The sequence below is a fragment of the Xiphias gladius genome, chromosome 5 (genome assembly GCF_016859285.1).
Source record: "Xiphias gladius isolate SHS-SW01 ecotype Sanya breed wild chromosome 5, ASM1685928v1, whole genome shotgun sequence".
Lineage (NCBI taxonomy): Eukaryota > Metazoa > Chordata > Actinopteri > Istiophoriformes > Xiphiidae > Xiphias > Xiphias gladius.
This window is the reverse complement of record NC_053404.1, coordinates 18,738,494-19,026,851: the sequence shown is the minus strand read 5'-3', so window position 1 is coordinate 19,026,851 and position 288,358 is coordinate 18,738,494. Positions and strand designations below refer to the sequence as shown.

The 288,358-nt window shown below is 42.5% G+C and overlaps 14 protein-coding genes and 1 long non-coding RNA gene across 21 annotated transcripts in view; 5 read left to right on the top strand and 10 right to left on the bottom strand.

The window, feature by feature from the left end:
* Window positions 1-1,453, bottom strand: part of LOC120789608 (dipeptidyl aminopeptidase-like protein 6) — a 186,594-nt gene extending 185,141 nt beyond the window's left edge. Inside the window, exons 1-2 of the mRNA XM_040126395.1 lie at window positions 1,071-1,453; window positions 864-931 (exon numbers count right to left, since the gene is read on the bottom strand). Coding sequence (XP_039982329.1) covers window positions 864-920 — 57 coding nt within the window. The 5' untranslated portion in view covers window positions 921-931; window positions 1,071-1,453. The remainder of the gene's footprint in view (window positions 1-863; window positions 932-1,070) is intronic.
* A 54,389-nt stretch (window positions 1,454-55,842) lies between these two features.
* On the bottom strand, window positions 55,843-77,890 carry adgrg2a (adhesion G protein-coupled receptor G2a). The gene is made up of 32 exons (XM_040127569.1): window positions 77,738-77,890; window positions 76,793-77,051; window positions 74,413-74,496; window positions 73,473-73,546; window positions 70,261-70,347; window positions 70,105-70,142; window positions 69,866-70,005; window positions 68,804-68,915; window positions 68,646-68,707; window positions 67,824-67,891; window positions 67,357-67,422; window positions 67,177-67,211; window positions 66,682-66,809; window positions 66,478-66,595; window positions 65,266-65,870; window positions 64,374-64,536; window positions 63,634-64,004; window positions 62,377-63,165; window positions 61,392-61,504; window positions 60,777-60,913; window positions 60,524-60,680; window positions 60,063-60,218; window positions 59,639-59,761; window positions 59,163-59,208; window positions 58,977-59,080; window positions 58,586-58,710; window positions 58,116-58,384; window positions 57,753-57,852; window positions 57,033-57,319; window positions 56,800-56,901; window positions 56,032-56,151; window positions 55,843-55,943 (listed from the first exon to the last, which is right to left on the bottom strand). The coding sequence occupies exons 1-32, from the start codon at window positions 77,888-77,890 to the stop codon at window positions 55,843-55,845; spliced, it is 5,292 nt and encodes a 1,763-aa protein (XP_039983503.1).
* A 7,752-nt stretch (window positions 77,891-85,642) lies between these two features.
* ptchd1 (patched domain containing 1) lies at window positions 85,643-97,818 on the bottom strand. Its single transcript, XM_040127266.1, has 5 exons — window positions 97,471-97,818; window positions 94,327-95,041; window positions 88,460-88,878; window positions 88,172-88,300; window positions 85,643-87,295 (listed from the first exon to the last, which is right to left on the bottom strand). The coding sequence occupies exons 1-5, from the start codon at window positions 97,816-97,818 to the stop codon at window positions 86,195-86,197; spliced, it is 2,712 nt and encodes a 903-aa protein (XP_039983200.1). The 3' UTR covers window positions 85,643-86,194.
* Window positions 97,819-107,033: 9,215 nt separating this feature from the next.
* On the bottom strand, window positions 107,034-128,385 carry phex (phosphate regulating endopeptidase homolog, X-linked). 2 transcript variants are annotated; one of them, XM_040127411.1, is made up of 22 exons: window positions 128,237-128,385; window positions 125,050-125,106; window positions 124,761-124,922; window positions 123,747-123,830; window positions 123,004-123,230; window positions 121,248-121,316; window positions 119,531-119,647; window positions 119,224-119,307; window positions 118,094-118,236; window positions 117,791-117,884; window positions 116,184-116,312; window positions 115,483-115,584; window positions 114,440-114,517; window positions 113,916-114,019; window positions 113,148-113,206; window positions 112,904-112,958; window positions 111,909-111,976; window positions 111,303-111,433; window positions 111,071-111,136; window positions 110,660-110,764; window positions 110,073-110,149; window positions 107,034-109,987 (listed from the first exon to the last, which is right to left on the bottom strand). In XM_040127411.1, exons 1-22 carry the CDS (start codon window positions 128,358-128,360, stop codon window positions 109,885-109,887), a joined length of 2,238 nt encoding a protein of 745 aa, XP_039983345.1. In that variant the 5' UTR covers window positions 128,361-128,385; the 3' UTR covers window positions 107,034-109,884. The 2 variants fall into 2 exon arrangements, with proteins under 2 accessions (XP_039983345.1, XP_039983346.1); XM_040127412.1 differs by lacking the exon at window positions 128,237-128,385 and adding an exon at window positions 127,041-127,083.
* A 3,906-nt stretch (window positions 128,386-132,291) lies between these two features.
* On the bottom strand, window positions 132,292-143,886 carry mbtps2 (membrane-bound transcription factor peptidase, site 2). The gene is made up of 11 exons (XM_040127501.1): window positions 143,812-143,886; window positions 142,435-142,583; window positions 141,871-142,009; window positions 140,982-141,085; window positions 140,538-140,665; window positions 137,132-137,250; window positions 136,709-136,889; window positions 135,551-135,657; window positions 134,676-134,874; window positions 134,142-134,217; window positions 132,292-133,367 (listed from the first exon to the last, which is right to left on the bottom strand). Exons 1-11 carry the CDS (start codon window positions 143,884-143,886, stop codon window positions 133,145-133,147), a joined length of 1,500 nt encoding a protein of 499 aa, XP_039983435.1. The 3' UTR covers window positions 132,292-133,144.
* Window positions 143,887-147,902: 4,016 nt separating this feature from the next.
* On the top strand, window positions 147,903-161,648 carry smpx (small muscle protein X-linked). Its single transcript, XM_040127341.1, has 5 exons — window positions 147,903-148,068; window positions 151,634-151,693; window positions 155,662-155,748; window positions 157,378-157,534; window positions 160,977-161,648. Exons 2-4 carry the CDS (start codon window positions 151,658-151,660, stop codon window positions 157,525-157,527), a joined length of 273 nt encoding a protein of 90 aa, XP_039983275.1. The 5' UTR covers window positions 147,903-148,068; window positions 151,634-151,657; the 3' UTR covers window positions 157,528-157,534; window positions 160,977-161,648.
* A 2,798-nt stretch (window positions 161,649-164,446) lies between these two features.
* Window positions 164,447-167,493, top strand: LOC120789573 (kelch-like protein 34). Its single transcript, XM_040126332.1, has one exon. The coding sequence runs from the start codon at window positions 164,813-164,815 to the stop codon at window positions 166,613-166,615; it is 1,803 nt and encodes a 600-aa protein (XP_039982266.1). The 5' UTR covers window positions 164,447-164,812; the 3' UTR covers window positions 166,616-167,493.
* A 7,164-nt stretch (window positions 167,494-174,657) lies between these two features.
* cnksr2a (connector enhancer of kinase suppressor of Ras 2a) lies at window positions 174,658-223,440 on the bottom strand. The gene is made up of 25 exons (XM_040127568.1): window positions 223,377-223,440; window positions 210,855-211,018; window positions 209,140-209,342; window positions 200,672-200,759; window positions 200,147-200,188; window positions 199,069-199,188; window positions 197,550-197,609; window positions 197,185-197,253; window positions 195,588-195,734; window positions 193,228-193,340; window positions 192,938-193,092; window positions 192,251-192,340; window positions 189,572-189,786; window positions 186,727-186,778; window positions 184,116-184,291; window positions 183,176-183,249; window positions 182,966-183,037; window positions 182,309-182,376; window positions 181,953-182,050; window positions 181,207-181,434; window positions 179,957-180,098; window positions 179,187-179,411; window positions 178,144-178,390; window positions 177,372-177,456; window positions 174,658-174,855 (listed from the first exon to the last, which is right to left on the bottom strand). The coding sequence occupies exons 1-25, from the start codon at window positions 223,438-223,440 to the stop codon at window positions 174,658-174,660; spliced, it is 3,195 nt and encodes a 1,064-aa protein (XP_039983502.1).
* Window positions 223,441-224,330: 890 nt separating this feature from the next.
* LOC120789752 lies at window positions 224,331-233,305 on the bottom strand. Its single transcript, XR_005707450.1, has 4 exons — window positions 233,185-233,305; window positions 232,523-232,598; window positions 226,582-226,653; window positions 224,331-224,662 (listed from the first exon to the last, which is right to left on the bottom strand). It is a non-coding gene; the product is annotated as an uncharacterized LOC120789752 (long non-coding RNA).
* LOC120789750 (toll-like receptor 13) lies at window positions 228,666-232,567 on the top strand. Its single transcript, XM_040126719.1, has 3 exons — window positions 228,666-228,831; window positions 229,293-231,920; window positions 232,446-232,567. Exons 2-3 carry the CDS (start codon window positions 229,424-229,426, stop codon window positions 232,565-232,567), a joined length of 2,619 nt encoding a protein of 872 aa, XP_039982653.1. The 5' UTR covers window positions 228,666-228,831; window positions 229,293-229,423.
* Window positions 233,306-233,388: 83 nt separating the features above from the next.
* LOC120789751 (toll-like receptor 13) lies at window positions 233,389-235,211 on the top strand. The gene is made up of 2 exons (XM_040126720.1): window positions 233,389-233,535; window positions 234,827-235,211. Exons 1-2 carry the CDS (start codon window positions 233,498-233,500, stop codon window positions 235,068-235,070), a joined length of 282 nt encoding a protein of 93 aa, XP_039982654.1. The 5' UTR covers window positions 233,389-233,497; the 3' UTR covers window positions 235,071-235,211.
* Window positions 235,212-238,544: 3,333 nt separating this feature from the next.
* On the top strand, window positions 238,545-246,254 carry LOC120790007 (toll-like receptor 13). The gene is made up of 4 exons (XM_040127241.1): window positions 238,545-238,708; window positions 239,170-241,797; window positions 243,308-243,425; window positions 244,700-246,254. The coding sequence occupies exons 2-4, from the start codon at window positions 239,301-239,303 to the stop codon at window positions 244,938-244,940; spliced, it is 2,856 nt and encodes a 951-aa protein (XP_039983175.1). The 5' UTR covers window positions 238,545-238,708; window positions 239,170-239,300; the 3' UTR covers window positions 244,941-246,254.
* A 4-nt stretch (window positions 246,255-246,258) lies between these two features.
* Window positions 246,259-251,554, bottom strand: ccl20b (chemokine (C-C motif) ligand 20b). Of its 2 annotated transcripts, XM_040127243.1 has the most exons (5): window positions 251,523-251,554; window positions 248,524-248,637; window positions 248,049-248,151; window positions 246,863-246,937; window positions 246,259-246,744 (listed from the first exon to the last, which is right to left on the bottom strand). In XM_040127243.1, the coding sequence occupies exons 2-5, from the start codon at window positions 248,603-248,605 to the stop codon at window positions 246,684-246,686; spliced, it is 321 nt and encodes a 106-aa protein (XP_039983177.1). In that variant the 5' UTR covers window positions 248,606-248,637; window positions 251,523-251,554; the 3' UTR covers window positions 246,259-246,683. The 2 variants fall into 2 exon arrangements, with proteins under 2 accessions (XP_039983177.1, XP_039983176.1); XM_040127242.1 differs by lacking the exon at window positions 251,523-251,554 and having other exon boundaries at window positions 248,524-248,808.
* Window positions 251,555-258,654: 7,100 nt separating this feature from the next.
* map3k15 (mitogen-activated protein kinase kinase kinase 15) lies at window positions 258,655-283,279 on the bottom strand. 2 transcript variants are annotated; one of them, XM_040127423.1, is made up of 30 exons: window positions 282,644-283,279; window positions 280,630-280,769; window positions 280,332-280,355; window positions 279,822-279,899; window positions 278,428-278,621; window positions 277,400-277,568; window positions 277,132-277,238; window positions 275,703-275,873; window positions 275,497-275,609; window positions 274,980-275,139; window positions 273,880-274,030; window positions 273,658-273,765; window positions 273,023-273,072; window positions 272,753-272,848; window positions 272,500-272,587; window positions 272,225-272,358; window positions 271,759-271,886; window positions 269,912-270,042; window positions 268,987-269,092; window positions 266,804-266,961; window positions 266,355-266,538; window positions 265,930-266,107; window positions 264,995-265,169; window positions 264,082-264,267; window positions 263,467-263,572; window positions 263,027-263,267; window positions 260,921-261,033; window positions 260,723-260,829; window positions 260,515-260,591; window positions 258,655-259,595 (listed from the first exon to the last, which is right to left on the bottom strand). In XM_040127423.1, the coding sequence occupies exons 1-30, from the start codon at window positions 282,966-282,968 to the stop codon at window positions 259,502-259,504; spliced, it is 4,092 nt and encodes a 1,363-aa protein (XP_039983357.1). In that variant the 5' UTR covers window positions 282,969-283,279; the 3' UTR covers window positions 258,655-259,501. The 2 variants fall into 2 exon arrangements, with proteins under 2 accessions (XP_039983357.1, XP_039983358.1); XM_040127424.1 differs by lacking the exon at window positions 279,822-279,899.
* Window positions 283,280-285,834: 2,555 nt separating this feature from the next.
* Window positions 285,835-288,358, bottom strand: part of sh3kbp1 (SH3-domain kinase binding protein 1) — a 41,362-nt gene continuing 38,838 nt past the window's right edge. For all 4 annotated transcript variants that reach the window (XM_040126340.1, XM_040126341.1, XM_040126342.1 and 1 more), the window contains one exon: window positions 285,835-287,824. In XM_040126340.1, the coding sequence (XP_039982274.1) occupies window positions 287,786-287,824 (39 nt within the window). In that variant the 3' untranslated portion in view covers window positions 285,835-287,785. The remainder of the gene's footprint in view (window positions 287,825-288,358) is intronic.

Here is a 288,358-nt window from a genome sequence, read left to right as displayed (position 1 = left end):
AAACACTGGGAAATCTGCTGTGGATATTCCAAGTGTCGAAGCTGCTGGTGATAAATAAGCTTTCATACTTCATCTCCGCTGATCGTGCATGTTGACAGAACCAGATGTGTTGGGAATACACACGCGCCAGAGCCCGTTTTCCCCCCCTATCGGTTTCATCCTGCGGTCCCCTTCCCTTCCACATTCTCCAGCTCTTCTCCACCAGCCTTCCCTTTCATCCTCTCTCTTTCTCCACCTCCACTCTCCCACCGAACACCCCCCCCCAACACCCCCACCCCCCACTCGTCTCCCTGTTGGCTACAGTACATCCACAAAGCAGCAGCAGCAGCAGCAGCAGCAGCAGCCGTGTTATGTGGGTCACAGGCTTGGCAAAACAGTGGCGGCGTTACAGTGTCATCATCTCGGATGAGGCTGCACCGGATGACTCTCAAGTGACTGATGAGGAGTTTGAGCAGGAAATGATACAAAGACGTGAAAAGCTGCACGTGAGCACCAATCCACCTGTATCCCGCATCGTTTTTCATGCTCTCTCTTACCAAATTGAACATTTTTTCTTTTTTTTTTTGGCAGTGTTGACTGCAGAAATTGGCTTTTCGTGCTCAAAAGCTTAGAACTGCGCTTGTAAACTGGGCACTAACACCAACCAACAATAATCAAAGTGATTAATCGGGCTAATAAATCGTATCCGGCACAGAATTTGCAACATCTCCAAAGCGCACAGACGCGCAATAATAACCCAACGTGCCTACAAAGCTCTGCCTGAGCTTGCGAACACCCAGTACCGATGCCACGCTGCCTCGACAGCTGCACCGGCCGCGCGTTCAGTCCAGGATCTCAACTTCTCTGGAGGAAGACTTCCTTACCTTTCCTCCCTTGGAGCATCTGCGATACGCATTCGTGGCTCCTGCGGTTTGGTTCATGGTGGAAACCTCTGGGGGAGGGGGGACAAAAAAAAACAAAAAACAAAACAAACAAAAACAGCAATGAAATAAAAGCAATGGACAGGCTCAAAGTTGGGAGTTCAGATTTCGAGCAGGCGAGCACGCAGGTCTGGCAAGCGTTCGGTTTACCTGGTGCGTGGGATCACTCGCGCCGTCGCTCCTGGTTATCGGCTTGCAGGAGGGGAGAGAAAAAAAAAAAAGCTCGTTTGAGATCAGAGGTGCATTTACTGGCTTAAATATTTTCCCCAGATGTGGTCCTGCGCGTTTAACGAGTCCTCCTGTCTTTTTGGTTCCCGACAAAGTGCTGCCGATGGTCACCGAGTCGAGCGTAAATCCGCCGAGAAGTTTCCCACCAAATCAGCCGGTGGAACCGGCTGTGTGAAATCCACTCGGCCGTATTTTTGCGACTTCAGCTCATCTCTGAAACATGCACCTGCGAGGGGGATTCTGAACACGCCCGCACCGACTGCCCGAGCCAGCCATATGTTTGTTTGCCTGTGTGTGCGCGGCGCGTGGCGTGTTTGTGTGTGTGTGTGTGTGTGTGCGGAGCCATTGCGCAAGCGCACACCAGCCGACAGCCCGAGAACGCGTGGTTGAAGACGGAGCCCGTCAACGTCTCTCGCCCACTCCGGAGCGGCAACGGCGGCAGGGGGGCGGCGAGGTGCGCCGTCGTCGCGCTTCGTCGCCCGGCTGTGCAGATCTGTTTGTGAGAGACAACAAAGCGGTGATCACCGCCGTCTCCCCGCGTCGTGTGCTTCCCCCGGTGATTTTCCACGGCTCGATCGCCCCGACGCTTCTCAAAGCGGCCCAGTGCCGACCCTGGGTGACCCCTATCCGATTCAAATACGATGAGTGACACCGGCGGTTACCAGTGACAAATTATTCGTGACAATTACAATCAGTGTCTCAGCGTGAGGAAGTGGTGTTATTTAGTTTCAATTACAGCATAATAAATCAATGTTATCGATGGAGGGTGCTGAGCTTTGACGAAGCTCACTCGTGGGCTTCAACGAGTCGCTCGACTTACTGAAATACATCTGGTATAGACAGATGGGTGTCAAATTAAACCAGAAACAGCATTAAGCGTCGAAGGAAAGTGATGGGTCGCCACAATGGAGAGATTTGTCCAAACGATCTCCCCTAGTTTGGGGGGTTGATGACGGTGGCTGGTGGTGGAGATCTGTTGGGTTGAGAGCTGGGAAGCTGTGGAGGCCATAACGTGTCACTCGCATTCTTTCTTTATTAGCGGACCCGGTCGGTAACCCCCTCGCACCCAGTATGGAAGCATTTATCCCGTCGTCATCCACGATGTGTTTGTGCGACACGTTCATTAACGATGGCGAGTCATATGCTGCTATACACTCCTCCGCGCAACTCGGAATACGTGACCCGCAGAGCATGTGGGCAAACCCTTCTGAGCGAGCGATACCTCGCATGCATCTATGCAACGGGCCTGAGACTGTGCTCGCCGGAAGAACGAAAGCGCCGGTTGTTTGGTGAGGCTTGATCTTGTAATACCCCTGCAAACAGTCGCGGGGATGGAGGCGGGTTCGTTAAACGGGCCTCTCTCTCTCGGAGCTTAAGCCAGTCGTTTTAGCTGCCTGAAGCTTAACAGTGCTACTGCTGGGATGTCCTGTCTTCACCCTGACAATGGGGGGGCGCCTGATTATCAGAGCGTCCGTACGGGTCTACACGGATGTAACGACAAACAGTCTTATTTGTAATTTCTCCAAGGCCTGGATTAACAAATGGGCAAAGCAGGCAACTCCCCAGGAAAAGCCCAAGGTTTACTTAATTGAATTACTTGGTAATTTGTTTGGTAATGTGTACAAAATGAACTGGCTTGCAGCAATCCTGTAGCCCCGTCTTGACGAGGGGGGCCTGTGCTAAAATGTACTTCCAACGCCTTTATTATTATTTTTTGGTTTGGATTGTGCTCCCCTAACTGTTAACTGTTGCTCAGTTTAATAAAATGAGGAGGCGCCAGATTTTTCGTCTCACTGCTCTTTTTCGATCATGAAATGTGTATTATGGTGTAAAACACTGTAGTTTTAGAATTTCTTTAGTGGAATTTTGTGTTGGAAGTGTACACCGACAAAATAAAATAATGAATGAGTCACTACTTCATCAAATCACCCCACACTAAATGTCATACAGTACAAAAATCTGGGGTTGGGTTGTACTCCGGTAAAGGAGATCTTCCGTGAAGCTGTCATCTATGGCGTGCTTTGTGCACTGCACTCGATGGAAACCTGGAGGCCGAAGCTAATTTTGTCCCCTGCCAATATGCAGTACAATGCGAAACCTTCGGGCACTAAAAGAAAAGTGAGCGCGCTTTCAGAAATAATGCCACGAATAGTTTTTATGTATCAGTTAACTTCATAAAAAGTGCTGTAAACAGAAAAAGAACTAAATTACATCAATATTTGCACCAGTTCAGCTCGGTACACCTGCTTACAGTTTTTCAAGGTACCTGGCAGGTAGGTTCTTCCAAGCATCTTGGAGAACTTGCCCCCGTTCTTCTGTGGATTTATTCTGTCTCGGCGTCTCCTGTCTCCGCATGTGATACCAGACTGACTCCGTGATGCTGCGATCAGGGTTCTGTGGGGGCCAGACCTTGTGTGGCAGGACCCATTGTTCCTCTTGTCTCTGAAGACAGTTCTTTATGACTCAGGCTGTGTGTTTGGGGTCGTTGTCCTGCTGCAGGATCAATCTGGGGCCGATCAGACGCCTCCCTGATGGTCTTGCGCGATGGATAAGAATCTACGTACATACATAACTGATCCCGCAGCGTTAACATCCATCCATGTTTTGTCATTATCGTTATCAAACACAACCAAAATGCACTTGGGTTTCGTCAATATCACATATGTGGTGTCTGAGGTTACAGGTGTGTTAAAAATTATATGACACCGGAGAGGTGGATGTATTTCATGAGACATAAGCAGGTCAGCTTTCACTATCTTGCCTTGCAGGGATATCCGACCTCTATTCTTCTGGTTACGGAATGTCTCTCCCCGCTTTGAATCGGCCTGTTGACAGAATCCATCAGCGGACCGTCAGTCAGCGTGGAAGCCTGGTTGTCAGTACGTGGACATCGCTGGCCCACGCTGACAGGGAAGGACATCCGAGGCTCAGGTTCGCCCCTACGCTTGAGCCACGCTATCACCTCCAGGGTGAACTCTGACCTGTAGATCGTCTCAGAGGGAGGTCCGGGCTTCACATCAGTTCGTTTCACCAACAGCTTATTCCCACAGGGGCTGAGGCAGAGAGACACAAACTGAAACATTAACTAAGTGATGTGTAAATTAAAAGATTCGTGTCGAAGCTCAACCTGAAGCCACGTTGAGGAGCTGCACTTTCGTTGTGTTTAAGTGTTTATTTATGCTCAGTTTTGCACAACTGCTGACTTACAGTACTTTGCTTGCTTGGTATCCCTATTCAGTACCGTGAATGGGACCCTCCATTAAAGCCTTATCGATTGCAGAGTTTAAAATGTTTTCCTGTGCAGATTTTATTGTGAAATCAGCAGGTGCTCTGTGAATCCATTGCCTTTAATTAAGGGTCAATCCGTTCACAGAAACCTGTGTGCATTAGACTGCATTGCACTCATACAGGCTTTGACGAGTCTTTAAATTAAAATAACCCCATAGAATAGATTGACTGTGCTTAAATGGTTAATGTGATGTATGTAACAAAGGGCTGGTAGCCAAGAAACTGTGCTCAGAGATCAATCAACCTTGACACCACATGTCCGTTTGAGGCCTCTGCAACCCACGGTTTCCAGCCATAATAACCCCCTTCACCTTAGGAGGATTCACCTTGGGAAGGGATCGTTAAATGGCCGCAATGAACAGGACTGACTCCGGCAAGGAAAACCTGTTTCAATGTGCACATGGGCATGTGAGTATTGTTTTAAGACAGATTTGAAAAAATACGAACCTGTTCTTTAAGCTTGCTAACATGTATAGAGCTGGTACATTGCTAAAGAGAGACTGCAAAAACACTACGAAGATCATAAATGTGCAATCAAATGAGGTGAAAATTCACTTTACCTGCAGTCTAAACATACCTTAAGTGTTTTTCGTAAACAGTTTGGTATCTCATTTCAACTCTGGTTCACTCAAATTCAGTGATTCAGGTTTTTTCGGCTGTATAACAATAATTTATAATCTAAAAACCACATATAAAGATATAGATATAAAAACTTCCTGCAGCTACTGGAGAAAATGGAGTAGCTTCAACATCTCGAACAGGCCTGGCTGAGGCTGTTCTAAATCAGACGCCTGAGCACTGGCGAGGTAAAAGAAGCCCCTCTCTGGGAATAAACACATTTCACAGCAGTCGAGAGCTACCTCTGCAGTACCTTTAGTTTATGGCGATGCTGCATTCGCCCAGATGTGTTCTGTGGTAGCTCTGGAACAGGCCTACATATCCAGCAACCAACACAAACAGCACAAAAAAAATCTCTTGGGTAGTCAATATTAAATTTCAGTAAAGTTTTAAAAATTTAAAATTCAGTGTGCGGCTTTCATAAAATGGGTGGTTTTCATATGGGAATCCTCTATTTCTGGAGCCTCCGCATCAACATGGTATAGAGTGTCTTGATTCGCTAACCTTTTGGTATGCAGGTCCTCAGAGATTTAAATCTGCGCTCCTCACTCCTAGTGAATATTGTGAATGTTAATGCTGGGTGCTGCGTTCTGTGTTGCTGTAACCAGATAATGGGTTTATGCATAATAAAAATCGGTGGGGATAATCTCATTTTGGAGGCTGCTCTTTGTTCCTTGATAGCATCCTAATTCTGTTTAAGACGTTTTTTTTGTTTTTTTTTTCTGGTTCTCCAAACTTGCAGAAGAGCTTTGCAGATGCTTCATAGGGGAACATTCAATATGTTTGAATTCAAATTGGTTTCGCTGCGATGAGCTCGCATGTTGGCCCAAGATGCTGGTATCTTCAGATTGTGTGGGGCAGGTTTTTGGTTTTTGGCATATAATTTTTGGTTTTAATTTGTGCATTAGACTCCATATTAAGGCTGGTTTTTGTCTCCTGTAGTTATTATCATTCTAATATTTTCATGTAGCACAATTAAGGGTTCTAGGGGGGGAAACTAAATGATCATGAAGAAGAAATTCTACCATTACATTTTCTTATTCCTGTTATACCGGGCAGTTTTGCAACAGATATCTTCCTCCAGGTACATATGTGTGCTATTTGCAGTTCTATTTTATTATTATTTGGGTAAATTTAACTTTAATTCACCACCAGAGTGTTGAACTTTGTCCCTCATTAACTCAAAAATAAAGTCAGAGCTTCTAAAAAACTCGCCCTAGTTGTTTCTATTCATTTTACCTGCTGGAAGAGAAGCTTACAGGTCCAAAAAGTCGAGGTGTGCCCAATTTTTCCAGCCAGGAGACATGACAGAATGACTGCACAGACGTAGCGGGATCTCCACAGTGGGTGCCTGTGCAAGCACACACGCACGCACACACAAACACACACAAACACAGGAAATAATTAAATATATCTAAAATAGAAATGTGTTTGTTTCACAATGTGCTAAATCTGAGCCTAACCCAGACAGTGACTTAGAAATTCAAAACACCCCGGTTGGCCCAATTTATTTATTTTTTTGGCTAAGATATGTGCATCACTGTCTCCCAGAACAGCAGTTTGTGTTCTCTGCGGCGAGTCCTGTGAGTGTAAGCAGATGGTAGGTAGGTGATTGATTCATCCTGGAAACGTAGACTTGAACACACCAGCGTAATACAGGTCCAATTTCTCTTAGTGCAGCGCCATCAAATAACTGAATTAAACCCGTTTCACTTTAGCAGAGTTTTTGTTTTTGAGATTTAAGCATTTTACCCTGATGGACTTGGGCCACCAAACGCAGCACTTTATTTGTATTAATAAACAACATTTTTATCTACTGCAGCTATTTAGCATTTATAAGCACTGTGCAAATATGCAATTAATGGTTTATAACACACTATAACTTAGCAGATATGACATTTAAAGTGTTTATTTGAAGTGTTTATTAATGTGAAATATTTTCAACAGTTACAACTTCTCTCATGAAAACATGTTTTATATTATTACAGCTGTGTCTTGTTATTTAGTCATTCATTATCTGTCTATACAGCAGCCTCCATTTATGGGAGCCCACATGAGGAGTTATAGTTACTGACATATATATTAATAAACCTTTTTATCAGCTTACGGCTACGCTATAGTGGCGTATAAATAATTTATGAAATGTTTATATAGTGCTAATAAATGCTAAATTAAATGCACAGGTATATTTGTTGTACTTGCTGTCTATGCACGTGTGAGCCAGTTCTAATGCTCTAGGTGGCAGCTTCTTACTTTTAAGTTGGTGTAAACTTACTTTCATACGGCAAAATTTAGGTCAACCCATCTCCCTTTAGTGTGTAATTTCATAATTTCATCACTTTAGCAAATAAAAATACCTTACCTCATTGGTTGAGGAACTTTAGTCTGTTTACACACAACAATGAGGTGATTTGCTGCATTTTTACACCTTCCCTTTTCCTCTTTAAAAGAATATTCAGACCAATTTCATGCAAAGTAACCACATTTGTGTTTTGCTTCCTGCAGTGACTGATAGATGTAATGCAACAGATTGACCCACGACCCAATTAAAGGAATGATTTCCAGATCTTTTCTGGACAAAAATAAATCAATCAATAAAATAAAACATCCATAGGTTCTGATCAGACAAAGAGCGCCTTGGTACCGAATAACTACTGCGCAGATTACCTTTATAATGTAACAAGCTAAAAATAAGGACATAATATTAGAGAGTAAATCATCAGAGCCAATTAAAATACATCAGCAGAAGTAATTAAAGGTGAACTGAAATACATTAGTAAAAGTTTTGAAGTTATGAATGTGTGATTTTGACTTGAAATGAGTGCAGAGGAGGAAAAGGTCGTGCCATAGATTTAGGGGTTAGAGCAGCTGCTGGGTGAATCCCAGTCCACATCTGCTGCCGGCCGTCCTGCCTGCTAACACACGTCCGGCTGCTCTGCAATACATTGGGTGCCAATTCATTCCGAGCCAGTCAATGGAAAGCAGGTTTTATACCCCATTTCTCGTCTGTATGAATGTGTTTACCTGCCCCAACAGCATGGCTGGTATTGTTTTCGCCTTGCGAGTCTGTGTTTGTGTGTGTGTGTGTCTGTGTGTGCGTCATCATGGCAAAAATATGGTCCTGGAGACACCTACTGTAGCAGGAACTACCACAGAGGCAGTTTTGGATAATTTGGCAGCTCTGTCTGTCTGTCTATAGAGATGAAGACCCATGAGTACTGAGTACTCATGTAACCATCTTGCGATGGTCTCGCAGCAGCCACGACGGACGTCAGCAATTGACCTTCCTACCCATGAATACTCAGTAGTCATTACCACATTACATGAGTACTCCGGACTCATGGGCCGGACCGTCTTCAAACTTGGCCCTCATTTGATCTCAACTACGCACCCGTAAAGCTTCGATACTGCATCTTGCACAGTTGTGACACTGAATCACTGTCCAGTGGTGGCTTGTCCTTAACAAAATGAGGACTTAAAGGTGAGTAATGTAAGTTATCTTGATCTGTTTTCGAATACACCTTGGAGGAGAACAAGACTGGAGAGGCTGGGTTCAGCAATTTAAGTTACTAATTAGTGACCGCATTAAAGTACTGACTTCAAAATCGGATGTTAAAATGACTAGATTCTTGAAAATTCAACTATCGTAAGTGTAACTTCTCTGACAAAAGAGGTTTTAGCAATATCCTCACTGAGTTACCTACTGTTAGTAGCAAATTGTGTTGGTCTTCTGTTGTGTTTTGATTGTGTACGACAAGCCATTTTGTGCGATTAGATACCGCATCAAACTTTCATAAGTGTGGAACACAATAACAATGTCATGCAGCGTTATTAGCAGTGCTTCAGAACACTTACCATGTGTAACTGATATACATAGATCTGGTAGACATGAACGGCACTAATTAAAATTGTAATAGGTGCTTGCTGTTTAGGTTAGCCTGCATTCTTAAGGGGTATGATACATCGAGAGGAAATGCAACCTAATCCCCGGTCTATGAAACGTCTTATTGTAAAGAATTGCAATAATGTCAAACCAAGAAATCCTCCATCTTAGCTAACTATATTTCCATAGTTGCAGGAAATGTAATCTGTGTCAACATCAAACTGACATAAATGAGGATCTGAGGCTGTGCCTGTGGATGACTAGCAGAGAAGTTAGTGATTTGAAGCCTAAGGCCTCTCTTTCATAAAATATGGAAATGAGCGCTGTGATCTTATTCTGATCATGGCCCTGCTATGCGAGACGACCCCATTCTCTGAGGCGGAAAAGCTATTCGACTGCCATATCCAATGAGGGAAGACTTGGTTTGCGGCAAAACTGAGGTCCAAAATAATGCAGCTTACGGGTTATTACCTGTCATCGTGTGCGCAGTGCAAACACCTGCCGATGTTTGTTTGTAGGGAACATAGAGACGCACGTGCATCCATAACATAATGGATCAGTATCAATAATTGTTCTCTGACGACAAAGGAAATAACTCAAGGGCCCTGTAGTTCAGATAAACTCGGAGTTCCATTTTACTGTCTAAGCTGTTTCTCTGTCATTGAAGCTAATACTGCCCACAGATAAGCGCAGGCACAATCACACCGAAGTTCCTCTATCATGAATCCAAGACCTGATAATGCGACCGGGATAGAAAATGAGGAGAAAGCCTGTTGAAGCACGTAGTCGGAGGCGTGCGGCAGGTGACGGAGGACAATGTTTTCATAAGCATGAAAGTGAAGCCGTTAACGCGTGAAGATGAACTTGTTAACAGGACACAGCTCTGTGCCGTTTCAGACTTTGGCCCTGTCGTTATCATGCCGCCCACATATCCAGGTGCAGATTCACCAATTTCCTCCAATATGCAGAGAGTCATAATTTGCTTTTCCACTCCATGACACACCGATATCAGCACCATCAATCTGCTGTGTTCCTGCAGAAGGCTAGTTATTACTTCAGATCAGTCAGCCTTTTCAATTCCTTTGATGGAACATCTCGTGAATTGTCAACATACTGTACCGCGGCACATTATTGGTGATAACCACCTTCATGCTCGAGTGGCTGACAGCGTGGTATGACATCAGGATGGATGGGCTGTAATCTTTATCTGACATTGGATTTGCATATTATATCTAAAACAAGCAATGGCTTAGATATTTAAAGGTCCCGCAAACCTATGTTCTTAATCATGTTCTTATTATAAGCTATAGGCTCCCACATGAACACACTATTTACGGTCACACTTACAACAATAATACATTTTTATAATAGCTTTTCTTTCTTATGGGGAATTCCTGGATTTTTTTTTTCTTTTACGCTCTTCTGGCTGGTTTTAAAGCAGGCCTTTGTTCGAAATAACGCAACGTCAGGTGCTTCAGCACGTCAGAAAGCGGTATCGAAAACAAATCTACTTTGTTCGCGCTAACTGCTTTGAGCCTGACTTCCTTCAAGCGAGCCTGCAAGTCTATTAGCTAGCTAGCTAGCTAGCTATTATGCACCAATGTTATCTGTGTCTTTTATGTGTTATTGGGCTTGGTTACAACTTAGTTTCTCTTGCATTTCCCCTTTTTTTGGATGCACGTTGATAACACCGTTACTTTCTTAAAGTGGACGACAAAAAAAACGGCGGAATTTTTGGTGACTTGTGGTGGAACCGCAACTGTTCACAACGCAACCCCGTAGGCTTCACAGCCCATCATTTAATACAGAGGCTGCTGTTGTAAAACAAAAAGTTTTTGTTTTGTTTTGTTTCTGAGGAATTTGATGGCTAGCAATGGCAAGAAGGGAAGTTACTGATATTACTTGTTTACCGTTATTCCCACTAGTTCAGCCATCTTTCCATTTTTAGAGGTTGTTGTAGGACCCCATGGAAATGAATCGTAACCTGGTTTGGTTAAGGTTGGTTATATCAATTATATTTGACCATGATAAATGGCAGCATTAAGTAATGTGACAGCTGAAATTCAGGTTTGCCTCCTAGCTAACCTTAATTTATGCCTCTCATTATGCCACTGCATAGTGTTATTGTGTGAGGAACTCCTTACTTGGTCTAAGTTCACGGTCAACTCTCCTTACATGTCTTTCAAACACCACGCCCCCAGCTTTTATTGCCGGCTTTCTGAAGTTGACTGGATAATTGGTGGAGTGCCTCCTTATGATTAGACTGGATTTTGTTTTGTCGTACAATTTTGTAAAATTAGCAAGGTGCACGAAACGTGAAAAGTAGGTGATATTAATATTTTTGAGGATAACCAAGAATAAAATTCCTTATCATGTCAGTCCTCAGTGACTACCTTCGCATTGATTGACTTAACAGAAGAAAATGAATAATAGCCCCAGACAAGGAAATAAAATGGTTTCTAATTCAGTGGGAAGATTTTTTGCTCACGGTTAGGGTATTAAATCGAAAATGTAATGATTGAAATTTACAGTAAAGCTTTCTACTGTATTACAGTTGCACCTGAGATGAAATTATCCCACAACAGTAAAGGCTGTTTTTTTTTTTAAGTCAGTTTATTTGTTTTTTAACATAATTATGTTCATTCGATAGATTATTCACACCTAACATCACTATGTTAAGATCTTCATCACTTGCCTGTGGCTGCTGTTACCATGTGAATATGTATGTGTTTACAACCACGTGCGCAGACATGCATAGATTTAACTGAGAGCTAATCCAACTCTGTTTTCCATAATTTGCATCAAAATTGTGTACGTTTCTCGTTGAGGTCACATTTTGTTTTCTCAGTTCTGTGCAACAGAAACAGGGGGTGTGTGACACAATGCTGCATTAATAAAAGCGACAGCTTGTCTCATGTAGATAAGAATTAAATAAGCGCTCAGGTCACTTGGCGTCAGAAGGAATGCAGTGACAAGGAGTGTGGGGAAGAACCAGTCATCACATCAACAGTAGAATGTGTTTGGCTCAAATGGGTTGGGATAGTGCGATGTGCAATTAAGCAGTGTGTGATAATTTATGATGTGTATTCATTTATTTCACAAGTATGTGGTATGAATATTTGCCCAAAACACTTTCAGAACTTTTCAACGGCGGGTTGAGGATTTAACATTTTTTAAGATTGACGTCAAGGTGAAAACAAACCTTTCGTATCACCTGGCAAAGCACAGGATTTCAAGAGAAAAGGTCAATTATTCACACCGCCTGCTGTGAATGATTAGGCTGTGGTGCGGGTTTGACACCGCTATCTTGTGTTTTTGAGTTATTCACAACAATGTGTCAAGAGAAAGAGAAACAGGGATGTCATGATGATGACTCGGTGCCGTAGCAGAGGCAGCAGCGGCTCTGTTGATATGTTTTTCCGCAGCTCGCCTTACAGATGCTTTGCACTCTAACTATGACACTGAAACCAGCTGAGCTGACAGACCACCTCCTTCTCTGCTTCATCAGTATCTTTGCCAATTGGCAGACCGACAGAAAAGAAGGGGAAAAAAAACACAGGAACAAATGAGATTCTTACAGAGCCGGGACAGAGATCATTAACGGCTCTGCAAAGTCGGCGCACTGTTGAGTCAGTTATTGTGCCATATGGCGGCCATCTTACTGTCGAGACTGGTAAACACTGCATTTTAACACAACCTTGAACAGCACAGAACAGCCATAACATACAGTAGATCTCATGCAGTACCCAGTCTATCATAATCATCATCATCATCATCATCATCATCACCACCACCACCACCACCATGATCATCATCATTTTCAGTATTATGCTTCTCTGCTCACTGATTGCAAAATAGTTCACAAACAAAACGTCAGTGTCTGCTTTGCACATTAAGCTGCATGTGTTAACGCCTTTATTTTGATGTCCCTTCACCTTCTCCTCCATTTTTCTCTCATCCAACCTTACGCTCAACTTTCTGAACTTGCCGTTGTTACGTGACAACTCAGACATTCAGTCAAACCACAAAAACTTGCATAAACATAGTCAAATCAAGCGCAGCACGTTTCAACAGTGGTTTAAGTGTTCAGATTATAATATTTGATTGTATATTATTAAATCATTGTTAGTGATACATTAATGTGACAGTAAAAATTTCACTGTTGTTGGTTGAGCTGGAACTAATTGTAATTACTTTGTGTTCTATTGGGTATTTTAATGTGTGGCATTGTGTCTGTAAAATCCTAGTCTGCAAATAAACTACAACTATGGCTGTTAAATAAAGTGTAAAAAGCTACCCCCCCCCCAAATGTGTTGGACTAGAAGTAGCTTAAAATTGAAGCAGTAGAGTACAAGTATCTCAAAGTTGTACAGTACATCAGTAAGTCTTTATTCCACTACTGCTACCCCTGATTAACTTTAAATCAAAGTCCCGATGTGATGCACAGAAAAGTGTTGATTTTGCAGTTTCATTTTATTTTTATCCGCACAGCCCCTTCGACGGAGAGATTCGCATAGAGCGAATGTAGTGGACCCAACAATCCCACAACTTCTGACGTGTTTTTACACGGGCCCACTATTTATCTTCATGTGTAGTTCGGTGGCGAGATTCGATGATGTATCCGCTTGGAGCAGAAGCCGAACATTAAACAAAACCGCATTTCATCGTCTGCTATTGCTGACAGTCACGTCATTTCACTGCGGAGGAAGTCCTGATCTCTGTTTTTGCTGAGGGGTAGCTGGATCGGGTGATTATGTGCTGCGGAGGTATGAGCGTGTGTAGTATGTATTGTAGGTGGGAGATCTTTCAAAGGCAGAGAGAGTTTTTGGCTTCCTGGTTTTCTATTTAACACCTCTCATCCTCTCTGAGAAAAGAAGGTATCAAACAGTATATGATGACACCGAAGAAAAAAGAGAAGGAAAAAAGACAACGACTGGCAAAAAAAACCTGCATTTCTAATTAACCAGTCTTTGTACCAAATAAGATGCCCATGTGTAGGCAAGTTTCACAATCAGATATTACCTTCAATGGAGTTAGACACCAGAGGAATGTTTCGGGTACCCAAAGCTGAGTCACATAGAAAAAAGAGAATGGTAGCTTTTTTTCTAAACCGAATATCCTGTGGCAACATTTTCCAAAGTTTATTTATGTTTTCCCTCTATTTATACAGCCCCAAATCAAAACCTTGTCTCACTAGAAGCTTGATTGTAGGGGGTCCTCACTACTTGGTGAACTACTGCAGACGAGTACGTTGGCAAGCTGCGAAACGTGCTTGCGCCGGTCAGTCACAGTGACTATCTGACTCTAATTTTGTCTGTGCTGCACCATCCATTTCCGTCTTGCATTTAGTTCAAACGGGATGTGACCTTATAGCTCCAAAGAATCGGCTTTTAACATAAGTGACACCACGTGTACGGACGGTAAAAAATGTGGAGCATGTGACGTGCTCCCGTGGCAGCGGTAAGAGCCGTTTTCCTGCCGCTTGGATTCGCGGAGATGTGACAGAAGTTCTTTTGATGACGGATAAAAAAAAAAAAAAAAAAAAAAAAAAAGAGAGCTGAGAGCGTAAGACGAGATAAAAGTGTGTCTGACTTATTCCTCATTACTTGAAGGCTAAAAAAATTGCTTCGTTGTGGAGATATCTCAGTAAGCCCAAATGACGTTCTTGTGGAATGAATTTACACAAGACAAAAAAAATACAACACATTTGTAACCACACAGGCTGACAGGATTTGCTCTATAGAGAACTGACAAGAGTTGGAAAAAGTAAATCACACTATTTTTTTTTTTTTTTGCCAAGAGGAGCTTTGAAGGATTTCATAGCACCCAGTTCTGAAATCAACACAGCCTTTTATCAGTGCCTGAAATAGAGTCTTTTTTTTAAGATAAAGGAAGTGCTCTTTCTCCACGCCTCGCCTTCTCCACCCTCCAACCACCCCCAACCCCTTCAGCTGCGGTATCTCCTATCATGGCGTTTCAATGGCTCAGCAGTTCTCATGTATGATATTGATGAGAAATCACGTCATGGTGTCATCTGTACTGCAACAGTGATGGATTGCACTCGGAAAGCTCTCTACCTAACGGGGGGGCATTAAATTAAACAGCATTGGCAGCAAAATGAATAGCCACTGGCAGCCGCGGAGTCGTTACCACGGTGACAACTTTATTGGCAAATCACACTGATGAACCTCAATGTGCATCTCTGGGCGCACATGCTACTATGAAAACAGTGCAGGAGGAGAAGAAGAATCCCAGAGAAACACTCATTAAGTGTGCTGAAAAACTGGAAATGAAACGTCAAAGACTGGCAATCAGACACATTTGTCTCTATAATGCTGGGAAGGTGTTACCTTAAAAGATTTCTCTCCCGTTGAGGAGCTGCAGACGGGTGATAAAATTTAAAAAGGAAAACCTGAATAAATGAGTGGAGAAACACAACAAACGCAGATGCTTCCACACAGGTGCACGGCATTGGCACAATTAAGCAGTCAACATCCAACCATGCTCTGTGGCATGATTCTGCATCAAGATGGCGACAGGAAAAGATCTGCGGGACTCTGAAAGAGGGTTCATTGTTGTGGCACAGAGGGCAGGAGATTCGGTCACAAAGGCTGCTCAACTGACCTGTGTTTCAATAGGAGCAGTGACTGAAGTGACATCTGCATTTCGATCTATGGGAGAGACGCAAGTAAACAGGGTCAGAAATCGACAGCGCACATTGGGCGACCGTGTTGCTCCCGCATTAGTGAGATACGTAGGGAGAGACCGTAGGCGCTGATCTACAGAGATGCGGGAAAAAGGGATATTGTAAGATGCTTCATCCTTCCACACGTGCGGCGTGCATCAAGAGAACGGCACAGTCCTGAATGCGTGACCCATTGAGTAAGAGGATCTTGGACCGAGCTGTTGGACAGCGCCCTCCACCACCACCACCATCAAAACACCAACTGAGGGAATATCTTTTGGACTAATGGAGTATCTACATATAGTCTTTGCTACTGCAGGAGATGTAACACATTTCAAGAGGATGAGAATTCTTTACTCTGTCTGTTGTGTATCTGTGCAGTGAAGTGACATTACGCCAAGTGGTACCATCAATCCCAGAGTTTATTCTCCCAGCAGATTATGTTTGATAGTGTGGTAGCTGCTTTATTGCTTTTTGCATCCAGCCACATGGGAACTTCTTATGACCCACTTGGTAATTCCCTTCATTTGGCTCTTTAGTCTCTGCATCAGAATACTTCTGTGAAAAAATGAGCAGCATTTCGCAGATGTGGCAAATCTTATGATCCAACCAAATATACCTAAACTCTTGCTACTGGTCCGGGAAAAGTGTAATTCTGCGTACCATAACATGCAAACAAGTGTATTTAAATGTTATAATTACAACATGTACTCCATTTCATGGGAATTGACATTTTTCCTCTGATCTTGTCCATCAAAAACATATATAAAAAAGGTTCCATGAAAACTGAGGGACCGCCATCTGCCGAAGAAGACTGTGTGATACGAACAAAAGCTCTGGACCAGCTACTATTGGACCTTGTGGACAGTTGCAAACCACTACTAATTGACCTCAGTGTCATTTTATTTTGTCATGTGCTCGTTCCACAGTCAGGAATGAGCTTTCAGTCTCCATTTGAAAAATCTGTTCGTGTATTAATGTAGCTAGTGAGTCGTAGTATCCAAATACATCTCGTAATCAATGAAGCGATTTTCTCTCTAGATTTAGCTCCACTGTTCATTTTTTCTCAAAACACATAGTTTACTAGACTGAACTCTTTTCAGCAATTGGATCTCCTCTGTGTATGATACTTCCATATTCTGTACAACAGTCTACATAAAACGTTTTTGAAATCAGAGTTAGATTTAGTTGCATATTGATGTGATGATAGCAGCTTGAAAAATATTATTGGCCTATAATAAAGCTAGTTAGAGTCAGTCACGTCTAGCTCGACTACATTTGTGCTAATGTGCAAATTAGTATATGTGGCGTCATCTAGCGATCTCTGGTGACTTTTCAAGCCGGCCTTTGGCTACTTTCCGTTGAAAATAGTTGGCAACACTGCTTGTAATGATATCCCGTCCGTATATTCCATTTCACTCTGAAATACATCACGTCACTGAAGCTGAAGATGCCCTAGCTGCTATTTCACTGTCTTTCAAAATGGATGGCGTCGGTTTCTCTTTTTCACGACAGCCATGGTATGAAGATGATAGTAACTCCAAGAGGTTAGAATACAGAGAACAACTCATCAGACATCATGCTCTGCCTCGGCATCGCACCTCTTCACGTACTCTGGCTTACGTTAAGGGCCTTCACCACAAATCTTTTTCTTACTTCTGGTGACAAAAAAGTGGGACACGTGAGCTACTTGTTTCTGATACGCTTTTAGAAAGTTAATTTTATGGCGGCTGTGTTGATGTGACCAGGCAAGGGATTATGGTCTTATTCTTGTGTTTAAGGAAGCTCCGGTTTCCCTGTGACTAAGTTTCTCTGTCGTATTAAGGAAAACAAACTAATTGATGTAAATTTCTGAATTCTCCTGTTCCGTCTTTGGCCATTACCTCTTAGGTTACTTCTAATTGAGGGAAGATAAACGACGACGCTGTGAATATTTCGTGCAGTGTCTTCTGTTGAAATTCAAATGTACTCGCCACACTGTGTGTCTACGAGGGCACAGAGACGGCATCTCAAATGAATGAAGAAACTTCAGTGTCACAGCAGCCTGCTTACTATGAGAGAAAGACTTTTACTGTAACCAGGTTCCTCATATCTTACATGAGGATGAACTTAACAAGTTTATGATGTTTTATATGTATCCGCACAAAGCAGGGCTATTTGGGAAATCAGGTTAGGAAGCAGCATGCTACATGTATGTAAACTCAGCTAGGGACTTTAAACAGGGATCATACTAAGATAATCAGTGTACAGAATCATTATCTTATCAACATCTCTTTATCTCGTCGAGAGTTTACATGTGCGCAAAGCACAGATAATCACATCGTAAGGCAGCACCCTTAAACTGCCATGTAAAAGTATTTTGCAGTTATGTTGAGCTAAGGAAAGTGGTTTTAACCCTAACGGATAAAATGTTGGAAGCACCTTGTAGTATTATCCGATGTAATTCAAAAGCGACACAAAACCGTAGCCTCCAAAATGATCATAAAGTCGATTCAACACCGCTCCATAGCAGTTTCAACAAAAACTGAACATTATAACCCTTGTGAAGGTAGGATTTACGGCAGGACTGTTGTATTAGATGTCATCAGTTTACGTAGGTGTAGCTAATAAACTGAGTGTATAAATCCAGCTGAGTGTATAAACCCTTTTTTTCCCCTCAGAAGGTTTGTTTCTGCTTCTGGGCAATGTGGGTTTTTTTTCGTGCGGATTGCTCAACAAAGGCAATAAACACAGAATTACAAAAAATGTCAACGTCCTATTACACCAGACGGTTTTGAGTGTCATATAAAGTGGGTTATCAATCACAGAAAGAGGAATGGTGTTCATGCAAAAACAAATAAAAATACGTTTTTGAAAAGTATAATCTTATGTTAATTTATATTATGGACAGAATATCTCCCCATAGTGTCATCGATGTCAATGATCATCTAATTTTGTGATTTATTTTAATCATTTTTAGACTCAATACTGGATTAAATTCCACCTTTTCAAACACTGATATTTTGCCTGAGAAGTCTCAGGACTGTAACAACATACGTCAGTGACTTCTCGCCGTGCCTCCGAGCTACTGCACGCAGCTCCTGTGTTCATACGGATTCAGTCACCATGAAAACATCCTCTGTCACACTCACTTTGATAGGATTAGTGTACAGCTGTGGGCAGGAATGTGGAAAAACTCTTCTTTTTTTTTTTTTTACAAAATGTATTTCGGTGTGTGAGATGTTTCTGAATTGACATGTTGGTGCTTAAACGAAATGTGTTCACAAACACCTCATACACCTCCATGTGGACACGTGATCAAAGATGATACCCTCTTCCTGTGGGAGTTGGCGGTGCACAACCTGCAGTGAAAATGTGCCAGACTGTTATGTACAATATATCGAGTTGCTAGTGGCTTGATAACTACTGGTAACCACTGTCACAGCTGCCAGCTTTGGAACAAAATGATAAAACTGTGTCCTACTTTCACTTTTTTCCAAAAACTACTTATAAAAAGCACTGTTTGATAATACCATGGCCATCCTCAGCCATTCTTATCCTCCCCTCCCTTGCCATCCAGCCCAGTGTCCCCCCCCCCCCCCCCCCCCAAACAAAATTATTTTCCTTTTGTGTCCTTGTAATGTATTCATAGCACAGGAGGACAGGCAGAGGATCAAGATCAAGCAGCCCAGAGAATATCAAATGGAATATATTCATGGGGCTGTGTGGGTTCTCCATGTGGCGGAAAAAAAAGAGGAAAAAATAAAGCATATTTTAGACATAGGATACACACTAACACTGCTCGGAGGCTATCGCTGTTAAGGTGTAAAAGCAAACAACAAGTATCTGACTGATAGAGATGGCGTGCCCACAGGTCTGACTGTTCGTGGTTTAAAGTAAGTGTTAAGTGCAAAAGTGCTCATTACCTGATGTTCTGTAATCACTTTAGGCATGAGGATTTGGGAGCAATTTGAATAATAAACAGAAACTTTTAAGTACAGGCTTCAGTCTGTCAAACTCAGAATCATCGTTATTGGCCAAATAAGCATATACATGCATACATACAGTACGTACAGTATACACCTTATAGAATAAAATTTGCATATATTTGCAACCCTGTCTCCTACAAATTAAGTTTATACACTCCTAATTATTATTGGCAAATACATTTTGAAGGAAACCCGATTTTGTTGGTTTTTGGTTGTTGTTATCAGGTAGGATTAAGCCAAAAAAAAAAAAGTTTCAAAATGTTTCAAACATTATATATTGTTGTATTTAGATCTTGTGGAAAGTTACTGATTATACTGATGAAAAACTAAGAAAGTCTTCAAATTATAGAAGAAAGAAAAAGTATATACATGCAAATATATGTCGTAATCACGCGTATATAGGATAAATCAAAATTAATGGTAGTGTTGTGCAGTTTAGCTGTTACCAAATGAGTCCATCAATGTGGTTTAAAATCATATTTTTCATAAAGTAAGAAGATGAGCCATTGTATAAAGTAGTTGTTTGGTACTGCTTTACAAAATTATTAATATAAGCATGTTCCAATCTGCCACGTCTATAAAATAATATTCAGATGGGTTTATGCAACAAAAACACTACTTAGTTAAAAACTGCATGAGTAAATATATTTATTTTATAAGTGTACCACATGAATACATGTAAATTTGAACGGGGTCGCTTGTAGTTATGATCCAACAGATGCTTCCCTTGACTTTACTGATCTTTATAATTTCAGCGCATTGTTTGTCCAGCCAACAACTTTACTCTAGTTCAATGTCACCGCTTTTATAGCTTTGTTTTTGGCCCTGGCAGGCAGCTGTTGTGCAAAAGCTCTAAGCACCCACTGTATACTACCTGCTCAGCAGACAAACACAGTGTAGGCCAGCTGGTGAACACAGTGGAGCATTTAGCAGCTAAAGAACCAGATATTTCCCCCAGGAGTTGGTAGAGACTCAAAACAGAGCTAAAAGAGAGGGATTAGATGGACTTACAATCGCCAGGTGGCCAGAAACACAACTCCAAATAAACGATAATGTTGCCCCATAACTGCTGGATGACTAAATTAGCATCTGTTTGCTAACAAGTTCCCCATTTCAAATGAAAAGATGATGATATGTCGGTTCACAACTTGTTTCCACTGCCCCAAAGTGGCCATAAAAATCAGTTACTGCAGGTTTAAACTAAGTTTTAAATGAAGTGATATATATATATAAATATCACAACCGTATCAGTGACATCCGCCTCAGTTTAAAGAAATGTGTCGAGGAAAATCGAATTTATAATGGCAAAATGGGTAATGATCAAGTCCTATTAGATACTGCACCAGATTTCGTAAGATCCCTGTTTGTTTACTGTACTGTAAAATGTAAGTTTTTTAGAGAACAAATGACATGTATCACTCTAAAACATATAAAGGTACAATATGGCTGTCGTACTGTCTCCACTGGGAGCTGTGAGGGTAAAACCTGTGACCTTTGTATTTAAGGTCAAAAAATACACTTCTATTCTTAACTTTTGTACCATTATGTCATGATGCTAGAGCATTAAGCTGCTATCTATTCAAGTCTACTTGTGAATAAAAAGCCACTCCTAATTAGTCCATCTGGGAACCCATTGATCTGTGCATCAGAGTCTTATGTGCAGTCTTTATCAATAAGATGGATCACAGAGAAAACAATGCCAATGAAATGCCAATGAAATGCCAATTAAGGGCTTTTGTCTCCATGCTGCATTGCTCTGCTAGCCTTGCATGCAAAACGAAAAAAAGGGGAACCTGTCATCACTGGCATTAATTCCTTTATTTTTCTCATTTAGTTATTCATCTATTTATCTGTCATTAGTGATCTTATTTTTGGAGGTACTAAGCTGCCCTCGCCTTGCCTTAAATGGATTGTGCTTACATATGACTCAATCTGATTTCTTTTCGTTTGGTTTCTCCACATCCCTTGATTAGTAATGGCAGGAGCAGTCTAAATATAGAAAACCCAACGACGGCAGGATAAGTTGGGTTCCCACAGAAGAGCAGTTTACAGGAAAAAAAAAAAGAGGTACATTTACAACACTGCCTTTGAACTTTATGCCAGTGAATTCTTTTCAAGTCTTTTTTTTTTTTTGTAAAGCCGCGGTGCACCCCAGTTCTTGTGGATCTTTGATATCGTGTCTCTTTGACTCTCAGATCCGCAGGAGTCGAAGGTTTGAACCGCAGAAAGATCAGATTTGTTCACTGTGGGCCACCGTAGCGTCAAAAACGGGGACTCAAGCGCTGCATGCTCTATCGTCAGTCTCCTTGCAAGAAAGAAAAAAAAAGAGGCAAGATGTGGACATCAAAATGCATCCGTGTTATTTTCCATCGCTGATCTTCAGGTCTAATGTAGAAGCCTGTTTACTGTGTCGTGCGTAATGTTATTAGAGGTATGTGTGGCAAGGATGGCAAAAATCCCACCTAATCGCGTTTCCTAAATGTCAGGAAAATTTGTAAGACGGAGCCTCTGTGACCGAATGACTGCAGAGAGAAAGCTCCGCAGGGACTCACAAAGAACACGGAGCATGCACGGCAAAAAGGTTACACGTTTTACAGGGATTGTTGCTTTCCCCAATTTGACATTTCGTTCTGATGATGATGACTTTAATGTGAGTGATGAGATAATGTCAAGGATCTTCTGCTCTCGCGGACGACACGGGAGTGGCATTCAAGGTTCCTGCCTTCTAACCCAATCAGCATCAAAGATGATTCACCTCCCACACTAAGACATCACCAAAGGGAGATGCACAGACACAGGCCTGAACATACAAAGACACAGTTTAGCTGGCAGAGGAACACCGTCCTTTGACTTGAAAACCATCTGTAACCTCCCGCGTTTGGACTGCGCATTATTCAGTTTCCCCTTTCTTCATTTCTTGTTTCCCCTGAGAGCTTCCCCCTCTCCTGATACCCACTGGTTGCCTCCCTGGTGTATGGAAGAAAGCTTCTGCCTATGTTCTCAAAGGAGCGTCCCCGACAAAAAAATCTATCAACAGCCAACCTTTTGTACTTACCACCAGAGCACAGAGAGTACAGATTTTAAAGCAAAAACATAGGCTCCCGCATGCCCACTTTGTCTTGAGGTGTGTTGTTGATGGGGGAATATCTGCACCTGCTGCAGACTACTATGCTCCAGACGGGGATATACTCTTTGACTGTTACCGCTGTGGATCTGCCACAGTCTTTTCTGCTGCTGCATCCATTAGAGTTAGCATTAGTCCCTCGGGTGTTATGGAAAGAAAGAACCTGGAGACCTAAGGATCTCCAAAACTAAGCAGCAAAAAGCCACATTAGACTAAAAGCAGCTCAACATGGCGAGTGTGTGACAGTTCTTATGCGGCCTCATTAACCTCGCCACGATTTTTAATGCTTAGATGCAGTGAGCCGTCTTACACGGCTGCGGGTGCCTGCCTGGAAACCCTAGGGCTTCAGCTGTTGACCAATAAGAGCTTCACCCAAGTACCTGAGGGTTAAGAGGGTTTTACTTGCAGTTACCTTGATGGTGCTGTGCACAAATATGATGGCACAGCAACTGAAAAATAGAAATTTCCTCGCTGTCCTCAGACTCACTGTTCACATGGGTCTGTTGTCAGAGCGGTATAAATTTATTCAAACAGTGATTACACAAAAGATATTGTTTGGGATATTGTTAATTAGTTGTATTCATAATTGATCTACTATAATCCAGTGTCACAGTGTTTCATCAGTCAAGAGGTGTAAGGATTATTATAGTATTAAAATGCCGTCATACTACAAGTCAAGAATAAAGCATGCAATTCTGCAGTGAAGTGTTTGTAGCATTTTGATCATGTTAGCATTACTTCCGATGTAATCAAATACATACTGTAGCTGTAAGTAAGAGAGACTGTGATGCAAAAAAATCCAAAGGGATAAAGGAAAGGGTTTTTTTTTTTTTTTTTTTTTGCCACAGTAGTGTTTTGGCTCCAGGGATAGCAGTGTCAGTTAGTCTGTTGCTGTGAAACATCTTGACAGGGTTTTAGATTTGCTACAAACTTTCATAGTCCCAAAAGATATGAAATCTGCTGACTTTGGCAAGCCCCTGACTTTTATTTTGACACCAACAATGAACAATTAACTATGACAGAACTATAACAACTCTTCTGCTCGAGTGGAATGTGACGCGTATCCATATTCACTGAATTAGTGATTAAAATTGAGTCTTACAGGGCAGTCGGAGTGCTCCTGATTGAAATCAAGCAGCCGGTTTGGGATTCAATCTGCCAAACTTCTCGTCATAAGAACTCACACACTTGATACCTCTAGGCTAGTGTCCCCAGTGAAACTGAAAACTGCTTTATGAGTGAATAATGCACAGTGAAGCCGCAAGAGCAAATGGCTTTCCTACATGGGGCTGGCACGCATTGAAAACAAGGAGCTGTTTCTTTATATTTAGCCACCTGTGAGATGAAGCTTATTACCATTAATAGCCTCAAATAGGCGAACAATTCACCCCTGTTACCCTGCTCTTTGAATTACATTGAAACTACTGAACCTCTGTCAGTGTATTTGATGTTCCTCACTTACTGCTGTTCAAGGTGAATAATGGCAATCTTCCTGCGTGTTGCCGTTTCTCTCTCCGTCCTGTAATGGCTCCTCTGAGAGCCATAATGGCATCTGAGACGAGCAGTCAGCTGCTTATACTCTGATCTGTTTGTTAGTAAAGAAAGATGAACCGATATTTTAGGCGGAGATCTGCAACCTAGGCTTGATCTCTGCAGAGATAATACTTTTGGCACAGGTTAGATAATGGAAATGATCTTAAATGTTACTTCAATAAGCAGTTGAGAGTGTTGGGTTTGACTAACTGAAAGGCCTGTCAGCTGCTGTAGTTATCCTTTCCAAGTAACATGTGCACTATGTATCCTTTGTCTCACCTTGGATAGGTTGTTTGGCAGCACAATCATCCAGAGAGAGGATGGATGAGCCAAACAGTTCTGCCTTATCTTCTTCAAGGGTCTAACCTCGACTCAGAAGACCCACCCTCACCAGGAATAACGTCTGTTGGAAGGTCGACACGTTTGAAGTGTAAATATCCCACGGGTCAAAGACCTCAACTGAGAAGTCGGATAACAACATATTTTTATCCATGCAAAACTTTGATTTATTTCACACACTTTTTTCTTCCCAGACTGCAGACAATGTTAGGGATCTGCCAGCATTGGATATGAGTAATGTTTCTTATTTTTATGGAGTCGGTTTGAAGCTATATAAAGAGCAGTCGGCTCTGAGTGTTTGTTCGACAAACAAGAGTCAGAAAGTAGGTCTGTAAGTTGGAGAGGCTGTCCTTCAAATAAAATATCACAGATTTGGGACCAAAGTAAAACAAAAAACTGCTTGAATGTGGTTTCTATCATTAGCACCTTAATTGTGAGCGTCGGGAATGATGCTTAATTAGCCAAATGGCAAACTAAATGGTCAAAGTCTAACTGCTCTCAGTACTAAAGACCCATCAACAGTCATCGTCTGTGATCTTTTCACATTCTCGAGTGAGCCAGGGAAGCCAGAAAACTTGTTGTGAAGTTGATCTTTGGAGACACGACTCATTTGGTATTCATTAGAACGACTCCCATTGAGCCAAAACCACACTCATCAGGCAAGGGCCGGCCAAATGTTTGAGGTTAAACATTTAAAGGATTTATTCAGCTACTTTTAATTTGGGTCATAAATTCCTAGCGATTTTCGCACTTAATTTGCTTTTGAGCCCTACCTATCTCACACCTAGCCCTACCGATCAAAGCATTTCTTTTCAATATAATTATACACTTTCAATGTGTCTATCTTCTAATAAGTATTCAGAATTCAATTATATCTTCTGAGAAATAGCTATAAAATAGTTATAAAAGCCCTCTGATTTGTTTATTTATGTTGCATTTTCTTGTTTACTTTGCTGCTTGTCTCCTGCAGCCTTCATGTCGTATCAGAAGAAACAGTGATACTGACCTCCTTTGTGTGAGCTTGAAAGCATTTTGAAATGTTTGCACATTGGAACTCCCACAATTAAAATGTAACCTTGAATAAAAAAAAGACTTTTCACGTCTATTGGCTGTGACTTCGGTCTATTAGGCGCAAAGGCAGAATAGTATGACGTTGTTATAGAGCCACAAAACCGTGCAGGCAGGTGGTTGGGTTGGATGAATGGGTCAAAGAAGCATGTGATATTGAATCGGGAGACTGTATTCATTTTCTGATCTGACCGCCCCTATCAGCAGAACAACAAAATGTATCTGTTCCTCCCAAAACTGAGAAATAAATCCATTTCATGCTGTGATAATGCTGTGGTTAGGGTTCGGTTATGCTTAGGCACAAAAACGACTTGGTTAGCTGTAGGGAAACGTGGTTTGGGTTAAAATGACTACTTTGTGAAGTCTAAGGGGATCTTCATCGTCCTGGTTAGAATAGGCTAATAATCACATGGTTAAGGTTATGAGACAATCACGGTCATGCTTTAAAAAAACAACAGTGACCGCAGGAAACGGGAAACAAAAAGAGATCTCTTGTGTTGAAATCTGTTTTGTTTTGTTGATCATCCTTCTGCGGCAAACGTAATTGCTGCCAAGATTATTAGATTGATCACAGGCAATCTATTTCTGCAATATGCATGTGTAGGGTGGTCTCATTGCAGTGTTAGTGTTCCTGATTTGAAAGAAGTTGTTTAATTACTTTTTGGAATTGGCCCCATGCGAATACTCAGGAGCTAACTAACTGCCTGGATAAAACTCATACTGAAGTAGGTTAGGAAATGATGATCAATTGTACAGGTTGAAAATATCTGAAAAAAATTCAGAAAAGAATTACAATATAAAGCCCAAGCAATATTTGTATTTCAGCCAGCGTACAGTAAGAAATACCCTGAGGCCTCTTGGTGTATTTTCTCAGGATGCCCTGGTTTATATCCTACTCCTTATACTGTCTGCCCTCATATAAAAGCAGCTCTGGTGTTCCAAGTACATCACATTTTCCTTGGGGCTTTTGTGGCCATGTTCCTGTTTCCTAACCCTTTAGCTAAACACCATAATGGATCCAACATCCCAAAGAAAATAAACTGTGACCTACATTGAGAAGAGGGTGAGTGAACCGTCAGTTCCCCTGAGGTGTATGTGCTGGTCTCCTGCCGCCATATATTACACATTTAACCACCTCTTTCCTAAACTACCGGTGAAGAGCACTTGAGATGTAAGAGCCCTCAGACCTCCAAGAAGCATAATGTATTAAATAATTATGGATTTGGTCCATACTCTTCTCATGTTTCAATGCACACCAAAGCTGGGAGATACCATATTTGACACTAGCTTCCTCTGCAATTGTGTGGGCGTATGAACCATTGACTGACTGACTTTTCCCCTAACTCTTTCTGTGGGCATGTTACAGCATTATAAGTGATAACATAGAAGCAGGCCACATACCACTATGAAACTATGCAAACTCCAAGACAGTCTTTTGGCAGCCTATGCATAACAGCGAGCCCTGGCATTATGGACCAAAGCTGATGTTAAGCCAACAGAGAAGCAGCGCTGCGAGCAAAGCTGATTTCCAGACACTTTACGAAGGGTGGACAATTACTACAGCGGGGAACAATACTTCAACTCATAAAATCTTATGAGCTTTGGATTGACTTTGCAGCAAAGCCATGGAGGGATTTTGGTGGAGCGGATGGCATCGTGTTGGTGAAAAAAATAAAACCAGAGAAGAAGGAAATCTCATGGGCAGGGAATAATAAGAGATGATGTGGTAGCAAAGTGCAAAGGTCATTTGCATTTGGGGAAGAAGTCATCCTGAATCTGCTTTTACCTTGAATATTATTGTTGTTATGTAAAATCCTTGAGACTCCAACCTTGGCTCTTTCATTGTTTTAGCTGAAGGTTTTATTCTTCAGCTTTGTTGTGTGACTATATCAGGTCGTACAGCAGGTTGGCCATTATCTGCAGAGATGGTTGTTTATTATTTAGTCAAACCAGCTGAGTATCCCTATGAATTGTGTTCGTAGTAGATTATTCAGCACCTCAACATTTATGTACTGCCGTTGGTGTGAACTTTAACCATACAGCAGTTGCCTTATGCAGATATAACAGAAAGTGATAACTTTTTTGTCTGCCCTTTAAAGATTTATTTACCCAGGGAAGGGGACAGGAAGGCTTTTCTTCAGCAGCGTCCTTGTTTACATTTATTTGGTTGCAATTTTCCTGATGTTCACCCCGAAGCATTTTAAGTTAAGGAGTTTGCACTTTGACATTCTTTCTAGCTCCTTCACAGGTGCCTACAGCTGTAGTCAGCTTGGATTTATTTCAGGGACAATAAAATCCAACTGCTACCCCTAGTCACGGCAAATAATTGTCAAAAAGTATCAAAACACCCACCTAAACTTCTCAGATGACTCCAGCGGTTTACACCAGTCCTCAGCCATTCACCTCTATGTTCAGAAACTCATTGTTTATCCATGTTACATCATCTCATGCCTCTTAAGTGTTTTTTTCTGTTAATTTTAAAAACCTTTTTTGTATATATGTATATATTTTTTTCTTTTTTCTTTTTTTTTTTAAACACACATACATGGACATACAGGGTTTTGCAGAATCTCAACCCTGAATTTCAACCTAATGCTGCCAGGTCGGCATCGGTTTGACTCAAACTTGTTAAAAATAAAATCACAGGCCTCTTTGCTTCTGGAGAGTTGTCATTTGGGGATACAAGGTGTCCATTCAGCAATTATGTTATACATATACCTTTCTCTGGAATGAAACCTACATTCCATTATGTGTTCCAGTTTCAGGGCTCTGGCATTATAAAACTCAATGGCATGCCTTGCTGGGATACTTAAATGAAATAGGATCATAATTAATATTATTAAATACTTGTGCTGTTCCTGCTATGGCAAGTCGAAGTGACTGCATTGAAAAGGTGTATATGCTGGTGAACTGACATGGTTTGATGGGACACATTAATGGAACACGGCTACCAATAATGGTATTAGTTGCCCCCAATGGGAGGATTACTGCACGGGCCAACCGGAAACAGAGTCAGGGGCCCGAGGGTTTAAGGGGCCCATGGGCCAGAGCCTCTTGCAAGCTTGAAGTGAGTGTTAACATTTATCATTGGAAAGTTAATCAAAGCACTCCAGAGAGACGCCAAAGGTCTGCAAAGAGACACAAAAGAGGAAACAAATACAGAAAAAAAAACCTCACAATGAAGAGATGAGAAACGACCACAAAAAGACACAAAATGACAAACAAACAAATGACATACAAACGACACTCCTGCTTTATGTTTGTAGGGGGGTTGGGTAGGCCTTTTGACATGCATGTGCCTGGTGGCCCATTGTCTCATAATCCGTCCATGGTTACACCTATTCTTTTTCTACAATTAGTCAAAATGTGTCACAAGAAATGTCTGTTGTTTAATGTTCCAACAACTCTGACAAACTTGAATCTCGCGGAAGTAGCTCATTAGGAAAACCGTCTAAATGTTTTTTGAACGAGTCAATAAAGAATAATTCAGTTGTGAAAATAAATCAGTAAAGTACTAACAAATTTATATTTAATAATATCTGGTATTGAGTTTGCACATGTTAACTTCTGGGAACGTTGCAGTCAGCCACCCCCCCACCAACATGGTACGGAAAAAAACGAAATTTTACAGTTTTTTTCAACCTACATTAGCATTATATTGCCTTGGCTTGTTTTAGCGTCCATGATAGCTGTTAGAAGCAGAAATAATAGAGTCAGAATTGCAGGAGACAGAGGCTCCATTGCATGCGCTGATCAGATTTGTCCAGTCCTCTCAATTCTGGCAAAGTCTCCTTTCTTTATAAAGGAAACAAAGAAATCAACAGAGCTTTGGAAACATTAGCACAAAATAATAATATTATGGTAAGAGATGTTCTCAGTACGCTGTGCATTGAATTAGCAGACACTGAACTCATACTGCATAAAACAGAAATTTGTGGTGTTTTTTCATTGCAGCTTGAAAGGGCTTGATTAACATTTTAGAGAAAGTATTTGAAAGTGCAGCTTCTGGTTTACACCAGTTTATATTTACCCAAACACACGTTAGACCTTGATTTAAATTTCAGGAACGGATGTGAAGCTTTCACCATGGAGGAAAAACGCTCAGATCATCATTATCAGCCTAAAGGAGTAAACTATTTCCTGGATAGCTGCTGAAATGCAGTTTACAACATTAGCGTATCTTATCAAATCTGTTGTCAATAAACTGTTTCCTCTGAGATACACAAGGTGAAATCTGAAAATGCGTGGCCTGGTTATTATCACAGAAAGCTTGTTTTGGTTAATCAAAACCATCTTTTTTCACCCTGCATTTTACTTTTGGAAAGATTTTGTATTACACTCCACATTCCTCAGATTAATATTTAATTCACTGCTTGGGGCTGTGTAGACACTTTCTCCTATAATGTTGCACAATAGGTTGCAAAACCTCACACAGATGTGTGACAGCTGGTGGCATCATCCTGCTTAGCGGTTCCAGCGAAGCAGATGCCTTTTTCAATGTAATTTAAGAGAGCTGGAGTTTACAGCTGTCTATTGAGTGTATCTTACTCAAACAAATTGAACATTTCCTCACTGTCACTATGAAATCTCTTAGGTTGGTGATGGTAAAGGATGCATATTTTGGTGTTTGGTGACTGAAGTCTGTCACCAATAAAATGAAGATATTCACTAACTAAATGGCATTTAGACAAAGTGAGTACATTGTCTTACTCATTCCCTGTAGAATAAGTGGACACCTGGAAATCTCAATGAATGTGATCTAGTCCTTATAAAGCCAAATGGTATGCAGATTTTTTTAAACATGGCTTTACCATTTGAAAATAGCGGTGAGCACATACCCTCCGGAGAAAACAAGCAAATTTTTCACAGATTTTGACACAACATCCAGTAGCATGAACTCTGCATACATGACATTGTGAAGTGTCTTTGGGATGAGAGAGAGTTGCATACATAGAATGCATCATCATAATATGACAAATAACTAAATTTAAAACCAGTTTATCCGAATGGGAACATGAATGACTGCACCAAATCTCCTGACAATCCATCTAATGGTTGTTGAGACATTTTGCTTGAAAACATAAATGTGACCCTCGTGATGGTGCTAAAGGAAAAGTCAGGGGATTGCCAAAGCCATTAGGATTCATCCTCTGGGCAACACGAGGGTCTGTAGAAAATGCCATGACAATCCATCCAATAGTTGCAGAGATATTGCAGTTTGGACCGAAGTGTTGGACTGATCGACCCGTCTATAGAGCCACACCACTAGTGGCTAAATACCAGGAATAATGGTGGCTGTCTAAGAAAACTGTTTATGCAACTTCAGACAGCGGTGGCTAGTGTGCATGAACTTGACTAGTTCAGACACCAAACCCGTTCACTCTATGAAGGTCAAAGTTCAAGTCATACAAGGCCCAAGCAACAAGAGTGTCTACATGAGACCTCAGAAATCTCCAGATGAACCGTGTCTGTAACTTACCTGCTGGTAATGCTGCTGCTCTACCCTCAGCTCTTAGCTCGAGGCAGCATATTTTAATTCAAACAAAAGAGGAAACCCATAGAAGCCAGAGGTAATTGTGGTCTCAGTAATTAAATGGCTTCAGCTTGACGTATTGGAAAATGCTCAGCCATGTCATGCTTTATAACACCAGGCCCTGCTCGTTTACTAATCCATAGCACAGGAAATGCAAATGTTGTTTCCTGTCTCGCTGCTGCAGCGGGGAATTGAACGCTGCGGTTGAAACCTTAGCTAGGAGAGCAGCAATTGTATTACTCACATTCTTGTAAACTGATCATGCGTGGAAAAAAAATAATGTAGGAAGGGAGTTCAACAGGGGAGCAGACTGAAGTTTCAGAGTTCATTTTGATGCGTTTCATTTTCTCTTCTCTGAAAAGGAGCTCTGGCTGCTGGATCCATTTCAAATACATCTGCTTTTCTATAAGAGGGCAGACCTGATTTCTTTATGATTCCAGAGATGGCTTTATTGGCACATTCTTCTTTGTAAACCTATTAGAGGGAAACTCCAGCGCTATTTATAAATCCTTTTCAATAGGAACACTTACAACAAAGCCTTCCGCTTTTATCCCTACCTCACTAAAGGTTTAAGCTAAAGGTTTTCTGGTTCTGGAAACTGCGCCGAAAAAGAATTTTAGCTGGAGGACTAAATTCCCTTATGCGATTATGTGAAGTCCATACTGCAAACGTATACGGCAACTACTGGATGGATTGCCATGAAATTCAGTACAGAAAGACATTCATGGTGCCCAGCAGTGTTGGTCAGTAACGATTACTCAGTAACACACTACAGTAGTGTGATTACTCTTTCAATGACGAGTAGTGTAAGGGATAACAATTTGAAATTAGTAAATACAACACAGTTCCTAATCCCAGTAACGCTCTGTTACTTTGACATGTGGGGGGATAGGCTTATCCACTGTTCTACCAGGAGTTTTATGGATGGTTGATATCCTCTCTGGTGCCCAAAAGATGAATCCTAATGACTTTGGTAATCCCTACACTTTTTCTCTGGCACTATCATTAGATTGATATTTGTAGTTTTGAGAGAAATTTCGGAACAACTATTTGATAGACGAAATTTGGTAAAACATCCATGTTCCCCTCAGGATTAATTGTAATAACTGTGGATCCTTTAATGTTTCATCTTGCACCATAGCTGCAAAACATTCCCATCGGCTTAAACTGTATTTTCTAATTAGCAACACCTTAAGCTAAACATCAAGCATGTTACGATAGTCACTGTGAGCAAACTGACATTCACGCTTGGCTTAAAACACCGCTGTGGCTTAGTACACCCTCACAGGGCTGGTAGTGTGGCTGTAGACTCTTAGTCTTGATTCAACCCTTCTGTCATATTTATTGTGCAGGTTGTACTGTTGATTCAGTTGAGAAACTTTTTACATTTTGGAGGTGACGTGAAGCACACACAAAACCCCTCAGGGAGAGGTTCTGGTTGGATGGTTGGTTCAACAAAGCACGTTACTTTGACTCGTCTCTTACAAGCTGTCAGCGAACCTTAATCTTTCCCAAACCTTAACTAGGTATTCTTTGGTGCGTAAAACTTAAACAAATAGACAATAGAGGAAGCAGCTCAAAAATGTCAGGTGTGTGAAGGATAAAGTAAGGATGAGTAGTGTGTATTAAGCAAATTAATAAATTTCTTCACCTAAGATTTGCTTAAAAAAAGACTATTCAAAATTTCCCATTTCTCGTTTTTTTTCAACCTCCGATTCCACTGAAGTGTCCTGTACCTAACTACAATAACACTTTGTGCAATACAGTATGTTTCAGACATGCACCAACTCATCTGTTTCCTAAAATGATCACCATCAGAATAGATCACAGTCACTGCAGTTGCAATAAGTTGAAGCCTTTTCAAATTTTACTTCATTAATTCTAAAAGTGCCTCAGAATTCAGCCCAGAAAAGTTTAGTATCATGCTCATTATTTGTGCCACAGACTCTATAAAACTAAAAAAAACAAATTTCAAAAAAGTATAGCTGTGTTTTTGTCCTCCAGTGATATTAGCTGTTGGGCTTCCAGCTCTTCATTGACCAGAAACTTTCCTCATTAATTACACATCAAACACTGCAACTGCCATTCAAAAGAGCTTGTCACTTTTTAGGAAGCTATTATGTAAATTTATTTCCAACATTTTTGACCTGTTTACTATGCAGTGTCGGAGAAACTGCTTTGATTGGTCAAATATTGGATCAAACTGTGATCTGTTGTTTACCATCAGCCTCTGCTGAGCCACTTTGGAGCACAGCGCCTTTTTTCGCAGATAATGAGGCCTGTGATTACCATCTTAATAGGCATTAATAAGGAACGACTGATGACACAAGGCCCATTTGCAAACAGTACACAGAGAATGGCGTATCAAGGAATTAAGCAAACTTGGGAAGGGAGTTATAATCTCATGTAAATTCAGTTAGCCCACTTAAGAAATTGATTATGCACGAGAAATAAAATTAGCAAGATAGGTTGGAAAAAAGAATCAGATAACAGTGCCACTCTGACATTTATACATCGATACAGTTTCAATATTGGATAGTCCTTCATATTTCCCCATGAAACACCACATGGAGTCTAGTAGGATTTTTAAACGCAACTCACTCCATTGGCAGTTTGCTTTTTGAAATGGTTTCCATTATCAACGTATCGCAATAAACTACTCAAAGAAGTGCCATTAATTTACTCTAAACGCAATGCTTACACAATATTTCAATAAACTGTAGCCAAACAATGCAAAGTGACTGTATTGTATTTGGAATATTATAATGATACCGTGTCCTAAAATGCCCACATTTAACTGGTATACAAGAAATTAAAGTGAGACATCCTTCACATTTAGGGATTCGTAGCCTTGCCAGCAGCATTGATCTAGGGATGGCAATGTCTGTCAGCCCACCACTTTGGTCCAGTGGAACATCTCATTAACTATTGGATGGATTACTATGAGATTCATGACCCCCAGAGGATGAAGCCATATGACTTTAGACTCCTAGTCCTGTCAATGAATGAATTCCCTGTAAGGGTTCATCAGCTATTGATCATTCGCTTGAGTGAAATGAACCTAGTCTTTCAAAATTTACAAAAGTTTAGAGTTCGGAGTCACCCACCGCACTGTGCTGCACTGCTTTAATTTAACCTTATTGAGAAAAACAAATGGAAAAAACAAAGCTAAGAGTCAACAGCCACACTAGCAGCTCTGTGAGGTTGTAATGCTCACTGTAAAGAAAACCAAAAAAGGTCCAAAGGTGGTGTCAGAGTAAAAGGTCTTTGGTAACCTACTGTAGATCTAAAGGGTTTATCATTTTGTGAGAATGAAAGTGTGAAGAGATATGTGTGGAAATATTACATAATGTTTTGTTCATATGAGTATGATGCAAACATAATATTCTGTATTTTAACCCACTAGTCAGATTTTATTATATAATAACCAAAGTTATAACAGCTCATCCACTGGGGAACATGAATGCATGTACTAAATTTAATTGTAGTCCATCCAATAATTGTTGAGACATTTTACTCTGACCCAAAAAAGTCAATGTGCTGGTGGCGTTAGAGGAAAATTCAGGGGATCACCAAAGTTCAGATTCATCCTCTGGGGACCATGACTACCAAATTTAACAGCATTCCATACAATAGTTAGATATTGTAGTTAAAAAGATAATTTTAATTTAACAAAAAAACAAAAATGTCAACCTCATAATGGCCCTAAAGTTAGTCAGGTGTCACCAAAGTTCAGATTCATCCTCTGTACCAAATATTGTGCCAATGCAATGAGTCAGTGTGGAGATGTTTCATTGGGTAAGTGCAAACTTTAACCTGTGGATGTAGCTAGAGGAAACTTTATGGGCTCAGCAAAGTCATTAGGATTCATCTTCGGGGGACCATGAATGTTTGAACCACATTTTTTGCCAATCTATCCAAAAGTTATTGAGAAATTTTAATCATAACTACAAGTGTCAACGTCATGTTGGAAAAGTCAAAAAGTCAAAAAGATTAATCATCTGGGGACTATGAACGTCTTTGCAAAGTCATTAAATAAATAAAGCGCTTTTCATATTTTCTTGTGGTATCTGATCTAATACAGAAAAGCTCCAATTTTAAAAAACACATAGGCCAGTTTCTAAAACTAACTGCAGCAGGGGGGAATTTTGCCTGAAATAAGCCGAATCATTGACCAGACATAAAACCAGAATAATGATAGCGATTTTCTTTGTTGGTCTGCAGCCTCTGTTCCAACAAGTTTTGTGGAGAAATTTCAGACAGCTTCAGGGGAGAATATAATTGATCAGCATGTTCCCTTACAGCCTCACTTTGTTTTTGTTCATTCCAAGGGCTTGAAATTTGGAAATTACTGTCAGTGTAGTCACAAAGGAGAAAATATTTTCACACTGGTGTGGATACTTTATTAAACTACCAAAAATACCCAAAAGAAAACAAGCAACAAAAATCTTTTGACGGAAAATAGTGAAATTACAGTCAAATGTCTCCAAAGTCAGTCATTGCTTCTCTGTTGACCGATCAATTTGACTCTGTTGAGGCTCTATTGAGTCTTATGTTTGCTAATTAAGTGAAATGGAGAGTGGTGAACCCAGAAGTCACCCATCATGCTGGTAGTTTATTATGTGCATCATATTTTCATTGTCACATAGAGTCGTTTAGCAGTTATTAAACGACACTGACATTGTCTGTCAGCGACGTCAACACTACAGATAGATATATAGATAGATAGATGGCAGGTGTCTCATTAAATATCCACAGAACCTCTTACAGAAGTAAACCGTTTCAACCGACAAGCTGGAGACGAGGAGAGAGAGAGAGAGAGAGAGAGAGAAATTTAAACAGACGTCCAGATTTGTGTGATAATGATGTGTACTGTATCACTCTACCAAGGTAAAGTGATACAGTACACAGCGGGAAAAAAAAAATCTTTTGAGTTGAGCTACAGCATGCAAAGCAGAGGGCTGTCACAAATTACTTGTTTTGGCAAAAGTCCTTGGAATTATGGATTTACCGCTGCATGTTTTATACCCTCTGTTTACTAAAGAGTGTCCCGTATTCTGGATTTTCTAGGCTAGTCATATTCATATTTTAGATTGTATTTTGTTTTGTCTTTTGACCTGAATTTTGTCTCGCGTTTTGTCTGTTGTTTTTTCTGTTGTCTGCTGTTCTGCTGTGTTTTGTCTGTTTTCTTGTCTTTTGCCTGTTGTCGTGTCACTTGTCAGTTCTTTCTTGTCTTGTCTTTTGTCTGTTGTTTTTTTGTCGTCTTTTATCGTTTTTGTCTTTTGTTTTCTGTCTTTCCTCTGCTGCCTTGTCTTTTGTCTGTCGTTTTTGTCCTGTCCTGTCCTGTCTTGATTTGGGCTTAGTCTGGACACACTAGAAGCCTTAAAAAGTGTTGACTGTGAAAAAGATACAAAATGACAAAATCATAATGTGTTAATGATTATATTGTTTACCTTATCATCAAGTCACCACCAGCCTTTCCCTCTGATATTAAATTAAGTCACTTTTCAATGTGTGTTTTGACTGAAAGCTAAATTAATTTTCATTATTATTATAATTTTCATTAATTACATTACTTGTACAAATCACTGGACAGTTTTTTCTCTCCATGGTTAATCACAAACAGCAACACACTGGGGGTACAGAGAAAAGATGCTCCAACCATGTGTACGGTGGTGTGTCTGTGTGTGATTTAGCTCAGCCTGGGACTAATCCCAGCACTCACCAGAAACTGTGGTTCTTCCTGTCTTTTCCCTCCAGTCTCTGTATATTAATGAGGTAGATTCATTAATATACAGAGGAAAAGTCCACACATTTTTAACTTGTGCTGCCTCCGGTGAATTAATAGCTATTTGCAGCCATTCGTGTCTTTCCATTATCTCTGTATGGAGTCGCATCCCCTCTAAAATTTGACTTTTTGTTTTGTCTGAAAACACCTTTCGGTTTTTACTGCTGAAAGTAAAAGTTGCCGTAACTGTGTGTGGGAGAATTAATAAGAAAAAGCTAGCGTAAAACTGTGAGCGTACAGAAAAATGGCGCTACATGCTATTTTATAATCCAGTTCATGTAGCTCAGTTGAAGTTCTCTCTTACAAACTCTCTGCAGAGCCTACTGTCTTTGTTGTCCAAGTCCCATATCTCTCACATCCACCATTTCACGAGAATTTCGACTTTGATTATTTTTACCATACGGAAGTATGTGGAGTCTGACAGATCAGGAAGACGATGCTAAAATATGTATGGTTTAGCCTTTGGTCTGAGGCCTATGGAAAGGCCATGAATAATAGATGGGCTATAGCTCCTATAGATTTATCTGCTTATGTGGGCTTTCTTGTAAAAGAAGCCTCTCTATTAATTTGATTTTGTGGATGCAAGATCAAGCCCACTCTAGCAGTCTCAACCAGCATTTATTCCTGCTCGTTAGAACAGGAATTTCTCCTCAATGACTGACTGTAATATAGCCTTGGGTGAATCTTCAAGCCCATTAAAAGTTGTCACAATTTTAAACAAGTATCGTCTGCAAAGGCTTGATAGTCATAACTATTAAAAGTTATTTAGTTCTGGGCTGCTTTAGTATGAAATTGAACTCCTCCAGCCTCACGTCTAGGTGAAAATGGATGTTAATGGCTGACTGCAGTGATGTACGTCATCATCAATCTTCCTACAATTCAGCCTGACTGCGTTTTTCCCAATGCTAGATTAGAAACCTTTTTTTTTATTTCTTCATTTGCAGGCCATTAAGCAGCACTGCAAGCAGCGCTGGCTGAGCTGCCAGTCAAAGAGATAGCACAAAGTGGACTTTTCCCTACAGGAGGGCTAGACTCTGAGAGAAATGGCGACTGTTTCATCTTAGTTGGAATTTCACATTTCTTTATTCATGGGCAACACACTTTGGCTTTGCTTTTGTGATTAAAGATGCCCACGGCGAGTCGTCTCAGGGAATCTTGTCCTCAGTCGCTGGATTTCAGGCTTGCTGAGTCGACAAAATGAGCCAAGTCAACTGTGAAGGTGGGTTCACAGGGAAAACATGAATCAAGAAAATGTGCGTGTGTGTATCAGTATGTGTGTGGTGGCAAGGCCATTTTCAGGAATGTGTTTCTTTTTCTTTCTTCAAACATAAAGCACCACAAGACACTTTCATCTTATGAGGCTTCACCAAAGCAGACACTATACTCTTCCTTTTTGACAGAGTTCATGTGTGGGTACCAGCAGGTTTTGTTATTTTCGGACAGAGACCGGCTGGCTGTTTCCCCCTGTTTCCGGTCCTTATGCTAAGCTAAACTACGCATCACCTGGCTGTAGCTTCATATTTAACATACAGACATGAAAGCAGTATCAATCTTTTCATCTAACTCGCAGAAAGAATGTGAATGAGCGAATTTCCCAAAAATGTCTAACTTCTACTTTAAAGTTGAAGTATTTTAAGGGCTCTTAAAAAAACAAAACAAAAAAAAAAACCAAAAAAACCAAAGCACTTTTGGCTTTTCTCTCTGACTTGGCTGGTAAACAAAGACTGAAGGACACTCACAGCAAATTAACAGTCTGCAAAAGGATGGCAGTGAGATCTGAGGTTGGCAAACAGAGCCCTTTATATTGGCAGAGGGCTTAAAGGAAAGAGTTAAAATTTGTTAGATACTTTGTTAGATACTTTTAATTCAACTTCCACCTTCACTTTGTTCTATTGTATTTTCACTGATGATTTTTGAGCAATGGTATTGAGCAGGTCTTGGGCGCACAGACACATCTGGCATTTGAAACTGAATTCTGCTTTTATGTCTCGCTGACCTTGGTGACATCTTTGGTCTCGGTCCTCTGGCCTCCGCCTGCATTCTGTCTCAGGGACGGATGATACCTGATGAGACAAAGCCTTACCTTCAGATCTAACGGGCACATGGCCCCATAAACAGTCTTCCAAACTCTCACTCATCGGTCTGCTACCCGCTTATGTTTCCCCCAGTCTTCAACGGTTTATGGAACACAAAGAGAGACAGAAACTGACAAACATGCAAAGAGAGAGTGATAAAAACAGTCAGAGATGGATGGAATGGAGAAAAGGCTGGAAAGAGACAAAGTATGACGTCTGTTCACTATCTAGAAACTTATAAAAGCTGCAGTTTCAAAGGGGGTAAAATTCCCATGAAGCCACTTGATAAAAGCAGGAATACAGATGAGAGCAGTTGGGTGTGTGCCTATGAATATGAAATCACCTCTCTCTCCTTGATCATCATAAACAGACATAATATTTTTTGAGGGAGACACCAAAGCGACACTTTCAATCCCACAACTTCCTTAGCTTTAAATAAATAAACAAGTTTTGCCTAAAAAAAAAAAAAAAAATCATGTGAATGTCTCAATTTGATCGTGCAGGAAAAAAGGTGTTTTACAGAGAAGCACAACTCAGAAGCTGAGAGCACGTAAACCTGATTAGACATAGAGTGCCTCTTTTTGGAGCTGCAGCCAGATAATAACTCCATCCTTTCTTTGTCTTAGTCCAAACACTGCCTCAGCTGCAAGACCTGCGCCCCATTAGGTCTAAGAAGACACAAATACATCTCCACCTATGGTTTAAATAAATATATTTTCTCATTCAGTGAGTCGAACCTGTTTACTGAGCAGTTTGCATCTGAAGAGAAGCGCCCGGAATCAACCGTCAAGAACGAGAACTTGTCAGTTCTCTCGACTCAAAGATGCTTCCTCTTCAAATTGCAGGTCAAGTGCTCCTCCAGGAGCTGAATGTATTAATAGTAATGCATTATAGAAACAAACGCAGCAGTTTAGGAAGAAGAGTCTTGATATCTAACCTCCGGGACATCCTGATTGAGGGCACCAAGGAAACAATAAATAATTTGGCTGTTTGTGCCTGCAAAAATGAAATTATAGCCAATGGCAAGGTTTATATAATCAGTACACTTTGGTTTCATTAAACTAATTAAAATATTAAAATGTGCCTTTGCTACTCAAGTTGACATGATTACTATCAAAGTTTTGCCCCTCATTTCAAAACTACCATGTGCTTTTCCTCTGAAAGTAGAGTGGCACTCAGTAAAGCGCACACCTCCGCCAAGGCCAAATATTAACGAAAGTGTCGAAAAACGCCCTATCTCGCCGTGTTAAAGAGAGCGATAAAAATCCTCCCCTTTGACTGGACCCGTGCCAGAATTTAATGGGTTCTTCCCTGGCCCATGACCCAGCCCTCCACCAAGTTTGGTGCAAATCCGTTGAGTACTTTTTGCGAAATACTGTTAACAAGCAAACAAAAAAAAAACCCCAGCAAACAGACACGGGTGAAAGCTTACCCTCCTTGGCGGAAGTACTGAAAAAAAAAAAAACTTGACATTTAGAGAGGAAGGTTGGTCCTAAAGTGAAGTCATATGAATAAAGAAAATCCACAACTTTCCTGTATGAAAAAGTCCTCAATGTTTCCCCTGCTGACAAGGAAAATGAAGATAAGAAACACAGTCACTTTAAATCAAATACTTCCCTTAAACTGCAAAATGCAGTTGGAGAGATTTATTGTCTGGGGGGAAAAAAAATATATTGTGGTCAACTTGTTTCGTTTCTTTGAGCAATGAGCTGAGGGGGGCTGACATGTACAAAGTTAGTGATCTGAAAGGAGCGGTTTATATTCGGCCCACTGAACACCCATCTATTCATGCATAGTCGGGATACAATCAGTCTATGTGCGAGCTAAAAAAAAACCACAGACACACACACACACTTACACACACACACACACAATTGACTTTATTCCCGACATGACCATTTTAAACTTCAAGGTTTCCTCAATATCGAAACTTAGTGGAGGAGTATTGCTCGGGTAATGTTGTGAACTAAGCTGCAATGTTGTGACAATGTCAGGAACCAAACAAAAAAAAACAAGCATTTTAGAATTAAACGGTTCTCAAAAACTCATGGGGCTATAAGAGCTACTAGTGATTATTATCTGTTTGGGTAATTCTGGGCCCTCTGATTTCATAAACTGTGAATGCCGATTTAGATATCTCTGACCTGCCGTTGGACCGTTGGACGTGAAAAGTCAGATGCTGTGATGGATGAGCATTAGAATGGAACCAACAAAAAAAAACGACCATAGTTCAAATTCTAGCCGACTGCCTTCATTCAGTGCAGATTTTATATTAAAATGTAATATTTAAAATATGAACCACTCCTCCATATGTCACCATCACGGTTACTTTGTGTCTATGCTGTAGGTGTATTGTTTGATCGAGAGTGTGGCCTGCATGTGTGTGTGCGCCCTCCACTGAAAGGACACCTTCGGAGGAGGATTCAGAGAACAAAGCTAGACAGGCCCTTTGAACGTGCTTTTAAATATTTCAGATAGCACTGATCAGATTAGGCATGAGAGCCAAAATGGGTCATATAGATCCCGGGTTGTAACCTCACACCAAATCAAAGTAACATGAGACAGACTTTGTACTTCACATAGAGCCATCCGGACGACCTTGGGATCACATCTGAAATGCTCCATTGTTATTGAACATGCGATAGAGATAGCACAGACAACAAATGTTTGTAGTCTAATCAATGGCAGGTCTTTACTGGTTTCTCCTCTCTTTGTCATGGGGGGCGACAATGGTTCATCACTGCAGATTAAAAAGGTAGAGCAGACAGACATGCTTGGGAAATCTCTGAAGGGATTTAAGGCTACAAATAAAAGAAGATGTGTTATGCGTTTGTGTGGAAAAAGGGGAAGGAGAAGGCAACCACGTACTTTGCAGAGCTTGGAAATGAACAATTCTTTATCATATTAGTGTCACTGGAAAGGTCTCCAGCATGACGTTGCAGTTTGTGGAGATATTCTGCTCTGCCAAAGACACGTGAACGACAGGAAGATGTAAATGGGAAACAGCATTTCCCTGGAGCTAGGCACTTCATCCCCAGCGTCTTCAATGGATACCAATTAGACGAGGTTCATACAGAAATGGCCAAATGTCAGCCTGGTCTCACCAAATGGCGTATGAATAACATGCAAAAAATTCCTTAAGTCATCAATCACTAACCCCTAACCCTAACCGCAACAGCGCTAAATGACGTGGGATTGTATGGCGTTGAATGACACACGAAAAGCTTAAAATGTGTAGAAATGACATCCGAAATTATAAGTCCTCCCTCCTCAATAGCCTGAGGAAGATTACCAGTTTTTAATTGCAAAATTAAAGATATTTTGTTTTCTGAACACGATTTCTTTTTCATTCTTCTTCACACCTGGTTGAAGGCTTAGTTTTAATGAGTGAACGTTTGTGAATGAGTCCCAGCGAATTGACCATTTGCCAAACCCCTCCTTTTAACAAAGAGCCTAGCAACCATAACGAGGCACAGCAGGTCTCTCAAACTTTGGATTTCTGCACAACAAAACGATGCCCACGGGGTTTCAGGAAGAGCAATACTGAGCATCTAACGAGTTTGGAGGTCGGACTGTTTTTTCAATTGCCTTTCAAAAGTAGAAAAAAAACAAACAAAAAACCACAAGACCAAAAATGTTAGTAATAGATCAACACAGTGTTTGTCTGCTCTACTGTATACTGCACGTTAGCATGTGGGCTAACTAGTTATAGTAACCTACCAGTACATCCAAGCAGCAAGCAATATATTATTATCTAATATAACTACATTGTTATTGCGTGGGATTGTAGCTTATGTTAAAAAAAAAAAAAGCCCCATTCGGGACAGACCCATCTACTGTGTGGAATCCAAGATGCCTCTAGATTGGAGTTCAGGCTAACGTCAGCAGCTGGAAAAATGAAAGAGCGTTTTCATGCAAGTTCAGGTTAGTTTCATCATCCACTTACAGCTCATAAAACCTGCTAGCGACGGTCGTCATCGTCAGCTAGAAGCTTGCTTTTGTCTACCTCTCTCTGAAACCAAGGACCTTTTTTTTCAAAGATTCCAAAGACTTTCGAGTGATTATTGTGAACTGCTAATGTGCTAGAGTGGAAACTTGAGAAACTGAGTGGCCAGTCGTAGGAGATAAGAACAGGTCAAGTGGTGAACAGTGCACTCACCAAACCGTCTTTTCATTAATTATAAAAATGGCAACAGATACAGCCAGCGAGGCTGGTTCAGGGGACTCAGTCTTCATAGATTTAGCATCACAACAAATAACTATCTCTGGTGGGGAGTTTACTGGGACACGTTTTTATTTAAGGCTCGATCATATTCGATGAGAAAGTGCTGAGAGATTTAAATCTGCTCAGCAACATGACAAATATAAAATTAGTTTTTATCAGTAATCATCTTCCGGAGCTTCTACAACACTTATCTATTTGAGCTGGTGGCACACTTAGATATATCTAGTTGCTTTCAGTATTTCAGGACAAATCCAATGCCAGATAATGAGCTGCTATTGAACCCGATGATAGCAAGACAGCAAATGCGATGTTCCATAATCAACCAGTGATGAGATAATTACTTCCTCTTGATGAACAGTTCCTTGACCTATTTTACCTACTTCCCGGGAACACAATCACACACACCCAAAGCATCTCTACGGCGCTGGCTATTTTTATGTCAGATCCGGAGTTGCGATACGTTTCATACTGTGTAACCAATGAGCTCCTTATCACGAAGCACACGTGTCCCAATCTCGCCATCGCTCATCGGCAGTATTTCTAGCCCTGGGAAATCAAAACTGAGCTGACTGAACAGGCACGACAGCCCAAAAGTAAAAGCTTGCAAGACAAAGTGCGAGGGGAGGGAGGACTGAAGGCAAGGCCAGCGCTGAACCTGGCAATCTGCTGACCTTGGTTTTTCTCGTACAGACAAGCCGAAACACGAACAGACTTTAATGGATAGCCTCGTCATGGTAACACTCCGCTCTCTGTGTGTCTATGTGACGCACTTACTCTTCTCCCCCCGTCTCGGCTAGAAAAAGACATTTCCGCCCCTAACACAGAAGGAAAGGACAACTCTTAGGACAGGACAAACACTCCCAATCAGATATTCTTGAAGGTGCAAGTGGTTCGATTCCACGTGGAATCGAACCACAAAAGCAGCACAAAAAGGAGTTTCAGAAAAAAGTTAATATCGTAACAAATATAAACTTAATAATAAATGTATACTTTTGCCTTCGTGAGTTTGACAAATCGTCTAATGTTCTTATCATAAAAGCGCACAAAATATCAAAAAGTTCTTGGTGCATAAACAACTGTCAAAGTCCTAGATGAAAGCTACTCAGTATTGTCTTCTTGAATTATGTTTTCCATTTCACCCTACTTTTGGAAGATTAGGGTTGTCGGATCTGAGTTTATTTTTCTCTCTGCCGCTACGGTGGCATAAATGTATCGTGCGCGCAAAAACAACAGGAACAATCAGATTTCTATGGAACAATTATTAGGTGAAAAGAAAGCAACATGTGCTTATAGAGGTTTTTATGGTCCATAGGGGGAGGCTTGGGAGGATGGATGGTTGATAACAGGATCTTGACACAGGTGACGGCTGCTTGTTTCCCCCGTGACCCCGATAAGCAGCGTTAACCGCTCCGCAACCTAAACGAGGTCAGAGCTCTGTAACGAACCTAAACAAAACTGTAATCCGGATGAGATACTGGTCATTAAAACCAACCCCCCCCCCCTCGTCGATGAGGGATTTTCTAAAGGCAGAGCTGGGACAAGTCCGCACGTCGCTTCCCTCGGTGCCGTCACGGCATCGTGCAACCGTTGCCGGAGCTCCTCCAGGGAGAAAGAAGATCGTGACCGCCTTGTGCCGTATATACAAAAAAGTTCAAAAGTTTCTATTAAACCAGAGTGATGTGCCACAAGATTTAATGAAATGAAATGTTTTAATCAGCTTCAGGCTGTGGAGAAATCTGTCTTAATCAATAGAGCACCAGCTAATTATGTATTCATTACTGTATTCAATATTGATTAAAAGCCTCTCGCAGACTGTCAGGTGTGGATTTTATTGGGGCGGCACTTGCCCGCAATGGCGCCACTTTCCGTGTTGCGAAAATGCCATTTTTTATAATTATGAATCCGGCTGTTCAAATATTGATTCTCCTCTTAATTAGAAAACTGTTTTAAACCCCATAAAGAAACAGCTCGACATTATTTTGGGGGCACAGGTACGGCTGATTGACCTGAACTGAACAAGATCAATGTGTCCGTGGGTGATCCTCGTGAGGGTGATCAGGGTTGTCAGGGGCAACTAACTAGCTCCCAATACGGCATGAGAGGCAGTGGACGGGGGAACGAAACGCTTGCATCACCCCGAGACAGGAGCAATGTCTGCCACGTTATGCCGTCGTCTTTGGGAAATAATGAGCGCGTGGATCTTAAAAACCTTTGTAACTCAAAAACTGTGAGAATATTTTAGTGCCCTTAACAAAACGGGGCCAGTCGGTTCAGAAGTAAAATTATGATGAGGGCAGACATTTTTTTTTTTTTTTTTTAAACCAGTGTCAGAGTAGGTCAAGCATACATTAGCAAGTGCAGATTCAGCCTCAGTCAGGAGAAGCAGTTTCAATGAAAACTTCCGCATTAACTCCCGCTGTGCCCTCCTGACTGCCTGTCGCTCTCTTCTCTCAGCATTAAGAAGTAAGTCGCCTCGACTGCTAACTGACATGGGAAGCATGTCAAATTGATGGGCTATTTATATCCCGAGCACAAAGGGAAGGGGACCGAGCCACTTTCTAAAGCCTGGCCTCAAGGTAAGGCTTTCAAGGGACAGATAATGCGAGTGTTTCCTCTAAGAGAGATTTAAGCACTTTTTATTTTTATTTTTTTGGGGGGGGCTTTGTCATATCAGAGTTGAACTAGGACTCAAGGTTGGCTTAGAAGTCAACACAGAACTGCAACGCTGCCGCGGTTCTCTATTGCATAGTCAGCATAGCTGGTCTTCGCGGACCCTGGTTCACCCACGTGTACGCCATCAAGCTCTTTCACTGATTTGGCTGTGCAAACATACACTTCTTTTTTGATACATATATATATATATATAAAAGAAATAAGCCTCCAAATGACGAACCATGCCCATGTTCAGTTGTTAAATGGGGAGCACATTTCTTGTTTCACAAACAGTGGATGATGTTTGTACATCGTTCAGTTTCCCTCTTTGGCTTCACACATCATTCAGCACTCACACTATTAAACTGGAGGACACCGGAGATTGTTGGAAAAAGTTAAGTTGATCTGCTTCTCAGTTTCAAAGTGGATTGGGAGATTCTCAAGCCCTGTATTAATTTGATTATATAAAACGGGTTAATTTTCTCGTGCCCGCAGGTTCAATCTGCTTTCACACTAAAATGAAATGTGGAAACAAACATTACCCGCACACTCCGCCGGATCTATTTTTAGCTAGAAACTTAAGTACATTATGCATTATCGCTGAAGTGGGTATCACCTTCAGACATTTGCTTACTCTTTTGACAAATTTCAAGCACTCGTTACTCATAGCATAAAGTGTCAACTCTTTTTATCTGATGTTGACCCTGTGTTTTCCTAAGAGAGCACACTGGGTGTCCGAAGGAGCAGGTCAAATATTCATAAGCCTTCATAGCAGGGCTGAGACGTCAGTGCAGTGACAGACGGAGGCTCTTTTTTCCATCTAAATGGGAATGTAAATAATCCCGGAGAAAGAACCAGTGACAGATTTACCATCGCATCCATGAAGATTTGTCGTTGGTGGAGGAAGTTTCCAGATCCTTTACTTACATTAAAGTACAAATACCACACTGTGAAAATAATCCATTACAGGTAAAAGTGCATCGAAAATGTTACTTGACTAAAAGTATGTAGTATAATCAAGAAAATTTACTTATATTATCAAAAGTAAAGTACTCTAAAATACTAAACGCCTCCCCAGACTTTGACTTTTTGCATCAATTTTGAAAAAATGACTTAAACGGATAATAATGAAATAGTTGCCACTTTATTTTCTGACAGTCGATGAATGAACAAATCATTTCAGCTGTAACTGTGGGTAAGCATCAGATTTCACAGGCTCTTCATGTGTTTTCTGCGTAAATCCTTCATTTGGAAACTAACAAACGGATGTCGAATAAATGGAAAGTGGTGGAGTGGAAGTATAAAGTGGCACGAGAAGATAATAATAACCAAATAAAGCACAAGCACTTCAAATTTGTACTTAAGCACGGTACTCGATTAAATGTACTTAGATCTAGTGATACTCATGCCTCTCAAGTGCTTGGTTTCGATATCAGCCATGGTGCACGACACGTGAGGTGGTAAACATGGTCATGAACATATGTTCTGATGCATTCTAAAAGCGAAAGAGGACATAGATATAAGGACAACTGTGTGATTTCATGCAGAACATGCGGCGTAAGATGTTCGCTGCTCTTCGTCTTTTTATATTTACCCAAAACCGACTCGATGCCAACATTACTGTTCCCTGAATTGTTCGGCAGTTGTTACTACAGGACATTTGAAATTAATCAACCTTAAACCGCTTTCTCTGGAGCTTCTAAGCCAAATAAGTTAATTATGTCTTGATGGAACCCCACCGGTTCTGTTTACCGAGCGGCATTCAGACTCTAGGACGCTGGCAAAACGCATCCCCACTGTTTCAAAATGGCAGCGTCAGGGGGCGCTACCATCCCACAGATCTCTAAGGCTGATCTGCTCACAAACATGCAGTCACATTGGCATTTGCACTTGCGACTGATGTTGTCTAAATATCTGCATTTCAAATGTCTCCTTATCATACCGCCAACAGTGTGCGGAACATCCCCTCCCCAGGAAGGCTGACAGCCAGCACTAAGAAGGATGTAATTTCCCTCGTCTCCCGACCCGAGTTTAAATGAGCCTGCTTGTCGGAGATCCAGACACCTTTCAATCTATTTCAGTTAGCAAAAATGTGAAATGGTTTGGACTCCTCTGAAATGTCAAAGTGAAATACCGAGTTTGAGGAGTCCTTTGTTTCATCATTTCGTTGATTTACTTTCGGAGAGCATCTTTGAAAATACCGTATTTAGTAAAACATAACGCAACTTCTCAAATACACAGTTTCACTGATAAGTGAAGTGCAGACGAGATCAGGCCCAGCTGAATGCTGGATACTGGAGTTATGTTCTGGGCATGGATGGATTATGAGGAAATGGGACGAGTAAAAGGCCCCTGCCAGTCCTATATACACTAGGACCCCCAGACTCAAAGAGACTCAAAGCGACTCCATTTCTTGCGCCTTTGCGGTGGTTTTGACTCTTTGTGGTCATTTTGAACATTTCTGTGACCGCTCTGTGTCTCTTTTTGGTGGTTCCGTGTCTCGTAACCAAGCTCTACGACTTCCAAACAAGAAGTATTAACTGTCCTTTCATACAGAGGCTCTAGCCCGGGGGGCCCCCCCCTGGCCCCTCAGGCCCCTCGGCCTTCATGGCTTTGATGCGTGTTCTATGCTCAGCGTGGAAAAACGACAAAATAAAAGAACACAGATTCAAAGTTTACATGGTGTGGCGTCGTTAAAAGAAAAAAAAAAACATCCTCGTGCAAGTACTTAGCTGAGTTAAAGGCACTTCACTCAGACAAGACAAGCAAATCTGAACGGGCTGAGACGGGAGAGCAGATCAGAAGCAGGCAGCACTATATGGGAAGTGCTCCACGTTGACAAGCTGACAGGTGTGACCTGGTGCGATGATGTTGGACAACAACGCAGGGAAGGGAAGCGTCAGGTGACTGGCAGGAAAGGGGAAACTAAACTGGGGCGACTGGTGAACTTAAGGTAAAAAAGTGGGACCATACTCTACATCGAAGCAATGATAGTGCCGGTGTACCCTCAGTTTGACTTTCACAAGCTGTTGCCTTGGCCCTGGATAATTAGAAAGTAAATACTTTTATAGCATCGGTGTGGGAGAACTGACTGCCAGGACGTACAGCTTGTGCAAAAATGCGATCACGCTTACGAGAGGCATCTGCACTTAAAGAGAGAAATCGTGCTCGGTCTGAACGCTGTTCTGAGAGATGCCTCTTACTTTGATTTCCTCAGGATCCTGCTACTTTTGAGACACTTTCTACAAATCATATGGCCTCAGATTATGGGCTTTTTTATTTTATTTTATTTTTTAAGTCGTCACACTGGATGATTTAGGGAATGTCACTCTGAATGGCCAGGCTATCGAAAAGACGGTGGTTTTTACTGCCACGTTGGTTTATTTTCGCAGATAATGAACGGCTCCGCCGTTTGCAGGACTCGCAGACGCGGCTTGCAACCAAAGCGCCGCGTGAAATCTAGAGAATCTCCGTTCAGATCCAGCTAATTAAAAGTACAGTTTAGAGATAAACGGCGGCCTCTCTGGAGGCGCGTGTCTCCCGCTGAATGGATTTCGCTTCATCCGAACGTCGTCCTCTGATTATAGGTGTTGCGTTCTCACAGGGAGACCGTGCCGGTCTACCCTCACGGCTACTGGAAGGATTATCTGTGGTTGTGGCTCGGCTTGAGTGGCTGGAAGTTTTACTGCCACAGTTCTTGACGAACACATGTTCAATAGGATAAATTTAGTTGTTCTATCTTTATTAACCATGGACTAGTTCAGTACTGTCTTTAACTTGACTGACAAGTATTCATCAGACCCAGACTTTCATAATTAAGTCTTAAAATGCGAAGGATTTTTCAGAGACATCATGTGGCTTGTAGAGTTATGATTGATATTAAAGACATGATGATATCCGTGCTTCCTGCTGAGGTCACGTCAGGTTATTAGCGATGCATATTTCTGGATCCAGAGAGACGAGAAACACCAATCTCTGCCTCTTGACTGAGACGATTATCTGTCAGTTTAGTTCCTCCTGCACAGTCTCGGTGATGAGCATCCTCCCCTTCTGCCGATGCAGGCCTGACAAATAGGTATCGAATGAGACTTCCCCCCTGGGTCTAGGCAACACTTTTTCTTGTCTCGTAACGTGTTGTGTAACCGTGTTCCTCCCCGCCCTCCCGTCTGCCTCTTTGTAGTTGTTCTTTTCGCACCACCTTGTCTGGAATGTGAATGACCGGAGAGGTGGAAGGAGCGCGCGGCTATGCGAGTGCGCTCTTAGTCATGCTACAAAAAAAAAAAAAAAAAAAGGTAAGAAGAGTATCAACTGATGCTCGTGTTCGGATGTATGTTTATCCCGTTCTTGACGTTTTAGCCGTCCAAACATGAGATTTGATTCCAGAGGTTACCTGCGCAAAAGCCATTAATGACAACAGTCAGCAACAGTGTTCATGACATAGTCATTCACAAAGTGTTCAACAAACATACAGTAAAACTACCAAAAAGTTTTGAAATGGGTCTCCTCTATTCTGCATTATTGTTTTATAAACCTCACTGTACCGTTTTGTTCATCACGAATGCACCGCTGCTAACGTCCTCTGGGCCACGCGCATGACAAACATGTTGCTGAAACTCTGGGCTGGTATGGAGAAAACACACAGTCTTACACACTCTGCTCCCCCTGCCACTGACCTAACCAAACCGTAACCGAAGGCCTACGACAGCCGGAGGCACAACGAGCTCGAGAGCGCGACCTCAGATTTCCTAATTTGCCAAACAATAACGATCCTGCCGATTCAGTGGCTCCCTTCAATCAGCTTTTGATTGAGAGGTTTGCCTCATTAATCCGGCGGTTCCCAGGGGAGACTTTTATTTCTGCTGATGCCGAGGGGGGGGGGTTGGGGTTGCAACATGTTATTAGCCATTCTGTTTCGATTCAAATAAAACAACACTCCATGCAGGCTGGATTTTCGGTTTACAGCTTTTATATTAAAAGTTGAAAGAGAGTCTGACCGATAGTATCTCAATGCAGAAATGTGTTCATCAAAATTTATCCAGGCACACAGGGCATAGATAGTTCAGGAAATTAAACTCTTCGACATCTTTAGAAAATGAATATCAAATAAAGATAAAAATGGTGCCCGAGCTCAGATTCCTTGTGTTGTACTGCCCTCCGTTGCGACATAAGCTACTACAGCTCCTCGGCCAGTAATTCAGGCTCTGCTCTTTTATCACGCCGCCTCCACATCTGTGATGATAAGCCGTGCTCGGGAGATGCACGTGAAAACAAGTCCTTACTGGGGGCAAACAGCGCGATAGCGTCACTGGTCCTTCTCACCATCTGACATTGTGTCTGGTAGGTTGTCAATGACAAAAAAAAAAGTGTATTCATTTATTATATACGAAGTACATGCAGTATGATATTTATTAAGACTATTCATCCATACATACATTTATTGAATTCTCTTCATACGTTTTGTATAGCATTTTATTTTTCATATATCACAGTGACATCCCTTCTTTCTATACTACCCCATTCATCTGTTATGTGTAAGTTTATCTGTATCCGTCTCTCTCTGCACTATTGCTACTGTTCTCACAGGGCTAAAAAGCATGTTGTTGCACCGGTACTTTGCTGCGTGCAATGGAAAATTAAGTTGAATCTGATCCATTTCATGGAAGCTTTTTTCCTCCCCTCCAACTCACATACTTTTCACATGGTGACTATAAGAAAACCACAGCCCGGTACGACCGAGGAGGCCTCCATCGTTAATATATTTGATGGATACCTTTTTATGAGGCAGAATACCAGTAATATTCAGTTTTACTTGAAAATACGCAAATGTAATCGCAGTGTGTCAAGTGAGCTGATTGATGTAAGCTGAGATATATTGCGGTCCGAAGCCCGCTGACAGCAATATCTCAGAGTTGGACATTCTGGGATATCAAAAGTAATATAGCACGAGTTATAAATGTTATGGGTAGAGCGCACTTTCCAACATCTGAAGTTACAATCCACCCCCCAGTTCACCCCCTTTAAGGGCACATTTTAGGTGCAGGAACCGCAGGAATGTCTGTATCTACCAGTGGAGCCGGGCGTCTCCCAGCTTCGCTTCGGGGATGTTTACCGTGGTTGCGGTGGCCCGCGGGCTGCGCCGGGAAGCTTCGAGAGGAGCGAGTCTTCAGGCGGCCAGGAAATCAGAGGGGAGGCGGTGGTTGAACAGGCCAGGGCTCGGGGATGAGGAGCTGCCGAAGGGGCCAACGGTCAGTGCTCTTCAGCTGTAACCGCGAGCAGGCGGCCTGTGCTCTAAGACTTTTAAAACTACACAAATAAATCAACTGCATTTCAGCTTCTCCACTTCTGTAAACTCCTGTAGGCTCGCGTACACTTTCCTCTAAACAAAAATGGGGGGAAAAAATGCGGGTATGACTTGCATGAAAACGCAGGTGTTCAGCTGCAGACGCAGCCCTCGGGGGGGGAGGAGACCGACCTTTCGTTTGACCTGGATTAAATATTGATGGCCTGCGATGATGGAGAGAGGAGCGTGAATTTCTATGTCACGGCACAGTGAAGGGGGTCCGTCCTTCATTGATGAACTTTAAGGGGAGGAATTTATTTATGTTTTTCCCATGCCCTGAGACGAGAACTAAAACGTCTCCTTAGAAATGAAATGTTAAATCGACTTTGATGCATCTGCATTTTTTAACCCTTCCCTGGCGTCTAGCCACGAGCGAGGTTGCAGAAAGCACGCAGGCCACTCTGGCAAAACTGCACCAAAAGTTAACCTTCAGATCTAATTAAAATTCCAGACAGCTCCGCTCTTGACTGATGTGTGATTAGTTGGTAAAATCTGCCAGAAAATTAGTCAAGTGAACCAGAAAGAAACACATTTATTCCGCATCCAGGCTGCTTGTCGGGAAGCCGGGATATTGAATCTGACAGGATCACAGCAGAGACCAAAAAAAAAAAAAAAGGGGGGGGGGTCATGCATATATGAATAATCTACAAGTAAATTAGGATTTAAGGATTATGCAAGTTAGTTGTTTCGGGTAGTTCTCTGCAAGCCCCAGCTGCATTTTTCGGTTTTTTAGTGATACTGTTCTTTGACATGCTGTGGCAGTAACCAGGGATTAAGAGAAACGGGGTTGCGAGTGGGACGTTCCTCCGGTCAAGAAGTCCCTCTCTTCTCCGGGAACCAGCATCGAGATTTTTCCCCTCCTCAATCGTAGCCAAGACGTCAGATTGCCGCAGTAAAGCTGCCCAGCGGCCGGAGGAACGGGGGCGAGCGGGTCGCACGGGCGTGCACCTTGGCGATAGGGTGAGCGGGGCGGGGGGGCGGCTTCGGCCTCCCCCTTTTCCCCCTGCGCGGGGCTGAGAGTCGACGTGAGGCGGCGGAGAAAGGTGTGGGGATACACTGACATCTTGCGGAGGAGGGTCGGCCTCGCAGCGCGCCCGGCAGTTCCGGGGCCCGAGTTGTCCCTCTGGCACTAACACCGCTGTTCACACACACACACACACACACACACACACACACACACACACACAGGACAGGTCGCTCTAGATTCCAAGTCCCTCTGTGCGTCGTTCCCCGGAGAGAGAGGCGGCGCACGTGAAAGCGTCGACATCTGTAGAGCAGCGTGAGAATCCAGCTGTTTATTTATTTATTCCCCCCACGCAGGAAAGGAGGAAACGGGGAATGTATAAGTCAACCACCGACGGTCTGCCCACACCTCGCCCTGCCGGCCCACGCAGCACGGCGGTACAGTCTCCTGCATCTGCAGGCTCTGGATATTCGATTGCCTTGGACCCCACATACCACTGAAGCACGTGTGAAACGAATAACAATTATTATAAAATCGACCAACTTTCTTTTTTTTTCTCTTTTCTTATTGTACTCGTCCTCTCTTAGCTACGCGGGTATATGTAAAGTACTCAAAATCAGCTCCACCTTCACCAGCATTAATGCATGAATAATTCTAATATATATTATCTGAAATGGGCCCGTCTAAGCAACGAGTGCTTTTACTTTGGAAGTTTATTTGGGTGCTAATACTTTTGTCCTTTTGTGGTATTGCTACTTTCACCTAAGTGGGAAGTCTGAGTGCTTCTCTCACCGATGGAATCAAGTGCAAAGTAGAGTTACCAGTACTCGTGTTTGGGGTTAAGCTAGACGCCAAAGAGGTTGAACTCTCTCTTGGACCCGATAATGGCCGAACGGTTATGAATGCCCGGTGACAAATAACCGGACTGGGTTGTTAGGGATTGGGGAGGGTAGCGCTAAGTAAACGTGACTGTCAACACCCGACGAGGGGAGCGGATGGAAATCATGTTCTACAGCAGCAGGAGAGATGCATCATTTTCCAAAAACAGTTTATCAGGGTCAAAATCACGTATGTATGCATTTATGAGCGATTCTCGTAAAACTAGGAAGGGAAGGAAGCGTCGAGCTGAGGAAACGGCGACTGCCGCACAAAGGTCTCATCTGCAGGAACCGAGCGCTGGGTCCGGGAATGAAGGGGAACTCGCGCGATTCGCAGGTCGTCACTGTGACATCCGAGCTCTCTCTACCTCCCCCTGTCACCCGACACCGGGGGTCCCATTGCTCGGGGACCTGTGACTAGGGACCTGAAGCTTTTAATAGCCCACCGCTGCCGAACCTTCACAGGGCCGTGGCGGAACCGGCGCGGGACGCTCCGCTGAAGGTTACAGGACACCGTTGGGGGGGGTCTGAACAGCTTTGATCAAGGATGTGAAGATGTCATGTAGATGTGAAAGTCTCAGAAAAAGACAAACTCGACAGGTAACGAGATAAAGGTTTATTATCTTCTCTTTCGTGCCAAGCACGTGTTCTTTGGCAGGGACATTTCGTGACATCTGTCCTCATCACGGGGGACAGGAAATAAATCGCCACTCTTGATCACGCTCTGGTACACAGCATGACCATACTTCATGACTTGTTTTGCTTACAAAAATATCTACTATAGGGTATGTGAAGAAACATAACGTCTCACGAGTCTAACATCAACACTGTACTGTAGCAAAATAAAGCAGTATCTCACATTAAAGGAGGAACACACCCTCAAATACTCTTCTAAAAGGTACACAAGATCAAATTGTGACCACTTCATGAATTTGGGCATGTGCACATTTTCCCTTCAATCCACCCCATCTCCGTAGATCCTTCCCAAAGTGCATTTCTGACATCCTTCATTTGACGGGCGGGAACTCTGGAAATCGGCTGCGGCCCGCGAAGCATTGTAAAGACACTGGAAATGCCTTCTTTTTTTCCCTCCACGTAAGCTCAAAAAAGGAGGAAAACTCTACCGAAAGACGGCAAAATGGCCTCACAATAATCTATTCAATAATGTTGACAGACTCTGTTCGAGGCTATTAAGTAAAGGCAGTTTCGTATCTCCGACATGCCATGAACCTTCTTGACCTTTCAGACTTGAAACTAATGTTAATATTAACACTTAACGTTTACAGCGACAGTCCAGAGAGTTTTGAAATAAGCGGCGCAGTCTTCAGAAACACGGAGTCTAACAGTGAAAGAATTCAGGTTTTCAGTCGGAAATTACTGTACCCATTGTGCACTTACCGTACACTAAACAAAACCCCCTAGATCGTTTTTCTGTGTTCACGTGTTCTGCTGTCAGTGTCGAAATGGTGTGGGGTCACACTTTTGACCTCAGGAACTTCAGTCTCACTTCCCCTCCCCCGTCGTCCGTCCTTCAATACGCCTTTAAAAGCGTCGCCGTGTGTAACACTGAGGATTTCTTCGAACCCTGTGAGGATCCTGCTCCTGTGACGCCTGTTTTTTTTTTTTTTGGGTTCACCCCATCCGCGGGAAATACCTAACCCCCTGCCCCTCTCCTCTCGGCTCTCTCGGGGTAGATAATTACCGTCTTCTCAAACGAACGCCCGACGCGGCCGTCAGGCCTCGCCACGCGGTGACAGGTCCCGCCTGTGGAGCTCGTTGAGGACAACGTCACTGTTGGAGCCGTCGGATATCCCGCTGTCTGCAAACATGGAGCCTGTGAGGGACAAGCACAACAGCACATTAATGGTATTGTTGTATATGTTAATGTGGGTACTTGTATAAAAACGACGCTGTAAACACACCACTGCTGTTGGTGCCATCGCTGATGACAGAGGAGCTTCGAGAGTTGAGGTGGAGAGCTGAGGTGGTTGCCGTGGTGGCCGACAGATTCCTGTTGTTCTGGGTGGCCGTCCGACTCCATTCTGTAGAGAAGTATATGTGACCAAGCCTATGTGAATTTGTTCATCTAAAAACATGTTTTCGTGATCCGACGGGTCTATCGATGGGGAGATATTCATATTGACACCCAATATGACAACAGTTAATGCTAATAGATTTGTTTCTTTGCTTTACTTCTATTTGGTAGATAATCAGTTCTGGAACTTCATTTCCCTGAATGCTTTGGGGATGACGCCATGGAGTCAATGAATTACACTGTGGGCTAAAGCTTGAGTCCCATTTTTTTTAGTCTATGTTGAAAATTGGTACCATTAAAAGTACGCCGAATTAGCTATTAGCAGTTCCTCTTTACGATGTACCAATGGATGTACAGACAACTGTCACTGGATTACTGTGATACTGAAGAAAACATAAAAATGTGAAAATTTTCAGGGAAGTTCTGAATTTATAATGAGCATCTTTTTCCTTGGATTTTCTATGCTGTTTTCTGGATGTTTATTAACAATGGAGGCTGGAGATAATTATATCATCAGAAAGAGCGAGTCACACTGAACCTAAACGCATGCGCATCATGTCTGTGTTTCCAGATTCGGCTAAGTTATGACTCCAAGAAGGACGCCCGGTATTTGATGCAAATTAACAGAGATGTCAGAACACTTTTAGGTGCCCACCTGAGTTTTCAGCCAGTCGCAGTCTCCCGCAGCAGAGATAAGTCCTCCACTGCCTGCGGACATTCTCCTTTACAGCACAGTGGAAGAAAAAGACAAGGAAACCTATACAGAGCAAGTTAAACAGTGAAAAAAAAAATATTTTGGATGCATTTGTGTATTATGGTTTGGGTAATATGGATAAACTCATTTCTGTCGCGTTTTCGGATTCAGATGCAGATTCACACACGTCTCACCTTGCAGAGAGTTGAATATTGAGAAAAGGTAAACGAAGGGTAAGTAGAGGGGCCCCCAGGCAAACAGAGCGAACCCCCACGTGAGGCCGAGCAGGACGATGAGGCCAGCGATGCTGCGCAGGTCAGTCAACACTCCCCTGTTAGGGGACTGGTTCTGAGGGTTCTGCTTCTTGATCCGGGCCAGCTGGACCATAACGACGATGAAGACCAGCAGGCACAGAGCAAAGATCAGGAGGAAGTAGGCCACCACGCCCACATAGAAGGCGATGTCATTACGCAGCCAACAGCTACATACAGAGGGAAACGTAAATGTCAACAACTAAAAAATTTTCAATTTTCAGACGCTTGCTGTGTGATCAAAATTCCCCTGAAATCTGAAGTGTCCAACGGAAAAAAAAAGATTAAGAAAATGAGAATTTTCACGTTGACATGGTTCTTATTTTTTTCAGTTTCCTCCTTTGCTTAAGTGCAGCTCACATTTACCAGTCGTACCAGTGTTTCACCCTTTGAGTTATAAATACAGAATAACATCTATGAACAGACCTGATACGGTGAAAACAAACAAATTCAGTGTGCTACATGGAAAGATTTGCATTACTTGCTCTATTATCACCTGGTTGGGAGAACGTGTAAGTGAAACAAAAATAAAAACAATTTCGTCCAAAAAAAAAAAAAAGGCTGTATTTACATAAAGGTAGTTAAGACTTAAATGAAACTTACAAGTCATTTGAAGTGCCATCTGTGTATTTTCCATATGTAACCAGACCATAGTTGTCTTTGTCTACTGATATTATAATGATCACCACAAAAAGAGGAATACCTGCAAAAAACGGGATAGTAATCAGCCGAACCGTCACAATATATCCAATACAATACTTTTAGAAGAAATATGTGTTTCAAAACCAAATTTTAAAAGAGCTCTATATTACATATTGCCTTCCTGTAACTTCATCACACACTGAAAGTAAAGTTTTGCTCTTAACTACTGAGTCACTGGTTGAGAAACACTTTATAAACCTTCACAAGCTCCGAAATTAAACACCGAAGTAAGAACATTTTGGAGTTCAGGTTTAAAGTACCTACCCCAGCCAATCAGCGTGAACTTGAGCATGTATCTGCTCAGGTAAGGAGTGAACACCTGGACAATGCTCAGGTACATGTGCAGAGCCTCCAGCCCTGCCCAGGTGAAGGAAGTCAGCAGGAAGTAGTGCAGGAAGAAGGCGGTGCTGATGCACAGCCCGGTCGCCGGGTAGAGCGCCAGCCAGCCGTCCAGTAAGAAGACCAGGTTGAGGAGGAGGAGGGACATGCAGAGCTGGACCAGGATCTTGGCAGGAATGTCTCGCAGCAGTTTTCTGCAAAGAGAGAGTTTAATGAAAACTGCTCGGAAAAGAAATGAGGGTCATTTTTTAAATTGCCTTGTGTATTGTGTGAATTTGTTCATTATATTTCAATTTATTTTAGCTTTAAAAATGCCAAGTGAGCCCGGCTATGATGTTTCTCTGACGAAGCTCAGACTGAAATATTCTCGGCTTTGTAAAGAGACGGGTTCTTACTCAAAGGAAAGGTATGTCAGTAAGGTGACGGCCAGAAAAACAGCAGAGATTCCACAGCCGATGTAAGTGATGAAAGTCAGGATTTGTCCCTGCTGACGGTTAGTTATTCCTCCTCTGGACAAATCCTGTATTGAGGACAGGGTACAGACTCAAATATACAAACATATTCTACATATTCTACAACCGTAGGCTGTTTCTCACTTAAACAAACTGGAAAGATTGTCGTTCAAACAAAACAACAAGGTCAAAACACTTCGCCTGGCATTTAAACTATTAATTTCATTTGTTCGTGTAATTAACTATATATATGATGCAATTCTGATTTGAAAAATACTACATGGATACGGTTTTTGTCAGTGTATCACATGCACACAAACACACCGACACTAACCAGCAGTATTGCAAATGAAGTGAGATGGTTGCAGCTGCAGGCCGTTTCCTCCGGTGTGGCATTGACAACAAAGCAGCCGGCAGAGCTCCAGCCACCCCGACCACCTAAACAGGAGAGACACAGGAGCATTCATACCTGTGTGCCATGTGGCTCCTAACCAACTCGATTTGGGAATCGCGGGCTCACCATTCAGAGGGAAGTCCCAGAATGCACAGGAGGCCACAAAGTTTCCCTGCGAACCAAAAACAAAGTTTGCGTAATCTTTTACAGCTGCATCTAGAGCACATCTTTAATTTATTCGCATTTAATTTAAAATCACCCTTTTACTTTGAAAAGTTCACTGAAATAAATTGTGAGATTTCATTATGTTTATATAAGTGACAAAATGGTCTGTACAATGTTATGAGTCCATCATTTATGAAGACCATGAAGACTAGTTTATTGCTCTGGAGTGCGCAAACAGGGATCCTTATAATAAACAGTAAATAATACAAGGCTACCAATAAACAATAATCACCATGGCCAGCCAGTCGTTTTTTATTTTTTTATTATCAGTATACTAAACTAGCTATGTTTTTGGTGTCACCATTTGAGTTATGTGTGATTCTTTGCTGGACGAACGGGTTCGTGAAAATAATATAGCTTTTTATGTACACACTCACGTGTATGGGGTTGCTGTTTCGGATGGTAAACTGAATGTCCTCAGTCAAGTTGCCTATTGACAAGTTGGCAACACTGGAGCCCAGAACTGGACTGACGAGGGTTTTGTCGTCTAATGCTGCATCCTGCAAAAGAAGGAGATCCATTGAATCATTTAGAAGGAAGGGGAAATTGAGTTTTCATTTCATTTTAGCATAGTAATTGCTCTGATGTATATAATATTTTTTTTTACATAATCCTTTGTCAAACATGTCAGAACTGTATCTTAAAATGTTCTTAAAATTAAACACCAAATGCTGGACTTCATTGAGAAAAGGTACAAATGCTCCTTATAAATCAGTAAATGAACACCAATAAATATTTCAATAGTCTGTGAAAAAAAAAACAAGGTAAGAAATGACTGATGATGCGAGGGTGGGAAAATACCTGGAAAAAGGCACTTTTGGTGTAGAAAGTGAATTGGACCCTGCTGGCCTGCTGTTGCTGCTCAGGACTAAGACCCGCGGTGAGGGTGGAGGGCAAGAATACGGACCCCAGAGCAGGACCTGACCTCCTGGACCAGGGCCTGCTGCGAGAACGGAGCTGGAAACGCCAAAGGATTTACAAATGGTTACTGCAATAGTTTGTTAACGGATGTCTTGCTTGTGTCTTCTAATCGGTATTTGCTTTTGAAGACACTGCGTTCCGCTCATGAAATTTGATGAGACCAGGTGGGAGAATCCAAACTGAACACACTGAACCACGCTGATGGTATAGCCTTGTCAACTGTTGGTGAGCTAGTGGGGTTAAATTTCTGCTGCCGGTCGTATGACTTTTTCTACCTTTTTGTAGAGTTATACCTTTTGTACTGTATTTGCACCTGAAGAAAACCCTAACGTGTGCCTAACCTGGACATTATCCGTGTCGAAGATGTCGACAGATGTTGCTGGAAAGTTGGTCCCATCCACTGTCCTGACTGCCAGAACCAGCGAAGGAGCGGAGAGGATCCCTCTGTCGCCGCTGACGACCAGCTTGAGACCCAGATCATCCACTACTCGAATCAGCCTGTCAAGAGGAAAAGACGAGAAAACATTTTAGAAAACATATGTATGTGAATATATGTGTACATGTATATGTAGACGGGGGTGACATGAATTTTACCTATTAGCAGACGCAGAGAGGGCCACTGAGTCACCGTCCATCAGGTTGCTGATGATGTTAATGGCTTTTTGTCCCACCGACTGAGAGACGGTGGGGCCATCCAGGAGCTTCTCCAACTGCCCCACCAACTGCGCCACCTGCATATATCCATCGAGATACAGAGCTTATCTCCAAAATGACAGATTTACCACTCAAAAGAAGAAAGACAGCTACAGAAAACACAGTGATGAACACACATTTAAATGGAAGCAGATCACCTTAGTAGTACTCAATGCTAGTTGTGACAGTCTTGTTTTGGTAAAATGACACTTATTCTCAATCAAACTTGATGGTTTGAGGAGATATTTATTTATTTATTTATTTATTTTATAGTTTTTTTCTGTATATCCATTTGAGTATGTCAAATGAAATAATATTTTGGTAAAATATCTGAATATCTATTAGTTAATCATTCATGGACATAAGTTTGGTACATTTTTAAGTCTAAAAGAGTGTTATACTACTTCCTAACTTTATTAAGCATTACAAAAAAGGGTGATAATGTTTCTGTGATGTGTTGTTTTTAAGCAAACATTTTATCCAGTGGTGCATACTTCAGCAAATCAGTAGCTTCACCTGAGAGGAGTTGAGCTGGGACGAATCCTGTGTTTGATCCAGCAGCTCGTTTGCTTGCTGCTCCTGTGCTTCTTGGCTGTTGGTTGTCTCCAGAGTAGTTCTAGAAGTAGTTCCTGTACCTTGGAAAAGAGCAACAGCAAATAGCCAACAAATGAAAAACACTTGTATCACTAGCACTTACTGTTTCTCTAATAGGAGCTGCTACGCAGAAGGGGGTCAACTCCATGCAGTTTGAAACTAAAGAGCAACATAAAAAATGTGTTCCTTAACAGCAACAAGTGTGGAAGCCCATTTCTGCCCATGTGATGAAAAAAAAAAAAGATCCTGTAAGTCATTATAATGACAAAGTTTCTTGATATAATGAATTTGCATCTCAAAATAATGAATTTTTATCTCAAAAATTAGAAACTGTCTCAAAATGATAAGTTAGTATCGCAAAATAATGAGAATGAAAGACTAAATCAATACTTTGAGAAAATTTCTCATTTTTTTAGATACTGAGTCATTTTTTGAGAAAGTTTCTCATTATAACAACTGACAGATTTTTTTTTTTTTTTTTAAATCACACAGGTGGAAATGGGCTTCCATGCACTGAAAATGCCCTGTCAAAAAATATGCTTTTTACCCTCTCCATTCCTACAAAACCACTAACAGATTTACATTAAGTAATGAAAAATAATAAGAATGAAATACTATGTTATTATTTTGAGAAAGCTTCTCATTATAATGACTTATAGAATTTTTTTTATCACTCTGGCAGAAATGGGCTTTAACACACAAGAAAATACTCTGTTAAAAGAATGGTTCTTACCCTCTCCACTCCTATAAAACAACTAACACATTTACATTTAAATCTATATAATGCAAAGTGTACAGCTTTCACGTGCCCGTTAAACCACCTTCCATCCATTTTGGTCCACCAAACCTTCCTGTGTAGCTTCAACCAGACTAGAAATAAAAATCTTGGATTCTGAGCAGTATATACCAGTCACTGTTGTGGTTGTCCTGGTCAAGGTGGTGGTTTGGAGAGTTGTTGTAGAAGTTGAGGACACCTCAGCAGTAGTGTTGTTAATCTGGGGTGGAAGTGGGCCATGGGTAGTAGTAGCAGTAGTGGTGGTTGTGGTTGAGCTTGTGGATATATGCACAAGCGAAGCATTAGCCGCTGTAGTTGTTAAATTTACTCCTGTTTTTTTTGTTGTTAGGTTAAAATCAGTTGTTAAACTGCGCGCAGTTGAGCTCAGGCTGAAGCTGGTTCCTGCAGTTACGTTATGATTAATAATGGGATCGGTTCCGTTGGCAGGTGTGGTGGAGTTGCTGTCGTTTTTGTTGGATGTCGTGATGCTGTGAGTCATGCTCACTGTGGTGTGATTTTTAGTCTGATAGCTCAGCGGAGCTGCTGTGGAATTAGTGGTGTTGTCAACAACAGAAGTCATATTGTCCAGAGTCGAGTTTTCTGGGGATATTGTTGCATTCTTCAGAGTTTCATTAACTTGTGAAGCAGTGGTAGACACAGTTGTGTTCTCTTGTGTTTCTCTGATGGGTGCAGTGGTTATGTTGTTTGAAGAGACAGTAGTAGTTGTTATATTTTCTGCTGTTGTGTAGTTGTTAGAGACTGTAGTTACATTATTTGCTGTCGTATAATTGGGAGAAGGTGTATATATGCTTACTGTTGCATTACTTGTTGTAACTGTGCCATTGTGTAAGTTCTTGTTGTCAATTGTAGTTACATTGTACCCTACTGTGTAATTGTTAGAGGTTGTTATGTTATTGTTGGCGGCTGTAGTTACATTGTAGACTGTTGTGTCATTAGCTGTAAATACATTGGCTGCAGTTACATTGTAGACTGTTGTGTTATTAGTAGAAGGTGTGACTGTAGTTACGTTGTACACTGTGGTGTGGTTGTTTGTAAAAGCATTGGCTGTAGCTACATTGTAGAGCGTTGTGTGATCAGTAGAGGGTGTAACTGTGGTTACGTTGTAGACTTTTGTGTCATTGGGTGTAAATAAATTGGCTGTAGTTACGTTGTAGAGTGTTGTGTGATTAGTAGAAGGTGTGACTGTAGTTACATTGTAGACTGTTGTGTCATTGGGTGTAAATAAATTGGCTGTAGTTACATTGTAGACTGTTGTGTGATTAGTAGAAGGTGTGACTGTAGTTACGTTGTACACTGTGGTGTGGTTGTTTGTAAAAGCATTGGCTGTAGTTACATTGTAGACTTTTGTGTCATTGGGTGTAAATAAATTGGCTGTAGTTACATTGTAGACTGTTGTGTGATTAGTAGAAGGTGTGACTGTAGTTACGTTGTACACTGTGGTGTGGTTGTTTGTAAAAGCATTGGCTGTAGTAACATTGTAGAGCGTTGTGTGATCGGTAGAGGGTGTAACTGTGGTTATGTTGTAGACTTTTGTGTCATTAGCTGTAAATAAATTGGCTGTAGTTACATTGTAGACTGTTGTGTGATTAGTAGAAGGTGTAACTGTAGTTACATTGTAGAGCGTTGTGTGATTGGTAGAGGGTGTAACTGTGGTTACGTTGTAGACTGTTGTGTCATTAGTAGAAGGTGTAACTGTAGTTACATTGTAGAGCGTTGTGTCATTAGTAGAAGGTGTAACTGTAGTTACATTGTAGATTGTGTCATTAGTAGAAGGTGTAACTGTAGTTACATTGTAGACTGTAGTGTGATTCGTAGAAGGTGTGACTGTAGTTATGTTGTACACTGTGGTGTGGTTGTTTGTAAAAGCATTGGCTGTAGTTACATTGTAGACTGTTGTGTCATTGGGTGTAAATAAATTGGCTGTAGTTACATTGTAGAGCGTTGTGTGATCGGTAGATGGTGTAACTGTGGTTACGTTGTAGACTGTTGTGTCATTAGCTGTAAATACATTGGCTGCAGATACATTGTAGACTGTTGTGTGATTAGTAGAAAGTGTGACTGTAGTTACGTTGTACACTGTGGTGTGGTTGTTTGTAAAAGCATTGGATGCAGTTACATTGTACTCTGTTGTGTGATTAGTAGAAGGTGTAACTGTAGTTACATTGTAGATCGTGTCATTAGTAGAAGGTGTAACTGTAGTTACATTGTAGACTGTTGTGTGATTAGTAGAAGGTGTGACTGTAGTTACGTTGTACACTGTGGTGTGGTTGTCTGTAAAAGCATTGGCTGTAGTTACATTGTAGATCGTGTCATTAGTAGAAGGTGTAACTATAGTTACATTGTAGACTGTTGTGTGATTAGTAGAAGGTGTAACTGTAGTTACATTGTAGACTCTTGTGTGATTAGTAGAAGGTGTGACTGTAGTTATGTTGTACACTGTGGTGTGGTTGTCTGTAAAAGCATTGGCTGTAGTTACATTGTAGAGCGTAGTGTGATTGGTAGAGGGTGTAACTGTGGTTACGTTGTAGACTGTTGTGTCATTAGTAGAAGGTGTGACTGTAGTTACGTTGTATACGGTTGCATCATTTGGAGAAGATGTAAATGTATCTGCTGTAGTTAAATTGTAGACTGTTGTGTGATTGGATATAAATGCATTGGCTGTAGTTATGTTGTACACCGTTGTGTCACTGGGAGGTGTGACTGTAGTTACGTTGTACACTGTTGTGTCATTGGCAGAAGGTGTCAATGGTCGGGCTTTAGTTACATTGTACACTGTTATGCCACTTGGAGAAGGTGTAAATGTATTGGCCGTAGTTGTGTTGTACACTGTTGTGGGATTGAGAGAAGGTGTGAGTGCCTCAGCTGTAGTTACGTTGTACATTATTGTGTCATTGGGGAAAGATGTAAATGGTCTGGCTTTAGTTGCGTTATACACTGTTGTGTGATTGAGAGAAGTTGTAACTGTTTCAGCTGTAATTACGTTATTCAATGTTGTGCCACTGGGAGAATGTGTAAATGCATCTGCTGTAGATACATTGTACAGTGGTGTGTGACTGGGAGACAGTGTAGTTGTGTTAAATGTTGATTCAATCAGAGCAGTTGTTGTGTTTGGTGACGTTAGGTGGCCGGCAGAAGTGGTGTGGGGTCGTGTTGAGTTGACAGAGGATAACCTCATGAATTCTGTTGTCTTTTGTTGTGCTGTGGTTGTGTCTTGAAGTACTGTGTTTTCAGTGGGTGTCAACAATGTTTTGTTATCTGATGCAGCGTACTGCACTGTTGTACTATCAGAGGCAGGCACAGTCATGTTTTGTGAGGTTGTTTGAAGGACAGGTTGTGCTGTCGAGGATTGTGTACTGTTAATTGTTGTGAGTGATGTTGTCATGTTAGGCTGAGCTGTTCCTTGTGATGCATTTTTCCGTGGAACTGCTGTGGTATTTTCAGTTGTCGTCTTAGTTTGTTGGGTCGTGTTGGTGACAGATGGTCGTAAGGCCTCAGAAGTTGTAGTAATGTTGCTGTTGGAAGGCTGAGTGGTGCTCTGTTTGGTTGTGGGAGGCTCCAGAGGGCAGCTGTCAGTCAGAAGAACAGCAAGCGTCTCATTTGCCTCACTATGAAAGAACACAGAAATAAGAAAATACCCAATATTCAGCATTTCATATTAAGTGAAATACTTTATTTACTTTCATATCTGAGGCCAGTGCCTTGTTATAGGGCAGTGGTAGGAGTATCATTATTACTATTATTATTCAGTAGGATATATAAAAATATCGCATCAAGATACAAAAAAGATTAAATTAAGAAAATGACATATTCACCATTTCGGCCAAAAGAACCACCAGATTCCAAAGGGAATCGTTCAACATTTAAGGAAATGTGCTTCCTTGCTGAGAGTTTAACAGCCCTGTCATGTCCATGTACAGCCAGTCCAGTCCGTGCTTCATGAGTTGAGTAACCGTTAAACTCTGTAAAGTTTATTGAATTCCTCCGGAATTCCTGAATTTCTCAGGAAGACTAAACATCCTCAGAGGCACCCTTTGTTTGTCTTGTGCCCTTTTTCCACCAAAAGAACTGCAGATTGCTCTCTAACAAACAGTAAGAGCCTCTAGTATCTTCTCTAAGTACAGCTTTGGATTAGAGATGTGCATAGCTATAAACATGCACAAGGAATATCAATTTTTCTAAAGATGTCTGCATAGAAATGTTTTATGCATTTACCATTTAAGCAGAGTGGGGTAAGGTTGGCAGACATCAGAAGTCAGCAGGTCACTGGCAACCCAGGTCAGGTTGGATGCCAACAGAGTAGGGAAAGGTGAACCAGGAGGACCACACACCACTGGGGACAGAGTTACGATTTATAATAGAGACTTCATGACGGGAGAAAATATGCAGTAATGTAATTCATAAACCATACAGACTAACCCATGGGTGTAAGTGGCCTTTCGTTTGTGATGCCACTATTCCCGTCAATGAGCTGTTGCAGAAGTCTACTGAGAAAGCAACCATTGACAGGTCCAGACATCTGCAGTATCACCATGCAGCTGTACAACCTAAAGACCAGCAGCAAGTAAGTTAAATTTCCACCTCCGGGTGCTGTCGTTAATTATTATCAAATGCGTCACCATCAATATTGCATTCAAGGAAATTCCATTTGAAATGTCAGGATTTTCTTTGACAGTGTGCCACATTTCTGTCGTACTTCTTCCCTAGTGCCTGGGGCATCGTCTAATCAAACGCCACTAAGATATTAAAAAAAAATCCCCACTGAACAGAATGAGCCCAGGAATTTTAAGGAAATTCCTGGGCTCGTAGTCAGCCCAGGAATTTTAAGGAAATTCCTGGGCTCGTATTCAGCATTTTTAGGGAGGCTCTTTCCTGCGTGTGCACGTTACAGGCGGAGGGAAGAAACGTGCGTACCTCTGTTGTGTCCCATGGCATTCCAGGTGAGCACCCTGGGATAAGGAAAATTATATATGAAACATGACTAACAGCTCTCATATGCAGAACAGGGGGGGGGGGGATCAACAAATTCATCACAGATCAATGTGATTTTAGGAGGTTTTGGGTTAGTACCAGATTTATCAGCAGCAAATTTACCTGGTAACTCTTTGAAATCTCTGAATAATCTCCACATGATTTCCTGGAAACAAAGAATGGTCCATGAATGTGTGAATTATTAACACCAAAATCATTTCATGTTACGTATCATTCAGCAGCTCTACTCATGGCACTTTTTTTCCTGCTCTCCTTGAAGCTGAAACACAGAGACAAAGACACCCAAGTACACCAACATGCTGGGAGTTAGCAAAACACTGCAGTTTGGTTAGCTTAGCTGTTCAGCTGGTCTTTACAAGGCAGTACAATGGTACTAGCAAACACGTAATGAATCTCAACGTGGTTTAACCTTCATGTGAACGACTGAAGGTGGATAGAGACTTACTCTGATGCCGAAGTACAGTTGCTGGCTTCGCCCAGTGACGACAACTGTCAGGTGAAGTCAGAAAGTCAGTATATAGCATGTATACAACAGGAGGTATAGTCCAATCGTAATGAGCTATACGTACCAATTTTTTTAGGAAGTCAACATCAACAGAAACCCTGTTGATGTTGATTCTTATGGCGAAAAACTGGCCTGAAAGAGAGAAACATTATGAGTGAGGGGCAAAAAAGTATATCGGAGGCAGTTTAGGACGTAACTCTAACATAAACCCTCTGAGACGAGTAAATACACTTATTTGCTTTTTTTGCCGAGAGTTAGATGAGAAGATCCATACCACCCTTGTGGCTAGTATTACGCTACAGCCACGAGTTTAACATTAGCTTAACGTTAGCACTAGCACAAATAATGAAATCATGGGGGGAAAACAGCCAACCTGGTTCTATAAAGTCACAAATTAACACAATTATAGTGCTAGTTTAATCTGTATAAAAACCGTAGATTGTATTTTTGTGCCGGTTATGTGCTTCGTGCAGTCTTTATGCTGAGCTAAGCCAGGCGGCTGCCGGGTATAGCTTCGTATTTGTGGCAAAGACCTGAGTTTGGTATCGGTCTTCTCAATTGGCAAGAAAGCCCACCAAGTCTATTTCCCAAAATTGTGAAAATATCCCTTTAAAGTTTCAACAGTGTCCCCATACCAACACAAGAGCTGGGTTGGGCACTGGGGTGCTATAATCACATACGCCGAATATGCACATTTAATTTTTGCTTGAAATTAGAAGCACAGGATTTTCTGGCCGTTTCTCTTACTTGCAGAATTACAGAAAGCGGTGCAGTCACAAAAGCGCGGCGTTTCCCCTGCGGCACAGAAGAAACGTGGTTACACAGCAGCAGAGGCAACGCCGAATCCCGGTGAATGTAATGGGGTGCCTGCGTTTTTGGTACTCACTGCTGCAGGATCCTGCCTTAGGCCGCGGAGCCGGGTCGGGGTGGCGGAGGTCTATGAGGGAGCTAGCAGATACAGAAGGCGGTGAGACACGGAGCGCACGGACGCACGCACAGGCATGCGGTGGGCACGGAAAAAAGAAAAACGAGGGCACCGCTCACCAGGTAAGCTCAGAGTGTGCGTCGGACCGACAGACGTCGTCCAGGGAGGACGTGGATATGCACCGCACAAAACTGCCACCAGGGGACTTCAGGTCCTCACACAGATCTCGACCTGATGGTGATAAAATGGTCATGCGCTACAACACTGTGCGTGTGAATGTTGTGTGGTCGCGATCCCCTGTCCATGTGGAGACTTCTTTTTTGGGGGGGGGTCAGATCTTTGGAGTGAGTATACTGGTGTAAAGTCTTCACTTCTTCGGAGAGAATTGTTAAAGGCTAATACACGGATTTTGGATTGATTTAGGTTTAAGGTTTAAGTTTGAAACCTTAAGTGATTTAGGTTTAAGTTCAGAAATACAAAGTTGTTTGCTGTTGTGCTCTTGTCCTTCTATCTATGTAAGGGCCAGTTTTTTTAGACGATGACAGTGAGGACATTATTTAAATTTCAGTTAAGGCTACACACACACACACACACACACACACACACACACACACACACACTTTGCCTTGACTTAAACTTGACTTTATGTGTCCATGTAAAATAGTGTGTGTGTGCGTGTCCTGCGTGTATGCAAATGCGCGCGTGTCTGCAAAATACTGTATTTGTCTGTGTTCACGCTCAAATGTACGAGTGTGAACACAAGGAGCAATTCACTCAAAATGTAAACTAATATGATTAGTATAAACTATAACTGTGGAACATGGCGTCACCTCAAGTTGACTGACAAAATAGTTTTTAACATTGTATGACACAGTTGAACAGCATTAATTTTGAATTCAGGCTGAATTTTTTGCCATAATAATTTGAGAAACCCACTATGTTTACTTTCTTCTATTTGTCAAACTCTTATGTTACATATGTGGCTCTACCTGCTGTTTATAAGCTACAAAAATGAATAATTGGGCCTTTAAACATTACTGTGTGTGTGTGTGTGTGTGTGTGTGTGTGTGTGTGTGTGTGTGTGTGTGTGTGTGTGTGTGTGTGTGTGTGTGTGTGTGAATGTGCCGGGATACATGGAGAGGTAGGCGGGTCAGTACACCGACTGAGCGGCAGGTGCTCACCGACTCTCTCCACCTCCCCGACGATGGTTGCTCGCATCCTCCCGTCTCCAGCGCGCTGCAGTGCAGAGGCTCCGGCGCGCTGCAGATCACAGGCCGAGGCAGCGGGGCGGAGCTGCGACAGCACGCCGCAGGTTGCGTTCCTGGAGGCAACAACATTGGCAACCACTGTGAGGGGGTGAAAATCTGAGGGGTGCGTGCAGCGTGTGTAGCGAAAGGAAAACCCGCCGACAGGCGTTTACCTCGTGTCCCTTATTCTGCTACAGGACACCTCTTCGACCTGCAGAGAAAGAAGAGTTGCAGTCGTTTACCTGCCTTATGGGAGACTTTATATATATATATATATATATATATATATTTAAAAATTAGAAGGATGTTACCTGGTCCTAAGTACTGACCTTAAGTTTTTTGCCACCCCGACAGAAATCCAGAAAGCCTGTTACATTTGGTGATGCTTTCCCTCCGCAACCGAACGCGTCTGACACCTGGGCGAAAGTTGGGAGAGACAGAAGGAGACAGATGCTGATACTGGAGGGGAGGCGGTGGCAGCTAAACACACACACACACACACACACACACACACACACACACACACACACATACGGTTTAAGAATTAGGAGAGTGACCTGTGGTGTCTTGTCGTGGTTGCTTTGTACGCCAGCGTTTTGGATTTGCAATATAAATACAATCCCCGAGATTAAGATGCAAACATTCAGATTTAATTTGAAGATAATTTACATGTGATGCCCTTTTTTATACATATCCCTGCAACTTAAGAGCACGAGACCAACTAAATTACGTCAATTTGTAGTCACTGTGTTGAATTTTTTATGCTATTATAATATATTTGATCATCCTGATGGCTTAAGTTTTGGTTTGTATAAAAATTAGATCACCCCAGTGAAAACTGTTGCTGTCTGTCTTGCTGTCAGCCCTTTTTCCTCTCTTTTTTTTTTTTTCCTTGCTTATTACCATTTGGAGCAAATCCGGTCTGTCTGCGAAAAAAAACCATGTCCAAAGGACACAGGGATAACTTTAAAACCAAATCCTTAAACTGAACTGAGTTTACGGAATCGTTTACAGTGGCTTTTTTTTTTATTTTTAATTGGAGGTCCCCTGACTGGTAAGTGAAAATCATTTTTAGGTCAGGTACGGTAAACAGTATGTTTCTTCCTGGTTAAAAGCTTACTGAAAGTCCGCAGAAGCCACAGGAATAAAAAAAAAAAAAAAAACTCCTGCTCTGACAACTCTGTTGCAGAGCTACAGGATTAACTTTAAAATCAGTGCTTATATAGGCCAAGATTTGTACTAAACTGAGTAAAACAGTTTGAACCAGCAACAGACTGAACTTCACGCACTCAGAACCCAAGACCGAACCGAGGACAGGCAGAAGCAGCACTTCAGCATCCCAGCATTATAAACAATTATATGGTCCCTGACAAGCATGGGCATTTGAATTGTAGTTCACGGAAGCCTATTTCTGCCAGGAAAATAAAAAGCACTCATATAGTTAGACATGATAAAAATAAAAATGTGCTCAAGTTAAGTAAAAAATTTGGACTTACTAAATAAAAAGTATAAGACAAAAAGTCAAAATGATTATAACTTACCATGAGCATTTTTTAATTTTATCATGACCAACATTTAATCTAGTTTTTTCTTTTCTTCTCTTGGCAGAAAAAGGCTTTCATAATGATGGGATCACTAAGCTTTAAAATTAACTAAATAGTGGCTATGAAATTTTGTACTTAATTTTAAACAAAATGATTGTAGAGCTGCAGCGATCAGTCAATTATTTGATTAAGGCGATCGACAGAAAATTTCTGTTTTAACAATCGATGATAATCGATTGATTGTCTAGAGTCATTTTATAAGGAAAATGCCAAAGTGTCAGGGTTTGGTGGTTTTCTAGACCTGGTGTTTGTGCGTGTTTGGGTTTTTGGTTTCGGTGGTTGGACAAAACAAGATATTTGAGGACGTCGCCTCGGACGCATTTTTCACTATTTCCTTAAAAGTTCTAGACTGAACGATTAATTGCTTAATTTAGAAAATAATAGGCGGATTAATCGATAATGTAAATAATTGTTAGTTGCAGCCCTAAATAACTGGAATGTGAATTTTCCCCTCTAGTTTAGCTTCTTCATTGGGGACTATTCATAAAAAGGGAACTGTTTCCTATATGGCTCATCCAGTATGTGTCTAAAGACCCTAAAACACTTACTGGACATAAATGTTAAAGCCATTGTTTCATTTCAAAGCCAACTTGCTGGAGTGCAAAGTGAAAAAACAGTGAAAGATAACACTGTTCAACTTCTTGTAAGCGAACAGAATATACACATACCGTTATGTGGAAGTGGATATGATGCATACATTCGGCATTATTGCTGTTGCTGTTAATGTTATTAAATGATAGAAATGTATAACAATACAAACAGTTGAAGTACTTTAGTTTATGACACTAAATGGGTGAAGGACTGGGGATCGGAGCGCGGCTGAAATGCTTCTGCCGGTGGTGGGTATGAAGAAAGGCTCAGACTATGCTTCCCCAGCTTGTTGGAGGACACTAAAAAACTGCTTAATTCTGCTGAGTATTTGTTTATCTATATAACCCTATTATTACTAACTAATTTTCATTCATTCATTTCCAAACTGGCCTTGTATCCTTAAGATATCACTGTTTCTTTTTCATATTATTATGTGTTTCATTTTTGTTACTGTTGTTTGATGTATGATTGCTTGCTTCTGCTGAGATTAAGAAAACAATTATTATGTATCAGTAAGAAAATTTAGTAGAACTGTTGCTAATTTACACATTCAGCAGTTATGGAGCAACCTCATCATTCATTTGGATGGATTTTTCTGTCCACCACATGAATATAAAAGCAATATTCATTCTCTTTTAGCTCTGTTTTTGGTCTCCACCTGCTCCCGAGGGAAATATCTGACTCTTTGGCTGCTAAAAAAAAACAAAACAGTACAATGAGCTGAAACTCGGAAAAAAGCCAAGGGGAGCTGCAGATTCAGCTGATAATTCTCTATAGGTTCATTACTACAAAAAAGCGACTACTTTGACATTGTCTCTTTGTTTGCACATTGTGATGTAATACATCGTTATTATAAAAATACCGACTATAGCTAGTTTGAGAAAGTAAGGAATAAGAAGAAAGAGGAAAGAAAAAAAAGGCAGCAGATCACGGTAAATAAATAAAGTACCATGTCCTCCAAAGTGTCAGGAAGGTGGCGGGCCCATAAAGCAGATGAAAAAAAAGATACTGGAAGCCAAGGGAGGGACAGACTGTAAAAGGTCAGTGAGGTATCAGCGATGACACATCACCCAGGTTTCTTAATTTGACCGTGTTATACAGCATCAAACGGTTGCCAGTTCAAGTCAAAATTAATCTCAGGTGCATCACAGGGTTGGAATGTACTGCAATTTTGGCAGGAATTTGCTGCTGCTCCTACAAACTAACCCTGGGCCAGCAAGACTTGTTTGTGACAAGGTGGCATTTAAAGCTATTAAATGCATGACGCGATGACCGGGTGGAGACATAAGGTTATAGGAGAAACCCAACAATGTGGATGAAGGAAAGTTTTAAGTTTCCACTCTTACCAGATCTTTCACATCTCGTTCAATATTACTGCTGACAACGGCCTCCACACTTATCAGCATCCAAAAGTAAGCCTCTGCAGAAAGAAGTGAAATTGTAAACACACAAAAATGCATGAATAAAACATCCCTAAAGGGACAGCAGGTGAATATTTCCTACCTGTACTGGAACAGAGTTGGCTGATGTTACAATTTAATAGTGGGGAACCTAAAAGAATAGAGGAAACAGATTTTTGTTTTAAAGAAAATGTCATGATAAAAAAATACATTAACACGTGGTTTAGCCATTGTTTCGTCTTTACATCAATAACACAATGCTATACAGAGTCTCTAATTATACACCCACATAAATGTACATGCGTCAGACTAAACCCATGTGAGCGATCTTCCAGGTGTGGTTTGGTGAGCAGGCAAAGCTGTGATTGGAGACCCGAAGCCCTTTCCTAACTTTGAATACGTTTATATACTATCCATGACATATTTTAAAGGGTAATTCCAGATAAGGGTAGATACTGACATGGCTGAAAAGATGAACAAATGAGCGCCACATGCAGAAACTCACCGGCGGCAAGTGGACCAAAGAAAAAATGAACTCGGTGAATGACACAACCTGAATGGATGAACTATGTTCACTCATAGATTTTAGAAGATCTGCTGTAAAGGCATCCAAATGATTCAAATGGCTTTAGATTACTGACCTTGAGTTATGTAACAGAATATGTTACAGTTTGTGTAGTCAGTAATCTGTCGTCGAGTACAAAAAAAGTAAGCATGACTTCCTAATAAAACCATGACAACATGTTTCTATTCACTTACAACAGGCTGTGGAATCGTATTAAACGCTCCGTGCAGCGTAACGTCTGCAGTATTTCTAAATGAGCTGCTACTCTTTTGCGGTTTGTTGTCAGCACGCCAGTTGTCTGGTATGACAGCATCAGCTCACCTGCGGTCACGGACGTGTGGCTGCTCGTGTTTGACTCAGGTCTCGCTGTGACGGGACCTGAGGCAGTGACAGCTGAAGGCAGCCCTGGTGACAGACAGGAGGAAGACGGTAGCGATAATCAGGAGCGAGCAACGCAGCTGAGACCATTAGAGATGTGATTAACTTCAAGTGGTGCTTACCAGGCGGACGCGAGCGTGACCGTCCAAATGTAGCTGTAATGGCTGAAACAATAAATGTGGTCATTAAGGTTTTTCGCTCTGCACTTCAAGAGTGTATACCTGAGTCGCTATCTATCTGTCTGTCTGTCTATCTATCTGTCTATCTATCTATCTATCTATCCGTCTATCCATCCGTCTGTCTGTCTGTCTGTCTGTCTCTCTGTCTTCAGTAGCTAATCTTTAGCAACCTTATGGTAAAATTGTGTTTGTTTTTTTCTTCCTAACTCTTAAGTGTACAGATCATTTTGGCCATGACATCTCGGTTACATAAAGGTGAAACAAAATACCAAATAAACATGTAAGAAGTGTGTGTTTTTTTTTTTTTTTGTTTTTTTGTAACATGATATATTTTTAAAGTTTTTTTAGATGAGCACAAACACAATTTTACAGCCCCCTGTCTAAATCACACACATACAGGCATATACCTACACAAATATGCTGTACATTCAGACAAATACACACAACATGGGTTTTAAGTGTGTAAGTCACCTGAGGACACATCATTAATAATGCCTCTGTATGCACGAGCCCCGCGTCTGAACCGTCTGTGGTCTACGAGACACATAAAAACATGCAACATTCAACGTCCAACATGCTCTATGTACATGCACAGCTACTGTACAGTTATTTAGAAACGTGTTAGAGATGAAAACCACACCATTTATGCCATTAATAAGAGCAACATTCTGCACAAACATCGTTATTTTAAACCCAGGAAGAATTATATGTAAAATTATACCAGTATTTTAGTTTTACCTCCGCATCTCTCAGGAGCCTTAAATGGCCTGAGGAGCATTATTTAGAGAGCAGCAAATTTCATGGTTACATTTTTCTCCAGGAATCATGTACATTCTGTACAAAAGTTATACAATTTCTATCTTGAAACTTTAGAAGGAATTGAACTTAGAAGAGGAAGGAATATGGCTGGATGACAAATGATCCGCCCATACTCCATTGACGACACTGAAATCCAAATGATGGTTTCATTTTCATTTTAAAAAATGTTTTCCCTTTGCAGCAAGGAAAATCTTGCTCACTTCACATTTCTAACTATGACTATTATGTTTTAGATTATGGTGACACCCAATACGTAGACATCTCTCATTATTTTGTGGGTGTGACTCTATCATTCATCCCTCAGTTTTATTTTGAACAGTGGAACAAGAACTCATCTCTATAATTTATACATCTTAACTGGATGCACTTCATTTGTACCTTTTTATCTTCCTAAACTTCCTGTTTATCTTGTGTATACTGCAAAAATAATAACACAATCCGTGAAATTAGCAAACAACCTAAAAACGAATGCTTTGCTCTAACGTTACCTCTCTCACGTTATATTTAATCTCTTCCTTAGCATTTCATCTGCACCTAACTCTAGGAAACTGTGAGTACACTTTTTCTGAAGTGTGCACGAGGTCGCTGTTCTTTAAAAAAAATTCCGGTTTAAACGCAGGACATGGCTCATTCATGATTATTTAAAAAAAAAATCATTTATACATCTGGCCCCTGATTATATGGATGGAAAATCTTTATTGCCCCTAGACTCTGCTCAGAACTTGGTAAAACTGGATTTTCGCACCATGTACCCTGGCCTTGGAATAATTTATAAGATAAACTTCTTTTGGAAATGCTGCCCTCAGATCAGGCTTTCAAACACAACATTCAAAAAATGTTTTTATAAGCAATGTAATTTAAATAGTCATGTTTTATCTCTCTCATGTCTCTTTTTTGTGCTATATGTTGTAAGTTAATAAAGTGCGTTCTTTTGTAACTATGTGATACCAATCAAATGCTGCTATTTTGGCCAGGTATCTGAAGAGACTCCCTGGTTAAATAAAAGTTAAATTAAAAGAAAAATGTGAAAGAACAGGCTGAAACCACTCTAGTAATACAGGACAAGATGCATGCTCAAGGAATTCTAGGCATAATGCAGATGTGCCGTGCTTCGTTTTAGGATTAAAGTCTTTTACATTCATCAGTTTTTTGATGAAAGGACAGAAAAGACTACCCCTGCATTCTGTTACAAATGCAGTTAATAATTAGTTAGAAAAGTTCTTGATGCACAAGATTCCAGCTTGATCAAAGATGAAATAGATGTATTTAAAAGCAGGATCGAGCTGCGCCTGAGGTAAGGATGAGTTTATGCAATTCTCTCTCACCACACAGAAGGTTAGGGTCTCTCTCTCTGGCACTGGGACTGCTCACACCCCAGTGCCGAGCGTCCCAACCAATCACAGTGCCTTCCTCGCAGAGGCCGTGGTCACCCAAGTCGGCCCACATCCGGAACAGGTACAGCTCCACTTCTCCGAGCTGTGCTCCCAGGGGCCTGTCTCTGGGACGACAGCCCAGCCACAGGGAGCCGGAGGGGGGGATGGCCTGAGCGATGACGGTCCTCTCGGCCACCATTTTACCATCAACCTGGAACATTTACACACACCTTGCGTGACTCACATGGCAGGTAAAGAGAACGATAATTAAGTGAAAATTCAAAGGTTTGATCACAAACTCGGCAACAAATCTCCCCAAACTTATTAAAATCTTAATTATTGGTTCTTATTTTCATAGTTTTGGCCATAATATCTACTATGATCACGTTGACCAAGTTAATTGCTGGAGTGTGGCAACACTGCTAAAAAGCAGATCCGAATGGGCAAGAAACATGAGCGTTCACATGATCACCCAGGTTCTAAACTAAAACCCCAAAGTTAGCTTAAGACTTCTTTGGAAAAGAAAATGAAGGCTAAATGGTAAAATTACTACCCAAACTTTCAGTTTTAAACTTCCAGATTTAATTATTACCTGGCTTGCCTGCCATTCTACCTCCTACTAAAGTGGTTAAGATCCTTTTACTAAACTGTAGTTCGATAATGACCCGTCTGACTGGCTGTGTTTCTTCACCTTGCAGACATGGTTATTATAACCGATAGAAATGATGGTCAAAACCCAGGTTGGAATAAACTGGCGGTGCCCTTACGCCACCAGTGGGCAAACTAGTACACGGCAGGTATTACCTCCAGACTAAAGGAGTTCCGTGATACGTCCCTCCTGAGACACACCCTGTGCCAGTGAGTTGGGGACAACTGCAGAGGAAATCGATGTCGGACCCTTAGCAGCCACCCATACAGCGCCCCGTCGTCTCCCTCCAGACCCAGCTCAGGCCTGGGTGCGTGGACGGAGCTGTAAGAGAAGGCTACCCAGGCTCCGGGGACCACAACACGGATGTCCACACACACGGTCATCTGAAAGAGCAGCGGCATGGCAGCCCTGTCCTGCAGGGTCCAGTGGTCTTCACAGCCATGTAGTACTGCCTTAGTGTCTCCCAGGAAATAGCCAAGTGCTAGAATGGGAGAAGGAAATGCAGCTGTGAAGGTTTCACTTTATTGCCCGGCTGCTCTTGAGGCAGAAATAGTATCATATTAAACCTAAAGGCTCAGAGCCAAAGAACATTTTTAATCTTACACTTTTTTTTGCAAAGCACAAGGGGTAAAAGAGGAGAAACTCCCGACCTCTGGCTGGTCAAAGAATAAAGCCTCAGTCCAGCCAACTGCCTAAATTAATATAGCTGACCTTTAAGCTTTAAATCTGATCATTCATAACGCTTGAATTGCTACAGGCAATGTCGGTGTGTAGACCAGACTGATATATATCAATTACTATTTGATGGATCGCCGTGAAATCTGAAACAGAATGCCACTTAAGTACTTTGTCCAATACTTTGGTTTATGACCAAATGCCTGAAAATCTAATGACCTTACCAGCCTCATCTGTACTTGTGTGTTTAGTACTAATTAGCAAATGTCAGCGTGCACGCTAAACTAAGGTGGTGATCGTGGTAAACATTATACCTGCTAATGTCACATTCACGTCATATCGGAGTTACCGTATTTACCGGTTTCCCCCTCTTAAATAGCGTTCGTATCAACATTCAAGTCAAAATTAAAAATGGGAAAGTCACTTTCTTTTTTTCTGAAAACTCTGATTTATCCAACATGGCGGTAAAATGTAGAGAAGTCACGCCAAAAGCCATTGTTAAAAGTAACTGAGCATTGAGATGTAATAGACACAGTGCCATATTGAACAAGCACGGTATTTTTAGCATTGTCACTGTGAGTATGTAAGCATGCTAACATTAGCATTTAGCTCAAAGCAGCAATGCCTAAATTCAGTTTCCCCCGAATTAAAATCAATACTTAAAACTCTGTATCTCCTTTTACAGTAATCACCTGTGGGCGGAGGGGCTGCCAGCAGCAAAAGCCAGATGACTAAAGGGAAATGGTGTATCGATCTCCACTGTCCTTCAAAGCTATACATCTTCCTGGAAACACAAGGTGACAAAAATTCACATTAAATGAGACATCCTCATCCAACTTTTGGTTTGGTTTTTGGATTGTTGTTTTTAGATGGCTACTTCTCTTATCACGCAGTCATGGCTGTGCCAAATATTCAAATTTCATTACAGGCTTTTTTGGTGGAAACAACAACTGACTTTGTTTGTTCTCCAGTTTCCTCTTCTCAAATTTCTGTAATTGACTTCTTCTTCCGTGCATTACGTGTCTCTAGATGACTGTGTCTGCCGTGGGATTAGACAAAAATTCTCCTTTACAGTTTGTAAACCAAAACGATCAAATGTTATTTCTGGCTTTGTCTGCATTGAGGGATTGACTCCAGGGCGGGGGGGGGGCGCAGCAGACTGGGTTACACCTTGCTGCATTCACGCCTTCATAAGTCACAGGTTATTGTTGCATGTGTTTTGTTGTTGTTGATGCATCTCAGTTTAGCGCCTATAACATTTAGATACAGTATAGTATCACATAATACATACAGTGCTACGCCACGTAGGGGCTAAAACAGGCAAATTCAAGGCAAACTGAAGGCAGGAGGAAAATACTGATAGAACATGTAATTTTGTTACTCTGTTGACTTTTTTTCTTTGTTTCTGTGCTAAAATATAGAATCTGCGTCAGTATATTGTTCCCCAGCTCGGGGACAGCAGTAAAGGATGAAACAACAACCTTGACATATTGTTTGATAAAGTTAGCATGGCCAATGTGTTGGCAAAAAGTTTCCTATCTACACATCCAGCCGACGCAGGGCAATATTAGCATTCATTTTGAGTTTTCTGCGTTTGGCCATGTCGTGAATATTTACTCTCCTTTTATCTTCGTCTTGGCCTCCACCACCTCCTCAGGGAAATATCTGTCCCTTTAGCTGAAAAATGCTGATAACAGCACTGAGGCTGAACCAAAACAAATGAAGGAAAAAAAGTACATTTCTGAGCTGTAAAACCAAAACAATGACCTGAAATATGGTACGATAAAATGCTCTGTACAGCTGGGGTGGGACTGCACAGTGGGTGATCATTTTCAGAGATGTAAAAATTTTGACTAATCCAGTTTAAATATCAGCCAAAACAGTAATTTTTTCCCCTAAAGGCATCGCTTGTACACATTAAATATTTTGGGTAGTTTAAGAACTTTGATTTTAATACTGTTACAAATCTGCAGCTCCTATGCAGAAATGTCCAAACAGTCTATTGTTGGAGAATGTCTTTGCACTCTGTTTGGTCTCATCATCCTTAAAGGGGGAAAAGTTACGTAACGATCACAGCTCAGTATGTAAAAAGAACAAGTAAATTACCCATACACGTAAAGCCTAACATACTACTCCAGTATTTGAATCACCCAAACAGCAAGTAGTGCAATACAGAATCAACTTTCAAATTGTATAGCTTACAAATAGTCTTTAAAGTGTTTGTAATGATTTGATTCCCAAGTACTTTTCTGACCTGCTCTCTGGCTACAATCCCATCAGACGGCTATGGAAGCCCAATTCCGGGCCAAGACAAGGAAAAAATAAATGAAAAGTTAGTCATGATTAAAAAACAAATAAAAATGCTAAGTCCAAATGTGAACAATTTCCTCATAATTTCCTAACAATTAGCTGGTATTTAGGTGCGCATTTTCTAGGATATTTCCAAGTAAGGCCTACGCAGTTTGTTACTTATTACAAGGCAGATGGAGGAAGTGTTAGTTCTGCCTTTGTTAAGAACATGCTTGTTACATTCGAGTTTTTTGTTGTTGTTGTTGTTTTTATTTTATTTTTGAACTGGGCTTAGTACAAGCTAATATTTAGGAAATTACTAGTAAAGTACTTCGATATTTTTTTTTCTTCTCTCCTTGGTGGAAAAGATACGCTGGGTCCACTTCCAAAGGCAACCTGATAACTTTTGTAGTTACTTATTGTATATGGCTGCGAATATCTGCTTGTGTTTTGTGTCTATGAGGTGGACGCAGAGTTTATTCATTTCTTCGCGTCTTCTAAATCGTCGACAGCGTCAAGACACGACATTTCCCAGTCCTTTATTCTTCTGTATCCCTTTTTTTTTTAAGGGGCGATACTGGATAAAATTAAGCAGCTATATGTCTCGTGTGTGCTCACAGTATTAACCCGTCCTTTATTGAAACAGCAGTTGGCTACGCGGTGATTCAACCTCACCCTCCGCCCTGCTCCTTAAATAATAAAAATAGAGTCATTACCACACAATAAAAAACAACGTAGCCACTACTGTGTCTTGATTGTATTGTAATACAAGGAGTGTCTGCGGTTACACAATACCTGATTTAAAAAATGTTAACGTGCGGGGTTTGCCAGGTGAAGTATGAAACGCAAGTGTCAAGTCATACACAAAGATACTATCTAATCATTCATTCTTGCAAGTTTGGATGTATTGATGCATATCACCGCTCCAGCGCGGTGTCGATTTGTTGTTCCCACACTCATCTGCTCTCATTTTACACTCAGCTGAGCCATTCAGAGCTGCAGATCAAAGCGTAAACTGGACATGGACTTCTTTTCTTTACTCAATGACAAACAAATAAACATAAATGTCTCATTTTCGGGTCACATCCGCTAATTTCTTCACGAAGCTGAGCTGTGAAAGAAAAACCTAAACCGTGTGGAAGTCTATTTGTACCTATCTGTTAGGATGTGATTATCATATTCTCCGTGTGTCACATCGGAAAAAGAAACACTACCTGTTAAAGCCTCGAGGCTACGCAGAGGCTATACAGCTATTGTGATTCCTAAACTTATGTTCCCACAGTCTGACTTCCTTTGAAGCCAAAGATAAGTGTGACGAAACAGTGCCGAGACGTTTCTAGAATGGCTCCTGAGCCTCTTTTTCCTTTCCTGATCCTCTATTTTTAAGTTAGTATCAAAGCTCTCTGTATCCCTCATCCACAACCTTTTATATGGCCCATGGTACAGAAGAAATATTAAGATCTTTATCAAGTTCTTTTCTGCCACCGGGTGACCGAACCGAGTGAGTTATTGGAATGGTATTTTGAGTAAGTACGACCAGTTTAAAAGAAGTCTTTAAATTGCTTACCTAATACTTTTCAAAAGCATCTGAAGAGTCTATTTATGCTTATGTGCGTGAATGTATATATGTATGAGTCCTATGGAGGAGGACTTGTCATCTTCACCCTGGTCACACATTGCACACGTCTCTCCATCGGTCCTGGTTTCTCGTCCACCGGCCTTTTCAGGTATCCAAAATTGCCACCGTTGAAGTGTCCTTCTCAACTTGTCTCAGTCTCTGCTTTCTTCTCTTGCCTTCCCGTGTGCTGGTTTCCCCCCCCCCCCTTTTTCTCTCTGCGTCTCTGTCCTCAGTTGCTCTCTGTTGTTGCGCTTGTATCCACCTGTCTCTTACACAAGAGCATTGTCTGCAGCGCGTCGAGGTGCGTGCAGGGACTCAGAATTTCGTGCAATGCGATTTCAGCCTGCGGGAGACGGTAGACCAAATAATGACACACCCCCACGGAGGAGTGGGAGGAGGGAAGACAAATAAAGATAATAAACAAAGTTGGACAGCGATGAATGTATCTGAATCTCGCTAACTATCTATTTATCTCCATCTCTGGGTTTTTAAATCTCAGTATGACTGGAGGGCAGCAGCTGGTATTACAGGATGCAGGGCCAGACAGTTCCTGGACAGAGTATTAGCCTTTTTCTGATGTGTGTGTGTGTGTGTGTGTGTGTGTGTGTGTGTGTGTGTGTGTGTGTGTGTGTGTGTGTGTGTGTGTGTGTGTGTGTGCATGCGTGAGTGTCTTTGTGTGAAAAAGTATGCGAGATGAGCAGCGAATTGCAAAAACAGGCAAAAATGACACGGTAAAGTATGAAATGTCGAATTCAGGCTGACAAACCGGTCGAACTTCTTCTGCCTCTCTCTATGTGTCTGTGACTTACTCACACACACACGCACACAAACACACACACACGCAGACAAAGATGGCAGGGCTGTGAATTTTGAGGAATGGCATCTGACGTCAGACGTTAAATGAAACCAAACAAAGCCAAGAGCAGCCTCAGGGCGACGCGGCTCTTCAAATCATAGTCTGTCTTTACTTTCCTCTACTGTCTGTGTGTGTGTGTGTGTGTGTGTGTGTGTGTGTGTGTGTGTGTGTGTGTGTGTGTGTGTGTGTGTGTGTGTGTGTGTGTGTGTGTGTGTGTGTGTGGTGAGAAGGCAACCAGATAATTAAGTAGTTGCGCGTCTGTTGCCGAAAGGGGGCAATAAAGGCTACAGCAATTTTGTCTTTTCTTTTTTTTTCTTTTTTTTCCCTACCGCGGCTCAAGTGTCAGCCTTTGTTAATTTTTACTGAGGGATAACAAGACAGTATCAGATCAGAGGAGCACAGCAGCGCGGCAGCACGTTACCGCTCTTCCTCAGTGACACAGCACTTTTGGGCGAGGTAACTGTCGGTGTGTGTGTGTGTGTGTGTGTGTGTGTGTGTGTGTGTGTGTGCGAGCGTGTGTGAGCACATCTCAGCCCACTTTGAAGCTCCTCGGTCTCTTCTATTTTTTCTTGAGCTACATTAAACCGGTCCTAACTCTTTTTTTCTTTTTCCTTTTTTTTTTTTGCTCAAAAACACACATGCCTAGACTTCTGCCCATGTGTCTGAGGGAGTGGAAAGCATGAATGTGCGGTCCCCGTGCAGACCAGTTGACAGCTAATTATTCAACATGAAAACTCAAGCAATCAGGAGAGTGAAACGCCATAAAGGCTCAATAAACGGCTCGTTGTAATATCAGCTACAGACGATTTAAACAAAAAGAGAAACAGGACACTGACGAGGACTAAAGAAAAGGACAGTAATGCAACATGAAGGACGACGACTGCCATAAAAGCCCAAGGAAGAGGAACATTTTTTACATGGATGAGGGCAAATGTCCCTGGGAGCAGAAGCACAGAAAAGACAGGAAATTATATTGATGCAATTTAAGGATAACATAACTTAAGTCTTGACAATACAAAATGAGCTAAATGTGCAACTAGAAATAATGCATGTAAAAAAAAAAAAATGCTAACAAACTTAAATGCATAATCGTGTTGATTGTTTAATTATCAATCTTTCACTAAGACCCAAATCATTTTGAGATTTATTGTATATAAGCGTCAATTGCAGCTGATTTTTATTTTTATTTTTTATTTTACATCTGATGTGAAAGTCCACAGTTCCTACATTAGTCTACTCTAGTGGATGGACCTACTGGGAAATGGCCCAAGGGCCCACGGGTTCAGGGAGCCCCTGGGCCAGAGGCTCTGTTGGAAGGGGACATTTCTTCTTGGAAAGTCAATCAATAGACAACTATGAGACATAAAAACGACCACAAATAGACTCAAAGACACAATTGGCACTGCTCATGGGCGGGAAGCTGGTGGATGGTTGTGACACCTGCATAGAGCCTGGACAATACTTTCATTCGGGAGAGTTGTCAGAGATGGCACATGGGTTAACAATAGCAAGCGCTCCCACACACGGGCCTTCAACCACAGAGATGAGTTCAGGAATAAGAGGCAACACGCTCCTTCGCTTCAGAGGTGACAATCACAGAAGGGTTGAAAGAGGACAGTACTTTCACTGGTTTTCGGTTGTCAAACTGTTGTTACAGAATAATGCTTTCAGCACTTGGGGAAAATATATCACTTATAGCTCAGAGTGATCAAACATACACAAAGAATAAAACTTGTATCTGTATCCACATCCAGATTTTAAAAAAAACCAAAGCATCATGTTGAACTTTGGTGCATAGATTTGCAATTTTTTTTTAAATAATGATGGATGGGCCTATATAGCACTAGCACTAGACTATGTTTTTATTTTACATTTCTACTGAATAGAACCTTGATTGGCTTCTGGTCCGAGATCAGGTTAGGGCCAAAAGGGTTGTTACCTGTTTGGCTCTGGCCAGGCTGAGAGCAATCAAGCCAGGTCGGCGCAGAGTTTGGGTGAGATCCTGGATGGAGAGGTGTGGGCAAGGCGGACTGTATAGCCTACATAGGGAATCGGCGGGTTCGTCAATCTTCCTCTTTCATTTATTTACTGGTAGGTCTCCCTCGGGCTACACTAAAAGCGGGGTAATCGGTCGCCGATGCGAGTTGCATATATCAAACATGTTCTTCTCTTTACGAGAACGACTGGCAGCCACTGGATCTGAAGATTTAAGGTTAGATTAGATTATTCACACACTATGCAATATCATCCGCCGACTGTCAACAACGTCTGACCCAGACTGGAACAGGCCTGGTCCAACGTGGTCCAATCGGTCATGATGCCCAAATCTTATATTCTTACATATGCCTTAACTGAGAGGGCAGAGCTTTAAGCTTTAAGACTCACACGGAATTTTGAAGCATTATAGTTTAAGCATTATGAGTAATTAGTAAAGGGGGTCTAGAACTCACTGTCAGGAGTTTTCTGGGACTATATTTTTCTGTAGAGGGTAGTCCCATTGAAAACTGTTGACACTGTGTTGTGTGGATAATACAGAGTAACTGGGACACTGTTTCTGAAAAGAGATATGGCCATTTTTTGAGCAGAACACTTAAGACAGAAGTGAACCTTTCCATCTAAAAATATGAGCAGTTGCTCTACTAACGTTTCAAAAATAGTACGACTTGCATCAGAGCTAAAACCACGTAAGACCATGTTTCCTTCATTTGACTTTATTTGTCCAGCATTTGTCCAGCACAAAGTAGAAATACTTGAGTTATACAGATGGTTGCCTCATGTCATTGTAGCTGTAATTTTGCAACTTGATATGGTGGACAGATAGCGGTAGCCAAACAATGTGACTGGATCTAAAGCTAGTTTTGGGGGCATGAAAAGTGTGGCACTTCCTCTGTGATAACCTCATATCTAGGCCTGACCTCAGCTGATCCTCACCTCCTGTTTGGCTATTCTAGCAAAAACCTCATTCACATGCCACACAGCACTAGCAACAAGCAGCTAACTATGGACACACTGCACTGGAAACCCATCTCTCTCTCTCTCCTTGTCGTTGATAGCCTCCTACTCTCCTTTTCTTGTTTGAATCTGTTTTCTCTTGACCATCTGCCTCTATTCTTTTTCCTATCTTTATCTCCTTTTTTTCCTCTCTTCACAAAGCTCAGCATTCTTGTCTGCAGCATGCACAGCGGCTGCTCACACTACAATTAACCAGTTCCCCACCGGCAGTCACCAGTGCAACCAGGGGGCCGAAAACACAACATCGACCCATGCTCAGACAGTGGTGATCTGGTCGACCACTCGGGTGCTGTCGTTCATTTCAACACACTCCACCTCCTGTCTCTGCCCCTCTCCTCCAGGCCGGTGGCCCCGGCTCTTGGAGGGGGGCAGGAAGGTGAGGAGGGTGGGCAGGAACGCCAGCGTATGCAAGGCCGAGCAGCCAGCCGTGAGGGTGAGGCAGCGAAACAGTGTGCGTGTGAGGTTGGAGCGTACAGAACCAACAGGCACCAGGGCAGCGCTGTAGCAGATGAGCGTCTGTAGAGAGGGAACGCCGTGTCTCTCCAACGCCACTCTCACCCAGCGAGTCCTGCTTTCACCCCGACCTGAGGCAAAGCCACAGAGGAGGGGGCCGCTGCAGTCTGCCGAGTGCCCCAAAGCTGAGATCAGACACAACACAGACATGCAGTCCAGCTCCACACCCCATAAGGTCATGAAGCCCAGCACCCCGAACTGCACGGAGAGCAGAGTAAGGCCCAGCCACACGGAGACCAGTGGCTCCACGACGGCCAGGGAGGACAGACCCAACAGGAAGAGCACCGCCAGCAGTGAGTGTCTGAGGGGGGAGCTCACCGCCGCTGCGTAGCGGTCCAGGTAGACGAAGGAGGGGTTGAAGATTAGGAAGCGAACACGCGAGGTCAGCGACAGGCGTCGCAGCGTGTCCAGCAGCACTGACATCTCCTCGCGTTTGTTCTCCGTCGTCTTGGCCACCAGGAAGATCCGTGACGCGGCCACGTCAGGCTCCTCGCCCTGACCCCGCTCTGCGAATATGATGTCGTCTGCAAAGTGGGCAAACTGTGGCTCGCGGAGGAAGGAGTGGCGGAGTGTGCGGGTGAAGTTTTCCCTCGGCTGGCTGGTGGACTGGTTGCGGTCTGACAGGTAGCTCAGGTAGGCTTCCAGCCAGCTGATCCTCTGGAACCCTTTGGCGTATTCCAGCAGGTCCCGCTGCACTGAGGCATTCCAGTAGGGGGCGCTTTCATAGATATAAAATCCAATGACAGGGGAGTATGAGCTGAAGTATCTCTGCTGGGCACGGGTGTACATTACTGTTGTTGTATCCATGGCAACCAGCGCACTGGGGTCAGAACCCTGGGTCACCTGTTGACAACAGGAAGTATTTTCTTTCAGATTAAACAGTATGTGTCTGAGCATGTTGTGTTAGAGTGTTTGTGAGAGTGATTGTGTCTCTGACAGTTGAATCATACAGAGGCTGTGCATTCGCTATAGCTGCTATACAGAAATATGGGCGCCGGGAAGAAAACAAACAAAGATCTTCGAAAAGTAAAGGCCGGGGGAACTGACAGTGATCCATGGCATGTACCGGACATTCGGTGGTTTGTGGATGTTCAGATGTAGCAAGAAGCTGAGTCCCATGACACATATATTGTTACCTCAGCCGAAGAGGTTATGCCGTCACCCGCGTCCGTCTGTTTGTTTATTTGTCAACGGGATTACGCAAAAGATCTCAACAATGAGAACTAGTCTTCAAGCAAACTGACTGGCTGACCCATTATCTTGTCAGAAGGTTTTCTGCATTTTTTTTTCTTTCAGCATTTGGGTTTACATTTTACATTTTCTTCAAATCTTTTCATTGTGACATCCATTTACCCTGACAACTCCAAATTCTCCAAATTGTTTGTTTCACGGACGTAGTGCTTTGTTTACAATGTCACCGGGGTGGAACTGATTTCTGTTTACTGATTTTTTTCTGCATTGTCTTTCTATTGTGGTTTGCTAAATGTGACAGTGCTTCCTAGTGGATGTACGCCCAAGCCGTACAAGTATAAAAGAAACACATATGCGAACATATCTAAATGACACCAGTATCCACTTGTTTACGGGCAGCCTAGACTAGCTTAATTGGAGCCTCTGATGTGTGAACATTTGAATTATATTTGTTGTATTCGTGTTGGTTTTATTGTTTTATTCGTGTTGGTTTTATTGTTTGTTGTGTTGTAGTGGTGTGGGCCTCACCTGTAGGAAGCCCATCAATCCAAAGGAGATGTAAACCAGGTACAGCAGAACCACAAAGGGTTTGACATAAGTGTTAGTGATCCAGTCTCCGTAGCAACGCCTCACACAGCCCAGCAAAAGGTGAGAGTCCTGAGGATGAGGGTCCATGCTGGCCGTGGAGTGTGCGTGTGGGTGTGGATGTGGATGTGGGTGTGGATGTGTGTGTGTGGAGTTAGCCACATGACCGTGCCCATGTGAATTAGGGTTGTTTGCAGTATGTGGGTGTGCGTGAGCATGACTGTGTCCAACCCCATGTGGTGGGTTGGTCGTTTGAGTCTCGTCCTGGTAACGGGTGTACATTAAACACCTGTACCAGGCCGGTTTCGAGTCCAGCTGGTCTGGTTTCGGGACTCTTCGGCAGAAGCAGCCATGTCTGTATCCGTTCTCCAAGTATCCTGTGAACACCAGACAGGAACTGTAGAAGGACAGCATGTAAACGTAGCTGATGGTGACGGCTAAGGCGGCCGTGCGGCAGAAGAGACGGACGGCCTCCATGTTGGTAAGCGGCGAGGCGGCCAGGCCCAGGGTCATCAGGTGGAGCATGGTGGATCCAGAGAAACGCAGCATGACATCCTCAAAGACGCTCGCCACGCGCTCCTTCACATGCTGGTCCTCTCGGGTTCGCCTCCACGACGACAGCATCTCGAAGGAGCCGAAGAGCCCATGACCTGATGGGAAACAGAGATAGATTTTAGGGGAATTGTGCTATAATACCTGTTAACCCAGACTAATTACTAAAGGATGACTTTTTATGTTTCTTTTATGTCGCACTTTATATGTATATATACTTAATGCTCCACTAATTGATATTTTTATATTAAGAGCTGGTCAAATGAATGTTATAGAGATGGTCAGACACAGACCCCCCCTAATCGGACGCTGGAAAGACGTGGGTTTCCGAAGCTACCCAACAAGCACTTTGGATGGAGTATACTGGCCCATTAAGTTAAATAGGGTCACTGGTAGAGATAAACCCGGAGAGAATTACAACTCTGTAGTTTCCATCAGTGCCATCAGTGCTAAGGTGCATTTTAGTTTCTCCCAGCTCACTGTTTAGGTCTTACACCCCGCAATTTTAGTGTTTGGTTCACTCTAACCACTCTGATTAACTCTGTGTGCAGCTGCAGCTGGAAGCTGTTTTCAGCAAAAAAGCTCCAAAAAAAAAATCTCAACACTACTTGCACAAACAGCAGACAGGCAAAGTTAGCAACTAGTCGGTGAACAACGTGGAGCTAGAAATGTCTTTAGTAGAAATAATCGTCTCACGATATTTATCAATAAAATTCTACTGATAAAGTAAAAAGTAGTCAAACTACCTCACATCTCTTCTCTCATTTAAATCGTGTAACTACAGTACACAATACAATAACTACGTTTGTTTAGATATCCCATATTTACACACTAATCTCGGCAGAATTAATCTCAGATACACTATATGCACCATTGGTTGCACCATCTGTTGAAAGAGAGATCTCATTCTCAATGAGACTGCCTGATTAAATAAAATGTCTAACAACATTTCCCTTGGGAGTTGGTGGAAACCAAAACAGAGCTAAAAGGAGAGTGAATTTTGGACTTACCTTCATCAGGTGGACAGAAACCCTACTCCAAATGATTGCTAATCTTGCTCTGCGTCTACTGGATGCATACGGAGACACACAATGCTTATAATTTTCACTATAAAAATTTTATGAGGTGATAATATGTCAGTGTTGTGCTTACAGCTTGTTGCACTGCCTCCAAGTAGCCAAAAATAAATAAATAAATAAAATCAATTAATGCGGCTTTAAATTGTAACTGAAAGTTTTGTTAGAGCAGCGCTCCATCTTCAAAGAGGTTTAACGGTATACGCCCCTACCGTAGAGAGTAGCCGCGTACTTGATCCCACAGACATCCATAAGTTTAGCTATGCTACGCTAACCTCAATGTTTAACATTCCCTCCAACAGCACACGGACACAAAACTCATGTATTGGTTTTGTGTGACTAATTAGAAAAAAAGTTAAAAACCCCATTTTACATAAAAACCAGCTGAATTCCAACCAACCAGTTTCCTTTTTTCTAGTAAGCTTTGATTACAACCTGCTTGGCTTCAGTTTATTCATTTTGAGAAGGAAGTGTAGTAACTCAGCCTGTCTGCTTTTAAACAGTCCTCTCTACATAATGTCACACCTCACGCCTCTTTGAACTGGAAACACGTGAAATGACAAACGCAAGGCACCCTGGAAGTGCACTCTCCTTGTGACTTTAACAACTCCCGTTGTGAAACTGGACCACTGCAGCAGCAGTAGCATGAGATTACAACTTTTACCCAGTTCTCCATAGGAAATTACATCATTAAAACTAAATATTTTGAAAATAGTACAACTGAGGAATAATCCAAAAACAATATAAAGATAAAGCCTCCTCCCTAAATAGATTTATAGCTTTAAAGCAGGTAAGATTTGATTCACTAATAAACATCAATGTCCATTTGCACTAGATGTGTCGGTATATGCTGCATTTATGTACCTGTGCATGTCCAGTCTCATGTGCAAGCATAACAAGTTTATATACACGCAGGTTTTTATTGGTTAGCTCTTCAGTGGTTGCCATGGCACCTGTGAGTCACCAGTGACACAGGTAACCCCCCCCCCCCTCCAGTGACCTCACCATGGCGAACCATTAACACCTTAGCAGAGGAATAACGTACCGACACTCTAGGCATGGGCGCAACTGCAAAAGTCTGCAGATCTTTTGTGTGTGTGTGTGTGTGTGTGTGTGTGTGTGTGTGTGTGTGTGTGTGTGTGTGTGTGTGTGTGTGTGTGTGTGTGTGTGTGGTTGGTTGTGTGTGTATTTGAAAGAGGTGCAATTTGACAGTGAATGCCAGGGAAAGGGGGATGGGGAGATTATTGTTGAAGAGAGGGAACGTGAAAGTGAAAACAGAGTCTGAGGACAGCACTTGCCCGAGGATTTTGATATTTACCAGCTTGAGATAGCTTAATGTGCACTCATGGACACAAACACACACACACACACACACACACACACACACACACACACATTCAGAGACTAATACATGAGAATATACCCAGGAACTAAGGCTGTAGCTTTTGCCAAAACCATTTCATAACTTAGATATCACTGTTGTGTCATAAAATGCTTTTGTTTATGGCTAGAGTGGCTGTTTTTCAGATTCACACACACAAACATGAAGACATGCAAACACTACGGCTGAGTATTTTGTGACACTTTTTCAAATCCAGTATCAATTAGGGCTGCAGATGACGATTATTTTCATTGTCGATTAATCTGCGATTTTTTTTTTTTTTTTGACTAATTGATTAATCGTTTGGCCAATGAATTGCAAATTCCCAACTGTGCAGAGCCCAAGGACATGTCTTCAGATGTCTTGCGTTAAAATCTCCAAACCCAAAGATATTCACTTTACTATTAAATATGACCAAGAAAAGCAGCAAATCCTTTCATTTGAGAAGCTAGAACCCGAGAATGGCTAGCCTTTTATTCACCACGTTTGTCTTTCTGTCAGCCGACCAATCGATTCATCTGCTTATACTGACACATTTTTGTTGGTAATCGAAAAGTTTTGTGGTTCAGTGTCCAGCCCTAGAAAAGACAGAGAAAATCTTCGATCTCCATCAATTTAAAAGTTTTGAAAATGGACGCTGTGGTAAGCAAATTCATTCACAGACAATAAAATACATTAAGATTTTGTCCCAAAACTGAGAAACCTTTGCATCATCAATTTACCCTCCCTTGTACACAAACACACACCCCGTCTATATGAGCTACTGTATTTGGCTATTGTTTACTCTCTCCCCCATCAACATCTATTTGTGTTTTCTACCAGCTTTGCGAGTTAACAAGTCCTACGTTAAAACATTTCTTATGCCCGATTCGAAAGAGAGAGATGCGAAGAGCTGCCACCTCTCCACATTTCTAAAACATTAATTGTACAGATTTGTTCCCTAGTCTTAATCCTATCCTCCACTGTAGTATAGCATAACATTCTTTTTTTTCCTCTCTCTCTCTCCTCACGCTTCCTCCCACCTTTTTTCTGTTTGCCCAGTGGTATCCTGAAAAATCCTCCCTCCCTCCCTCCCTGCCGGCCTGTCTTCCTTCTAACTACAGCATAACTTTATTTTCTGCTGAGAGCATCCTTATCTCAGCCTCCATTTGGAGTGATATTTCATCGGAGCCCCCTCTCTGTCTCTATTCCCTATTCCTCCTCTGTTCTCCCTGCAGTTATTTTGAGCCGAACAGCAGCCTTCCCTCCTCCACATTACAGAGTAATTATGGTATAGATGACATGTGTGCATTGGTGGTTATGTACAGCACATCCTACAGTAGTTACTATTTATGCACTCGGGATAAACTGCCTGTAGGCCTTTCACACATACAGTACGCATTTTCATTTTGTTTGTTTTTCATTTACTCCATACCAACTTCTTCCGTCTGCTCTTTATCCCTTTCCTTAATCTTATTTCTGTCCAAATAAATAAACCAACTTACTAACTTAACTTAGTTTTGAGCAAAACCCACATGAATACTCAAACACTGCTGGTACATTTTTCACTATCGTACATAGAATTATGGGGGGAAATGAAAAACATAAATAAATGGTGGTTAGCAGATTGTTGTGTGATATTGCTCGGCGACAACAATATTTCCTAAAGCCATATGAATACATTTGGAAAACAATATATATTTTCCTCAAGTTCATCACCAACGTAAGAGTATGTCTGTGTAAATGCAGTTTTTATGTGTTTAAATTTCTTCTTTAAAGGTGCCCTGTGGATTTTCTTTGCAAACAAAGTGTCCGTTTACATTGAGTGTTTCTCACCAAAACTCACTCTACGTATCCTTGAGGTTTAACAAACAGTTAACGCAATACCTTCCTCATTAAACATTTGCAGCCTGTTTTTAAAAATATTTTAAATCCTACATTGTTTACATTCATGTTTACCTGCTAGAAGTCGTCTTCTTCACTGCCTTTGCCCTCGTGGACATCAGTCAGACATGCTATTATATATCTGAAGTGGTAGGACCGCAGCTAAGGATTGTTTTCATTAGCGATTAATCTGCTGGTTATTTTTCTCAATTAACCAAATAATTGCTTGGTGTATAAAATCTGAAAATTGTGAAAAATAATTTCCCTCAGTCCACCATAGTCTGATGAACAGTCCAAAGCCCAGAAATATTCAGTTCAAAAAGCATCAAATTCTCGCATTTGAGATGCTTGAGCGAGCAAAAATGTGCAATTTTAATTTTCTGTTGATCAACTAATTGATTAATCGTTGCAGCTCTAGTCAGCGGACTTGATGAATGGTGGATTTGGACAGCCCTTGTAAACACCTGTGAAGTCCACAAATCTACAGTTGAATTCCCGGGCCTAACCAAACCCGTAACTGAACTGAAACGGTGTCAGATCATTTTTTGTAACAGTGATTTTTTTAACAGTTTTGGAGGACATCCAAAAACCGTGTTGTCCTGCAAACAGGGGCATCAAATCATAAAACCTTTATATGGCTTCGTCCGGAAAGCGACGACAAACAGCGCATCGTGTCGTTAAACGTGGAGGACTTGTTGAGATGTAAAACAGGGTGGAACCTTCTGCTCTCGATTTGCTCCAGACTCCAGTTCAAGAACTCTAACTTAACGGCTTACTTTTTCAAAACCTTTAGTATGACTTTTTGCCCCCAGTCAGAAAATCTGTTGTTAGTGGCGTCACCCTACCCCTCCGTAATCCAAGTTCATGCCCCACCACTTTTCAGTCATTTTGACGACCTACCCACTTTGAAACTTCACAGGTACTGAAAGAGCAGACGGTGAACACAGGCAGTCTGTGAGTTAGAAACAACGGCAATGTTCACTGGGGCTCCCACCTGCCATGTGTTAGCTTCTCTTTTTTTTTGGTTTTCCTGTGCTTTTATGTATCATTGTTGTTAAGAATTTGCTGTGTTCAACAACCATAACTTGAAAAACTGTCCTAAACTTGAATGAAAAGCCAAACGGAGAATAAATACATGGACATACAGAATTATAAAGATATAAAAGGTAAAAAAGATCTTATGTATTTTTTTGTTTTATCATCAGAAATATAAGTTTTGAACCTACCAAGCATGACGAAGGGGATGCCCAGGTATGTAGAGTTGTAGGTGGCCCCAGTCAGGTTGAGTATCCCTGCAGCGGTGAGGCCTGACAGTGTGACTGACAGCAAAGCCAGCAGTCCCAACCAGGGTTTGGACCTCACACAGTCCCTCATAGAGCAGCAGAGGACGGCCAGCACACCGCACACCCCCAAGCTGGCCAACAGGGGGCGTCGTGCCAGCACCGAAGAAAACTGGAAGTCTGTCCTCAGAGAAGAGGAAGTGGTAGGGTAGAGCCCCAGCTTCGGGTGCAACGCTGCAAAGTGCTGCAACTCTGCGCAGAAGGCCTTTTCCCACTGGCTGGCCACCCGGTCCATCAGGCCGCCGCGGGCTTGGAGGTAGTAGGTGAGCTGCAATGCCCGGGCAGAACGTACACCTTCACCCCTGGGTCCCGTCCCCAGAACTCGCACCGCCCCGCTGGGGCCCCATCCTTGCACCCCGCCCAGCTGGTGTCCAATGTACGCCTGCCGCCCGTCTGCCAGCTGCGTGATCGGGTACCGCAGGACTGGGACAGAGCGGTTGGAGGTGCGAGCCGATTGGATCTCCTCCATGGCGCGAATAATATCATCGATGATGCAGACATTCTTGTCGTCGGGGAGGCAGAGGTAAGAGAAGGAGTAGTTGAAGCTGTTGAAGCCTGTGGCCGGGACCGTCACCTGCATCTGGTAGATGCGCCTGTGGAGCTGTGTGCAGAAAAAAAAACAAACGCAAACGAAAGAGAGGTTTATTGTGTTAGCGTGCAGTGGCCCAATTCTGCCTGGATAAAGTTCCATCAAAGTTTCTCTCCGTGCAGCAAAGCAAAACTCAAGAGTGTGAGCGGCTCATTCGCCTACTTTGTGTACTTTGACTTTGTAGCTGTTTGTGTCAATAAGAGGGAAGGATGTGTGGCGGGGGAATGTGTGTGTGTGTGTGTGTCTTACTTGACAGCATAACAATGGCGGTCTCTGGATCCACCTCCGTTTTGTATGGCGAGAGGACAACAGTGCCAGCATCCAGCACAGCGCTGGTTACTAGGCAACAGGCCTGATGCCAGTCACTGCCACAGCGAACATGGGCAGAGCTGTCTCCCTCCTCAGAGTGCTGCATTGACTACAGAGAGGGTGGGGGTGTGTTTGTGATTGTGATTGTGTGTGTGTGTGTGTGTGCGCGTGTGCGCAGGAGGGTCTGTCCAAAATGGTTTTGTTTTTGAAAACCTACTTCCTTGCACCACCCTATCCTGAGATTAGTTGTAGTAAGTTTACTGCCAAAATTTTCCAATTTGTCATTGTTATTGTTGGCGGTTTCCCGGTGGGGCATTAAAATTCCTGAGCTGAGTTCCCTTCCACCACTTACATTACCTTTAAAGGCCCAATCAGTCATTTTTTTTTGACCACATCAATTGCAGGTATACTCACACATGTGACTGAATTCAGATACACAACTAAATCTATTAGGACCACTGCATTTGTCAGATGGTCATAATTGAAAACACAGGCCTGTTTTACTACTGACATTATTGATAAAAGATAAAAGTCTTTGCCGTGAGCTTTTGTCCAAAGCGTGAATCCCTGTTTTAAAACTGTTTCATTTGTGGGTCACAGGTTGTTGTTTTTTTTCCCCATCACGTGCTTTAAAACCCCCCGACTGGACCAGCCAGTACGGGCTCGTGCTGCGAACGCGAACTTCGATCAAACCCTCAAAAAAGTTTCCACAAAAAAAAAAATCAAAAAAAAAACAACCAAATATACAAGGCTGCGCTTTGGGGAGCCGTCTCTGAAATTGTGCGCAGTGCACATAGAGGGCATTCATTTCGACGAACTGGGTCAGCTATAAGAAAATGGAGCCTCGTGTCTCATCGCATCGCTTTGGTAGAGAGCTGAAGCAACAATATGTGCTATAGTCAGAGTGTAATTATAGGATTTTAACAACCTTAAAGCTACTTAGACATGGGTTTTAAGGGGGGGGGGGGACTTGCCAATTTCTTCCCTGACAGAGGCTTAAATAAACCGGTATACCACAGTGGGTGTGACTCACAATTCTCACTCTTATTTCGAGTGGAAATAAGAGTGAGAATTGGAGACAGGGGGAAAAAAAAATAAAGAGGAAAATGACAGAATCTGGAACCTCGCGGATGTGACAGTGTGAGATTATGTAGCAGCGGGATTGTTTCGCCTTCACAGCACTGTCCAGCCCGTTTCTCTCTCCGGCAGCGAAGGATGCAACGCCCTAACCCTCGGCCCGGTCTCCGGGTCGCCACAATGGAGCCCGGCGCCTCGGGGGGGCCTATTAGTCAGCAAAACCCCTTGATCACGGCCTCGTGAGTTCGTGAGATCTTGTGGCAAATTTCTCCCGGGGCGTCGGGCTGATACTCAGAAATCCGTTTAGGACTATCAACAACGAGGAGACTTTGGGGGGGGGGGGCCCTCCGAGCCGCAGCTGTAATTAAAATGCTCCACTTCATAACCATAAAGGTTGTCGGGGGTTATTTGAAACAGGGCCCTGCTGGTCTTTCTCTGCGTAATGACTATCAATCACTGAGAATGAGGAGGAAGACAGCCTGCAGATACTTACCTTCACCTCCGTGCGTGTTTGTTCCCGGGACTGGGTTTGTTTTGGTTTTGGTTTTTGTGGGGGGGGTTTTTTAAAAGCTGGATCCCGCAGATGCGCTTGCAGCTTCATTTCGTGGTGTATTCGTGCGAATTAAAGGGCACAAACTCTGAACTGGCAAATATTCTGCCAGTGTCATGTTGTGTTGGCACGAGATCCTCAACCTTAGAGTCCTTAAATCATTGATTAAGTGTGTGTGTGGGTGCGTGTGTGTGTGGGTGCGTGTGTGTGTGTGTGTGTGCCCTGTGAGTTCTTGAATGCAAAAATGACCTCTCAAAATATACAGGAGAGCCAATTAAAATGGTTAAATGTGTTGTCCATCAGTTTAAGCATTTGTCCGGCTCTACGTGAATAATTTTCATTATTTCATTTGTACCAACTATATTTTTTATTCATGATGTTACTTAACAGCACTTTTTTATTTATTCCACTTCTTTTTTTTTTTGGTTTGTTTTCCAGGGCCCGCTGACGTAACAGAAAATACTTTGGAAACGTGTTTAAAATGAGTGTGTGAGCGCGTGGTTACCTTTAGTATGGTGTCCAGGTGAACCGGGTCCAGCACGCTCCCCTTTCGGGTGGTGACGATCACGCGCCCGTATCGGCCGGGCGTCTGCAGGTCGGAGTAGAGCGCGTGCTTGGAGCGGTTCACCGGGAAGAGGCTCTCCACGAGGTTGCCCTCTATCTTGGCCAGGCTGTGCTTGGGCGCGAGCAGGCTCTCCACGTCCTCCTCCACGCGGTACCGGCTGAAGCTGGCCCCGAGCAGGATGGAGAGGAGCACGGGCGCCGAGGCGAAGAACACCGGGTGGCTCGCCACGAACCGGCCCAGCGCGTGGAAGGAGTGCCTCAGGCCCGCGTGCAACACCTGGCGCAGCATCCTAGCGCGCGGCCGCGGCTCGAGCCTCTCCCACCGACCGGAAAGCCCCGGAGCACTGCCGAGCATCAGGGGCTGCCGGACGCATCGGTGGGCTCCGTCGCTCTCAGTCCGGGGGAGCAGAGGCGACGCCGGGTGGTGGGAGGATTTGTCCCCGGAGCAGGAGGTCACCGGCCGGGGAGAATCCAGCCCTCCTCCGGTCGCAGGGGCGCCCCTTTCCCCGGGGTTCTCTCATCCGCTGGAATAGCACAAAGGACAGAAAGCGGCTAAATGAGCCAGCATTTCTCTGCTCTGCGGTTAGAAAGCACACCGACAGCCGGCTTCACATCTAATAGCCACTACCCTGCTGCGTGCAGTGCCTCCCGCAAGCTGCACGGCTCTGTGCGCAACAGAAAAATCGCATAGAGCCAAAGTGGGCTCGTAATTAGACTTGTTTAGCCCCCCCTCCTCCCTCAGTGGTTCCAGTAGTTGTGCTTGTGCACTCGGACAGGTTGCAGAGATGACCCACGGCGGCTTGCACGAAACTGGAGGCGGTACGTACCTAGAGAGGGGAACGAGGGGGGACCGACCCGGTGACGACGGAGATCATCTGAGACGCATTCAGACCGAGATGTTGTCCTGGACCGGCCGTCCGCGCGTCGAGCTCCGCCCTACATCGCCCAGTCAGCTCGCAGCCTGCCGGGTGGTCGGTCGCTTCAGGCGGGACCTGCGGGATCGGTGACGCGGTCGCCGGCGGAGCGCTACGTCAGGTCGGCCTAATCCGGCTTTCCTCTGCGGCAGAAGGCTTCCCGTCGCCCGACCTCACCTCTCCTCATCGCCGCGCTGGTTTGGCGGAGCCCCCGTTTTCATCCGCCAGCGGGCTGCACTTCCAGCGGCGAAGGCACGTCACCAATTACCGGCTTTCAAACCGGGGACCGTCCCCCCTCCCCTCCCTCCCCTTTACTTGCTCTCTCGCACCGCCCTCGGGACCCGCTGTAAGCCCCCTCTTTCTCCGCCCCGCCTCTCGTCTCTCTTCGCTGCTACAATGCAGAGAAACAGTCATTTCATACCGACTGATTGGCAGCGTTTCCGCGTGTGACACCCGGAGATTTTACAACATTCCGATGAATTTAACAAAATTAAAACGTTTGATTGTGACCACAATGTTGACCATTTCCTCGGATCCTCTCAATATTATTTATCGGCCTATTATAACTACACTTTGGGCTACTTTATCATTTATAATCAATACATAAAAATGTAAAAAAAAAAAAGGTCAATAACAGATCAAAATATAAGCAGATCTGAGTTAAATAGATACCGAATGATAATAACGGCAATGCTTTATTTGATGGGGCCATAAATCCTAGTGGGTCTCCTGGGGGGGGCACGCAACGGGGCTCCAGTTAACTGGCGTGGACTTTGGTTCGGAGGACGGCGAGCGCGCCTGCCCACAGACGGTCGCGCACGACCCGGGCTAGAGTCTCCGAACCGCAAAACGGACGAGTCACGAGATAGTAGCCCGAGTTTGAAACGGAGCGGGGGTTCAACCCCGAAGAGTCGGCGACGGAAGCCGTGACGAACGACGTGGTGCCGTCCGGGAAACTTTGCAGGAGGTTGTGAGGAAATAACGGACCCGTAAATAAAGTCAATAAACGCTTAAAGGTTTCTTTACACCTGCTTACAACGACACCAAAGTCTTTTATGGACAGTTTGCTATTTGTTTAGTCATTGTTTATCAATGACAAACATGGGGGGGGGGGGCTTCCTGATTTTGCTCATACGGCATTGAACGTCCTAGTCGCAGATGCGCGGAGCATCTCCCAGGTTTGCTGTTGTGTAGCCCGTTGCCACGGAAACCAGACAAATCACTTTTTTTTCCTTTTTTTTTTACACAGCCCCTGGTTCCCATGGCGATGGTGATGCCACCCATCCCCCAAAACGCACACACATACACAGCAGTGCACCCACACCACACACCCACACACACACACACACACACACACACACACACACACACACACACACCACACACCACACCCCACACCCACACCCACCACACACCCACACCCCACGCACGCACACAAACATACACACACACACACACACACACCTGCTGACTCTCAATCTGCTTACGGTGTGGAGGTGTCTGATAGGGTGGCATTAAAAGCAAAAAAAGAGAGACACAGAGGGAGTGGAGATAATAGTGAGTGCTGACGGGCCGAGATCACAACTCTCCTCCTGTCCGTCTGTGTGTGTGTGTGTGTGTGTGTGTGTGTGTGTGTGTGTGTGTCTTTGTAATAAGAACCCATGAAATCAAAATAGCCAAACAGTCTCTGATGTGTTCCCGCATGGGAACCACTAATGTCTCCTACCTCTGCCCAGGTATCATCGATCAAGGCAGTTTGGATTGAAAACATCCGAACACACACACACACACAAAACTTTTTTTTAACTCCCTCTCTATGACAGTATGTTCAGATTCATAAAAAAATAAAAAAAGGAATATGTGTTTTACAAGTAAAGGGATTTGGGTGGTATGTGTCTTACATGATAAAATCTTAAGGTAACATGTTACTTCAGTGGTTAAATACAACACTTTTCAAGTTCTTGCGTATCTAAATTATATTTCTTTGTTCACTTGCCTGTGAGGACGAACACGCCATTCACATGCATAGAAAAAACATTAAATGCCTTTTCTTACTGTTAGAATTTTCCCATTTCTTTTTATAGCGTGATGAATTTAAAAAAAAAAAATCAATGAAATTTTCATCGATTTCTGTTGTACAGTTACGATGCAGTAATAGACTTAAATGTTCCGAGCATGACTGACATTTCTGTCAGTTTAGTACACACATCCATCCTTATAATGCATTGATTTTTAGCCGTTATGATTCATTTAGTTAGCAAACATGATTTAACTATCCTGTTCGGCAGCAAGACGTCCACACGTTGCTTCTCTTCCTGAAAAAAGGGGTCACTTATATGAACCTACAAAGAATGATCACCTGCAGCTGTGGCTCCTCTTCCAGCTCATTTTTTTTTTTTTTTTAGCCGTCCAGCCTGCACCTTCACTGCTCCGGTTCACTCTCGCTGCTCTCACAGCGTCGTTTTTCGGCCGCAGCTGGCAGCCGTTTTCAGAGAGAAGGCTCTAAAAACCCACTGTATACTACCTGCGCAGCACCAAACAGCACACAGACACACGCAGAGACCAGCTGGTGAACAAAGTGGAGCATTTAGCAGCTAAAGAGACAGATATTGGTCCCAGGAGCTGGTAGAGACCAAAAACAGAGCTAAAAGAGAGTGATTATGAAACTTTTTGCTAACAACTTCGCCATATCAACTTAAAAGGCGATGATATGTCAATGTTGTGGGCTGTTGCAGGTTAAATGTAATGTTTTTTACAACCCTGTCCCCAAAGAAATTACATTTAAATGTCACAAAATTGTTTCCCCAGTTAGGTTGTGGTGGCAAACATAGTCACTGGCTGGATTATGCTCCATTATGTTACTTTCCATTATGAAGGGATGAACAGAGAGACCAGGGTTTGAGTACAGACTCCTGCAATCCTCCTGTGGTTAGGTTTAGGCAACAAAAGCGCTTCGGTTAAGGTTAGCGACTGATGGTGGTTGTGGTTAAATGTGAACAAACACATTATGTCTGTCAGTCACTTTGGATTTTTTTCTGTATTAAACCAGACCAGGATCTTTCCCCGGGCCATACCCGAGTGCTGCGAGAATCTAAACATTACCTTAAAAAAAGTTTAATAATGCTGCAGTCACTACATGTGGATATCGAACTGCAATATCTGATAATTTGGCGGAAAAAATACATATTGTCAGTATCAACATTTTTGCAACAACCAATTTGCGTAAATTAAGAGCAACATGCTCATTATTTTAAAACGCAATCCAGCCGCAATTTAGTTTCCTTCAAAATTTATTTGTTGTTGGAGATTAGTTGTATATAAATGTCATTTTCAGGAGACAAGGTTGTCTTTTTAGCAGCAGACAGAGAAGTCCTGGACATCAGGCCTTACTACTGATGCAAAAACAAAGGAAAAATAAACTGTTAACTAAAGTAAAATGGCAAAATATTGCCCAAATAAAAAAAAAAAAAATACTGACAGCATATGCTGCTTTATATCTAAAAACAGAATCACAAAAACAGAAACATCCGCGATATTAAAATGGCAAAAAATTGTCAAGCTGCCTGACTTATTCCTATAATGTCCACATCAACATCAAATTCAAGGACTAAACATTTCTAAAAATGGCAAGGAGGCAAGAAATGCTCATAATGTAACAAGTCCTCCAACCTAAATGAGCATTTTCGGCGTCTGTTTCTACCCTCTGATGTGACCCGTGGGAGCGTATCGGTCACGTCACCTCCCCCTTTGCTCCCGTCAAGTCACTACGGCCACTAGAGGGCGCTGTCACTGGAAATGTAAACATTTCATTTTTGGGGCATTTGCTGAAAAGACTGATGCTCTCTCGCAGGACCGCTAAACCGAATGTAATTATAAAGACATAACAAGCTGCTTCCACAAACGGCCTATGGGGTCTTTTTTTTTTTTTTTTTTTCCCTTTTAATGGGAGCACAGTTTCTCATGGTAACTGCTGTCGAGAAGGTCTTAAGCAACACGCTCAACCCTCGACTGCTCCACCGGCGTGCCAACATGCGACCGCGGGTGAATCGGCCTGCCGGGGAAAAACAACACGCCCGTGACCGACGTTTCCGCGAAAAAGTTTGAGAAAAACCGAAAGAAAAAGACAAAACGAGGAAACAACATCGGCGCGCATGTGCTTATGCATGTTCTAATTCACTATTCAATTAAGACTCAATTAGCCTTTAATCCCCATTACCAGTTCAGAGAGAGACGAGCAGTGAAGGAATGAATGAGTAAGTGTCTCCTCGGGGAGGAAGGAAGAACAGAATAGAAAATGAAAGACTGCAGAGATATAGGAGGCTCGGGGCAGTTTCTGATAACAAAAGTACTAATTAGTCTTGCTAAATGATTTATAGAAATCAGAATAGTGTGTGTGTGTGTGTTCGTGTGTGCGGAAGGTGGAGAAAATGAATGGAGCCCTTTGAAAGCGTGCCCATTTTTGCCGGGATATTTTCTGCACTTACAGAAACGAGGGGAGGGGGGAAAAAAAATCCTCCGGGGGGTTTTGAAAAAACTGCGGCCCAACAAATAGCCTTATACACTCCGACACACACACACACACAGGCAACACAAGAAGTGCAGATGGGGGAAGTAGTATAGGCAGCACAAAGGAGAGCACCTCTCACGCTTTTTACTGTCGACAGGCCGCGCACTTCATTTGACCTCAGGGTTGTCCATCTGTGCATCAAAGAGAGATGTATGGACGCAGAGTTGGTCAAGGGCAGGTATTCATGAATAAGGCTCCTCTCTCTGCATTCATACGCCTCCGAACCCGCCCACCCTCCTTCTTCTTCCACCCCTCCCATCCCCCAGTCCATCTGTTTTGGTGGAGGCCATCCATTAATAAAGAGTCTGTCCTTTCATTTCTATTTCCCTCCTTCTGTATTATTTATTTACCCATCTATCCGCAGTTACGCTGAACAGATACGGTTGCTGGACTGGGATCCGGCAGATCCACCTTCTTCTTGGGTGAAAGCTGCGGAAAAACCTTGGCTTCATTTCGTCGAAACATCTCTCCTACAAGTTATGTTCCAAACATGGAAAAAAAATGATAATCCACTGAGATTTATAACGAGTCTAAACTGCCACAGCAGCGCTTAGTTCAGGCCCTGTTCGGCAGCTCCCCTGATTCAAATGAGGGCAATCTGCCAAGCGGAGGTGTTACAGCGGCTGAGTCGGTTCAAAAGCAGGAAAACCGTCCCGATTCGAGGATTTTTTTACACTCCACAAAGGATTCGGATGTGGTGTGGAGTAGGCTCGGTTCAGGATTTTAAAAAAAAACAAAAAAAACACTGACTGAACATGAAACTTTCAGTTAAAGAACAAATGTTCTCGACTACCAGATTGGAGCTAAATGGATGGTTTTTTTTGCAAAACACTGTCATTTCTCATTTCAACTGGCCTCAGTGTCACCATTTCCACCATCTGAATCTCCATCTCCTTCTATCTTATCATTTTATCCATCTATCTTTATTTTCCTCCCTGCTATTTCTGTGTATCTATTTTCTACATCTTCCCGGTGGTCAGCAGCATTCATCATTTCCAAATGTCATGTGGACATTAGCTCCTGAGGCCAGGCAGGATGCTGTAAGTGGGGGGGGGGGGGAGTCACTGGGCGGGGCACAGGCAGAGAAATATAGAGAAGTCGTCTTCATGGCCTCTTCGAGTAGCAAGATTTGATTACAGTTACAGCCCAGAAACGGAGAAGACAGATGCAGATAAAGAGCGTGCCCACTCTGCTCCTGAAAAAAAACTCTGCCAGAAAAAAAAAAAAAAAAAAAAGATTAAGAGCGAGGCAGCCACAAGGTTGACAAAGAAAAACTGGGAGAGGGGCCGACGACTCCAGCAGCGGCTGAGGAAAACCAGGTTTGCTAAAAAGCCAGGGTGTGATATCTGAGAAGAGCCACTGTTACCTTTCAGAGAGCTAAATTTAATCTGTGTGATCACTGGGCCCATCTGCAATCTGTACGCCACCTCCAAAAAAAGGGCTTGAAGGCATGTTCCCCTGCCCTCTGTTGGACAGAAGCAGAACTGCAGGGCTGGGCAGTGTCAGTCTGAACCTGCGGGATGGAGATTGTAGTTTGTGTGCGTGTTCGTGTGGGTTGGGTGGGTTTTTCTCCCATAGGGGAAAAATCATTTCTGGACCTTTACCCCCAGAGAGCAGGTTGAGTCAAACACGGACAAGAGAGGCCTCCGCACACTTAGATCCAATTCCTAGTATCTAATAATAAAGCCAAGCTTTCGCCCGGTAAACTCACTCTCATCGGGACAAATGTTTGATAAAAGGGAGACAGGGCTTATAACAGCATCGAATAGAGCAAACCCTGTGTTTTGTAATTTAGCTCGCAATTGCACCTCCCAAGGTCCAAAGTACACGCGAAACCCCCGCAAACACAAGGCATCGACAAAACAGGGTAATTCAGCACAGAAGGCAAACAGGAAACCAAAGTCAGAAGTAATAATGGGGAGGGAAATATTGCACAAACATTGGGAAAGCAATGGAAAAGTGGAGTTTCCTCAACCCCTCGAACACATCAGTAAAATCCACATGTCAACCCACAGGCTGTGTCTATTCCGCGAAGGTCAAGATATGACCGTTGCACTAATCGGTATTTTTATAGCATAGTAACAGTGGATTAAAATCCTTGTGCAATGTGAAAGCGATCGCTTGTAGTGAAGAGAATTATCACCCAACTCTGCAGTTCCCCTCAGATCTAAGGAGTGTCCTGGCTTTTAGCCGCTGAAGAGGCAAATGCCCCCTCCCCCCCAGGAGTTGGCGGAGACCAAAAGCAGCACTGGAATTACATTCGTTACGTGGCCAAAACACGACGCCAGACGAATGACAGTGCTGCGCTTTGTCGGCTGGACATGTTGGCAATCGTGAGGTGGGTTTGCCAATTCCTGCGACCTATCTATGCCCCCCCCCCCCCGGGACTTGATTTACTAATGTGTGCAGACTGGTGGGGCTGTGTTTAACAGGGACCGGATCCAGGTGACAAATCAGTGGTTTAATCACCTCAGGTGTCACTTTTACACTGGCCACTACCGTAGATCCACCCCCCCCCACAATTCGATGAGGTGAGGGCAGTAGCTCATTATTAACTGCTGAACCGATGTTGCCTAAATCTACTCATAACTTACTCACAATACTCTAAACTTTTTTTTGCGGAAAAACCATCTCAGAAACGAATTGTAAAAAGAAGTTGAGTATTTTCTATATTTCTTATATCATATCTGGAGGGAATCTTTAAACATCAACAACAGTGGAAACAAGTCTGTAATGTTACACTGATTTCACATTTAGCGTAGTAATGGCTACAGTTGTCCTTTGCGATTGATAACGTGCTCTGTCTATCTAACAATATGTATATCAATAATCTTCAAAGACACGCATCATGCACGACAAGCTACAATAGCTCCATCCCACGGGGCAATGGTGCAGATCCACAGGTCAAAGTTCAACTTGACGTTTGTGATGACAGCAAAATTCCATATAAATGAATGTAAAAGATTTTGCCAAGTGTTTTCAGGAGACTTTCCCACAAATCTCTCTGAAAACGTACACTTAAAAAGGCCCCAAGATATGTGAACAGATGGCAGTACACACACAGTATATCCCCACGCCTATTGTTTTTACTGTGTACTCTGTCCTTTACTTTACTATTCCATCTAATTTTGAAAAGAAAATAATGATTGTATTTATTTTTTATTTTCTATTTAAATTTTGATAAGTTACTTGGATTATTCCCGTGTGTTTTAAACAGATGTGAAAAAAAAAAAAATCGGAAATTTTGCCGTTTTAAATGTTATAACCAGGCCTTAAATAATGATAATGAATGTCAGTGTAAGTAAGTATGGCTGTCAGGGGTCTTGATGCATGACGTTGCTTACACATCTAGTAAAAGATCTCTTCTCATTATCATCCATCTCACTTACACCCTCCCTTTTTCTCTCTTAATCCCCCCCACACACACACACACACGCACACATACTCACACACACACACACACCCCACCCAAACTGGACTGTTGTTTCTAATTGGTGTGTATTCATGAGACTGCCTCTGGTGTTGCCACAGATACTAGTCATTAATGTTACCCCCTGCCTGGCACTGTGACACAGAGTGAGAGACGCTCAAACACACACACACACACACACACACACACACACACACACACACACACAAACAAGCAAAGTGTCAGGTTCAAGAGTCTCTTGTATGAGCAACAGGCGATAGGTTGCCATGGGAACGGATCACATAATTGAATGAGATATGATGTGTGCGTTTAATAGCCTGTCTGGAGGTAAATCAATAAATGGACATGCCTTCAGATGCAATCCCAGTCTCTTTATGCCTTTCTGTCCTCCATCCATCAGCACCCTCCATCCACTGTCTGCCACCTCGCTTCGCTTCTCTCTCTCACACACACACACACACACACACACACACACACACACACACACACACACACACACACACACACACACGCTTAACACAGCAGATTTACAAGGTGAAGGAACAGCGTAATGTCTCAAGAGTTTTATTGGAACCCCGACGACAAGAAGCACAACCAAAAAAAAACAAACCAAAAAACAAACAAACAGACACAGTGAACCATGATCACAACATACAGGTACAAATTGGTACTAGAACAATGGCAGTTATAATCCATCGCATGACATAAAAAAAGGTGTATCACGAAAAACATCTCCAGATGGTAAAATGTAAATAAAGAGCCTAAAATTTTCTAACAGACAGTCAGTTCAGTTTATTTAAACTGTGCACTCCTATTACAGTACTGGGTTATTAGAGTGATCTTATTGTGCAGTGCTGAAACAATCAGTCGATTAAGCAATTGGTAGACTGACAAAGATTGATCGCCAGAAATGCTGTTAATCAATAAATCGTTAAAGTCATTTATCATGGTGAAATACTATTTTCGGCCTCCCAGAATTTGAGGATTTTGCTTTCTTTTCACTATTTTACATTATTGCAAACTGCATATCTTTGGGTTTTAAAAAGCTGGTTAGGAAAAAGATGACATCTGAAGACATCAACTGGGAAATTAGGATTTTTCACTATTTGACACTGACATTTATAGATAAATTAGATTTTTAGATCTTTTAGATGAAAAGTTTTTAGAATAAAAGATTATTTGTGTCAAATAATCAACAGATTAATCGGTAATGCAAATAACTGCTAGCAGTAATATCCAGTTTCGTTTTTTGCATAAAGTCCCTATGAAAGTTCAAGTTTCAAACTACTACTAAATCAGGTTACACCATTAAAACTTGAAATGCCTTACGTGGTTAAGACATCGACAATAAACATCTGAATCAAACATGTAAATAGCAAGCGACGGTAGCGCCATCAGCTGTTACATAACTTCTGAAATAAACAGTTTTAGGGGACCAAACAGTCTATCATAGCGAGACGACAATCCTTTGTAAAGGTAGGTACGACTTTGTGTCATTAACATTTGCATACATGAAGATATGTGTTTCAGAACTAGTGCTACTCGTGTCATTTCCAGTGAGAGGGAAGTGCCGACCATGCAAGCAAAGTGACGTTTAGTCGGCCACGTGGGCTAATGTTACAGGCATCGCGTTTTGTGATCTGAGGTATATCGTGTTATTTTTGTGAAATGTAGTTTAAAATCTTCCGGGTTAGCATCATTACTAAACAGCATTTCGTCGAGTCTCGGCTCAGACATGTCGACCACATTACCTTTTTTTCAGTCTTCCGTCTTAATCGGGCCCTGAGTTAGCGGGGCTAACGTCAGCTTTGTCAGTTAAGCTAGCTAGTTCCGTTAGCTACGTAACGGTTACACCTGGCGGTTAAATGGGTGTAAATATTTAGCGACAACTAATCTCTACATAACAACTAGTTTGTTTGGTGCGACCCATTTTAAATCGAGAGGTTCGCAGATCTCCACTTAGTAAAAACACCATAACTAGGCTAAGTTGTAATTTAGGAAGAGATCGTGCAGCCAGTTTCTGTAGGACCCATAGTTCAGTAGCTCCCAAGACAAACTGATAGATGAGAGGTTTTGGTTAAAATCAAGACCGAGAGTGATTCAAAAAGCAGAATTACAAAAGTTAGTCAATTAAATGTGGAGAAAAAAAACAAAACAACAACGGCGAAAATCATTTAAATACATAAAACAAAAGCTGAACAGTGGATTTATGAATAAACAATATTTCAGAAGACAGATCCTTGTCATTTTCTGACTAACTTGTTAAATCCGCTTTGTGTAAATACTCCCAGTAATCCCAGAGCAACATCAAATGCCACGCGAAGCTGACGCGCGAGTGCACCTCCGCAGTGCAGCTCAGTACCAGAGACGGACGGACGGACGGAGAGAGCGGATCCCTGTTTGAGGGCCTGCAATCACGCGGGTTCGTTCGCCCCGGGCTGAGCTGCAGCAGAATGAATATCAACGCCCGACACAAGAGTGAGACTGAAACAACGAGGAACAGGAAAACCAAGACGGGGCCGAGGGTTTATCCAAGGAGAGCCCACACACACACAGAACACACACACACACACACACACACACGAAACACAAAACCTACCCTACTTTGGGCAGTTTAACCTATTAAGTCTTAAAAATTTACCAGCTGTGGTTGATGTCATTTTATCTGTTGAACTGCTTTGCAAAGTAAATAATTAGAACAAAGGCTTTTCACAATTATTTCAAGAAAAAAATAAGGGAAACAAGAAAAATAATAAAAACTTAAAGACTTGATTTTTTTGTATTATTTTTTTTACATTATTTGCTCGTATTTATGCTCAAACCTGAATTAATCTGTGGCTTGGTGTGCTGGGAATTCAACGACGAGGCTGCTAATGAATATAAGCAGATGTTGACCTGATTTCCTATTTCTGCTTCCCACAGTTATCGTAACATCTGGAATATATGTTCCCGTGTAAAAAAAAAAAAAAAATTAATTATATTTACAGTCATTGTACTGTTACCTTAATGTATAAATTCTTTATTCCCATATGAAAGGCTCCAGCTCTATCTAGTCACACTGACAGTGCATATATACTGTACGTGTTCTGTTGTAAAAAGTTGCAGTTTTTACCAGAACAGCCTCCAATATTTATTCAAATATTTATATAATCCATAAACTATGGTCCTTGACAAATGACTCTGGTCATAATTTATGCAGTAACTGCACCATATGCAGTAGATGTACCTCTGAAAAAAACATTACAATTACAATTTTCTTGAAGTAACAATATCCAATTAAAAACAGTTTCAGTCCCTAACATGTGGATGAGTTGAGGTTCATATTTATTCTAATTCTTTCATTGCTTCCACGTCATGTAAACTAAGTTCAGCATTGTCAGCCCTCTCAGCAGGCGTCCTGCCGACAGCTCGGGCCAGGCTCAGGGTCAAGGCTGAGGTCAGAGGTCACCACACCCGACAGGACTGTGCTCCTCGGTTCATAACTGACGGCTCGGGACAGCTGAACACTTTCCGAAACTCTTCATAGTTACTCATTGCTCCGATAACTCTGCGGGGCGACAACGATGGCAAAGGTCAGGTTGTAAGGGGCCGTGCCCGTGCATTCGTCGGTGTGTGCTGGAGTGCGTGCTCACCTGTATTTCGGCGGACTGTGGGCCCCAGTCTGGATCTGGTCCCTGGCTGCTTCCGGTCTGTACGAGTTACATCTCACCTGCAGAGTACAAACACATTGGATCCAAGTTCCAACCTCTAGTCGCAACGTTGTGAAGCACTTCATCGGCGAAAAACCCTCAAATGGATCATATACGTCAGAGCTTGCTGGTTGGCGGCAGTCACGGGGAGGCCCCCAGCGGAACAGTATTATAAAACCAACATAATTATCCGAGGGAGCAGCAGACCGAGCGGATAAACGTGGGGATATACGGTATGTATGAACTGCCTAGTAAAGAAAAACTGCTGCAGCACAGGTCAAATGATCTGTTTGACCTCGCTCGCAGCCTTCCCCTCAGCGACGGTTCAGGACCCAAATGGAGCACTATCAGCGAGGTAACACTGCGGCAGCGGTGATGGCCGGTCTATGTTTTATCTTTGATCATTTTCTGAACCACGGACACAACTGGGAAACGCCAGCGGAGTTCAGGAACTGCAACAGGGATTCCGCCCCGGACACGCAAAGCTACGGCACCGACGGCGAAAATAGCGCGCGTATGCCCGTTCTTACGTGTGCATAGCTCAGGAAGAACAGCTGGTTGTTGTTCAGTCTGACTCCGGGCAGCAGGGGCTCCTCCACACCACCTCTGCTCTCAGCTACCCACCGCCTGTATGCCTACACGCAAAACAGGAGACAGAAAACAAAAAAAAGGTTTTCTCACCTGGACTTCTTTCTTTCTCACAGAGGACATTTTGAGTGGTGTAATACAGGCTGAACTACTAGCAACCACAGGCATAACTACTAAACAAACGCACAGGTGAAATTAATGGGCGTTTCAGTGGCCGAGCACCGGTATTCATGCTGGCCTCAGCCTCAGTAAGCTGGCCGGCTCACTGGCCCAGCTAAATGCGGTAAAAATCTTCATTAAAAGGCTGTTGGTTGCACAGACGCAGTAGAGACAGAAAATCCAACAGACCGTACCCTGAACGCTTCTCGTATTCCTCCATTGTCTGCTATGTTCTCTGCCAGAGTCCTCTTACCCCGCACCTAACAGAACAAAACATCCAAAAAGCACAAATTCTTTTACCAGCTATTTACAAAATCTGTGATAATAAAAGTTGAGTATTTAAAACTTAGTTAAATAATGCATTTTTGTTTTTTTTTATCTCAATCTCTACTGTTGTAGTTGCAGATTGAAACTCCGGCTTTTTACATTCAGGCCCGCTTCCTCCCAGTGGTAGCCATTATACTGGTCTATCATACACTGGGTCTTCTCATTGAAGGCGGTTACAGACGAGTTGCTCCACCAATGGTCAAGGTTTCCGTTCTTGTCATACTTGCGACCTGTTCAGAAAAGGCATCACACAATCACACGATCATATAATCTAGCGGAGACTACGCACGAAATATCTGTAGCACTTTTTGACAAGGCGCCATTTATAAAGTGTTTATAGACTGAAGTCGACGGCTTTACTATGCTTCATCGGTCAGTTCTGAATATAGCTGAAATGATTATTTGATTAATCGCTTAGTCGATCGAAAGAGAAATTTTGATAATTGATTCATCGTTTCAGTCATTTTTCAAATAAAAACTGTGGAAAAGGAGCCAAATAATTACAGATTATATATGGAGGTTTTCTCATTAATGTCTTATATCTAAAGAGTTTTAGTAAATGATTTTTTTTAAAATCATTAATAAAGTCATTAATTAAAGCGTATGAGCCCTTTATAAACGGTGCCTTATCAGAGAGCAGTAAAGGAAAATTTCTTATTTTATTGTAGATGTTGTCTGAGGTCATTATCAGCGGCCAGTATTTACCGTTATTGTCAAAGCCGTGTGTCAATTCATGTCCGACTATCACCCCGATGGCACCGTAACTTAAAGATCTGGAAACCGACACACCAAGGGGATGAGGTTTAGTCATGTGGAATGAGTCACGCCAGCATTTACAACAACTACCTTTTGGGAACAAAATCCATTTTTAAGAAAACAAACTGGATGAACTCGTGAACTGAACGAATAAACCGTGTAAAAGGTATTGTTCGACCATCTAACTGACAGTTAGCAAGCAGTTGGCTAACTCAGAGGAGCTTCTTTCCTCCTTAAATCACCCTTTATTGAATAAAACGACGTACAATACTGACAACAAAATGCCGCGGAGGGGTAAAACCACACAGTAGAGAGAAAATAGCAAGGAAGCTCGGGAAGCTCGGGAAGCTGCCGTGACCGGCTAGAACTAGCCCGCTCCTGGCTGGCAGCCATTGGTCCATTAGCTACTCTACTTCACCAGCTGGCCCTGCAAGCAAGTCACCGAGTTTCCAGGATTGAACAATTTGTAAAGATCCACAAATAAATGTCACTTTCTGGTTTGACAGTGCCTTCGGTGAAGAAATTCAGGCTATTTCTGTTAACCAAGCGAAGAGATTTGCTTGAACTTCCGTTTGGAAAATGACAACTTTAAAAAATTACTTGTGAAAGGACTGTAAATAATTTTGGTATCTGGATGACAAAATAATTACACTTCTCATTCTGAATTCTACAAAATTTGATTTACCTTTCATTATAAACTGAGATATTAGGGAAATATTTCACATCTATAGAATTTAAAACAATAGAGCGCTGATGTGAAACTGGTTTGATATTAAACTTATTAAAAAGATATAAAAGAAAAGCGTTCTATTATATAAAAGAAACGTATTTCTAATGACGTACTGCAATTTCAAAGCCTGTATGAAATAATGCCGAGATCCACACGGCTCCCGAGTAAATCTTTAGATGCCATTTCTTTGTGTGTCACCGTTCTTTTACCTCACCTCGGATACTCTTTTCCCCAGAAGAAGGGTTTCTGAAGCTCTCCGGCGGGAAATCCTAAATGAGAGGGATCAAAGTAGTTTTCGGTTTTTTGTGTGTGTCTACAGCTCTGTCCAGACAGGAGTTATCGAAATAACTCGGGTACGGCACAGCGTCGTCCTGTCTGGACAGAACTTCAGAAATCAGTCAGTTAAACGTGACGTCAAGTGTTGGCGCCTCGGCGATCAATCATACACTGCATCTTACTGATTTGATTCGTGGAAGAACTGTAGAAGGCATTCACAGTCGTTGGGTTCGTAAACCACCTGAAACACAAAGGCACACACACACATTATGGCATTTCAACGAGGAAGTAAAACACACACACGCAAAAATAACACAGCGAGTTGACACAAAGTGGGTTTCCATCCAAATTCCAACCAAGTCTGGAGAATATCAGCAAAGGAAAATACGATTAAATGCGTGTTTCCATTCACTACCATTATGCGAATGTCGGCAGTTGGTGGCGCTAATTCCCCAGTCAGATGCCATTAAACCAGTGCCGAAGAAGAGGGCGCGCTAGGATGATGTACTTCGAAAGAGCTTTTCCTCAAACCTCGGGTGGTGGAAAAAAATAAAAAAATGTAGAAAACGTGACATTTCTGTCTGTTGATGTATTAACTTGAAGAACGCTACATTTTCCTCATCGCTCCACACAGATCTGCTTTCGTCTGCCGCTGTTTTTAGTCTCTAGAGTGGAGCAGAAGCTCCAGTGGACATTTAAGTCACATGCTTCCTGTACGTCATGATTTATTCACCAAATCCGCTTCTGTTGCACTTTGTCGCATTTTGCTTTCAATGACACGACAACTTTTCCACCTCAGCCGATGCGTGAACACTTTTTTGTGCTATTTCAAGATTTTTTTCGGATTCCCGGCATTTTCCTTCTCCGGGTTTCTTTTTAAAGAGCAAACTGAAGATGCGCGTAGACGCAGGTGGACGGGAACCCACCGACAGATTAGTCCCGCTACTCACTCTGTGCGCGGCACGCTCTTTCGAAGCCAGCCGATATCGGATTTGGCGATGAACTTCAGCGTCTGCATCACGTTACCGTAGTAGTCCGTCTCTTTGAACTGTAGCTAAAACACACACACAAAAAAATGCAACTTCAAACAGTTAGATCCTGCAATTTTAAAAAAAAAACAAAAGAACCCCAAACTTAAGCTAAAGTGTGCAAACATTTCATCAGAAAAGGAAATTTTGTTTCCATCTTTTGTTCTTTTTTACTGTTAAGATTTTAAAAATATAAATTGGTGCTCTGTTATTTTCTTTCCAAAAACTGCTGCATCTTAAACAAACTGAATGACTTCTAGTCACATTTATGGGTGAAGAACGGAAAAACCACAAAGACCAGAATAACAAAAAGAAAAACAAAAAGCGGGATGTTTTTTTTTTTTTGCCCACTTATTTTTGAATCTTATTCATCTCCCCCCTCCGGGCCATTATTCATTTCTGATCCGACACTGTACCCCCTTCTGTGCAAAAGAAGCCAAACAAACCTCCTGTAGATCTTCACTGAGGTAGGTGTCATTCAGAATAAACTCGGGGTAGCCAACCTTCGCCAGGACCGCGTGAGCCTGGAGAGACAGCAGCGGCAGAGTGAACGTTAGGGGCGGCTTAAGCAGACTGTGACACAAGCAGGAACATTTATTCAGAGTAGCTGTACCGATGTACCGATGAACAACATAGCTGCTGATCAGCGCAACGAAGAATCTACTGATCACGGTGGCTCTATTTAGCACACTCGATAAAATGAGATCCACCAGCAAAATCCACAGACGTCGAAGTTGCGTCCACCTTGGGACAATCTTCTGCTTAATCAAAACTTTTACATAAAGAAAAAAGAACCAAAGGACTATGGGTAATGAGAAAGGGGTCGCTAGTAGTAACAAACCCCACAGAGAATTAGCTCATTGTGGGGATTTTTGCATGTATTCTTTCAGGTTGATTTTCTCGCTAAAACCTCTCTGCACAGTGTCACCCCCCAAAATCCAGATAACGGACAACAGGGAATTATTACTGCACACTCGGGCCAGGGACCTGCAGACCTTTTTTCGCCCTGGGTTTTTCCTCTCGGGCTACACACGGTATCTTCCCTGTCGTTTTGCAGGGTGCGTTTACTCCGGGGCACCTCCACCGTCTCTGCTTTACTTCGGGTAAATAATCACTGAGCCACATTTTTTATTTCCAGTTAATATTCTCCTAGAAAGACGCGGGAATGGAGCATCAAAGAAATACGCAAAGCATATATTTAGTTTAGTTAAGTGGTTTAGTTAATAACAATACAGAGTTGTATGTAACTGGGATTCCTATTTATATGTCTTTTCTCTGCTGCCCCCAAGTGGTAAAAAAAAGTACTTAATGCCAAGATGAAAGCATTTTGTTTTTGTTTTTTTAAATTAGGGAGAACACAATTTACAGTTGAGATGAAAAAAGTTGTGCCGCAAGAACTGGTGTACGTTTTGTTAAGGAGGAAGCAGACTGTAAAGAAAACACGGGAAGGGTGTGATGACTGCTATTTAAGCTATCCGCTTGTTCTTGCCTTTTCCACGGCCCTCTTCTTTGTCGGCTGATCCATCCAGTCGTTCTCTTTCTCAAGCATGTCGATGAACGCCCAGCGGATGCCCCTGATCAGCTCTTCCATCTGAGACGCGCGCACAGATTAACGTGCGACACGGGAGGGGGGGAAGGGATTAAAAGTTAGGACAACTGGGACAGGAAACATACACAGGAAAGTGACACTAAAGCAAGCACGCCGAGGCCTGGTTGTATGTCTGTCTTTGTGAGGGCCAATTCGAGTTTTAGACCTTGGGAGCGAGGACATTATTAGATAGTGAGGACATTTTTGGTCGGGCCTCACCTTGGGACAGACCTTCAAAAGGCATTGGGAATGTATTGTGTCAGCGAGGGTCATCGCAAAGACAGAAGTACAAGCATTTGTGATTCCACAGCACTACAAGTCCGTTTACAAAAAAAAGTGTGCCTGTAATAGTGTGATAAAAAAAGTGCTCAGTGTACCAAGCCAAACAAACACACACACACACACACACACACACACTCACACAGACCTGGACTGATGCAGATGACACAACATTAAATTAAAATCATCTGTGACACACAGACAAAATACACTGGATACGCACATCTGTTACACAGATTAAACACAAATTAAACACTCGACCCCAGACTTAAGACGTGATGTCACGTCGGTCACACACACACACACACAAAACATATGCGCACCATGTGTTTCTTGTCCTCCTGGAAGTGTGTGTTGACAAATAGGCGCCCGGTGGCATAAACCAGCGAGTTCTCGACGTAGTTCACACACTTGTCCCAGCGCGGGGTTAGAGAGGTGGTTCCCGTGGTTACCTGGAGGGGATGCGAGAGACGGGAGGTGACTTCGTCCGTTTCCAAACTTTCATCATTCAAGCGCCGTTTTCTCAGCCTCGGTGTCGGGACCCCACAGCGGGTCACTTTAGGCGGGGGATTTTTGAAACTGATGTTTATATTTGAAAATTTTTAAATTCAAATGAATGGCTTGAAATCTACAGTCTATCATTATGTGTATTTATGGTATGCTGTAAGATGCATCTGGAGCTCCCTCGGCGGCCTTACAAAACAGAAAACCATAGTACCCGAGATCACGTAACTGTCCCAGCTCTTTAATAACTGTCATGCGAATGTTGGCAACTAAAAACAGGGTTTTGACAAAAGTTAAGAAGCCTTAGATTAGAGTTCACACCAGAGTTGGCAGATTTTAGGCTTTCCTCATTTAAAATAAAAAAAAGGAAAGAAGCTTTAATATTGAAATCAGACTGTCTCTCAATTCCATATTACATGGTAATTCAAAGCAGGTTTTGAGTGCGTAATGTATTCACAACGGAAAAGTGACAGTATGTGCACCCTCAGTATGCTGAATTTTTGAGTTTGCTGATGAATGAGCCCCTATTGAATATTTTAAACCTCATCTAAAAATCCTGTTTATTGTCAAAGGCATTAACTGAGCCCTGGTTTGTTCTTAGTCTCTAACCAAATTTACTTGTCTTTGATTCAAAGACTAATTCAAACGATCTTCGTCCTCTTTTCTGTGACTGAAGAAGCATTCGTAATGCTGCTTTTAAAAAAAGGTCTGTACATAAACTCTCACTTATTGATTTGCAATGCACAATGTGCAAAAGAAAATGAGGAGCTCCCTGCAGCTCCTACATATTAAAAGAAAACGTGAATGTTGATGAAATAGCTTCAGAGAGAGCTCAGAGGGTTAATTAAAAAAAAAAAAAAACATTCCTTAATTTTGGATTCTCTTAATTTTAGCATGCAGCCTCGTTCAAAAATCCCAGGTTTGGTTAATATCCTTTGGCTCGTATCTTGCACTATTCCTGGTAGGTATAAAACGGCACAGTGCTTCCAAGTACCCCCTTCCTTTGAGGAAAATTTGAACCAGGCACCTATAAACAAAGACATTCTTTCAGTGCTGTTTCAAAGCCTCGTTTGCAACGCCAGGGATGAAAATCTAGTAGGAAAATACTGAGTCATAGGCCTAAATGTAATAAAAATGAATCATATCGAGTCTAAATTTCCTTTACCAAACTCCTTCAGGTTGTTAGACCCCAAATTCATGTACCTGCAAGAAATAAACTCTTCAAGAAACAAGAAAAACAAGCTGGTTTTAAGTTGCTTTACAGTGATTTTTTTTTTTCTTTTACCTAATTCACTGGGTTTTTTTTTCGAGGGGTCTTTTTTGCCTCTCGACCCACAGAGGAGCATTTAATTCCGCAGTTTCTGTGAAGACTGTAAAAATGACCAAATGAGGGCGGGGATTTTCGGAAGGTGCTTTCTGTGCCTACCCGAGCGTAGTCGAGGTATCTGTAGAGGAAGCGACGACTCAGAGTGGTGATCCTGGAAAAAATGGTCCTCCACTGTACGTAGTTGGCTACAGTCCTGAAGAGAGAGAGAGAGAGAGAGGACAATTAATTAAAAGTCTACATGTATATTACTTAATACTTATTATACGCTATAATATACTTATAATGAGAGACAAGAGCCTCAAGCCCCAGCGTGTGTTCATCTCTCTGCGTGTTAGCTGTTCGTATACGTGTGTGTATGTGTGTGTGTGTGTGTGTGTGTGCGCGTGTGCCTGTGTCCTGGACCTGGGGTCCGTGGTGTTAATGAGCTTGAAAAGTTCCTTGAAGTACTGCGGGGCTCGGACGATGACGGACTCGGAGGGGGAGATGGACCGCGCCGGGTCGCTTTTAGACTCCACCACAGCTTGTACAAAACCCAGCCAGTCGAACTGTAGACCCGGGGACGAGGAGACAGATAGAGGTTAATGGGTTTTTTTATATAACATGGAGGAATTAAAAAAAAAAAAAAATTAAAATAAGGACCCACTAAAAAGCAACTTTTCCAATTATTTTGCGATTTCTTTATTTTTTTCAACAGAACCCGTGTTTTTTTGGCAGAAGAAAAAACACTGTACCTAATTATTCGGGATCAAATCATCACTTGTTGTCAAACAAACTGCATCGTATCCATCAAATGGGATGCAGACTGATGATACAGCTGAGCCACGTGGGCCTAATGTGTAATCTATTTCTAGTGCTGCGTTGGGTCACTCACCTGCAGACTCAAATGTTTACTTTTCTGTAGCCGCGTGCCCAAAAATTGGTCCAACCCCTTTGAAATATCTCCACAACTACTGGACGGACTTACATGGAGTTTTTTTTCGCTACAGACGTTCACAGGCCCCAGCGGATGAAGCCTAGAGTAAACCCCCCGACTTTTCCACCTAGCAACACCCTGACGCAGATATTTGTTTGGCGTGAAATATCTAGACAAACACTACAGCTAATATGAGATCATTTTCACTCCAAGAACTTGCAATAATTGCACAGGTTGTCTCCTTTCACAGTGATGGTTTCAGGTGTAGAGAAGCACTGAAAACGCTTGAGACTGATCGATCTTTTTGCAGTTTAAAGATCCATATCAGCCTGATGTGTGATTCATTTTAAATTCTTTTCTGTCTGTCCTTTTATAAAAATCGATACCACTCTTTCAAACTGTGTACACTCCATTTGAGAACTGATAAGACAAATAAACACGGAGGAGATCTGTTATAATGCCTACAGGGTTTTTTTGAATATAGAATAAATACTTTGGTTGGCTGTCCTACATGGAGACGGTGGTATGCTTTTGAGAAAAAGGGAAGATATTAATAGATTTGATCTTCCCATTTTAATTTTCCTTTTGTTGTCTGTGTGTCTGTATGCATTTGAAGTACCTGTGGTATGGAGCGCTGCAGGCGAGAGATTGTGTATCTGTTGTACATGTTCTCACTGGTGCGGTTTTCATAGGGGATCAGGATCTGCAGACGCAACGAGCAATGTTACACTGACTTGACTAATTCAAAAATTATGCATTAAATAATCTCCCTTTATACTGTCGGTGAAGTTGATGAATCGATTACACATTTCATGGTTAATAATGTTGGGTTTTTAAATTAGCTCCAGAGCCACGGAGGCCCCCCCCCCGAAATCATTCCCAACAAATGAAAGCGGGCTTGTGTTTATCCGACGGGACGTCTTTACATGAGCCAGCTTGGTCTCGAAGGCGAGAGCCTTTTCCATCTGAGTCAGCGCTGCTTTCTCCGGAGCGCCCAGCATGACGGCCGTATCCACCATCAGACTGAGCAAGGCCGCACGGTACTGGAGAGAGAGGGAGGGAGGCAGAAAAAGGGCAAAAAGACAAACGTCATTCATTCTTTCGTTGCTGTAAGCTACTGTCACTACCGCCACCGAACATCGGATGCCATCAGACATCGGGGGCTTAACAGCCACACTCATATACTACTGTGCCCCTATATCAGTATGTGTAATTTATTAGTATTGCTTTTTTTTTGTTGTTTGTTTTTTTATAAATACCTTTTTTAAAATACGCTGCGGCAGAAAAATATTCATTGATTGATTATACCCTTTATAGCCTAAGCAGAGTTCAAACGCTTGTCTCCCAACACACTTAAGAGAAGTGTACTTATTGTATAGATAAGTCAGCACCACCTTCTGTTATAGCACCACTTATAAAGGGTTTGTAAGCTGTAATGGATTTATTAGTGTTCAATAAATCATTTACCACTTTATGGCTCAGTTATGGGCAATTAATAAGAGCAACTTTGTGGTTGCCCGATTGTGGGAGACCCCTCCAATGGACTGTTTGACCACCTATTCTCTGGAAAAGGACAGCAGGACACCTGGACCAAAATCAATGCGGTTATAAAACGATTATTAACATTTACAGCTGCGGGCCTGATGGATTGCAGAACCCTTCGTTGATGATTTATAGGCAATTACAGTTGCCGGTGAAGAACTTGGCCAATGGCTCATCAGAAATTGAAAAACCCGAGACGCCGTACGAATGTCATACCAGCATTTATAACTACAAACCATTAGAAGGCGTGAGATCCTAAGCACATATTGATGGTTTACCAACATTTCTTAACCGCGGTATTACTCAACAGCAGAAATACTACCAAAACATTTTGTCTCGGCAGCGCACAGCGATGCGAGAGAGGCAACAGAGGGGGAACTAATAAAAACAGCTCGTACCATCAACTGTTCAAAAAGCGGTTCCGATAAATCTAATACGAAAATACGTTTACAAACTATACACAACAGAAAGAATACAAAGAAAATACTAACTACAAAGAAAGGGCGCGATGTTAGATCGGAAGTATCACCCAAGGGTGATTACTCATGGATCACTCATCAAGAACGGCTTCTCTTTGAATTGTACTGAGCAATGTTAACTATATAGCAGTTTTCTTGGACAATGAAAACAATACACTGAGCAAAAAAAAAAAAAAAGTCATAGTAAAAATGAAAGAGTAACGGAAAACAAATTTATGTGTGTGTTTCATCTGATTAAATAATGACCTGGAGGTTGTATTTGGAGTCAGGAGCCATTATATCAACTGTTAGCTTCCGTCTGGAACCTCAAGTAGAGCTTTTTCTCATAACCTAATGAAGACCCTTGTACATACAGTATGTGGGTAATGTGTGTTCTGTACGGTGGAGGGAACAATGCTGATAGGGACGGTGCACTAACAGCAAGATAGTGAACAAGTAGTCAACTTTGGAAAATGTTGAGGGTGGAGAGGAGCTCTCGCTCTGCTATAAAAACCCAGCATTAACCGCTCATATTTCAAGTGGCCTAAATTCCTTTCTGCTAGAGTTTATCAGTCAGGCAGGAGTGAAGTAGCGGCTGCAGGGAGAGGAGTTTTTTTCGATGAAATATGCAGCAGAGACTCACCGCCAAGGCAGAGGAAGTGTTGGTGATGTAGTCTTCCCTGGAGGGCAGGGACAAGGAGGCCTGGTCGAGCTACGTAAAGACAGAGAGCTCAGGTTAGCCTCTGCTGCTCTTCGGGGCTTCTCTATCTTGTAACTGCAGCTGATGATGATCAGAAAAATGTCACCGGGCAAAGGGGCAGAGTCCGTGTATACCTCTACAGTATGCGTACGCTTCATTAGAGATTTCTTTTTGCCAAACATAAAAAAAGTTTGTGCAACATTTCTCACATTCTTTGGTAGCAATTTACTTTGTCTCCCTATTTAGTCTTTATAAGCACATTATTAACATTTATTAAGTGGTTTATACGCACTATACGTTTATTAATGAACAGTTTAAGGAAGCTCTTACGTCTCAGATATAAGTTAGTATCAACTCATGTATAGTAGGTCACTATAATGTAGCTGTAAGCATTAGGACCACATTCATACTAAATGAATGAATGGACACATTCACCGACAACAAACCAACAGCTCCAGTGTGTAACGAGTAGTAGCATCTAACAGCACAATATACTGATCTCGAATAAATATGGAGAGCCTACAGATATTGTCCCAGGAGATATCCAATCCAGTGGAAATCAGATAAATATATACACGAAGCCTCGCGAGCATTGTCCAATCAAGACGGAATCACTTTATGTATCTGTTTATGTCAGTTAAAACACTGTACATCTGTCAGTTCATAAATATTCTGTGATAATACGAGGATTTTTAGGATTTTATTTTATTATTTCCTCCTACCACGTTTTAGAAATATGTTTAGATTATTATCAGAAAAGGTGTTTAATAACGGCTCCATCCTCAATTTTATCAAATCTAATTATGGTTAAAAAAAAAACAAAAACGTTTGTCGCAATCATGAAATAAAAGGGCCGTCAAAAAATAAAATGAATTTTGTTTTCCACCTCGTCCAGTAAGTTCGCTGGCTGTGAACCCTCAGCTACATGAGCCACAATCGGAATGTGGACCGAGTGGACTAATGGTGGGCAAGAAATGGCACCATACACAAAACACGGGACTGGATCTTCACGGTAGCTTGTCCGTTGAAGTGCACCGTACATTTTGTTGCAATTACATGCTTGTTTTTTGTTAAATACACATTGTCGTTGGTGGTGGAGAACTAAAAATTTCAAAACGTTGTAGTTGCCTTGAAACAGCAACGGGGAAGGTTTTCAGTAGGGTGCCTGCCCCCTGATCTGTACAGAAACTGAGGTGGGAAAAATGACAGCTTGTGGTTTACTGGTGGGGGGGGGGTTTGTGTTGGACTAACAAGCCTATTTTCCAAAATGTCAAACTATCCCCTTTTAGAGCGGCAACAATTACTCGACTGACAGAAAATTAATTAGCAACTACCTGGATAATCGATTAATCATCGAAGTCTTATTTCAAGCAAAAAAAATCCCAGAAATTTGATGGTGCTAGCTTCCCAAATTTGAAGCTTTTAAGCGTTGATCAGGTTAAACTAAATATCTTTGAGTTTCTGAATGCTGGTCGAACAAAAAAAAGCTGTTAGAGGACATCACTCTGGGCTTTATGAATTACGATGTTCATTTTTCATTATTTTAAAGACTAAAAAATAGCGGGCTGATTAATCGATAATCAAAATTTCCATCAGTTGCAGCCCTAATCCCTTGAAAAAAAAGTTAATGTCAAATCTAAACGTGAAAAACATGCGTCCACGCACAAACAATTACAAAAGTGAACTGTGGAAATCAGACCTTGATGATGTAGTGTGAGGAGTTTTTGTCGTCAGGGGAGACGTACAGGCGAATCAGGACGCTCTTACTGTGCTGGTTCCTCATCTCAGCCAGGGTCTTCAGGAGGCTCCACTCACCTGCCGACCACTGGTACTCCCCGCCGAGCCCATCCCCCACAACAGGCCACCGAAACTCTGGCTGTTTGAGCGTTTTCAGCATCGGTTTAGCGTCCACCTTCTCCAGCATGGCTTTATAAACAGACACACAAACCTTAAGAGACTGGAATTTAGATCAGCAATTGTTTTTTTTACTTTATTGATTTTTACTATTTAAGTTTATATTGTTATTTCTCTACCTTTGTGATAATGGTGCTATTTTCTTCTTTCACGCAGTGTATCTTATTGCTTTTGATGCTGCATTGACCTAGGTCTGCCATGGGGATCAATAAAAAGCTCATCTTATCCTATTTTACATTATCACTGTGAGTTTGTGTGCGCTCTTGACTCACACTATCTTTGCGAGGACCCGTTTAAGACACGCAAAGCGGGGGCGCACTTTTGGGATCGCGAGGGCGCTTTGGCCAGTCCCGAGTTACGCACTCGGGGCCTAGGCATCCCCTCCCAATTGGGGATTGGGGTAAGAGTTGGGGGTAAGCATTCAGTGTTTGGGGTCAAGGTTTGCGCAAGTCCCCAGGGATATGAATGTGCATCAATGCAATGTTCCCCTAAGAAACAAAACCAAGTTCATGTGTGTGTTGGACTCACTCTCATTCATACAGGAGCGGTAGAGGATCTTAGCTTTGGTCACTGCCTCCAGTTCATCAGGGTCGGACGGAGCTTCCAGTAACTCTGACAAGACACAACAGTTTGGGTCATAACTAAACGTTCTAATAATGATCTTTTGTTAAATAAAAATATTTTGTTCAAACATAAGTATGTTTTTTGTGTTCTTCTACCTTTTGAAGACTATAGGCTACACTGAGTAATACGAGACTGATATGTAAAAAAATATTCCTATTTAATGTCCTTAGGTGGCCTTACTTTTATCTAAACCTGTCTTCTATATCACTGGTAAATTTAGGATGTCTGTTTACAGCTGCAAGAGCTCAGTATCGTGTTTGTTTTTATATTTGAAGATCTAAATGACGTTGATTTTGTGGGCATACCGAAAGGTGTTGCAGACCTCCTCTGGTTAGAGGGTTTTTCCTGGCTGAGAGCCTGTAGCCTTTATACTGTACGTACGGTGTTTGTGTGGTGCCGTTTATCCGTGTATACTTGATGAGGGTCTGAGGACTGAAACGTAATTAATAAAGTGCGTACAAGTGATGGAAGGTGTGCGGGATTCTCTCTTTTCTTCCCGATCAAGAGTTTTTGATCCTACGCTTTTGTCACCAAGACTTTCAGAACTTTTCTGAAATAGCTTTGTGAAATAAAACTGACACAAGCGTAGTCTTGCTTTGAAAATAGGTTGAGGTTGAAAAATCACCTTTTTCATTTTTTCTGCAAACACATCCAACGCAATATCCTGACAAATTTGAAGAGCTAAATTAAATTCTAAGTCTTCCGTAATAAAGAGTGCCTTTGACCTTGTTGCTTAAATTCCTATTTCCAAAGAGCTCACTTCTTCGCCATTTCCTCTCATGTGTGTCCCAGTAGAGCCCCCCCCTTTTCTGCCTTTGTGATAGAACATTTTGAGTCTTTTAAGCCAGCTGTTCGTCAACCGTCATCTAGGTTGATGAACTCGGGCGTCGACGGGAAATTTTGTAGATAAAAGCAAACCTTTGAGTTGGATGTCGACATGCTGCCTCAGCCAGGGGTAGATGCCATATGAGGAGGAATCTTCAGGGATCGGGTTCTCCTTCAGCCAACCTCCACAGGAAAAACTATAGAAGTCCTCGCAGGGGTTAACAGACCGATCCATTTTACTTAAAATAGACCCCGCTACAGGAGGGGAGGAGATAAGAAATAGTCCCAATAATAACAATTAAGCTCTAGACATGTAAGTCAAAACTGAAATATCTCAAACAATAGTGGAAGCTCGAGGTAACTGTTTGCCTCCACTCTTTACCTGCTTCAATGCATTCTGGGGTCAGACAGAACTCCTCCTGGCTGGATTTCTGAGAGACTGAGGGAGAAGAAAGGAGTTGAGGGTGAAGGGTGACAACTGAAATGTAAAAATCACCCTGCGTCTCAAGACAGTAGTGCTATTTTGTAGAAAACGTCGGTTGCATGCATGTCTATATATACCGCCCCGAACCACATAAATGTACGGCCTGCTGGTGACACAATCAGCTTCTCAGCGGAAACTCGACCACGGAGAGTTTATGTGCAGGTCAACAAAAGACACGTAACCACAGAAATCTTGGACAAGGTGGACAATCAGCACTGGTTCCTTCTTATTCTGCCAGTGGGACTGCATGACAACTCAGCAAACTCCAGCTGCTGATGAAAATTTCCCCTGAGCCCACAGTGGCATATTCACACTGCACCAGACCCAAAAATGCGGAGTATAAAATGATGACAGATGAAAGAGAAGCGGCGAATTCTCACATTTGAGAGGCTGAAACCAGGCGAGACTTGTAGTGCTTTGTCATTCAGCTCTTGTTGGAAGCTCCAGAAAAAAAAAAGCTGGCAACCAGAGCTGGTGTTAGAATCGTTTTATCAAAAACAACGTGATTGCGTTTTCTCCACAATTTTGCCAGTAAAATGCAAAATGGAGGAAAAGTAAAAACATTCTTTAGAAAGCTCAAAAGAAAGAAACAACAGTAAAATATGAGCACGATTCGTATGTGGGAACATATAGCTTTCAGTAAGTCTAACAATTTCAGCTGTAACTCCTTGCACCGAAGCCATGGACACAGAGGTGTAAGGGTGCTACTTTTATCAACGGGCTGAAGGAAAACAGTATTTTCATATTGTGTCCTTGAAAAGGCTGCAATATCAGTCATTTTCTGTCTTATTTTTAACATGCAAACTATCAATGACTGAAGCATTGTTGGGAGAGAACAGAAAGTGTCCGATAATCATACTTTCATGCAGCTCAAAACGATATCGGTTATCTGGGGGAAGTGCGACGAGGGACATTCACTCAATCCACTCTTTATCAAAATGGGACGACTACAGACCAAAGTGCAGTTGATACAGCTGGAGAGCACTCGGACAGTGTAAACAGATAAAAAACAAAACAGAAAAGCTCGAGTACTGTCTGAAACACACGAGTTTAACTTGACTGCCGGCTGTAATTGCTTCACCCACTTCTATTCCGGGCACTCAGAACACCCCAAATAGACTGAATAAGCCACCCATTGCTTATGCTACTCGCAGTGTAACCGCAGGTTTACCCATTCACTTCCCTTCCTAGAGGGTGAACCAAAGCGTGCCCCTCTAGCCTCCCGGCAGAAACCGCCGTTATGCGACGCGGCTCCGAGGGCAAGCGGAGGTAGCGCAAGCCCGTGGGGTGAGCTAACAGATTTAGAAACCAAATTTCCACTGTGAACAAGTGAGGGGAGTGTTACGGCACTGTGCCGCAGGCTCTGACCCCTGAGGTTGACCGGGCTTGTTGTCTAGTTGGAGCTGCTCGTGAGGGGTTGCTCAATCCTGTGCCCCACTTATAGTTAACATGCCCACACTCGCACAGCTTCGACCCAGCGCGACCGCTTGGCCTGCAACAACCTCAACAGCCCTTTCTGACCGCTCCTTCAGACACACACACACACAGACACACACACACACAGATGTCTGAGGCTCCAGTGTCACTGGTATGTTCATTGCTGAGATGCCAAAAGGGCCAGTGACAAAAAAAAAAACACACATGTACATAAACACACTTTTAAAAGTCACTCTCTAAACTCAAAAAAAAAAAAAAAAAAAAAAAATTAAAGCAACCACTTGGCCTTCCTGTGTTCAGTCATTCGCATGGTTGGAGACTAGTGGAGGGTTTCCATTAGAGTGGGTGTGTGGTAGTGCAAACATAGGCCCATACCGTAATTACACTTCATCGCCACCATAAGACCTTCGGCTTCCCTCATTAACAAAAAACAAAAAAAAAACAATGCTTACCCCATCCCAGACACACACATGCACCCCGCCCAGCCACGACCATCCTCACGACCACGCACTTCCTCATGCAGCCGTCTGCATGAGGAAGGTTTGGGAAAATACACCTCTTCCCTTACTAGCAGGAGAGTTGGATGAGAAGGTGCGTCCCGCTCTCACGTCCGTATGCTAAAGTGTGTAAGCTAGAGCCGGGAGAAGGTTAGCATTGCTCTGTCCAAAGATTAGCACCTCCATTGAGTTGTACTATTAAGTTATAAGCCTTTTTAAGCCTTTTTTTTTGTGAACTTGTGTCCCATAATTAAGATTCCGCTCGACCTTTTGTGATCCAGTTCATTACGCTAAAAGACTAACTCCGAGAAAACGGGGGAAGTTGTAAATGTAGATGTAAACTAACTTAAAAGTATGAATTCAATATGTAAAAGTTGGTTCTTTCTACACTCCTCACTGACGTTTTCTTTTATTGTTTTTAACACTGTCTTGTGTTTCTTTTACAGCCTATGTAAAGTTGTTGTTGAAAGGTGCTATACAAATAAACTTGCCTGGCCCAAGTTCATCATGACAAAGCACTGCAACACTTTCATTTTCTCCTATTTTTAGATGGTATGTCTTTATGTGTAGTACCTCCTTTCTGTTTTTGCCTGTTTTATGGCTGGACTACGGGTGCAAATTGCTGGTTTTACCGTTCCCTGGCACATCTACATTCATGTTTTTGAAAGCGCCAGTGTTAATGAATGCGCACCGCCCCATATAAATAAATAAACAAACACACACACACACACACACACACACAGACCCTATCCACCACAACTCTGGCACACAGTCCCTGCTAATTAATTTCACATTCTGTAGGAAAGAATGCCCACGGTTTGTCAAAACGCAGACTTTCCTCTTTTCACAACGTCCAATTTGACTCCCACAGTGCATTACGGAGAGGCTCTGCATGTGCATGTGGGCGTGTATGAAACCTTATATGAACCAAAAGTAGTTTGACACAAGTTACCCGCGAGCCCTCCACAAAGACCTTTGCTCCCAAGCTCCCAGTGTGCTTGTGTGTATTATTCACAGTCTCCGTGTACTATAATCTGAGGACAGTGTGCCTCCTGTACAATGCATTTGTCCGTGAATTTACTCACGAATTATAAAGCAGGATGCGCAAAAAATGTGTCCGTGTGTGCGAGTTTGTTTCGGTGTGGACTTACCCAGTATGAGTGCAAGCAGCAGAATGGCACAGAGGCACACACACACGGCCAGTGCTATCCTGTAGAGACGAGTGTTGCCTCTCTCTGGTTTAACCCCGCCGCCACCTAAATGTTCCAGCTCCATGACTTACTATATCTCAAACTCACCCACACACTCACCCACCCACACACTCACTCACTCACCCACACACACACTCTAAAAATCTACCTCTCAAGGTGGGGAAGCACTAAAAAAAACACAATGGAAAGCAAAAAAAAAAAAAAGAAATCTGACCAGAAAAAAAGAGAATTTATGGACACAATTAAATCCAAAAGGTTATAGTAACATATTCCTGAAATTAAAAAAATAAATAAATAAAATCAATTTATTCACTTTCCCAAACTGTCTGTGTTTCTCTGCTGCTATCTGTCTATCTGTAGCTACTCTAACTTCACTCCAGCTCTTCAAACTGTTCCTCCCTCCCTCCTTGATCCCTCCTCCTCTCCTCCCTCCCTCCCTCTCCTCGCTTCGTCTTTCTAGGAAACAAGGGACCAGGCTTCCCAGTGCTGAAAAGAAGCCATCTATTATCAAAAAAAAAAAAAAAAAAATGGCAAAAACCAGAACATTATCTGCGTTTGTGTCTGCGTAGAATTAGTGGCCGCAGGACCTCGTTAGCGGCGAATGTGTGCGGGTGAAATGTGTTTATGTGTGTGTGTGTGTGTCTAATATCATGTACAAAACAGCAGGGTGTTCTGCTCGAAACATTTATCAGATCAGACAGCCAGTAGACCAGAACAAAATTAGATTCATACACACACACACACACACACACACACACACACACAGAGGGAACTGATTAAAATCCATTAATCTGACGATGACGATGACTTTGCTGCCTGTAAAAACTCATCAGTGTTTTCTGCCACAGTGCATCAATAGTTTCTCCGAGGAGACAGTGGCAGGGATGATAATAACACCGCAGCTCCTGATTGGTCAACCTCCCCCCTCAATTTAGTGAGAACTCTTTCGGCAGGTGCTCATTAGGGTTTGGGGCGTCGGCCACAAAGTCCCTATATAGACTTGACTTCCTGTGCAGCTAAAAACAACCATTCATCAACCAGACACTTCAACCACAATGCTATTGTTCACCGTTTTGACCCACAATCATTTGCGTCCTGTTTTATTCTCATTGTTTGACATCTCAACTGGGACCCTTCATTCCGCATCTAGCCTCTATTTTTTTGGTCCATGCTAGTGGTGTGACTCATGGACCTTCATGAATAGCTGGTGCAACCCAATCCAGCTATTCATGAAGGTCCATAAAGCTGAAATATCTGAACTAGTGAACGGATTGCTATTATTTTTCTTTTCATCTAGTACCAACCACGAGGTTGACATTTGTGGTTCAGTGTTAAATAACCTGACAACTATTGGAGAGATCGCCATGAAACTTGCAATAGATACTCAAGTTCCCAAGTGGATAGATCCTACTGACCCTGATGATCCTCTAACTTTTCCTTTAAAATGTCTCAACACTGACCCTGCACCATGGATTGACTCAAAACTTTGTACAGACATTCGTGGTTCCCAGACGACGTATTCTAATGACTTTTAACTCCAGCACCACCAGCAGGTTGACATTTTTGGCTCAAAGTTCCCAAGGCGATAAATTCAAGTCACTTTAGTGATTGTCTAACCACCATCAGGTCACAGTTTTCCCTTTCACAGGTTGATATTTTTGTTTTACCCTAAAATTTCTGCACAACTGTGGGATGAACTGCCATGGAATCTTGTAAAGATATTCATGGTCCCTAGAGGATCAATCCTACCGACTCTGACGATCCCCCTAACTTTTCTTCTAGCACAACCCCGGGGTTGACATTTTGGTTACTACTGAAAAGTCTCTACAACTAGTGAAGGGATTGCCATGAAATTTTGTACAGACGTTCATGGTCATCAGAGGATGAATTGTAATAACTTTGATCCCCTGACCTTTAATCTAGCGCCATCATCAGGCCAAAATTTCAGCTTATACAATATTTATACTGCTGAGGTAACAGAGTTAAATCAAGGGCCCGTGGCTCAACATGAACCAGACGGTCAGAACATGCCTCCTTTCACCCCTCTATCCTCCTCCTCTTCATCGTCATCCCATGTCTGTTTACACAAACAGGCTGTCTTTAGCGCAAGATAAGCAACAGAAACACACATCCAAGGTCACATATCTAATCCTCTCGCGTAGATCGCCAAAGGAAAATCAGCCTTCGAAAGGCCTTATCTGAACACAAACATATAGACGTGAGAAAGATGCCAACTCCGGCATTCCACATGGTCTTATCCTCCCACACACTTCCTTAATTATTTAATGACAAAGTCTCCAAAAAGCAACAATTTTAAACCTGCTGACAAAGTTGTCTGCTCATCTTTGCTAAACACACCTCTGTGGCTAAGGTGAATGCCGTTCAGTATTTATACGTCTGTGGGAAACACCCTTCCAAATTACAATGTGTCATCTCTCTAGCTCACACACAGTCAGGAAAGCATAATCGCTGCATGACTCCTTGAAGAAAAACTGAAGCAACACTGTGGTCCGGAGCTGCTGCTAAAAGTGTAGCCTGTGTGCTTTTCATACCGCATCTGAGGAAGGCAATTGGCCAACATGCCGGGAATATGAGGGGGGTAAAATTAGAAAGGTGCTCCGCGGTCGAGGCAAACTCCCAAGAGGATCGGGTACCTGCATGTGCTCGCGAAGCATTTTTTTAAGACCTTTCGAGACAGTTCTCACCTGACGCAAACCCGACAAAAATAGATCAATTTTCCATTAAATACTAGGAGTAAAAGATGTTAAACTACTACTGAGCAATATCAAAAAAAGAAACACAAGGAAACTAAAAGAAAGCCACAAACTCACCCAAAATTAACTTCATGTCCAGTTCTGCATTCTTGTGAGTTGATACATAGAAAGATTTAATGACACCGTGAACAAAAAAAGTGATCATTAAGAAGTGAATAAGGGATTTTTGACCCTTGTTTTATATTGTTTTTAACACTGACACGTATTTTACTGTACAATGTGGCTTCTTTTCCAGTGTACACATGCGACACACTTGCTTACTACATATCACAGCTACATTCACCGTACTGTATACACTATACTGGGTTACACTCAACTTTAACCCCTGTATTTAAACAGTTATATCTGCTTATAACGACATTATAGTGCATTATAGACTATTATATGGTTCAGATAGTTCTAATCAAGTCTAATACAAAATCTCAGTAACTTTGAAATTTTTTTTTATTTTTTCATATCCCGGAAAAATAGCGCCTCAACTTTCCTCAACGGACTGAGCCTTCACTCGTGACAGCCTCGGGGCGTCTTGATGGCGTACAGATGATGGGCACACGGGTGTCTAAATTTTCATGTCTGGTGTATGATATCCATCTGCATGAAAGGTTTCTCTCACAATCAAAAGACGTGCAATTTAGGTGAGCTGGAGCTCTACAATTCTATTTGTATTTGAATCTATTTGTATTTTATTTAATTTCATCTAATTTTTAAAATCTAATTTTATTTCATATCAATTAATTTTATTCTGGTTTTACGGCTTGTTGTTTCCGAATGTTCCTCTAATGTTTTTCTTTTCCTATGTAAGGTATTTTGAATTTGTCTGCGATCGAAAAGCGGCCCTGCCTTGGCTACGGTAAATTACCCGAAGGTGTTAAAATATGTTGGTCTGTCTATAAATGCATTGTGTTATGACAGACTGGTGACCTGTCCATTTGCAGCCTGCCTTTCGCCCAATACATGCTGGGTTAGACTCCAGCCTCCAATGACCCCCAACAGGAAAGTATACTGATCAATGGATGGAATTTTAAGCTCAGAACACAGAAGACAACAGTTCAAAATGCTTCGTCCTTCCAAATTTTGTCAGTAAGTCAAACGGTGTGTCTCAGACATCACCTGAGAGACGTAGACTTGACAGACAGACACAAAATTCAGCACAAAAAAAAGAAAATAAATGAAACTGGGAATGAATTCCCCGACTTACTAAGAAGCTTTAAAAGAGAGCCCTTAAATAAAAATCACTCCTTTATTCCACAGTTTTGATAGCCAACGTTTACAACCAGATCACAGACAGTGAAGAGGCCAAGAGAGTAACTTACATGAAACTTACAATGCGGGAAAAGGTTCAACCACCTTCCCGCTACAATGCCCGAGGAGGAGAAAGACACTTGACAGGGTAGAAGTGTTTCATTTCAAAATGGGGTTCCCGCCCTTCAAACATTTTTTTGGGATATTAACAACATGTTGTGGAAGTCATCTTCAATGTACACACTTATGAGTCGGCAGTTCTTTTTGTCCAGCTGTGATAAGTGGTAGTGAATCAAGGTGTTGCCATGCATTAGTCAATAAAATGGAGGCTTTTTTTTGGGGGGGGTCCAAAGATGCCTTAGGTTAGGCCAAGACTATCACACGTTCTTGGTCTTCAGCAGGTAAAAATGGCATTTTGGGATCAAACCCTTGGAAAACCGGGATGGTTTTTTTTTTCACTCAAACTTCACACACAAACAAATTACAGCTATAAACGTCGGTCTTTGTAAACAGTCACACAGGACAGTGCGTTGCAGTAAGTGCTTTATTTAATTGTATATGTGCTTTTGTGTATATGGTGGCAACAAGGTGGAAGAAGTGAGTTGGTTATTGTTTTCCCTGGTTGGTCCAGTAAGGGCTTAAAGGCAGAGTAATGTTCTGCTCGACAGTCTCCAGATACCGGGCAGTAGTGCTGGGTAATGCAGTCTGTACCCCGTATGTTCACAGTTTAATGGTCCACATGTCTGAAGCACACCCGGAGAGAACATCTCTCAATCCACATGGGGCTTTATTCATTTAGTTCTTGTCCTGCCGGGGCAGCTGACCGCTGCGGCTACCGCGCCGTGACCATCCACAGGCCCAGTGCCACGTTGGCCGCCAGCAGGGCGCTGCCCGCCAGCAGCAGGAAGAAGCCAATCAGCTCGCGTTTTTGGCGGTCCGTGACCACAGTGACCAACGTGGCCTCCAGCAGAGCGTTCAGCATCCACTGACCGTCGAGAGCGAAGCACGGCACAGAGTTGACTACAGCTAACGCACCAGAGAGGGACACCACGTATCTGAGAGAGAACAGGGCTAAGGATGATAAACACAATAATTCATATATACACGTTTAAGGAGTTTGGCCCTTTGATCAGTTTATCCAGTAACCAGTAGAACGATAGAAAACAGAAATATCAGTGTTTCCCTGCAGGGTTCACCAAGTTACATTTAAGACTTTTTAAGACGATGATGAAGATGATAACTATTTATTATTATAATCGTATTTTTCAGTTTTTTCCAGCAGTATAAAACAGTCATTTCTTTTGATATGATTAATTAAACCAACGCAACCTGGACCCAGATGAGTGACAGAAAGTGGACGGATGGACTAACCAGCAGCAGATGATTCATTCGTTTAATTCAATTCCGTTTTTGCTCAAATCCACACTTGCCCATAAAGAAGGCAACGAGCTGCCACCACCGCTGCTGCTGTAGCTACTAAAGCTTGACCTCACTAAAACGAGATTAAGCTTTAATTTATAGTTGTATAACGTCTACTGACAGCCTACAATCACACACAAAAACAATGTATGACTGCCAGAGACAGGCGCAAGAAAATATCTAAGACATTTGTAAATTACATGTAAGGTTTTTGTTTAATACCTTTAAAGAAAAGGTAAAGGTGAACCTTCGGTTTCGAGGAAGCTAATTTTGAGCCTCTTCAAGGGCCTGCAAGTTGCCCTGACTACCCACAGAAAATCTAAAGTCGCCGCAGCCCTAAAAGCTAGGGATCACTATCATCCATCACCTGATTATGTGGGGAGCCGAGTCCTTTACACATGGAAGGATACTTGCAGAAGGTCTCCAGGAAGACAGGCAGATCCAGGTGGAGGAAACCGAACCGGGGGACAAAGTTGGTCAGGCTCACTGGGGAAGACAAAACACAGGAGGGCTTCACTGTCACACTGCTGGACTTTATTTAGACGTTTTCCCGTTAAACACTTTATAAATCTGTCTCTCGACTGTCCTAAACAGCCTCTTCCTTCTCTTTCGCTGTACCTCACTTACGACTGGAGAATCAGTGTGAACAGCAATTATATGAAAATTACAGATACAAGTAGCTTTTTAAACAGAAGATGCAACCAATTTTTGTATTGTTATTTACAAATAACAAAAAATGAAAACATTATTTGTAACTTTAAAGTTAAATTATTAGTAGTTATTATACATTAGTCGCCATCGTTTGACTCTCAAAATGCTAAATATACTTCTGGTTCAATTGATAATTTCTTAAAGTTTCAAACTTTTGTGTAAAATGGTGAAATAAACAATGAAATATAGAAGGGAGGTAACATTTTGTCACCGTACACACAAACTGTACGTACCAGCGTACTGAAGGTGCGGCGGATATCCCACAAACAGCATGTGCGTGTTCGGAGGGTGCGTGACACGGATGAAGCGCGTCTGGTTCTCCAGCGAGGGAGTGACGCAAACGCTGGCGGCGTGGGAGTGCACGGCGCAGTCGTCGTCCGTGCGACACACTCGCGTCCCCGTCACCATCTTACGCACTGGCATGCAGGCGTACTGCAGCCACAGGGTTACAAGAGGAACGCAAATATGAGAAAAATAAGAGAAGTCAGTAACTTTTCCTGTTGTTGCCTTTGTCGTTTTTTTGGTTTGTAGTACTCGTGTGTCTTTCTCCTCTGTTATCTTGGGGTTTTTTTTTTCTTTTAACATCTCTTCACTCATGATAGTGCCTTTATTTATTTTTTTTTTGATGTTGCACTTTTTCTTCTTCGGTTAATCTTGGTTAACCTATTTGCTGCTGGCCGTCTTTTCCCCCAGTGACCGTGAGCTGTTCGTAAAGCAAAGCTGCATAGAAATTGTCACATAAAATGTGTGAAGACATTTTTTCGCAGCCAGCATACAGGAATTGGAGTACCATTAGAAAAGCATAAGTACATCAAAAAGAAATGTAATGGAGGGACAGTGTTTTACTTTTTTGTAACATTAAGATTTTGTATTTTTAGCTTTTTTTTATATTATATTGCTGAAATGTGGCTTTGTGTAATAATAATTGCCCTTTTTGTGCATCCAAGTCATGTAGTTGCAAACAAAGTAGCCAAAAATAGGAATAAAAAGAACTGAATTGAATAAAGGGAGCGATATAAATATGCTCGACTGTATAAAATGGCTTGGAAACCTGTTCACATGATAAAGCTTGTCATGAAAATCCCCCGCCTGTGCGAGTGTGCGTCACCTCTCTCTCCCTGCTGTTCCTGCCCTGTGGTTTAATGTAAGAGAAACAGAGGTCTGTCAGGCTGTTGTTGCTGCAGCAGTCCATCGTTCCATCCAAACGCTTGAAAGCTTCACGGGGGAGGGGGTAGGAAAAGGAAGGAAAAAAAAAAAAAAAAAAATGGATGGGTGAGAGAGAAGCAGATTCGGGCTGGAAGACTGAAAATCACAAAGGAAACTCTGGAAATATGTCACATCGCACCCATATAGGTGGATGGCGGTAATGTTTTCTTTTCCCCCTCAGTTGTTATATCTAGCCTCAGCAGGTGGTTTGGCGAGAAAAGAGCATCACACACCTCATGACATAACTCAGATTTATCCTGATGCCTCCTCATACGTCCCCCGGATCTCTCGCTGCGTACTCACAAACACAGACCTAACTGTTTGTGCTGTAATAATAATGATAGTGACGTTTGCTCGCATAGTACTTTTCTTAACACCACTGAAAGTGCTTTCGCAAAGAACATGAGATACAGTGGTAAACTGCAGTAAAGGGATGAAAATAGGGCTGCGACGAACATTTGTTTTCATTATCGATTAATCTGCCAACTTTTTTTTTTTTCAATGAAAGGCTCATAAATCAAGTATTTAAAAAAAAAACAGCGGGGCGCCCACAGTGGTGCCGGCAACACGCCTGATTTGTCCGACTAACCAACCAGACACCTGAACATCTGAAGAAAAACAGTTGCCGATTTACGTTCCGACAATCTCTAATAAACCCATCCTTGCTGCTGCTCTAGATGAAATTATGGTGTATTGATAAAGCAATGAACATTTCTGTCATTTATCGCTAAATTATGAAGTCTGGAGTGAGAGACTGGAATAATTATAGACCCCAGAGAAACAGCAGGAGCTCTGATTGGCCAGCTTTTACTTTTTTTTTTTTTTTAAATGTATCAATTTATGAACTGATTATGATTAAGCAGTGAATATGTCTCTAATTATTTCAGAGGCAGAGTGCTAACTCGTTGCTGAATCTACACCAACAAAATGAGGAATTAGCTGCTGAGGTAAGGAAAAAAAAAAAAAGGGCCAGTTTTCATTTCCCTGTTACTTTAAATATGTCCTTCTTTTATTTTGACGGAGCCTACAGGTGCCCTCGGGGTACAAACAGCACGCTCACCTCGACCATGGGCCCAGCTGGGCTGCAGGCTGGCGACGGGGACACAGTATCCAGTCTGCGGGGTGTGAGAGAGGTGAGACAGGCAGCTGCTCCAGTCCTCCACTCCCCTGACCGGACAGTCCTCCAGCCCCGTCACGATGTCCCCGACTGTCAGGCCGCGCGGACCATCGGCCACCGAACCCTGGTCCGAACACACACGCGGAAATATAAACGCTCTATTATCCTTATTGTTTTTCGCCTATATTATTGTTGGGTATTTTATTCCATTTAATTTCGGGACTATTCTCAATCGAGTGATTTTAATTGCTTCCAACTCCCAGCAAGAGGGAGAATAAGTGCATTTCTGTTCCCTTAAGCCTGCGAGTATAATCAAACCTTAAACATAACAAGATGATTAACGCATAGAAACCTTGTTGCACTCACCTGCACGACCTCGATGACCAGTGCCCCGGCTCCAGTGGAGTACATGGGAAACATAAGGACAGGCAACAGGAAGAGGAAGGCTAACGCTGCCACACACAGAACAAAGTTGTGCCAGACTCCTATAGCAGAAGGAAAGAAATAAAAAGAAAAAAATACAGAAAATGTCTTATATTTTCACACATTCAGCTTTGATTTAATTCAAATTTTAGTTTGGCTGTTTTTTTTTACTTTTTAAGGCATTCATTTATACTGCTTGATTAAGTATAAATAGGGCGGCAGCTATCAATTATCTTCAGTATTGATTACTCTACTAGTTCATATCTTGATAAATCGACTAACTGCTCGGTCCATCAAATGTCTCAAACAGATTCAGTAGGGATTATCAATTAATCTGCTGATTATTTTGTGGTTTAATCAATTAATTAAAACAGTGAAAATTGTCCGTGATAATATCCTACAGCACCAGGGGACGCCATTAAACCTCTTGCTTGGTCGAACCGACAACCTAGTACATACAAATATTCCATTTACTATAATGTAAGACCAACACAAGCAGTGAATTCTCACATTAGAGAACCATCGATTCTTTTTCCCATTTTCGCCTGAAACAATCACCCGACTATCAAAACTGTGGGCGTGGTATTTTTTTTTCCCCCCCGTCGACAAATCGATTAATCGACTGATCGCTGCAGCTCTCTTCCAAAGACTTCAAACTTCTCAGATATAAACCTTAAATATCGTAAAGATTATAAACACGATCGAGTTACATCTACCAAACAGGGACACCCTTTTTAAACTGAAGCTAGTGAAAAGCCAAGTCAGACCAGGATTGTATATGGAGTCTGGATACCGTTTTACAGCTGCTCTCTTATGTTCTCCATATATTTGGACTATAGGATGCTGCGGCAAAACGGTAACCACTGTGCACTAAAAATAACCAGCCATACCCTCCTAATTATGCAAGAAAAACACAGGCAGACGCCCAAAAACCACATGGGCAAATGTCTCGTTGCCTGACGAGGTCAAGGGGACAATTTTTTTTGGGGCCCGAAACGCACGGCATTGGGTGCGGAGCCACCGTTCAAATACGATGACAGCGGCATTATGCGACAGACTAGGCAGAGTCTCTGGTCGGGGGAAGATTAATAGCTTAAGACAGCGAGATATTTTGAGTAAATTCTTTCTTCATGGGAATAAAAGTCGCCCTGTTTTTTATGTCTGAAAATGTAGGCACTGGCTGCTTCCTACATCCTAATTAAAGTGAGGAAATTCCCAGAATGATTGATGGGATTTTAATTGAGAACTGCAGGCCAGAAATCAAAGTTGCAGTCATTTCTGATATCGACTTTTCAGTACAAAAACAAAGTTGCATGACCTATTTCTACGGGGAATAAATAATAAACATGTTATGTGAGAACCCCCCAAGAACAGAGAGATCTCCGCTGTGGACAGAGAGACAGAGAGATAAATAAACACAGCATGCTGTTATGTCACCCTGTCTCCCTCCCTCCCTCCCTCCCCGTCCCTCTCCCTCGCTCGCTCACTCTCTGGTTAGCTGGCTGGATGTCTCCGTTTCACGCCTGCAGTCCCCACCCGACTTGCTTTCTTGCCGCACTAAGCAAAGCGAGACGCCTGAAGGAAAACTTGCGCCTGCTTTATGTACCGCTGGGTAGTTGAATCTGCAACCAGGCATCGTATCTCATAAATTGGTCGAACGTATTGTACGTGAAATCATAATCTGCGATGGGACTATAGTTTTAAGAGAAAAGTAGTGGAGTTACAAAGTACGCTATTTGCTTCTGAAGTATAGAGCAGCGAAAAGCTGAAATACTCAAGCAAAGTACAAGTACCGCTTCATTTTAAAGGCAAATGTTGCACTTTTTATTCCTCTTCCTTTACATGGCAGCTATGGATACTTTGCAGCGTAAGGTTTTTCATACAAAACATGTGACTCAACGCTAAAATATAATACACTGTGACATCAAGTCCTTAAAGTGTGTTTAATGTGTATAATACAGGTAACCTAAAAATATTGTAAATCATCAAACCAAAATAATTTGAACTGAGTCAGGATTTCTTAACAAATTTAGCACTATTCATAGTGATCATACGGTTACAGTCCAAAGAAAGAAATTCACTTTTCATGCTAAGCATCATTCGCCTTTTACCCCAATTACCGGCAGCTTTTTTTTTTGTCGTTGTCGGCGTTGATCCAACTGCATCTTTCACCAAACCTTAGCAAAAATGGACACCAATTGTTTCTTTCTTTTTAACGTCTTCTACTTTGCTAATCCAGAAAGAGGGCACCGTCGCCGTCTTCTCTCTCTGATGTCTTAACCCTTGATCGTCGAGTTTCTGCAGTGTTGAACTACATTTATGATTTTTTTTATTTTTAAACACCACATAGAATGTACTTTAATACCTCCACGGCCATAGAATGACAGAAAGACCAGTAGGCACAAAACAGCCTACAATCTTTTATTAAGAAGATTAATGAATTTACATGTACGTCGCATTTTTTTTTGTACTGTCCATCTGTATAAAACAACAGTTCCTAATACAGCTAATCAAAACCTGACGGATGGACTAACCAATCCAAAGAATGACCACTGAAGCATCTGCTTATTATGAGTTGGTGCCCTTCCTGGCGACTACAGCTGACAGCCATGAGGGGGTTTGTTACAAGGTATATCGGTGCTGACGGCAAACTCCGGGACCACAACAGCCGCGTGCGGCACGATCCACTGTCACAACAATCCCACTTTGGGTTTATTGATACACAACGTCTCCCGGAAGCCCGCGAGCGGATAAACGAACATCTAGAAGCCAACGTTAATGCCTAACAGCAGGCAGGAGAAAATATTCAAGACTTCAGTACATGAAATCTAAGACTTTTTAACACCTTCTAAAGCCTTTTAAGACTTTTCAAGACATGCAGATTCCTCTTATGCTATTTTTTTTGCAGTACTTTGTATCTCTGCCGTTCCAAACCTGCCTCCTTTGCTGCTTTCTAATCAACAACTGAGCTATTTTTGTAAACCAGACTGCGATGAAATAATCAGTCGTTAACCGGCTCCCACTGATCACCTACTGTGGCCCGCAGGAGACATCAGTCACATTCATGCGTGAATAAGCACCAGCTCCACCAATCGATTCATTAAAAAAAAAAAAAAATCTAATTTTCCTAATTGCAGAGTGAAATGATTTGATGCGAGGCAGCTGTCTGGTGCTCAGAAATAAAAAGACCTCAGAGTGACCTTCACTGGAAGAAGTGGAATGCGTTTCTAACACCACGCCTGTAATAACTGTGATTAATCGCCGTGATCACGTTTGCTGGCGAAATAATCAGGATCAGCATCTCCGTCCTGAGGAGCCAGCAACCGATGCGTGGGTTTCAAACGCTTACCGGCGCAGAAGATGCGGAGCTGCTGCGTGGGGGACACGAGGTTCAGGTGAGTGGTGAAGAGGTCCACGAAGGCGCCGGGATACACCACAAACACAAACATGCCGAAGCCGTTCACTCGCACTTGCTCCCTGCAAAGGGGGGGTGAAGGAGACTGCATTAGGCGCATTACTCATCACGTCCTTCCAGATGCAGCCAGTAACATGAGGGACAGAATCACGCCAAACCTGGCTGAAAAATCTCTCAATTTACACGTAAAACAGCTACAGTGCGTGTGTGTAGCTGATGAGACTTGTTTAAAACTAAATCAAGTTAATGACAAAATCAGTATCCCTATAGTACCCACCATAGCGTGGGAATTAAGCCTTAATGGCTAGCGGATGATCATCGGCCCGCCGCTTGCCATTGTATAAACATCCTGTGTTATGGAAGAAGCGAGCCCTTTACCTCAGTGCTGCCACGGCGTGGCCCAGCTCATGTATAACTCCGCTGAGCAGCAGGGCGATGAAGAAGTAGGCCAGCTGACTGGTGGGCAGATTGACGCCAGGGACCTGAAGTCACACCCGAAGACCGAAGGAGAAGACACGGAAACACGACGTGAACACAAAACACCCAAGGCTTTGAGATGAATTTTATGTGTATTTCAAACCTTTTATAGAAGATTTTCTTTTTCCTAAAATACGATCTTTCATCCACCCCTGCACATTGGGCAAACAAACACTCCCTTCGTATCACTAAGGTGTGTTGTCTTCCTCCCCGTCGTCTTTTTCTGTCTGCTTCTTCATAACTGTGTCGTGTTTTTCGGAAGCTGCGGATTTCTGTGCGGTCTGCCTTTTCCAACCCCACCCTCCCCCGTCAGCCGTGTGCTGCTTCTCCAGGCTGAACGCTCGCTTATAAATGGCCCGCAAATAGCCTCCCATGAATCACCTCCAAAAAGGTCCACTGGGGATAGCGCTCACATTAATGCCCGTCTATTTGACACCTCAATGAATAAAAAGTGAACAGGACGAAAATGCAAAATAGGAGCCCTCGTCATAACGGGGGGCTTTTTTTCGGCCCCTCGTTTGAATTTCAGTCTTTGTAAGAACTTTCAAGGACACTTATGCTCTGAGCTCCAGTTAATCTCTGACCCTGTAGACGGAAGAGAGATACACAATGCTTTACAAGTCAAACTTAAGTGAGTATTTGATCCAGAGTACATCTTTGCAGCGGTCTGAAACGTAGTTTAATGCCGCAAAGGAACACCGACACCGGGAAACAACACATCCCCTGCCTAATTCACCGGCCGTGAGTCACCTTTAAAAGCCCATAAATGTCCAGTGCGTTGTGCACGTACCACCACCTGCAGGACCTGCTGACCTCCTATCCGGGGGTTGTCCGTGGTCATCTGAGCGAGCGTCTGCTGCAGCGTCTTTATGAGCAGCACCACTGACCCCAGCATGGCCACTATGCCAAACACCAGACCGCTGTTGAACCTGGGAGAGATTTAAAAATAAATAAATAAAACGGCACAGCAGAGAATTTATTTCGAGCGGTGCAATTTGGCCATACTTTATTACCATATCAACCTGATACATTTGTCTGAAGATTAAAATAAAAGCTTGGAGGATTTTTTCGGAGCCAAACCACTGAATCAGCCTAGAGCTTCTAGACCTCTCCTGTCGGATCAGATTCACTTCTATTATCCATTTTATTGCTGTTTGTATAAGTTCATGACAAAAGTAATTGAATAAGTACTATTCTAAAGCACTAGTGATTAATTAGCTTAAGCTGGTCAACTGGAAAATCTTCCAAAAACTCGTTGCTTTTCTTTAAAAGCAGGAGCATGAAAGAGTGGATGAGGAAAGTACAGAAATAAGGCAGGAACAGTTCATTCAAATAATTGCACAGCTGTCCTCACCACAGGTAAAGGGCCCGGGGGTTGATGCGGGCGCAGTACGCAAACAGCCGGTTGAACATGGCGGTCTGCCACCTCACGTGGAACGGAGACAACATCAGCCCTCGGCTCGCCAGCCACGACTCGTAGCCGATGCGGTGCGTCGCGGACGACTGTGGGACAGAGACGGAGTGGGTGGAAAAGGGGACTTAGGCCGGGACACTTTGTGCCCCGAGCGGTGCGTCTTACAGGCTGAAAAATAGTCACGTCGCTGCTCTCCGATGGATGAGCAGCGCTCAGTGACCCCTTTATCAGGTACACCTGTACAACTGTTCTGCCGTGAAGTTCATTTTTAAGATGCCTATAATGTTCATTATAAGTACAGTGAGGTAAGCAAGTATGTGGACAGTGGCACAATTTTTGTAATTCTGCCTTCATTTCTTAACCATCACGAGCCCAAACGTGCAGCCAGAGTCACACAGAACTATCTACAGGGTCCAGAAGAGCGAGGAGTCCTGCAACAGAAGGTCGGGCCACCCCCCAACAGAACCCTGATCTCCGCGTCATGGAGTCAGTCTGGGATCACACGCAGGGACAGGAGACACTGGGACAGACTAAATCCACAGAAGAATGGGGGCAGGTTCTCCCGGATGCCGGGAGCAATTTGGAACTGGTGCTGTTTTACAAGGCAAAGGGTGGTCACAGCAAATATTGAATCCCCCCCCCCCCGTTTCCTGCATTTTTTTAATGGCGTTAACTGATAAATTAAAAACTACTGAACCTGAAACTTTTGCACCGTACTGTGTGTATTTACCCAAACAACCCACTCACCACACCTGAAAACTACCAACGTGTTGTACACATTGGAACAAATGGCTGTCACCCTGCAGATGGATGCTAGATGGAGGTTTTTGTTTTTTATTTTCAAGAGACCAGGAGGTACTCGGAAAGACCACCGACATGCAGGTGTTGTGATCAGACTCCAGACTGCCACGTTACTGCTCCTGACACAAAATAAATAACTACCTGGCTGCAGGTTTTTTTTGGGTCCAGTCATTTTCACTCTTATGGCCCAAGATCACAAATGTGTCTCTATGGGACCAATTTGTACAACGTCCACCGACCTTACCTCACTTCACCTGATCCTTTATCTCCTCCTACTATAGTCTGTATGTTTCTCTGTATGCGTTAATTATGATTCGTGATGGATTTCATCCAGCTCCTTGCAAGGTCTGGGGGGACAATGAGCCCAGTTTAGTTGCCCCTCAAAACAGTCTTGTAGCAGCACTAGCCCACATTAGGTCTGTGGACACCGTAACTGTAGGATTCTTACATTATCTTTCTCCCTGTATTATTGCTGGCAGCTTGTTTAAACGCCATAAAACACGAGCATATATTCACCCTAAGCAGCGTGTCGGCCAGATAGACAGCACACCAGGCTGCCATCACACACACCAGCAGAGACACGGGGATCATGGTGCATCGAGAGGACGGGATCAGCCGCGCAGCGCCGTCTCCATCACTCCCTCGGCCCGCTCTTTGTCTCGCAGCTAGCCGCGGTCACGCATTACAATGTCGGCATTTTCTACTGGATGTGAGGGAAGGCGGCGTTTGTTTTCAGAGGCGCTCTGCGTGGAAAGAACCGTCAGCACTGCGCGACAAACTCTTCCTGGTGGGGTTTCTTCTTCTGCTTCTTCTGCTCCTTCGAGGGGGGAAACAGCAGCGACCAAGCAGAGCACTACCGCCACCAAGTGTTCAACTGGAGGACTTTCCATTTCCACTTTCTTTCTTTCTTTCTTTTTTCTTTCTTTTTCTTTTTCTTTCTTTCTTTAATTTCAAACGTACAGACATTGCATCTGAGCATCATCCAAGCATTAGTACATAAACAATTCAATAAACAGACTAAATAAAATTATGTAAAAATATGCCTGGGCAGTCCATTTGAAAGTAATTACAACAAAAGAGAGGCACAAAAGGGGCTAAAGCATTTTAAATCTTTACTAGAAGCAGTATTTGACAAAAATAAATAAATAATAATGATATGATAATGATAGATGGGACAGCATTAAAGCACAAGCAGTCGATTAATCAATCAGTCGATTGACAGGAAATAATCGGCAGCTATTTTGATTATCGATTAATCGTTTAATCAAAGAAACAAAGAAAGGGTAAAAAAGACAGAAATACAAAAAAAAAAATTACACTTAAAAAAGTCAAAAACCAAAAAGAAATACAGTGAAAATAAAGACAGAAAGAAAGACAGACAGACAGACAGACAGACAGACAGACAGACAGAAAGAAAGAAAGAAAGAAAGAAAGAAAGGGCTTTGAGATGGATATGATGTTATGCTGAGCTCCTGAAGGCAGCACTAGTCCTTGAAATGGGGTCCAGAGCATTCAATCAGAGTTTGCAGAGCTACTTTGCCTGAGCTGCAGCGAGAAAAAAAACAAAAAACAAAAAAAAAAACATCTCTGTGTCCAGATATTGGATTTCATCCTACCCAAAGGTCAGGAGGGTGAAGGAACACCAATAAATGTGCTCGGACTGACACAGACACAAAACACAGAAACCAGCTCCCAGTCTGACTCATTAGGCCACAAATGCGAACGGGGAACATACGGTAAACCTGCTCACGGATAAGCCTTCGTGTGTTGGCTGCACTTCAAATCGACATGGCCAGTGTCCCAGTGCCCCACGGAGACTCCAGTTTACATGTTTACATCCAGTAACCTGAAGACAAAGGTTGGGAAGTCACTTTGTTTGGGAACAATGTGAGAGTAAAGGTCAACTCTGCTGCAAACCTCCTTTTTTTTTTTTTTTATTACCAAATTTAAATTCTAATCTAAATCCCAGCACCAAATCTACAGCTCGCCCACCCCCTGACCCAAACCTTGAACTGAAGCTCTCGTCCAAAAAAGCTCTAATTTAAGGAATTCAGTCGCTCACTGGTAAAAAAAAAAAAAAAAAAAAAATACAAGAACAATGCAGATACTGGGAATAAATGCAGTCTCTTTACTGGCACTCAGGTTGTTCAATAAAATAAAAGAGAGAAATCAAATGACAATGACTAAAGATACATATAAGTGATAGTTAAAAAATAGGCAAAGAAAAACCAGTGGAGAAGATTAAAGATGAAAGATTCCCTCCGGACATGTTTTAAAACATCTTAAAGTATTAGTTTGTGTCCTATATGCAATTAAAGATGAATTTTGCACCACGTCGGAACTATATAAAGTGTAATAATAAAAAGACAGCGCTTTACGATTTGATCAAGCTTCATGAGCTCTTATCATTTCATTATATATTTTGCTTGAATGGTCCATTACCAAACCAATTTGCAGTCAAATTACCCCGAGCCAAATGCCACGCAGCAGGAAGGTTTGGTGCCCACTGTACCCGACCCGGTAACGCGGACACGCCGGGGATCTCTACCCCGGGGAGTCGCTCCCAACTACCGCACACTCAGCGCGGCCTCTGCCTTCACGCGTGGCTGTCCTCCCGGTGCGGTTCGGCCCCGGCCTCCCGAGGCGACGGCCTTGCACCCGGGCCGTGGTGTATTAGACGCAGACAACACACTCAGGGATCTGTGATGGGTAAGGACTGCCTCTGCCAACAGGTAAGACCAGCGTGCGGTCGCGCGGGCCGTATTTGCATACTTTGAAATACATAACGAGCCCGCGGTTTGAGTCTCTTCATTTTACTATCGCGGCACGCAGTAGGGGGATTTTCATAGGTGAGACTGGAGAGGAGACTGAAGAGGCCGCGGTTCCGTGCAGTCGAGGTGGATGGCTTCATCTGAGGAACCGGCCGAGCAACATATTTAAGGAAAGGCAGGTGGAATCGGTGAACGCGCACACTCCAAGAGACTTCAGATATACAGGAACACGTGCGCAGACAGAAGCGCACGCGCACACACACACAAACACACACACACACACACACACACACACCTTTTACCCAGATCACTGTGTGCATCAATGTTTAAATGCAGACTTACCAGCATAACTACTTATGTGTGTGTATTAATGTGTGTGTGTGTGTGCGTGCGTGTGTGTGTGTGTGTCAGAGCTGAAATAGGGCAGTTCCATTTTAGTCACTGAGATTAGGAGGAGTGTTTTGAGGACTGAAGTGTCAGGATTTGAGGAAGATGCAGTAAAAAAATGACACCGATTGCATTTGTGAATATCACATAACCAGGCAGTTTGGTGTTCGAGTGTTTCCGGCTTAAATGTCAATTTTTTTTTTGAATGAGAGTTTGGTCTTGCAGTTCAATTATTTCGGCTCAAAGACAATCAGCTCAAAAATCCTTAAAAAGATGCTGAAATCAGGGACTATACCTGTCATCATTAGTGAATGTCTTATAAGCAGACAGTTTTGTTTTTGGGTGTTTCATTCTTAAATGTTCCATTTTTTGAATGAAGCTTAGTCTTGCGGTTGAATTATTCCCCTCTCTGGAACATTTTATTGTAATTATAGCCCAAAAACCTTAAAAAAAGACATTCAAATCTGGGATCATGCTTGTCACAATAAAGATTTATGGATATCATATAAGCAGACAGTTGGTTTTTTCTGTTTTTCGAGCCTAAATGTTCAATTTTTCGAATGATGCTTGGTCATATGATTCATATGAACATTTTTACTTTGATTATACTTTAAAAACCTAAAGAAAGATGTTCGAGGACCATACTTGTCTCTCTAAAAATTTGTGAATATCATATAATCAGACTTTTTAGCAGGTTTTCCGGTGTTTCATGCTAAAATGTTACATTTTTTGGAATTAAGTTTTGTTTTGCAGGTACGTGCTTTTCTTCACTGGAACATTTGACCATAATTTAGATTAAAAAACTCTAAAAGATGTTCAAATATGGGACCTTAGATGTCTCCCTCAACATCTGTGAATATGCTATAACCAGAAAGTTTTGTCTTCGAGTGTCAGGATTTGAGGAAGATGCGGTAAAAGATGACGATGCCTGTCAATATAAACATTTGTGAATATCATGTAAGCAGACAATTTCGTGTTTGTGTGTTCAAGTTTTTCGAATTGAGTTTGGTCCTGCGGTTAAAGTCTCTCCCTCACCGGAACATTGTACCGTAATTGCAGTTTAAAAAAAAAAAACAACCTTAAAAGGATGTTCAAATCCGGGACCACACTCGGATGTTTCATGCTTTAAACGTTCCAGTTTTTGAATGAAGTTTGGTCTTGCAGTTAAATCAGTTCCCTCACTGGAACATTTTGCCGTAATTATTGCACAAAAACCTTTAAAAGATGTTCCAATCAGGGCACATGCCCGCTACTGTTTGACTGTGTTTTGGTCCGTCTCTGTGTGTGTCAATGTGAGCCTGAGAGTGTGTGTGAGTGTGTGTGTTGGATAGAAAGCAGGTCCCTTCTGTGTATCACTCGTCTATTTATAGTGAGAACAAATCCCAGATATGAGAGGAATCCTTTCTGCCACTTACGAGGCGGCCGGAGAGAAAGAGAGAGGGCGGAGAGAGGAAGAGAAGAGAAAGGGAAAAAGAAAGAGATGGAGAGTCGAGGGGAAACAAGTCCGTGAGAGATAGACAGATAGATCGATAGAAGGTGTAAGTGGACAGGCGGGAGAAGTCTGAGTGCGTATAAAAATCAAGCGTTAGACGATACAGCGTTGTGTCATCAACAGGTGAGTTACATCTGCTTTGACTATGTGTGTGTCGATGTGCGTGTTGTGTTTTCCACTGGCATGAGGGACACTACTGTAATATTCATTCAGTATTTCGTGGTAGGGGGAATCAAACTGTTCTGACGAGAGAAATCACTGACCAAATCCCATTTGTGCAAAAGGGAACTTTTATTCTTAAAGGGCAAGGCTGGCGTATTTCTATACTTTTATTTTTGTCAGCAAATCCCAAGAAACGATCAAAACCGACAGTACTTTCCAACATTTCCTTCCCTGTCTGTTGCAGTCTGCCCCGACTTCCTGCTGAAATGTAAATCTTTAAAGGAACAGTTTATCAGTTCTGGGATAGATACTTATTCGCTCTCTTAGTTAAATGAGGAGATTGTTATCAGTTGCATGTCTTTGTATGCCAAATGTGAAGCTGGAGCTAGGAGACGGTTAGCCTAACTTAGCATAAAGACTGGCTATGCTAAGAAGTAGACCCTAACTTAACCCGCCCATAACCAAAGCTTTTATTTTTCCCCCATTGCTTTCTTTGAAACCAGCATGATGATTAGCCCCCACTGCTAGCTTAACAGTAACAGTTAAATTGCCCAAATTAGCTATTGCTTATATTGCTGTGTTTAAGTATTCCGAGAGGTTTACAAACAAACCAAGTATGGCTCCTTTGAAATGATCAGTTTCATCAAATGTCGATGTTAAATTTTAGAGTAACTGCCAGCAACGGCAGCCTTGCAGCTAATTTTGCCAAACGTTTGTTGACACTTCCGTTCTTTTCACCAAGTGGGAGATATCGTCACCGCCAGAAATCGCCGACGATATCTGCAACTTGGAAACACAACCTTTGTCTGATTCAGTTGGTCATAATTACCGTCTGACTATCCAGGCTAGCTGTTTCCGCCTGCTTCCAGTGCTATGCTAAGCTAGGCGAATCCCCTGCTGGATGTAGCTTCATATTAAGCGTACAGATATGAGAGTGCTATTGACCTTCTCACTTAACTCTTGGCAAGAAAGCAAATAAGTGTATTTTACAAAATTTCAAACTACTCCTTTAAAAACAGGTGACAATTATAAAGTTTAATTTTTGACATTGAATGGTTGTGGCTCCCTTATGTGTTTTTGAAAGACAATGGAGAACACAGCACGGCAGTGCTTTGAGACAGATGCTACCTTTAGGATGTTGACATGCTCATGACAGTGCTAACATGCTGCTGTTTAGCATATATATAAATATTTAGGTTTTAATAGCTCAGTTAAGCCTTTTCGCATGCTAGCATTAGCAAGTAAAACGAAGTCAAACTGGGGCTGATGGGAATGTCTTTATAGGTTTTGCAGGTATCTGGTCATAGTTTTGGGCAAAGTTACATTTTGACCCTATAATGGTTTTATTTGAAAAGTTTAGGGATTGCCAAAGACGATATTAGAATTTATCCTCCAGGGATCATGAATGTCTGTAGTAAATTCACAGCAATCTATCCAATAGTTGTCAAGAATCTTCCCTCTGAACCAGAAACGTCAACCTCACGGCGGCGCTACAGGAAAAGTCGTGGGATCACCAAAGTCACTAAGCTTCGTCCTCTGAGGACCATGAATGTCTCTGCAAAAAATTATCTTGTCAGTCCATTCAAAAGTTTTTGAAATATTTCAGTCTGGATGAAAAACAAAATATCACCAAGTTTGTCCTAATCAACAAAGATATATATATATAAAATTACATTATTAAGTCATTCATTCATGCTGCTGTATGTGCAGCTGCAGCTCCTTAAACATGCTCTCTTGTTGCTATGCCAGAAATGCAGTAACAGTGTCCCGCACTGACCCATGCACGCGCAGTCATACTCCCTCGCACATCCACAGACACACACACACACACACACACACACACACACACACCTCAAAGAGTCTTTATGTGAAGGTGTTTGAAGCGCAGAGTTTTAAAAAGATGTTATTGTTCGAAGATTTGAATAATTATAAGTGTGAGGAATAATTGTAGCTGTGGTTATGAGTGTGTGTGTGAGAGAGAGAGAGAGAGAGAGAGAGAGAGAGAGAGCGTACAACATGTGTGAAAGTGAAAGGGCTTGTCAGGCTTCGCAGAGCACAGCTGCTACTCCTGGCCAACATAAATACCATCACGTTGTGCGAGCATGAGTGTGTGTCCCCTCGTCTGCGGTCGTGTATTTTGGGGGTCGCCCTGGCCTGTGCTCTCACGTCAAGGACAGTAAAGCTTTTACTTCGTGTTGTTGCACAAACAGCGCCCCGGGCAACAGTATCTGCGTTTCTCGGTTTCTCTGGTCCGCCGAGCTACTCCAGGATAAGATAAACGGGCCATGGAAACTTCTGCGATTGGGGAACCGCTTGGGTCTGTGTTGACCTGTGAAAATGAAACTATACATGTGTGTACTTATTTTTAAATATTTGCATCTTCGGTGGGGAGGATGGATGTGCAGCTGGCCAACAAGCCCGCGCCTTCCCAAACCTGTTATAAAATACTGCTGACAAATAAAGGGATTTTAGGACGCGGCAACGCCGCATGGTCAAGGTGTGGTTGGGTTTAGGGAAGAGATCCGGATTTGGATTAAAGTGACCTTCCGTGAAGGTTAGGGAACCTTGCTGTCTTGGGGCATTTGCTGAAAAGACTTATGGGGTGGCCCTTTTATGGGAGGACAGCCTCGGAAATGACCGAGCAGAAGTAAAATAAAAAAAAAAAATTACTTAATAGAAATAAAACTTGATATTAGAAAAAAATAAGTAAAGATTTGTGAGCCACGTTTAAGTATTCACACTGTCGGCAGGAAGGAAGGGCTTGAGGGGGCCACAGAAGGAAATGCGTTTTAACGACTGCAATTGACATCGGTGTTTGTCGCCGTCCCGTGAAAACAACGCGCTTCCAAAACTTTCCTCAGCTGAGAAAAACAGAGCCATTTTCAGCTTTTGTTACGGGGCTATTTTCCGATCGTCCCATGGGGTTTAAAATGATTCCTTTAGCTTCAGAAAAGTGACAAACTGATGATCATGATAGTACTTTGAATGTCATCGATATAGGTAACACGCCGCAAAATGTTGCAATACATGCAATTATCCCAGAGTAGGAGAGTTGATGTGGTTTTGCTGGGGTACAACCTGAGGCCTGTTCCCACGCAGAGCAGACGGCTGCCGGTAAAAGAAGGTGGAGTGAACGGAGATCCACACTCAGCGCTTTTCCCACCACACGGCGCGTCCACGCAGTACATCACCGTGCTCAGTGCCCCCCCGTGCTCCCACTGAAATTGAGGCACGGCTGCGCTTTTATTTTGACAGTGCCCGCTGCCTCTCTCAGCCCCCCCTCATCAATGATTCAGGCGACGGTTCCTCTACCTGTGTCCCTCTGTAAGAGTCGCTAAGCAACTGAAATGCTATCCCGGGCCTCTAAGAGCACAGAGACAGTGTCCCGATGCCCCCGGCACAAGCGCGCACACACACGAACACACACACACACACACACACACACACACACACAAACCCAAACACACAAACACAAACACAAACAGAGGCACAAGGCTGACTGTCCTGTGATCTGTGCTCCCTCCAGGTCAGTGGACTTACCAGGGGGATTATGTCCAAACCTTCATCCAACGTCAAGGCCCTTCAGGTAAAAGGTTTTCATTATTCTGCACGATGTCAGCTGTTTCCATGGGTGAGTGTAGTTTTATTGAATGTGTGTGTGTGTGTGTCGGTGACTCTAAAGCCCAATATTATTCCTGAGCAGTGGCGAAGGAAGTATTCACATCTTTTACTCAAGCAGTAGTAGTAATATCTCCATTAAAAAAATAAATAAAATTACATTCACTTGTAATGTAAAGATACAGAAATATTACCAGCAAAACATACTTAAAGTAAAAGTAATGGTCAAACAGAAAAGGCCTTTCTATTATTCACCTGAATGGCAACATTCCTCTTAAGCACACACAGTATGTGATTTTCAAGATGTCACTTTATTTCGTAGCTGGTCACCATTATTTTTCCTATTTCATTTACCGTTGGACACTTTTAAAGAAAACCTGAACGGCGTAATAACTCTTCACGGTGTTAAAGACGGAGACGGCGGATGACAGAAGTGTTTCCACATTAAAGTATTTATTGGTAAAAGGCAAACACAGAGTTGTGACTGTGCATATACAGTATCGAGGCTTCACTATAGTGCAGAGCTGTGGCGAGGCGCAGGGATGCAGAGTCGTCCGTGTTTCTGTTGTAATGGCTCTGCCTGTGCGTGTCAAGGGGGGGGGGGTTTCCTCCGTGGTCTCTCTTCTCGTTGTGCTCGTTTTCACGTCTAACCATGGTAGAGGCATCGGGACAGATGGGTTTTTTTTTTTTATAGATACCGGTACGGTACGAACATGAGATCCGGTCTCCGTCGTCGGTTTCGGTTAATCACAAACGAGGACAGCAATACAGCTTGGCATTATAAATCACTGATATTTTCATCCAAAAGAAAAAAAAAAAAAAAAAAAGTGCCATGCCAGCAATTCGCATGGTCTATATCATTACTAACAAATCTTTAATAAATTTAATTTAATCTTTCAACATTGTCAAAAGCATACCACATATTTGTAAGACGCAGCTATGAGGTTCCGTTAAATCGCTACAGGAAGAAATCTTATCGTTGTTTCGGGTAATGCAGATGCAGGAAGGACTGCTTTGAAAACCCTCCTTGTTGGTGCATCTAAAGTTGCCGCTAAAGTTTTTTGTATTGTGGGTTTGAATTTGTGATGACATATCCCAGTACGATTCGATGTTGGAACATTCTTGAACACGATGGTCTCAGTTGATACCTTCATTTACATGCAGTAAAAAAAAAAAATATATATATATATATTTGCACTGCGTCACCTTTCTTGAGGAAATATTACAGCTTTGCAATTTGCAAATACTATACTGAATTGATTGAAAACTAGTGACTGTCTGGAGGGTAGGAAATCCATTTAAAACTTCTGCTATGCTCTTGAAAAACGGTCGGGAGGAAGGCGAATCCTGTCGGAGATGCAGTTTAAGTTCGAAAACCCTGCACAAACACGAGCTGGGCCCTTTAACAAATGGGCCGTGCGGAGCAATTGAACCCACTCCTCCGCTGGCGAAACCGGCTCATGGCTTTTCACACTGGACGCCCCGCGTGTCACCCAGCAACTGCACCAGAAAAAAAAAACTGAAAACGACCACCAAGCAGGCGTTGAGCCGCCGCCATAACCACTGGTAGAATCGGATAGACGTTCCCCCAGCAGCACAACAAGTGGTGAAGTTTATTTGGCCAATGGCTCTAAATCTGCCATTTATCTTAGCCCTAAGAGTAAAATCAAAGTTTGTTTGATTTTTATCTGAGCTTTATTTGCCCGGCTATACTTTATAGGTAAGGATTACATGCCCTGCTTGAGGACACTACAGTTGGGGATTGAAAGTGTGATGGGCAGACTGTTTTATTCCCCCTCCCTGCCAAATACCCTGTTGCCAATAGACGACCGGGGCCTCCCTTCTCATCCGGACAGTCACCTCGTGTTCACAAAACAATTTCAGTTTACAGGGATTAGTTCACCTTCGATAACTTGTACAGGATCGATCAAAATGCAGCAAGTTACGCACTGTAGTTCCATCTCCGCCTCCTCCCAGATTAATAGCCAGTACTATCTTTATATGGCTCCAAAAAAAGCAAGCCGTTTGATTTCCCCCAACCAGCTTTTGCAGTGTAAGCCTTTTGTCTCCAAATGTTTCTAGTATGGGTCCAATGTTTTACTTCTCTGACACCAGACTAATCGGCCATGTGCATTATCAATGCGAAGAACAAAGATGATGTATAAGTAAATATTCAGGCTTTCCAGTGCAGTTGTTTGGCTGTGAAGCACTTAGAGTGTGCTACGCGAGAAGGCTTAAGAGACTACAAATCACACAAGCTTTACATGACAAGCTCTGCTCCAGACATTTGTGTGTGTGTATTTTCCGCTCTTCCACCCGGGCATCGGTTGGTTTTCACTCGGGTCGGACTCTCGCCAGCTGCTAAATTGCGTGATACATCACAGTAAACATCAGGCCGGCATTCAATTTTTGTCAGAGTTACATTACCTTTATGACATTTAAACTTCCCGGCGCCGCATCTCAACTGTAATAACACGTAACACTGACTAAAAGCCTGTACGTTTGATTCTCGCTTTAATGGACAACACTACTCCAGCTATTTTTTGAGAATTACAGCTCGTTTGAACGAGCGGAAACCAACTGATGCTTGGAATGGTGCAGGGAAAACACATCTGCAAATCTAAAACATTGTACTGTTGCATGAACCTCACGAATGGTCTGCAAAAATATAAAGTAAAAAACAAAAAATCATCGCAAACACACATGTTTGGTAATAAACTGTTGGAAATCTGCAGTTTATTACAACATGAGCCTTAGTGTCAAAAATTCCTGCCACTGGTTTCGTTCGTAAACACCGAAGAAGTTGCTGTGATCCCGAAACGAGGCAACATCGTTAAAAATGGTTGCAATGGGGCTGCGAACACCAACTGTTCAACCATCAGTGCGCAGCGGAGCACAGGAAGATGGTTGCAAACAGCCATGGACGGATTATAAAACAAGGGGGCCCCAATAATGACCGCCCCCCCCCCAGACTGATAGACATGATAGACACTGATACAAACAATGGAAGCGTATAGTTTGCAGTCGATTCTCCTCTCTATGTGGGCATTTTGCGTCTCTCTGAGGTCGTTTTGAGTCTCTGCGGCCGTTTTATGCGTCGCCGTGGTCATTTTGCATCTCTGCGTGGTGGTCTCGTGTCTCTTTTTTTGGTTGTTCTGAGTCTCTTTGCGGTCGTCTGGCGGACTATCCGACGAGAAATGCTACCGCTTCACTTCAAGCAGAAGCCCTGGCCCAGGGGTCCAACGTCATGCCCCCTCGGGCCCCGGGTAGGCCCGTTCAGTAATCCTTTCATGCTGAGAGCAGAGTAAGCATAAAGACAGGAAACAATCCCAGCCCAAGCAACATTACAGCATCACAAATCATAGCAAACATGCTGCGAGTGAGGCAATTTCTTCCAGAATTTTCTTTCTAACCTTGATACCTTGATGTCTGAAAAAAATAAATCTCTCTCATATGGAACAATATCCAGCATCCTCAGTGACACACACCGCACTCCCTGTCTGTACAGCTGTACAATATGAGCGTATATACAATACATTACAGTACAGTACAATACAAAACACATCAAACCAAAGTGACAGGACGTCAGGGCACGCAGCAGTAGAACATCAAGTTAGCACGCAGATCTCTGAGTTCTGTGAGTGTGTAAGTGTGTGTGTGTGTGAGTGTGTGTGTGTGTGTGTGTGTGTGAGTGTGTGAGTTTTATGTGTCCCGATTTTCATAAAGAAACAGGTCTCTTTTAGGGACATGATGATATCCATCGTAATCAAAACAAGTGGTTTTGAGGAAACACCAGAAGTACACATACACACACACACACACACACACACACACACACACACACACACACACACACACACACACACACACACACACAGAGAGAGAGAGAGAGAAATCGATGAAAGTGTCTCATTAGCCGTTCTCGATGTCCGTCAGGCTAATTTGAACATCCCGATGGGAGCTTTGCGTCCAGGGGCGGGACATCCTGTCAAGAGGAGAGAGGAGACAGTAGACGCGGAGGAGGTAAGACAACACAGGAGACACACACAGACAAACACACATGCAAGGTAAGTGAATGAAAACATGTACTTGCAGGTATCTGTAAGCTTTGTAAAATCTGACATGGAAAAATAACAGTTTGTGTGTGCGAACCAGAAGCACATTTCCTAAACTTTGGGGTCTTTCACTTTGTTTCCCCTTTAATCACAAATACATGACATAATGTAAAAGTAACCTGAGTGTAATATCCTGGGCTTGCATTGTCCCACAAGACACAAATGTGTACCGCTATGTGCTTCTTCATTTTCATCACCACGCTTTACTCACAGAGAGCCGATGTGAGACCGGAACTTCCAGGTTCTGTTCCAGAAGTAAGCAAACCTCATTCAAAACCCCGTTAACATTTATAACGATGATCTATCAATATATTACAGTACGTCTTTTTGCGCAATGTTCATGGGTAAAGCGTCACCAAAAGGGGTGGGTCCGTGATTGGGTAGCTCAGACATGTCTGCGATAACAGCAGGACACACAGAGGACTGAACACTGCAGAATTTGTTAGACAGCAGAGATTACAGCAGAAAAAAGAAAAAGAAAAAAAAAAGGTTTATGGACGTGGACAAACCGAAGTTATGGTGACATAAGTACCTGTGGTGCCACGCTGGGGAATTTTTCGTGGGAGATGCCCACAAATAAGTTAACTTTGCCAAACTTCACAAAGGCTTTAATCTCAACAACCGCTACCGTGGATGCTGATGTATCTTAGAATATGATGGAGAGCGGAGAAGACGCTAGCCCGCACGTGACGTCGTGTCTTCAGCTCTTTGATCTCTTTTTTTAGGCAGATTATTTTACGCGCTTGCTTTTTACAATATCAAAGGCGAAGGAAATGAAAAAGCTTCAAACCTCCTAGGTGGCGCCTGAGATGTTGGTTACAGCTAAACTTGGCTTGTAATATTTTCATGAATGTATTAAGGAGAATCATTAAGTTCCTCTGCGCAAGACTTTAAGTAGAGTTAACGTAATGTTTTTTGTTGATTAAAATACTAGCAAAGTATTCTTTCTTGTAGCGCGCTGGGTTTGAAAGAAATTTTTGACTTACCTAAAATACTTAAATTACCTAAGGATTTGGTTGGAACATAACATGCAGGTGATGCTAGCCTAAGGCTAAGGCTAACTGTGGCTAACTCCCCAGCCAGCTCACAGTATGTTTTTTTTTTTTTCAGCTCCGTTTTGTAGTTTTGCAGACTTTACATTATATTTTCTCTAGAGTTGTACACTTCAATGGCATAATAATAATATATAAAGGCAAAATAAATGTCAAAAAATCATGTATAGTTAGTCTATTTTGGCATTGTAGGTCAGAACAGTGCAAAGCTAGCGCTAGCAGCTAGTAATTTGATAGTGAGTAAACCCTAAAATTACAGTTTTGAAGTAACTGTAACTGAATGATACATTTTTCAAGTAGTTAAAGAAACACTGCACACAAAAACACACACAGTATATATAATAGGATATTCAACGCAAAGAAAATGGGGTGAGGTTGGGGATTTGAAGATCCGTGAAGCTATTATCGAAAAATTTATTTTGTTCAATGAATCCCACCAAATTTCAACTACTGTTCCTGTTATTTATTTATTTTTTTTTCCTCAGGCTCATTCACCAGACCAGCCCAGCGCTGCAGCCCAGACGCCGGAGGAGAAGAAGGCGTTGCCGGGCGCGGTGAAACTGCCCGGGCCCCCCGTTAACCTGTCAGAGCTGCAGAACGTCAAGAGTGAACTACGATGGGTCACCAAGGATTAACATGTCGGTAGGTGCTCATAGTCGAATGAACGCCCTGGTTGAAACCAGGTCAAGTTTTTGAGCTGTTAAAGACCTCAGACAGAATCAAACAGAACATAAGGTTAAAATATGAAGAATTTGAATCCAAAATAGGAACTTTATAAAGTGTATTATAAAGTTTATTACTATTTTCGTGTTGTTTGTTAAGTACTTTTTAGTTTAACATTGAACATTACACACGTCACACGTAGGATTTGCGAGGGGGCTGTAATCAACTGATTATTTGTATATTTGCTGTAATCATTATTTGAACTCTAAATATATATAATATTTGTATTGACACCAGCCATATCTACCACTGATCCCTTGTGATAACGGCTTATTTGGAAATATCTGAAGCAGCTCTTTTGAGCGCAGTGCGGGGCAGAGCGCGCTCGAAGAGTCCCAAGCAACAGATGCAAAGCAGAACCAAACTAGAGTAAGGTAGCACAGAGATGAGTTTACAAACCGAGTCACTGGTTCTTTGTGAATGATGCAAATCCAGTCCCTGAGAATGAAAACAGCAAATAACTGTATCGCTGTCGGGGGGGGGGGTATTGTACTGTTGAACGCAAATCGAAACACCGACAGCATTTCCATTATTTCCCATGCTCCTTACAGCCAGTAATTTGGCATACTTCATTTTAACATTTATACTTTACAAACGTAGGGCAAACAAAAACAATAAGTTGTAAAAGTTGGCATCTGTTAATATAAGTGAAGCCTTTTAACGAAAAGACTTTGTGGAAAAAAATAGTTTAATAATACTCATTTATAAGCTCATATTCAATATACCTGCGTGTGTATGTATATGGGACGGACAAGGAACCCCTCTCCTAAATGAAAATTGGACTAAATTGGACGACTTTTACGATGATTGGGCAGGTTTCAGGCTCTGAATGGGATACTTTTCGGGAGTCAAGTCTGGCAACACTGAAACGGGCCCCCCCTGCAACGCTGCCCCCCTCTGTTGCTTGATCAAAGGACTGTTTTCCGCGCCAACGGCCGCTGAGTTCGCTGTCAACATTTTGCGACTCGTCAGATGCGTTCGATAGCGATTACCCCTCATGATACTGATAACAAACGTAACACGGGTAGCATTCATTATTCTTTGCTTGATAATAATCTCTAAACAGTATGATTGATATTCTTGCGAAAAACATTTCCCTGTGTTCAAATGAAGGCACCAATATAGCTCCAGAAAAACCTGGGAAAATAAACCAAAACTATCTGTTTGCTTGATACCGTAATGGGTATGTGAGAAAGTATGTTTATTTCCCAATTCGGTAGAGCTTTGATTTATGGTTTAATTTGTCCAGGTTTTTTATGGAGTTATATTTGTGCCTAAATTCAGATTTTTGAAAATACATAAATTATACTTAGAGGCGGTAATATTATTAAGTTTATTTGCCTGTTTGTCATTTAGTTTTACACACTTTGTGTCGCAAAATAGAAATTTTTTTTTTGTGCTCGAACTAAATTATTACATGGTGATAATAATTTCTCAACAAAATATAAATGATCTTTGTTCAGATTCTGTTGAGTTAACTTTACTGCCAGTACAATAACCACTGTTTGGAACTTTCCTTGATGGGCTCATAGTGCAATAGGACAGACCGGACAACATTCGACACCATATACTAATAATAAAGCCACCATATGCATATGTTTATGTATATTAAAATACACAAAGTACCATAAATATAAAAGATAAAGTGTCCATTCATCAGACGCAATTGTCTTCCCCACACCATAGTGAATTCATTCTCAAAACATATGGGATGCATATTAAGTGAATTATGCAATAATGTAAACATAATTAAAACATTGTGTTTCTTTAACAGTGTGAAAAAAGGAAGAGAGACAGATCCTGGAAGTTATTAGTGAGACTTGTCTCCACAATAATTACATGCAGTGGCTGGGGCTCACCACAGGGAGTCAGTGTGGGCCGCTCGGCCTTTGTTTGTGTCGAGCGGCGCGAGTGTTGACACCTCTGTGTGTGGGCGGGAAGGGGGTTGAGTCAGGCTCTATATTTATACCTCACTGGAGAGTGTGTGTGTTTGTTTTATAAAAAGTGCATGTGTGAGGGGCAGTCTGTGCTGTGACTTTATCAGCGGGACACAGAAACCACAATATCCAAACACTGTGGCTGCTCTGCCCTGCCCAAACCATGTGGGTGTGCTGTGTAGGAGATAAATGAGAGAGAGAGAGAGGGATGGAAAGAAAGGAGCAGAAGCTGTTTCCAGTTAGTTATAAACACATTTCTCTGAGGCGGAGCTGCGCTGGAAAAAGACAGATTTACTACATGCTATTTCTGTGCAGGGTCAGGGTATGCATTTACATCGGGAACGTAACATAATTGCGACAAAAATGTAAGCAGCAGGATACTAAATCCGACTGATTTCCGAGTGTCGTTTTGATGGACAACATTTGCCCTGCAATGCAACGCACAGAGAAAGTAGAGGCGCATCTCCCAGCTGTATAAAAATGCTAAGAAAAGTTAGCTCTCAGAAAGCAGAAAATAAAGTGCTGAATATTAAAAAACAAACATTTGGCTTTCTCTTGGGAAGTTTAACGAGTGGGCTCTAGCAAAAAAACAGGAGCCCCGGACCTTGGACGTCAACACACATACGCATGTGAATATGGGTGTCCGCATACTTTTGGCCATGTAGCATATCACTTTTCAGTTAGTACCAAAAGAAAAACCACAACAATTTCTTGTACACTAACTGCAACCACATTAAGGGATGAAAGTTAGCAGATAGCCTTACATACTTTTTTTACTATCAGTACGCAGTTGTACAAAGCTAATGTTTGAGCTAAAAGCTGCTTTTTAAAAAAATAAATAAATAAATAAATAATCACCTTAGCTGAAAAACTTAAATGTTTAAGACAAAACCAAAAATAAAACTGAGATACAACAGGCAATGACTTCCTTGCTGTGAGCTGAGGCTAGCATAACCGCTTCAAATTTCGTGGGTCAGCCAAGCTAACTAGCATTTAAAATTAGCATGGGAATGTGTTTATTCAGCTCACTGCTTTGCTTTAGCTGCGTTCTGAAACTCTTCTCTTTTCAACTGGACTTCAATGTAACATCGCTTGGCGTTTAACTTGAAGTCCGCCTCCGAGAATGGACGCCTGACTAAACCTGGACTCTTGGAGATTGGAAATTAGCGGAAAATAAGGGTATCCGCGAGGGAGATCAAGCCGCAGAGAGAAACTGGAATGGAAGAAGGTCAAGGAACATATAAGTGTCGGAGAGAAAGCGGGTGATAGATCAGCCAGTTCTTATATTTCCTCACAGTGGGCACGTTTGAATGCAGCGACCTGGCCCTCTCCTTGCGGTCCATCTGCCTCTCAGGGGTCAGCAGCTCTGAGACCGCTGATAGCAGAAATCCCTCACAGTGTCTTTATCTGTCTTTTTCCTCCAGGATCCCCCAGCCGGCCAGGCGGAGAGGGAGCCAGATAATCTTCATAGACACAGACTTGGCCACCGCCACTGAAGACAAGCAAACTTTAAGCTAATCCCAGCATGTTCGGAGACACAAACAGCTTTCTGTCAAGCCAAGGTCTGCAGAAAATGTCCAACATTTAACTTCTACTAACACCAGGGAGCAGGCATCCATAGGCTCTCTTTCAATCAGCACTGTTTATCCTACCATTTCAGTTGATGCTGTTTTCTGACTGAATCCAAATTTAAACCATAATTTATATTAAAAAAAGTATGTATTGCATAGATGAAGAACTTGTTTTTTTGCTGTAGCTGGGACTCCCCTGTACTTTGGGACTTTTGGAAGTACTGACTTGAATTGCAATAAAGGGAAATTCTATGCTTTGAATGACAACCAACATAATCAGCTGTGGTTTCCCATCTAACTCTGTGATGACCAACTCTTTTCCATACTGTCAAAACTCCAACGATTCAACACTGATTTATACTGATGCTTTCTATTAAATTATTCCTTTCTGTTTTTCACAATTTGTGGGATGTAGGTTCAATTGTGCTACTTTTTAGGGGGGAAATATTGTTGTTTAAGGGTTATGCATGATGGATATCTTCGGGAAAATACTGCAATAAATCAAGATGGTTCTAAAAAGTCCAACCATTGCTATTCATTCCTGGCTACATATGCTATTACAGTAACTTAGAATACTGGTGTCTTTTAGAGTGAAATATTAGTATCTTTTGTCTTTAAAAAAAAAAAAAATTCATTTTGAAATACTTGTTCTATGTATGTAGAATTTCTTTTAGCCATTCTAGCACTGTGGCTCTTGGGATAGCAATGTTTGGTTGGTCATTCCGTCCACCGCTTTGGTCCAGACTGAAATATCTCCACTACTGGAAGGACTGCGATGAAATTTTGTACAGACATTTGTCGTCTCCACGGGATAAATCCTACTGACTTTCGTAACCCCCTAGCTTTCCCCTCTACCGCCACCAAGGGGTTCCTCATTTGTGGTTTTGAGTGAAATGTCCCGCCAGCTACTGGATGGATCGCCGTAACGCTTGCTGTAGACATTCGTGCTCCCCAGAGGATGATTCTCCTGCAGCACCACCAGCAGTTCCAAACTTTTGTTTATCCAGTGAAATATCTGAACATCTATGTGATGGATTGAAGCAAATTTTTGTACAGACATGCATGGTTTCCAAATGATGAATCCCAATCACTTTTTCACGAGGTTCACATTTGTGTCTTGACTATCGCATGGATTGTCTTGAAATTTGATACAGACATTTACGTTCCCCTCAGGATGAATTGTAATAACTTCGATGGACCTCTGACTTTGTTTAGCACCACCATCTGATCAAAATTTTAATTTGTCCAATACTTCGGTTTCTGGCCAAACACCTGCCAAACGAATGACATTTTGACCAGCTTCCTCTAGACTTTGAGTTTAGCGCCAACTAGGCAATGTTAGCATGCTAAAATACTAAACGAGATATTGAGCCCGGTAAACATTCAACCTGTTAAACATCAGCACGTTAACATGCTGACATTAACATTTAGCTCACGGCACTGCTGTGCCTAAGCATAGCCTCACAGCCGGCTCAATAACACGACCACAGACTCTTTGTCTTGTATCCTTGTCATTTTAAAAAGAAAAAAATCATCTCGCTGCCGAAGTTGACAGCTGCATCAGCTGACAATGACACCCCAAATGAGACAACAGGACACGACAGCAAAGTTTTTTTTGGTGACACAGATTAAAATGGATTACTTCGCGGCAGGGACTCTCTTTTTTGCTGTGGGTGTCAGGAGACTGACAGTAAAGAGAGCAAGACATAATTCATGCACTGATTAAAAAAAAAAAAAAAAATCACTTAAGGCAAAATCAAATAACCTGAAAAATCTGACAAAAAACTAATTAAAGCTTTATTTTTACTGTGATGGAAAATGTAGCTTGGAGAGTTTTTTAGAGTTAGTTTTTATGCTACTTGCAGTTCTTGATATCTCTAACTGTAATATTCTTGTATTATGTGCATATATATAATGGGTATTACTGGGCTTTAGGTACGAGTCAGGGGCACCTCTGTGCACGGAGTCACTTCGACTCCTGACTTAAACCTCCAACTCCATCTGTTTCAGGGAGGAATGCTACGTTGAAGCACACACATGAGATCACCCCCCTCCGCCATCCCCCACACACCTCTCCCTTAATACAGCACATATCCATCATCACATCACATGTCCTCCTGCACACAAACACACACACGGAGCAGCTGTAGCTAAGTTTAGCCTCCATTAGGTCCCAGTGGAATATTCAGCCGAGAAATAAACACCGCTGGTGTTTTAACAACCGTACGGGGGGGATTTGACATTGTGTAGGAAAGATTAAAAACACTCTGCAGCTGCAAAAAAAAAAGGCGTGAGTCTGTTTTCCTCTTTTGCGAGTAGCATGTGCGCTGATTTTTGAACCAGTGTAACCCTTCCTCAAAACAAACGCACCCAACCCCACACACAGATACACACGCAGGCACGCACGCACGCACGCACGCATAAATGAATACACTCTGATCCGTGAGTGTGAGCCAGCATCTATTCAGAGACGATGATCATAACGCAGTACAAAATGTGATTTTCGGAGATAGCTGCAAGAACTTCTGAGTGTGCTCTGAAGCAATGTTTTCCGTATCGATGTGCACGTGTGTGCGTGCATGTATGTGTGTGTTCGTGTGTCAGACAGACAATCGCAAAAACATCAATTAGACGACTGTCAACAAACTGGACAACTTACAGGCCTGATGCTGCAAATAAATCTTACGCCATCCCCTTCTTTCTCTGCATAAAAATAATGGCATCCCTCTGCATCATTGTGAAGCAGGTCATCGTAAGGTTAAATGCCTCCCAAAAGGGCATGGCTTACTCTGATACCAAACGCTATTGCACTACGTTCGACACTTGTAACGTCTTTGACAGCTTGGCAAAACTTCCCATATGTACCTCGCACCGAACCTGCCGAGCGGTGTCTGTGTTTCTGTTCCTGTCGCCATGGCGACGAGGCCGCAGATAGGCGCCGTGGCAACCGTGCCCTAGAATCTTGGTCGCAGACTGCAGCAGCTGTATTTACCGATGAGTTCATCCGCCGGGATAGACTCTAAAACCCTGCCAGGCTCCCTCTTCTCTTTGCATGTGTGTGTGTTCAGTGTGTTTCTCCATGCATCTGCTTGCTTGCCCGGTTGGTGCGTATTTTGGATGCATGTATTTGGGTGATACTCCCTCCCGGACTCAGAGAAAAGGGCAGCTGACAAACACAAAACCAAGAGAGCCGTAATATCCCAGAAAGAGAAAGGAGACTTTGGGACGGACCATGTTTAAGGGCGAAGGGGGGGGGGGGTCACAGGATTGGCAGTTGGTAACCTTCCTATCATGGTATCACATGCTTGTCGCTGCAGACAGAGCAGGACAAAAACACAGATGGAGAGAGCTCGACTAAGGACACGCACTTTACTCTCTTTTCTAACTAACCCTCCTTTCTTTTCCTCTCATTTCCTGCCTCTCGCTTTTAACATCTCATTATCCTGCTCTTCTGCTAATGTCTAATGATTTTCTTTTTGTCAAGGCTTCCTCTTTTTTGATTACGCTCATTGCTCCTTTTCCTGTACTTTCTGCTTTTAATGTTTCTTCCTCTTCCTGACATTTCCGTCTCACGGCTGCTTCCTTGCAACTTCCTGACTAAGCTCATTCTTTAACTTGCTACTCATCCTCTTTTTCCTTCTTTCTAACATCTGTTCTTTCACCTCCTTTCCTTGCGTCCTATCTTTCGGATGGAAAGCTACTCCTTCCTCTATAGTTCCTCCCACAGGACCGGACTTCTCTCCGGCTTCCAACGCCTGCGCTCTGAGAGAAAGATGTGTGATGTCGCCCTCGAAGCCGGTGGCGTCTCCTTTCCCTGTCACCGCGCCCTTTTAGCCAGCTCCAGTGAGTATTTTCGAGCTCTGTTTGGAGAAACTACCGCGGAGAGATTAGCAGGCTCAATTAGCCTCCCGGTGCTAAAACCAGAGGGTTTAGATGCCATTCTGGACTTCCTGTACTCAGGCTGGCTCAGCATATCACCCTCCACAATTTCTGTTGTCCTGGAAGCAGCCAGGTACCTGCAAGTTGAAACGGCTGTGTTGATATGTGAGCGCTTCTTGATTGATGGTATAAGCGCTGAGAACTGCTGCTGCTATGCTAACCTGGCTGAGCAGCATGCACTATCAAACGCACTTGAGGCTGCCAATCAAACCGTCGCTATGGAGATGGGGACATTGCTGCAGGAAAGCAGGGATGATCTCCTCGAGTTGAACATCCAATCACTGATGACGGTGCTTGACGCCAACGAGATACCTGGCGTCAAGGAGGCGGAGCTGATAAAGCTGGCTCTTGACTGGCTGGACGAGAATGGACCCCTCCCACTGCTGAAATCAAATCTTCTGCTGAGTCGTCTGCGCTTCGGATTGGTCGGCGCTTCTGATCTCGCCAACCTCAACCACAGAGCCATGGCCACACCTTTAATCAGAAGTCAGCTGACTCGAGCTTTGGAGTACCACAGGATGGGTCCAGCTCAGCCAATCAGACAGAGCAGGCAGTCCACACTAAGAGCATCGCCCAATCGTGTGCTGCTTGTGGGTGGAGGGTCCAGTGCCGATTGGCCAGAGCAGCAGGTGTTGGCGTTTGATCCAGGAAGCAAGAAGTTTTCGTGTCTGAGTTCCTGTCTCCCGCTGCGACTGAGAAATCACTGTGTGTGCTCAGTGGGAGGTTTCCTCTTTGTGATCGGAGGGGAAGAAGTGAAGGAGGGAGACGAGGATGGAAAAAAGTCTGTCACCACAGCAACGTCTAACCAGGCGTGGCGGTACGATCCTCGCTTCGACCGCTGGGAGCAGGTGGCGTCCATGCTGGAGAGGCGGGCGCAGTTCACCTGCTGTGTGGTGGAGGATGTTATTTATGCCATTGGGGGACAACACACACGACCGGACACCGACACACACACCTCAGTGGCCTCTGTTGAGTTTTACGACATGACCATAGGAGCGTGGAGGAGAGGAGCAACGATGCCTTGCCCTCTTTACGGCCACGCATCCACTGTGCTTGACAATAGCATCTATGTGTCAGGGGGTCTCCCAGGAAACCAGGGCAACATCCATGGCAGTAACCATGGTGATAACCAGGATGGAAACAGGGAGGGCAGCAAAGAGGTCGTGTACTGGGACCTCAAAGGCAGAGTTTGGGAGAAGAGGGCGTCCATGTCTATCGCCAGGTTCAGTCACCGCCTGGCGACTGCCCATGGCTACATCTATGCCCTGCTGGGGATGTACGAACCTTTCTGTGATATAGAGCAATACGATTCACTGTCAGACCACTGGACACGCCTCAGACCGCTTCTCATTGGCTCCTTCAAATATGGTATGGCGTGCATGCCGTCGGGGAATCTGCTGGTATTCGGAGGGAGAAGATGGCGCGACGGACAGGAGGTGATCATGAAGAGTGTGTTGGAGTACGACACAAAAAAAGACCGCTGGAGAGAGATCTGTCAGCTCCCCAGACCTCTCACTGGGACTGAGTGCACACTGCTACCCCTGCCAGACTAAAGTGTACACAGTGTGAGAAAATGTTTAAGATACTGTGCAACTTAGCTGCGCACCTATAGTGGCGCTATTTCACTTACAAGTAGGTGCAAAGTAATCTCAAAACGCTGAGAACGGAGCACACGTTAAAATAACGATGTGACAATATCATAAATTGGACTCTTCCGTCTATCAAAGTTACACGGGGTTGAACACGGGGAACTAAAACTATTGGGTCTCAGTCAGGAAAGAAACAAACAGAAAGCAAATGAGTATCCCCCTCGATATAGAAAGCTTTGTGGCCTGTGTTGAGGAATGAAAGTGGGTTGTCAGAGATGAAATGTTTACCACCACCCGCCTCAACAGCTTCACTTTCTACCCGGACGCCTGTACTACCTTTGTCCTTCGCTATCAAGTTCATACAAATAATTTTTAAACAGAATAAAGAGTTTTATGATGAAATAACATTTTCTCAGTTTTACATTGGCTATATCACTCGACATGGAGAGTGTACCTACATACGAGTTGAAAGTAGGCAAAAAGTAACCGTTGAAAGTGAGAACTATGATGAAATGTATTACATTTTCCATCAATAAATAAAAACTAGACAATAAAGCGAAAGACGGACGAATGGACAAGGTTTAATGCAAAGTGTCAACAACCTGCCTCTGTGGAATCATGCACCGCAGCTCCTGACTAGTAAAACACTTTCCTCTGTTGCCCAAAATATCTCTCGTTCAGAAAAAAAGGTTTAGCCGCTTGACCTGCTGCACTGCTTTGATAAGAAAACACCCTGCGAAAGTTATGTGTCTGTTGGCAACGTTACCTGACGTTACGGTGGAAGAAAAAGATGAATGGACAAACTTCATCTACCGTCCATTGAGAATCAGACAAAAGGTCTAACTAACTATCCAGCGCTGTGGATGTGGAGGTAACATTGACATTGCTTTCAGTCGGCTATCTTTAGTGTTGCTATTAGGAGGAGTGAGTGAGTTCCAGGATTAATGTCGGCACATAACTTTCCACGCAAAACGATACCTTATTGTTGTTGACACACTTCTGGTTTTTTTTACAGAAAAAACAAACATATAACATAAGCATTGTTTTTCTACCTTTGCACAGAGCCAAGCTAGCCATTTTCTCCCGTTTCCAGTCTTTATGCCAAGCTAAGCCACTCCACATTATCAGGTATACACTTTGCTTGTTTGCTTTCTTACAGAGGCTTAGATGAGAGGATCAGTACCACTCTCGTGTCAGTTTATATATGAAGCAAAAACCCTGCATTAACTTCCCGTAGAACTACATCTTTTTGTTTTTACACTTTGCTTTTTTACATTTTAATCAAACGGGATATGAAGTTTTAGTTAGTGGGTTTTATTACAGGTACTTGTAGGCTGTTTTTATTAACCCTTGGAAAGAGCCAGGCTAGCCATTTTGCCTTTGCTTCCTGTCTTTATGCTAGGCTAGCTAACCATCTCCTGGTTCTAGCTATAGATTTTCTTTTCAAACTCTTGACAAGAAAAAGAATGTGTAGTTCCCACAGTGTTGAACTATTCATTTAAGAAAAACATGTCAACACTATTTACAAAATAACACTGGCTAAAGGGGACATTTTATTGTATTTTTGTTGTTGTTTTCGAGTGCATGTTCATATCATATCGCTAACGCTGATTTGACTGATTTATTTACAGGTTTAATTACAGTAATTTAGATTTATTTACAGTATTCCATGTTTTTAGATATTTAGCTAATACTGTTATGGAGAGTTTATTACAACAAATGTAACAGTAGAATAAGCTTTCAGTCCGAGCTCACCAAAAACAACAAGCGATCACCAGTTAGAAGTGAGATAGTGTTTTGTCAATGATATTCCTGTGACCTAATGTGGAAAATGTTCTACAAATAGCACTAAAACAGGAGCTAAGGACAGAGATAAAGCGGGTTTGGAGAACGAGTGGAGGAGAGGTGAGGAGATATAGTCAGAAGAAGGTAATTTCTTGAATAGATTCGTGTTCAGGAGGAGGCTGAGCCAGACTGCGGCGGAGGCTATCAGACATAAGAGAGAATAGAGCAGAACTCAGAACAGGAGATAGGGTGATGGAGGTGGAGGGGGGTGTCTTTGAAATAAAAACAACAGTGAAGCTAAGCTGAATATTTCATAGAAGTTGTAGATAAAAGTTCCATGCATGTGACATTCCTGTTTATTTACTAGTGATGAATAATTCAAGTTTTCTATAAGATAGATACGGAAATAGAAGCAAACCAACGATAACCCTTTTTCTGTAGGGGTTTTCTCATTTCACCCAATTCTGTCGGCACTGGCAGCCAAATGGAAAAAAGTGGGTTAAAGCTGCAGAGTAGAAGAAGCGTTTGCAGGAAACCATATGCTTGATTTGTGGCTAGTAGCTTGGTAACCTGCTGGAGTTGACTATTCGTGCGTGACTTTTGTGCTTGTATCTGCTTCCACTTAATCCTGAACACATTCTGTGCCGTCCGCATAAACGTTACTTATTTAACATGTTCCACAATGTCTGAGGGTAATATTGCATTCAAAATGAATTGGATGCCTCGTTATATCCTGTAGTCGTTATCGTCAATAAAAATATGCATGAAAAAAATACTTTTTTGCAGTGTAGTGCACGGGTACGACTTCAAAACTTACACATACAGGCAACTTAAAGTACTTTATATACAAAATCAGTTTAATTGTCAATTAAGGTCAAAAAATTGTTAGAATTGAATGCAGTTTTTTTTTTTTTTTTGCAGAGTGGTACAATTAAACATTCCAATTGGTAATTATCATTAAGTAATGTATGTGTATTAATTCTGATGGATCAAATAAACTCAGTGTAATCACACCTGCATGATAAGATCATAAACCACTGGAGAATATTTGAAAAATTCACACATTCATTCAGTTACTAATATGTACGAATAAAGGTGGAATTGTGAAATTGACGTGTCATGGTGTTTTTCTTTAATTTATCTCAGTTTCAGTCAGAGTCATTTGAACTAAATAGCATCTTATCTTAATGTCTCGCTAAGATTTTCTCTGACGACAACCTGCCTGGTTACTTTACAAGCTGGTTTATTATCGAAAATCAAATGAGGACGGTTGACGCAAACATTTCGGATCAGGGTGGTATTAGGTTAGCTAATATTTCTGGACAACTGGCGCAGCTTAGCTTCCTCGAGGAATGCTGCTGTACATTTTTCCGAAATGTTAATTTTACGACTTAATCATAAATATGAGTTTCGCTGATATAATATTTTTACTGACGATCTCAGTGAGGGTGGACAGTCTATTCACATTTCATTTAATCATTTTCTATTGAAATACAATCAACATGAGGTTCATATTAACAGTCTACAGTGGTTCACTAGTAGGCTGTACATGTAGACTTAAATGTCCAAAAGTATGTGGACACCATAGTACAGCCCAGAGAGCTGCTATCATGGCTGTAAACTCTTATTAGTTGTAGCCCTAATAACAAGGCTGATTATTTTCTCAGTTGCTCGATTGATCGTTTGCTCTATAAAACATCAGGAAATAGTGAAATATGCTCCTCACAGTTTACTAAAGCACAAGCTGACTTCATTAAATGTTTTGTTTTGTCCGATCAACAGACCAAAACCAGAAAATGTTAGATTTGCTTTAGTCTAGGACCAAGATAAACACCAAATTTTCACATTTGACAATGTGAAAGCACCCAATTTTTCAATATTTTTGTTTGGAAAAATGACTTGATTGACTGATTATCAAAATATTTGGCAATTGCTTTCCTTTCAATCGACTAATCGTTGTAGCCATACTTGTTTTATCTTTCACTAATTATCATTTTGTGGCATCTCATCTTTTTCTAATGTGTAATCGTTAATCATTAAATTTGTTGTCCAGTCATTGTTTTCACAGTTTCACAGTCGCTCCCAGCAAAGGCACAACTCCTTGTCTCCACTGGGAGTGTGTTTAGCTCACTGCACAGCTCTGCACCTACGTGCAAAATCAGAGGAGCTAAAAAGATCCCGCTTCGGCGAGAGCGTTCGAGGAGTAGAACAAATGTCAGCGTCAATATTTGTCGCACATCGGACACAACAGTGAATGTATAACTCTGTAAGTGAAACTGTGACGGATCAACTGAAACCGACCGCTGGTATTCACATAGTCTTACTGCAGCTGTTACCGGTGCACATCATCCCTCCGGCCCTCTCCTCCTCAACGTCCACAAATCCACAAAAAAAAAAAACAATCCACAAAAACAGCGTCATCCAAATCACCAAACTTTATTGACCCACCCTCTTCTTTCAACAGAACACGTAGATTGATCACGTAAATAAATACTGTTTGTTTTTTTTAAACCATAATTTATAGCTTTAACATTAAACAATCTTTACTCAACGACAGTCTGTCCAGAAAAACCCGATAGAATTAGAGAACATGATCCAAGACACTTAGTTTGCACTCTACAAAGAGAGATCTACTGTATCTAGAGATTTCAAACACAAAAACAGAAAAGGAAATATTGTGTTTATCTACAACAAAGACATGCTACTACAACCAACCACGGGCAGCAGCATAGAAAGAGCATTCAAACTGAGAGGACTGTGTGTTTTTCTGTGCGCTTATTGGTGTGTGCACGTGTATTTGCGTGTATGATTGCTTTCTTAGTTTTGCGCAGTGTCTCTGAGTTTCAAGTCACTTGGCGGCAGCGTACATCTAACGAACTAATGTATTTTTATGAGATCCATATATCAATTCCTATGCAAATATTTCCTCGTATTCTCTATGTGATCATGCTGGACACGGAGCGGCCGAGCGGTCTCCGAGGAAAAGCCCACACTTTGAAACGCGTACACTGGTACATGAAGCACAATCAATGAAACTGTCAGGAGCCATCTTGTGATAAAGGGTCTAAACTCTTCTACTTTAATTGAAGTAGAAATGAATGAGGCGACCAGAACAGCTTCACCACTTGTTTTTTGTCTCACATGCCTGTAGTCGCCATGGTGACAGTATCTCAGTTTTTATGGTTAGGATGAAGGTGCCCATTAAAGCTACTAAAAAAAAACAAAAACAAAACAAAAAAAAAACCTGAAAATAGATCCAGAGGCAAAGTACAAGAATCTCGTCTCCCCCTTTCAAGGTGTTCCCACTTTGTTAAAAGATATAATGGGATTGGGGAATGTGTATAAATAAACTTTATTGGTTTTATGGAGATACATGCCTCATTTACACCTGGCACTGACATGCCATCCGTGTCTGGATTTCCCATCTCTAGAGGAAAATGCATGTCGGGCTCGCATTGTGATCGGATCCCAGCCAGGTGCAAGTGCAATTCGTGGACCATATTCAGAATCAGAATCTGAATCCGAAATGGGTTTTCACATACATTGAAATTTTTCCATAGTGTTTTTGAGCCCAACGGTCAAAATATACAAAGTAAGAGAAAAGAACAAAAAAAAAAAAATCCCTTTCGTAGAACCAAATGTTAAAGGTTGCTTAGCTCCACCTCTTCCTGTGAGATTACGCTGCCCGGCAAAAGTCAGAAGTTGTAGCAGTGGCCAGCAAGATGTCTCCCACAAAACGAGATTTAAAAATTAGAAGCCATGCCAGCCGATGGCATCGCTTCCCTTGACCTGGCACGCGCCTTGTTTGTCGACATCTGTAAGCGAGATCCGATCCCAACGCGGGCACGATTGAGATGATAAGAGTGCTTATTAATACCAGGTGTATACGCCTGTGGAGGAGATGTCATCATCCAGAAACAGATCCCATATTAATACAAGGTGCAAGTGGCACCGTAAACTGCAAAAAAAGAGAAAGATGAAGAAAGTATTTTAGGCCTAGGGAGGAATCGATGAGCGCTATAGTACCTACAAGGGGATTGGTCCCTGTGGGAATACATCACCAATTAGATCCTGAGACAGAACCAGGCCATTACGTCGCTGCACGTAAATCAATAGAGACTTTTCAAGTGTAGTAACACGATGATGATCCTTAACTAAAAGATAAAAAATAAATAAGTAAATAAAACTTGATGTACCAAAATATCAAACATAGCACAACATGGGCTTCTAAATGCGACATAAACTGTGTCGAAGTGTAAGTTAACAGCGTTAAAATGTTCTGAAGGTGGATTTTTCCCTTCAATGGGTCCCGTCGAGTGTGCATGCTTCAGGTCCAGCCCAGCACAGGACGTGTTTCTACCAAACCGGCACAAAACAAAGTGTCTAAAACTAGATAGTACCCGAGACTAGTTGATTCAAAAAAAACAAAACAAAACAAAAAACAACAAAAAAAAAGGACCAGTGCTTATTGTTCTCTGCTGTAACACTCACTGTGGAGAAAATATCATCACAGACATCAGGTGAAAGGCCTGATGGGATACAACGTGTGTCGCTCCGAGGCCATTAGACACTGTCTTATGAGACACCGTGCAGTCAGTATAAACATGGCACAACAAGCAGGAGGGAGTCGTGGGGATCCCTTACATCCATGGGGAGTATTTTAGGTATAGAAGCTAACAGAAGCTAACATGTAATACTTGAGAATCAGTCTCGCGTCCGCCCCCGAGCCAGCTGGAGTGGCGTGACCAATCAGCTCGTGGGCCGATGGGACGCGAGGGGCACAAGAGGCGTCTCCTCAGAGAGCTGTCGCGTTGCACCTGTACACCGTGGCCGCCGAAAGCTATCGGGAGATGCGGATCAGGTTGTCCTTACTTCCCTCTCTTGAAACCATCCGCCACTATCTGCTCCGATGCAAAACCTTCGCCGACCGCAACCCCCGCTGCGTCGAAACGTCAGCCGCAGTTTGTTCGACTCTTTTTCCGGAATCAGGAGATGGATGAGAGCAGCTTAAGCGTGTGTGTGTGCGTGTGTGTGCGTGTGTGTGTTTGCGACCGTGTGTGAGAGGGTGTTTTACAGGTCAGACGTGGGTCTCGATGTAGGAGTGTGTGTGAGAGAGCGAGGGGGTCAGTGGCGGGCCGGGGTCTGATTCGGCAGTGGAGTTTGGCTCCTGAGCGAACAGCTCCTGATAGGCTCTCTTCCACTCCTGGAACTCAGCCGACGACAGCTGGGGATTGGCCAACAGCCTGTCAATCAGCGCTAGCTCCCCCTCCCTGTCCTATGAGGATGCAGAAACACAGGAGGGGCGGGTCACTTTTTTTTTTTTTTTTTTGGTTTTAACCACTATTCTCTAAAACGTAGACACACGAAAAGCAAGACACACACTTAAGGGGATACACTGAGTTTGGGGAGATTTCACATCAGAGCAGTGAGAGGTGGTCAAACTATTTTGGTAGATAATGAGAATAAAGACACTAAGATCATCCTATTTTGCTTTTAGTAGATTACGTGTTTGGTTTTTCTACGATGTAACTTCAAAAGTTAGAAGGAGAAAATTAATTTGTAGCTGCTTTAATGCTTAATTATAAGTAAAGTACACCTCATAAAGGGTTTATCGGTTACTAAATGCTCTATTGTGCCTTTATTGGTGAATAAACCACATACCAATGCTTTATAAATTGGTTATAACCCATTAACAAGACATATTTGGGTTGCCAGATTGTGAAATATGCCTTTGGCGGGAGGTTGTCCTTCCCCCAGCAAGATACAGCTCTTTCATTTATCAGGATGCCACATCAATGGCTGCAGAGCATCTGGACCAAAATCCATTTAATAACAGTTACAACTGCAATTGTCACGGATTACTGTTAGAGCCTTTTTATTAATTACTTATTTAGAATTTAAATTAATGACTTATTTAGAAAAAACTGAACACGACTACCTTTTGCTGTTGGCTTATTTGAACGGGAGAAAAACATGCGACTTTTCCAACATTTGTCAATGCAGAATCTTTTGCTTTGTTGGGGACAGAAAAAGTCACAACCGTTTACTAACGACGTACTAACATTTCATCACTGTTCGGGGGAAAGCCATGTGTCTCCAAATTTGGTGATTTTGAATTTTTTTCCGGAATCAGGAGATGGATGAGAGCAGCTTAAGCGTGTGTGTGTGCGTGTGTGTGCGTGTGTGTGTTTGCGACCGTGTGTGAGAGGGTGTTTTACAGGTCAGACGTGGGTCTCGATGTAGGAGTGTGTGTGAGAGAGCGAGGGGGTCAGTGGCGGGCCGGGGTCTGATTCGGCAGGGGAGTTTGGCTCCTGAGCGAACAGCTCCTGATAGGCTCTCTTCCACTCCTGGAACTCAGCCGACGACAGCTGGGGATTGGCCAACAGCCTGTCAATCAGCGCTAGCTCCCCCTCCCTGTCCTATGAGGATGCAGAAACACAGGAGGGGCGGGTCACTTTTTTTTTTTGGTTTTAACCACTATTCTCTAAAACGTAGACACACGAAAAGCAAGACACACACTTAAGGGGATACACTGAGTTTGGGGAGATTTCACATCAGAGCAGTGAGAGGTGGTCAAACTATTTTGGTAGATAATCAGAATAAAGACACTAAGATCATCCTATTTTGCTTTTGGTAGATTACGTGTTTGGTTTTTCTACGATGTAACTTCAAAAGTTAGAAGGAGAAAATTAATTTGTAGCTGCTTTAATGCTTAATTATAAGTAAAGTACACCTCATAAAGGGTTTATCGGTTACTAAATGCTCTATTGTGCCTTTATTGGTGAATAAACCACATACCAATGCTTTATAAATTGGTTATAACCCATTAACAAGACATATTTGGGTTGCCAGATTGTGAAATATGCCTTTGGCGGGAGGTTGTCCTTCCCCCAGCAAGATACAGCTCTTTCATTTAATCAGGATGCCACATCAATGGCTGCAGAGCATCTGGACCAAAATCCATTTAATAACAGTTACAACTGCAATTGTCACGGATTACTGTTAGAGCCTTTTTATTAATTACTTATTTAGAATTTAAATTAATGACTTATTTAGAAAAAACTGAACACGACTACCTTTTGCTGTTGGCTTATTTGAACGGGAGAAAAACATGCGACTTTTCCAACATTTGTCAATGCAGAATCTTTTGCTTTGTTGGGGACAGAAAAAGTCACAACCGTTTACTAACGACGTACTAACATTTCATCACTGTTCGGGGGAAAGCCATGTGTCTCCAAATTTGGTGATTTTGAATTTTTTTTCCTGGAAACACCGGAGGACCGACTGCTTCTCCATGGGATGTGAGAACCGTCTCCTACTTCTTAAGCCTAATCAGTCCATTAAAAAGCCCATTATCTGAAAAATGTATTGTCACGCGGCTGAAAGCGGGGCTATTTCTTCAGCTCACGAACAGCGGACATTTTGGAGACACGCGGTTTTCACAGCTCGGCGACGATTTGTAACGGCAAGCATGGCGGCTCAGTCTGATATTAGTTATGGCTTGTGACCGAACTGTTAGTCATTAGTGACTGACTGACCATTAATCAAACCATAGAATTACAATTTCTGCTAAGAGCTACCTTTCTTATTTACATGAGGATTGACTGATGATAGGACGTTGTGTGACATTAAGTGACTTAATATCTGAAACGGTCTAGAAATGAAAGTTTTTGCGTTGAGGACACGGACTTAGTGATATTTCAGTAGTAATATTTGTTAAAAAAAATTAACTTTGGATTAATAAAAAGGTACTTTCTTACTTTGTAGGCCGCTACCTTATATCCAAACTGACTGTTTCAATCAACTGATGACAACAGATAATACTGCTTGTTTAAGTCTGGGTCTGTCCACTTAAGCGAGTTTTCAATCCTTTCCAGTCTTTAATGCTGCAGATGTCACCTCCAGGGCACGGTTCCGTCAGCTACGATGGCGATATTAAATAGAAAATATGCACGCCTCAGTTGTTTCCCCCTGCAAACCAGTGCAGGTAAGTCACTGCCGCCTGAACACACAAGTACAATCTGCTCCCTTGTAAATAGCAATTAAGGGTAGGGTCTACCAGGGTCACACGGGTGACTTTGGTGTCTACTAGATGGTCTCATTATTTGACAGAGAAGCCTTTCATCCAAACTCCCCCTGAAACTCAATGTATTCCTTTAGGAGACGCCAGACAGGGAACAAACACGTAAGCTCCTCCACCACACCTGCACCGGCAGACTCGGGCAGCCAAAGCCACAGATCCTCCCGAGAAAGAGCCACCGTATCCACACGCACAAGCGACATAAGCCCCCCACGGCCACGCCAAAACCATCCCCGCCCACGTACACGGAGGAAGCAAACAAAAGATACAAACTCTAGAGACAAAAAAAAAAAAAACAGCAGCCACAGCAAACGAGCCATTCACAGGCACCCAGCCCAGGAACATAACTGCTGCTCCTATAGCATAAAGCCACAGACGGCTGCTTGACAGAGCTCGATAGAAAAGACTCAAAACAAAACCGAGGAGACAGACTAAGACAGACGACACCACTAAAACTAACAAGACAGAGACATTTTCCAGCACTTGTGTGTGTGTGTGTGTGTGTGTGTGTGTGTGTGTGTGTGTGTGTGTGTGTGTGTGTGTGTGTGTGTGTGTATACGTGTACATCATGGTCAGAAATGAACAGTGAATCACACCTAAAAAAGCACGTGACGGTATCTTCTAATTATGGCTTTATAAAATAATTATGAGTACCATTTCATCCATTTCGCCCCGCTCACATTTAATAGTGTGAGGTGCGTTCACGTGCGTGCGCGTGATTACTTTAACCCCGTCCACGCCGGATAAGAAAAGAACGGTGGACTTTGGTCAGAAAACGATGAGATTTTCAGTTTTAAGAAGGAGCAAACGTGCGCTACGTCGAGCGGGACGTAAAGGAATATGCCGGCCGCATACAGAGTACACTTCACCACGGAGGGGGTGAAAGACGGGCTTGTGAACAAAGATATAGGAAGAAGTGCACCCTCGGTTTCTGTGGGATCTGACAGTGGGATATGAGACATGTGCGAGATATGACACATATTGCAATTTAAAGTTATAATCCTTAAGACTTTCATTGAATTAGACCTCAACTTTGATACTGTTTATAGTTGAACTTTTTCTGCAAACAAAGCAAACATTTCCTCTCGCTTCCCGTCCGTACTAAAAGCGTTCAACTGGCGAAACACGGGCTCGGCCTTTTACCGCGAAGCAGTCGCAGGAAAAACGCAGTATATTTGGCAACCGGGCGCTGAACGCAACGGTTCATCAGAAATGCATCTGCAAGACAAAAACATGATCATTTTGGGCTTTTTTTTTTTTTTCCCACAGACCATCCGTTTTAAATATCGGAGGGAGGAATGGAAAAAGAAAGTATCTGCACCATGTGCAGTACTAAATCAGACGGTGGTTTTTTTTACCTACTTCTTTATCAAGACAAGTCTGTTTGGCTGCACTGTAAATAGATACACCAGTTGCTGTTTTTTCTGTATTTCTGACAAAGAAGTAGTACGTTACTACGGTAACCATGGGTGTTGCCAGTTCAACCAAAGCAGAAGTCTTAGGGATTATAACTCTAATATGAAACAAATCTTAGTGGAAAAAATGTTTATTTGCAGCAATAAATCGCATGATATCCATGTATTTATGCTGGTGTGTGTTTTTGCGTGCACATTTACACCTTTAGTACGTTCCTGGTACACGCGTCTGTGTGTCGACACGCGCAGGGGCACGAGAGTGTGAACCAACCTTCAGCGTGGACGTCAGTATGCGGAGGCGGTGCAGGCGCTCGTTGAGCTGAGGGTCGGCGGCCCGCCGGAGGAACGACTGCCTGAACTCGGACTGACCTTTGGCCTCCGGCCCGCGGCCTAAGGGGCACACCCCGCCCTGCTCGCACGCTCGGAACAGGTCGCCGAGGGAGGCGCCTTCGCTGCCACCTTCCAACGCAGGAGGAGAGAGAGAGAGTCACACAGTTAACGGGTATTTAGACCCTCATTCACTCCTCCATTCACACGCGTGTCACCAGCTTTGAAGTTAAAGGCTAAAGAGCAGTCAGAAATCTGATTAGATCGAGTTGTGTCTCAGAGCAGCCACTGGGGGACAGCAGCACACACCCCAACACTCGTATCCCACTTTATAATGACTTCTATAGAATGATTACTAATAAGGATAAATCCTGCTCTGTCTTTGTCTTTCCTGCTAATTCAACTGCTTGACAAATGAATATGGTTATTACATTTCATAGTTCATATCTTCGTTCATTTTTTTTCATTTTCTGTTTCCTAATAAATCTATCAGATCACCTGATTACATAAATTAGTCTTGTTTACTATTTTAGTGGGGCACTTTTCTTCCTGTATGCCGCTGGGCTCACCTTGGCAACGGGCGCACCATTGTCTCATTAGCCTCATTAGATCAGTGTATGACTGGAGTCTGCGTTGCCCCTACTGGATACGGATGATGATTTAAATGGAAATGTGTCTGCCTGAGAGCGTTTTTATTTCTGGCACATGTACTGACGTCAACGTCTTCAACTTAAAACAATCTCTTTTCTCTCGGGTCTCCGGTGGCTGTCGTTCGGAGTGAGACACATTTTTGCTTCCTGCTTTTACCTGACGTCCGCCCACCCGCCCGCACACAACACAGCACAAAATGTGTTATCTTTGTGCTCTTCTCCATTCTCGTATGTTCTGAAGTGTTCCACACCACTCGCATGTTCCCGACCGAACTTACCGTTGTGCGTCTGCTGCTCTTCTTTGGCAGGGGGCGTGAGGATTGTGTGTAGGTTGCTGTCTCTCGGCAGTGTGAAGCTGCGGGGTTTCCCTCCCTGCGTTGCCATGGGAATCAGCCTCTGCATCGCCACGGGCAACGGGACATTCCTCTGTGCGGGAAGCGTGTAGACGGCCCCGGCCGTCATAGTCCCGCCTCCCGGACCAGGCTCGGCAAAGACGGCGTCCTCTGTTACACAAAGAAAAGAGGAGGAGTAACAGAGAAATGAGAGTTTCATCTTTGGTCAAACTAATCAACTACTGAAGAGAATTATCAGCGAGGCATCACTCATACATAAAGTACATGTATGAACATAAAGTACTTGCACATACATACAACACATTTCCAAACATTATGCCAGGGACAAGGAATGCTGTATTAAAAATATTACAAACAAACCTAACCACACAACCCAGACCTCTTCGGAACATATTTGGTGTAGAGTCATAAAATCTTTTCTTTTACTTTATTACTTGCAAAACGTTTCACCATATACAGTATTATGACGGTGAAATCCTCCGTAGAGCGATGCCCAAGTAACTGGAGGAAGGCCAACGACCACACGAACTACACTAGTGCTGCAGCAACAAACCTACACAATTTCTACGCATTTCTCAGTGTCGGTATATAAATTGTTAAACCTTCCGAGTTTTTTCAGACGTCACGGAATATTTATCTTTCAGGTCACGTCAACCGGTTGGATCCACGAAGCCTCCGGTTAAACGGGGCGTTACCTAACGGTCCGGTCTGTAAATAGTGCAGCCCAGCCTCAGTCAGCGGTGTCTCAATCAGGTCCTGCCAAGAACGCCTCTGAGAGGACGAGGAGCGGCCCGGGGACCCCGTCTCGCTGCTGCCCCCGGCGGGACTGGATCGGTACTGCGGGAAGGAACAGCAGGGACAGACGTAATGTTAGCCGTCGACGGAACATTATTCATCTCAGATAAATCTTTTGAAGAATAGTCAGGTATGCAATGCTAACAAAAATGTTTGGTTGTTTTTTTTTGGGGGGGTGAATGTTGACGTCTTGTCAATACAAAAGCGTTTGTAGTTTTGCTTATGTTTACATACTGAACATAAACATAATCTTTTAATTTTAATGCAGCGAGGTGGATGGCACGTATACTCATTTGCTTCAGACAGTGTTCGAAACCTGGCAGCTAAAGCGAGGATTTTCGTTTTATCCGTGTAATGTTTAAAAACTCGAAAAACTGCCAGATTTGGTTCATTTAAAAGGTAATAAATAATAATAATGAATGAACAAAAAAATGAAATAAATGAAATTAAAAACAAAAAAAACCAACTTTATTTATGTTCCACCACTGGCCCCGTATTGGCTGCGATATTCATTACACACCACAATACAAGTGCAGGAAGAACAAACAACATTCTAACAGCTAGAAACGGGGACAAAAATGAAGGGCGGCCCTGGGAACAAAGGCCATTAAAATAATTTCTAAGGTTATTAAAATCCCCATTGGCAGGATGAATGCAATCAGCAATTTGTGAGCCAATTACATTATGGCATCACACTGAGTGCAAATTTGACATTTTAACCCTGAAAGTGCCGCGAGAGTAAAGCTCACAGAGAGTCCGAAATGGAAAACGATTATTTTCCAGGAAGCACGAATATGGGAAGCAGCAAATTACACATTGATATGTCTGGTAAACAGCTTTAAATTTTGCTCCGATCTACAGAAAAGAACAGTTAGTAACCCAAAGTTACTTGATAAATATTCAGTGCATATTTCGTGAAAATCAGACCATTTGTTCATACAGTATATTTTGCTCTGTAACAGACGGACAGACTGAAAGACAGATGACAGAGGGGTCGAAGGACCAAGAACCCGTCTGTCTGAAATCATCAATACACAGTATTTAGCTTCAACACGGCTCATTACATACGTGATCTTCTTCATTACTTTATGTATAATTTTAGAACCATCACCTTTCGCATTTATTTAGTGACAAAACATCACACACAGACCTCGACAGGATCGCATCTGTACTGCACGTCGCTGCTGGTGCTGCCCCCCGGCTTTCTCCCACTGTGTGTGGTGCCTCCCCCCGGAGGACCGGGGTGGTACTGCGGCTCTGCGGCGGCCGCCGCCGCCGCCGGTGGCTCGCCACACAGGAAGTCCTCCTGGGAAGAGCGAGAGCGCGACGTCTCGGTGGAGGACAGCCGAGTGGTTCGGCCCTCCAAGTAGGCACTCATCTAACAGAGAGAGGAAAGAGCGACGGCGCGGCCGACGTCAGTTGAACACCTGTGCGTCGTTCAACCGTAATGACAGTGTTTGGGGCGTATGACTGCGTTTGAGTGTTTTTAGAAAAGGCAAACAACAAAAAGACTCTTTATTACCATGATTTTCAAATACTCTTATCTTAAAAACTTAGCAGCCCGTGTGTCTGGTGAACCTGATTACTTGAACTAAAAAGGTGCTGTAATAACTTTTGTTGTTTTAGTTTTTCCTTTTATCCTAGGCTTAAAAAAAAAAAAAAAAAAAACAGCTCCAAGACAAAGACTCTTAATGTAGAGCAACCAGTTCCAGGACCAATTATAACGACAATTATATCAAATTTAGCCCTACCACTCCCTGTAGGCTCGACTGACGATAACTTTAACTGTTACAATGGACTGTGGAGGAGCAGTGAGCATGATTTTTGCCTCACAGTACAGTATGTGCATTATATGAGCATGTTATATAGTCGTGTGTGTGTGTGTGTGTGACTCACCGATGGAGGCCGTGGGTAGGTATCGTATGGAGGTGGGGGACTGTCCTGTTTGGGGCTGGAGGTGGTGTCATCCTCATGTTCGCTCTCACTCCAGTAATCTGCAGGAAACCCACACGCGTACCGTCAGAAACACAAGCTACCCATCTATTTTTCTCTAAGTCCCTCTCAGGCACGTCACACAAAGATCATAAATACACCACGGGAGGTGGAAAATACACTAAAATAAATATACTGCATCATAACCACACTGAAAGTCCAGTGGGAATACAGCAGGGGTATGTTGGTGGTCCAAGACACCGTCCTTCGGTAACCAGCTGCTGAAGTGCCCTAGGGCAAGTCACAGAATGAACCCTCACCCTGCTCCTGGCGCATCCTCTCGCGCTCGGCGTAGCCCACGGCAGCCATGTTGAGACGACTCAGCCATCTAACAGAGGGACAGAGCGTCCGGAGGTGAAGATCAGGTTAGGATTAAATGGATTTATAGCATCGCAACACCCAAACTGACAAAAAAAAAAAAAGAGGAGGATGCAAAACGAATGAACCTGCAGGCTGAATCCACATTACACTGACAATGAACACAACCAAATGCATTAAGGAAAAAACATCTTAATTCGAATGATGATCGAAAAGTAAAATAAATATGCACATTTAAATGTAATGGTGGGAAAAAGGACCAGTGGGCTAGCTATGATAAATCACAGTTATATCAAAATATCATAAAAATAGCTGTTTAAAAGGAATAGTTTGACAACTTATTGGAAACAAGGGAAACGATCTATTTCAGACTTCATTTGGAGAGGGTTTTGCACAGATCGAAACTTTTGCCTCTAAATGATTTATTTATTTTTTTGTTACTCATCACGTCCCGCATAAACGCAGCCCTCGTTTTTATCATCAAATGAGAAACATATTTGTTCTGGGGATTTTAAACAGGGAGCCGCACTCTTGCCACCCAGCCGGGAATTTTCCCCTTCTGCGTAACCTTCGTCCCTGTTTAGCACCTGCTGCTTTACCTGTTCATGTCATCCACTCCATCTGCTGCAAAATAGAAACTCTTGACCTTGGGGTGACATGCTTTGAAAGCACTAGAGAAACATGGGGGGACAGAGGGAGTTATTTTTGCAGGCAAAACATTCATACATAAGAGCACATAAACTGCACATGCACGTGGACAAGTAAATACACATAAATATGCAATAGACCTGTTCTGATCATGCACTTACTACTTCTTGCGACATTCACTGGCCCGGTCGATCTTGAACTCCGGAAGACTGACAAAACCCTCTGCCTTCTCATCCTGAACAGAAAGAGGGATTGAAGCTATCAATCAGGAAGACAAATAAAAAGCTCAAGGGAAGCGGGAAATAAAGGGAAAATTCCAGTTTATTGTAGTCTGGTGAGATTACGGCGGCCACTGGGGCCCTACGGCCCGTGCTAACTTTGTACCCGCCCGTACCCGTTGTAGGGATTCAGGGAAACGAGGACTCACTCAAAAGAGCAGATATCGAGGCAGGCTGCACGAGCCGTGAAACGTGTGTTTGCTATCAATCTATCCAATAGTTGTCAAGACATTTCACTAGCCTGAGCCTCGTAGTGGCGTCAGAGGAAAAAGTCAGGGGCTCGTTAAAGCGGGTAGAATTCACCCTCGTGTGAATATGGGCGTCTGTACAAAATCCATGGCGATCTGTCTGATAGATGTTGGGATAATTCAGTCGGGTGGAGTGATAGACCGACGTAGCCATTCGTAGAGCTGTACCGCTAGCATGGCCGGGAAAAAATAAATAAATATATATATATAATATTCAGTACAGACCATGAAGGTCTGCTATAAGTTTGAAACATTTCAAAGAGTTCACTAAACTTTTACGTGACGCAAATTTAAAACGAAATCAGGATGAAATTCTTTAAGTTTAATACGCCGGCACCAGATTTCAGGGTAACTTGTGCCCGGTGTTCTCTCCCTTTGTCTTGGTCACAGAGAAGCAAAACAGCGCTTTCAAAAAAACGTGCATAGCCTCCGTTGCGTCACAGCAGGCACAGACTTTGATAAATGTCAGCACTCCTTTCTGTCAGTCTTGCTTTCTCAAACACGCCCAGTTTATGGGAAAACTGACACATGAAATAACTCTTTCGACAGGGACACAAATAAAAACTGAGACTCACCTCCTCGTTGATGTACCAGTACAGGCAGTTGTCCTTCAGAACGAACCAGTACTTCTTCCATTTCTGAGAAAAGTAACCTTTTGCATCTCTCTTTCTCCACAGCCAGCCCTCGCAGTCCCCTCTGCCGAGCGCCTTGCAGGAAACGCGCCTCCGACTCAGGGAGGCCAAACCTCGTCCTGGAACAAACCGCCGTAAATAGCAGAGGATATAAATCGGAAGACTGAAAGGAAGCGTGCGTTCAAAGGAGAAGAAAAAGAGCATAGCTCCGGAGCTGCTTGTAAGTGCTCCCCTGAAGTCTTTCGTGGTAGTGTGAATAAAATCATTTGCAAAATGCGGCTTTCTAATGTAGCAGTGATTCTTGCCAAGAGTTCAGACTCCGGATTTGACACAACGCTGCTGCACTGCAGCAAGGTGAGAGGTGTTCAATAAAAATTGCCTTCCCCTTCTGGCATAAAAGCCCCGTAACATTTTTCTCAGCAGGCTCCTCATTAGAGATTACCGAGGAAAACTTGGTTCCCGGTAGAGGACCATGAGGGAACTTTCATTGTGCTGTATCAGAAGGTTTGCTACATTAAAGGGGGGGGGGGGGGGGATTCAATATTCCATTTATTTCTGTGGCAATGGAGAGAGCGCAGCGTATAGTATATCTCCACAGGAAAGAGCTCGTGAAGTTCAGTGCACTGCAAGAAACCTAAAGCTCAAACACAGAGTGTGAAAAGAAGAGACTCCGCAGTTAATTAATAAGTTATATACTCAGATATGGATGGAAACTATACCTCCTGAAAAATGTAGAAAAGTGCCCTCAAATAGTGATAATTAATTTTGTGTGCAGCAGCCCTGGACTGAACTAAAACTGATACCATCTCCGATTTGAATTTTTGGCTTTGGGTGAGACTTATTTCAGAAAATGAAGATTGTCTCAGCCCGGACCCAAGGAGTGACTAATATTTCAATACCTGTTTGATAAAAGGTGCTACCTGCTGCATTTGAAGCACCAGTGAAAAACATTATCACGTTACCACGTTCATAGTTTGAAACTTTCGTTCAATAGCTGTAAACAAGTCGAGGAGGCAAAGAAACCGAGAGCGAGAGTTAGACGGGAAAATCTCCTGACAAAAGAGGGAGAGAAAGAAAAAATAGGGTACATGGCGACCAATCATCTTCATCCGTTTGAAGAAACAGAACGAAAATTTTATAAAAGAAATGAAAGAACTGATCTCACAACGAGATAGATGGGGGGGGGGTGACTTCCTATGCCCCATAAAGAAATGTGACCAAAACGCGAGTGTTTTTTTTTGTCTTTACAGTACTGCCCTTCTCAGACATCGTGGATTCATCGTCGGGACTAAGTGTACAGTATATAGCGAACAGACGGCGAGCTGCCTCGCTCCGCAGTCCAGTCTGGACTCATCCAGATCTGTGAAATGAGCACGATGTGTTAAAATCCACATTTGGTGCTCTCTGCACAAAAATGCTTTGGTTTTTTTTTTTTTTTCCTGACGACGGAATGATCTTGCTGTGGGGATTATAATGACTCCAGACAACAACTCCAGTGGGATAAATTCTCGGCTGTTAGAACATAGAGCGCTATGGTCTGAGAGGTTTTAATCTACATTTCGACAGACGGCATAAACAAAGAGCTGCCATCGCTTTTTTCTACCAAAACTGTCAAACGCCAAGTGGGGTATAATAATTGCGATACCGACCAATATCTTTAAATGTACAGCAGTTCATAGACTACCACATTACTGTGCAAAGAATAGCACTAAAATGACTGCTACACTGACCCGAGCTGAAGTGATGAGTCAACTGAACAGTTAGTCATTAGACGCAAAGCTTGTCAACACTTTTGATAAACAATTATACATCGGTGGCATTTATCAACCAAAAAAGTACAAATATTCACTGGTCCCAGCTTCTCGAATGCAAAGATTTGCTGCTTATTTCTGTTTTACATGACTGTATATGTAATATTTGGGGGTTTTGGACCGCTGGTTGGACAAATCAAGCCATCCGAAGCAGCTCTGGGAAATTACGACGGGCCTTTGCCACTACTTTGCGACATTTTACGGATCTAAAAACGCACAGACAGATTGACCGATAATGGAAATAATCAGCAGTTGCCCTAATGCTGACAATACATCTTGACTATAAGTATATATTCACTGTAATGCAAGTCCTAGGTACTGGTATAGATGAATATGGTGAAAAAGCAGGCAGATCTATAAAACATGTCTCTGTGTGTTGATACCATCGTAGTCCATCGTAGTTAACCAAAGTGAAAACCAAAACTATAACAACAGGATAGTGGATGATTAGCTACTTGGGTAGAGATGGAGAAGTTCTTTCATGGAAACTCCTCTGGAAATCAACAACTGCTTATAAACACAATACGACCAATAAAAGTCCCAGAATTTTGTCTCATTTTGTTTTCCTCATAATTGCACAGCTCGTCCCAGGAAGCAGCAGCTGCTCCCGTATTTTCATAAAACGTCCATTAGTTCTGCATCCCTGAGAGAGCAAAGGGGTGAACGACCACAACTGGCGAGCATCTGGGGCGCGGCGGCAGTTCCTGCTCCTGCTAAACCGAACAGGTGGCTCTCCTGCTTACCTTTATTCTTCTTCCTGTGCTTTGACTGCAGCGAGGAGGACTGCTGGTACGTCTGAGAGAGGTTGGAAAGAAGAGAAAGAGAGCGAGAGAGGGAAGAGGAAGAGAGAGGGCAGGCTGTCAGGATGAATCAGTGGCCTGTGTTTGCTGCAAAGAATCCCGGGACATAAAACATGACAGATCTTAGGGAGCAGAGGAGATGAGCAGAGGAGGGCAGAGGGCGCATGGATACAAAAGGAAACTTTTTTTCTCATTATCTGTTCCTTTCACACGCACATGTGGGGATGGAAAAGTCGGCCTCACGGAGGACATCAGCGGCCGTCACACCTCTAAAGATAGAACAGAGGGACGGGAAGGGAGGGAGAGGGAGTCGTGGCACAGTAGGACGTCCAGGTGATGGGAAAGGTGAGAAAATACGGCTCAGGGGCGTCTGGGATTAAGGAGTAGGCAAAATGTGAGGGACAAACATGTAACAACCTCCCCCTCCGCAACCAATTCAGCTGGTTTTTACATGCAAGGTACTAGAATATTTCCATGAAAGGCCTATGCAATTTGGTACTAATTATTAAGGGAGTATCTAATTGTTATACGCAGAGATTCGATAGTTACGACTCTGAGAAGGAGGAGTACGAGTTTTGATGCTCCTTTCCCTTTCAGCTCCTTGATACCTCACGTCTCTCCCTCCTGCCCCGCAGTTTGAAAACCTCTCCTCGAAAACACCGAACTCCGGCCGGCGCCTCTAAGACGTGACCCCTCTCGACGGGTCAGATGGGGCAACAGACCAGCTCCGATGTCACATTATTACACATGTCAGAGGCTGGAGCTCGGCCGTTCACAGCCCCCACGCTCGGCAAGACAGATGACACGGGCCCGCCCACACCCACTGACACGCCATCTGCCATCGCAGCGTCCGCGCACACCGTAAACACACACTCAACCACGGGCGAGCAAACACACACACACACGCACGCAAACAATTTTTAAATTCCAAAGCGATGCTGACAAGACGTATAAGGTCACCGCTGGCCAAACTGACCGACTGGACCGGAGGGCGGCGAGCTCGGACGGACAGGCAGGACGGGACGGATGTCACGGAAGTGACAGGGGGTAATAACGAGTCAACAATCGCTCGGATCACACGTCGCTACAGCACTTTTTCCATCGGGGGTAAAAGCTCAAAGGTTTTTTTCTTTTTTTCTCAAATCTCTCCGGTCTGGTTTTGAACTACGGACTGTTCAGACTGAATGTCGTTTCCACACATGTGCATGTCACGCATACGGGGAAACCAAATGTCCGTTCCCCACGGAACCACTGAGCAACACAGAACAGACATTAAGTATGTGTGCAAAAAAAATAAATAAATAAATAAATAAAAAAATAATGGTAAACTGAGACAAAAAACGGTAAACTATAAATGAACATAACAGATACAAACACCACACGGTCTTAAAGGTGAGAGCGAGCAGCCTTATTTAGCAGCACCAGCTTGGAACGTTAGCGGCCGGCTCAGTTGTGAAAAAGGTGCAACTAGATAATTAAAAAAACAAAAAACAAAAACATTACGGTAAACAAATGACTGGTAGCTTATTGCGTGCACCGGGTTGCAGTATGCAACAACACAATGCAATCGCTCACCCTTCTTTTTTTTCTTTAATCTATTTTGGCCTTAGATTATATAGACCTTATATTAAAGGAATACTTTGACACATTGGGAAATGTGCTTATTCGCTTTCTTGCTGAGAGTTAGATGAACAGATCCATAATAAGGCTGCAACTATTTGGACTATTTTCATTATCGATTAATCTACAGAATATTCTCTTGATTAATTTATGAATTTTTTAGTCTTTGAAATGTTAAAATATGGGAAAAAAATGGCGCTCACTTCAATTTGCTTCTTTTGTCTTATTAATAGACTAAGGCCTTAAGATATTCTTGTATCTTGATGATGTTCAGTGGACTGTCATATATGGCAAGGAAAAACTGCAAATCGTCACATGTGAGAAGCTGGAACTGGAGAATATTTTGCAATTTTGCTTAAAAAAAATAACTGAAACGATTAAACGATTATCAAAATAGTTGACGTTACAGTCCATCAACTAATCGATTGATCGAGTAATCATCGCAGCTCTAATCAATACCACTCTGACTTCTGTACAGTAACGTCTATACAGTACAACTGGCAGCTGGTTAGCTTAGCTTAGCACAAGGACTGGAAACGGGGGGAAACAAGGAGCCTGGCTCTGTCCAAAGGGATCAAAATCTGCAAAATCTTCTAAAACTCAGTAATAAACACGTTATATCGCTTTTTAAAATCCATTCAAAAAACAAAGCGTAAAAGATCAAATTTGCCAATTTTCTGAGGGTTTTGTGCTCGAGAAGAACCAGTCCCACAGACAAACGCCCGTAAAATGGAAAATTGTCGTTTTGTTGGTGCAAATTAAAACAATAAGATTTGGATTTGGATTTTGTTAAACCTCAGACAGGGTCAGGCTAGCTGTTTCCCCCCCCTCGTTTACAGCCTTCATCCTAAACTAAGCTAACACTCTCCCGGCTCCGGCGACATATTTAGCGTACAAGAGTGGTGTCGATCTTTTCATCTAACTCCCAACAAGAAAGCGGAGAAGCATATTTCACAAACAAACTATTCCTTTGCATTTGGAAAAAAAAAGCAATTTACAGTCCAAATAGGGAACTGAAAGGAGGAATTAACAAGGAGTCAATTAAAGGGTTGAATCATTACAATACATTCAAAACAGCGTCATTTAATGGTGCTGATGTACAAAAAATAAAAATAAAAAAAATTACGATAAGGACCAAAAAAAAAAAAAAAAAAAAAAACTGAATTACGTGATAAATGGAGGCTGGGTCTCTGGGTGGAGAATCCCTCTGATTTGTCTGCAGGACGTAGTGGGAGGGGCTTTGGCTGTGGTGGCTTCGCCTCTTGGCGCGCTTGGCCGTGTCGATGGACCGTTTACCTGGACGAGCTGTGTGGGAGGAGTAGTCGTCAGAGGCGGTCCTCTCGTCCCCGCCGGGCAGCCCCACGTAACGCATGAGCGACGCCTCTGTGAAACACACAACCCAATCGGCACACACTAGTGAGACGCTAAGTACGGCAAATACAAATACATCGAACTTGCATCAGGGGTGTCTGTGACATGCCTGAGCTTAAACTTTTACCTGTAGCTAAAACCCCCAATTTAGACTGATTCTTGTGATTTTTGTCCGCAGTATAATTTTATCACTTTGACCTTCTGTTTGTTTTTTTGTTTATTTTTAAATCTGTTATATGTTCTTCATCAGTGCTGCCTATGACAATTTTTTTTTTTTTTTTTTTTTTAATCTGAGTGGGGTTTTCTGGGTTAATTAGAGACTTTAAACTTTAAAAATATATAAATAAAACGCGGAGCCAAAATGTCACATCACTCAAATGATCCCTCACAATGAGACAGCTGGTGTTTGAGATAATAAACTTCAGTCAAAACTTTTGACCTTTAATCAGAGTATTATAACTGAGCTAATCGCTTATTTTGAAAGTGTCAAAACACAGCGCAAACATCTGCAAAGCCTTCGGCTATGATCAAATCTAAACTGGAAATTTCGCTTTCTTTTTAGCACACCCCCTCAGGTTGATTAGTGTTGCGGAGCACGTGTGCTACGAGTCGGCGCACCGTTTATACCTGAACAACAAAACAGGTCCTTCGCCACTGCCTTTCGAAGGAACCCATAACACTTGCAAAAAAAAAAAAATGGAAAATGACGAAAATGAGTCTTAATTAGTAAGAAATGGGACCCAAAAAAAAAAACACTTTATACACTCACCCTATTCTCCTCCGTAAAGGTGGGTTCTGACTGGATTCGTAGCGTGATAAGTCAGCAGGTAGGTAAGGGACGAATAGACACCGATTCCCTCTGGACATTTACTGCACATATCCCGATGCTTTATCACTTCACTTTATAAAAGGTTTTGCTGTTGATTTTTTTTTTTGAGCCTCTAGTAGCACTACGGGTTAATATTTTCACGAGCGTGTCCCCATTTTGTTTGAACCGCGCACGTATCGCGAGGAAGCACATGCAGGAGCCCGAGCACACGGGGCGACCCGAAGACACGCGTCCGTCCGTTTAACGCTATTCCACCGATCGACAGTTGGTGGCAGGAATGTGCGAGGAAGACGGCTGGCGGGCAAAAATCAATGTAAACAGTGCGTGATTTTTAAATATTTTTTCTAAAAAAATAAAAATAAAAATAAAAATCAACTTTTCGAATGTTCCACGAGGAAGGAAACGCACTCAACACGCGTGTCGAGCCTCAGCTTTACACACAGTGCATTTTGGTGAGAAACAACATTACATGGAATCATAACTTTGGTTCGTGAAACACGGGCACACTCTGCTTGCCAGCGAGCCCCGGTTTGTGTTCCTCTCGTGCCTTAGCACGCATCCATGTCAGGACGGTAACCACTGGTTTGTCTAAAAAGATGATTGACCAGCGTTGTTTGACACTTGGCAGGTATTCTGAAAGTATTTCCCGGATCCTCAAAGACCCATCCAACCACCTGGATGAAAAAAGCGCTCCGTCCACCCAATGATCAAAAAGATTGTTAACCCGTTCCCCAAGTTGCACCTTCAGGTAATATCATCGGAACGACAATGAGCGTTCTGTATAGCTGGTTGATGATTTGGGGGTTAATAAACATAAACTTGTTATGAGGTTTTGCTGCGATTCCAAACAAAAAAAAATGTTGCTTGTCAGAAAATTATTAAGCGGGTTTCCGTCCAGTGTCGTTTAATTTTGACCGAATTATGAGAAAATCAGCAAAAGAAAATGCAAATCAGTGCAGGTCTCTATCCGAGTTGGTTCGTCAAGATAAACAGCTGGTGGCGCTAGTGTGTGTGTGTGTGTGTGTGTGTGTGTGTGTGTGTGTGCGCGCGAGAGACGGGGAGCAAACATGTCCATGCACGTGAGTCCAGAAACACACTCCCTTTGAGTCTCCTCTACGTCTCACCACCAACTTCTTTCCATCGGGGAGGAAACCTCTCTCTCCACGGTTCCCACCCTCCTGTCCTCCCCTGGTTGCTAGGCAGCGGCCAGAGGAAAGTGAGACACCGAGAAGAGCTGCTGTCAGCGTCGCCATGGCAACTGTCTGAGTATATCAGGTGGAGGTCAGGGGGAATAGGTTTTTTTCTTTTTCTGTTTCTCCCTCCTGTCATCCCTCCTTTCCTCCCTCCTCTTCCCCCTCCCGTCTCTCTTCCTTTCTTCCTATCGCTTTTATTCTTCCTACCTTTCATTTTCTCTTCCTCTGGGCCGACCGTCCGCCTTTTTTTTGTTTTTTTTTTCCTCCCGTCCCCTCTCATCCCCTCTTATTTCATTCCTCTCTGATGCTAATCACAGAGAGAATTAGAGAGCGGGTTGGAGGCGCATTGATCTCCACACACACTCATCTATTCATAATACAGAGAGATGGGAACATTTAACAGACTCTGCAGGAGGTGCACACACACATATGCACTCCACACGCCAACACTCACCTCTGCGGCTTTCTCTGTTAAGCTTGGCTGGGTCTTCATAGTCGCCCACCCAGTTACACTCCACAGGCATGGAGATGGGCCTCAGTCTGCCTACAAACACACGCACACACACACATACACACACGTAAACAAACACTCATACAATTACAAAACTTAATATGTAAATGAATTCAAATGTACGGAACAGGCATCAGCTGGGAAACGTGTCCTTCTATGTCGGACGTTTATAGCAGGAAAAAAAAAAAGGAAAAGAAAAGAAAAATCACACGGAAAGCTAAATCCATGTGACATCCTCCCTTTCCTAACATTAGATGCAGAAGGTCTGAGTTTTCATTCATCCCAGGTGCAACGAATGCTCCTAATTCTAATGTGTTTTAAACTGCCACTTGGTTCTTCACACGTCTCGCAGTTTTCCCTTGCTTTTACCCTACACCCACCTTCCACCGGGTTCTGGACCGCACGCATTATACCAGCGCTTTCACTGTCGTCAGCTGTCTTACCGTACGTCTCGTTTTTTTAAAAACGCAAATATGTGATATTTCGGATTCTTGCAAAGTTTTTACTCATTTTCTTTAAACATTCTATTTACCGCCTTGAGCTGGGCAGGTCGATTCCTGCCCTCGTGGCGGTTTTTTGTTATTTTATGAAGCGGCTCCTCACGGCAGAATGAGACTGAACTCGGTGTACCATATGTAGGCGTGGTGCAGTACACGGGCTCCTCCTCTTCTTGCCGGCGAGACTCTTGATCCAGGAAGGAGTTCGGTGACTCAGAGCGCTTGGCAACACTGATGCCACCATGGTTACGTGATGCCTCATCTCCAGACAGGGCTCCCGTCTCATCTCTATGGCAACAGCAGAGGCAGATTTCCCAGGAAAACAAAATATACATCAAAGTCAGAGCTCCTCTTTGCTCTCAACACTTCTACTTGTTTTTAATTGAAGTTTTTTTTTTTTTCTTTGACACACAGATACGGTACCTGGGTGTGTATGGCTCGGCAGGCGGAGGGGGGATGTAGAGGTCCTGCAGGGCCGAGTTCTTGGTGGGTGTGCCTGAGGGTGTGGCTGAACTGCTGCCTGGGCTTCTGGTCGGCTGCAGAGAGCAAAGGTGGATTCATGAGGTTAGAACAACCCATCATTGTTTCCTAACTTGTTATTATTTCTCAGGTTTCTTCTATCTGGAATGTCTTGCATCAGTCTGATTTTGGTAGCTGTGGCTTCTTCTAATGCACTCTGTTTGTTGAGTTACCCGTTGTTGATTGGGTAACAGTTATAGTCTGTTACAAACCAGTTATTAAACGTTTATTTACTCATTATAAATGCTAAATACGGCTACTTAAAGTGAAGTGTCACCGCCGAACGACACTGAGCTTTGGTGATGGCGAAGAAGGTTCGACGACAAAAAATTAGAAAATTAATTTAACAGCAACTCGTGGCTGAAAATAAAATGCAACTTGATGTGATATGTGACTCAAAATATTTCCAAAGAAAATCTCTTATAATAACTAAAACCCACCTCACACATAATTCGAAAACTATTGCGTTCTCCTCTCGGCGTCTGCCATGGCTGCCTACTCTATTTTTAAGCTCTTCTGGTGAGGTGGCTACCTCCTGTTGGAAATGGTTCCAACAGGAGCGTTGACCGTCATTACAGTGTCGAGCCAGATTAGCCGAGATCTGGGAACACGCCGACGGCACGAAGCACAAGCAGTCAGGTGGTTGACAGGTTTTAAACAAACCCCCCAGGTTAACCGAATGTTTTTCGGGAAAGGAAACATAGTTAAGCAGTAAAATTATCACCCAAACTGTTAGTTGTGAACATTTATCATAGTTTACAGACCAACATCCTGGTTCAACTTTGACCCTGAGCTGTAAAATGCACCCTCACCATGTCTTTGAATACAAGTTTACAAAAAAAAAAAATCTGTATAAATTATATTGAATGGAAACAGAGTACACATTAAGATATCTACTGTAGTGTGTAAGAGGCAGTATTAATGTGAAATTATATATTTTGCTGATTAAAAATGAGCCTTTCTTCGAGTGTTAATGCACTGTTCCTTTTTATTACATGAACTTAAACAAAAACATGGCAAAAAAAAATTTAAATTAAGTGTGGCATGTGTTTGGGCATCATAATCCTCCCAAGGTTTTGCATACAACTGTACATATAGTTTAATATCTTTGCGGATTCATATTTTCCTTTGTTACATATAGTGTACATCGGTGACCCCTGGTCCAATTGACAAGTCGGGCTGCAAAACCGAATCAGCAAAACTCCCCACATCCCCACAGTCTGACACCAGCACAAAGACGAGCCAGCTTTCTCTTACAAGCATAAGCCGCTTAACTGTGAAAGACACTAGACTGGCGTGTGTGAAAGTCAGAAATATGACTCCGAGACAACTTTCATAACTAAGTCACTGTCTAGCCTGCTTCCCATGAGTTAGCCCCGTTTGGGACTGTCGCATCCACCGCACGGGAGGCTGTCCTGGATGCTTCCCATAGAAAAGCTTAGGGAGACGGAGAGAGATTGTGTTGCTCTTTGTCGGACGTGGGGAAGTTAACCTATTGTAAGTTTGCAAAAGCATCCGTCCAGTCCTCATCTTTGAAGACACCATATCTTGGTCTTCAAGATATGGTGTTTAAAAGCACTTCCGATAAAGCAGAAATCTCATCTTTGTGCTGCCAGTTAGTTTTTTAAGTGTGGATTTTTTTTTTTTTGGGAGGGGGGGGTTATTGCACATTTCAGTCGTGCTCGCATTCAATCTTACCTTCAAATGAAGTGGTTCAGATAATCCTGGATAAACTGTTGACAAGCCGTCTGTCTGACTGACTGCTTCAGTTTGTTGTTGTAGCAATTTCGCCGCATTGCCAGACCCCAGCAATTACTTTTGTGACGACACTGTTATCCGGCAATAACCAACAAAAACAAATGTCCAAAACCACGAAAAGTAAGACCCAAGTATGTATTAAACCTGAACTATCCTTGATGAGTCTGTGGTTAATGTGGTCACAAAAGGACGGTAATGGGGGCACGCAGGAAAACTGTTTTCCCTCATGTTTCCTCCTGACTGTGTGGATAATCGGTGTTAATGTAGGAGAAACATTTCATAATCCATGGGAGCACGGGGAATGTGGGTGGAGAGTGCCATCAATTTTCCCTTCCCATTCATTCCAGTGTGTTTCAGCTGGCAAACAAAACCATGCTGAGCCACAGTACCGTGACCTAATTACACGCTTTTGGCTGCGGCCGTACGGGGAGAGCGAATGCTGTGGGGGATTATGTGGGCCGGCGCAGTGCTTTAATAAAGTCTATAAAAGGTAGAGCTGGTCCCACCTGCAGAGCCAGGGGTTTCCAGCGCATGTTCTTCAGCAGCGCGGGGGCGGAGCTGAGCGTGCTCTGCGGACGCTTCTTCAGGGTCAGGGACACGACTCCTTTGTCGGCCCTCAGCGAGCCGACCAGGTTGCGTAGCTGCCAGCCCACCTGCGAATGGGGCGGGACAGAGGGCCTGAGCATACACTGACCTGCCGGAAAATATCCTCATCTGGATAATGATCAATACAATCACAACATGAGATATAACTAGCATTTGTACTCAGCATGAAGTCTGAATTCTGCCCGTGTCGTGATTGGATCTCGCTTGTTGAGCCTTCTGTGCAAGGCAAGTGGGTGTGGAGGTGGTAAGTCTATCTATAGACCTTTTTGTGTGATGTAACCTGCCCTCAATTTGAAAACGAATGCTTCTTATCATATATATTCATTTTTAGCCACTATTTGCACAAAACCATGCCAGCGCTCCCTGTTTGTAGGATATTGGTGAACAACAATCTGCTGTAAACACGAAGGAAAATGGCTACTGTGAGGTTCCTCGTTGTTCACTGCTCTCTCTCTCTGACTTTTCAGTCATCTGACCTTTGGAGATTGTTCGCTAAGACAAACAAACTATCCCTAATTGCGTTTGCTCGATTGACCTGAGATCTGATCACAATGCAAGAGGAGTTGCAGGGAGGGGTTGGAGGATCTGATTACACTACTTGAAATGCAGGCCGCATGCATTTGCCCCTTGTAAACTGAGGGCACAATCTGAAATAAAGATGTAAACAGATGGGTGGCCTGACCATAAAAATTCAAGAGACCAAATTGGAGCTAAGGTTGATCTCCAGGGGGGGGGGGTTATCCTGATACATAATAAATACATGTGTACCTGATACATGCATAGTTTGAGCAACGCTCGATAAAAACTTTATCTTACAGTTAACATGTTACCGTAAAGTTATTGTTCATATGAATGTTTTCTGATGATATTAAATAACTGATTTCTGAGAGCGAACCAAAGCACTGAAGTCAAACCAAAACCAAAACAATTCGCTAAAATGCTCCGTAGAGCTGAGGAGAGCTGCAGAATCGTTGAGAATTATCTGTGGAGTGACCCCCTTTCACATTGCATATTGTGATTTGATTCATTGTCCTAACAAAAGTAGGCCAGATTTTTTCGTTATATATATATATGGATATTAAAAAAAGTGTGGTTAATATTAAACAAGACGGAAAGGTCCTTTAACATACATTTGATCATGCATTTGTCCTATTCAGCTAAGATATTTAGATTCCCCATGTATGTTGAATGCCGAAAGATTCACGTACGCATCACATAACGACTCTCGCACACGACACAAAATTCTACGAATAAACCGCTGAACAGTGGTGGGAGAGTCAAAGTACCAATCCGACAACGGGAAAACGCTCCACTGCAGGTAAGAGTCCTGCCTTCAAAAATCCCACTGAAGCAAAAGCAGGCAATTACAGAAAAATGCAGTTCGTGTATCCAAAGTAAAACCACTCTTTTAGCAGAAAGAGTTTATAAACATAAATAGCTATATTTCGAACATACAGGAACACACCCACACACACACACACACAATAAGAAACCGACCACAGTCTGGTGATTGACTTGAATGACTTCATCTCCCGCATGGATCTTCTTACAGCGATCAGCTGGAGACTAAAGAGCCAGAGAAGAGAGAGAGAAAAATGATGACCGCGAGTTTATCTGAGCTTATTGATCCCTGCATGTCGTAGCGGGGAAGTTTCCCAACAGAGTGTACTTAAATAAGTTGTATTATATCAGAGTATAAATATCATAATGCCATGCAGACTCATCTCTATGGAATCTGATTAGCTGTTGCGGATCTAAATATCAGTTTCGCTGATACCGTGAGCACGAATCAGTTTTCTGTACCCTACAATCCCCGCGCGTGGCGTGAATGTAGCTGAAGCGGAGTGCTTTAAGCCTCTCACCCCTTCGGTAGTTCCCGTGATCACGTGGAGGCCGTCGTAGGTCGACTTGATGTACATTCCCTGATGGGCACAAGGACAAGACAAAAGGTGATTAAGAGGGTTTTATGTAGCCCAAGTAAACTTTGGCATTTTGTATGTGAACATGGAGGAAGTCCCATTTCTTACACACACGGTGGGTTTCAATCCAAACGTAGCGCAAATTGTAAATTTTTTTTTTTTAAATGCGAATTAATGCACATTTTCATCCACTACTGTAAATATTAAGAATGGGCGCGTCAAGATAAGCGGATGGAGAAGAGGGGGCGACACGATGACGTGATTAAAAGAGCGGCAGTCAAACCTAAAACATAGAAAACATTAACATAAATATGACGTTTTTGTTTGTTTCATGTATTTACTCAAGGGACGTAACAGTCTCGTTATCGCTCCTCCCAGATCAGATGTTTTCGTATGCTGCTACTTTACGTCTCCAGTGGACAACTTCACGTCACGTCACGATTCGTTTGCTTAGTCTGTTTCCACGTGTCGCATTTTCTTTTCTTCGATACGCAAAGTTTTCCCCATCGGGCAAGAGTAAAGACGTGTTTCGCAATATCTCAAGATTTTTTCGCATTTCCAGCGTTGCCACTATTCGCAAATTTAAAAAAAAATTACATAAAAACTGGTGGATGGAAACACATCTACTGCTATATGTGTCTGAGCGTTTTTTTAAATTGCAACTTGTGCCGCCCATGCTTCAAACAGCAAATGTTACATTTGACAAGGTGTTCTTGGTGATAGGGGGATTTGATGTTATTCTTAAGAAGAATTCAAAATTCGGTGCAAAACCACAAATTTTGATTATTATAATAATTCTTTACCTTTTTATTGCACATCCAGAAATTTGTGTTCCTTGGATACGACAAGGTAACAGGAGGACAATTTCTTTTTAAACCTCTACTTTGTGTAACAGAAGCTATATTCGTAAACTTTCTCGGACGTGGTGGAGTTTGTTAACTAATGGCGTCTCCACGTAAAGCCGTGGTTACTGTTTTTACAAGATTTTGCCGTCTGCTCCTTTCTATATTTGAACGACATAAAATGCAAAAAAAAACACAAAATAATTACCCACAGCAGTGGAGGGAAACCGTACGAGTTTCCAGGGCAAAGTAACTTCAGCTCACATCAAACTAGCTACACGCTTCAGAGATCAAGCCAGTGACTTTAAACCTCAATCAAGACGTGAGGTTCTAAGAGTGATTTGTAATGTATGATATTGATTTCTAATTATTCATATTCATTTATGTGGACTTCAAAGACACGCACAGCATTGGTAACAGGCTGCCATTGGCTACTGGGCTTCATTCAATAGTTAGACAATGAGAGAAAGAGTTGCAATGTGGAACTCAATTAGAAAAAAGTTTGATTTTAGCTCCGTTATGATTGCACGCTGAGCGACAGACAATTAAAATCTGAAATGCCCACATTCCCATGTACCCGTTACCAGTTTAAGCAACACCAAAGAGACCGGAGTCGTTACCAGGCCTTCTGAGGGTTTGATGTTGGTGAGGTGAACCAGCTCGAGGTGGGCCGACTGAGAAACCAGCGGGTCCGAAGACACGCACACGATGTGCTCGCACACCTCCGACAGAGTCTTACACTGCAGAGAGGAAGAGGAGAGCACAGATGGAGGACAAGTAACAATACACAGGGCCTTTATTAAAACAGGTTCACCAGTGGTGCTTTATTAAGAAGACAGATGTGAAAACAGGAGAAAAAAAATGAACAAGCTGTACCTCGCATTTGTCAAAATTAGACTATTTCTTTAATAAACCTCAAAGGAAGTTACTGCCTTTGTTTCTTTATTAGTGTTTTTTTCCTTTTTGAATTTACTGAGGAAAAAAATAAACATATTTCAATGTTGATTTCCCTCCAAAAGGGCTGCCACTATCAACACAGCTATGGGTCTCACTACTGGTGTTTGCCACAGCATTTTAAAAGGGTCAGTTCACCCAAATTATAAAAAGAAAACAACAACATGTCTTCTAAGTAGTTTCCAATCATGCAAAGAGTTTTAGTTTTATTTGTCAGTTTTTGTGTTTGATATTCATCATATTTTGGATTTTTTTGCTTCAGGAGCAGAACCAGTTTTTTTTTTTGTTTTTCCCCCCCACGGTAAAAAAATGTGTCCACCTTGTACTTTAGACACCATTCTGCTTTGTTATTCCCAAATGAATCAGATTCATAGGTCTTTTCCACAGCGGACATAACAGGAGAAGCCGAGGTGGAACTAATGACAGCAATGATGATCCCGCAATGTAATGCAGCAGGTAGTGATGGTAGGAACACCAGTCAAAATGTCTGCTGTGAAAAAGGTCGGTTAAACTTTAGCAGCTCCCGGCTGTAGAAAATGAAAAGCGGATTTTACAAATTATTCTTTTAAAATGCTACAGCAAGCACCATTGGTATTTATTAAAACAGCAGAGCCAGAGCTCGGGTTTTCAGTGCTTTTGGAGTATACTGCATGAGAGGGTGTGCAAAAAAAAAAAAAAAAAAAACACGGAGTCCCATCAACACAGAGCAAATAAGTGACAGCTGGCTGAGGAAGCAGGACTCACCACATGAAGGATTTTGTTCTCCGTCTCAAACACTGTACAGTCCTGAGGGACAAGCAGAATTTAATGTAGCGCAAGCAGAACATCCTGTCTTGCAAACACTCGCACACCATCTCACACTGCTCACGCTGCTACCTCTGTATACTGTCTGGGCCTCGTATCACTGAACCCTGCACCCTCCATACCCTCGCAGATAAAACGCACGCCCACGCAAACAGACACATTTATCCCTTATTTATACACACATCGGTCTTACAGGAGACAGACTTTAAGCACGTAAACAGCAAAGGCTCATTCAAGGAGGCAGCGAGCGGAGTCTGAGGCTGCCGCATCACACCCACACACGCGCCGCTCACCGGGGTATATGACAACCCGCGGCAGCTCCCCTCTGCCTCGCACTTCAAGGGGGAGAAGAATAAGAGCTATCAGGCTTCAAAACACACACACACACACACACACACACACACACACGCACACACACACACACACACACACACACTCAGACAAGACACAAACAATTCCACACACCTGCTGCACAATGGTGGTGAGCTCCAGGCAGAGCTGAATGACATTATTTCGGGTTACTGAGTAGTCTGCCACCGCAGCAAAGGGAGACCTGGGAGGAACAGATAACACACCAATATGTCTTATAATGTTTTCTGCTGCATTAGATAATGTACAGAGCAGGTGGACAGGAGCATTGTTAGAGAGAGGGGACGTTGGAGAGCGGCAGACATTGTGCGTACACTCACTCGGGTACAAGAGAATCGGTTTGTGCAGCGAGTGCAGTAAATTTAGGGGGAAGCTGCCGATGACTCATTCGTGAGTGAATCTGTTTGATTGTACGGGCATTATAAATCAGACAAACCTGCATATGCAGGATGTAAAGTTGCAACAATTAGTCAATTCATCGGCAACGATTTAATAATTGATTAATTGTTTCCGTCGTTTTTTCAAGGACAAATGCCAAACATTTGCCGGTTGCAGGATCTCCAATGTAACATTTTGCTGCTTTGCTTTGACTGATGATCGTAAACTGAATATATATTTTGGGTTCTGTTAGTTGGTCAAAACAAGCATTTAGAGGTTGTAACTTTGTGTCCTGGGATACTGTTTTCTTTTTTTTTCTTTTTTTTCACCATTTTTTGAAATTTATAGACTGAACGACTAATCGATCTATAGGCAGGAAATAATTGGCAGATTATACAATAATAAAAACAGTCGCTAGTTGCAGCTATGTTATTATTACAAACCACAAAATTGCGGTAGATGACCTACTCGGGAGAATAAGAAATCCATGTCTACGGCATCTTATATCATTTTGTTTGTTTTGTTTTTACTGTAACATTTAAAAATGATTCTGAAGGCTATACATACATACACATACATATAAATACATACGCATACATATACATATACATACATTCATATATATATATATTTATATATGGCTATATTATCTGTTTGGACAATATAAGAATGTGATGTTGTGGTTTCTCCTTTTAAAAAACGTCATTGTTAAATAGGGCTGCAACTAATTTTCACCCCTGTTTGTTTAGTTGTCAGCAGGATTATGCAGAAACTACTGGACCGATTTGCACCAAACTTGGTGGAGGGATGGCACATGGGCCAGGGAAGGGGCTGATCCGGATCGATTACTATGAATTTGATTTTTTTTTCCCCTCTGAAGTCTGGTGTATGTTTTTTGACACTGGCTTTGGTGGAGGTACGCACACTGCTGAGGGCCATTCTAGGTGTCATTTTCTTTATCAGTTAATCTATCATTTATTTTTTTAGATGAATTACTTATTCGTTTAGTCCGTTACAGAGCTTCAACGATTAGCTGAGTAACTGATGAGTTGATCGCCAGATATCAGCAACTATGTTGATAATTGATTAATCGTTTAAGTCATTTTTCAAACAAAACAAAAAAAAAAAGCAGTACACATTTCTGCCTGAAAAGCTAATTTAAATGATGACGATTAAAAAAAAAAAAGACCATTTTTTTTCTCTGGATCACCTCATCGGCTAATCAGCTAATCGTTTCAGCAGCTACTGTTGTAATAGAAAAATAGAAACAGCTCTCAAATCAAGTCATGAATGCAACAAAAAAAAAAAAAAACTGCCTGAAAAGCTAAATTGAAAATTTATGATTGATTGATTAAAATGTTTGTGACCATTTTTCTATGGATCACCTCATCGGCTATTCAGCTAATCGTTTCAGCGCTACTGTTGTAATAGAAATTAATAGAAACAGCTCTCAAATCAAGTCATGAATGCAACCTGTTGTTAACTTTGCGCCATCAAGAGGATGGAGTTAGGACACGGCAAATTTTCGTCTTTTAGCAATGCCGCCAGTGGGACCACAAATAGGAGGGGCTTCGACGACGGGCTATTGCCGTGGTACACCGTCACAATTGACTTCCATGGGAGTGACCGGGCCTCTGCAACCTCGTCCAGATAACTGTGATGCGTTACACTAAAAAAAATGTCCTGATCTATGTTTACCTATATGCATTTTTCCGTCATAAATATCCATTATGTGATGGGCTCTACAGTTAATCAAAATGATGTGAGAGGCCCACTGTGAATACAGTCTACGTATACACGGTAAAATAAATAAATAAATAAATAAATGAATGAATGCAAAATTCATTTGGTCAAATTGGAAATAAGTCATAAGTAAAAGACCTGGTGTTTACTGAGTCAGTGGTCATGGCTGTGGTGTGACCAGTAAGACAAAGGTCCCACAAAAGGTCCAGAAGGAACATTAACGCCTAAAAATAAGAGAAATTTCAAGTGATGCTAGTGGGAACACCTCCATCTCAGAAATCCAAACCACTACAGACGAGTTCAGGGGAACACTGCGGAAAACTTCCTCTGGCTTCTTGCTTCTTTAAGAGGAAACTCAACGGCAATGTTCCTCCGCGGAGAGAAAAAGGACACAGCTCCGGAGGACGGATGAATGAAGCTGCATTAGTGAACCAGGTAAATAGGCCATCCTGTTCAGAGTGACCCGATTTACACACCTCATAATGGCTGCTTGTCATCTCAATCCAGGTATTGGAAAAAAACAAACAAAAAAAAAAAGGCACAGTTAGGGCCTGAATGTGGTTTTAAATTGACTGTAATAAACTCTGTGAGGAGGGTTATTACACCACTTTGGATTCATAACGCTAGTTTGCCACTGGCACCATCAGTTCTCAACATCTCCCTGATGTTTGCATGAACAGTCAGAGCTTCCAATGAAGGGTGCACATTCTGCTGTCAGGTTTGTTTTCATAAAATCCTATTTTCCCGTGAGAGGAGGATCTTGAAATGAAAAAACTTTGCGCAAACACGGCGTTTTTAAATGGGGCCCCGGGCGTATTGTAACCTAATAGACTATTCAGGTGTGAACAAGGTGTTAACGATAAGGGAAGTGCTGCAGCTAATGGGCTGCTAATGACTGCACGCAGACACAGGGGGACATCGGAACCAAAACACATAAAGTATTCATGAGCGAAACGGTAAATTCATTATCATAACAAAGTACAGATTCAGGCTTAATGACATACATGTACATTTTGGTGGCAGATACAATATAGTGATGAACAACAGAAACAAACAGACGAAGACGAACACCACTACTTTGCTTCATTGTTCTAAAGCCCCAGATTAAAATTCGGCCACAGCCTCTGGTGCACGATTTATCTGTGGTGTGTGTGTGATTTGGGTCATCAGTATTGAGGCTGAGTGCTATATATACGCAGAACCTAAGGCTACACAGACTGTTTGCTCACCATCGGGCTCCAACCCTCAAACAGCACTCGGAAAACACGAGTGCTGCCCCCCCCCCCCCCCCCAGCAAGAGCCAGCTGGGATGCTTTGACACTGGCTAGACAGAAAGCAAGAGAAACACCTGAGTCCAGCTGCGTGAGGTGAAATGCAGTTACGGTCAGTTAAGCTACTAAAACCCTCGGTGCCACAATTTGAGTCAGAATCCAGTCGAACCTGGACACACAGACATGATGCACATGTGTTTTGGATTCATTGAGACGTACACTTTCTGGGGTCATTAACTCCAATGTCCATCGCGAATTAATGTCCGTAATTCGGCTTGGAATTCATAGAAAAAAAAGACGCTCCTAATGACCCCAGAACTTGCCTGAGAATCATCACAGTTTTTAAGTCTTCTTCAGTATCAGAGTGATCCACTTATATTTGTCGGCACATCAGTGGGTTCAACGCAAACAGGAGCCACTGAAAGCTTATTTGACTTTTAATGCTGCCAATTTGCCAAAATGTAAACCTATATATATGCTAAAAAAAAACAAAAAAAAAAACAGGGTTACCACTCTTAGCCTGTAGCTAAATAACTGACACCCCGGCAACATTGAACTTCCTTTGTACATCTCCCAAAGCATTGGGATCTTTTAGACAAAGAATAATGACAGGAGGGACAGAATCGATTAATATTTAAGCATTGTTGTTGTTGCTGTTGTTGCTGTTACTTTTGATATTCTATCGTGAGTGTAGTACGGTGCCCAGGGGTTTGGTCCTATCTGAGCAGACTACAGCTCAGTCCAGTATGATTCCGATTTCCAACATTCCAACGCCAATGCAAAAAGCGGCGTTGCCCCTTTACGTAGCACGGGCGGAGCGAGTGTGTGGAGCTCAGGGTGGTGGACGGCGATGTACTGCGCCCGACTCTCCCGCAGGGTTAGTTTTCATCATTACTTGCCATGTTTGCCATAACCACAGTCCTTCCCCAGTCTAACAGTAATGAGACTTTAGCTGCCATGCACTGATTTCGCAGAAGGTGGGTTTTTTTTTTTTTTTTTTTTTCTTTGGCACTGAACGTAGCCCTGGGTTTTGCAGAATCATCAAATATTGACATTCTCGTCCAGCTTACAGTATGTACCGAGCTGACGGTGAACGTGAACACCGTCTTCTACTTTCTGCTGACTAGTATCAAGCTGCAAAAAAAAAAAAAAAACTGGATTCAGATTTGAACACAACCTTCCTTTTTGTCTGCAGCAAATGGCAATTGTATAGGAGAGACAATACACCCGAAGGTGTCCAAATATAGAACGTTAGTCATGCCATTCCCCTCCTCCACGTTATCTGATAGTTTGATATGAAAAGACAAGTTGTAAATTACAGCTACAGAATAGAACAAAGTGAGTTCATGACTCACGCGAGATAAAAGATCACCAGAGATGAGTCCACATTTGACCTGGATAACAGCTCAAATCTCAGCCAGCTCCCGGATTTCAGCACCTCTCCCTCCACATTTCCTGTGTCAACCTTTACAACTTTTAGAAGACGGACAATATGTTGCACGTCCCGTCTATCAAACCTCATCTACTACTACTATTTTCTGTGTGACACGGTCGCTGTATGCTGCGGGTGTCGGTGCTTATCAAATGACTCAACAGCCAAAGCCTGTCGCCTCCCGAAATATCACCACATCAAATTATGAGCTACTCCCCACTGGATCTTGTCAATTGAGTCAATAGCACGCAGCCCCAACCCCCCATACTTGAATGAAAATTTTGAAGTCTGCTCATTCACTACATCGGTTAAAAATAGCAATAAAAAAATAAATAAATAAAAGAACTAGTGCATTTTGAAGGTATCCGCAAAATGCACCACACACAGACTCTAGTCTCTATGGCCACGTTATTGATTCACAGGTAGGTGCTTTCAAATGGGCATATAAAAGTGGAAATGAGGAGTACGGAGAAACAAAAACACGGCCGCAAATTTCATTCATCGTGGTGAGATGGACTCACTTTTCTCCCCGACAGTATTGAAGAGGAAGGGGTTTTTGCCTCCTGCACCGTGTCGATTTGGTGTCTGCGTGGAGACCAAAAGGGTCACCGCAGAGAGAGAGAAAAAGTCCATATGCTATATATAAAAAAGGGACATCAGGGTATCAGAGGCACCACCGGCATTGGAAAGTTTACATCCATGTCTGTCCAGACTCAAATGATATATCAAGTGAAGACTCTGAGGGAATTTAATAAAAGGTATTAAGTGTATTAAAAAAAAGGCATAAAAAAAGATGAGATATACCAATGCTCTCATTTCACACACGAAAGGCTGCAAAATGCCTTCTCAAGTCACTTAGAAGGAAACTAGAAAGATGCTGTACGTTTGCTGGCTGAGCGCCGAGCTGCACTGTCCTTGAGAGGTCTCATAACCAGCGATCGAAAGGAGACGAAAGTTCAGGTTTTAACACGCTTTATGCTAATTTGCCTCCGTTGCAAACCTTTTAGGAAGGAGTCATCTTGCAGCTATTAATACAAGACAGATTCTGGCTTAACATGCATGGAAATCATAACCTTTTCCATGCCATTAGTGTCTTTTAATGAAGTCATTACCATCCACCACGCAGCTCTTATTTCAATAAAAAAAAAAAGAAAAAAAGAGCTTGTTTTACTCGCTCATTTGTTATTCCTCTGCAGCAGAAATCAATTGAAGATGATATTTCATTGAAGTAAAAGCTCTGGTGGGATCGTGTGCATGTCAAATCTGCCTTTGACAGTGCGTCTTTGACAAACGGAGAGCATGCAGCGGCGGCTCTGCTGCGCTTATCCCTCTCTCAGTGTCGCTTCGCCATTTACAGTTGCATCACCGTGCGTGGGCGACCCCCTGTGTGCTTGCATAAGTGTGCGTCAGCGCGTGCGGATGTGGGAGTGGGTCTGCGAGTGTGTGTTTTGTACTAGTGTGTGGCTGTTTCTATGGGTCTAACACACCCCGACCGTCTATGGAGTGTGCTTGTGGACATGGGTCCGTGTGTGTGTGTGTGTGCCCGTGTGTGTGCGTCCAGATGGCCTGAGGACAGATGTGGCTGCCTGGCATTTCAAGAACCGATGTCGGGGACCTTTAGTTTTGTATCTGATGTGCGCGGTCTGTGCAGGAGAACGTGTCGAGTCATGAATAAATGAGGTGACAGAGAGAAGATGAGAGCCAGGGAGAGAGAGAGATGGAGAAACATGGTGGAAAAAAAAAAAAAAAAAAAAAAGGTTTTTCATTGTTCCTTTGAGAGGAAAAAATAAAAAAAAATTCTCTAAAGATGTCGACAGCCAACAGCTGTAGGAGACGGTGCAGGAGAGTTTGTGTTTTGCCGGTTGGAGCTTTAGTTTGTGGAAGTAGAGAAGCATAGTAGAAAACTTCCGCTTTTACCGGTGCTGGAACAAACACTTAATCAGGGGGAAGACTGCGAGTAAAGATTATTTTAGATGACAGATAGTGGTAGAGCCTGTAAAATGTCACAAAATACAGGAAAACCTGGAACCCCCCCCCCCCCGAAAGTATTTACATTTTTGATCCCAGAACCACTGAAATGATTTAAATGAATAATTGTTAATTATTGCTAATTAATTTTTCGGTCAGTCAAACAAACCATCTATCTGTAATGTTGACTTTTTTTGTGAGATTAAAATGTTACTTTATTATTTCTGGTCTGTGTCTTCGCAGCTTTAGTCACACAGACTTTATTTGCAGTGAAAAATATTGCCATTGCTTGTGTCGTACTTTGTGCTGCCTTTAGCGCTCGTTCGGTATCTGGCAAATGTTTTGGCACACACGGGTTCGTTGCAGCTCCAACCTCTTAATCTGTATTTAAGAATCTCTTTGTCTCTGGACCTTCTGGTTAGACCAGGTTTTCTGGGGGATTATTCTTTTATCCTTTTTTTTTAATTTTTGCTTTAGGGCGGTTTGGTTTTCTTCTAGTCTTCTTCTGGTTCCACTGTTGTATTTAACTGAGAAATGACTATCTGATGTCCCCTGGCTACGGAGCAGATTTCCTTTTTTCAACCTTAGGGACAATAAAGAACAACCGACTGAGTCAGTGATTGATTGACTTGGAAAATCATTAACAACAGGACATAACAGAAACGATTGATTCTGAAACTAGTCTTCAAACATAAAAAGTATGCACCTACCACCCAAAACTACTGCTGCCTCTCCCATGCTCCAACTGAAAGCATCCTAGAAATTAGACTGATGAGCCCCATCCAGCATCAATAATCTTCTCTATCACATTGTTAATAGGAGGAAGGATACAACAGTTTCAGGTAAACCTCAAAGCCCCGAGAAACCCTTCACATCAGTCTCCTAGTTGTAATTCCGAGTGGAAGATATCCATATTTCTGATAGCAAAGATATCTCCCACTTGGCGAATGGAACGACAGATCTTTTAAGCAAATCTTTGGCAAAATGGCTGCAAGGCCACCACTGCTAACCGCTACATCCAAACAAATCCCTCATGAACACTAATACGATTAATTCAGCTGATTTAATAGGAGCCGTTCACTGTATGTTTGCATCTGGTTTCACATGTTAACAAACTGCTAAAAAATAAAAAACAAAAGTAGATCGTTTAGGCGTGAACGTTCCCAAGTTGGAATAACGAAAGGTTTTTTTCCCTGTACTTCCCATTCTGCCTGCATTTCAAGGATGTGCTAAAATTGTATTCTTGTAACTGAAATGACTGAAATTACCTGTGTGGGTGTGCAGGGCCTTTAGTGGGCCTTTTTGGGGACATTTTGACATGTCACAGAGGGAAAAGCACAGGTGTAAACAATATAATAAATGACATCTGAATTCTGGAGACATTGTTAATGTCATTGGGTTTGTTTCCATCCACCTGTTTTCATGTATTTACCATGTAACATGCATTTTCAATTTGCGAATGAAAAAAAATTTCCCCCCAAAAAATCTTGAAATATCGCAAAAAAGTTTTTACCCCCAAATTAAGTGGATGGAAACGTGCATGAATTCACATTTTCTTTAGCCGAATTTCTCAAAATTTGGTTTTTATTTGCGCCACCTGTGGATGGAAACCTACCTATAAATAATAGTTGTGCTTTTCCTTCTATGAAAAATAGTTTTAATAGTCATATAATAGTTTTTTGAACGAAGACTCCAGTCTCCATGTTAACTCAACACTCCATATCTATGTAGAGGAAAAACAAAGAGTAACACAGAGCCTCTAAACGTATTACCTGTCCAGCCAGGCGAGCAGGCTCTTGGCGGCGGTGATGAGGTCGACCACGGAGGTCAGCAGATCGTTGGGTAGCCGCCGCGAGGTTCTGCTCTCTGATTGACTGCTTCGGCGGCGGCCGGAAATGAAGTTCTGCAGGTTTTTGGCCGAGGCACCGAGTTTGTGAGCCAGAGTCCTGACGCTTTCTGTCTCCAGACCTGAGTTCTGCACACATGCACGCACGCACACACACACATACACACACACACACGCGTGCACACACACATATAAACACACACATAAACACAGATTAGCTGAAACTCCAGACAGTGAACCACCATGAATAAAAATTAGTCTTATTTGTCAACATGTTTACCAGGTTTTCTTAAGGAGTCTGGTGCATATTAATGACTTATATTATTCACTTATTATACATTTAGTAGAGAGAAAGTCATCACACTGACTGCAGGTATATAAAACAGTTAAGAGTGGCTTTGCTTCCACCAGCCACAGCATGAAAATGTAGCTCATATAGTAATCCATCAGTAAAAATAATCCACTATTGTAATATACAAAACTGATAAGTCATTCCGCTGCATAATGAGTAATTACTGTAATACCCTTGACTTTTAAAGTTTATTTTGCTGTAAATAACTACATTCTTTTACTCAAGTATTGACTAGAGACCACATGGTATTGAATAACGTACGTATACAATGGTCAGTATAGAGTTCTCGAACAACCTCCTCAGGAGGGCATCTAGCTTATCACTTTCTGAATGTAATTCAGCTTGTTTACTTGTTTCCCCATTTATTCTGTGTATTATTTGGGGAAGAACTTGACGAAGTCCTACTTTTGAAGTTAAGTTCTTGCCTTTGAACATGAAACAGGAGACTTGTCCTTTTTTACCCATCCAGGCCCTTTGTATCTTTCAGTTAGGTTCGGGACTCTGGTATTTTTTTGACCCATAGAGCTACAACTAGCTTCTCTGCTGTTTCTGTTTTCATGCAAATAAATACGTTAAACCCCCTTTTTCAAAGTGGACATAAAGATCGCACAATGACGCACGGAGGCTTGTTAAGCTACTTTTGTACAAAGTGATCTTTCAACCCTCGGTTTGAAGGTTAGTTTCAACCAATTCATGTTGACATGTTTTTCTGTGGAAGAAAATGATCTAATGTCCCTAGAGGGCCCTTTTTTTTTATAATGCGAACCTACTTTCTATAAAAGTGTTAAAGTTACTACGTCAGTGTGCAACTGGAAGAGCTCAGTATCATGCTTCTATTATATTGAACTTAATTCGTATGCATACCGGAAAGTATTGCTATTTGTCCATATGAACTTTGCCCGATGAAGGTCTAAGGACCAACACAACATCAATAAAGTGAGTACAGGTGCTGGACGGTACGCGGGATTCTTTGTTTTCTTTCCAAGCTTCACTCATAGGCGTTTTTGCAAACCCTCATCCTTTGCACTTCTTCCTCCGTAGTTCGAAAAGGGACTTATAGTGGCAGTCTCTGAAAATGAAACTGTTTTTTTCTTAGATTGTGATAGTGTCGATTGGGAGATTCACAGATTTGATGCAGGACACAGACAATTTACACCGTGCAATCTGTTACGTTGTTCACCGGAGCAGAACAGCATACATTAAAGCTGCAGCTATTAAAAAAAGCAGGTAATGAGAGTCCTGCCCTGCACTGACACTGCAAAACAAACACCCAACAAACACAAACTCACCAGAGCGCAGAGCAAGTCGACAGCCTCCAGAATGAGCTCCTGGTGTCCTATGCGAGAGACTCCCAGTTCCTCCAGCTCGGCGTGGCTAATCCTCAGCAGCCTCTCCCCGCACACGCCTCCGCGCTCAAACACACACACATATTGCTGCAAGCAGTCGTCCAGACCTGGAGCGAAAACACACATATCATCAAGGTTACTCGCAATGAGTAAACACAGATTTGGTCCAAAATGAGATCGCGACCCAAAGGGGGAAAAAAAAAAAAAGATAGTTTCTTCTTCAAGGGGACTGAGAATCCAACTAGATACAGTGTTTGTAACGGATAAACGTGTTCCTTTTACCCAACTCCAGTGTAAATACAGCAAGCTGTAAATATCCTGCCTCATAGCCTGCATTTAAATCTGGCATTTTTATAACTGACAAAAATGTGAAAAAGGGTTACTCTGACTTTGGCTCTCGTGCCATCATCCGGTCAGATCTTTACTTTGTCCGCTACTTCATTTCACGACCAAATACCCGCATAGCTGGATGACATTCCCCATCAGCCCCAGCGGTACTCAGTGTTCAGTGCTAACGGGAAAATGTTCGCGGGCTGACTCGCCGAACCGAGATAGCGAAAATGGTAAATAGTAGACCTACTTAGCAGATTAGCAACGCCATCGTGAGTATGTTAGCATGCTGATGTTAGCATTTAGCTCAAAGTACAGCATCGCAGAGCTGCTAGCATGGCTGTAGACACCAAAAAAAAATCTGCTAGCGCAATAAGCATATTTCGACATGTTTCAAACAGAAATCAACTTTTGAGACTCAGTTGCAGACAAAAACAATTTATGAAGGAAGGCTTTTCCAGCAATTGTATATATCAGCTTATTCTGCAATGCAAAAAAAAGAGCTGATAAGCAAGTAAAGTCGATCTACATGTTATTTAATATATATCTATATATCGATATATCTATATCATGATATCATGGACTTTCAGTACCCTGAGGGGAAATTACCTCACATTTCTCCTGCTTCTCTGAAAGACTGTTGTACTGTTAAAATGTGGCTACACTGTCAGTTAAAGGCGCTTATACACTGCCAGCATTCATATCTGTTTTTGTGGCAATTATGAGAGCACACATAAGGTAGCTAGAAATGATGGGCTCTGGGTGCCGGAGGGGGACTCTCATACCCACAACACCATCACTCTTCATGACCCGTCCACGGCTCAGACACTCTTCAAACCCATTCATCCCCTGATCGATAGCCAGACGCGTCCCCACTTGAAATTATAGGTTTCGGGCTTCGCTCCAGAAACACTAATCAGCTTTGGTCGCTACACTTTTCACCAGCGGTTTCCCCCTTCAAAGTCTGCCTACAGGGAGCACGGACTTCTATTAGTCTGCAAAGAGAATGTAAGACACAATTTTTCTGCCGCTTTTCCCAGTTCATCTCAGATAATGCAACAGCTGCTGCGTCATGTTTCTGAGCCATTTCAGCTTTATTTGCCATTTTGTATATTTCAACGCAACCCAACGGCTGCCAAACCACGGGAAGCGTAATGAAATGCAGTTTGTTTTAAGAGAGACCTAAGGGCCACACATTTTAGGACTTATTTTGTTTTCTTTTCCTTGTTCCTGTCCATTTACAGCATGAGCAAAATGTATGACTTTGAGAACTGTTTCACCACGGAATGAGAGTAAATGGAAAGAGACAGAAACTTCCCTTTTCCCTCTGCCATGGTGCTAAAAGGACCAATAAAGATGATCTACAATATTTGGACTTGTATCGTGGCCTGACAGTTGAGAACCTTTACCTTGTCGGCATTTTTAGTAAATAATATATCCTAGAAAAGAACCGCTTGCGCATCCGGACGCGACTACGTTTGTGCACCTGTGACCAAAACTCCAGCAAAGAAAGGGGCATTATACAAAGTTTTATTATAGTTCTATAAACAAAGAGGCCTTTAGATCAGCACTATTTACTGCTCTGTGTCCAGCCAAGAGTCTCCAAAGGACCCAAAGCAAACTCTGTACCTGAAACAAGGGTCAGGAGACTGGAACAAAAGAGGTAATGGATAGGCAATCAGGCAGCCATCCAGGTAAGACTTTACTCTCTGTTGGATTGTGTAACGTCTGTGCTGTGAGTATGTGTGGGACGGTCTCTCTAGACCCGCGGGTGTGCGAGTGTGCAAGTGTGTGGGTTGCGTGCTTTGTTGGTGTTGTGCATGTGTGTGTGCGTGTGTGCGTGTGTGTGTGTGTGTGTGTCTCTGTGTGTGTGTGTTCGTCTGGCCCGAGCGGGTTTGCTGAGTCAAAGGAAAGCAGATCAAGCTAGGGTGGCTCAGCTGCAGCCTCTGGCTCCCAAAACAATGAAGGTATCCAGCTCCTAACCTCTTAACAAACATCCAACTGGCAAACACACACTTTAAAACACGCACACACACATACACACACACACTTCTGAGGAATGAGCATTGATTTCCCCCGCTTCAAGTCCCTGCTTTATAATACACTCATCTATCATAACCACACTAACAAAGATGGAGAAAAAAGGATGAGAAGAGAGCGTAGGAAGAGAAGGAGAGAAAAAAAGGAAAAAGGCAGAGAGGAAAAAAAAAAACTCATAAGCCAGCTGCTAAATTGCATGCAAACTATTTCACACACACACACACAAATGCCATCTCTCATCAGTGACAAGCAAACAGCATTTGTCGGCTTCTGCACCCTCCCAATGCTTCCTCCCCTCCCCTGTCTGAAGTCTAAATGAAGCATGCAATTCCAAAATGCCATATATCGACTTGGGCGGGGGTATGTGTGTGTGTGTGTGTGTGGGGGGGGGGGGGTGAAGCCTGAAATCACTCACATCATTTTATCTTTAAACACATAAACAAACAACAGCTTTTATGATCTTAAAATGAAATACGAGCAATCCCTTTTAAAGGAGTAGGCATCGTCTTTTCACCATTATCTCACTTTGCAAGGGAACTCGGCAAATTGATTCCGCTATCCGGACCCCCGAAACACTTCAAGCCGATGTGATTATCTCGGCTCAAAGGTTCCACTAACAAGCATGAAAGGATTTGATAAGAATAAAAAAAAATAAAAAAAATAAAATCAAACCGCTCAGATGTGACTTATTTGTGTGGCATCCTGCTTTAATGTTTGGTGAGGGTCACTTAAGGTACACTAAGGGTTGGAGAAGGACCGGAAAAGGGATTTTGAGATACTTGCATGTAAAGTATTTCCATTCTATGGTACGTTTCACTTATATTCCACGACATCTAAGAGTGAAATATTGTACTTTTTAAACCGCACTTCGTTCATTTTAGAGCTATACTCGTCAGTTACTACGAGGATTTTACACATAAAAACATAGGATCATCCTTAAGATGACCCTTACTGAGCATTAAGCTATAGACAGGAGGTAATTGGCGTAGCTTAGGTGGCCGGGCACTGTCTAAACTTCAGAAAGCGACCTACCGGCACCTTTAACCCTTAAATGCAAACTTCGCGTGTTTAGCGACGCAGGACTATATTACACCCTGTCAAATACATTAATTTCATTCAATTAGGCACTCGGCTCCCTGGTGTTCCTCAAACTATCTGTCAGCAACAATGTTATGAGAGCAGCTGCGTGCGAAGATGGACCTGGGGCTACCGATGACGAGGACGTAGTTGTTCGTTTCAGAAGTGAAGCGCGAGAATGCTGAAGCTGGCCCGGACGATGTGAGCTCTGAGTCGGACGATGGTCAAGATCAAGTCCAAGTAGCGGTCCCAAGTGAACTTAGAACTGATGAGTGAATCTTATGCAGTTACCTCAACTGCCTCGACCCTGCTGCTATATGCACACAAGTAGTTTTCCAGGCCAGATTTGTTTTACTTTGGAAAAACCCAAACCACCTGTTTTCCCCATCTTCCAGTCTTTATCAGGCTCTAGTTTTGTACTTAACACATAATCTTCAAACTTCTCATCTAACTCCAAGCCGGAACACAAAAAAGAATATTGCCCAAAAGTCAGATTATGCTTTTAAACTACCCAACAGCTAAAGTTATGTTACATGTTAATGAATATTAATATTAATCCAATAACAAATCCCCTCTAAAAAGAGACAAATCTGCATGAGTACCGTATACTTTGCAGCTCATACTGCAATACTTGTACATAATTCAGATTCTGAGTGCAGTACTAGTGCTGGTGATAAAGTACAACATGTGGCCAAAATTATGTAGACAGCTCTTCACTTTTGGTTTGGGACCGTTTGTCATGGCTTGGGCTAGGTCCCTTACTTCACATTGAGGGAAATCTTACGGCTAAAGCATACAAATGTTTGACAGTGCTGTGCTTCTGACTTTGGTGGCAACACTCTGGGAACATGGCAATGTCCTTTTGCACAAAGCGAGGCCCGTAGGGGAATATTTTTCGTAGCTTGGTGTGGAAGAATGACCTAAACCCCACCCAACACCTTGGGGACGAAGTGGAACACCGAGTGCAAGCCAGACCTTACCACCCTACATCAGTGCTGGGCCTGATGATCATATATAGGTGTGACGGTCTCGTAATTTTGTCTGTGCAGTGTATTTTTACATTGTGGTATTGGTATTTTTAGCCAAGTGAGTCGTCTGAGCACTTTTTCCCCTAACCGCGAGACTTGTGCTTTAATGAGCGTTAATAGCGGCTGATTCTCTAAAACATGCAAAGCTGATTAAAACAATGTTGGCTCTCACAGGCAAAGTGTTACAATTGCTGCGAGAGGCAGAGAGAGAGGCAGAGAGAAGCAGAAGGGGAAATATACACTGTGCAGGAAAGCTCACTGATAATCAGCATCGCTTATCATTGGCAGCGAGGGAAAGCGTGAATGCCCTGAATACTGATGAGTCAAATTGTAAGTGATGTCAGCGAGTGCACAGACACCCACGCAGATTGAAGCAGACACTGGAAGAGTGCTATGCAGTTAAAATATACATACAGTATAATGACGGCTGCATAGGATTAATTCTTCTACTGCAGTCGTTCCCGACCCTTTTTGTCAAAAATACCCCCACAGCCCTGTCAGACGAACTCAAGGATGACACCGCCGTTTGTCTAAGCCATTTCTCCGTTACTATTTCTTTCATTTTGGCTATTTCACCGTTTACTTTTTGTCCATTTATCCATTAGTTTTAACTTTTTAGCTGTTTCAACCGTTCATCCATTAGGTTGAGCTAAATATTTCAACTGCTTATCCATTACTTTTAACTAACTATTTTAACCCTTTATCCATTACTTTTAGCTAAAATTTTCAACAGTTTATCAATTACTTTAAGCTTACCATTAACCATTTCCTATTATTTTTAACTAACTAGTCCGAGCTTTTAGCTAACCATTACCCAGCGGACAACCTCATTTGGGTCCCATGCGGTGCCACTGAGAGCTGAAAATCGGCCCACATAGGACCCACATCAGTCGTGAAATGGGGGTCGCATGTGGGCCTTGTTAAAGTGCACTTGTTAAAGTGTTACAATCACTCAATATGTGTACCCCTTGGTGACTGAAGGAATGCCACGGGTGGGAACAAGTAGCCCTACCCCTGGCTGGGAATCACTATTCTACTGTACATCCAGTAAAAATATTAGAGTATACCCGTTTAGAATATTTCAGGTTTTGCTATAAATGTCTGTGTGGGTTTGTTGTATAATGGTGTCTCATCTGTACAATCATGCACTCATATCTCTGTATGTACAGTATACATGTGCATTTATGTGTCCGTTTGTTAAAGAGTTCATGTGTCTGCATGTGTTTGACTGGTACTGAAAAAGCGTGAGTCATAGCTGACTCACACATTTAACTCCCACAGAGGCACACTTTTCACAACAGCGGGCAAGCCAAACTCCCACAAACACCCTCTTTCTCTCACACACACACGTTTAATAAAAACTAGATTTTGCGGTGACTTCTGGGATGTTCAAGAGTCCTGTAAAAGATCTGGCCCTCCCTGTCGGGTTATGTGTCATCTGTTCCAAGCACTTTGAAGCTTCGGTAACAATAAAAGTTAGGCGAGCGTTAACTGTGTCCCTGGGATTTGTAAATGCAGGATGTTAGAAGCCCGAGAGCTATTAGAAGTGAGTTTATGACCAGAAGGTTGCCAGTCTAAATCCAATATCGTCTGGGAAGATTTTGCATGGGCAAAGAAAACCAGGCAAACTCTACTCCTAAATTAGAACAGCTTTTTTTGCTTTTGATATTTATTTTCTTGCATTTCCTGAGGTTAATTGTTGCTATTTACTGTACTGTATTAAACCAGTAGAATCTATTTATTTTTCTGATTTAATACCATTCGAGAAAACCTCAAACTGCAAGACCGTCTGTATTACTTTTCTCTCTGTATCACATCAGTTTTGCAGTCTTGTGCCAATATAATGAGGGAAGCTAAAAAAAAAAACAAACGAAAAAAGCACAAGCCTCATACATGAAAAGTCAGTAGAAGGAGGCAACTCCAGAAAGACGAATGCAGCTTTGCTCCAGGCAATGCTACAGCAAAGAATTGTTTACTTGGGTTAGAAATGTTCTCCTTGGAAATCACCATTTCTCAATAAACACATCATTCACCTTCAGGTGCCTGTAAATATCTGTTCCTATCCGGTATTTACAACTGGAAAAGTTTCAACCAATGCCATGAGCACAGAAAGCTTGTAATGGGACAAAATTATTAAAATGCAGATTATGTTTCCAAAGTAATATATGTTCGTTTTGAAAAAGCACAGTTAAAATGAAGCTGTGCAGGGTTTATGAAAACTATGCAACGAATTTTAAAACAGCCCAGTCCAGACTGCAATAGAATATTTTATAACCTTGCAACGGAAATATATATATATAAATCCACTGTACGCTACCTGCTAGGAACCAAATGGCAGAAGGACAAAGAAACAAGCAGGTGAACATAGTGGAGCATTTAGCAGCTAAGAAGCCAGATATGTGTTTCAGGAGTTGGTGGAGGCCGAACCAGAGCTAAAAAAGAGAGTAAATTGGACTTACATTTGTTAGGTGGAAAGAAACACAACTGCAAATTAGTTGCTAATGTTGGGCCGTGTCTGGTGGGTGTGTAAGTAGGGAATTCACTGCTCGCTTAGCTCAGCAGCTTTTGATTGAAAAGGCTGTTTTTAACGTTCAAAACTGACTCTTTTTAAAACTTTAAAAATAAAAAACTGTAAAGGGACTTTTAAATATGCCCTTGATGACTACATACATGATATCATGCTAAAAGACTGAGGCTAAAGCTAATAGGTCCCAGGGGAAGTTGGGTCCCACATGATGATCCATGTAGAAGACATCGAAATAAATCTTCTATCTCCAAATGTTGGAGTTGTCTATTAATGGTAAAGTGCATGTACCCAACTGTTGAAATGTCAATAGTAAAATTGCATACATTTATCTACATCAAATAGGCTTTCTAAACCCCTTGACTGTCATCGTTCTTCTTGTTGAGCGCTGTGGTAGCGTAGGGTTTAAAATTTAAAATAAAAAAATCATTGAACGTTAATTGATGCATTGAAATCCACCAAGCTTTATCGCTGAGCTTGCTACAGTATATAAATGCCCTCAGCCAGAGCTGTACCATGCTTGAGTGACTTTTACAGGCCTGCCTTGTCTCTTTGGTCTCTGAGTGACCGAAACACTTCAAACCTCAATTTCCCCAACACCATTTGTTTGCTCAGTACACACAAATGAACCGACAAGCACAGAGCCTGGCTGATCTCGTGCAAACTGATGAATTTTTTTGAATAAACATAAATAAATCCTCACTGTGTCTGACCTGTAATAAAAAAAAAAAAAAAAAAAAAGATCAATCGAACCCACAGACCGAAAAATCCCGCGAACCTAAAGGCTGTGACCATCACTGAGAGGCAAGAGATGTCATCGTATGTGCTTGCAGTGCTGTCACGGCAATTTCAGTACTCAGTCTAGTGATCAGATTCATGCAAGAGAAATGAGGTAAGGTTTTGCCCCGGCATCCTGCGTGAGCAGATGATGACAGGACATAGGGTAAAAATTCCCATCGTTCCCAGCAATGTACAGTAAGTTCTCATATTACTATTGAAGTGCACCACTCCCATATTGTTTAAGCCTCAGTCGTGCCAATGCAACACTGTCACCGATTCAACAATGGCCGGACCTTTTGGTCCCAAACGCCTGTGGTATATGTGATCTGTATGTTATCGTACACATGCGCGCGCGCACACACACACAAACACACACACACAGAATACAAATACGGTATATCATGTTTCCCTCTGTCGCCGAAGACACACCCGAGAGACCCAGCATGAACTGAATGCCATACTAAGGCATGCCACGTGTGCTATGTATAAGTGTGTATATGAACATGTATGTGTGTGTGTGTGTGTGTGTGTGTGTGTGTGTGTGTGTGTGTGTGTGCGCGCGCACGCGTATGTCCAAGGACCCGGGTGGAGCCTTCTGTTCAGAGCGGGTATGTGCGTCTGTCAGCTGTTCTGCACAGACGGTCTGAGACGAACAACTCACCATCCACCCACACATACTGACTGCACACACACACACACACACACACACACACACACACACACTTATAAACACATGGCGTATGCACATGGCCAACCTATAACCAATCCAATGATGAGGCTCAGAGAAACTGACACAGGACATCATGTAAATAAATCTTCTGCACAACTTACATTTGCATTTTACTGAAGCATATGAGTCAATAGATTCCCTGGCCCTGATGAAACAGACATGAGGAATAACAGTTAGTGCTAATATTAGTTATCACTAGTCATTTTTCTCAGTTTATGTGGAGGGTGGGATTTTGGACCAGGCTGTGTGTGTTGACGGGTACGGTAAGAGACATGGAGCGAGGACGCGTCTTGGCGCTACGCTACCACATATGAAAAATGTCACAGATTGTCCTGATTAGGGCGCTGTTAAAGGTCAGAAGGTCAAATCTAAAAGGTCAAAAAATTAGTTATATAGCAGGTGGTATTTTTGATTTTACTGGCCCAATTTTTTTATGAACCTCTGTTGGATGATGCACTCTGGTTGCACTGTTAAGGTCTTTTACATCATTACACTGACTGGCCTGATGGGGGCGCTATCATTTAATGTCAAAACTTCACACTTTAAAAGGCCTTTACTGTTATGACAACTGGTCAGAATTTGCCGGAGCTTGTGAAAATAGTTAAATATCCTTCTCCTAGTTCAAAATCTATCTCCAGATTGTTAGTTTTAACCTCATTCTATCACAAAATGAAGTATGCATCGTTTCAAAAGTGCCCGTTTGCCGTTGGGTTTTTCAATTTTTTAATACTTTTTTTCGTGGGTACTTGAAAATCATATGGTATCCCTGTTAATTACAGGCCCAGAACTTAGTGCTAAGTTCAATTTGCTCAAAACGTCACAGAAATTAAAAGCAACAACGTTGAAAAAGCAGAAATTTGCAAAGAATTTGGGGTGTTGTTCCATATGATTCATGACAACAATGTGATATAATTATCTAGACCAAGGAGGTTATGTTTTCACCCATGTCTGTTTGTTGGTTTATTTGTCAGCAGGATTACGTAAAAAGTACTGAACCGATTTGCACCAAATTTGGTGAAGGGATGGGACGTGGGCCAGGGACAAACCCATTACATTCTGGTGTGGATCGGGTCAAAGGAGCAGATCCGGGATTTGTTTTTATCACTCTCCTTCACATTGCGAGGTAAGGCTTTTTTTCGCCTTGGTGGAGGTATGCGCTCTATTGAGTGCCAGTCAGATATAGTGACCTGTTGACGTATGTCCCAACTATGTCCAGCAGGAACAAGAATGGCTGAAAGAAAAATGCATTCTGTTGCTGGCTTCCATGTGGACATTTCCGGTCCAAAAGATGGAAGGGCTTTGGTTATACAGGTCAGATTACAGCTAACCATGTAAGCAATGGAAGAAGACTGCATCAGCAAAGAAGGGGCCCACAACAAGCTTATTTACTCATCTCAAGCAAAAGCCCCCAGTCGAGCATGAGGAGAGCCACTGAATTACAGGCACTGGTTTCATGAGGAGAGTATAATGACGTAGTTTTTAGTATTATTTATCAAATCTGCATCAATGTAAGAACATTTATCTGAATCTTTGACAACTATCAGCTAGTTAGTAGAAAATTACCTGCCAGTTCAAGATGTTTACAGAATGTAGCACGGTCCTTTGTCACGGCAGAAATTTTGGCATTTCATAGCAGGGAAAGCACAGATGTAATCGATAACACTGAAAAATGGCTGTTTTATTTAGGTGAGTCACTTCGGGTGACATGGTATTGTGCAGGCTGGCTTGCTTTCATGGTTTACTGAGCCAGTGTGAATTAAATTTGTTTCACCTTTGCTTTTCCTGCTGTGACAAGTCAAAACGTCTGCTGTGAGAAAAAAGGTCGATTGGAGTCTGTTATAACCGCTGTGAATCCAAGCTTACCACAGCCTCCATTTTCCAAAAAAAAACTACAAACTATTTACAGCCCCCTTTTGGACTGGGAAAAAATGAGTGTTTGTTACCAAAAATAGAGATTTTGGGTGGGGTATCACTTTACAGCCACAACCCCCAATTTTGTTTTATGGCCGAATAACGCCCCCCAGATCCCATAAATTTCCCTCCAGCTCTGAGTTTAGTTGCATGAATGCCAACAGCTGAGAAGTGGGAGAAAATTTTAGGATACGATGGCATTATTCACTGCTAGCAACGGCAAGAATTATAGCCCAAATTGATCTTACAAACTAGATGGAGTCTTCTAGGAAGATCTGAATGACCTTCACATAGCGGCTATAGATCCACATACATAAATTACTTTTTTTTTTTTGATGGAACTTACAGTATTGGCACCACAGCTAAAACTTCGCTGTTAATTTAAACTAAACTAGGTTAGATAATAAATATCATAAATGGACTGGTCTTTACTGTGAGCAGGTCTCCTTTTGGCAGGTGTTTTCGGGAAAGCCCGAGGCTGACATTGGCTCTGCTTTTTTGAGCCAAATTGAGTTGTTACCAGCATACGGTATGTTTTAATTGTGTTGGCAACAAGTCATACTGAATGTGTTTCATGGCAGGGCAAATGAAAAGATGAACAAATTATGACTGGTGCAAAACACAGAGCCTAAGGGGACACTTGTTTGTGAGAGACTGACACCAAAACCCGATGTTCATTCTTGATGATTTAGAGCATTTTATGAAGTCAGATGCAGGAAATGCGTAATTCACATCATCTAAATTTGGCCATTATCCACAGTAAAAAACAAAAGTGTCCTGTCAAACAGCAGCGTGGAAGCTGGAACGCACAATGTATCACGAACAACCATGCCTTTTCAATGCGTGAAAGAGTTTTACGCAGGCCGCTGGGTACAGACCTAATCAGCCTGCTGCTGAATTATGCATGACTATAATCTCTGGTCTGATCACTGCAATGTATCACAAGCACTCTTATAAACAAAACCAAATTACACTTTTAGATGAATACTAAAATACTAATTTGGGCTCTTTGTGCTTTTTCAATTGATGTTTTTGTTCTCTAAAGACCCTGCGTAGTGCTGCCTGCTCACTATTCCCACGGTGGCAGCATTTAAGACGGCAGGAATCTGCGTCTTTAAGACTACTGTCAGTCTGAAAGGATGAGCGACTTGACCTCGGTCCCGTTTTGTCACTCCTCTCATTCTAAAAAGTTTCTTCTCCCAGGCAGAGGCGGAGCCGGAGGAGTCTCCCAAAGTAGGAAAATGACAGATAGGTTGATTTGCTAGAATCAGAATGTCTGTATGATGTGACAGTTTCTTGTCGGAAAGTCAAATGACTACTGAGGGACGCAGAACAACCGCAACATGACGGAAAACAACGATAAAGGGACACGAAACGACCGCAAAGTCATGCAAAGTGACCACAAAGTGATGCTTAATTACTACAAAGTGATAGAAAAAACAATCACAAAATGACACAAACAAAAGCAAAGAGTCATGAGGGGACTACGAGTAGAACCTACGTTATTTGCTTTTCAGTCTGGGTGTCTTGCTTCTCCTTTAGCTTTTATGTATTACACCTAATAAATAATGTAGCTGTTAATAACGTAGTTTTCCCCATAAGTGCCCCCATTTTAAGTGCCCCCCCCCTCCCCTCCCCCCACACACACACACACACACCACCACCATCAAAAGTTTCTACACCTGCCCCTGCTCTCAGCCGTGAAGTTTGGCTACTCCTCCTCCTGTCACTTACACATTACATCATCATCCACTGACCATCAGGTGCCAGGATGATGCATGAACACCACACGCACGCGCGCGCGCACACACACACACACACACACACACACACACAAACAAAACCCTCCCACGCAACATAACATCGTACCAGCCTCTGTCTCCCTGTCTCTGTCTATTAATGTTAATCAGTAAGAGTGTGCGCGTGTGTTTGTTCATTTGCATCCAGGCGTGTAATTTATGAGATTGTCTATTAATTGATAATATTCATTAGGGGTGTGTGTGTGTGTGTGTGTGTGTGTGTGTGTGTGTGTTTCTATAGTCTACCTTTCATCCAGTCCACCACCTGGCTCGTGCTCCATTTGCTCACCGGCTCCATCACGAGCGCCATCGAGGAAACTTTGCGCTGACTCTCCGTTGCGCGCAAAGCGGTCACGTTAACCCAAAACAAAGCTCTGTCAGCCGGGCACACCTCCCCCCCGACCCTCCTCCGCTCCCTGCGTCCCTCCCCTCCGTCCGCAGCCAGGTGACTCCTTCTTTTTTTTTTTTTTTTTTTTTACACTGTCCCGGTCTGGTCGCCCTGTCGCCCCTGGCTCAGCCCGGTGTCGTGTCCAGTTAACGCAGCGCAGCCCTCAGTGCGGGGCAGCCCGAGCGTGTGTGCAGCGGAATCCGATACATTCCCCTGCTCGATCCGATCTAACATGTGTCGCCTGCCTCCCTCTCTCTCTCCTCTCCCTCTCTCTCCCTCTCTCTCTCTCTCTCTCTCTCTCCACTCCCTTCTTCCCAGTGCGCCAGTCCGGTCCCGGCTCCCAGTGTGTATGTGTGTGTGTGTGTGTGCGTGTGTGCCTAATTGTGTATACGTGTGTATGTGAAAGAGATAAGAGAGGACTGTGTGTGAGTGCGCGCAGCCGCTCCGTTACCGACATCAGCAGTGTAGGATACATAAGTCACACCGGACTCAACATCCGACAGCATCTCTCTCTCTCTCTCTCTCTCTCTCTCTCTCTCTCCCCCTCTCTCTCCCCCCAGATAAGATTAAACCGTGCACCCCCCCCCCCCCCCCATGTACCAGTGTATTTCCCTCTGGAGCGATACGACCATGCAGATATGAGGAGATATGGGGGAAAGAGATACTCGGGAGATGTTTAATCAGGCCATACGTGTGTGTGTGTGACAGGGAGAGGCAGAGTGCGAGTGTGTTTCACAGAGAGAGAGAGGGAGGGAGAGAGAGAGAGTACCTCTGGGGGGGGGGGGGGTACTCGGGGTGCCCACACGCTCTCTGCTGGATGAGGAAACTTAATGAATCCTCAGCCAACCCTCTCCCCCTCCACAGCTCCACTCCAGGGACCGTTTCCCTGTAGCCCGAAAACCGCTTCGCTGTTCGCCCGGCTCGTTCCTTTTTCAATCTGAAGTCAACCGATGGCCTCAGCTCTCCGGGACACATGCCAACCCGAACTGCAAATGGGGGGTTCGGAAGCAGCCGGACTCTTCGTTACTGAACGGTTCGTGTGGGCGGCTGCGCGTTGTTTCAGTGTCAGCCCCGTGTCAGAGTTGACCGAGGGGGTCTGAGAGTTGCCATTTGCACCGAGGAGGAGCCGGGTAAGGAGGTGACCCTGCAAGCGAAGAAGATAATAATGAGGCTAGATAATAAGTAAATAAAAGCAAAAAAAATCTATCAGAGAGATATCAGAGAGAGTTGGTTTGCTAAAATCAACAGTGTAAAAAATTTAAAAAAAAGCAGATTCAGGCAGGAGAACTGGAAAATGTGGACCGAGGCGCGAAGGTCTTGTGGACGAGCGGAAAATCATGTCCAGGGTGAAGAAAGACCCGTTTTACTGCACAGCAAAGAAGGCTCTCCCGGACGCGGCCGTATAGTTTTCTCTGTCAGCGATCAGGAGAAGACTTCGAGGCCAGAACCTCAGAGGGTTCTCAGCCACAAGCTGCAAAGCCCCCGGTGAACCTCACGGATAGAAAGGGCCGGGCTGCGGAAACACACACCAAAAGAAACCGGTGGCGTTGCGGAACAAAGTTCCAGGGCACGGGGGAAGAAAAATCAACATCTGTCGAGCTGATGGAAAAAGGAAAGCCTTGGAGGAAAAACGGGAAACGGTTCATGACCCCAAAGCCACCACCTCGTCTGTCAAACATGGCGGTGGTTTCGTTATGGCTCGGATGTGTACGGCTGCCATTTAGTGATGATTTCACGGAGTCAACAGGATGGACGCGGATTCGGACTCAGCCAAACGCACCAAGAGGAGGACAAGGACCCTGAAACGGCGGGGGGCCAAAGCAAACCACGGAGCTTTTCAGGGTGACGGGGGCGGAATATCCTCGACTGGGCCGAGTCAGCTGCCTGGTCTCAGCCCAGGGGGCGCGGTCCTTCAGCTGAAGACCAGGCTGAAGGCAGAGGGACCCCTCCGCAAGCTGGACAGCTGAAAGGGGGCCGCAGTGAAGCATCGCCGGGGAAGATACAAAGTGTCTGCTGATGTCTGTGGGGTCAAAGACCCCGGGCTACTGGTACAATAGGGAAGTCTGGGTGTAGCATGAAAAAATCACATTAAAAGGGTCGTTAACAGGCGGCGAAAGCCACAAAAACACTCAAAATGTGACTTCTTTTGCAAATAATAGGCTGCTGTGCTGTGATGCGTTCGCTTACCGACACATACTGTATACTGAAGTGCGTTCGGACGGTGATGCGTTCACTTACCGAAGTACTTAATGAAGCACATTCGAATGGTGATGTGCTCACTTACTGACGTACAACACTCATACTGCATTTTGGGTCGGGATGCGTTCATTTACTTTTTATACGCGCTGGAGTGCCTTTGAATGGTGATGCGTTCACTTGCCGATGTACACGAGGAAGTGCATTTTAACACTAAATGCGACCACTTAGCTTAGGGGGGGAAATATATATATATATGAAAAAACTACATAGTGAGTGACTGAATCCTTGAACTGAAATGAACAAGGTGAAGTGAGTTGTGATTTCCACCTCTAGCTCGCGTCGGGTACTATTTGGATCAGGAAATACAGCGGAACACAATATTAAAGAACCAAATTCACCCAATATACCAAAAAAACGACCTCGGTACCAGCTACCACTTAGCCGAACCAGTCCTTTAAGACCTTTTCTTTGACAAAACACACAATTAATCTACCTTCCTTGTTAGTCACGTTCCCAACATCACTGCATTGTCATAAGATGCATTTAAAGGAATTCTCGTGACACTAACATGTGGTGGCATATTCCCCTTTTCTATCTATATTTCCAGCGCTGCAGTAATTGTGCCACATTTTTCTTATATTGGTGAATAAAGCTCTTCCAAGTCTCACTAATGAATTCTTATACATATTTATGATTTCCAGTGGGATGTTAACTTAACACATTCTAGTAATTTGAGTCAGTGTGATCATATAATGAGAGTATGATTAGAACATTACTCAGTTTAATCAAATCATTTAAGATGTATTGTGTTAAATTAGTATTAGTGTGTGTGTGTGTGTGTGTGTTAAAGGAGGACATACTCACCTGACATGCATTTCACCCACATTCATACAGACATGGATGCAGGCAAGCGAGTACACTGCGCACACAGTTCGGCTGTAACAAAGGAGGAGACAAGACGTACTGGAGATAAAAATCGGATCTGGTTTCTTTTGATTTGATCCACTGCTGCGTCATCTCCTCTGTAGGTGGATGTATGCACAGGCGTTACAGAGGGTGTAATCCAGTGAACTGAGCGAGGCTGGCCTTGAGTTTCCCTTCCCAACTGAGACCTCTGCTGGTGCCAAGTGAAGTTGACGGTAGTCACACAGTGAAAGAAAGCAGTGGTACTTTAACCTCTGCTACCATTGGAAACAAGGGCAGAGACTTTTGCTGTGATGGGTTCAGGTTTTTCGCCTTTGTTGGAACTTTAGCTGAAGTTGCCGGACAGCTTTATGTAGGGAGAGCTGAGAAAAAGACCATCAAAGTAGTGCGGGGGGGTGTGGTCTGGAAAAAAAATATTGGACGGGTTTTATTAAGTCTGTGGCTCTTAAGTTTTGTTAGGATGAGAAGAGCAGGGAAATTTTTTTCACTGGTTTGATGTTGCTCTAAACTTTTAGCTCTGTAATTACATGACGACTGGAGATAAAATAGGATTAGGGTTAGTGATACAATCAAATGCCGAAACTAGGAATTTATCACTTACCAATTCAGTTTTCCCTACTTAGCTATACGGAACTTGTGAAATACAAGGGGAAACCAGAGTAATGCAAATACGTCGTGAAAATCGTCACTGCAAACGCTGCAACACAAGAGGTTCTTAATATACTGTACATCTTGGACATATTATAAACATTACATCTTTTGTAATTAGTTTAAACTTGTGATCTTGTGTTCCTTTTTGTTGACACTGTGTTTGGAACATGTCTGTTTTGTTTTGTTTTTTTTACCGTTTTGCTCCACATGATAAAGTTTTCTCATGTTATCTCGAAAACTCCTATAAAGAACCTACTTCCAAACCTCACAAAATGATCAGACTGGAATTTGAGCAAAGTACATTTCACCTTTGAATCCGTGTTCACAATTCGGTTTTGACAGAGCCCCCTTTTTTTTGTGGCTCACTTCTACTGTTGCGGTCATTGTTCACAGTCTTTGAAATGTTCATAGCGGACAGAATGACACCCAGAGTGACGCCCAAATCATTTACTCAGTTAAGGAAATCGTAGCTAATAATACATGGATAGGGGTGTGTAAAGGAGATCAGAGAACATGTGCACACTCATAAAACATTTCCTCAATCTTACGTGACAGTGGCGTGTGTTAACTACAGAGGGGAAGTGGACAGTTTACTTCCCTCAATAAACCACAATTTATGTTTTTATATAAACTGCTGACTTCACCCGGTCTTCACAGTGAAGAGATTAACTGAAGCACAGTTTATTAATGAGGACACTGTGATGGAAGATCAAAACCCACGCTTAAGTGGTTAAGAAGAAAAAACTTTGTGAAAAAACGTTGAGAAGAAAAAACTAAATAGAAAAAAAAAAAACAGCGGTTCTTACTCTAATTATTTCCATTGTGGATTGCGTAATAATGTTTTTCCCAAACTTTGACGTAACAGGGATTTTTTTTAGAATCAAAGTTGAGTCACTGTTGTGTGATGTAAATCAGCTGTAAAGAAAAGCAAAATGTTCCCTCAATGACATGCAGTATACACACACACACAAACACACACAGTTTTTATACAATTTATACATATGGATTTGCAATCAACATCTAAGATATTTGCATTTGCTGTATTTGTCTTTTGTATTTTTTCATAAATCTATTAACCTATTAATGTATGTAAACACAATAGCGTCCTCTAGTATGAATTATTTGGAGTGTCGCCAGAATCTACCAGGAGATGATGGTGAGTTCAGCCTCCTGAAAATACTGAACAACATAGTCATTGCATAATGAAAACTTAACATTATTCCTTAATTTCTTTTCTCATTGAATGTTGAGAGGCTTGAATAAATACTATATTTCAAAATAAAGATGCCACACCCAACTAATCTCACTTCCTCAGTGGATTAATAGAAAGGAGAAAGCGGAGGACTGGCAGAGAAAAAGTGGTGAGCCAAACAGCAAGATGAACATTTTTTCTCATGCACACTTGGACGTTATGTCGACAGAGACACTGTTTTCACTCTTTTGAATTGACAGAAACTTTTTATTTGAACAAAGGAAGATAACTGAAGTACAAGATTCCGCGGATTCGAGATCAGTAATTAAATAGCTTTGTGAGACACAGTAAGTATCAGAAACCATTATTCGTCATATGCTCAAGACAATGTCTCTTAATCATTGGTTTATTTGGAAGCACTGTATAATGAAGACCGTAATTTACCTGCTAATTTCATTGTCGCTTTCATTTTATCACAAATAAAATACTGACAAGCTCCAACTGATGCTTAACTGTAGGTATAGCGGAAGAAAACAAGACCAAGGGAGTAACAACCTTGCGTTTTAAGGGAAAGGTAGAAGAAATTAAGTGCAAAAAATAAGTGTTTAATTGCAGTGTTACCATTTTTTGAACCTCTGATAAGGTTGAACATAACATCTGTGCTCAGATGTTATGTTTAAACTGTTTCCATAATGACATATTGGACCAAAATGTGGCAATGATTTATTATCGTGTTATAATTATGAGTATTTGTTGTGTGTCACTGCTTCTGATGGCCTTTATTTGTGTGTTTTTATTGAATTTTCAGCATTACTTTCTGCAGTTTATAAACCAACTGGAGTAAACACGGAGAAACTGCAATTCCTTACTGGTTGGACTTCACTTGTTCTTTTGTAACGGAGATTTTAAAATAGGTCCTGGAGTGAAGGGGATGAAACAATGGCAACAGGAGAAAGAAAACATTTTCATTACGTAATTTATATCCACTTGCTGAATATCAGCAGTTTTGTTGTTCCAGTCACAGGATTTGCACTGAAGACTTGCCGAATCAGTTACGATGTTGCCATATGTAGCAATAGTAGACTCAGAACTGTTCCTCAAGATATTCCCTCAACAGTGATAGGTTTGGACTTGTCTAAAAACAACATACCAAGAGTAAAAGTATCAGATTTCACAAATCTACCAGTTTTGACAAAGTTAGACCTAAAACTCAACAGAATTTCGCAGATAGATAACGGTGCCTTTGCCAATCTGATTTCCCTCAAGAAGTTAAATCTAAATAATAACAGACTTGTTGAACTTGGAGAGGATCTGTTTCATGGTCTGAGCAACCTCACCGAGCTCAGAATTATTAGTAATCACATCAAAGCTGTGGCATCCACCTCTTTTAAGCCCATGACAAGCTTAAAGTTTTTGGACATTTCTCGCAACAAACTGCAGCACATAACAGAAGTTCATTTAATATTACAGCACCTGCCACATCTACAAGAGCTGTATCTTACAAACAATAAATTAACCACTTTTCACTCATGGGATCTGACAAACAACTCGCTAGAACTTAAATCCCTTGATTTGTCTAAGAATCCAATCGCAATTTTTAGTATTACTGCAGACGTTTTTCCAAATCTCACCTGGCTTGAAATCGGCAACTCTTCTAGAAAGCAACAGATGATATGGGATGTGCGGAACAAGACTTTCTTTAGTCGAGTGTCTACTCTTGATATTAGTGGGCTTCAAATGGCTTTTGATGACATGAAAACATTACTAGAGACCGTGAACTCCTCACTGACAACTCTGAGGATGAATTCAATTAATCATAACCTCACAGCGCTAATAAACATTTCCTGCACCATCCCAACAATGTCCACACTGCAGCTCCGCAATAAGGAACTGAAGTCCGTCAGTTCACATATGTTGAAGTTGTGCATTAATGTAACAGAGTTGGATTTAGCAGAGAGTCAAATAAACAACATCCATGTCAACGCCTTCAGATCTGTTCAAAGTTTAAGAATCTTGAATCTGAGGAGCAACATGCTTTCATCTGTTCCAGCTGCCACAAGGAATCTACCAAGTCTTGTAGAGTTGAATCTCAGCTCTAATAAAATCAGCAAACTTGGATGTGATGATTTCACCAATCAGACAATGCTTAGAGAGCTCAGCCTTGATGGGAATGAAATCTCAGCTCTAAAAGAATGTGATTTCAAGGATTTAATACGATTGCAAGTTTTAAAGCTACAGACCAACCACATATCCAGGTTAAACGGTGCTTTCCAAAAATACTTGCCAAATCTTAGACAATTACTTTTGAATAGAAATTCTCTCACTGCCCTTAAAAACGAGCAATTCAGGGGCTTACAGTCCCTCCAGAACTTGTCATTACATGAAAATCAAATAAGTGAACTTGAAAATGGAAGTTTCATTGGTCTAACGAATCTTACCGAGATTCTGCTGCAGATTAATAAAATTACAGCAGAGGAAATAAACAAGGGTGTTTTCAATGATCTTATAAATTTAAAAAGATTGGATTTGAGGGACAATCACATTAAATATGAAACCAGTTCAGCTTTGCTTTATGCACCATTTTCTCAGCTGTCCCGTCTAGAGATATTGGCTATTCCCTCACAACACCGCAGGAGGAAGTCTCACTTGCCTCGCAACTTCCTGCAAGGTTTGACAAATCTCTTGCTTTTCAATACCAGGAACATTCAACTTTTATCTTTGCATGAAGACATGTTTACGTACACGCCTCAGCTGCAAACACTTGACATTAGCTCAAATGAGCTTATGGATCTCTCTCCAGGTTTGTTTTCCTCAATTCCAAACCTTAAAAGTCTTTACGTATCTAGAACAAGTCTTCGGTCTCTAGATTTTCTCCTACATGCCAACCTAGCCAAACTGGAGTTCTTGCAGGCGAGAAAGAATCAATATTCAGTTATCAGTGAAGAAATAATAAAGTCCGTACCAGCTCTCGTTTATGTGGATCTTCAAGGGAACAGTTTCACCTGTGACTGCGATAATGCCCGGTTCCTCCAGTGGGTAAAGAACAACAACCAAACGCAAATTTTTGATGCGTATAACTTTAAGTGCAACTATCCTGCCAACTCTGAAGGCAAGAAACTGTTGGAACTGGACGTCCGCCTCTGCTCAGTAGATATTGAATTCATCTGCTTTATCTCCACCACATGCACAGTCCTCCTGTTTATGGTGGTGTCCTTCACCTACCATTTCCTGAGGTGGCACCTGGCCTATGCCTACTACCTCTTCTTGGCTATGCTCTATGACACAAAGCATAAAAACAAGCAAGCTCCTAATCAGTATGACGCCTTCATCTCCTACAACACCCATGATGAGCCCTGGGTCATCCGAGAGTTACTGCCCAAACTGGAGGGAGAACAGGGCTGGAGAGTGTGTCTGCACCATCGTGACTTTGAGCCTGGTAAGACTGGTCTTTACACCTGCCATTAAATAAATTCTTCTCTTATCCCAGCTGATCTTTAATGAGCAATTCATAATATAATCTACTTAAGTTTTTGTTTTTAGATTTAAGACATGCTAGTGGCTCTAACTAGCTTAAAGGTGTTGGTGGGTAGACCAATCGTGCAGCTGAAATAGTGATAATACTATCAAAAGAGAAAGGGTTTACTGTAAAATAGAAGTCAGAGGTACACATTGTGGCCTTTGAGTGCAATGGCAGTGAAACAGAAGTGGCATTTTTCTCAAGTACGTTTCTTACACATGGATTCTTCAAGACACAAAAACACATCAGATTTCTAAGTGTACACTAAATGCTGTAATCTGAAAAACAATGTACTGATGGTGTCATTTTGTACCATCATTTATACTGCAGTTGCTGTCACCGTAGCACTTTTTGTACCGCACTATCAGAGGAACACATGAAGAGAAAAAGTGACTATGGTTTTATCACTGACTGTTTTGCTTTTCCCCTTTTTCTCTTCCTCAGGTAAACCCATCGTGGACAACATCACAGATGCCATTTATGGAAGCAGGAAGACCATCTGTGTGATCAGTCGCAGATACCTTGAGAGTGAGTGGTGCTCCAGAGAGATCCAGGTGGCCAGGTAATTTTTCAGCCCACAGTTTGTATGAAGCATGCCTGTGTGTTACATTAAGCTGATGTTAATCATCTATGCAGGTGTTGGATTAATATCTACACATTTATGGTTCTCAAAGTTTAAACATGTCTCCAAAACCCATGTTGCAGCTGTCACCTTCAACACTGCAGTTACACACACCTTAAACCTTATCTTCAATTTGAAACGCCTAAGGGCTAATTCAGGTAACTTTTAATAACTGTCTTCACTTAAATTAAGTGCTGAAATTAATAAATTGACTATCAAATTACCATAAATTATAAAATAAATTTTATTTACCCTAGTGGCAGAGAGAACTAGATCTTTATTCAGTATTATCTATTATTTCTAATTTCCCCCTGCTTCCCAGTAAATGCAAACTCAAACCTTACTCCACGCTTTCTGTGTGTCTTGATAAATTCAGCATTATCTCCATTGTCCACAGGATTAATTCCAATCGGCACAGAACAATGTTAAGCCGTCATTAATGAAACTCAACATTTCTCTCTAGAATTCTCACATTATGGCTCTAACCGACACAAACGCAGACACGAGGGGGAGGCAGATGCAGTGAAGCTTCTTTAATAACCTAAATTGATCAAAACTTACAGACGAGCAGGCCAGGAGGCAAACAGGCACAGAATCAAGACAAAAAAAAACAAAACAAAAAGAAATAAGCCAAAGCATGAAGAAAGAGGCCGGTTTAAATAGCGGGAAGGCTGATGGGAAAACTAGGAACAGGCCCGTGAGTGGGCAGGGAAGGTCAGGTGACCCGGGAATGGAGGGAAAGTCTGGGGACATCTGGTGGCCGGGTGGGGGTACTGCAGTTCCTGGAAACTGCTAATAGAGCACTGGGGAAGCGAGAGTGTGTGGTCGACGGCGGAGGCGGAACGAGCAAACGTTAACAGGACCGGGGGCAGGAATGTCACGTGTACGCTTTCAAGGCAGCGCTCAATTCACGTATGTGCAACTCGTGTGTCACAAACAGCACAAGAGAGGCTTTTGTCTTCGGTTCGATTCCAGCCGACATTATATCACAGTCTGTTTCGCATGGTTTCTATAGGGCTAACAGAAACGTTAGCTAGCTAGTACCAGGTTGTATTTCTTGTATAACTTTTACACCTAATACACAAAAAAGAAAGAATGTTAAGCTAGTTTATTTTTCTTTTCCTGACGAAAGACATGAACACTACTTAAAGTGTTTAGCAGAGGAATTTGAGTCTTCTCAGATCTTATGATCTGATGGCCAGTAAGGGAACTGACGCACCTCCCATCGATTTGCTCGCCCACCTGGTTGGACCCCATCTTGGCTGCCGCTGCTCTGCTAATGTGCTCCTCACGCTACGCTGTCTGTGTGGGCTGCTCCAGAAATAAGAAAAATCACATTCAAAACCCCAATTGACATTTTTTACTACACTGATAATAAAAAAAAAAAAAAAACTTTGCCTCGGCGTAGGAGTCATTCTCGACTCGCCATGTGGCTCGCTTCATATGTCTAGATTGGGGCGGTAGTTTTTTGAAAAACGGTCTGATATCGCGGTTTATTATTAAAGCTTTCGTTTGTTCCGCATAAGCCCTGCATGTGAACGTGTTCAGACATGTCCGGAATGACAGCAGGTCAGATAGGAGCAATTTAGAAATCTCATACATTTATGGTAATCAAAATGAATATTTTAATTTTAATAAAAACACTTAGCTTTAGTTTTAGCTAAGGCTAGCCGCGGCTATCTGGCAAGCTAGCCAGCTAACTTGATAATAGCCTCTTAATTTAGCTGTGTAGTTACCTGTCTTTCTGTAGCAGAGGGTGCAGTAAATCCTACATCAGATTACAAAACCAAAGTTGGGGACCCCCCCCCCTCAAGGGTCTTGTCGTAAAATAAAATATATAAAAAATATATAAGATTTAAAAAAATGTATGTGAAAATCTGTTAATAAACCGAGTGGGTGGATTAATAAACTGAGGGAAAGGATTAATTGTATATGTGACTTAATATTTTTTTGACGACATCACCCCTGGGGGACCCCACATACAAAGTAATCATACTGTGTATTGGTTTTTAGGTCCATTTTGTAGTTGCTGCAGACATTAAAAGCTGCTTTCATGTTACGCATTACGTCACAAATTACGCATTTTTATGGCATAATTTTTTTTTTTTAATATATATAGAAAAACATGTCAGAAAGTCAGATAGATGTAGTTACAGCACTTTGCCTTTGTAGGTTCTCATCCATCTTTGTTTCTCCCGTTTAGCTTCCGTCTGTTCGATGAGCAGAAGGACGTGCTGATCCTGGTCTTTCTGGAGGAGATTCCCACCTCTCAGCTGTCTCCTTACTACCGCATGAGGAAACTGCTGAAGAAACAGACCTACCTGAGTTGGCCCCGAGCCGGAGAGCACACCCAACTGTTCTGGGAGAAACTCCACCAGGCTCTGAAGACCAGAGAAGATTGTAATGAGGACAACTTCCTCCTCACTGTGGTGGAAAGACAGTGGTAAAAAGGAAATATTCTCTGTATGAGGTTTACAGCCAGCATAGTTCAGTGGTTTGAGTCATTTTGGACTCTTTCTTTATTTTGTTTTGTTTTGGTTCTTTTTACAATAAAATTGCCATAATTTTATCTAAAAGGGGCTGTCATTACTTTTTATTACCAAATATTGAACATTTTGGAAAATTTCTGATTTTCAGAGCTCACTTTCTTGCCTGTGCTCTGTCTAAACACTTTTATTACATCAGGGGCCATAAAATTGAAAAGTTTCCATAAAACCAAACTGGAAGACTAACCTATGACTGAAAGTAGTCTTCCATGTTGAAAGACACGCTGCCACCACGATGACTTAGTTATGGACGTTTACCATATTTAAAAAATGAAGCAGCTAGCTGGAAACAAGCAAAATTTCTTTTTAGAGGTGACCTTTTATGCATCATTCGTCCTCGCATTTCCAAAACTTTTTTTTTTCCCCTCCAAATGCCTTCGGATCTGATGGCGCCAACACGACACATAGCTCCAGTGAGAAAGCATTTTCCAAGAGGCACAACGAAGCACTGATCACTGAGCTTGATAAATTAAGTAAACAGCCGTAAAGACGCAGTAACCTTGTCAACTGTCTTACCTTAATGATGGCATTTTTCCCTTAACCGGTTTCTGTGCAAAACTGTCCACCAACTCATTAAAATCCAGAGCTCTGATGATATCGCTAAATGATAATAGGTAATTATGGACTCTGAGCTAGCAGGGAGGTTTCCTTCCTGGTATGTTGAACATTTTCCACACCTTCCCTTTGCAGTTTGTGCCATTTATGATGCAGAAACAACTCATGTTGATCTCAGTTATTCTGGTTTGTTTTCTACCCCTTGTGTGTATCTTATGATGATATTGCTCAGAAACCACCATATTACTCCACACAGACCAATTTAAGAACTTACTGTATATTCAAAAAAGCTTAACATTAATTATGGGGGGAAAATCATACAGTTTGTGTTATTCTGTAACCACTAGACTTACAAGACAATCTTTCAGGAATTAGATTAGAAGATCAAAACCACAAACATGAAGCTACAACAGCTGGTTTGCTCAGCCTAGCACAAAGAACAGACCGAAGAGAGAGAACCAAATGCAGAAATCAAAATTTCATCACCTGCCAACATTAAATCCTCACAGATCTATACTCCACATGTAAAACACAGCACATGGGGGGACAAGGTGATTGAAACCCTACATGAAAATTATCGCTACAAACACTGCAACAAAATTGGGTTTTCATATCTGGCACAAACTTCTGTTTATGTTTCAACCATGTTGATAAGTTTCAACTTGTGACCTCTCTTCCCCTTTTGGTGACACTGTATTTGGAACATGTCATAAGTTTTTAGATTATTTTACATAACATTTTATATAACTTGATCCAGTTTGTGCACCAATGATTATGGGCACTGGGAGCGCCGTTTTGTGCTTTAAAAGAACCAGTCCTTTTCTGCGGATTGCTCGTATTGTTGTGTTCACAGTCATTGTTCGAGATTTTTAATCACATAAATGTTCATAGCTGACATAATGACACTGTGACACAGATCTGCTAAATCATTTACTTGATTGAGGAACTGTCAAAGTATAGATAAGGAAGTGAAAAGGGGATTAGAGATGATATGAACATTCGGAAAAATATTGTTTTCTCACACTGAAGGGACACTGCTAGGTACGAGCTACAGAGGCAAAGTGGATGATTTAATTCCCTCAATAAATCACACTTTATTTGTTTATAGACTGATGGCTTGTCTTACTCTGTGAACACAAAAGGACCACATATTTCTACACATTTAAGTGTAGTACACGATTTATAGATATTATTATTCATTACTAGATACAATATACAAGAAATCACGCATAGTGACGAGAATATCAAGAAATAGCTCTTCTATTTATTTCTACCAGATGCCAGCTGAAACCTAAAACATTTCACTAACTGTTTAATGGTGCAAATTTACCAAACATTGGCGTTGAAGTTTTTTTCCTGAACAGCAGAGGTTGACTTACTATTACTATATTACTATATACATCTGTACAGAGGAGTATATTGTTACTTCAATGACATTACTATTATTTTGAAGTACAGCATATATTAAAAGTGTTTGTTTTTTTTTTTTAGCTACAACATCAACTGGCCATAATAGTGTATATTTACATTTTTAGAAAATACCAGTTACTCAGTAAAGACTTGACATGTTGAGATTTCTGGGTTCTAAAATTTTTCCCAGCTCATACTGTTTTACTTGATTGAGGAACTACCAATCAAACTTTTTCCAGCTCATATTATTGGAATTTCAGAAGGGCCGAAGACAAAAAATATCTTTTTTCCAGCCAAAAATGAGACAACAAAGCATGTTAAAATCCAAATCCAATATTCAAAGCTTCTATAATCAATATTTTAGATTAAAAATGGATCATATTAGTATGTGTATGTGAAAGGTGTTGCTTGTACTGACAGAAACACAGAGAATTATCACTGCAGTTCACCCCCAATTCTATGGAGCGTTTTAGCACCTTTCAGCACCTTGTTTTGGTTCTCTGGCCCACAGCTTCACTGTTCTGGTTCAGTCTAACTGCTTCCATGTTGCCTGCTGAAAAGCTCTAAAAGCGTACAGTGTATGCTACCTAATCAGCACCAACTGCCAAACGAAGTGAGCCAATAGCTGGTGAACACAGTGGAGCATTTAGCAGCTAAAGAGCTAGATATTTCCCTCAGGAGTTGGTGGAGGGCAAAACAGAGCTAAAAGAGAGTGAATATTGGACTTAAATTTGTCAGGTGGCCGGAAACACAACTCCATACTAATGACAATGTTGCTCCATAGTTTCTCCATACAGTCTCTGCTGGCTGTGTAAATACGCTACCGTTTTGCTAACAAGTTTGCCGTATCAACTTAAAAGTGCTAATTTGTCAGCGTTGTTTTCACATCTTGTTTCTACTGCCCCAAACAAACAGCTGACACGGATTAAAGCCACAATATAAAAGAACCCCATTGCATTTAAAAGTCAAGTATCATCAGAGAAGAGGAAGTGTGGGTGTTGGAGGACGGTCTCTTTGCACTACAGTAGTGATTACTCAGAAGTGGGTAAAACCACAAATCTCTGCATGAAACAGAAAGAGAAAAAGATAGAAGTGAATAGAGGCCAGACTACCAATTTGCAGTGAAGTAAAGTGAATTGACATCTAGTACATTTGAGTTTGTTTTTTTTAATGTATTTATGAATGCAAACACACTAGCGTCCTCTGACATGAATTAACAAAATGACAATGATGACAATGAAATATCACGAAAAAACTAATCAAGATGAATCTTGCACAAAACAAAGTCAATATTCACAACAAACCCCCAGCCCCCCGCCCCCTCCTCCGAAGCTACTCTCACTTCCTCATTGGATTAATAGAAAGGAGAAAACGGAGGACTGGCAGAGAAAAAGTGGTGAGCCAAACAGCAAGATGAACATTTTTTCTCATGCACACTTGGATGTTATGTCGACAGAGACACTGTTTTCACTCTTTTGAATTGACAGAAACTTTTTATTTGAACAAAGGAAGATAATTGAAGTACAAGATTCCGCGGATTCGAGATCAGTAATTAAATAGCTTTGTGTGACACAGTAAGTATCAGAAACCATTATTCGTCATATGCTCAAGACAATGTCTCTTAATCATTGGTTTATTTGGAAGCACTGTATAATGAAGACCGTAATTTACCTGCTAATTTCATTGTCGCTTTCATTTTATCGCAAATAAAATACTGACAAGCTCCAACTGATGCTTAACTGTAGGTATAGCGGAAGAAAACAAGACCAAGGGAGTAACAACCTTGCGTTTTAAGGGAAAGGTAGAAGAAATTAAGTGCAAAAAATAAGTGTTTAATTGCAGTGTTACCATTTTTTGCACTTCTAATAAGGTTGAACATAACATCTGTGCTCAGATGTTATGTTTAAACTGTTTCCATAATGACATATTGGACCAAAATATGGCAATGATTTATTATCGTGTTATAATTATGAGTATTTGTTGTGTGTCACTGCTTCTGATGGCCTTTATTTGTGTGTTTTTATTGAATTTTCAGCATTACTTTCTGCAGTTTATAAACCAACTGGAGTAAACACGGAGAAACTGCAATTTCTTACTGGTTGGACTTCACTTGTTCTTTTGTAACGGAGATTTTAAAATAGGTCCTGGAGTGAAGGGGATGAAACAATGGCAACAGGAGAAAGAAAACTTTTTCATTTCGTAATTTATATCCACTTGCTGAATATCAGCAGTTTTGTTGTTCCAGTCACAGGATTTGCACTGAAGACTTGCCGAATCAGTTACGATGTTGCCATATGTAGCAATAGTAAACTCAGAACTGTTCCTCAAGATATTCCCTCAACAGTGATAGGTTTTGACTTGTCTAAAAACAACATATCAAGAGTAAAAGTATCAGATTTCACAAATCTACCAGTTTTGACAAAGTTAGACCTAAAACTCAACAGAATTTCGCAGATAGATAACGGTGCCTTTGCCAATCTGATTTCCCTCAAGAAGTTAAATCTAAATAATAACAAACTTGTTGAACTTGGAGAGGATCTGTTTCATGGTCTGAGCAACCTCACCGAGCTCAGAATTAATAGTAATCACATCAAAGCTGTGGCATCCACCTCTTTTAAGCCCATGACAAGCTTAAAGTTTTTGGACATTTCTCGCAACAAACTGCAGCACATAACAGAAGTTCATTTAATATTACAGCACCTGCCACATCTAAAAGAGCTGTCTGTTAAAAACAATAACTTAACCACTTTTCACTCATGGGATCTGACAAACAACTCGCTAGAACTTAAATCCCTTGATTTGTCTCAGAATCCAATCGCAATTTTTAGTATTACTGCAGACGTTTTTCCAAATCTCACCTGGCTTGAAATCGGCAACTCTTCTAGAAAGCAACAGATGATATGGGATGTGCGGAACAAGACTTTCTTTAGTCGAGTGTCTATTCTTGATATTAGTGGGCTTCAAATGGCTTTTGATGACATGAAAACATTACTAGAGACCGTGAACTCCTCACTGACAACTCTCAGGATGAATTCAATTAATCATAACCTCACAGCGCTAATAAACATTTCCTGCACCATCCCAACAATGTCCACACTGCAGCTCCGCAATAAGGAACTGAAGTCCGTCAGTTCACATATGTTGAAGTTGTGCATTAATGTAACAGAGTTGGATTTAGCAGAGAGTCAAATAAACAACATCCATGTCAACGCCTTCAGATCTGTTCAAAGTTTAAGAATCTTGAATCTGAGGAACAACATGCTTTCATCTGTTCCAGCTGCCACAAGGAATCTACCAAGTCTTGTAGAGTTGAATCTCAGCTCTAATAAAATCAGCAAACTTGGATGTGATGATTTCACCAATCAGACAATGCTTAGAGAGCTCAGCCTTGGTGGGAATGAAATCTCAGCTCTAAAAGAATGTGTTTTCAAGGATTTAATACGATTGCAAGTTTTAAAGCTACAGACCAACCACATATCCAGGTTAAACGGTGCTTTCCAAAAATACTTGCCAAATCTTAGACAACTACTTTTGAATGGAAATTCTCTCACTGCCCTTAAAAACGAGCAATTCAGGGGCTTACAGTCCCTCCAGAACTTGTCATTACATGAAAATCAAATAAGTGAACTTGAAAATGGAAGTTTCATTGGTCTAACGAATCTTACCGAGATTCTGCTGCAGATTAATAAAATTACAGCAGAGGAAATAAACAAGGGTGTTTTCAATGATCTTATAAATTTAAAAAGACTGGATTTTAGGGAAAATCGCATTAAATATGAAACCAGTTCAGCTTTGCTTCATGCACCATTTTCTCAGCTGTCCCGTCTAGAGATATTGGCTATTCCCTCACAACACCGCAGGGAGAAGTCTCACTTGCCTCGCAACTTCCTGCAAGGTTTGACAAATCTCTTGGTTTTCAATACCAGGAACATTCAACTTTTATCTTTGCATGAAGACATGTTTACGTACACGCCTCAGCTGCAAACACTTGACATTAGCTCAAATGAGCTTATGGATCTCTCTCCAGGTTTGTTTTCCTCAATTCCAAACCTTAAAAGTCTTTACGTATCTAGAACAAGTCTTCGGTCTCTAGATTTTCTCCTACATGCCAACCTAGCCAAACTGGAGTTCTTGCAGGCGAGAAAGAATCAATATTCAGTTATCAGTGAAGAAATAATAAAGTCCGTACCAGCTCTCGTTTATGTGGATCTTCAAGGGAACAGTTTCACCTGTGACTGCGATAATGCCCGGTTCCTCCAGTGGGTAAAGAACAACAACCAAACGCAAATTTTTGATGCGTATAACTTTAAGTGCAACTATCCTGCCAGCTTTGAAGGCAAGAAACTGTTGGAACTGGACGTCCGCCTCTGCTCAGTAGATATTGAATTCATCTGCTTTATCTCCACCACATGCACAGTCCTCCTGTTTATGGTGGTGTCCTTCACCTACCATTTCCTGAGGTGGCACCTGGCCTATGCCTACTACCTCTTCTTGGCTATGCTCTTTGACACAAAGCATAAAAACAAGCAAGCTCCTAATCAGTATGACGCCTTCATCTCCTACAACACCCATGATGAGCCCTGGGTCATCCGAGAGTTGCTGCCCAAACTGGAGGGAGAACAGGGCTGGAGAGTGTGTCTGCACCATCGTGACTTTGAGCCTGGTAAGACTGGTCTTTACACCTGCCATTAAATAAATACTTCTCTTATTCCAGCTGATCTTTAATCAGCAACTCAAAAGGCAGTCTACTTAAGTTTCTAGAATTTTTTCAAGTCATGCTAGCAGCTCTAGAGATGACAATGTCAGTCCGTTGACTGGTGTCTCCGTCCAACTCTTTGGTCCAGACTGAAATATCTGATTAAATATCCCATGAAATCTGGTACTTTCATGGTCTCCTGAGCATGAAACATAACGAACCAAGTACATTTAGTCAAGTGCTGTACCTAAGTACATATTTGACGTATTTACTTACGAAAAGTATTTCCATTTCAGGAAACTTTATACTTCTACTCTACTAAATGTCAGAGGGATATATTGTACTTTTTACTACACTACATTTATTTGACCATCAGAGTCAAACAAATGTTACTTTACGTAATAAAAAGATTGTAAGAATAAAACTTTACAGTATACACGCAGTGATCAATTGTTTGTGATTTTTAATACAAATATTTAATAGTTTGAGCTTCTAAAATGTGATGATGCATCACTTTGAGCTCTGTGTAAATCTAATGGGTATCTGTCACTATTTTCTTACATTTTACAAACCAAACAATTAATGGATTGTTAAAGAAAATAATCATTAGCCTTATATGAAATAGTTCAAAGCTAGTTCCACCTCAACCATAACAGTTAAATGCTGCTTAAATATGAATGGATGAGAAATAGTAATCTAATGATATAATGGTACATCACACGGGCAATTTCTCTGCATGAAGTGCTTTTACTTTTGATACTTTACAGGTAATGGCTCTTCAGCCACTAGAGTGTGCTGCTTGTACATGTATCAAACTATAGCCTCTAATGATTTAAATTGTAGAAAACTGTAATAGAGAAGAATGCATGTGTAAGTGAAATAAAGATGGATTAAATTGTCCTACAACAAATGAAAGATGACATCTGCCCCTCAGACATGAGGCAAAAAATGATAAACCTGTGAAATCTGTTGTAATGGACTCGAGTCATAGCATTCTTTGCCTTTGTATGGTCCGTTCTTTTTGCATTTCAGGATAACCTGTTGTGTATTATGCCTAACTTAAATAATGTAATTTGTCATTCATCCTGCCTTGTACTTCAGTTAGTGGTTTCAATTCCATCTCCACATCTCCTGGACTCGTTGCATCCGACAAGATTGTAGGTTAAGCTGGGGAGACCAGTAATGCAATACTGGTAGTGATGGTATGATCAAAAGAAAAAGTCAGATATCTGCAGTGCATTTCGAGTCCAATGGCAGTAAAATAAAACTGTTGACAAAAGTGATGTTTTTCTCTGATAGGTTTCCATGCAAAGTTAGCCAAAGCCATCTGATTATGATGTGTACAATTGACATGTAAAGCTATAACCTGCTTTCATCCAAATTTCAGTAGGTGTCACCGTAGCACTTTTTGTAATGCACTCAGATAAACCCATGGGGAGAAAAGTGATCATGGTCTCATTCTCTTTGTCTTGCTCAGGTAAACCCATCGTGGACAACATCACAGATGCCATTTATGGAAGCAGGAAGACCATCTGTGTGATCAGTCGCAGGTACCTTGAGAGTGAGTGGTGCTCCAGAGAGATCCAGGTGGCCAGGTAATGTGTCAGCTCACTTTAAACATCTCTGAGCTGAGACACATGGCAGTTAAACGCCTCACTAAGTCTATATGATGCATGTCTATGGGATACATTATGCTAAGGTTATTTGTTGACTAGCTATGCCTATATAATAATCAGTTCTTATATAGTTATGCTATTCACATAAACGTTTGTGATCCATGTGTTTAACCTTCGTATTGGAATAAACTAGCCTTTCAATACAAAGCCACTGGCAAAAAAAGAAGGAAAAGGTCTAGTGTATCCTATTCTGACTTGGCAGGCTTCTTCTCACACACGTTCTTACTGATTTCTTGTTCTCTCTCCCGTTTTTTTGGTTCGAATGTCACAGGGTACACATAAAAAAAGGCAAGTTTCCATCCAAGTGTAGTGAAAAACAAATTTCCGGAAAATCAGTGCGATAATATGCAAATTAATGTCCATGTTTGTCCGCTACTGCCCTGTGAATATCAGGAGTTGCGCATATCAAGACAAACTGTTGGTGGTGCTAATTCTCCAGTTGGGCGCCAGTAAACCACTGCAAAAGAAGAGGTTGCAACAAGATGATGTAATTAAGCCAGTCCAACCTCAAATGGTGGAAGACGATGTAGAAAACGTTATGTGGCTTATATGTTTGTTTCATGAGTAACGCTGAAGTTCTCAAGACGCTTGAGTGACAAACAAGTCACATGCTTCACGTATTTCATGATGTGTTTTTTTTATCAACACATCCACTTTTACATGTCAGAAAAGCAAAAAAGAAAAAAACAAAACTTTCTTATAAAGATTTACATTTTTTTCCCCAAAAATTTCTGGTGTTTCAACATACAAATTGCAAATGTGAATGAAAACACTGACTTGAACTTTTAGCAGATACTGAAATAAAACTAAAGCAGACAAAGAGTTTTCAAGGATAACCTGTTGAATTACACATGAATGTTTCTTTAAGTTAAAATTATCTCAAAATCCATGTTATTACGGTCATCATAAACCCTGCCATAACGTTAAACTTAAGACAAGCCTGCAAGTTAACCCAAGGAAAACTAATATAGTTCCGAAACAATTACTTGACTAATCGGTTTTGATAAATATTCATGTTCAAGTCATTTATCAAGCAAATATGTAAAGCATTCGATGGTTACAGCTTCTGTTACTGTTTATCATTGTGAACTGAGAACCTCGAGGTTGGTTGGTCAAAACAAGCTATTTGAGAGGTGCTTTACAAATAACCGAGCCTTGCCTCTACTCCATCCATCTTTGTTTCTCCCGTCTAGCTTCCGTCTGTTCGATGAGCAGAAGGACGTGCTGATCCTGGTCTTTCTGGAGGAGATTCCCACCTCTCAGCTGTCTCCTTACTACGGCATAAGGAGACTGCTGAAGAAGCAGACCTACCTGAGTTGGCCTCGAGCCGGAGAGCACACCCAACTGTTCTGGGAGAAACTCCGCCAGGCTCTGAAGACCAGAGAACATCTTGGCGAGGACAGTCTCCTCCGCTCTGCGGTGGAGAGACCATGAAGAAATGAAATACATTCCTCACTGTATCAGGTTTTTTGTTGTTTTGGTTTTTTTTTAAATTCGTTTTAAAATAAAAATGCCATAAGTTTATCTAAAGGAGGCTGCCATTACTTTTTATTACCAAATACTGAACATTATGGAACATTTGATTTTGAGTGTCTGGCCTGTGCTCTGTCTAGACACTTTTAGATCAGCTGCACTTACTAATCATCTGTAATGGAAAATCAGGAGCCACAAGTTGAAAAGTTTCCATACAACCAAAGTGGAATTTTTTTCAGACATCCATGGTTCCCCAGCGCCATGGCCGAACTTTTATTTTCTCGAGTACTTTGGTTTATGACCAAATACCTGCAAAAGTAATGGCATTCCCATCGCCTGTACTTTGTGGTTAGTGCTAATTAGCAAATATTAAAATGCTGACATGCTATATCAAGATGTTGAACATGGTAAACATTAATTTTTTATGCGTGGTTGAAATGGAAATGGAAATGTTAATGATGTTAGATGTAACGATAAAAGCAAGTTGCGACAAAGTGCAATGAAACAGACCAAGTGAACGTACATGAAGCACGTGACTTAAACGTCCACCGAAGCTTCTGCTCCACTGAAGAGACTAAAAGCTTCAGAGCTGTGTGGAGCGATGAGGAGACTGTAACCTTCCTCAAGTTAATACACGGAGCGAACAGAAATGCCACATTTTCATCATGTTTTCTAAATTGTTTTTCACCAGTTGAGGGCCTGACTGCTGCTCTTTTAAATACATCCTCTCATTGTACCCTCTTCTTCTACAATGGTTTAATGGCACTCAACTGGGGAATTTGCCCCACCAGCCGTTCATCTCAATGAACCACTTCCTAATATTGGATGGAAATGTGCATTAATTTTCATTGCATTTTGCTGATTTTCTCAAAATTTGGTGAAAATTTCCACTTCTTTTGGATGGAAACCGGGCTCCTGCCTTCTTTAGTTCTAACCTTTTTCCTCGATAATTTAATCATTGATTATTTCAAAGTCTTTCTTTCATTTTTGGCGTTGTAATCCAAATTCTAATGCTGACTAATCACTGTAAAGTAAGATGAATGTAAAGTATGTGATTGACCAGCAGGAGTTTCCCCTGTGGCATAATACAGTGTGCAACTTTATGACAAAATCTTGTTTATTCTTCTAATTTTTGTATTATTTGTGCCATATAGATGAAATTAAAAGCATTTATTTCAAGTATTTTTTAAATGTAGTAATTTAAAAGGTTGCATTGAAGGTATCAAAGGACCCGTGCGGACACTGTGAATGTAAAGAAATCCATACTGACGTACACCTTTTATTAAAAATCTCTGTTTTGATAAATTCTTTGGCAAACATCAAATACAATCAAAACTTCTCACATTTTTGGGAATACAGTGTTTCATACTCTACTTCTCTAACAGAAAAAATGTTGCGATACCTCAAAAACAATGTTTTCATTCTTTTTTGTTGTGATGCACTTTAGCTACAGCTTACAGCTTACCATACGGTAGGTATTAAAAATACTATTCCTTCCTGTTCATAAAACAGAACAAAAATTAGACAATGTAACACAAAGATAGATAGATCGAGACGATAGATCCCGTTACAATAATTTAAAAACTTGTGTGAACAACGGCACCAATATTACCAGTATTTTTCCAGTATCAAATTAGGTTCTCGGGTGCAAGAATGAGTAAAAAGAAGAGTTACGTGCTGCAGATATTAATCGATGCAATGAGTTTATACTGATGTGGCAGTGGTTCTCTCCTTGTTGATCTGAGCGTTCTTCCTCCTCATTTCACTACAAAATAAAAAAAATGAAAACAAAACATGAATTTGGTTCAGCTAGTGTACCAAATGAATATACTATAAAGAAAAGACTACATTAAACACACTAGAGGGGGGTGTTTATAACTCACTCAACACACTTCATCCCTCTCCGGGTCCATTGCTTTGAAGGGTTGGCACACACAAACCTCCCCGGAACGTGGAAGCTGGGGGAAACAGTGAAAAAAGTGATCACACTTGAGGCGCACGGATGCACTTAATTACACCTCGAGATACGGTTTCCCTCCCCGCGGTCTCAATCCAGTGTACTAGCCCCAGAGTGTCTCTAGTAAATATTTACTGCAGCGTGACCTCAACACACGCGCACACAAGAGTCACAAACAGGCTGCTCTCAGAAAGTGCCGCGGCACTTGCCAAGTTATTTGGGTTACTCTTTAACTACGGCTGAGACACAGACGAGGAACCACTGCACAGTTTAGATACAAGCCAGTCAAGAATGCGAGATCAATCAGTTGTGTAATCAGGGCAAAAAAAAAGCCCATCCCTGAAACCACAAAGCAGGTATGATGAGTAATAAGATAAAAGACAACACTCTCCTCGATGCCGGCCCTTTTAAAAAACGTTGTTGTTTTTACTCAGCCATCCAAACTTTAATTACTAGGGTGCACTGCCACATGTTTATTTAAGGTATATTAATATTTTTCAGTTACTTATGTTGCAAGTGCCTTTGCACAGTATTACTCTGTTAACGGTGTTTATTCATGTAATACATTGTACCTCACTACAATAACTTGTATCTAAGTAGAGCTGCAGCCACTAGTCAATTAACTGATTAGTCGATCAAAAGAACATCCATCAGTAACTATTTGGTTAATTGATTAACTGTTTAAGCCGTTCTTTTTAAGTGAAAATGCCCAACATTTGCTGGTTCCAGGTTCTCAAATTTGAGAACTTGTGACTTTTCCTGGTCTCAGCTTACAGCAAATTTCATAATTTGTGATTTCAAACTGTCATCAGACAAAGCAGATTAACAGAATGATGATCATTGCTCATCCCAGCCCTATTTCTAATTATTACTGCACATTTTATGTAATGAACAACCTGCCTAAATTGTCTATTGTGTCTAATTTTATTCTGATATCTATTTCCTATAACTATCAGACACCTGACTGGTTACATTTTTCGTCTGAGTGTCTTTACCTGTTTTTGACTTGCTCCCTGTGCTTCTGAATTTCCCCACGGGATCAATAAAGTGCCATTAATTCCGGCCTACTTCTCAGTGTTGTGCCACGGCATAAGACTGGACCGTTAACTCACACAATGGCGCTGATGTCACAGGAAGTGTTGATGGTCTGGATGGTGTATCCCAGCAGCCACTTGCAAGGCAACGGACGCCTGGTGTACCTCAGGCAGCAGTTCGCTACAGAGACACGCACGAGAACAGATTGTAAACAAAACTACAGTGTGAGCGGCCTTGTCATTTTGATACTGGGAACACAGCAGTTAAACAAGGTAGCCTGCTTTTTTAATAATAAAAGTTTAATCTGCTGCTTTCTAATCCTCATGAACCTATACAATATTAATTCTACGTATACCCAGTTTGTTCGAGTATTAAAATTTGCAGAAACCACATGTACTAAAAAAATATAAAGCTAACGATAAAATAAAATTTATCTTTTCCTTGTCCTTTCCTAAATGCATAAAAAGTCTGACAGATATGACGGAAAGCCTTCAATATTATACAAATCCAGGATATTGAGCATGTATCACCGGTAGAAGCGGAGGGACTCACCTGACTGTGTGCTGCCGACAAAGGTGGTGAGGATCACGAGGAAGCAGAGAGCTGCCAGGAGAGGCACATTGCCGCTTGCCATGCTTCCACAGTTGGTTTGCTTGCTCTGCCGGTCTGTGACAGTGTGAGGTGTCCAGAGTGAGAGTGAGTGAGAGAGGGTGAGAGAGACCGCATTGCACTGACTCCTTAAATAGCGTGTCCCTGGGATTTTCCCCCCGATGAGCACAATTGTGTAATTCCACATGCCATTGTTATGGCAGTGGAAGCGAGCCAGGGAAAGAGCTCCTGCCCGAACAGCTCCAACAACAGTTGTGAAATGTAATAGAGCATTATAGAATCGTACGAAGCTACTACGTCGATGTTTTTTATATTGAGAGTTCAAGCTTCTCGAGACTTGGCTTCAAGTAGCTATAATCAATAAATTAATAATAGATAATAAAAACAATGTATGAAATGACAACGTGAAAACGATGAGACAATCCACTGGCCCTACGTGGCCAAAAAAGCCAGTTAGTCAGTTGGATTTGGAGTTGTCTTGCAGTGAAGCTTGACTTGCTTGAGACTTGAGGGTTGATTTGACTCAAGTTTTGTCAATTCTGGCAAAAACTCAAACTAATTACGGCAGTAGTCCTTGCACAGTTACAGCCGTTGGTCACATATTTCATTAATGCACCCTTTGATTGAAAGTACTTGACCTCAGCAATGTGGAAAAAAGCACTACCTTAAAAGAAAATGTTTTAATGGTCAGTGATACAAGACCTGAAGAACTTGACTAACCTGGATATGACTTGCTTTGACATGACTTGAGACTTGACTTGGACTTGCCCCAGCTTACTAAAAACAGCCCTGCTGTCGACTCTCTAATTTGAAATAGGACACTTGTGGTATTGTAATCAACAATACCCTTTTTAAGCCTATTCTAGCTGATTGTTTTGATTTCGACTGGGACATTTAGAGCATGGTTCAGTCTTACCGCCCTCAGCAACCTGCTTGGCACCAAACGGCAGGCAGACAAAGTTAGCAACTTGATAGTGAACACAATCTACAATCTAGCTGAATTTAGCCAATGACCATGATATTTTTCTGAGGAGTTGTTCAGAGACCAAGACAGAGCTTAAATCAGAGCAAGTATTGGTCTTCCATTCATCAAGTTGACATAAAAATGACTCCAAATCAATGCTGATGTTGCTCTGTGTCTGCTGGATGTGGATGCAAAAAAAACTGTTTACCAACAGTTTTTGTTTTTATGGTTGTTTTTTTTTTGTTGTTTTTTTTGTTTTTTTGGCTCCATAAATGCTGAAATCTGATTAATGCAGCTTTAAAAGTTTGTATTTCACGTTTTCTAAGGAGTGAATACCCTTTCAAGTATTTGTGATGTGACGAAAAACTCCCAAATATGAGAGCGCATTGCTAATCTTAACTTTAGTTAATGATGACTTTCATAAGATAGTAAACAGTGTGCTCTTGAGCGTAAGCACAGAGGTGTATACTTTAGGCACTTACAGCTGGAGGCCTTTTGTTTTTTTTTCCCTTTACTTCCTCTTATAATTTTTTTCAATTCAACTCCCTCCCTTGCAGCGATGCAAAATTCCATTTCGCATTGCCCCAAGAAAGACATACCCCATAGAAGAGACAAAATGATACCCGAGGATCTAGAAAGGTCAAATAATCTAATCATTGCTATAGTCACTAGTGACAACTCTACTGGAATATGTGTTTGACAAAATCTGGAAAAATCAGTAACCATGTACAGCTGAGGTTTACCTCAAGTCTGCACATAGTGTGTGTGTGTGTGTCTGCGTTTGTTTGTTTGTTTGTTTTTCTTTTAAAGTGAAGGTCTGCTTCCGAGGGAATGTGCACGTACGACTCCGTTGACCCGTTAAATCTTCACACCAGTGCTCCGGATTTCCAAGCAGGCAAAGCGGGCAAACGCCCCGGGGGGCCCTGAAGGCTTCTAAAATGAACTGCATATTTGTTTGTTAACACCGTTTGCGCCACAAAAACAAACCACTGTCTAAGCTTAAATCACGCAACACTTGCATTATTACATAATCTTGATGCCCCATTTTGGAATGGGACCCTGGGTTTTCTAGTTTTAAGGCCTTATTTATTCAACTATATATTGTGCTTCCATGGTGGATTTTACTAAATAAAATTGTGCCTAAAAAAGTAACCAAAAATCAATTACTAATTACTAACACGTACACGATGTGTACAGTGGAGAGGGACAAACAAGGTCAGTGTGGACCTTGTGTTTATTGAGGACCTACGGTGATGTCTCTCTCCCAGCAACAATTTTAATACCTGTCATGAAGTTAGTTGGAATAATCATGTCTTTACAGGCTGGGAGCATTTTCATTTTTTTGCTTTCCCATCAAGCGAGCCGGGAAATAGCAGCAATGATTTAATTCTTATTGACGAGCAGCACTCCCAAAGATCAAAGTGAAATGAAACAAGGGGCGTGATAGCACTTTATGGTTTTAGTGTGGGGCAGTCAGGCCTTGAATAAGTAAGAGTCAGCTTACCTGCTGACTTTTATGATGATGGCAGAAGAGATTAAAGAATCCCTTTCTTCGGCCTTTGGGAAAACATCTCTGCCTTTCAAGCGAATTCGCTCTACAGAGCGACATCTGCAGCGTCGCTCGTGCTTGTCTGTTTTTACCGTCTCTGCTTGCAATACATCAACCACATGGCACCAGTGTGTCAACCACTGGATGACGTCAACAACTAACATAGGATGAAACCTTAAGAGAACTCCGATCCATGTCTGAGGAAACAAGCAAGTATCATGTCAAGTTTTCTAATGAATCAGGGGTCTTTTTAATAAACCTGTAAATCCTAAATCATCGGCAGTAATATTGGAACCCTAACTTACATAAACATAAAACTAGATAAAAAACAGTGAAAAGCTTCTTACTGACCTCAAAGTAACTTGGGCTGTGCCTTTTTGAACACACCGTTAACACTTTCCGACTCAGTTCAGTTTCATTTGTGGGTACCTGTACAAGAGTCTCGGCGAACGTCCAAAGGCAGATTTCACACCCAGAGATCGTCTTTCAGAGTTTATTTCGTGATCACACAAACGTCCGCGTATGGAATCAGTGCCTGCCATAAAAAAAAAAAATAAAAAAATAATGAAGGGCCCCGAACACAATAAAACAGTCACGATTATAGTGGTAGCTACGCCCGCCACGGGAAAGTACAGAGCACTCCGTCACCCTCAGAAGATTTACCTTCAGCAATGAATTGGTACAACACTTGCCTCTGCGTTCTTTTCTCCAGTGTCTTCCTCACTGGAGGAATTTCGCCTCCTCATCTGCTGAACCCGGGAGTCGAAGGCCGAATCACACGGTTTCGCTTCTGATTTTTTTCTAAAGAGGCTACTTGCTACCCTCTGATGCAGAGCCTTAGCCTGGGCCTTTCTAAGCAGTCAACAGCAGGCTACAGTTCTCTCTGGCCCAGTCCACGCGTACGCGGTATTTTTTAAAACGTAAATTTTTCTGCGCAATTTGGACCTTTTGCAGGGTGAAGACGTTCGACCTCGCAGGCGCAGTAACCACACAATCAGTTCGGTATCAACAAAGTGCATTGTGTGATATCAAGAACTATGAACAGTTTCCTGCTCTTTAAACACATGCACATGTAGCTTTGTGTGCACCAAACTCCCTGTATTTTCCATATAATTTTACACTTAAATCTTGGAATTCAAACACACATAAATTAGGCATTGGTGTTAATTTTGATGTTTCCATAGGACCCGAAGGCTTCATGGATGTCATCATTCACTCCGGCTACATACTTGTTTGCAGTGAATAAGAATTATAATATGTACAAGCCTCAGAGAACATAATGACCAGATCTCTTCATATGATTCTCTGGATTTCATGATGTGCATGAGGTTGCTGAGACTTTAAAAGCTACTTTTATACCACAGCCTTGAGGAGCTAAAAATAGATGATCTTAAAATAGTAACAGATTATCAAAGTGGGATTGTCAAGGCGTTTTCATTTTTTTACAATGGCAAGGTGTGCCCCGCCATTGATGCAAATGCAAACATAATGGACAGGGATTACAGGGAACGTGTTGCGGCAGGTGTAAAACAAGCCCTCAGTTAACCTCATGAGTCCAAATGTGTTGATTTTTATTTTTTTTTTAATGTGTTTATGTTATTTGGAGGTTTACGTGTTCTTCTATGGGCCGAGGAAATTAACTTCCTTCTTGAAACAAGTCCATCTTTATTCATTCCTGACAAATTCGATCACTTGACAGATTCCAGCTTTTGAAGCTTAAATAGTGACAGTAACCTTATCTGTTGTTGACAAGTGTAATGGCCTTTGTAATCATACTCAGGTTTATCAGCCAAAGAAGTTTACACACTGAGTATGACATTGTGGGCTGCTCCTGTAGGTCACATTACACATCACACAGCATCGAAATAAAAACAATTCTTGCTTAATTTACCTTCAAAAGAGTTAAAGTGACCCATTAAAGCTGCAATAATCAATGTTCTTATATTAACAACCTCCTGAAAATATTTACTGCAGCGGCCCAAAAAGCAATCACTCATAAAACGTTACAGGCTGAGCAACTAACAGTAGGTAACTGGTTTGAAATCATCAAAGACATTGGTGTGATGGAAAAGGTTTTTCCTACTGAGACTGAGAAATTATTCGTACATCGCAAGAGGGACAAAATTGATAATATATTTGTTGGAACAGGAAATGTGGCTGGTGGTTTGCCCCAATAATCCTCTCTGCTTAAAATTTTATTTACCTTCCTTTTTATTTATACTTTGCCATTATAACCAAATTATGTAGATGCTGTCTATAATCTATAATATACTGTATAATGTTTGTAATGTTGATATTGGGGATGTCAAGGTGCCTGGCAATAGTGATTCACATCTGTTCCATTCTTTTTGATGTAAAAAAGATTTTTCTATTTACATCTAAGTGTCAAAAATGTAGAGGGAATCACACATAATGACAAACCTCTGGAACAGTTGTTTGAAACTCATGTTTTGAAGCCGCACGCGGTCAGAATCCCAGGGCACTTTATTTTACATTCTAGTGGAGATCGGAGAGTTTCTAACGATACCAAATATGTCAGGTTGAATTTTGGCAAAATGTGGATAAAACGCTCTTCAAGACACCTACAGTGTTTTAATTTGCTGGAATGTTGCAGCCATAAAAATAAAGTCTTGGGTTTGAACATTTCACTCAACGTAAACGATACATGGTTTCCAGTGACAAGCTAGGGTTAGGGTTGAGGGTGAAGTCGAACTGCAGTTAAAACAAAGTCGCATTATATGACTCGGCGCTTTTCATAAACAAGACAGAGTTAAGGAAACATACACTTAGATTTTTCTTATCTCCGCAGCTTCCGCTACAGTTTGTCACAAGTAAAGAAAGGCTTTGACGTAGGAGCTGATATCTAGTTCTAAAGTTACTTAGCCGGAGATCACACCCGGTCCCAAGACAAATAAAAAATACTTACTTTGATCATAATCCCATTTTTGCTTGGCCAACAGAACATTAAGGTCAGCTCGCTGTGTATGGCCAAGAATTGTTCAAGTGCTCCTGTGCAGTGCTTATCTGGTATTTTATTTGGCAGTTTGAACCAATCATTACTCGATCGGTTCAAAACCTAACTTTAACCTGTTCAAGCCACACCCAAACACAAAAAAAACAAAAAAAACAGAAACATTTCTCTAAATAAATGCAGTGAAATATGCGGAAATAACCTAAGGCAACTAAATACAAACTCGGACCCAAAAAAAGGACCGGTAGGCCCTCCCTCTGAGATCTGTGTTCCCCGCAGTGACACCCACGGGTGTCCCCAAACAATACTCAGCCACGTCACCTTCACACCCATTCCAGTACTCCTGTAGCAGGAACCACAGCTTATTGTCTCTGGCGAAATGAGGCTGCTATCTCTTCTTATGCTAGGTCTTGTTTTGCTGGCCGTCATGGGTACCAGCACGCACACTATGGCTCAGGCGGCTGGTAAGTCATTGTTTGCAGAGATTGAAATGATTTACAGTACAGTTTTTTGACTGCAGTAAGTTGTGTTTCTTGTCTAGATGGCCGCTATGTATTTTTTTATCTTAAAGTACGTATTCTTGACCTGATACATCGCCTCCTCTTCCTGTCAAGTTTTTTTTGGGGGGAGGGTTTTGTTTTCTTGCGCATATATTGTATCTGTGCCAAAAAAGCGTAAAGGCAGAGAAAATTAAAAAAAAGGGGGGAATATTGGACTTAAATTTATCAGGTGGCCAGATTTCAAATGAATGCTAATGTTGCTATATGCAGGCTTGGAACGTAGCAGCTCTTCTAGGATGTCAAATTTCTACCAATCTCTCCACAAAAATCAGTTCTTGTATAATTCAAGTTGAGTAAATATAAGTTCAAAAATACAGTCGTAGACTCTCGCTTCATTTTACATCATCATCCTCTGGTTTACGTAGACATTTGCATGAGGATTGGGTTTGCTGACTAGTCCGACGCAACGCAATATTCAGCAACACATCCAGAATTCTGCAAGTTGAAGTCTGTCGTTGTGAATCCAATAAAGGTTGCTGTACACCGATCAGCCGTAACATTAAAACCAGTTACCAGTTTTAATGTTTTGGCTGATCGGTGCAGGTCAAACTGTACTTCATATCACTTGTAATTTATTAATATTCTGTCCAATCAAAGGGAGTCATTAACGACATGTTTTTGAAAAAAAAGGGAAAAAAAACTACACTGGAACATAAAACACATCTGTGGAAAACTAAACCCCTCAAAAGATGTATGAGCCAGCAACCTTCAAGATGTTATCTGAAGTATTTGACTCTGAACATCAGACGACTTTTCTGCCTCTTGCCTCTTGCCTCAGGGCATCGTGGTTGTTGTACGGCTCTCTCCAAAGTTCGTGCTGTGAACTCCATCGTGAAAAGAGGAAGGACGGTGCAGTGCCAGCAGCAGAACATCAAAGAAGGTTGCAACATTAATGCAGTGTAAGATTATCTCTCCTGCTTTGTCCTTCCTTTTTTTTTTCCTGTGCATTTCTTTTTGTATGACACACAGTATGACTCCATGAGCTTGGCTTTACTTTCCTTTTCAGGAGGACCCACTTTCTAATTTCTCAACATCACCTCCCATTTTTACAAGACTCGCTCATGACAATCTGACCCGTTTTTGGTGTTATTTTCTCCCAACTGTTCATCGGTTTTGCTGCTCGTCAGACAGTCTGTACCACGGTGACACTTTTTGCATTGTTTCTGTTTCTCTTCAAGTGTACTAAAGTGGAAACGCCGCCAAGTATGTGTGGACCCGACACCTCCCAAGATGGAAAAACTTCTTGCAATTTTGTGGTAACATGGACACACAACCACACAAAGCTATTTAACAATGCACAAAATAACTCTTTTACCACTTCCACTTTCCATTTCTGATATACCGCCCCTCTGTAGGCAGAGCAAGCCTGTCGAGCCTTGGATGACGAAGCAGTGCACATGAGGTTAAAGTGAGAGTAACATCAGTACAGATCGAGGGTGGAGTCTTGTTTTTTTTTTTTTTTTTTAAACCTACCCAAAACCAAAGGCACAAGCACAAAATTCTAAGAAATATGCTTTAGCATAGGCTGCAATCATTAGCACGTCCCACTAACTAGCTACAGTAGGGATCGAGAGTTACTTCAAAAAGCAAGGAGCGCGTTAACTTACTAGTTACATCAGCTTGTGGAGGTTACAGGTTATGTTAAAAAAATAAAAATGAAAAAAAGCCCTGTTCACGACTACCACATCTTCTGTGTAGTATTTCCCCAAATCAGAAATTAACTTAAAGTCAGCAGCTATATCCTGCTCTTTCTCGGATTAAACTAAGTTGCACTCCACCAAACCATGCTAACTAGCTATGCCCTATGATGCAAGAATGCCGTTTCTTTATATGCATGAGATTGCTGCACTTTTAGCCCGGGAACTGCTAGCTTTAGCCTCAGTCTTCTAGCCATCAAGTGCATATTCAGTACCCCATTACGAGGTTCTTTTTTAAGAAAAAAAAAAAAACGAAACGTTAAAAGATCAGCCGGAGAAGCCCAACTCGTTTAGCCTGTTAGCTGAATTAGCTAGCTAGCTACAGCTGCTAAACTCTGCTCCTTGCTGTTGTCATTTCCGCCGCTGCGGTCAGAATTTCGAGTGGTAAAAATTTGCCATACGAGAATTGAAAGCTTGACAGGAAGAGCAACAGTAACTCAAGTGGGAGCTTACTGGAAGGTCAGTTATAGTCTCGTGCGGGTGGTATAATATACTTAAATAAAATAAAAGAGAGGAAAACAAAAAAAATTGGCAAAATGGCAACAAGCTTACACAAACAATACATATTTTCACTGCCCTATTCTTTCTAGTCTTAACCTGATACACACCTTTATCTTTTAAGTGCACAGAGAAAAAATGTAATGTAATCTTAAACCGTGCAATGTGCTGCCATCCAATACTCATTCTGTCCCCGTGATGTAGTAATGCAGACTCACTTGTTTTGTGTTTCTATCCAGCAACAACAGAAAAGCTCGTAAGGGAACGAGAAGCCCCGACCGCCTACAGGAGGAAGACTAAAACCTGAACACACTGTACCCAAACTCGACAACCATCCTTTATCACTATTAATACTAGTCCTCTGTTACTGAACTGAGACATTGTCTCTATTTAAAAGGCTCTGAAAAGATCCCTGTCAGCGGCCATATGCGTTAGAGAAGGTATCAGCCACTTACGTTGATGCACGTTGCTCTGGAAAAATACATCAGCTCATTGTGTAAAATAAATGTAAATGCATTCAACTATCTGTTGTCTTTTATCATGGCAGAGAGAAGACAGGTCTTTCACCTACTGTATGCTACAGTAGGTCAGTAGGTTTGTGATCCCTTATCTCACCTGTACTTTCGGTTTACTGCTAATTGGCAATTGTTAGCATGGAAACATGCTAAACTAATCCCTTGAACATGGTAAAAACAATATATATCTGCTAAACGTTAGCATGTCTGTGTAGATTTTCGGTCATTCGGGTCATGGTTAATCAAGAGGGATCGAATCACGGGCAACTGGACTTGGCTGTGGCCACTTGAAGACATTTCACCTTTCACCCAAGAGGCCTCTTCATTTCCGGCTGGGCGGTGGGGAGTCCCAGGTATTTAACCCCTGTGGGGTCGTTATCAAGGCCACTGATGTCACTTGGTTTCTTAGTGCTCCTGGGCTGTTGTAGCGACAGCTGTTAAGAGTCGTTGGAGTCACGCGGGGCCAAGTGTGAATGGTCACTAAATCTCACGAAAAAGCACAGCATCGTAGGTGGGGGATGAGTGGTAGTCATAGGCCTCCTCCTCCTCTGTTGCGGGATGGTTTCTCTAATCGAACGTAGATGGCCTCTTTCGCTCCTCAAGTCGCACTTGGCCTCAGGTGACTCCGATGACTAAGTAGTTTGGCTCAGCAGGTAGTTTACTCAGATCTTTGATCAAAAACCGTCTTACCGTCGAGACTGGAAGGCAGCCAAATAACAATAATAAAATCTGCAGAGCCGAGAGAGGAAGTGACAGTAGGTAAGAGGTCGTGCTGTACACAATTAGGCAAACAGGTCTCAGGCAGGTAAAAGGCCTACGGGTAGCAGATAAAAGGAGTGTGGAATAGGCTAAGACGCTCAGGTATGAAGGTAGTTTATACAATCCGACAAAGATCAGCAGTGACGTGAGGTGTGTGTGGGCTGCCCCTTTGACTCTGAGGTCACTCTGTCTCTTCACTTTCTCTGCGAGACTCTGCGGGGGCCTCTGTGTTGTCCTTAAAGACTATGTCAGAAGGCCAAAAAATGAAAATGACAACGGGCGTCGGTATGATTAGGCATGTGTTCGCAAATATGCGGTAGGTGTATGTCGGGACATGAAAAATTTACGTCACAAAAGTGAAAGTGTCATATTTAATTTTGTCTTCAGTTCTTACTATTCTTACTAAACACAGCCCACATAAATAGCTCAGTGACAGGTGACAACAGTTCCATTATTTCCGGGTTTATTGCAGTTGTAAAGCAACCAGGAAACAGACAAGCACATACGTACATATAATAGTCGGAATAAAAAAAAAAAAAACAACAACATTTAAATACAAGTACACACAGAGGAGAAAATAACAGCTACTTAAATAAGAATATAAAGGAAATCTTACACAACTAATAAATAACATGCGTACAAATATAAAGGCAGTGATGGGCTGGCGGTCATGATCTGTGCATGTTTCAATAAATCATCTCAGTGTGGCTACATTATTTTTATCTTACAAAAGTTAAGGCACTAGGCTTTAGCTGACACAGACTAGGGCAGTAGATAGTACCTGCATTCGCTTGTGTATCCCCCTTTGCACAGTTTTGGAATAATTATTACAAATGGAATTCCAATCAAATAATCAAACCATTTATAGAACCTTTTCAAATCCCTTCTGCAGCATAATCAGCGAGTTTAGAGCAGTTCTGAGCGATGCAATTTTGAAAAGTTTTTAATGGAGTTTTTGAAATACTTTTTTCTTGACTGTAAAAACCTGAGTTCTCCGTGAAGAAACGAGCCACAAACATTTTACGGTCACCTTTCAAGTCCACAGCTGGCATTTCATACATAAAAGGAAGGAAATGGGGGATTCCTTGTTTATCAAGATGCATTTTTCTTAGAAAATCCTCAAGCAAAAGTACATATTGTGGCGCAAATACACATTTAAGTGCACATAAAGATACATAAAGTAGTGCCTGCACTGAAGCGCTTTGGTCTGGTAAAGTCTGACTCTGTAGGGAGATGCACAGATGAGCAGAGACTCAGTCAGTCCTGTGCGTACGACGCGGAGGCTACAACATGAAAAGGCACAGCGGAGGAAGAGAGGAGAAAGAGGCGGCCATGCAGGGCTGGTAGTGTGTGGATGTGCGTGTTTCTGCAAAACAGAGTCCTCCAGAGTTGTAGTCCATGCGCCTCATCACGCGTCGTCTTCCGAGCGCCCGTCGCTCGTCAGCCTCTCTCGCTCTCGGTGCCGCTGGATGGCTCGCCAGATGCGGCAGAGGACTCCACCCCTGAGGGGAGAGACGGGTCAATCTTGGCTGTTTAATATTGGATGGTATAACATTTTTGTGCAGTAGAAGATAAAATAAACTGTTGCCGCCTCGACTTGGAGAAAAACAACTTCATCTACTCTCGGAAGCTGATTTGATTCATTTCGTCTTACTTTCAAAGTCTGGTTTCATTCTTTTTTTTTTCTTCGAAAGACTTTATCGATCAGTGAATCGGAATCTGAGGCTGGACCCTCAAACGTGAGTATGAGACGGCGGGAGGACTGATAAAATTCCTCATGACATCACGCTTCGCATATGACACAAGGATGTCTCATGTGGAAAGCGCAGAGAAAACTGACAACGCAATACCTGCCTGATGGCACAACAAAATGCAAAGCAGCACAAAAAAAACTATTTACATTTCCGTCAGTGTTTTGCTTTCCAATATCTGGCATGCTTTTTTTTTCAATTGACCTTGTCGAGTAAACATTTTGTGGGTTTCTTCCCAGGACACCTTGGAGGCTAGGAATTGCGGACGGTTTCTGCTGAGACCTTTCACGGCCCTGCAAGCCCTTGAACACGAATCTGCGAGCTGTGTGCCACGGTAAAAACACACCAGACCCCTTAAGAGCATGCTGATTTTGCGGTGGGATAGACTGAAACCATGTTGACCTGGGAAGACTGCGCCTTGAGATGCATGAACCGAAAATGGCCATTTGATAATTAACGTAACCTTAGAGAACTCAAAGCAATCGCAAAAGGTCCGTGTCAAGCAGGCAACAATGCCACTTTAAACCTTTAAATTCTGTATATATCGTACTATGCATATAAAATCATTTAAAGAATAATAACTTTGACCCCATCAGCCTCAGGGTAGCGTAATTTGATGTTCCTCTCTGTCATTTTGTGACGGGATACACGGATATGAAAGAGTAGATACCGTAGACGTAGACAGCGGAGGTCATCTTTGGTAACGTCGTTGAGAATGTCGGTCAGTGTGTATTCCTCCAGCACAAACTATGATAGAAAGCGTATAGAAAGTGTAAGCCATTAGTTTACGATCACACTTTACACCGTGTCATGTGGTGGTGGTCAGAAGCAGAAGAAGAGGCTGTGGACGGATGCTCGAAAGCCCACAGACGCTCAACCTTGTCTACGGTGTCGGCATCCGCCCCCTGCTCTTTCAGCCAATCAGTGAGCTGCTTGTCCGGCTCGTGGTCCGCTGGGACGTGGAAGATGGAGGGCGGCGACATGTCTGAGGAAAACGAACAAACAAACAAACTGAGATTTAGAGAAGAAGAGGACGTACGAGACTAATCAGTCCGTTGGCCAATCAGTGTGTCTACCTGGTGGCCTGTGTCTGACTCTGACCAGCTCCAGGTCGTGCGTTCTCTGCTGCAGCGTGGCCTTCAGGACCTGCTGGTACTCCTTCTCCTTCTGCAGCAGCTCCTCCAGGAGCCTACGGGGGGGAGGGGACACCACAGCAACAGTCACGTCCGTTGCAGTAAGCACTAGATCTCAGAGACATACAGCACGTTTCCGGGGTTTCATGCTGAAGGTGATGGTTCAGAAGGGGAAAAAAACTGCAGCTTCAAGTTAATGTTTTTAGTAAAAAAAAGTACATAATGCAGATAAATATAAGGCAAAGAAATGCGGGTAAATATAGGGGGATACAAATATCCAAAAATATGACTAAAACATCTAGAAATATCAGTATTATGTTGCTGTAAAGAACAGACAGAGTCAGGGCCTACTTCTGTTAAAATCCGCTCCAGGAAACCTACAAAAGTCGCTCATTTGAAAACCACTCGGAGTAATAGTTTATTTACTTAAATGTGGCCAGAGTGAAAAACCCATTCGTAACCCTGACGAAAAACCACTTTACTATACATACCGTACCCCAGCAATCTACAATCCCCCCAATTCCTCCGATTCAGTGACACTTTCCAAGTTAGTGGTCGTCTTTTTCTAAGTCACAAAGCTTCTTCAAAACCAACTCGATTATAACATCATCATTGTTTCGTCTAAATCAGCAGAACCGCTGCCGACGCTGTTAGGCTTCCCCTTTCAAATACAACGCGTCAGTAAAACTCTAAACTGTAATCTGAACAAAAGCGTCTACTGTTCTGTTTTTACCTCATTTTTCACTCTGGGGCTTTGAAAGCAGCGCTCTCTCGACAGCTTCCCGCCGAGGCAATTTTTGTGTCCCTCTCCCTCCTCTAACGGAGTCAGGGATCAGCTCAGTGCCGGCTGCTTTTGGGGTGTAGTCTCGGTGGTGTTCTGCGCCGCCGGTTCTTACAGCATAGGTACGTTAAGCCATTCTTCGCTTTTAGTTTTCCGTTCAGTCCCGCCGACATGAATACTGCAGGGGCGTTCTAGGCAGTGAACAACTAAAGAGGTGTCGCTGGCAATGAATCCTTTGATTCTCCCACGTTATCATAATGTTTGGGTTGGCAAGACAACGAGCGGTCTTGAAATCTGAAAGTGATTATGGAGGGAGTACCTGCTGCATGTTAGGTCCAGTTGTTGGGGTATGTTTTGCAATAAATCATCTACATCTATTAGTCCACTTAGCCCTAAGCGCCACTGATGTGACAGTACTTGGTCACATATTCTTCTCAAATGCAGAAATGGACCTTGAGGTATGTTGCTCTAGGTTTTCCCAGTTCTCTGTTCTCAGTAAGTTGCGGCGTTTTTGCTGAGACATCTTAACAATAATTTTCCCAAAGTTTTAAACCAGAGGGACGGATAGATTCTCTTGTGCAGGCCATTAACGCTGCCTTTTCTAAATGTTGAATAATCTCTATGAGCTTTTGTATTGCACTGTATAAATATCCAACGTGCTAAATCTAACTTCAGTGAGACTTTTACCTTATAAAAGGTGTAATAATACATTCTATATTTCAGGTTTCTCATCAATAATGATAACATTTAGGTATTAAATGTTATCATTAATGATGAGAAACATCTTAGTGGTTAGATATGGCGACAGTAAGGTCGTACCGTGGGGGTTTGTCGCTTGCTGTCTACTGTTCTGGTAGCTCTGCCATCGTCCTGCGGGTTTCAGAGACAACCATCTATCGCACGCATCCCTGGAGCTGTGGCAGTCATTACATGCTTGCATGCATGTGTCTTTGCAGGTTTGGGTGTGTGTGTGTGTGTGTGTTGTATGTGCACATTCTCTTCATTTTTTCCACTTCCAGACATGGATATGAATGTAATTTCTTCATCACTGTTTCCATTGACACGATGTGAGATTCTGCCTGGAGCAATATTTCTGTGTGGGCGAGTGCGTCTGTGGGAATGGATGTGTCGAAATCTTTGAATGGCCCTTCCTCACCTCGGTTAAACCACAGCAAAAGAAAAATGGAAATCACCACCTTTCACCACCTTTCACCACCTGTCGCCACAAAAAGCGGTGCCGAAAGTGCTTAATGTGTGTGTTTGCGCACCTGTTGGTCTCCTGTTTGAGTCGTCCCAGCTGTGCTCCCAGCTGATGATGAGGGCGCTGGTGGTCCTGGGAGTGGGCGGAGTTTAGCGTGCTGACCGCAGAGTGGCTGGGGTCGGCCGTCGTCCCCGCGTCGTCAGCGTGAGGCGCTAAAACGGGGCCAAACTCCGCTTCCTCCTCATCCACCTCGTCCTCCTTCTCTGCTCCCTCGCACTCTGACGCCGGGCCGAAGTGGGTCTGTAGCTCTGTCGTTTGAGAGTTTACAGGCCGTGGCATATCAGTGTAAATCAATTCTAACTGCTGGAATTTCTTGTGACATGATATGAACATTTGGCCCTAACGTCTAGCTTCAATTTGCAGAGGAAGGACAGTAAACTGACACATCCAAAGTGTCGCACGTGTCCACCAGATGGTGCCAAAGGCCCGGGCGATCCGAGCACCCACCTGGTATCAGGATGGTGATGGCCGCCTGCACCGCCCGGCGGATGATGTTATCCATGGCAAACATCCAGTGGGGTTTAATGTGATGATTCCTCAGGACCTTGTTCACCTGAGAACGCCACAACACGAACAGACAAGGGCAGATATTTAGACTTTGAACTCTAAACACAGACCTGACGTTACATACTCATTAAAGTTAATTTGACACACTGCATCTGGATAAGTCCAGATCCGCTCCTCTGTGTGTAATCCCATGTAACCCACGACTTGAGACATATTGGGGTGGAAAACATACGTCATTCCTGGCATTTTTGTTCGGAATTCATTCATTCGCTGGAGTTAAATCTGAAATATTTTGTCCTAACGTTAAAAATGAAAGTCGACAGTCAATATGTCCCGGGATTTATTTTCATTTTGGATGAACGTGAACCATTCTACCAGGTGCAGTTTTGAATTCTAACTGATATAAAAGAGAAACAATAAAAACTTTGTAACACAAATTTGATCATCATTGATTAATAAAGGCCAGAGCCCTTGTACAGTACTTATGCCTGCATATATTGCAACGCCTGATCTTGTATGCGATTTTCCAACTGTGTAGAGTGTGTGCGTGCTGACCGAGTCCTGGAAGCCGAAGAGCACCAGCTGGATCTGGTTGATGGAGGTGGAGTCGAAGTCCAGGTCCAGCTTGAGCTTGGAGATGGTGGCCGCCATGACGCGCCTCTCTGGGGAATGGATGAAGTCTCGAAGGATGCAGATGATCTGCTTGATGTGATCGACAGACAGCTGGAGCTCCTCGCTGCCCTATACATACAGGCACACAAGTACACACACTTCAAAAGTTACACGATACTGTATTACAGAGGGCAAACTACAAATTTAAACACACTGCGCATCCGGCATACAGATAAACTCTCAGGTACAACTACTAGTAGTACTACAGATTTAGAGTCTCTGCATTGAAAATGTGTTGTTAAAGCTCTTAAAGCATCGGACCTTTGCGCCCCCCGGTGTCGGTATCAGAAAACACACTGTGGCTGACAGCAATGCAGGCTCATTTTTCTTACCCGGGAAGGCCCCGGAATTGGATTTTTTTTTTTTTACGGTGAACATGACAAGTGGACTTTACTACCACTTAAAAACCCCCCCACCTGAATCGATGCCCAAGCCAATGTGAACTTGCAGAAGCTGCCAACAGGAACATGGCGTGGAAATGTCCCAAACCTGTGCCTCATGCAAGTCACCTGATTGTTATTTTAATACATCTATGCATTTCACTAATTTGCTTGTGTGGGCTTTAAATTTTGAACCTTCTGTTCGGGGTTTTTCAGACTAGACTCCAGGTCGAGCTGGTCAGCGTGTAGCAAACAGACCATTGCAAAGGAATTTATTGTTATTGATTATTTATAATGCATCTGGCCCCTCGGGATGAGTAGGACCCATCATATCATTTTAAGGAACCAAACGAGCGCCTCTTCCTCTCTCACAAACCCACAGGGACCCAGACACACAAACACACACACACACACACCTGGATGTGGTTCTCCTTGAGGTTGGAGATGACCTTTTCCTGGTCGTCGTTGAGGACCTTGTACAGAATGGCCCGTCTCTCGCTGTCCTTCTTCAGCAGGAACAGGCCGCCGTCCCTGTCCTCGGGGGAGGGGGGGGCGCTGCGGTCCTCCGACACCGAACCCTCGTCTGGCACGCTGCAGCACACGCGCGCACACATGCGCGCACAGAGTGATCTCACGGCAATATAAAGGCCAGGCGACGGGTGCACACATGATTTACGACGGCGTGACATGCCGTCCGGTTTATTTACAGATACAAGCCTCTCCTGGCTACTTTGTGTGCCCAGGAAAGTGCAGAGGCAGCATGAGTCAGCGCCGCAGGGCGCGCACGTGCGTACACACGCGGGGGGTTGTCCGTGCACGTGCAGAGGCGCGCGCGGCGGTCGCGTGCGTGCTCGGCCGCCAGCCGAAGCCCATAAAGTGATCAGACCTCATTATATCAGTGTTGTAAAAGGCAGCGGAGCACGCCGTGAGCACAACGAGGCCACCTGCCAGCCGGGCACGCACACACACACACGCGAGTGCAGACGCGTGCACATTCATTCACATCTTTTCACAGGATCTGTACCGTGGCAGCAGGATTTTTGTCTGCAGTAACACATCGTTTTAATATTGTAAGAGTAAGAGTGATCCGGTGTTTTTGCATTCAGAATAAGCCTTTCTTTTACAAGAGGGATATTCTAATGTCATCCAAATAGATTCTGCTCGGTTAACACCAGTGTTAGAGTCAGTAAAGATCCTTTTTTCGTGCCATTTAAGCAAAGCGGTAGCAGGTGAGACAAATAAGATCTGAGGTATGTATGAATTCAGAGCCCCACCTCTGAAGTTTGGATCACAAAGTCCTGTAAAATCTATAAACTTGACTCGCTGACTGCCCGTTAACACACATACACACCTGAGGTAGTTGGAATTGGGGGGTTTGAGCAGATTCTCGGAGCCGGAGCTTTTCTTTTTCTGGAAGAAAACGTCGTGCTTGGAGTCGCAGTCTGGGCTCACGGAGCCGTGTTCGCTGCTGCTGCTGCCGGTGGCCTCGCACTGCATCTGCACCGGCAGGGAAACGTTGTGGATGTAGTCTGCAAACAACAGACACGTGTGGAAAACAACCGTGAGCGGCCGAAGACTCGAGTTTCACAGGAAAGCTCCCTGAGGAAAAAAATGCCATACCACAACCCACGCATTTTTGTTCAACCTTTAATCATACTTCTCATATCGGGTTACAAAATCGTGCCTGTAGCCTGAACACTGAGCACCTGTACCCAAAAGATTTTTAAAAACAGTAGGTTTCATATTGTGCATGCATTGTAAAGCACGCCTGTGAACCTGATGGCTTGAAGGCGATCTTGCTCTTCTTGCCCTTGGTGTTGTGCCGGACAAACGTGTCCCTGAGCAGGTCTGAGGCGATGGCTCTCTTGTGAGGGTCGGGCTCGAAGCAGCGCAGGATGAACGACTTGGCCTCCAGGGACAAGGACTCGGGGATCTCTGGGTGGATCTTGAACATACCCACCTGTAACGCACAGCCAACAGAGCCACACGAGACTGAACAGGGACACACAAAATACTCAAACTCATCAAAACCACGGTCCCCTTCCCTTCTGTGTTTTTAACAAAAGATTTAAGGCTTCAAATAGTGAATATTTATTCGAACATATGCGTAACAGACTTCAGATGGGACGGTTGCTTCACTGCTTCACCCTTACCATTTATTCTTTATTCAACAAACAACATCTCTCATGCAAACGCAAATACATGCAAACAGAGTCAGTGCCAACCTTAAACATGGCTGCCTGTGGCTCCCCCAGCTCGTGAAAGGGAGGTTTCCCGGTGGCCATCTCTATGATGGTACACCCCAGGGACCAGATGTCCGCCGGGGCCCCGTACCCTCGAGGGCCCTTATCGATGATTTCCGGCGCCATGTACTGCAGAGTACCTGCAGAGAGAGAGAGAGAGAGAGAGCGCTACATACTAACCTGGGACAACTGTTCCTACCGGATAAAGAGGGGCATTTGACTCATTCACAGTCGGTGTCAACAAATCTTTGTTGGACCGGAACCAAGATTCGAAAATGTGCCTTTTCTGGACAGGTAGTAAAAGTTGGCCTGTGTTATCTAAAAGGCTGATTAGAAACCCGGGTTTGACCTCACCGGAGGCCTTATTCCAAAAAGACAGGAACTGAAACTGAGGTATACCTGGTCTACTTTTAAACATAGACCCTGACCTTACAGTTTGCATTTGAAATCCAGATCACATCTGGGTAAAACTGCTCTGTACAAAAAAATCGAATTTCTGCTACAAAAATTCAACATCATAGCTCATTTTGAAAAAGACGGAAGACATGAGATTAGAGTTAGTTTAGTCCTGACAGGTGAGTTAAGAAGAACCTGCTTATTATGTTTTATTTTACCTTTAAGTATTTTGTCTGCAGCCGTCAATTCTGAGCAGATTTGTCATTTGTGCTCTGCTCTAAATGCTGATGTTGAACAGAGAGAGAGAGACGGAGAGAGAGCTATAAAAAGAGAGTCAGAGGAGAGAAAGGGAAGCAGCAGAGGAGAAACAGATAAAGACACACACACACACACACACACACACACACACACACACACACACACACACACACTCACGTACACACACCTGCTAATGAAAGGTAAACACCCTTCTGCCTCCGCTTGATTAGCTAATCTAATTACACATCTCGCTGGCTGCTGGAGAAGTCCAGATGGCCAATGAATGTGCACGTCCGTGAGTGTGCGCACACACTTTCGCGCGCGCCCGTGTGTCTGAGTGTTTCCATAGAGGCTGATAGAGGCTCTTGACATTTTGAGGGTCATTTGATATTTACACTCATAGCTTGAGACTGCGGCGTGTCTATGACTCCATTTATGCGGCCCAGACCGAATTACAGACTGTTTATGTACGACAGCACTTTGTTAAGCTGGGACTTGTCTGTGCAGTCCTAGTGAGTCATTACAGAAGCAGTTCATCCACTTTGTTTTAGACAAGTTGTTTAGTGAAGCTTCATGTGGTGGTATACAGTGTTATTTTTTGCGATAATTTAGTTTTTATGTTAAAAAAAAGAGTAAAAATGTTATAATTTTGATCTTAATCATTTTGTCTTAAAACCACAGATTTTCTTCAGGGGTTCACGCCTTAAAGTTCCCCAGTAGAATGAAAAATCCAGTGTGTTTCCATCCACCGGTTTTTATGCGTATTTTTAATTTGCACATAAAAAAAAACAAACCTGAGTGGAAACGCTGAAAATTCTACTACATCTCAAAAATCGCAGAAAAGTTTTTATGCTTGGCTGAGGTGGAAAGCCTGGCGTATTGACAGAAGCAAAAATTAGTGCGACGGAAACAGACTTGGCGCATAAATCACGAGGCACCTGAAGCATTTGACTTAAAATACTGGCAGACGGGAACAGATCTGTGTGGAGCGATGAACGAAATGCAAAGTTCCTCAGAGAAATACATGAAACAAGCACCGACGCCACATTTCCATCACGTTTTCTACATTGTTGTCCACCAGTTTGCTTGAGGTTGCTTTTTTTTTTTTTAAATTACGGCATCTTGTCGACCCCTCTTCTTCGGCAATGGTTTAATGGTACCCGACTGGAAAATTAGCACCACCAGCTGTTTATCTCAACGGAGCAGTTTATAATATTTGCCTAACCGTAGTTAAAATTTGTGCTACATTTGGCTGGAAACCTAGCTGTTATTATGTTGCTAATACGTTGGCGCTCCATGGTTGTACCATCATTCACGAAATTCTTACAAAGACAAGTTCATGAAACCCTTACAACTGATTCAAAGAAGATGTTGGAGTCCATTTTTATTTAAATCTGTGATCCGGTGATTCTGCGACATGTCAGGTACAAATAAAATGCACGTGTGTTTTTTGTGTACAAGGTGGACAACAGTGGAACTTATTGCAGGAGGAATTAGCGGGATTAAGTTACCGGTGAATGTTTCCGTACAGGGGTTGACTCCTGCCAAACGCTTGGAGGTACCAAAGTCTGAGATCTTCAGGACGCCACTGTACGTGTTCACCAAGACATTATCACCCTGATGGAGAAACCAGACAGAAAGAGAAAAAGAGGATTTATACACAGTACTGTGGGCAAGATTAATTCACATGAAGTTAACATCTAAAACTGTTCATCTTCATTTTTAGCCTTGAAGAAACTTTACATGCAATATCTGCAATAATAAATGATGTTGATACATATGCAATGGTTTTTGAATGCTGCACCTTTACAGGAGCCTCACACGTATGTGGTTTCAAGCGTAGGGCAGGAAAAACAAAGGTGTAACTACGTTAATGGTGTTTCTATTCCAGTGATCATCCACGAGAGTCATGGGGCCTAACTGACCTTTTTTTTTTTTTCACAGCAGACATTTTGACATTTCGTAACTGGCAACAGCGGGTAAAGCACAGGCGTTATCAATAGCATTAATGGTGTTTGTGTTGTTATTAAGTGGTTTTGCTTGTTGCCCTTCAGAACAAAGTTTTGGACCTTGCTGTGAAGTTTTATTTTGTGCTCGTCTTTGCGAGCAGAAGATTTCCTGCTAGGATTTAAACTGGGTAAATCTACAGGGTTTTTTTTTTTAGCATATATGTATATACAGGGGAAAAAAATGTAGTAGCATATGTTTAAATAAGTCAGGAAAGGAGAAAAGTAAATAAACAGGAAATTAAAAAGATAAGACTCCTTTTAAAATGGCTTTCGGAAGTACTATAGTTTGTATTAAAAAGATAAGACCAGAAACAAGCCATGTGTATGTTTTTAGAGATTTTGTTAGAAGCTTTAGGGAAAAGAAATGAAGGATTCGGAGGCTGTGATACCTTATTATGATCAAAAATGAGAGAGCCCTCCCTTGTACCTTGATATCTCGGTGGACGATCTGGTTCTCGTGCAGGTATCGGAGTCCCTCCAGGATCTGTCTGGTGTAGAAGATTATAGTCGCCTCTTTCAGTGGACCCCATTTAGACCGCAGCAACGCAGACAGGCTTCCTGGAGAGAGGACAGAAGCAGCGTCCAAAACCTTTCATGAAATGGGAAGACGACCAAGCAGTTAGAGAGACCGCCGAGAGGTCACAAGCATCGACTGCTGAAATAGACGGTTTGTCCAATTTCAGCCCTGAATTGTGATTTTAGTTAGTTCGCAATTATTTTCTTGAAAAAGAATATCTGCCTACCTGTTCGGGTATTTTGTGACGCACCAGAGAAAAAAATATCAGCAAATACATAAAATAGAGGGAGAATTATTGAGTTGTTCTGGTGCTTGTTGGGGACATTTTTATGTCCCTCTATTGAAGCTCACATAAATGCCTTATACTGCATTTATTCACTGTATTTCCAACAGCATGCGGACACATGCTTTTGTGTACTTGTCTGGAATTTATTTTTTTAACGGGTTGAGCTGAGCCCCCTTAGTTCCAATTAAAGGGTCCCTATGGAGTTTTTTGACCTTTGTCGGCGCGGTCAGAGAAATGTTTTTGGGAGTGGATCCCCATTTTGTTTTCTTGATGTGCACACCGAAGGGGACACGTATGCATGTGCGCAAGCACACAAGTGACGCGGTACACATTCCCGCCAACGGTTTCACGTTACTCCAGTTATCTATTACAGGTGGCACTTAATCCATGCAGGTAGTGACCGACTGATACAAGCTTTCCCCCTCGAGGCTTACGGTAACAGTAGGCGCTCGCTTCCGAGACCCTTGGGTGCTACGCGCCTGCCCGATACCAGCTCTCGTACATACTCGCTGCCCTCGACACTTACCGTACATGCTGAGCTGTGGCCTGTACACCGACACTAATCGGGATCTTCAGGGTTCACCAGATTTCTTCATGTACCGCAGTCAGACAGTAGACTCAGTGCTTGTTAACCTTTTAGCCTGTGGATACTACTCGTGATTCCTGCTGCTTGTGGTCTTTGGAGAGACTCGCTGCTGCAGTTTGGTTAAGTTTCACAACTTGTAATGCCTGTTGGTGTTAATAATAGTTTTGCATTTTGATTTAAATACTTCTATTGTCTCCAGGTTTCTTTTGTTTTGTTTTTTATTTCTGCTACATGATACAACATACATACAGGCTGTTAGAGTTTTGCTTATTTACTGCAAAAATACACACATAGCGCCAACACAATTATCCCAGTAAGTTAAGTAAAAGAACCTCTTGATTTCATAATTTATCAGCTTAATATTTATGGGGGATAATGAAGCATATTGTTTTATTTCCATATCATGTTAGTGTGCCCTGCACTGAAAGGTGTGCAACGCTCAGTACTCGGGAATACATTTGGAGGTTTATACCGAGGGAAAAAACTCGAACCTCCAAAGTAGTAAAGGCAGGTTAGAATAACCTTTTATTTTTTTTTTTAAAGGGTTTTGGAAATGATTTAAGAGCGGGGAGAGACACTACATTTATACGCAGAGAATTTTGGTGAGTAACACTTAATGTTAAAAAAAAAACCTTGTTTACAAGAAACTCTCCAGGTCACCTTTAAGGGAAATCTTAAAGTTACAACATACAGTGATCTCTTTATTCAACAGGCCGTATAGTGTAATATGCTGTATATAATGTAGGATAATGAGTGAACAGTCTTTTGTTTTATATGGATTTCCAAGTATTAAAAACAAAACATCCATACTCCTGTCTCCCCTACCACACGCCATAACTGTACGACAAAGTATCCACCACCTCTTTCTGTCTTGTACAAACACACCTCCGGGCACTTGTTCCATGAAGATCTTGATGTACCCGTTCTCAGAAACAGAGCCCAAGTACTGAACAATGTTCCTGTGCTTTAGGTACTTGTGAAGGGCGATCTCTTCGTGAAGGGGCTGCGAGTACCTGATTCACAGAAAGAGGGAGAGACAGAGAAAGATTTTTTTCCCCCTTTTCATTTTATTCAAATAGAGTTCGCTAAACACGCGTATTCAGTCCCAGCATCAACCTGCTTCACATTCTTGTATTAATACAAAACTTTCTAGTACGAACAACCCAGCGTTGACGACATTTATTAACACACAGGGTGCAACACTATCTAGCCCTTCTCCCATAATTCAAACATTTGGTGTTAAGTTACTCTCTAAGCTACTGCCGAAAAAACATTCTTTTAACCAGGTTTATCCGGCACAGACTGAACTTTGTGACCAGAAAAACAAGAAAACACACCCGAAAACACCTACCTGCTGTCTCTCTCGGGGATCTCTTTGATGGCGATGCGGACCTGGTTGCTGAGGTCTCTCCCAGCATACACCACTCCATAGGTTCCTCGCCCCAACACCACCCTGTCCCCTGTCTCATTGGTGTCGTACTCATACTATGGCACACATAGACCGACACATGCACATATTCTTAATCCGTAATTGTCGACTGGAGTTGTAAACATAGACGTTTACTGTAAAATAATGTTTTGGCCATATTTACGCCAACACACACAAGCGCACAGACACCCCCTGACCTCCAGTGTATCTCCATCTCCCTCCCCTTCCAGCTCCACAGCATTTCCCGTGCCGTCTGATATCATCTCTTTCACCATCGAACAGAACCTGAAGCACGTAAATACACATGACCCAGACACAGGCACTATAATTACCTCCAGTCCGTGGCCATCGGGTCACATCGTGATACAAACACGCATACGTACTGTACGAACACCAACGCAGACAAACACACACACCTACACAGACACATCTAGAGGTGTGTGTCCTCACCGACCGCACTGCTCCTCAGTGGAGAAGTAGATCTGGAAGTCGTCGGAGTTATCGTGGACGTAGAGGAAGCAGCAACGCTCATCAAACTTACTGATACTGCAGACAGGATGGGTAGAGTAGACCAAAGCTTTGACTAACTTTAATTTAGCTATAACTTGTTCTATTCTTTCTGTGTTTTTATCACATCTCTTGTCGCAATTTAAAAACGTAACTATGTCCTCTTCGGTGTTATAATATATATTTATATTATGTATAATGTAATCTCCATACCTAATGCCTTTTATGGACATTGCAGTGAAGTTCCACTCGTGGATCCCTTTCTGTAATGAAAGTGAAGGTTTTTAATTCTCACAATGTTCCTCAGAATGGTCACGTACTCAACCGGGATCAAAGCCCGAGGACCCACTCAAAGTCTAATTTTTAAAAGAAAATGCTAATTAATGAGCGTTTCCATCCACTGCTGTCATGCGAATATTAGGATGTTGATGCATCCTAATATTCAGATAAACAGCTGATGATGCTAATTCCCCAAACAGGAGCGGTCAAACCTTAAACATTGGAAAACCATGGAGAAAAGTGATGGAAATGTAGCATTTATTTGTTGTTTTATGTAATAATTTGAGTTGCATCTGCCACTATTTTTCGTCCCTTCAGTGGAAGCTTGAGTGATGGTTAAGTAACATGCTTCATGCCTCATTCATTTGCTAAATCTGTTTCCATTGCACTCTCTAGCATTTTTATTTTTTCAATGCTTCAAGTTTTATACAAAATTTTCTGCGTTTTTATGCAGAAATTGAAAATGTGCATAAAAACAGGTGGATGGAAATTGTCAGCGGTGCAATGCAATGAAATGCTGTGGTAAAAGATGGAGAGCGTTAAGTGGACAAGAAGGTAATGTTTTTTACCGTTTCGACAGGAGAAACATGCCAAATAGAGACGTTCTTCTCTTCTGCCTCGTTGTTAATGGACACATAGGAGGGCTGGTAAACCTTTGTCGGCTCCAGGATCAACACCTGTAAAGGAAAGACAAACGGAAAGGTGAAAAGACACGTTAGCATGTTAGCACGTGTCTCTGAATACTGTATCTAATGGTGCGTGTGTCATTTAGTATCTATGTGTGTTTGTACTGGAAACCGCAGACGATTGGTGGTGCGCTGCGTGGCCTCCACAATGATGTCCATCCAGAAGTTGAGTCTCTCCCGCTGAGGGGAATGCTCCACCGTCTGCTTCTTAAACCTCTGGATCAGCTGCAGGTTCTGCACCACCGACCGCAAATACCTGGAAGGAAAAAGCACACAGAGGGAGAGGACTGAGAAAGGGAAACGAAAAAAGATCAGGAAAGTAATACAACTGCTGTATGGACCTCGATCACAAATGGACCTGCAGATTTAACCCACAATCCCAAATCACTGATATAATTATCTAGATTTGAAAGGAAATAAGAACTGTCCAATGGAAACTTTAAACACAAGGTACCATTTTCTAATAAGAAACCCTTCATAGAAATGTTACGTTCTGAAAAATCTTTCTGACTAGTTAAATCATTTGACCACTTCTTTGTAGAAAATGGCTGCAGATGAGCTAGTTCCAAAATCCTTCTATTAACTTAATAACACTTAAAACTGCAGACTTGATCACTTTATAGATGGCAAGAAACCCATGATCGTCAATTAATTAATTACCATTTTAACTGTATTATGACCAAATAGAATGGATACATTTTTTTTTAAACAACCACACAATCCAAAATTAGTTTTTATTATTGGCTTCTGACTGATCTATAAGGCATTGGCATATACTTTATTAAATAAGAATTGAGCCATTAGTCACAGCTTTTAAACCCATTATAAGAAGGTGGCAAAACACAATATGCAACCAAAAAGAGTGGTGGTAACACATCACACAAATAGGAGTCAAAAATTATGGATTTTTCGAACCGGGTTTGATCAGCCAGTCATCATCAAAGCTTCCTTTTAGTCATTTTGTCATCAACTGGTCATTGGTATTTGAAAATGCAAAAAAGTTATTTTGAATAATAACATGTATGTCATTGCATAACTGTGTCTTTTCTCGAAAGTCATTATTCTGTTGAAATACAGTAGATTAAAAAGACAAAAGTACCTTTTTTCAGGCCTTGAAAAGTTCTGGTTGGAATACTTCAAATAGTCCTGATAGCAGAGTTGTACCAGCCTAAAGAAACATGTTTGTTCGAAGTGAATGTCTTTACCAGAGAGGTGGCTTGAGTTTGAAGAGCTTCTCGGCAGCCTGAGTAGCTTTGGGGATGTCGTTAGCTAGCATGCTAACGGTGAAGAACTGGCCCACGTCCCAGTAGTTATTCATTTTTTCCAGGGAACCTTTGCGCCCCAGCAGACTGTTCAACCTCACCCCTAGGACATAAAATTATCAGTAGGGAGATAGTGGGGAAAAATACATTTGCCTAGTTTGGTTCTGTTTTGTTTAAATATTTAACAGTACTTTTGGTAGTTTGGATGCCAATAGCTGCCTAGTTTGAGGTTACTGCATTGGTTTTGCGAACTATTCAGCGCCGTTTCAGCACGTGTTGTTACCCTGAAAATAAAACCGAAGATGGCAGGGGCAAATGAAGCTGATGGAGTAAACCAACGGGCCTTTGAAAGTAACCAACATGTCTGAAAATGCATAACTCTGATGGTTTCCAGCTGGACTCTGGCTTGCGTGTGCTTTGATCAAAAGTCAAAGGAGTGTCAAGTTCGGGATCCTCTCACCTATTTTCCTGAGTTCAATTGAGCTCTCAAACTGTTGGCCAGCAACTATGAGTAGGACGGCCAGATTGATGCCAGAGTATAGAGTAGGCTGCAGCTCAAAACCCTTCCTGTACCTGAAGGTGGAGGGCGACATATAAATTAATACACAGGGGGAAATAATTAGATGTAGACCAGAGCAAAGAAGCATTAATTTTCTGTGATCTCACCACTGTATAGCGTTGTCTCTGTTTTTAGTGTCTTTGCAGTCTGAGTCCAGAAAGATGTCCTTGTATATCCGTCCACAGAGGCAGAACATGTCGGGTGCCGGATGTTCACACGACTGTAACACCTGTAGCATCACTCTCAGAGCCTGCTCCCTGTCACCAGGACTGTTTCTCCTGCACACATATAGATCCAGATGGTGAATTACTCTCTGGAGACATCGTGCACTTAGTCTTGAAGCTCTAATTGTACTTACAGAGTCACATACTGCTCTGCAAAGGCCACAAGGTTGAGAAAATCAGTTTTAAATTTTCAAATGTGCCAGGAAACTGAGTAACAGTTACAGTCCACGCTGATTGAATGTATCTCTGTTTTGCTAGCGACTGCCTGTATAGCTCCTGTTAATATTTCAGGCATATTATGAATCTAAAAAAATAATGATAAAATAGATAAATCATTAATAATATCCACAGTTAAAGACATTTAATTATTTAATGTTAGCTTAATAAATTCCTCTAAAGTCAAAACCTGAGGTAATAGTTACCGCTACTCTGCTAGCTAACGTTAGTTATCATTAGCAAGAGTTTAACGTTGGCTAGTTTAGTTTAGTTATTTTTCTCCGCCATGGCTCGATTTAACTACTGCCTCATTTAGTTATGTGAAGTAATAATCTGAAGTACAAAGATGTGTCTTCATTAATTGGATAATTTTTTGATTAGAGAAGGGAAAAATAAGTAAATGTAAATGTAGTTTTAGCTTTTGCTAAGGGTTTGCTGTGGTTATCTCCCCAATTAGCTTACAAGGGATTTAATTCTCTCCTTCTATAGTTAACTGTCTAGTCGTCTGTCTTTGGGACAATTTTACATGCAGTTTTCACAGAAATTAAAGATTTGTTTGACCTTATATATTCTTATCGTATAACAGATGCCACAAAGTTAGATTATGGTAAATTTCGGCCAAAGGGTTATGGCATTTTGGCTTTGTGAGTCCTCGTCTCATGTCTTAAATTTAAAGGCAAACTTAAAAGTAAGTGTAAATAAACTTTACATCCTCCTTACTGGGTCAGTTCAAGTTCATACAAAACCCATCTTAAAAGGCTTTTTAAAAGTTCTGCACCTGTCCAAAGCACTGCAGAGACTGTGCTCAAAGTAAAGCTGCTGACTCCGAAAATAAATTTTCGTGGAAGGGGAACGAAAGCCTGAATGTCAGCAATGAAATATGAAATGAAAAAAGTAGTCAGGACTTTTCCATCAGAAGAAAACAGGAAAAAGAAAGTCAAGAGGGCCTAAAAAGAACAGGTACTATCTACCTTTCTTGCTCATAAAGGAAGATAATTGGCTCTAGACTAAGGGCTTAAACATTTGGCAGTTAAAGGTCCCTTTTCTACGTATGGGTTCACCTCCACACCTGAGTTGGAATCCAGGTGCTGCGTACCTGTTGAGAGCGAAGGCGTAGTGGAACTGAATCATAGGCTGGGTCGCCAGATCACAAGTCGGCAGCATCTCCAGGGTTTGCACCAGCTTCACCATAGCATCATAGTCCTGGTGGTCAGATAGGGACAAATTCTGTCATGCTTATCATTACTGTTACTGTAAAAAAAAACAACAAAAAAAAAAAAAACGATAAGTTTGTACTTGTACGTGTCTCGTTGATGGTGTTCATGCTGGAGTTTCTGGAAATGCACACCGTGTTGTGCTTGTACCTGTATGTCTCTGTAGGAAAACAGCAGGTTCATGACAATGTCCTGCGTGAGGACCTCCGTGTTGTCGATTCGGAGTTTGATGCGGGAGAGCTCCTTGGCCAGCTCCTCTCCCTGATATTTCTCCCTGGCCTTTCTGATGTCGTTCAGCAGGGTGTCCTTGAAGGAGGCGCTGCGGAAGACAGGCGGCGAGAGGCGAGACAACCGGGTGAGAGAGGAGGAAAGAAAACTCTGTAGGTTTCGGTAGGAGAGACAGATGTGGAGAGAGACACTGAAATGCGAACACACTTGTGAAGAAGAATGAGACAATGCAAGAGGAGGGGAGATCCTGATGGAGAATCCTGATGATAATGATGGAAACTGATTCAATCCAAAGGATTAAAATTTACTGGTATCCTATATTGAGTATTGTATTTTTGACACTCGCAACTCTTAAGCACTGCTGCAAAAGAATTAGCGGGTAATAAGGCTCATTGATGTTACAGATCTTCACCCCAAAATACCCACATTTTCCAAAAGAAGCGGATTCGTTTCGACTCATTTTTAACCAGATTTTTTATACTATGTCCCCAGGTCCATCCAAAAGGTTTTGTGTTTTCTGCTGCAAAGGCACCCAATGGACTGTACAACGGTGTCCTTTTGGAACAGGTCAGCTCAGAAAATGTTTAATACAAAGTTAAGAGAAGACACAAATGACGGCTGATTTGTGTCAGGGTTACGTACGGTAAGTAAAACCAAAACATTGGCTAAACTACAACCTTTCCATAGCACATTACTTTTTTCAACAGTTTTAACCTGGGATTTTTTCTATTATAAATGTTTTAAATGTTCTAAAAACAGTTAAAAAAAAACACAATATGAGCACTTTGTATTTGTTTTTATGGAACCATTTGTATTTACAGTATACAGGGCGGTTCAACACGCAGGCTAAAGATGCATGTCGGGGCAAGCTACCCTCGTGAATCTGATTTTAGTTCAACTCTGGTGGTGGCGAAAAAAAAGTTCCGCGTCCACTCGTGCATGACGCTCACCAGGATGTGACGTGGATGTCCTTCAGCAGGCTGGTGAAGCGGTCGGTCAGGGGAACACAGAGCGGCCCCAGCAGGTTGTCCCAGCTGGGCTGCATGTACTCACTGGCCCTGCGCTGGGCGTCACTCTCACAGCACATATACTCGTGGTTAGGAGTCACTATGTAGGGGATGAAATAGTAGTTTCCACTGGATGCCTGGAAGGAGAAAAGGGAGGAGGATGTTTAGTTTAACAAAGCCGAGGAAAAAAAGAGGACTCAGATCCCTCATAGTGTAAATACAGTATATTACGGCGATATATTGGATAAACACACATGCGGGATATTGATGCCGGGTTGTAAACGGAGTCCAGGCAGGAGGAGGTTGGTGTGATGGAGGGAGTGGGGATTAGAGAGGGCTTAATGAGGAGGATCAGTACACCGCCGAGACCAACACAAGTAATAAGGTTCACTAGGCTGTTAAATACCCACTGCAGCACAAAGTAGTGCACGACAAATACACTCTGCAACTCTATGTTATTGTTCCTCCTGCTTGTACGATCTCTTTTATTTCTTTTTCCTTCCTTTTCCTTTCTGTCCGCTGACAGTCCCCCGTTGTGGATTTGCCTTTCTCGGCAGGACAACACAATTCTTCTTCCACTTCTGTTTTTTTTTAGATTGGCTGGTTGAAAGCGTTTTGAGTCAGTCTGTGGATGTGTATTCTATACTGTCACAAACCCGCTTTCGTCGTTATATTTGGTTATAAGAATGGTACATTTTTTGTGAGGTGTCCCGTCCTATATAACGGGCGAACGAAAACTGAGAGGCAAGCGAGGGAGATGTCAGGCAACCGTAAGTCTCTATACGTCCATGCGCGTTCAACCAGGGGGGTGCAGGGCCGTTTAGGGAAATCTAAGTTATTAAACCAACGAACATAATAACCAATAAACAGACACGGTTGAAAACAGCCTCCTTGGCGAAGGTAAAAAAAAAATCCTTGTTGGCTCCACAGTTGCTCCAAATACTACAACTTTGTACAGAACTTTGGTGAAGACTTTAGGCACGTTTCCCCATTCATCACAAATTATGAGCTCCATTAGTTTTATTAGTTCATAAAAGGGAGGGGGGGGGGGGGGCAGAGCCTGTTTTATGTTCTATTTTCACCCTGATTTATTATTCTTATAAAATTAAGATCCCATCACTATCAAAATTATGTTTTGATGCAGAGTGTCCGCCATGTCCCAAACCCATTTTATCCCTCTTAGGCTTTGTGAGTTGCGCATTGTTAGGGGATTTAATTTGTTATTCACACAATATCCCATGGGGTAGTCAGTGTATTAAGCCCCTCCCCCGTGTTTGTTACTATTATTAGTCTTCGACAGAATCTCCCAGCATGCTTTGGTGCCGCGTGGTACCTACTTTATTGCGCAATCCAGAGCCTCTGTACTCTGGAGGCAACTGAACCCACGGAAAACCTACTGCCGGAGGACGAGTGGCCTACTCCACATACACAGACACATGCGCGCGCACACACACACACACACACACACACACACACACACACACACACACACACACACATAAACACACATGAACACAACACACGTACATTAAAAATCAGAATAGCCACTAATAATGCAGAAGTATATTTCAGGAGCCTGCCACACGTTTTAGCACTTGTCCCTGTGTGTGTGTGTGTGTGTGTGTGTGTGTGTGTGTATGAGAAAGAGAGAGAGAGAGAGTCAGCTTAATCATGTATATATTTATTCCTGCGTGCTTTTGTGTGTGAGGGGACCAGTAGCACTTGTCACGAGTAGTATTCCACAAATAGCACCAGACAGTGTGTGCACATAAATCACACTGAAACACACAAACAGACACACATGAACACACACACACACACACACACACACACACACAGAAACTTACTGTGTTTTTCTGCACCACCATGTCCTGTGGGGAGATAAAACGAAAAGCATGTAAGAATGAGTTCAGACAACAGAAGCACAGCGTGTACTCTCGTGTGTCTTGAGTTGCACGGCCGCATAACTGCTTGAAACAGCCAAGACGCACACACTCACGCTAGTCTGTAAATAATGTAGCGGATGACTTTGTTCTGGGGAGGCGCGGAGGAATGGCATCCACGAACTCGACCCACGGGAGAGTCAAAGAGGTGTGTGTGTGTGTGTGTGTGTGTGTGTGTGTGCGTGCGTGGGTGCGCGCGTACCTTCAGCGACTGGGCGGTGTCGGGGTCGGTGTCGTGGTACAGGATGACGTTGTTGGCCATGTCGAAGCTCTCCCTCACGCCCAGGTGGTAGAACAAGGACGGCTGGCGAAACACGTCGCTCATATCCACTACTGCAATGTCTGGACGGAGGCGGATTAGAAAGACGATGATGACAACAACAGTAACAGGTCTCTGAGGTCGCATTTCGAGTGCCGACGGGAAATCTCTCTCCGGTGCAAAGTTCAGTATTTTTCCAACACTCGCTTCTTGTTGAAAATTGCCTTTACTTCGCCATTTACTTGCATTTCCCAACCACTATGCCATCGGGCGATGATGCTTGGTCGTGTTTGGGGTCAAAGAAACCCCAAAATTCCCTGTTAGACCTCTAAGCTTATAAAACTCCAATAACAGAACCTCGCATAGACTTTTTTTTAGTCTTAGTGCCGCATAAAAACTTCAAACACAGATACAGAGCAAATAAAAATCCATTGTACTTAACCACGTTTTACAGCAAGGGCTCACTGAGGACCCCAAACAAAAGTAACACATCATCTTTGACGAGGGTACCCGATGACAAGTGAAGGAATCCCCAACGTTATTAAAGTTGACTTAGAGGGAACACGAACGTCTGTATCAACATTCCCAGCAAACCATCCGGCAGCTGTTGCGAAATTTCTATAAAAACACAAACATCAACCTCAAGGTGGCGTTAGAGGGAAAAAGTTATCAGAATTCGTCGTCTGGGAACCGTGAATGACTGTACAAAATGTTCTGCCGCTCCATTAAGTCGATGTTGATGTGACGTTTTGGGGGATAAGGGGAAAACTTTGACCTGCTGGGTGGCACTGGATGAAAAGTCAGGGGGACACCAAAGCAATTAGGATTCATCCGCTGGGCACCGTGAACGTCTGCGCAGGACTTCACGGCAACCCCATCCAATAGCTGTTGAGACGTTTCTCTCGAAACCACAGCTGTCAGCCACACGGCGGCGCTGGAGGTAGAAATGTGGGGAACATATTTCAAGCGGTGGACCAACGGACCGAGATTCCATATAATTCGTGCCTTTCGGTGCCAGACCTATCAACAAGCAAAACATATCCTATCCGGCAGACGACGGCTATAGATTTTGTGGCTGGGTTTAGCCCAACCAGTGCGATTCTTCCCTTCAAGCCAGAGCCGCCCGGCCTACGGCGTTCGCTCAAACTAAAACGTCCATCCGAGTCGGTGTCGTCTTCGGCGGCGGCGTGGACGGCATCACACAAGTAGCTGGCATTGAAAGACGTTTCGGAGAGGAGGAGCTCTGGTTTCACTGCCCACCCCCACCCCCCCCCGATCGGAGCGGGGGCCATAAATAAGGGGGGCCGGCTTCTCCGGATGAAGCCAGAGGGAATATTTATTCTGAGCCAGTAGAGTCTTTGGGGTTGTACGGGGTCACATTACTAGTTGTGGTGACGCCAGCGTAAAGCAATGTAAGTAATGTCCTTTTTTTGCAACAGCAGTCACCAGTGAATCCGCGAATCAGCGGTGAAACACGCATAATAAACCACATGAACAGCAGGACACCGTCAGTTATCATTAATTATAAAGGGTGAACCTCGAGCATCGACCGTAAGAAGACGGAGGGTCATCATTAAATGATGGCGACAATGAGCAACGAGCAAAAGTACGAGATAATATTATGGGGCAGTATGATAAAAAAAAAAAATTCAACACTAATGAGTGTAAGTTGTCCGTGAATTGTGCGTGCATGTGGGGAGGCACGTGCTAGTAGTGTGTGAGATAAGATGGCGTGCGTGAGGGTAAGTCTGATTTGTGGCCCCTGCGGCGTCCCGTACAAACTCGTGCGTGCCCCAGAGTTTTCTAGTTTGTTTAAGTTTACGGTTCAAGGTTATCCTCAGGATAGTAATGACATAATAGACTTTTCACAACTATAAGATTTTGTATCTGACCAGCATGGGTTTGGTGTTTGGTGGCGCACGTACGCACACACACGGATACACACACACACACACACCTGCATCGTAGAAACTGTCCAGCACTGATGTTTCCCCAAAGTCCAGCCTCCCGAAGGTGACGGTGGTGAGCAGGGCGCTCTCCGAGTCGCAGGCCCTCTGCAGAGACTGCAGCGCTCCGGACTCCGGGCTGCTGGCCATCACCGCCTTCAGCCCGTCGTTCAGGACGTACACGACCCGCAGGGAGCGCTGCTTGAACGGCGGACTCGGGCTGGCCACCTCGCCCCTCTCCCGGTCCCTGTCCCGGTCCCGCTCCACCACGCTCACCCCCTGGGACGAGTGCTCCCCTCCCATGTCGGCGACCTGCGCGCTCTGCCCCGTTTCCATGGCGAGAACCCCGGGGACTGTTTGTGCCTTTTCACCTTCCTGCTCCGGTTACTTGCCACCTTCTCCCTCCCGCTTAATTCCTTTATCCTGTCTTCTCCTCCGCCCTGTCCTCCGCGCCGCTCGCTAGTTGCGCACCTGTCGTCGCCGGAGAGGAGCGCGTCTGAGTTTGTCCCCCCGCATCCCCGCCTCATTAACTCACATCATCTGCCGATTATCTCGCACCAGGAAGCCCGCTTCCTTCCAGACTGGATCCGACTAGATCCCCGAGAGAGAGGAAGGAGAGAGGGAGGAGAGAGAGAGTAGGCGGGGGGGGGGGGACAAAAAAAAGGCATCCAGGAATTAAGTGATTCTCTTAAATTTGGCTCTCGCCTTCAGCCTAAGTAGGTTGGAGGTTTCCCACGGGGGGAGTGTTTATATTGCAGGACACAACCAGGTCCTGGTCTCAGTGTTAACGTCGAGTCTCTGTCAGGTTGTCTAAATATAAATCTGTGTCCTTCTGGTCCCCTCCCTTACGCGCGCAAAGTTATTCTCAGTAATGTCCCCCTAACAGCAAATGGGTTCTGCAGAGGGATGATATCTACCCCCCCCCCCCATCAGTTATTTATTGCCCAGAATCAAGTCTCACTATCTGGTATGATGCCCATACTTCTGCTCACCGTGCCCCCCCCCCCATTTATTTCCGAACATATCGCCTCAAAATGTCAGATAGCCAAAAAAAAAAAAAAAAAACGTGGAGTAACGTGTTGCAGTTTACACGCTGCACCTGCATCGGGTCAAGGCCACGTCGCCTCGGCGGCGGGGAACTCTCCATTACGCACCGGTGACACGTGCCAATGCCGGACCGGACGGACTGCCAGAGGTCACACTCTGACGGAGGGGACATGTGCTGGCGGGGGCCACCGCGGCCACGGTACAGGCAGGGTTTCGACGTCTCTCACTAGCACCGAATTGCCATTATCGTCCCTTTTCCCCGTTGGTGTGACAGAGTGGTGACAGAAAATAAGCAGGATATTTACAGTAATCACCTCATTTTATCCGGATGAACTAGATAATTGCTTTGCCAGTTGTGATAGGTGAGGATAAAAAAGTTAAATGAGTTAAAAAAAAATAATATCACTGATTTTTGCGAGTAAATGCATCCAGCATAGGTTGCAGCAAACCTATTAGGTGGCGTGGGTGAAAGCACCCTTCAGTAAAAAAAAAAAAGGTGGGGGGGGGGTTGTGTCCCAAATCCAGCTGCCTTGACAGCATCGAATCCGATTCTTTCCTAAAAGTACAGGAACAGAGGCGCTACAACTTTCTGCTCGGGGTCTCCAGCTGTTGGCTCCTGTGCAACTGAATCAAGGCTTTCTAGTGGGAATGCAACACCATGGTTTTCTACCACGTCTCCCTTAAACCTGCAGCAGCTGATTTGTTGTTGTTGTTGTTGTTGTTGTTGTTTCGGCCACTTGGGGGCAGCAGAAAACAACAAAAACCCCAACTCGTGGGGAACTCGTCAGCAAACAGTTGCCTATGTACGCATCCAGCGGTTATGGAGCAACGTTATCCCTGATCCGGAGTCGCGTTTCCATCTCCACCCGATGAACGACTGTCCCTTCAAGCTCTTTTTTCCAACTCCCGACAGAAATATCTGGCTCTCCAGCTGCTAAATGCTCCACGGTGTTCGCCGGCCGGTTTTAGGGACTGTGTCGGGTTCGAAAGGCCCTATGAAGCTCCATAAAACCAAGGGAAGCCGCAGGTTCAGATGGCAATTCTCTGTAGGCTCATCACGACTACACCTTTCCCCGTTGTCATTTCACACATTGCACTTAGAAAAATATCAGTTAGAGCCGCTTTAGATACGTTTTGGATAGCAACGGAGTCGTTGATTTAAAGGGGCGCTTGGCTGATTTTTTTCGAGTGAAGTTCGGTTGACTTGCCACAAGGAGTTCTACGCAGCCTCTGAAAAAAAAAAAAAAACCATTTGCATCCTGTCTCTCAATGTGGCTCTGGATGGTGGAGCAGTTCAAAGTTTGAAAAGACAACTCTTGAATTTCAAGACTTGAAATTTTCATTAGAAAAAAAAACCTCCATTTCAAACTGGAGGCGTGGGGTTTAAAGAAGCGATCGTTTGGGAGTGTCCAATGAAAGTTGCATTATGGGAAATACTAGGGACTCAAAATCTGGGACATCTAGCCGTTTGCTGCAGATATTTCGACCTTTTTTTTTTTTCTTACACCTGTCTCTCATAAGTCCCCCAACTTTAGAGCGTGGGAGTGCGATACAAAGTCGCGTGGCGCCTCATGCTACGTCACCCTCCGCTGTCCCTGTCCTGGTTCCGCTTTTTCTCACCGGTCCGACACTTTCAAAAGGGTTTGCTCACACTTGCGTGCATCAGGTTTAGCTCATGGGGGTCTGTGTCTCTGTAGAAAGAGGCTCCGGGGAATCATGCAGCCGGCATGACAAACTGCTCTGTGCTGCAGTAGTGAAGCTGATTGTCCTGGCGTCTTGTTCCACGTATTCAGGGTTTTCAATCTGTTTTTTTTCTTTTGTTGTTTTTTTCATCTCTAAATAATGTTGGTGCATTAATTCTGAAGGGATTTGTGCGGCGGGGGTCAAGACTGAATCAGGACTTTCACTTCTCCTTTCGTTCACTCGCACCTTCGGTGACCTGGGAGCACATCTAGTTCCCATCTGTCACGCGCGTATACGGTGCTCGATGAGGGTCGTTCATGCAGGAGCAGCAGTTAGTTGAATAAACGGCATAAGGAGCAACACAACGGAACAAAAATGCTCCTATATACAGATGTACTGTATTTGAAAACACATTTTACCAGCGAGACAATTCAAACATTTTGGTCACTTTTTAAAATAAAATACACACGCATACAGTACATAATAGCATCTTTATTACACTGAAATATAAAAGTATATATATTTATCACTATCCTGGAGAGAAAGGACCAAGTCAAGAAAACAACTTGTAGCCTCAGTTGTAGCAGTTTTCTCGTTGTCATACGAAAAAAAGAAAGAAAGAAAGAAAGAAAGAAGAAAGAAAGAAGAAAGAAAGAAGGAAAGAAAGAAAGAAAGATTTGGAGTCAAACAGGAAGGCCACAGTGACAGGTTGCCATAGATTCTGTGCACATATATGGAAAGGAGGCAAACAGCCGTACATACATGCTACCACACATACGCACATGCACACACACAACGCACATTTTTATCGTCCTTTTACCTGTGAGGACTTTTCACTTACTACATTCCTTAAGCCCCCGCCCGTAACATTAACCTTCGCCTGCTGCAAAAAAAAAGGGCACCAGAAACATCAGGTGCGCGTGGATCCTGTTCTTAGGTTTTGGGATGAGATGCGACCAGCACAGCTTTTTTTTTTATGAGTCGCGGTACAAAAGTGCAAAAGCAGAAAAGATAAAGTAAAGTTTTTTTTTTTGGTCCAGAAGTTAATACTCGTGACTATCATAGATAGGTGTGTTCGTGTAGTGACACGTACTCTTCACAGGATAAAATTTGACGCCTGGCCAGCCTGGACTCTGTGAAAAGGTAATAAAATCAGCCTACGCGCACCTGTGACCCTCAGCAAATGCCACGTCATATCTCCTTCAGTTTCAGCGCTACAAACGCCAACGTGCAAAAATGGTAGTTTGAGGCTTCACAAGGGGAATTTGCCCCGACGAAAGCAGTGACTTGTCCTCACTATAAAACCACAAATTGACATTTTCCAACAAGTTAACTAGTAGTCAGATTTCGTTACTTTTGCACAGCGTAGCTGTTTCCCTGTTTCCAGTTTTGTCCTATTTAGCATAGAGAGGGATACCATTCTTCTCATCTAACTCCCTTCATGACAGCAAAAGTGTATATCGCAGAATGTCAAACTATTCCTGTAAATAGAACCTACAGTATCAGTAACTTGCCACGTTGGTTGGATTTAATTAAACCGATAGAGGGAAAGGGTCCTGATGTGCTTGTAGTTTCAACCTCCCAAGAGGTGGAATATTTGACTGCAAGTTAAAAAAAAAATCGTGACACTAAGAAGAAAAAGGAATTGGGAAATATGTCCGCACGCCAGTGCTGTTAATGGCTGATGCTTCGAAATCACCCGCCTGCAGTGTAACATAGAAGCACCAAGCGCAGTGTGTCCAGGAAATGAAATCTTAATTTAAATAATGCGCCTCAGCGTCGGGGCTTTTGACCCTAGCCCCCAAATCCAAACCTTGATCCAGCCTGTTGGAGAAATCAGGACCGGCCAGAATGACCTCACTTTGCAGGCCCGAAACTACAGTCCTCACATGGATGGAAAATAAAACACGCACACACACACACACACACACACACACACACACACACACAGATAAGATGCAAAGGCCGCAGAGTGGACACAGAACAGCACAGAGGTTGTCTGAACCAGCCGGGCTACGGAGGTCGAGTCCCAAGTTTTTCCTTCACACTCACAAACGAAAAGTACCAGTGAGGGTCGCCACGGCAACAGCGGCTCCGCCCAGTCGTTCTGCAGTTGTGGCAACACACAGCGACAGGCCGCGGCCTATCCGTACCGGGGGCATAGCGAGCTCCGATAAGATAGCGGTAAACTGAACAGAGAAGCCTCTTTGAAAGAAATATAAAGTAAACACAGGATAAGGCGGCGTCAGGAGGGGGGGGGGGGGAGGTGGCTGATTCCATGGTGCTGAAACGTTGCTGATGGCGACCATGATGATCGATTTGGCACAAACTTTGTCGTGGCCGAAGTGTCTCGGCCAACGGTGGAAACGTTTTCAAAGGATGGCCTCCGAGGTGGTGATCAGAGTGCGCCGATGCTGTAGTCTTTATTTCGACAGGTTCTTCTTTATGTGCTCTACTTCCATCTGTGAAGCAAACGCACAAATAGTCAAGACATTTATACATGTAATGTTGTTTTTTTTCTGCCTTTTCCTTGTCCGGATTTGACTCTTTATTCTGTTTTATCGGCTGTTTTTCAATCTCTTCCGGACATTAGCATTACTACAGGATGCCGTGTCATTTTTAGGAAGCGTTTTCATCTTTGATTAATCCGTCTCTTATTTTTTTCAATTCTTTGGTCTGTTAAATGTCAGGAAATAGTGAAAAAGCCCGTCACAAAGCCCAAGTTACTTCTTCAAAATGCTCTATTTGTCCAACACTTTAAAACCCTAAAGTATTAAACTGAAAAAAGCAGCAAATCCTCACATTTTTTTTGTCATTTTGCTTGATAAACGACCCAAATTAAAAAACGACTAATTGCTTCGCTACTTATCATTTTTATTTGGAATTTTGCATGAATTTTATCCCACACACATCAGTAATATTCTTCGGCTACCTACAGTATTGTCCCGTGTTTTACTGTGCCGTGGTACTGATTTAAAGGTGCTCTGGGGAGTTAT

Coding starts and splice junctions, on each gene's coding strand:
- LOC120789750 (XM_040126719.1), top strand. CDS start 229,424: ATGGCAACAGGAGAAAGAAAACATTTTCATTACGTAATTTATATCCAC. Junction 231,921..232,445: donor CCATCGTGACTTTGAGCCTG/GTAAGACTGGTC, acceptor TCTCTTCCTCAG/GTAAACCCATCGTGGACAAC.
- ptchd1 (XM_040127266.1), bottom strand. CDS start 97,818: ATGCTGCGCCAGGTGTTGCACGCGGGCCTGAGGCACTCCTTCCACGCG. Junction 95,042..97,470: donor ACCTGGACACCATACTAAAG/GTAACCACGCGC, acceptor TTCTGCACACAG/CTCCACAGGCGCATCTACCA. Junction 88,301..88,459: donor CGACCAACCCACCACATGGG/GTTGGACACAGT, acceptor CCTCATCCTCAG/GACTCTCACCTTTTGCTGGG.
- ccl20b (XM_040127242.1), bottom strand. CDS start 248,767: ATGTGGAATTACACAATTGTGCTCATCGGGGGGAAAATCCCAGGGACA. Junction 248,152..248,523: donor TGTCGGCAGCACACAGTCAG/GTGAGTCCCTCC, acceptor GTGTCTCTGTAG/CGAACTGCTGCCTGAGGTAC. Junction 246,745..246,862: donor AGAGGGATGAAGTGTGTTGA/GTGAGTTATAAA, acceptor TTTATTTTGTAG/TGAAATGAGGAGGAAGAACG.
- LOC120790007 (XM_040127241.1), top strand. CDS start 239,301: ATGGCAACAGGAGAAAGAAAACTTTTTCATTTCGTAATTTATATCCAC. Junction 241,798..243,307: donor CCATCGTGACTTTGAGCCTG/GTAAGACTGGTC, acceptor TGTCTTGCTCAG/GTAAACCCATCGTGGACAAC. Junction 243,426..244,699: donor AGAGAGATCCAGGTGGCCAG/GTAATGTGTCAG, acceptor TCTCCCGTCTAG/CTTCCGTCTGTTCGATGAGC.
- LOC120789573 (XM_040126332.1), top strand. CDS start 164,813: ATGGAAAGCTACTCCTTCCTCTATAGTTCCTCCCACAGGACCGGACTT.
- LOC120789751 (XM_040126720.1), top strand. CDS start 233,498: ATGTCACGTGTACGCTTTCAAGGCAGCGCTCAATTCAC. Junction 233,536..234,826: donor CAAGGCAGCGCTCAATTCAC/GTATGTGCAACT, acceptor TCTCCCGTTTAG/CTTCCGTCTGTTCGATGAGC.
- cnksr2a (XM_040127568.1), bottom strand. CDS start 223,440: ATGGCGCTCGTGATGGAGCCGGTGAGCAAATGGAGCACGAGCCAGGTG. Junction 195,735..197,184: donor AAGTCAATCACCAGACTGTG/GTCGGTTTCTTA, acceptor CCCCATTCGCAG/GTGGGCTGGCAGCTACGCAA. Junction 181,435..181,952: donor CCTACCCACGGCCTCCATCG/GTGAGTCACACA, acceptor TCTCTCTGTTAG/ATGAGTGCCTACTTGGAGGG.
- mbtps2 (XM_040127501.1), bottom strand. CDS start 143,886: ATGATCCCCGTGTCTCTGCTGGTGTGTGTGATGGCAGCCTGGTGTGCT. Junction 135,658..136,708: donor CAGCTGGGCCCATGGTCGAG/GTGAGCGTGCTG, acceptor TCCCCCGTGAAG/CTTTCAAGCGTTTGGATGGA. Junction 134,218..134,675: donor GCCGCACCTTCAGTACGCTG/GTACGTACAGTT, acceptor TGTCTTCCCCAG/TGAGCCTGACCAACTTTGTC.
- smpx (XM_040127341.1), top strand. CDS start 151,658: ATGTCCAAACCTTCATCCAACGTCAAGGCCCTTCAG. Junction 151,694..155,661: donor CCAACGTCAAGGCCCTTCAG/GTAAAAGGTTTT, acceptor GATGTCCGTCAG/GCTAATTTGAACATCCCGAT. Junction 155,749..157,377: donor AGACAGTAGACGCGGAGGAG/GTAAGACAACAC, acceptor TTTTTTCCTCAG/GCTCATTCACCAGACCAGCC.
- map3k15 (XM_040127423.1), bottom strand. CDS start 282,968: ATGGAAACGGGGCAGAGCGCGCAGGTCGCCGACATGGGAGGGGAGCAC. Junction 264,268..264,994: donor TCAAGGAGAACCACATCCAG/GTGTGTGTGTGT, acceptor CTGTATGTATAG/GGCAGCGAGGAGCTCCAGCT. Junction 259,596..260,514: donor CTCCGCTGTCTACGTCTACG/GTATCTACTCTT, acceptor CTCTCCCCTCAG/GGGTGGAGTCCTCTGCCGCA.
- adgrg2a (XM_040127569.1), bottom strand. CDS start 77,890: ATGCCGCTGCTCTTTCAGATGACCGTGTGTGTGGACATCCGTGTTGTG. Junction 64,005..64,373: donor ACAGAGTACAATGTAACTGC/ATCCAATGCTTT, acceptor CAATGTAACTAC/AGTTACACCTTCTACTAATG. Junction 59,762..60,062: donor CCAAAAGTGCCTTTTTCCAG/GTATTTTCCCAC, acceptor CTTCTTTTGCAG/GATGCAGCATTAGACGACAA.
- phex (XM_040127411.1), bottom strand. CDS start 128,360: ATGGAGCTGGAACATTTAGGTGGCGGCGGGGTTAAACCAGAGAGAGGC. Junction 113,207..113,915: donor AAGAGCGTGCCGCGCACAGA/GTGAGTAGCGGG, acceptor TTTGTGTTTCAG/GTGGTTTACGAACCCAACGA. Junction 112,959..113,147: donor TTCTTCCACGAATCAAATCA/GTAAGATGCAGT, acceptor CCTCTCATTTAG/GATTTCCCGCCGGAGAGCTT.